Source organism: Drosophila obscura, unplaced genomic scaffold (assembly GCF_018151105.1).
Source record: "Drosophila obscura isolate BZ-5 IFL unplaced genomic scaffold, ASM1815110v1 contig_185, whole genome shotgun sequence".
Taxonomy (NCBI): Eukaryota; Metazoa; Arthropoda; class Insecta; order Diptera; family Drosophilidae; genus Drosophila; species Drosophila obscura.
The window spans coordinates 1-223,859 of NW_024542773.1; the positions used below are offsets into that span (position 1 = coordinate 1).

Genomic DNA, 223,859 nt, shown 5'->3' on the forward strand with positions numbered 1-223,859 from the left:
CATAACAACGCCGTCTACAAATGCACGACAATGTCGTGGGAATGCGACGAGGGGATCCTAGACATCACCGAGTGCGCCACTAACTTCGTCAATTTAGCAAGAAAGCAACGCACGATACCTGCGCTCGCGAAGTACATCTGCCGGCTCAGCTTCATGCGCTGCAGCAACCCAGCCACCTGGAACCCATCACAGTAGTGGACGATGGCATAGTCATCATAAATGGGCAACGGGCAATGATCAGCGTTGACGATGGACCCCTAATGACGACAAGAGGGGCCTGCCTTATCACGTTTGACGACAGAGCCGTGATCAACAGCACCCTGTTCTTAAACCTCAACAAAGCATTGAGGAAAGTTCCAGGCATCGCAGCTTCGCCTTTGCTGTCAATAACGGGGCACGGGCACCATAGACATTCGGAAGTTACAACCGGAAGAAGCGGTGGCAAAGATGGACTTCGGATCGGCAAGGGTCGTTATGGGAGAACATACATTTTAAGAACTTAGAGAAAAATATTGGACAAATCGGAGAGGCCATTGAAGACATAAAATTTTCAGGAGAAATGGTAGGCATTCTAAGTGCAAAGTTAAATCAGTTAGAGGGAAGGCTTAGTACACTAATGCCAAAAAACAGGTCAAAGAGAGGAATCTTTAATGGATTAGGAAGCGTAATTAAGGTAGTAACAGGAAACATGGATGATGGAGATGGCAAAAAAAGATAGAATTAAAACTATAAATAATAAAACTGAAATCATGGAAGAGGAGTAGGACAGGAAAATTTTAATCAAGAAATACTAAACAGATTCAAAAACATCACCGAACATATTAATAATTAATTAATTAATTATTAATTAAAAGTTTCATTAATAATTACACAAGCAACGTTTTTGGAAAACTAACGTAGGAGCATACATAATGAGATTCACATGTTACAATATATGAACAGGATAAGCTTCAAAATAGATCTATGCACTTAGACAGTGTAGCAGAAAGCATTTTGTTATCTAAATTAAAGATAATACCTAGGTTTATATTGTCTGAAGAAGAAATAAAAAGGATTATTGTAAAAAACCAATATGTAGAGATTGTATCAGACGAGCCGCTATATAGATTATAAATGGAAGCGTGAATGAAACCGATGTAATCTTTAGAATTAGAATTTTAGAAATAGAAATTACAAATTTTTTCATGTAATTGGTTACCGATTAATTACACAAAAAATGTTATAATTCCACAATATGTGGCTATTAATAATTATGAGATAAGTTCATTTCAAAACAAATGTCCAAATGTACATAACATATTCATATGCGAGGAAGAAGAGTCGAGTTTCGGCATTCAAGGAAAGGAGTGTTTGAAGAGCATCTTACTGAACCAACCATCAACATGCATGTCAAGGGAGATAGGTACAAAGGAAATAATATTAACACCTTAAGTTGGTCACATTTTCGTGTTCAATGCAAAAGAGCAAAGTTTGAACTCGACATGTGGTGGACCCATGAGGATCCAGGGGTCAACAATTATTAAATACAAAGTACCACAAGGTAAGGAAGATTACATAAAACTCACAACAATGATACATGACAAGATAATTATTAATGACACAATAGTTGACCTAACCCTTGAACAAATCCATTTGGCAGATATTCAGAACCACGAATGTAAGGCACTTGCCGTTGATAATCTTGATAATCATCTGCATAACTGTAACAATTAACTCGGACTCGGCATAACGTGACAGCAAATGTCCCCATATATACATACAAGTTGACGTACCCGTTCTTATAAGGATATTATGCAATTTTATAAACAATCTTTGGCTTCCCATAGTATGTTATAAATAATCTTTGGCTTCCCATAGTATGCTATAAACAATCTTCGGTTTCCCATAATTGGAAGTCAGGCCACCCCAGCTTTAATACAATAATCGTTGATAATAATCGTTACAACAATCGTTGATGTCACTTAAGTTGGAAGTCAGGCCACCCCAGCCTTATTATAAACAATCGTCGATTTCAATTAGAAATCCATTTGCGTTGCAGCTGTGGCTGATTTCTGCAAACACAGCTATTTGGAATTTCACAATTCCTCAACTAGATGTTCGAATCCAAACCGATCGATTAAAAACCGATTAAAAAGCACAACAACTGTTCATTAAAACCCTTCAGAGAAGGGAAAAAGTTCTCCACGCAGTGAAAGTGAGGTGAATATTGACCGGAACCTAGCGACGCGTAAAATACAAAACCAACAAATGAAATAAATAAATCAAATAAATGAAGGAGCTGTAGGAACCAAAAAAAAACCAGAGGACGTGTGAGTCGCTTGGACGCGCACTATACCCGAGTCAGAAACTTTGAGCTTATGATTAGTTAAATTTTAAAAAAAAAAAAAACTTTTACATTTTTGGCTCTCTGACACTACAATGTATAACATCTAACATGTATTAATGTACCATTAGTTCACACCCCGGGTTCCGCACTGAACGGCAGAGTGTGCGAGCGGAGGAATCAGGCGTCAGCAGCGCGGGAGGAGGGGAACCAACAGAAATACCATTCTGGCTAAATTATGATCCGATCTGATTAGTTGGCAGTGGGTATGGCATTTTACGATACTGCGTTATAGTTTTATCGTATCTTAAAAGTGCCTGCCACAGATTTTCGTCCTTTGGGGGGCGGAAGGGGGCGGGGCGAATTTAAATACCTGTGCAGTGTGTATCACATGAGTCTGGAAACAAATTTGGTTCTCGCTAGCTAGATCCAGGCGCTCATCGAGCGGCAGACGACAGCGGACGGCGACGACGGACTGGCTATATCGACTCGGCTATTGTGCGATCAAGAATATATATATAGGGTCGGAAACGTTTCCCTCGCGTTCACACATCCACTTACCACAATATAATATACCCCTAACCTTTTTGACTACGGTCCAAAAAACAGGGGACACAAAAAAAAGTACAAATCAAGCTGAAAATTGCCTAAATGACATGGTAGGATGGTGATATCACAGTAGGTGGCTTGTTTTAAATTTGCAAAAACTAAATACAAGTACACATTTACATATGTACTCAATTTGAGAACATTTAAACGTCGTCATTAGAACGAACAGAAGCACAGCAACAACAGAAGCAACAGCAGCAGCAGTTCGGCCTCACCATGCAGCCGCAGCAGTACTGTGCGCTGCAGTACCCCTACACAAGGCGCAGATGATGTTCTCCAGCTGCTGGATCGCGGCTGCTTCTGCGATGTGACTCTGGCCTGCGAGGGACAAATGATACGCGCCCCGCGTGGTGCTGTGCGCCTGCAGCACCTTCTTTGATTCGGTGCTCACGAGCTGTGCCAGCGAGCGGGATCCCATTATAATCATGAAGGATGTGACCTTTGCCAGGTCAAGTGCCCATTGAGCAGTACAAGGGAGTCAATGTGGAGCACGTGAGATACTACCTCAAACTGCTCATCTGCTCATGCTCATCACACTGTTTGTGCATCGGTTTAGGCCAGCCTACCGTCGCTGTGAGGGCTGCCGTGAACTGAAGATCAAGGGTCTGGCCAGGGTGAGTTGGTGCGACGTTATCCTGGCCTATCTCTCGCCGCCGCGCAGCCTGGCCGAGAGCTATGCCCAGGACATGCTGCATCACCAGCATCAGCAGCAGCAACAGCAACAGCAGCAACAGCCGCAGGCAGCGCTCCAAATGGGTGCCACATCAGCGAGGGGGTGTGCTGGCCGCATGCCACCGCAGACCCCACAGCCGGGAACAGAGCAGGAACAGGGCCGCGGCGGCGGCCGTTGCACCCGTGAACCGGCAATCCCGCACATACTAGGCCATTCTGTCCGGCGAATGCCAAGCTTAGCGGCCCTCACAGGCCTTGCTGAACTCAAATCCACCACAGGTCTACGTGGCCCATGAAGGGCGTTTTAAGCGGAATATTCAAAGCCATTTTGGATTCCGTTTGGTATAATGAGACAAAAATAACTACGAATTATTTTAGAACTACTAAGCTCTTATGCAAATGACTTCATTTACCAATAGATAAATAATACATTAAGCCCAAGAGTGCGTGAAACGCTGCTTGTAAAAAACTAAAAATGATAGGCTATTACTAAAAACATATGGCTGATATTTTAATTATATAGAGCAAAACAATGTGAATCAGCCATATGCCATAAAACATATCTTCATATTTCACTTAAAAATAATTTTTTTTTGCGAATACACATATTTATACCCTAACTTTCAAATTGGAATTTGTTTTTATAAATTTTTCCAATTAATTTAAATTTAAAATCAAATTCAGCAAAAAAAAAAACATCAAACATGGGTTGGATTGGCTCAGATGATAGCCAAACCAAAGACAATACGGCCAACGTGGTCAATAATGTCAAAATAATCGCCACAGAGTGGTATCCAAGCCCTGTTTGTTCTGCTTCTAATACGACCATATAGTACACTACAGTTTTGCTAACATTATATGTTAAGCACAACAAGATCATAAAGAAAAGATATATGAGTAGAGTATAAATCTAGATAGGTATAATTGCGAAAAATTCATTATAAAAACAATTTTTATCATGACTACATTGAAAATAATAGAAGAAGTCTACAATAGGGCCCAGGTTTCAAATAGAATTTACAATAGGTCTCAACGACCCCTAGGAGCATTATAGAGCTCGAATATATGTACATGGATACATTTCAATTAGATTTCACCTTTAATACATTGTTCAAAAAAAACATCACTACCATTCCAGGTATCGCAGTAAAATCCGTAATAAATAAGATTCCATTCTAGGCAGGGTCATCGACTTCGTTATATTTAAACTTAAATAAGATTTGGTTAATGTGTCAGATTGTCTCCATTCGGAATGAACAACATAGAAACACCACATGGCCTGGCTTCGATCTGCGCTAAAGTCTGTACTCTGAGCAGAGTTCGATAAGTCCTATAAATGCTTAACGCAAAACAGCCTATCAAAATAGTACGGTCATTAAACATGTAACCAACCTAGTAGAAATCTACAATGAGATCAGAGAGCTTTTTCAAACAAATAAACAAAGACTTGACGATATACATTGGTTTCAAGCAACAGACATTTTCAACATCTAAGAGAACGTTGGTTACCGTTAAAGAAAAGCTTAATTTGGACATACATATACCAACAATTCTCAACACAGCAGCGACATATATACCAGCTGTAAATCGGGATCAAGGCCAATAAGCCCCAGGCCCCAATAAAAAAATATTAGCATCATATCTGAAGACGATTCTCGATCAAATCGATCGAAACTTCCGGTAAACGACGACACCTCGTCGACTAGTGCAGATCGAGCAACCAACATAATCAAACCATCAGAATGGCACAATCATATATAGACTATAAATACAGCATCGAAGCTTATCCCAGACTTTGATGGGAAGCGGAAAACCATAAAGTTTTTTAGATGCCCTTAACATTGTCGACGCCATTAAAGGCGCACATGAGCAATGCGATCTCAATTATAAAAAAAAACTTAAGGGTCGGCTAGAAACCTATTGGAGAAGAAAATACCTTAGCGCAGGAATCTCCAGCCTCAGGGTAATGTCAAAGGTGAGGTTAATGTCAGTGGAGGTTTTATCAGCAAAACTAATGAACCTCCAACAAAGAAACAAAACAGCCAACCAGTACAAAAAAGAGGTGAGCAGATGACTAAAGCCTTAGAGGGAGCATACATCACAGTGGACTCCTCTAGAACTGGCCACCAAATATAGCACACAACATGTGTTAAGGCCATGACAACAAATTGCTCAATAGAAAAAGTAAAATTAAGAGAAGGACGTGTGGTCGCTCTGGGGCACTGCTTATACCCGTACTCAGTCAGATATACATTTTTGAGCTATGATTTTTTAAATTTTAGAAACAAAAAAAAATTTTACATTTTACTTTTTTGCTCATCTACTACACACTATACAATGTATTCTACATCTAACTAGAATGTACAATGTACATGTACATGTTCCATTTAGTTCACATCTCCTCGCTAGGGTTGCACTGAACGCGGCAGAGTGTGCGAGCGAGAGGAAAATGATTGTGTTGTCTTGGAGGGGGGAGGGGAGCAACTGAAAATTAATTCCATTCTGGCTATAATTATGATCCGATCTATTCAGTCGGCAATCTGGTAGTTGGCCATCTCTACTGCGTTAGACACAAGGCCGCCACAGTTTCGTCCTTGTGGGGGGGAAGGGGGCGGGCTTATACCTTGTACAGTGTGATATCACAGAGTCGGAAACAAATTTGGTTCCTAGCCTTATAGTCTCTAGATCCAGGCGTCAAACAAGCGGACAGCGGACAGCGGTCAGACGGACAGACAGACTGGCTCTATGACTCGGCTATTGATGCTGATCAGGAATATATATACTTATGGGGTCGGAAAATCCTCTCTCGTTACACACCCACACCAATCAATACCCTACTTTTTTGAGTACGGGTATAAAAAAGAAAAAACACTACAACAACAGACGACCCTATCAATATTAGAAGGACGACCCCATCAGGAGAGCAGTGAGACCAGATAAATTAATATAATTATTAATATATAAGATATAATCGGTGTTTAGGAATAAGAGGTAGATTATTTTTTATTAAGTGAAACTCTTGTAATAGAGTAAAATAAACCACAGTTTGATCAGTTGATATCAGAATTCGAAAAGTTAACCATGCCTAACATAGAACCAAGGAACGATCTCACGGCAGATCTTGTCAAGCAATTGATAGCAATTAAAATAGCCCAGATCAACGAGCAGTTAGGTGCCCTAAAACAACAGCTGGAAGCAACAACCGAACAGGTGGTAGATTATCAATCACAGACAATTGACGACACAATTAAAGATGATACAAGCTTAAAAGTAATAAAACACGTACCAACATTCAATGGGGACCTCATCCAATATGTTGGATGGAGAGAAACAACGGAGACAGAAATTAAATTATACAAGAAAGGTAACAAGCAATATTATATTGCATTGACCATATTAAGAAACAAAATCACATCAGCGGCTCATGAGGCCTTGACAAACCATGGAACTGTATTGAATTTGGACGCAATACTGGCTAGACTTGGCTTTGTTTACAGCGACAAGAGACCCATCTACATTATAAAACATGAACTTAGTGTTCTTAGACAAGGCAATCTATCAATTATAGATTACTAAAACGAGGTCAACCAAAAGATGTCCTTGCTCATCAATAAGACCATAATGACATACGGAAAAGACAGTGACGTTACCAAGGAAAATAGCCACAAGATTAGAGCGAATGCCTTGCGCATTTTCATCACAGGCCTTAACGGCCTGTGGACATTCTGTTTTCATTAAATCCACCAGACCTACCAAATGCCCTGGCCAAGGTACAAGAATTACAATCAAACAATAGACGGGCTTTATTTGCTCAACAATTTAGGTCATTTAGGTCAACAATATCAGGTCCCCGAACCTATGGAGGTAGATGGATGAGTCACTAAATATACAAAACCGACAAAGTAGACCTAATAATAATTATTACCGACAAAATAATTATAACCGAAATCAGGTTCAACTTAAGAGAAATTTAAAAGTTTTAATAGATACAGGAGGCACATCCTGTTATAAAAAAAAGGGAATTTAGAAAAAAAAACAGAAGTATCAATTTATAAAAAAATTTCAACAATACATGGGTCTTCGATAATTAAATATTACCATATTATAACTATATTTAACACAAGACAGATATTCTATGAAGTAGAGGGAATGGACACAGATTTATTAATAGGATATAATCTGTTAAAAAGGATTGGGGCTATAATCGATACAGATAAGGGAATCCTTAAGTATTATGATAAAGAAGAACAGCTAAGCTATGATGAGAAACGTTTTTTAAATAAAGTGTCATTTGTTGATGGTAAAATAATCCTACCATTAAGGAAGTAAAAATGTAAGTTAACACATATGAAATAACATATAAGAAATGGAGCACGAATGTTCATGTGCCACCCTAACGTAGCGCATAGGAAATATGAATAATCTCGTGCCGCCCTAACGTATCCAAGTCTGATACTCAAGACGCTGATGCAGCAAATGTCGCCGTAGCGGGCGGCTCCCTAATCCCATTGGCCGCCAGCGATCGCATGATTCTGGCGCATGTTGCATGGTCAGCATTTCCTGTTTATGCGCGGCCGGCTCGCCGGCTATGTTTCGGTTAGGTTCAGAATTAAGTTTCAGTTTAAGATTTGACAAATAAATGAACGGAGCGTTCATGTTAACTCCGACACGAGTCGTAAAACCTTTATTAACATAATCATATTGTTGATCCTTAAGGGCCAACGAAATAGAGGGCAGTTACCCTCTCAACATAATCTTCAGTAGAAGACCTAGTTGCCAAACGGCAACCACCGCCCCCCGCCACAAGAGTGGGCCACGGGAACCCGATCGCTGCCGCCGGAGCCAACGCAACGGAGACCGCAGCTCGGACCAACACCACTTTAAGATAATTTACACACTAATCACATATGCCTTACAGACTGAGGCAGAAAACAAACACACAAACCAATAAGAGATAGTTAAGAAAAAAAAACTCACAAAATACTCCGAACAACAAAATAATATAAGTACATTACACACATAGCAAATATCCGTATCTTTACACATATATATATATATGTATATCATTAAGTAAATACTAAGCATTTAACTCGCATAAAAATTAAATCACCATTAATAGTACCACCTATAGAAATTGAGGAAAACATACCACAACAAATTGAATTCTTCTGCAAATGTCCAAGAGGAAAACTTTAGTGGAAAAAACTAAGTCCCGATTCGACCTTCGAAGTATTGTTAGCTTACCAGAAATTAGGGAAGAAGAACCCCTTCCAGCCCAACCAGGAGTAGCCATCAACACTACTCTCAACCCGACCGATATTCTTGCTTTTGTCAAACAATTGCCTACGCTTGAAGGAGTTCAGGGTACCCTGGAATAGTTTATATGTAGTAAGCGTAGAAGAAATAATTATTCTTATTAGAGGAACCGACCAAACACCGTACGGACAACTACTTCTGCGACCACTTCGCAACAAGATAATAGGTAAAGCAGACCAAACATTAAATATCTTGGCTACCAGACTGGAATGGGACTATATTAAAGAAAACTTAAATCGCATGTAAGTTAACAAGAGTTAACTGAATTGACCACTGGGTGGGACGAATTCTGCAATATTGTAAAATAAGCAGTTTCGTCACCCGTATTATTATCGCCGTCGTCGCGATCGCCGGATGCCGGCAGCCACTGGACACCACACACGAGGCGCAAGGTCAGCATTTTTGCTGGGCAGCGACGAACGCCGTGGCCGACAGCTAAGGGTTGGGAAGTTTAGAGTTCTTAAGTTAGTTTTTAATAATCAGCCGAGTGCCGATGACATATAACGTCTCGCCTTGCGAGCATTAATCACACTTTACATTCTTTTGCTAAATACATTAAATAAATAACACTTTTTAATACCCGTGTTATATTTAAATATCACTTGTACAAGAAAGAATCACAAAATGTCGTTTCAGATGCGTTAAGGCGAATAGAACCAAACATATGCGTAAACGACGCGAGCTCCACAAGCTCAACCAACATACCATAAGCGAAAATCTCACTCAACACCTTCAATTTACAAGCTGCAATAGAAATTGGACCAACACCCACATGCCGCGTAACAACCCCTTTTAGGAACAAAATTCCCAGGCATATAACAGAACCCTCTTTCAATTTGGAAAAAATATCCACCATCCTAAAGGCATTACTCAAACCCAACAAAATGTTGGCAATCCATTCATCCGACGAAATATTTAAAATAATACAGGAAGCCTATTCAAAATACTTCGCAGACACTAACCTCTACAAGATTTGTAGATTTTTGAGTGTCCTGTACGAACCAACAGAACCAGACGATGTTGACAAACTAATACGAACCCACCATAAGAACAACAACCACAGGGGTATTGATGAAATGTACCAACACTTAAAAAGAGAAATCTATGTGCCCCAATTAAAGCACCTGATATCCCAAGTAGTTCGAGACTGCGAAGTTTGTCTAACCCTCAAATACGACAGGCAACCTCAGAAACCACCCTTCGTACTACCAGAAATACCGAACGGCCCCACACGGACATTTATAACATTAACCATAATTACCACTTAACAATCATTGACAAATTTTCAAAATTCGCACAAGCATATGTATTACCTAATAGGAATTCGATCAATGTCACAAAAGCTTTCAAAACTTTCATGAGCCAGTTCGGCATACCAAAGAAAATTATCCTTGATCAGGGTGCCGAGTTTTCTGGCGCCGTCTTTAAAGATTTCTTATCTCAATACAATATCGTACTTCATGTCACTTCCTTTCAACAGTAAAATAGTAACGCGACAGTCGAACGCTTTCATTCAACCCTGACAGAAATCTATAGAATAGTTATCAACAAAAGGAGAGAACTGCATTTGACACAAGACCATGATGAAATACTTTCAGAAAGCATAATAACATACAAAAACCTTACAACCTTACACCGTTCGAACTCTTCAGCGGACGTACGCACATTTTCGACAAAACACTCAAATTCAATAGCGAACATGAGTATTTACAAAAACTCAACGAATTTCAAACTTCACTTTACCCTACTGCTAAGGAACAAATGGTAAACACGACTTGGAAACGTACAGAACACCTCAACGAATCAAGAGCAGACCCCCCGACTTACCAACAGGCAACCAAATATTTCGGAAGGAGACAAGGACCAACCATTGTTAAATGTTAATTTAGGACAAGCTAGAGTGGTAAACGCCTCTAAAAATATAAACCACATTATTCACTTAGACGATTAGGAGGTTACAGCGAAGAAAATCAGTGAGGTTATAGACAATTTACCGAACAGTAAAGACTTCGAAGATCTAAAACTAACCTTACAACAGGAAATAGACCAAGTTACCCAAAGAATAAATACATTGATCCCAACAAATAACATATCTAAGAGAGCATTAATTAACGGACTAGGAAACATTGTAAAAATAATAACTGGCAATTTAGATGCCGATGACGAAGTACGAATAAATAAACATTTGGCGTATTTGCAAAAAAATTTAAATGCAAACTCGGCATTCCAAAAAGAAACACTCGTTAGATTTCGAAACATAACAAATCATATCAACAAAGAGCAAGAAATCATTAAAAACTACATGAATACCTACCAAAACAAAATTTTTAAAGAACTTGATTCCGAACAACAGGATATACAACTCATTCAGTGCGTTGACAGAATAAATTACAATATAGACATACTTTATAATCACATAAATAATATAGCAGAAAGTTTGCTATTTACTAAACTTAAGATAATTCGAGAATATATACTAAATCCGGATGAAATCGGAAAAATAAAACAAGTCTTAATAGACCAAAATACCGAAATAAAACTGGAACACGAAATTTATAATATACTGTCACTAGAATCTGTTACTATAAATAAGACACTCATATTCAAGATTGAAATTCAAATCTTTTCACAAAAAAATTATAAGTTCTATCGCCTCATACCCCTACCTGTAAACAAAATAAAATATTTACAAATACCACAATTCATTATTAAAAATAACTCAGAAATTAAAATTATAAACACACCTTGTATTAAGTTAAGTAAAACTCACGTTTGCGAAACCCCGGCACACCCAACAAACCTCGATTGTCTCCAAAACCTATTCAACGACCAAAAAGCAACTTGCGACACAATAAATGGGAGTTATCACCCGCAAATCTTTGACCCGGTAAAAGGACTGCTATTAATACTGAACGTGGAAAACTTAAATGTCACGTCGGAATGTCTTCCCGAGAAAATCTTTAGCGGATCAATGCTTATACATTACGAGAACTGCTCGATTACCGCAAACGGCACGAACTACGTCGATGCGGCTACAACTATAACCGACATAATTGATGGCAATCTTCCACACGTAAAAAACCTTACAATAATCTCCGCAGCTAAAGAAAGATCAGAAAGATCTAGAAAATGACCTAGAAATCATCCAAATAAGGAACCAAGCCACCACCCATTTAACAATTGTCTACGTATGTATAGCAATTTTACTACTTGTCACAACCGTCGCATGGATCACGAAGAAGAAAACAATAATCTTCGCACCCCCCAGCCTGGAACCTGTTGTCACTCCGGTCATACCTTCGCTATGGTCATCGTTCCAAGTTAAGGAGGGTGGAGTTACCGCCTCCGCTGTTACATCGCCCCCACCCAAACCCCTGCGGACAATGTCCCACTGAACTGTGTCGTTCAACCCAGACGTTGTCCGCGTCAGCACAATCCACCACGAGCTGCAACTCGTAAATTCCAAGGAAAACATACTCGGACTCAACATCCGGCGAGGAGCTAACCCGGCAGTTTCGCAATACATAAAGTAATACATTATGTACAATAGATGCTGAGCTTCAAGTAGGAACAAGTTCAATAAAAGATTCATTCTGGTTTTGGATACCAAACAAGGCAGTTGACTTTTTATTATTCGACCCGCAAACTCTACCAAGAGACTCTGATCACTTTATTGAACAACATCACCGAGCAAAACCTCTACCAGGAGACCGAGACCAGGAGGGACTCATGGACAGGATGCTCACTACATGGATTTTACTTATAACAATGTAATTAAAGGGTAGGTACCCAGTGGCAATGGTGAAAAGAGAGCAAGGAAAAACAAGAAACAAATTTTTATAAAAAAAAAAAATATTAAAAAAAAAAAAACAGATAATAATATAATTAACGATTGAAAGCATAAAGGAACTATGGTTGCCAAGAAAACAAACATAAGGCTTTAAAGTCATGCGAAACAAAACCCTCAATATTGTGTCCTTATGCGAACATCAAGTGCTGATCATCGATGGTGCCGAATATAAAATCAATTAATTACACATTTTGCAAACACAAATTGCAACGAAATTTTTCATATCCTGTGTCACTGTGCGAACATCAAGTCTGATCATCGGTAGTGCAGAATATAAAATCTATTTAATTACACAGTTTGCAAACACAAAGTGCAATGAAATTTTTAATAACCGGTGTCACTGTGCGCACATCATCGCAAAAGAAAAAAAAAATAAGAAAAAATACTGTTCAGTCGCATATTTATGAATTAATTAATATTACATAATATACACTTACCGAATAAATCAGGTCGACCCATGTAACGGGAGACATAATAACAAACGACAAAGCATTGTAGCTGAGTCAACAATAACCGCTTCTGCAGCAATTTCTGCCAACGATGCGATCGCTCTTCAGAGGGCAATAACACTGGTGCAATTGCTGACTATAACAATTGCCCAATAACACAATATCATATTAAATCCAAATTAATTCAATATTAATTTCAATTCCCTTTTACCATATTCTTACTAGACTCAGCAATTTCTGTACCTATTGTTACCTATAAATAGAATTTAAGTTTGTTGAATAAAATCAGTATCAGAAACAGTACCATCACTGCCTGATCACTCGTTCTCTACAACTGCAATCAACAGAGGCTGTCGCCGTGTCTTCAGACCCTCATTTGCTCGACGTAGGAAACCCTCTCCGCAATCCAACTGGTTCAAGTTCTAGTTGCGACGACAAATTTGCAAACGGTTTATGTACCGTATGCATACTAAATCACACACACACAAACAAACGCACATTAATATTTGGTGACCCCGACGCAGGGAAACCTGCAGATCACACTGAAGAAGGCACCAGGACTTTTAAACACAAACTGGAAGCAAGCCACATACTTACGGTAGAATCTCCTACCAATAAGTAGAAATATTTGGCAGATCTGTCACTTTCAGATCATCAGCCAACAAGATCAACGATTAATAATATCAAGATCACAAGTGCGTTTCACCAGCACTCCATCCAGTACGTCGTCTGTACTTTTACTTTGACCAACATCGGTTGCGAATAGGAGCGTATCCAGCTGCAAAGCGAATAAAATACTCCCAAAGGGTCAAAGTATAAGTAAGAGGCGAAATGGAGTCCCACAAGGAGGAACACGCTGCCGCCACAGAGGCATTAAATGAGCAGCAAGAAATTGGAGATGAAATTTCGAAGATAATTAGGAACTTCAAAAAAGACTCTCCAGAAAGGAAGCAAAATATAACGTACTTCCACAAAAAAGGCGGCTCTCGACGATGCATGGAATAGATTTAACGAAATCAAGACACCAAGATATCAAGAGCATACAAAACCGATCATTACGTTAAATTTCGTGAGGACTTGCGTAAAACACTAAAAGCATACGTTGCGATGTTTACTGAAAGCATGGACAAGCTAAATCAGGCATCAAGTGCTCATGTGGGTCAAAATGTCGAACCACAATCGAATGATCGAAGCCAGCAATTTACGGAGGCTTACAGCAAATTGCCTTCACTATGTCGCCGACAAAATGCCATAGTAGAGTCCATTAACGCATTCTGAGACAATTCTCAGAGGCGGAAGGACGTACATCAAGTGATTTGATAAAATCACTATGGACTCAAGCACAAGAAGTCCATTTTACTATCCACGAGGGATATGATAACCCAGAAGAAGGAGGATACAACATGGAAGCCTACCTGACACTGGAAAAAGAGGTACAAAGAGCATTAGCAAAACCAGCCACATCAAACAATAATGACGTGCAGCTTCCACGCATCAACATTCCCAAGTTTGATGGAGACATACTAAAATGATCCCAGTTCTATGACCTGTTCTCATGTATGATACATGAAACAAACATGCCCACAGTGCGGAAGATGTGGTATCTAAAAACAACCGTAACTGGAGAGGCAGAAAGATTGATCCGACATATCGATCTAAAGGAAGAAAATTATGTGAGCGCCTGGGAAATTCTGATCGATACATACAACAATCCCAGAGACGTCGCTAGCACTGTGTTGAACCGCTTCCTAAATTATAACACAGTTAATGACGACTCCAAGTCATAAAAAGAGTTGTACGTTACAACTATCGAATCCCTGGCATCACTAAAGAAATTGGGCATCAATATATCCACCTGGGATCCAATATTGATTGCCGTCATCAAAAATAAGCTGGATGTCACTAACAGAGCCTTGTACGAGCAATCATTGGGAAGCTCAAAGGAAATACAGTCCTTGGACACAATGCTTCAGTTCCTAGAACAAATAGTTCGAGTTCTAGGAACAGGCAAAAAGACACAAGTGTCAAGGAAAGAGCCAAAAAGCACAACATGTGCAACACTAAACACTGGAAAATCGAAGACGCCTCTCTGCTCATTCTGCAAGAAGGTGCTCCCACGTGTGAAAAAACTGCTTATTTTACAATATTGCAGAATTCGTCCCACCCTTGACCACTGGGTTCAGTTAACTCTTGTTAACTTATACAGTGGTGTGGTATGAAGTAGTAATTCTCCGGCACTTGTGTTGATCATCTTCATGTGTCCAAGTCCTTCATATTCATTCATGAATTCCACATAGCCTTTCCAGGTGTCTGGTGAACTCCGTCGCTCTAATGCCAGGAATCTTTTCGTTGCTGTTTCCAAAGACCCCCCAGGTCTGAAGAGTGTTCGGAAAATGGGAGTTTTACTATCAACCTGCCATCCGATGCTGTTTGTAAGTTCTCTATAAAGTGAGCTTCGCAATGTGGTCCAATTGCACAAATGGATAAGGAGTTGTGTGCAGACCTGATTTTTCCTGCCACAATCCATCCCAATTTTGTATTTTGCAGCAACGGGCCTCCTGAATTTGACTGTTTTTGATCTGGGAGTAGTAGCGAATAATAGTGCTCTGCTCCGATGAGCATGTCGACTTTTCCCGGCTTAGAGAAATCCGGATCTGCCAGTGGGCAATTGTTTGGTATGTTCAAGTTCATTTCATCGAGTGCCTGCGCTGGTTGATCAGCAATTATCTGAGGTAGTACGAATGCTTCAATTCTTTGCGTGAATCCGCCGTGAGGGATTTTATTAAAACATTTCCTCGTGCTCTGCTGGTCTTTGACTGACCTCCAATTCCTTCGATGCGTAATGTTGTATCATTAATTTTTACTGACAACATTGATGCCATTCGTTCAGAGATCAGGTTGATCTGTGATCCTGAATCCAGCAAGGCTCTGAAATTGGCTCTCTGTCCTTTGTTTGCTTCTACTGCAACTTTTGCTTTAGCTAACAGGTTGTAATTATTGTTACTTGCTGCGCCAACCGTCGGTGCTCTTGGTTCTGTACTTACGCCCGATGGTATGTCCAAGTGCAGCAGTGTATTGTGTTTTTTGTCGCACTTGAAACATGTCCGACCTGGGCATGCATTTGTTTTGTGGCTTGTTTTAAAACAGTTGACACACAATTTCTGCTTTTGTACCCAATTTAGTCGTTCTGATGGTGATTTTGAGCGAAACTCATCGCATCCGTAGAGCCAATGGCTTGCCTTCTTGCAGAATGAGCAGAGAGGCGTCTTCGATTTTCCAGTGTTTACTGTTGCACATGTTGTGCCTTTTGGCTCTTTCCTTGACATTTGTGTCTTTTTGCCTGTTCTTAGAACTCGCACTCTTTGTTCTAGGAACTGAAGCATTGTGTCCAAGGACTGTATTTCCTTTGAGCTTCCCAATGATTGCTCGTACAAGGCTCTGTTAGTGACATCCAGCTTATTTTTGATGACGGCAATCAATATTGGATCCCAGGTGGATATATTGATGACCAATCCCTTTAGTGATGCCAGGGATTCGACAGTTGTAACGTACAACTCTTTTTATGACTTGGAGTCGTCATGTCTGTGTTATAATTTAGGAAGCGGTTCAACACCGTGCTAGCGACGTCTCTGGGATTGTTGTATGTATGAATCAGAATTTCCCAGGCGCTCACATAATTTTCTTCCTTTAGATCGATATGTCGGATCAATCTTTCTGCCTCTCCAGTTACGGTTGTTTTTAGATACCACATCTTCCTCACAGAGAGCATGTTTGTTTCATGTATCATACATGAGAACAGATCATAGAACTGGGATCATTTTAGTCGTCGCGATCGCCGGATGCCGGCCACCACTGGACACCACACACGAGGCGCAAGGTCAGCACTTTTGCTGGGCAGCGACGAACGCCGTGGCCGGCAGCTAAGGGTTCGCGGTTGGGAAGTTTAGAGTTCTTAAGTTAGTTTTTAATAATCAGCCGAGTGGCGATGACATGTAACGTCTCGCCTTGCGAGCATTAATCACTCTTTTCATTCTTTTGCTAAATACATTAAATAAATAGCACTTTGTAATACCCGTGTTATATTTAAATATTACTGGCGCCCAACGCAATCGATCAACCACCCCCGAGAGAGTAAATTAGTGCGGAGACAACGCCCGCTAAGTGAAAATCGGTGAAAAGTGCAAAAGAAATAAACCGAAAGATCGACAGTATCGAGTGCGGAGACAACGCCCACTCAAGGAAAGTGAAAGTCATTAAGCGAGGAGACAAAGCCCGCTGAGTGAAAATCGCCAACAAGTGCAAAGAAGGGTCAAACCGAAAGACCAAAGAACATCGAGTGCGGAGACAAAGCCCGCTCGAGAACGAATAAAAAGAAAGTGGAAACTGTGGAGCGCGGAGACAACGCCCGCTCCAAAACACGAATATTAAAAGTGCGAGTAACAATTGCACTCAAAAGCTTGTAGCCTCGAGTGTAAATAAAAGGCATTTAATCAACCCCAAACTGTTACACCAGAGCGGACGACTTTGGGCAGCGGCGACGATAGACGAGGGGGGAGGACAACGCAGAGCAATATAAGATATAATATACCAAGTGGAGGAGAATAAAAGAGGAACATGTAAGTGAAACTTTTCTTCAATTATCGCCCAAAAAGTAAAAAGTAAAAACCAAACCACACAGATAAGACATTTTTGTATTCAGAAATATTCGGCCGTCATTGTTCTCGGAATACGATCATGTCACAAGACGCCGCACAGGCGCAATACATTAACGAAAAGTATAGGGCTGACGCACTCCGTGTCTTCGTTTCAGGCTTAAGAAGAAGCCTCACGGATACACTATTTGCGGCACAGCCTGCGGACTTGCCGTCAGCCTTGGCCTTGGCACAAGAAATTGAGGCCAACATTGATAGACACGACGCAAAAAAATTACGCAAAAAATTACGCAAGAGCTTTAGAAAGCAAACCACAGAACCGAACAAAATATAGGCAGGGCATACAAAATGAGCCCGATCACTATAAGAGACAATCAAAGAACCCGTTCTACACGAACAATCAGGGGAACCATCAAACAGGTGGTATCCGTAGCCAAGACAAAGTAGAGATGATGGATGTTGATCCATCTTCCTCAAAATCTCGTCAGCCAACTGCCTTTCAAAAGCAACAGGGGCACAACCCAGGCCTACCGGCTACAGCAAACCCGGAACCCGGAATCAGTGGCGGAGATTGATAAAGACAATAGTGCAGGATAAGACAGTGAAACTGTCAATTTTTTAGGGAGGATTCTCTGCTCCCGTTCGTCAGACGAACAGTTGCCTGAGCTGTCAACTTTTGGTGGCATCATAGGGCTCGACACGCTAACGGAAGCTGTCGTCAATATAAACCTGGGGACAAAAAATCTCCACTTTGGACAGGAATCTGAATGGATTCTATTCCTCAAATGCCCCAGCGCTAACTTTACAAAAGTGGACGAAATCAAGGTCCCGCCGGCAGTTAGGGACGAGTTTCTCAAAATGATGTCCAGCCGTATAAAGGCATTTGCAGATCCGACTGAAATGCTACCCCTCAACACAGCCGTAGTAGCCACAATTAGAACCGAGGATGAAGAGCCAATCTACTCGAAAATGTACCCCTTCCCTGTAGGAGCCACTGATTTCGTCAACGACGAAGTGAAGGGACCTATTGCGGAACAAAATCATTCGGCCTTCCAGGTCTCCGTACAAAAACCCCATATGGGTTGTTGGAAAAAAAGGAACTGACGACTCGGGCTCAAGCAGGAAGCGGCTAGTCATAGACTTAAGCTCAAGCTTAACTCAAAAACCATACCAGACAAGTACCCGATGCCTTGTATCTCCATGATACCATCAAATCTGGAGAAGGCAAGATACTTCACTATCCTTGACCTAAAGTCAGGATACCACCAAATCACGTTAGCTGAACGCGATCGTGAAAAGACCTCATTTTCGGTTAACGGAGGCAAATATGAGTTCTGCCGTTTGCCATTTAGTCTCAGGAATGCATCAAGCATCTTTCAACGGGCCATCGATGACATATTACGGGAGCATATCGGTAAGATATGTTACGTGTATGTTGACGACGTCATCGTATTCTCAAGAAGTGAGGCGGATCATGTCAGAGACATTGACACCGTGCTTGGCAGCCTCCACAACGCGAACATGAGGGTGTCAAAGGAAAAGTTCCAGTTCTTCAAGGGACAAGTGGAATTCCTTGGCTTTGTGGTGTCAACCGAGGGCACGAGAACAAGCCCCGATAAAGTCAAGGCTATTCAGGGGTTTAGACGACCCTCCACCCTGTTTGCGGTAAGATCATTCCTGGGTCTTGCCAGCTACTACAGGTGTTTTATAAAAGACTTCGCTCAGATAGCAAGACCTATCTCTAGCATTCTGAAGGGAGAAAATGGTAAGATCAGCAAACAACGCTCGAAAGCCATTCCCATACAGTTTGATGAGGCTCAGAAACAGGCCTTTGATAAACTAAGGAACATTTTGGCGTCGGAAGACGTCATGCTCCACTACCCAGACTTCAACCAACCGTTCGACCTAACCACTGATGCCTCATCCAGTGGCTTCGGAGCGGTACTGTAGCAAAATAATAGACCCATAACCATGATTTCTAGGACTCTGAAAGACAGAGAACTAAACTATGCGACCAATGTAAGAGAGCTTCTGGCCATAGTCTGGTGTAGTATGCATACATAGGCAATACCCACTGTACCAAGAGTACTTAAGGGACAACACACTGTAACACTTTGTTGCAGTGTTTATGTAATCATAAAGAACCGGGAATATCTTGAGTGCGACGGTAATACAATCGCACAAATATGCCTCGCTGACAAGAGTGCAACGTCGGCGTCTTTCACATAACCGACGGCACCCAAACATGATCCGTTTGAATGTGCATGCATGCCCCTCGCGCCCCCCGCTATCAGCAGCGCTGGGCATATATACATACATATATATTAAATACATAAATGCGGCCGCTGCGCTGCCCTAAGCTAAGTAGAATTTAAGAAATATACTCAAAATGATTGAATAAATGGAATTCAAGAAAGCCGGATTTCTTTCCATTTTAAAATAAAGTATACGTTTTCTACATGGCGACCGTGACAGCGGTTCAAGTTCGAACCGTTCATTGTGAAAAAGTTAAAACACAAAAAAAAAACTCTCAAGTTAAAAAAAAAAAAATCCGAATGTGATGTGATAATTTATTAAAAAAAAAAAAGGAGAATTCATACATGGGAATGAAAATAAAAAACCTTCACAGACCGAATTAACAAATAAACACACAGTGCCAAAATGTAAAATAATACAAATACAAATACAAAAAAAAAAAAAAACAACAAAAAGAATATAAAGACAACGCTACATAGAGCGTACTTCAATGACCTGTGCGATGACCGGCACCGGCCCCGCCTAAGCCCATAGGCCCCGGACAACTGCAGCGGAGAAATATAAGCGTGAAAAGCCTGTCGCCCCTTACGTTGGAAACAAACTGTAGACGGATCTCCTTAACGCTGCTCCTATCGAGCAAAGGGACAAGCCGAGTCTAAGGGAGGCTTTAGAGGCTTTTCCATCCGATGGACCACGCCCACTCACAATAGCTGAGTACCGGGCACGCCAGCAGCCGCAACAGCCCAAGCCAAAGAAGGAGCGGGGAGGAAAACGGATAAAACTGCTCCGGCAACGTAGGTTGGTCCAAGACCTACTACGGGCAGCAACAAACAGCGAGGACCAGGAGAAATTAAACAACCAACTGGAGGATCTAAACAAGAATCTTTGCGATGCAAAGTAACGCAATATAGGCTGCATTTATGCCAATGCCTGAATTGCCAATAATTAAAAAAAAAAAAGAAAAAAAAACTTCTACCCACAAGTCGATGCGTGCAAACGCTGATTGTAAAATACTTATATCTGTTAGGCTTTTACTAAAAACATATGGCTGATTTTGATATTATATAGAGAAAAAACCAATGTAAATCAGCCATATGCCTTAACACATTCTATCTTCATATTTTCACAAATATGTTCTTCTAAATTTTTCCAATTGTTTTTTTTTAATTTGAAATTGAAATTTGAGTTGAAAAAAAAAACATTAATGAAAGAATAATTAGAACATCCCATAAATAAAATTTTGACATTCAATTAATATGAATGAGGGATAATAATATAAGTAAGTTAGGAAATGATACCAATAATAAGCCATATATAAATGGCATATTTTTTCATAGAAAAACAAGAATTATAACCGACATGGGTTTAGTGGACACCAAGACTATTTTCAATGGTCAATCCTAGCTCAAAACTTACACTCATGCGGCTTGAATTAGAAGATTATGACTTCACAGTCGAATATCTAAAGGGGAAAGATAATTATGTAGCTGATGATGGTTATCAAGACTAACCATCAAAGAATTAAAGAATATGTCAGCAACCATATTAAAAGTCACTACAAGTCAGACAAGTAGATAAAAATCCTGGGCAGGATATGAAAATACAGAATTGCCTAGGCAATCTCTGGAAAAAGCTTTAAAGCCCAGCGTATACGGAGTCATCAATAATGACGAAGTTCGCAAAGTAGTGACCCTGCATGTTAAAAATATGCTATGTTTCTTTAAACATGGTAAGAAAATTACTACAAGATATGATGTTAGCGATTTATACACTAATGAAACTATTGACTTAGGACAGTTTTTCCAACGGCTTGAAATGCAAGCCGGTATACACAAAATCAGCCAACTCAAAGTGGCATCGTGGGAAAATATCTTTGAACACGTTTCAATTGACAACTTTATAAAAATGGGCAATAAAATATTGAAATCATTAAGAGTAGCGCTACTCAACCCGGTGACCGTAATAAAAAATGAACAAGAAAAAGAAGCTATCATGTCCACATACCATGACGATCCCATACAAGGAGGTCACACAGGCATCACAAAAACCTTGGCCAAGGTCAAAAGACATTATTTCTGGAAAGGTTTAACTCGAAATATAACTGAGTGCATACGAAAATATCAAAAATGCCAAAAAGCAAAAATAACTACGCACACTAGAACTCCCCTAACGATAACTGATACACCTTTACATGCTTTCGACAGAGTGATAGTGGATACCATTGGTCCACTACCCAGATCAGACAACGGCAATGAATATGCAGTCACTTTAATATGAGATTTAACAAAATACTTAGTTGCCATACCAGTTGCAAATAAAAGCGCAAACACCGTCGCAAAAGCCATATTTGAGTCTTTTATTCTAAAGTACGGTCCAATAAAGACGTTCATTACGGACATGGGAACAGAATATAAAAATATATATTACATCAACTGCACACCATCATCAGACAGTTGGAACAATAGAAAGAAGTCATAGAACTTTTAATGAGTACGTACGTTCGTATATATCAGTTAATAAAACTGATTGGGACGTATGGCTACAATATTTCGTATACTGTTTTAATACAACCCCATCAACAGCAGATAAATATAGTCCATACGAATTAGTATTTGGCAAAACCAACAACTTACCGAAAAAATTAAATAGTGCAGATAACATAGAACCCATCTATAATATAGACGATTTCGCTAGAGAAAGTAAATATAGACTACAAAAGAGCTAGAAATATGTTAGAAGAAAATAAGAACAAGAGAAAGGAATTATACGATTTAAAAACTAAAGACATAGATATATCAATAGGAGACAAGGTACTATTAAAAAATTAAGTTGGACATAAATATGACTCTAAATACACAGGGCCCTATAGGTTAGAAAATATATATAGCAGAGATAACATAGTAATCTTGTAGGGGCCGAAAGTAGGGAGATAGCATAGAGCATCACTAATAAACATATTCGGTAGCGCTTATAAGTGCATTCCGAAAGAGAACTCCGAAAGTGGATCGTAAGCGCAAGCTTTACGCCGAGCTTACGAAAGAGAGTCGCTGCAGTGTTAGCACATGCAAGCGAGAGCGTGCGCTTATCTTAAAAAAGAGAGTTAGGTAGCGTGAGCATAGAAGTTGCCCTTGACGTTTGACCGAAATTCCACTCAATTCAGCGAAAGATCATACGATTGTCCCGTTAAAGCTCGCAAACATCATCCGATCTATGAGCTTTATGTTCTGCACAGCCTAATTTAACTTGGATGAGTTTCGCTTGAGTTAATAGCAAAGAGTCGATCAAAGAAAAGAAAAGTGATTGTGTCAAGCGGCATATATATATATATATATATATATATACGTAACCTACATAAATATATCTTACGCAATCCCTCGCGGTGAAATTTTAATGCAAAAGGGGTACCCTTCGACCTCTACTGACGGAAACGCTGAGCACCGAAAACCTCTGACTTGGGTCAACCATATTGAGGCGTCGCAACCCTTAGGAAGCCCAGTGCAAAAGGGGGCGCCTCGGAACTCTAATCAACTCCAGTGAGAAGACCAGTTTGTCGCGCACGGTAGTGCCAATGTAAGCTGCAGCTTGACCTGCAGTCGGATGTTCCCCGCTTAAGCCCAGTGTGAAGAAGACCAGAACACTGGGCGTGATTTTGACGGACATGCCTACAGAGTAGCCGCCGCCGACGCTACAGAAAGATGTCCGGAGTTGCTCTGTGTTAACTTACACATTTTCGGGATTTGAGTTAATATGCCATTTTAAGGCCAATTCTCTGGGAGATATATAGATATGTATTTTTTTTTTGAGCATCGAGAATTATGAGTGTTGGTAGAAAAGAGTGGGTATGAGACCTTAAAATAATTAAATGAAATTACTAAATCGTACTTGCATGTGCGCTCGTGTGTATATATTGTTAATACCTTCTATTTTTCCCCAGAAACCAGCACCTACGTCATCCATGAGCTCATCGATTACGAAAGGAGTAAGGGTTTTAAAATATCAAATCCAATCGAAAATTGTGAGTTTGTAAACTTGACACTATATATGCACTGAGTATAAATGTAACCTGCGTGTTACTAAATTATTTGATTTAAACCTTTATAATCATTACCATAATGGGTTAACACCTCTCGCCCCCCTTTATTCTATTACCCGCCTATGATTCTTAGTCTCTTTACATGCTACGGTCCACACATTCATATATATATATATAAGGTCGTACAATCTTGAATTCCAAAGTTGGTATAAACTAAATTAAGTAAATATTTTAAGTGAGCTAGACTGCCAAAAAAAAAAATGAATTCATCCGTAGATTAAGAAAATTTGGAAGATATTGAATATTAATAATAGGAAACCATGGAAATATATCTGAAAGTCTTTGTTTTGAAACCCATATATAATATGTTCTAAATTCTAATGTCAGTCCTTAGCCAAGCAAGGTCGAAGTGGTAGGATGAAAACTGCCTGATTGTTTTAGGGTCTATACGGTATGATTTACCTGTATGACATAGGCTGGGTGGGTAAAGAAGAGGGATTCTCGACGACACCTGAGTTTCCCGTGCTTTGAATAGAGTAGTTGAGATCACCATTCTTTTTTTTTAACAACAAATACTTGATCCATTTTCCCTACCTTCAGTCCAGTTTAACCTGTGTTCTGCTTTTGATTTTTGATTCTTTTTAAATGTGCACCTAAAATATTATGCGAGTGTGTGTCAGTACTTAACATAGGAGAGAGTAGAACGAACCCCGACAATCCGGCGAGCTTAGCTAGAGCATAGCTAGAGGTGCACACGAAATCTCCTGGTACTAGTTTGGGTAAAAATACATCTATCCCACACCTGCACGCTACAATCTCCAATGAGAAAACTAAGAAACAAACAATTCATAAAGATAGACTAAAAATTTGTATTTCATAAAACAACAAAAACAAAAACAAAATTTTTTTAATGATACATTACATGGGGCCGCGGCCGCGGCCCCGCCCGCCGGGGCGGGGGGCGGGGGCCGGGCCACGTCGCCCCCCCGCCCCGGCCGGAACTGTCTCCCCTGCCAGGGGAGTAATAGGAATAAAGTAATACCCAAAAACACTATGTTTTTGGCCTGGTGGACCTTTTGGGGGCGCCCATATGCGAAGATAAAAAAAAAAAAATAATAATAAAAATAAATATATTACTTTATACATTTTATTACACTTTAAGACAAAAAAATAATAATAAGAAAATAACTTCACTAGGTTACGTTATTTTTCAAAAGGAGGGAGATGTAGTAGGCTCACATAGTTGGTACCCACTGTACCAACGATACTTAAAGAATATACACTGTAACACTTTGTTGCAGTTACGTAAACAAGCTCCAGACATAGCTCGGGTGAAACATAATACGATCGCCCAAGTTTCCTTGAGCGACATAAATGTATCGTCAGCATATTCTCATAGCTCGACGATACATAAAGTACACGCGCATCCGATTCCCCTCGCGCCGCCCCGCTATCAGCAGCGCTGGGCATATATATATATAACGAATAGATAGGCCGCGCGGCCGGCCCCCCCCCCCTCCCCCCCCCCCCCCCCCCCCCCCGGCCCGCCTGCGGCGGGGTGGATGTTCTCCATCAAAAATTCCTTGTCTTATCCTTTACATGGCGACCGTGACTTTTCACGAACAATTGAAACACTTCGGAAATAAATGAAAAATGTGAAAAATTGTGCCAAAATATTTTCACGAACAATTAAAACACTGCAGAAACAAAGAAAAGAAACGAGTATCCAAAACAAATAAACCAAAAAAAAATAAAATAAAATTCAATAAAATCCAAGTTGAAAAGACGGATGTCTTTTCATTTGGAATATCCAACAAAACCAAATCAAAAACACACAAAAGAAGATAGAGACTTGAAAAGGCACCGACAGCGCTACAAAGAGCGCCCACCGCCCACTGCAATAAAGTGACTTCGATGATGAAATAGCCTGATGAAAATATACAACTATCGACCTGTGCGATGACCGGCACCCGCAAAGCCTGAGCCCATAGGCCCCAGACAACAGCAGCAGAATCGAAGCTGGAGACGGATCTTCTCAACGCTGCTCCTTTCGAGCAAAAGGACAAGCCGAGTCTAAGGGAGGCTTTAGAGGCTTTTCCATCCGATGGACCACGCCCACTCACAATAGCTGAGTACCGGGCACGCCAGCACCCGCAACAGCCCAAGCAAAATAAGGAGCGGGGAGGAAAACGGATAAAACTGCTCCGGCAACGTAGGTTGGTCCAAGACCTACTACGGGCAGCAACAAACAGCGAGGACCAGGAGAAATAAAAAACCAACTGGACGATCTAAACAAGAATCTTTGCGATGCAAAGTAACGCAATATAGGCTGCATTTATGCCAATGCCTGAATTGCCAATAATTAAAAAAAAACGAGAAGGAACGTGCGAGTCGCTTCTGGGGACGCGACTCTACTTATACCCGTACTCAGTCAGTATTTACATTTTAGAGCATATGATTTTTTAGAATTTTAGAATTAAAAAAAAAACATTTTACATTTTACATTTTTTTGCTACATCTGCTATCTACATCTACATATACAATGTCTATTCTACATCTTAACATGTAGATTGTACATGTTCCATTTAGATTCTACATCTCCTCCGCTACGGGTTGCTCGCGCACTGAACGCGGCAGAGTGTGCGAGCGAGAAAGAGAATCAGTAGCGTCAGCAGCGCTGGAGAAGGAGAGGGAACCAACAGAAAATTAAAAGGGGGCGGGGCGAAATTTTGAAATACACTTGTAGCAGTGTGATATCACATGAGGCTGGAAACCAAATTTGGTTTCTCTAGCTCTTATAGTCTCTCAGATCTAGGCGCTCATCAAGACGGACAGACGGACAGACGGACGGACGGACGGACAGACGGACATGGCTATATCGACTCGGCTATTGATGCTGATCAAGAATATATATACTTTATGGGGTCGGAAACGTTTCCTTCTCTGCGTTGCACACATCCACTTTTACCACAAATCTAATATACCCCTTAACTCTTTTTTGAGTACGGGTATAAAAAAAACTTCTACCCACAAGTCGATGCGTGCAAACGCTGATTGTAAAATACTAATATCTGTTAGGCTATTTACTAAAAACATATGGCTGATATTGTAATTATATAGGGAAAAAACCAACGTAAATCAGCCATATTCCCTAACACACCCTATTTTCATATTTTCACTTCTTTAAAAACAAAAAAATTTTTTTTGCGATAGAGCGAAACATATATACCCTAACTTTTCAAATTTTTTTTTGGCATTTCCAAAATAAAATCCAATTTCAAATTAAATTTCAACTACGAATTTCAAACCCGATTAACGTAAATTCAGATTCTTGTCTTGTCTTAACCTTTACAATACATATAAACACATAGATATAAGCCTTGCATGTTTCGGGTTAGCTGAACCCAACATTAATATGTAAGAATCTGAATTCTGAATAAAGTGACAGAACGGAGCAGACGCTCCAAGTAAAGATTAATAATGTTAAATTAAATATGGAACCATATTACAATCTAGAACCACATCACGAGATCTATACTATAAATACACTATAAATATAAAGGTATCTGTAGAAAAGGCTTCAAAGCCCAACGTATATGAAGTCATTAACAATGACGAAGTAAGCAAAGTAGTGACCTGTAGTGTATTCATGCAGTGTGTTTGGCCTAACCAATTTAAGCACCACCCCAAGGCCAAGTTGCAATATGATGCAGTTTCGGCGGCGGTCATTGTCGCTGCCCAAAAGTGATGCGTCTGCATCTAAACCGTGAGAACCTTACGTAACGGGCATTGGGCAGGTACCACCGCTGACCGAAAGCTGACGCCTCATATTGCATATTGACTGTGGGAACCTTGCGCAACAGGGTTTTGTTTCCCACGATAGAACACCTGCATGGAGGCAGCTCGCCCCAACGATTTTGTATAAATATAAGCTTCATTTAAATAAAAATCAATTATAACTGAAAGACCTCCAAGCGTACTACATGGCGATCCTGCCGTTATTATATATGTATCAGCGGCGTTATAGCGCCAGATATATAATATAATATAATATAATAAACAAGAAATCTTATCAGCCAAACCGTTTATACCAGAAATACCCAAAATCAGCCCAGAAATCACCAAAAACCAAATATTTTGGAGAAACCAATCTCAAGGGTGCCAATGCATCTGCCGGGGAGGTCGATAACAGCAGAAAAATCAATGTGGAGTCCTGTGTCGATGAGGTGCTGAACCATCGTCTACGGCGACAAGAAGTCGTAAACCCTCTACATGAAGGATATTTTGTGCCGCTTCAAGGAGCTGCAGCTCTTCACAGACGAGTCCATGGACTGCGACTGCATAGTCTCCTTGGTGGAATTTCGATACATTCTATATTTTGCTTAAAAAGACTCGAGGTCTAACCAATAAATAAAAATTCATGACATCGGAAGGAGAGATACAATTCTTGACAGGGGAGCCTTCTATCCAGAAGGACCCACCAGATAGAGGAGGTACTGGAGCAGTACCCGGAGTCAGGACCAAAAAGACTCACCATCGAGGAATACAAAGCAAGGCAGAAGACAGCCAAGCAGCAAAGGAGCGAGGAAGCGACCCCGAGTAAAACAATTCCGAAGGCAAGGAGAGGAGGAAAACAGGCTCGCCTGATCCGCACTCGTCGCCTACTAATCGAGTGCGAAAAGGCCGCACGAGGATCACCGGATGACCAAAGGCGCTACAAAGAGCTGCTGGACGCCACCAAACTGGCGCTTCGCGATGCGAAGAAAACGGCTGCTGGCCAAACAAACCAGCACCCTAAATGAATTCTTAAATTTATATATATATATATATAATATTTTTCCTTTTTATATGTATAAGTATTAAATAAAATGATAAAATAAAAATATTTCCAAAAACAAACAAATTTTAATTAAGAAACAAAATTTTTTTTTTAAATACTAAATATTAATAACTACAATGGGGAAAACTCAATCAAAAGTAGAAAACCCCAATGCCAATGTGGTGAACAAGATACAAATTGTTGATCAGTAGCACAGAATAGTTTCTTCGTTAATTTAGTATAAAACCTAACAAATCTAGTTACTCTTGATAAAAATTGCAACCCAGCTACCACTCGGAATGGAATGGGAAACATTAAGACAAAAAATTAGAAACTTCAAGGTGGAATTTGATAAATCATATAAATGTCTAAATAAGACAAAGCGCATTAAGCGACAAACGCTAATTAAGCATACTGAGATCGTTGTTCACAATTACAACGAAATCAAATGCTTAATAAAAGCAGCCCACCATAACCTTTCTGAACTCCATAACGGCCAGGTCACAGATGTTCTCAGACGGCTAACAGAGTGCCTTGAGAACATTAACAAAAGACACCATTTGCATTTAGTGATACCAATCGCGCTAAATAACCCAGCAGTTTTCACACGAGAACTGCTGCAAAATAGTTCAGATAGCGACGATAGTTCAGAAGGTGAAAAACCTTCAGGTTCAAATATGCCTCAAACAATAATAGAATTTCTTAATACAGCCAGCAAACTCATCCCAGAGTTTGACGGTAGGCAGAAAACCTACAAAGTTTTCTGGATGCCTTAGCTTTGGTTAACACCATCAAAGGTGAACATGACGCCACAGCAGTGTCATTGGTAAAAACCAAACTAAAAGGTGCTGTTAGGAATTTAATTAGTACAGAATGCACACTTGTATCCATTATAAATAGACTTAAAACAAACGTAAAAGGCGAATCAATAGATTCAATAACTGCCAAAATAATGAACATCCGTCAGATGAGTAAGACCGCTAACCAGTACACAAAAGAAATTGAGCAATTAACAAAAACTCTGGAATGGTAAGCAATTACCAGTTGCATATGCATTTAAGGCATTCACAAAAGGCGAATCCAATAAATCAACAATAGAAAAAGAATTAGCAGCAATTCACTGGGCTATAACATATTTCAGGCCATACCTATACGGTACAAAATTCCTGGTGAAAACAGATCATCGCCCATTAACATACCTATTTTCAATGAAAAACCCGTCGTCTAAGTTAACACGAATGCGATTAGATTTAGAAGAATATGATTTTGTGGTGGAGTACATAGCAGGAAAAGAGAACTATGTAGCGGATGCGCTATCCCGCATAGAAATATCAGATTTGAAAAACTTAACTGCCAAGGCAGCCCAAATACTTAAAGTAACAACACGGTCAGAAGCCGAAAAAGTAAAAACAAAAAACACTCTTAGTACGACTGGTAAAGAAAGTCTTAAGGTCCCAAAAATATATGAAGCGCTATATAAAAAAGAAGTAAAACGACATGTCGAGCTCATTCTGACCCTTCCGAATTTACTATTCAAAAAGGGAAAACGAATTTGTAGCCAATTTATAGTGAATGACCTGATTATTAACGAGAAAATTGACTTAGGACAATTCTTCAAGAGGCTTACTTTAGAAGCCGGTAATCTAGGCGTCACTAAATTACAACTGTCCTTAGAAGACAGAATATTTAAATATACCCGGGTAGAAGAATTGAAAGAAATGGGAAATAAAAACCTTACAGACATAACAATTGCGTTAACGCCAAAAAAAACATACTTGCAAGACAAAAAATCGATCGATAAAATATTAAAACAATTCCACGACGACCCAATTACTGGAGGCCACCAGGGAGTCAATCGTAGAATTACCAAGATTAGAGAAAAATACAACTGGAAAAACATGACAAGGGATATAAAAAAGTATATCAAACATTGTGACAAATGTTTGAAGAACAAAACTCTCAAACACAACAAAGAAGAAATGCAATTAACTGCAACGCCAGCAAAAGCATTCGATACGGTTCAGATCGACACAATAGGACCCCTACCAAGGTCAGAAAATAATAATGAATACGCCGTTACAATTCTATGCGATTTGACTTAATACCTTATTACAATACCGATCCCTAGCAAGCATGCTAAAGTCGTAGCCAGTAGTATCTTTAATAACTTTATTCTTATCTATGGTCCTATGAGGACGCTCATAACGGATATGGGTACAGAATATAAAAACAGCATTCTTTCCGATTTATGCCAGTTATTAAAAATTAAACATAGAACATCGACAGCCCATCACCATCAGACACTCGGTGTAGTAGAACGTACACACCGAACATTCAACGAGTATGTTCGCTCGTACATCTCTAGTGAAAAGAATGATTGGGACGAATGGCTAAAGTACTTTACATATTGCTACAATACAACACCATCAACAGTACATGGGTATTGCCCATTTGAACTGGTTTTTGGTAAAAAACCACAAACGTATGACTTTCTAGAAGAAGGTAAGGTTAGTCCAGTATACAACCATGAAGCATACGATAAGGAAGTAAAATATAGATTACGAGTAGATCAAAATTATTATTAAAAAAAGCCAAAACAAAACAAAAAGCATATTATGACAGGAACCTAAATAGCATACAAATAAATATAGGAGATTTAGTATTAGTTAAAAATGACACAGGTCATAAACTAGATAACCAATATAGGGGCCCATATAATAGGAATAGGTAATAGGAATAGACGATAGGAATAACTACATATTAAAGGATAGAAATAAAACCACCAACGTAAACAAAAATAGATTAAAAGTATATAAAGAAAATATAATATAAACAATTGGTTCTTTTTCACCATTTCATGGGCATAGAAAAAAAAATGTAATAATAATTATATAAAATTACTTATACATACATATATACTTATACCCTTAAACAGAATTAAACAAAAACGTACATTAACAAAAAAAAAAAAAAAAAGAAAATAATAATATTACTTCATACAAATACAATGTACACTTAAAGCAATTTACACCTACACAAATATATTTAAACACACACAAACACACTTTGTAAAACCTTGTAACACCTTAGAATAACTCCATTACTATATTACGTTATTCTTATAAAAAGGGAGGTGTAGTGTATTCATGCAGTGTGTTTGGCCTAACCAATTTAAGCACCACCCCAAGGCCAAGTTGCAATATGATGCAGTTTCGGCGGCGGTCATTGTCACTGCCCAAAAGTGATGCGTCTGCATCTAAACCGTGAGAACCTTACGTAACGGGCATTGGGCAGGTACCACCGCTGACCGAAAGCTGACGCCTCATATTGCATATTGACTCTGGGAACCTTACGCAACAGGGCTTTGTTTCCCACGATAGAACACCTGCATGGAGGCAACTCGCCCCAACGATTTTGTATAAATATAAGCTTCATTTAAATAAAAATCAATCATAACAATTATAACATCCAAGCGTACTACACTACCCGGGTTCTTCTGTCCTCTGTCTACTACAAATCAAACAATAGACGGGCTTTATTTGCTCAACAATTTAGTGGTACAAAAAATTCGGTTAATAATCATAACACTTTGAGATTCCAACAAAAGCAACCGAATCATTTCTCAAAGAATAATAATACGTGGGGACAACCACATTACTTAATTAACAGGCAACAAAATCAGGTCCCCGAACCTATGGAGGTAGATGGATGAGTCACTAAATATCCAAAACCGACAAAGTAGACCTAATAATAATTATTACCGACAAAATAAGTATAACCGAAATCAGGTTCAACAACCCAGGGCAAGTGTTGGACAACAAAATCCATTCGCCGCCGACACACCGTTGAAACGTAATTTGCCAGATTCGGCAAATGTGCCGGCTAACAAAACCATGAGGGTGAACAATATTGAGGAGGAGCATTTTTTAGATCAGCCCCCGAAGTAGGACTTCCCTACTTAACTAGAACAGATAGTAAACTCAAGAGAAATTTAAAAGTTTTAATAGATACAGGAGCCACATCCTGTTATATAAAAAAAGGAATTTATAATAACAAAAGAGAACTGTCAATTTATAAAAAAATATCAACAATAAATGGGTCTTCGATAATTAAATATTACCATATTATAACTATATTTAACACAAGACAGATATTCTATGAAGTAGAGGGAATGGACACAGATTTATTAATAGGATATAATCTGTTAAAAAGGATTGGGGCTATAATCGATACAGATAAGGGAATCCTTAAGTATTATGATAAAGAAGAACACAGCTAAGCTATGATGAGAAACGTTTTTTAAATAAGGTTTAATTTGTTGATGGTAAAATAATCCTACCATTAAGGAAGTATATTTAAAAAAAATATTTCGACGAAATACCGGAATATAAGACAGAATCAGAGAAAGTAGAAGGAAGTGTAGATAGCTTGGGATGGGAATATCCTGAGCACGCCGACGTAGAAGTATCCGTCAAAAAAGAACTAAATAGTTTGGGATCAAGAAATCCTGAGCACGCCGACGTTAAAGTATCCATCAAGAAAGAAATAAATTGCATTCCCGGTATAAAAAACCGGTACTAGTAAGGGAAATGTATGTAGTAATAATGAACAATAGGAATCGAGTAATTCATAACGATAACATAAAGTTTTAAGAAAATTTTCCTATTATTTTCTGTCTATTTTTCAAAAAATGTATTCTTAATTGATACTTAGTTTAGTTTGGACAGTGACATCGGACGTCATCGACTATACTCACAGAGATCTTTACATTTATTAAACGTACGCTGACCTTTTCCACGTTACCAATTTAAGTTTTTATAGAGGGATTATTGACATGGAATCCAAATATGTCACCAAATCAATTAATACAGATGATGAGTGGAAAAAAGCGATGGATATTAACTTAGTTAAACTAATGCTTTTGGAATTAATCCCAACGCGTACAAAACGGGGAATTAATGAGTTAGGAACTATCTGGAAATGGAAAGCAGGGACCCCAGATCATGACGACTTTATAAAAATTCAGGAAAAAGTTAACGATTTAATCGCAAATAATAACAAAAAGTTCATAATTAATTCAAAATTTTTCCGGGGATTGAATTGATATCAAACAACTTGCAGAACCTCTTTTTTAATAAAGAAACAATATTAAGAAAGCATCACCTCAAATTAATTACCTTCGACATTCTGAATTTAATTAATACCATAATTTTATCAAAAATTAACATATTTAACACAAACATATTAAATAAGAATGATATAAATGACATTTATAAACACGAAAATCAGCCAAATCAGCCTGAAAATCCACCATCGAGAAAGGCGGAGCACCAACATCCTCTGGACGGCCCTTAAAGTCATCGCCGTCACACCCGATTTCAACGACTGGGAGCAGGTACGCTTTAAAAAAGGCCAACTGGTGGTAGCAGAGGCTAACCAGATGGAAATCAATACCAAGATCCAGGACCGTCTTAATGAGCTGACCCAATATATGAACACCATAAACAAATCGGACGACGCCGAGAGAAACCAACTGGTGGAGATAATCCTGGCTAAAAATAGTATTATTATCACCGATCTGGAAAACCTCATCCTCGGACTAACTCTGGCACGGATCCATATAATCAGTAATCAAGCTACTAGACGGCGCCGACATCCAAGAATTCGAGGCACAGCATCTAACCAACATCAGCTTGGTGGAACTTTTAGGAGTATCAAAAGTGAGCGTCTTTCAGAGCCGCGACCTACTCACGTTCCTGAGTAAGTTTCCCCAACCCAAACGAACGTGCCGAAAGCTACTTATATTCCCAGTACAACACCAACAGAAAATAAATAAAATAAAAATAAAACGGAAAATCAACAACAACAAGACGAGCGTCGGCTCTCGCAAGCAAAAAACAACGCGTACTTCTCTATACGCTTGCCAAAGGCAGCAGTACCAACAAAAACTGCAAGTGAACGAGGAGAGAGCACGCTCACTCTGCCCTGCATTGCAAAGTGGGTCATGGAGTGCTCAGTGCCCATCCCCCGACTCGTACTGCCTAACCAGCGATTTGCTAATATCGACAAAAACTAGTACAATGCCCTCGCTCAAAACTGTGTCAACAACCACTGCAATTGCTCAGCGCCCGATACTGTCGACCCACTGCGACAAGCCCCCCACCTCTCCCAACCAATAAGTTCAAAAAACGCTAACGGAGCGTTAATTCAGACTGGGCTCGATCGCTATGTGCAAATCAAAAGAAAATTGAGCCCACAAAATGTGAAGAACAACAATGCAGCTATAATAACTAAAATAACCGAGAACACTGTGCCACATAAGGCACTAGCAAACAATAGATTTGCGATACTAAGTGTCCCAAATGAAGATGAGATCGCCCAAACACCCAACGCCAAAAAATTAAGACCGCCACCTATTTATGTTCGACAGGCAAATTGTGCTGAACTGGTCAAAAAAATAACTGATACAATTGGCGCAAACACAAAAATACAAGTCAATGACGAACAAAACTCGATAGTTTTGATATCTGATCGATATCAGTTGCGAAATACCTCGAAAATGAAAAAATGAATTACTACACCTACCAACTTATACAAATAACAAATAACTGCTGCTCGAAACCCGGTCGTCCGACAAAACTTACCATATAAGTTAACAAGCGTTAACTGAATTGACCACTGGGTGGGACGAATTCTGCAATATTGTTAAATAAGCAGTTTCGTCACCCGTGGGATTGCCGTCGTCGCGATCGCCGGATGCCGGCCGCCACTGGACACCACACACGAGGCGCAAGGTCAGCACTTTGGCTGGGCAGCGACGAACGCCGTGGCCGGCAGCTAAGGGTTCGCGGTTGGGAAGTTTAGAGTTCTTAAGTTAGTTTTTAATAATTAGCCGAGCGGCGATGACATGTAACGTCTCGCCTTGCGAGCATTAATCACTCTTTACATTCTTTTGCTAAATACATTAAATAAATAACACTTTGTAATACCCGTGTTATATTTAAATATTACTGGCGCCCAACGCGATCGAACAACCACCCCCGAGACAGTAAATTAGTGCGGAGGCAAGGCCCGCTAAGTGAAAATCGGTGAAAAGTGCAAAAGAAATAAACCGAAAGATCGACAGTATCGAGTGCGGAGACAACGCCCACTCAAGAAAAAAGTAAGGGATTCAAAAGGAAAGTGAAAATCATTAAGCGAGGAGACAAAGCCCGCTGAGTGAAAATCGCCAAAAAGTGCAAAGAAGGGTCAAACCAAAAGACCAAAGAACATCGAGTGCGGAGACAAAGCCCGCTCGAGAACGAATAAAAAGAAAGTGGAAACTGTGGAGCGCGGAGACAACGCCCGCTCCAAAACACGAATATTAAAAGTGCGTGCAAAAATTGCACTCAAAAGCTCGTAGCCTCGAGTGTAAATAAAAGGCATTTAATCAACCCCAAACTGTTACACCAGAGCGGACGGCTATGGGCAGCGGCGACGACAGACGAGAGGGGAGGACAACGCAGAGCAATATAAGATATAATATACCAAGTGGAGGAAAATAAAAGAGGAACATGTAAGTGAAACTTTTCTTCAATTATCGCCCAAAAAGTAAAAAGTAAAAACAAAACCAAACAGATAAGACGTTTTTATATTCAGAAATATTCGGCCGTCATTGTTTTCAGAAATATTCGGCCGTCATTGTTCTCATTGTCCGATACACTTGCTAGAGCAAGAGCTTGTCACACTTCGGCAGGGTGGACTGTCCATAACTCAGTTCTACGAAGAGGTCGAGAAGAAGCTCACCCTTCTCACAATTAAGACGATCATGTCACAAGACGCCGCACAGGCGCAATACATTAACGAAAACTTGACCACTGGGTGGGACGAAGCCTTGGTCTTGTCACAAGAAATTGAGGCTAACCATGATAGGCACGACTTTGCAACAAATTACGCAAGAGCTTTAGAAAGCAAACCACAGAACCGAACAAAATATAGGCAGGGCGTACAGAATGAGCCCGATCACTATAAGAGACAATCAAAGAACCCGTTCTACACGAACAATCAGGGGAACCATCAAACAGGTGGTATCCGTAGCCAAGTCAAAGTAGAGATGATGGATGTTGAACCATCTTCCTCTAAACTCCGTCAGCCAACTGCCTTTCAAAAGCAACAGGGGCACAACCCAGGCCTACCGGCTACAGCCCCAACAGGGTGCGTATAAAAGGCCGGCTGGATCCAGGAGATTCTCCGACCAGCGCAGACAGAGGATCAATCACCTCGCTCAGGTTGACCCGGACGAACAACAATACGAAGAGTTAGCACCGGAAGCAGTGGCGGAGATTGATGAGGACAATAGTGCAGTGTAGTATGCATACATAGGCAATACCCACTGTACCAAGTGTACTTAAGGGGAACACACTGTAACACTCTGTTGCAGTGTTTATGTAATTAAAAGTCCCAGGCATAACTTGAACTATCGTATTACGATCGCCCAAGAATGCCTCGAGCGACATAAGTGCAGCGTCAAAATATTCCCATGACTTGACGGCACATGCAAGTTAACAACAACATTGTTCGCCACATGAACAAGAGTTCAGTGGCAGAAACAATTCCGCAACTTTGTGACCAAACAGTTGCGCCGACCCAAGATTCCGGGAACATAAATAAAATCCCAAAATGCTTAATTAACAATTGTCGCCGCCAACGGAAAAGTATCCGGAAAATTAAGCCGACGTCGCCACCAGCTATAAACAAATCCAAAATGCTGAAACTGCAATTGTCGCCGTCAGCAGAAAAGTATCCGCCTACGCCGACGTCGCCACGAGCTACGCCAGCGTCGCTGCGAAAGCGCACAGCTAGTTTAGGATATCTTAAGTTTATAAATTCAGTCCGATTTTTATTCTCCAAAAAAGAAGTTCAACATTCAATCTTTTGGAAATTAACTGGCGCCCGAGCAGGGACCAGAAGAGGAAATCTGATTAAGTTCGATCAGTACAGGAGACCCCTACGCAACTCCAACAGGAGGACAATTGATTAAGTTCAATTGCGAGGAAACCTTCGGTACGACTCTTTTGGCCCGTCAACCTTGCGTTCCGGTAGGACTCCTCCGAAAGGAAGCCGGAACAACATCGGCGGACTACAATCTCTGTAAGGTTCGTCCACAGAGAGCCCTTTATTCGTGTCGATCGCAGGATCCCAAGTAGGAAGTGTAGTATGCATATATATAGCCAATACCCACTGTACCAAGAGTACTTAAAAGGGAACACACTGTAACACTTTGTTGCAGTGTTTATGCAATAAACATTCCCAGGCATATTCAGTGCGACGAATTACGATCACACATATATGCCTGGTACTACATTAGTGCAGCGTCGGCATGTATAGCATAGCCGACGGCACTTGAATATGATCCACACAAGCATGTGCATATTCCCCTCGCACCCCCCGCTCTTAGAAGCGCTGGGCATATAATACGAATAAACATAAGCGGCCGCTCCGCTGCCGGCGTCTCCGACAGCGCAGCTACGCGGCCCTAGCTAAGAACCCTTTATGTAAAATATCCAAGGAGGATTCAATAAAATCACTTGAACCAAGACGGATGTCTTGGTTCGCTATTACAACTAACTCTTATTCAAACGTTAAATGTTTATCAAATAATACATGGCGACCGTGACAGGACTACAAAGTGACCGAAAAATAATGGTTTGCAGTCCTCAAGAATTCAGGGGTACCTGTGAGTGAGCAGATGCACCACAGCCCCAACAGGACTGTGTCCTGGTGCAGGACAAGCTACCAGAAGTTCACGGCAATGCACATTTGTGTGCAGTCAAGGACAATTTTTGGGAAATAAATTTGATGAAAGACCTTTCAAAGGCACCGACAACGCTACAGAGAGCGTGCAACGACATAACAATGACCTGTGCGAAGACCAGCACCGGCACCGCCTGAGCTCAGAGGCCACGGACATCAGCAGCAGCAACAACAAGCGCGAGAGGCCTACCGCCCCTTACGCCAACGAGGGAAAACTGGAGATAGATCTCCTGAACGCTGCTCCTATCGAGCAAAGGGACAAGCCAAGCCTACAGGAGGCGTTAGAGGCTTGTCCAATCGATGGACCACGCCCACTCACGATAGCTGAGTACCGGGCACGGCAGCAAAAACCAACAAAACCCAAAAAGAAGCGGGGTGGGAGACGAACTAAACTCATCCGCCAACGACGGCTGGCAAAAGAGATGCTAGCTGTCGCAACGCAAGACGAGGAGAAAAGGGCAACACCAGGAGGAAATCAACAAGATCGACAAAGAACTTTGCAAGAGCAAAGTAACGTAAATGAGGCTGCATTCATTTGCCATTGCCTTCATTTACCATTAATCTTAATTAAAACCACTCAAGTTGCTGCGTGAAAACGCTACTTGAACAAACTAACCAAACAAATAGGCTTTGACTAATACATATGGCTGGTAATTTAACTTTAATTTTACCGATGTAAACCAGCCATATGCCCTAATTACTATCTTCATTATTTCACTATTTCCTATAATTTAAAAAAAAAAAAGAAATTTTAACAAAATACATACATATGTACATACCAACACTACTAAATACAGCAGCGACTTACATACCAGCTGTGGAATCGGGATCAAGGCCAATAAGTCCCAGGCCCCCGAATATAAAAAAGATTAGCATCATATCGGAAGACGATTCTCGATTAAATCGATCGAACATTCCGGTAAACGATGACACCTCGTCGACTAGCGCAGCATCCACCAACCGAAATAGCCAAACAATCAATATGGCACAGTCGAATATAGAATTCATAAATACAGCATCGAAGCTTATACTAGACTTCGATGGGAAAGCGGAAAACCTACAAGGTTTTCTAGATGCCCTCAGCATTGTCGACGCCATTAAAGGCGCACATGAGCAACTAGCGATCTCAATTCAAAAAACAAAACTTAAAGGATCGGCTAGAAACCTGATTGGAGAAGAAAATACCCTAACCCAGGTAATCTCCAGACTCAGGGTTAATGTCAAAGGCGAGTCAGTGGAGGTTTTATCAGCAAAACTGATGAACCTCCAACAAAGAAACAAAACAGCCAACCAGTTGTGGTATATTCATGCAGTGTGTTTGAGCTAATCAATTTTAGCACCACTCTAGAGACAAATTGCAATATGACGCGGGCACAGCGGCGGACGCTGGCATTGCCCAAAAGTGATGCGTCTGCATCCAGACCAAGAACCTTGCGTAACGGGCATTGGGCAGCTACCGCCGCCGTCCGAAATCCGACGCCTCATATTGCATATTGACCGTGGGAGCCTTACGTAACGAGGCTTTGTTTCCCACGTCAATACACCTGCATGGGGGCAACTCGCCTTTATGATTTCTGTATAAATATAAGTTTTAAATCAATAAAGATTCATTAATAAAACGGAACTTGCCAAGCGCGTTCATATACTTATTACATGGCGATCCTGCCAGGAGCAATCAGAAGATTCCAGAAGACTAATAAAATAACAATTTTTTATTGGCACCAGCGGCGTTTATCGCCAGATACCAGTACAAAAATAAATAAAATATACAAGGCTTGTCCTTGTCACGTCCCAAATTTGTTTGTCAACCAACAGACGCAGGACGTTTGAAACAAAACAACGTCCTTGCAAATCAATGACAGGATGACAGTGACGATCACATGGAGGCAGCCCCTTATGTACTAGCTAGAAACGAAACAAAACCAACAAGCAAAATATATAAAACCAAATATTCCTCACATGACGTCTGAAGCCGAGGTTCAATTCTTGGCTGGGAGTCCATCAACCCAGGAGAGACCCACAGATAGAGGAGGTACTGGAACAGGCACCCCGAGTCGGGCCCCAAGAGGCTCACAATTGAGGAATACAAGGCACGGCAGAAGAGAGCCGCACCACCACGAGAAATAACACCGCCCGGCAAAGCGGTACCAAAAGCAAAGAGGGGCGGAAAGAAGGCTCGCCTCATCAGAACTCGCCGGCTTTAAATTGAGTTCGAGAAGGCGGCAACCGGATCGCCCGACGACATACAGCGTTACCGAGAGCTGCTAGACGCAACCAAGGCGGCACTTCGTGATGCGAAGAAAACGGCTACAGGCGAAACAACCTTTTAGCCCAAATTAATTTTTAATATGTACTACAATTTGACATAGTGTTAAATGAAATAACTTAAATAAATTATATATGTATGTATATGATTTGTATTTAACCTAAAAATAAATAATAAAATAAAATTAAAAAATTTAATAACCCACATTTAAGAGAAGTTAGAAAAAAAACGAGAAGGAACGTGTGAGTCGCTTCTAAAGACGCGACTCTACTTATACCCGTACTCAGTCAGTATTTACATATTTGAGCATATGATTTTTTAGAATTTTAGAAATAAAAAAAAAAATTTTACATTATAAATTTTTTTTCTACATTGCTATCTACATCTACAATGTATATTTTACATCTAACATGTAGATTAAAAATGTACCATTCTGATTCTACATCTTCTCCGCTAGGGGTTGCTCGCGCACTGAACGCGGCAGAGTGTGCGAGCGAGAAGGAAAATGAGTTGTGTTGTCGTGGACAGGATGGGGCAGGGGAAGCAACTGAAAATTAATTTCGTCATTCTGGCTATAATTATGAACCGATCTGATTCAGATTCAGCAGTCTGGTAGATATGGGCATTCTCTACGATAATGCGTTTTTAGTTTTATCGTATCTTTAAAAATGTGCCTGCCACAGATTTTCGTTCTTTGTAGGGGCGGAAGGGGGCGGGGCGAAATTTTGAAATACACTTGTAACAGTGGGATATCACATGAGTCTGGAAACCAAATTTGGTTGCCCTAGCTCTTATAGTCTTTGAGATCTTAGGCGTCATCGAGACAGACAGACAGACAGACAGACAGACAGACGGACAGACAGACATGGCTATATCGACTCGGCTATTGATGCTGATCAAGAATATATATACTTTATGGGGTCGGAAACGTTTCCTTCTCTGCGTTACACACATCCACTTTTACCACAAATCTAATATGCCCCTTAACTCTTTTTTGAGTACGTGTATAAAAAACCAAAAATGGGAAAAACACAGTCGAAAGTGGAAAACCCAAACGCCAATGTGGTAAATAAAATCCAAATTGTTGACCACACCGAAAGCATTTATGAATTGTGGTTTCTACTTTTAATATTGGTTATTTTAGCGTCAATAAACTTAATAATTAAAATTTATAATATGCACCATAAAAGCCTTAAGAAAAGGTATATGTCATATGTCCCGCGCTGACGCACTTGACAAAATCTAAGTTCTAAGGGGCAAAAATATAACAATTCAAAGCTGAATTTTAAAAGTCTTATAAATGCCTAAGCAAGTCAAAACGTATTAAGCGACACACACTTGTTAAGCATACCGAGGTCATTGTTCAAAATTACAACGAAATCAAATGCCTAATAAAAACAGCGCATCATAATCTGTCCGAAATTCAAAACCACCAGGTAACAGATGTTCTCAAACGTCTAACAGAGTGCCTAGAAAATATAAACGACAGACACCATTTAAACATAGGGATAACAATCGCGCTAAATAGCTCAGCAGTGTTCAACCCGACACTACTGCAAAGTAGCTCAGATAGTGACGATAGTTCAGAAGGTGAAAAACCTTCAGGTTCAAACATGCCACAAACAATAATAGAATTCCTTAACACAGCCAGCAAACTCATCCCAGAGTTTGACGGCAAGGCAGAAAACTTGCACAGTTTTCTGGATGCCTTACCTTTTGTAGTATGCCCACATAGCCAGTACCCACTGTACCAAGTGTACTTAAGGGGAACACACTGTAACACTTTGTTGCAGTGTTTATGCAATTAAAAGTCCCAGACATAACTTGAGCTATCGTATTACGATCGCCCAAGAATGTCTCGAGCGACATACATAAGTGCAGTGTCAACATATTCCCATGACTTGTCGGCACATGCATACACACATACATACATATACATCTATACGCTGTCAGCAGCGCTGGGCATATATACATACATATATACATAAACATATATTTCGGCCTTAGCTTAAGCTACCATAAGATGTATATCGATAGAACATTCAATAAACGAATTACTAAAGAGACGGATGTCTCTGCGGATACATTCATTAAAACTAAAAGAACATCATAATTACAGTTAGCTTACCAGAAACTAGGGAAGAAGAACCCCTTCCAGCCCAACCACGAGTAGCCATGGACTCAGTTAACGGGTCTGGGCTATCCAGGAACATTAGCCCCGCAATTAGCGGACTGAATAACATGGAAAATGCTAGCACCTCGTTGAATACTTCAATCAACACTACTCTCAACCCGACCGATATTCTTGCTTTCGTCAAACAATTGCCTACGTTTGAGGGAGTCCTGGAACCCTGGAAAAGTTTATAGTAAGCGTAGAAGAAATATTTATGCTTATTAGAGGAACCGACCAAACACAGCACGGACAACTACTTTTGAGAACACCTTAACGAATCAAGAGCAGACCCTCGCTTTAGTAAACATAAGGTCTTAAAAGATAACGGAATAACACTGCACACTATAAAAGGACAGAAAATACACAAACAAAAAATTAGGAGACTCACGAAACTACCGAATACTACATAAATCACACACCCTTCTCGTGGTTACTTATACAAAAACTATTTTTTACAGGCTAACAATAGGGCACGGACAACGACTCATATTCGACATACTGGACAAGGACCAACCACTAATAAAAGTGAGTTTAGGACCAGCTAGGGTAGTAGACTCCTTTAGAATTATAAACCACATTATTCACCTAGACGATTACGAAGTCGCAGCGTACAAAATCAATGAGGTTATTAACAATTTACCAAACAGTGAGGAATTCACAACCTTACAAAAAAAATTAGACCAAGTCGCTCAAAGAATAAATACCTTGATCCCACCAAAAACAGGAAAACAGGAACAGGAAAACTTAAATTCAAACACGGCATTCCAAAAATAAAAACACTAATTAGATTTCAGAACATTACAAACCATATTAACAAAGAGCAAGAAACCATTAATAACTTCATGAATACCTATCAAAATAAAATTTTTAAAGAACTTGATTCCGAAAAACGGGATATACAACTCATCCAGTACGTGGATAGAATAAATTACAATATAGATATACTTTATAACCATATAAATAATATAGCAGAAAGTCTACTTTTTACTAAACTTAAGATAATTCCGAAATATATACTAAATCCAAACGAAATCGGGAAAATAAAGCAAGCCTTAATAGACCAAGATATCGAAATAAAACTCGATCACGAAATTTATAACATACTGTCACTAGATTCTGTCACCATAAATAAGACACTAATATTCAAGATTAAAATTCCAATCTTTTCTCAAAGAAAATACAAGTTGTATCACCTCATACCTCTACCGGTAAACATAACAAAATATTTACAAATACCCCAATTCATTATTAAAAATAACTCGGAAATTAGAAGTATAAACACTCCCTGTATTAAACTAAGTTAAACTTAAGTTTGCGAAGCCCCAGTACTCCCAGCAAACCTTGCTTGTCTCCAAAACCTTTTCAACAACCAAAAAGCAACATGCGACACGATAAACGGAGGACATCAACCACAAATCTTTGTACCAGAAAAAGGACTGCTATTAATACTGAACGTGGAAAATTTAAATATCACGTCGGACTGTCTGCCTGGAAAAATATTTAGCGGCTCGATGCTTATACATTACGAAAATTGCTCGATTACCGCAAACGGTACGAAATACGTAGACCGACATAATTGATGTTAACCTTCCTCACATAAACCTTACAACAGTCCCCGCAGCCGAACACCTAAATCTTCAAAACCTGCATTTGAAAAATCTAGAGAATGACCTAGAGGTCACCCAAATAAGGAACCAAGCCACCACCCACCTGACAATCGTATTCGTATTAATAGCAACCTTACTAATTGTCACAATCGTCGCATGGATCGCGAAGAAAAAAACAATCATCTTCGCACCCCCCACCATGGAACATGTTGTCACTCCGGCCATACCCTCGCTATGGCCATTGTTCCAAGTTAAGGGTGGAGGAGTTACCGCCTCCGCGGTTACGTCACCGTCACCCCCACCCAAACCTCCGCGGACATTGTCTTACTGAACTATGTCGTACAACCCAGACATTGGCCGCGTCAGCAGAATCCGCCACGAGCTGCTATCCAGAGATTCCGAGGAAAACGTACTCGCAACCGAACATCCGACGAGGAGCTGACTCGGCGGCTTCACAACATATACATATACATATTGTACACTAGACCTAAGCTTTGTAGCCTTCAAGTGAAGAGGCAAAAGAATAAAACGACATTCAGATTTTGACACACAAGCGAGACGGATCATTTATTGAGCTAAAAATCAAACCAACTATAGAATACCAAGGAAACACTTCCAGGACAAGCCAACAACTCTATCTACTCCACCATCAGGACTGGTAATTCGGGCGGCTCCCTAATCCCATTGGCCGCCAGCGATCGCATGTTTCTGGCGCATGTTGCATGGTCAGCATTTCCTGTTTATGAGCGGCCGGCTCGCCGGCTATGTTTCGGTTAGGTTCAGAATTAAGTTTCAGTTTAAGATTTGACAAATAAATGAACGGAGCGTTCATGTTAACTCCGACACGAGGCCTAAAACCTTTATTAACATAATTATATTGTTGAGCCTTAAGGGACAACGAAATAGAGGGCACTTGCCCTCTCAACATAATCTTCAGTAGAAGACCAAGTTGCCAAACGGCAACCACCGCCCCCCGCTACAAGAGCGGGCCACGGGAACCCAACGCAACGGAGACCGCAGCTCGGACCAACATCACTTTAAGATAATGTATATACTTATGTGAGAACCGTCAATAATTCTGAAATAAGATAGCTGTAAATGGGTGGGAGAATAGTGTAGTGTATTCATGCAGTGTGCTTGGCCTAACCAATTAAAGCACCACCCCAAGGCCAAGTTGCAATATGATGCGGTTTCGGCGGCGGTCATTGTCACTGCCCAAAAGTGATGCGTCTGCATCTAAACCGTGAGAACCTTACGTAACGGGCATTGGGCAGGTACCACCGCTGACCGAAAGCTGACGCCTCATATTGCATATTGACTGTGGGAACCTTACGCAACAGGGCTTTGTTTCCCACGATAGAACACCTGCATGGAGGCAACTCGCCCCAACGATTTTGTATAAATATAAGCTTCATTTAAATAAAAATCAATCATAACAATTATAACATCCAAGCGTACTACACTACCCGGGTTCTTCTGTCCTCTGTCCACTACAATAGATGACCGACGGATCCATACGGATTGCTTAGGTAACCCTCGGTTACGGGGCAAACCACTCAAACATAAGCGGTAGCATAATAATACGAAAGAATAAAGATATAACCAAAACTGCTGAGCAGGCATTTACCCGAACTCAGGCAGAACCCAAACACCCTAACACTGAGGCGATGGGTCCCTCTCTCAAAAGCTCCTTAACGCTGATCTTGCATTTCCATTAGACTCAGGCAGAGACCACGCGCACTAATACTTATGCGGTGGTACTCTTTTCATATAATGCATGGGAGAACTCTCGCTCTCCGTTATACATAAGAACGATTGTACCCTAGGATAAGAACAAAAAGATATTCAATAAACATTCTGAATTAAGCCACCAACCGATGCGGTATGACTTCGCTGAACATTTAACATAACATGGCGACCGTGACAAATTCGACACTGCTCGATTAAAACAACTTAATAATTTTAACATCTTAATCAAATCATATTAAAGGCTGTGGCCATGCCAAAGGAACAGTTAAATTGTGTGATTGCATTATTGTGTTCCGTGCTATGGTGTTACTGCTGCATAAATACAATGATGAACAATTGGCCCAACTGGAACAACTGGGACAACAAGGACAGTGATGAACAACTGGCCCAACTGAAATAATAAGGACAGAAACAACAAAGAAATATCTGAGTGAGTACAGGGATGAGCACCCAAATTAAACTTAAACCCAGAAGAAGTGGTTTAAAAGAACGGATCAGAAAGAGAAAGTCTGATATCGTTAAACTTCTGTATAAAAACGACAATCCCCCGAAGTGGAAAGTCGCAGTGAAGTTACAGAGCGAACTCGAACACCTCGAGTCGCTATTAAAAAGTAAAAGCTCACCCTGTGCCACAACACAAAAACAAAATAGACAACTTATTAATCACCTTCCTGCCCCCAGAGCCATACCAAAACAACAAAAGAAGTGCCCTGGAGACTGCCAAGGGCCAGCCCGACGTGCAACAACACTTGCATATGGGTGTTGCCGAAACGGAAAGAGATGACCAGCGCCGGCACCCCATCAGCCTGCGAGATGACCAGCTCCAGCACCCAATCCAACTAGCCTGTGCGAAGACACAGCACCGGCACCGCCAGACCGATAGCGTTACAGAGAACGCCCATCAAAATAATATTAAATACTATTAAAACAATATAAATAAATTGAATTTTTGTAATACCCGACGACAATTGAGTCGACCGGTAAAATAGATTGGCCTGTAAAGCCATTCGCCTATTAGGTAGGACACAAATGTAATGATAATTGGTATAATAATATATCAAATTTTAAAAATAATTTTTGAGATAAAAGAAAAACCCAATAATTCAATCATGGATAAAACAGAATCAAAGATCGAAAATCCGACGGCAAATGTCGTCAATAAACTTGAAATACTAGATCACACAGAAGACATAGGTTCACTGTGGACACTATTACTAATAATAATTATTTTGCTATCCACAATGCTTTTGCTAAAATTGTATGCAATGCACAATAAGATATTAAAGAAAAAGTACGCAACAACCACTTTATAAACACAAATATATATATATAAAAAAAAAATTAATTAAATAAAATTATTTCAAAATATCCGATTATCTATGGACAATGGTTGGATACCGATAACAAAAGCAATTGTAAGAATTAGAGCAGAATTTGATAGATCTTTTAAATGTTTAAATAAAAATGTGCATATCACAATACAAACTATAACAAAGCATACAGAAATACTTATTGCACAATATAATAAAATAGTACTTATCTATCAAAATTGCCAAGAAAGACTTTCAGATTTACATGAAACCCAAATTATAGAAGTATTAGCAAACCTACAAGAAAAACTTCTTAAATAGCTTGCAACTTTCCTTACCAAACAATTACACCAGTCTAGCCAGCTTTAATAAATCATTTCTGCCCGATACAATACATATAGCAGAACAAGTAATACTAGAAACTGACCTAGAAACTGACCAAGAAATAGAAACAACAATGGCACAAACAAATATAGAATTTCTTAGCTCAGCCTCCAGGCTTATACCAGATTTCGATGGTAAACACGAAAATCTGAGAAGTTTCCTAGACGCACTAGAAATAGTAGATTCCATTAAAGGAACTCATGAAGTTTTAGCTGTATCCGTCCTTAAATCAAAACTTAAAGGACATGCCAGGAACTTAATAGAATCAGAAACAACAATAGCAGACGTCATTCGTAAGCTTAAAAATGACGTAAAAGGCGAGTCAGTTGAAGTACTAAACGCTAAAATGTTGAACGTCCAACAGAAAAATAAAACTGCAAACGTCTATACTCAAGAAATTCAACAATTGACAAAGGCTCTAAAAAGCGCCTATATTGCAGACAAAATTTCTCTTTCCCTTGCCACTAAAAAAAAATAAAACAAAAAAAAAAAAAAACACAAAAAATATTTTTTTATACATAAACATACATGTTAGTTCACAAAATTCAAATATTGTTTTAAATAACTTCATATATTACGCTATTTTTTTAAAAAGGGAGGTGCTCTCCGTTATACATAAGAACGATTGTACCCTAGGATAAGTACAAAAAGATATTCAATAAACATTCTGAATTAAGCCACCAAGCTGAGCGGTATTGTTTCGCTAAAAAATCTGTGACTTAACAGTCGGTCACCCAGTTCTTGGCGATATTTCGCAAGCACTCGACCCAAATTCAGATATCATCTTCCGCGACCCGGAGGTAGCAAAAACCCAATTCCCAACTGCAGCCCGCACCTTCCGCGATGCAGTCTCAGCAAAACCACTGTAGTATGCACACATAGCCAATACCCACTGTACCAAGTGTACTTAAGGGGAACACACTGTAACACTTTGTTGCAGTGTTTATGCAATTAAAAGTCCCAGACATAACTTGAGCTATCGTATTACGATTGCCCAAGAATGACTCGAGCGACATAAGTGCAGCGTCAACATATTCCCATGACTTGACGGCACATGCATACACACATACATATACATTTTCCCTCGCGCCCTCGCTGTCAGCAGCGCTGGGCATATACATATATATATAAACATTAAATACATAAATGCTGCCGGCGTTCCTGGCAGCGCAGCTACGCTGGCTTTAGCCAAGTAAATTCTAAGATATATTTCATAAGTACATTCGAATAAAGAAAACGATAGAGAACGGATGTTCTCTTCCAAAGAATTATAATTATTGAATACTTTTTCTACATGGCGACCGTGACAGCTATGGACTCGGTCCATAGTTAGTGAAAACAAACAACAATAGTACCAATATTTAAACACAAATCTAATTTACAAAAAAAAAGTGAAAAAAAAACTTTGAAAAACCGACCCACTAACAATTGTCAACGAAGCACAAAGCTTCGACCCAATTACCAGGCAACATAATTATTGTCACAGAATTAAACATAAGTTAGCAATAAGCAATCATTTCCGGGTCAAAAAACCCAGGTGCCAGCTGCGTAAAAAGGCCAAGCGCGGCCAAGTCAGCACGCAGTCCACCAGCGCACCATACAGCAAAAAGGCCGGAGTAACAACGTAAATAACTAAGTGAATGAAAAGTACTGAATAAACCAAGAACAAACAAAACAAAACGATCGCGTCATCATTTCTCCCTTGCCTACTGCATTTCAAGCCAGCCCGACACCTGAAGAAATTAAATATATATGTAGAAGAAGTCTTGAATAAGCAAAACTATCATATAAATTCAGAAGAACAACTATTTAGTATCCAAAATTTAGAAACAACTGTAACCAATAGTAAACTCACATTCACAATTAAAATTCAAATATTCGAGAACGACACTTACAGACTTGCGCACATAAGTCCACTACCAATTAATACCACAAAATTCTTGTTGTTACCCAAATATATTGTTTATAATACATATAATGAGATAACAATTGTAGATGAAAATTGTTTTAGAATACACCAAAACTATATTTGCCACTACGAAACGCCGGCCGATCAAACATACGGTACAGAAAGCCTGGAGGGAATCCTGCAACAACATACCACAACTTCGAAGCAAAAGAGACTGGAGGAGAAGAAATTATAAACCAAATTTTTGCAAAGAGACCCTTTCTGCTCTCCTAGCTTCTTTCTTGTTAAGGCTATACTGATTTTGTAGTTTACCCAGTGTTCATCCTCTTTGCTGCTTTTGGCTCTGTTGAAAAGAGTCCTGCAGCTTCTATTAAGGATATCTATTTGTTTTGACTACCAAGGGGGTTTCTTTTTCCCTCTAGGTTTGTTGGAGGGGCATGCTGCCGTGAAGGTCTTGTTAAGGATGAAGCTAAAAAGTGACTCACTCCTTACGTTAGTGTCCGAGCTCCCCCATTAGGTGTGAGCGTTGGCATCGCAGCATATTATGAGGCCTATGTCCGACCTTCCGCTGTCGCTGGCTATCTGGCGAACGAGGTCACTGGGAGGGTCGCTTTCCTTTCCAGTCTTAGGTGTGTCCCCTGTAGCTCTAGGCTAGCCGCCGTGCTTTTCGCCATTGCTAAAAATTCTGGAGAGCAGCAAGATATTTAGGTGCTTTCTTGCCAGAGTGCAGGCACGAATTTTACCTTCTTTTTGAGCTACAATCAGCTTGTGCTCCTTCGTCCCTAATCCACAGACCTTGTCTACCACCATCCAAGGCTCCTGAATTAGGGCAGCAGATGCTGCTTTACAGTGGTGGAGGTTGATCTGTAGAAGTCTTAGAGACATCCTTAGATACGTTCTCCACCTCTGTAGTGTCGGCGTCCGAGTCGTCTGAGAGTTCCTCGTGACACAATGCCTCGAAATCCCGCATCAGCGTCGAATCCGAATAGTAGCCGTCTTGGACCGGCTCCGGGTCCTCGTCGGGTGCTTCGATCTCCGAGGCAACATCCTGCTCGACTGGGCTGTCGACAGGACGCGCCTCGGCCGCAGCATCCGACTTATAGACTTTTATGGTCACGGAGCTGAAGCCAAAGTTCAGCTCTCCATTTGCTGCCTCTATCAGGGCCAGCGACTCCTTGTTGAGCACGACCACGGCCTGGTTGACCGGCCCCTGTGTCGTCTCCACCTTGACTACCTTCCAGTCACTGGTCGGCAGATGGGGGTTGCATCTCTGCAACATTTTTAGGATGCGCTCCGGCTCCTTAATAGAAGCTGGCACCCAAATCCGAGCCCTAGGGCGGCTGGGAACCTCGCTCCAGTCTACTGCAACGAGCTTGGCCCCAGCATAAACCTCTCCGATCTGCGCTACCGCTGCTTTGTATAGCTGCACGGAGCGCTCGTCTTCGCAGGCAATTACTTTTATGTTCCCCTGGAACCATCCCATGTCCTTGCAGACTGGGGGAGGTCCGGGGTCTTTTTCTAGCAGCTCGAAGCAGCGGTCGGCCAATGCCGCCTCCACCCACTTCCACTGGCTCCTCGGGATCCTTCCGTCTGCACTGCATGTGTCCAGGACACCTATGAGGGTCCTTTCCTTGGCCATTTGCGCGAAGGATACATTGTGCTGGACCCTTGAGCGCTTCGCAGCGGGTCCAGGAGTCTCCTGGGAGCGCTGCCTCTTTGGCTGAGGAGCCTCCCTCGGGGGATTCATGCTGAAGGTAGGGAGCACTGTCTTAGCCAACTCCACCTTCTTCAGCCAGTCTGCTGATGGGCTGGCATCAGTGCTGGCGTTTTGCCGACGGAGTATGTGCCCAGCACTTCTCTTTTCGGCATACGTGTACTTTTTGGCTTGGCCGCTGGTTGATGGCCAGTCATCGCCCATCACTTCACCGGAAGGTCGGGCAGCCGCAATGTGGCTTAGCTGCCTCCGGTAATCAGTCTTGGGAGAGGATTCGCCACCCACCCCAGATTTGGGATGGAACCCACCCGGGCTCATACCTGCGTCTTCCACCGAGCAGGACATTCCTGCGATTGAGCCAGGCCTGTGGGCCGCTGCCTTTCCCGTCTTGGGATTGCTCCCTGTTAGCATTTGGGGAGTGCCAGTCCCATTTAATTTTTGTTGTGTTTTTGTGTTTTTTTTTTGTTTGTTTTGCTTGTTATCCATATTATTTCCACGAACTGCAGAGAAGGGGAACGGTCAGCCCGGGCAGAGATCCACGATGCCCGGGTAAGGCATCATTAGAACAGGGGGCTGCCAAGTCCCTGAGCTCTCCGTTCGTGACTGGGCTAGTTTTTAAGCCGGGCCCCCAGCCAGGCTGACTCTCGGCACGGGTCGAATGACACCTTAGTCCGGCCCGGTGCGAGGTGAGTGTTGGGGTTGGGGTTGGGATGTGGGTAGGTAGTGTGTAGGGATGGGAGTATGAGAGGCGACCTGGGGCTTACAATCTGAGGGATCTGATTAGCGGTGTACATTGGGGACACCATTTTTGGACCAAGCAAAACGAAAATCTTTCGAAACTTAATATTTAATATAAACAATATACACAAGCATTATTATTTATTTGTATAAAGCTAGCTTATAGTGTAAAAACTATGAACTAGCTAGGTATGTATTGAGCAACAGCTCTTTGCCAGCCTTCAGCCTATTAACCCTTTTAACTCGATTTTTAAAGTGAGCTTAATATGTATACATTATTATTGTTTTTATTTAATTTATGTTAAATATTATTTTCTATGTTTGAGGTTCTAACTAGTGGGGTAATACTAATACTAATAATACCTTTCGTATAATACATGGAAGAACTCTCGCTCTCCGTTATACATAAGAACAATTGTACCCTAAGATAAGAACCAGAAGAGATTCAATAAACATTCTGAATTAAGCCACCAAGCGGAGCGGTCTTGTTTCGCTAAGTATTTGTAACTTAACAGCTGGCCGAGTTCCTGGTTTTCCAAATAAAGTCCTGCAAATTATAAATAACTTGTAATTCAGGACCCTGGACAGACTAAAGCATACCTCAGCCTGAGATAGGTCCTTACAACTTTTGATTTTGACTATTGTCAGTGTTTGTCAGTGTCAGTGTCGGAATGAACCACATTAAAACAATCACATGGACTGGCCTACGATCTGCGCTTAAGTTTGCACTCTAAGGGCAGAGTTCGATAAGTCAAATAAATGCTTAACGCAGAACAGACCTACTCAAAATAGGTCGGTCATTAAACACACAACTAATTTAGTAGACATATAGACAGACAAAGACTTGATGATGTACAGTGGTTTAATAACCGAGAACTCTTCGTAGTCAGTTCACGGCGATCTTGCCAGGAGACAAATAAAACAACAAATTTTTTATTGGCATCAGAGGCGTTTATCGCCAGATACCAGTAAAATGTACATACATGTACTGTAGTATGCACATATCCAATACCCACTGTACCAAGTGTACTTAAGGGGAACACACTGTAACACTTTGTTGCAGTGTTTATGTAATTAAAAGTCCCAGGCATAACTTGAACGACAAGAACGGATTTTCGTTCTCATTATTGAATACAAATCGGAGTGACTTTACAGTACATATTTAATACTCTGTTACCACATAATACCGAAACATCTCAGGGACATATTTAGTGACGTATTCCCACCAGATCGGAACATCCGGAACATCCCACTAAATGGAACATAGGGACGCCAAAGCAAACGCTGACCACGGCATTTGCCCGCCGCTCGACTGACGGCAGGCAGAAGACCGAGAAAACATCGGTATGCGAAACGGTAGTGACCATCAGTGCAACCGTACGCCACCGATCAAGAAGTCATTAAGCTAAAACCCCCCACGAAAACGAAAAGAAGATGAACACCGAGAACATCATAATACTCTCCTCTGACGAGAAGTCGGAAACAGACACCACCAGCACCGAGGAAGACGAGGAGGAGCCACAGTACACCTGATTCCGGCGAGAGAATCTATGGTCTCCTCCACCAAGGGCTCCAACCGCCAACCGCTCCCCAAGGCCGACCAAGCCTTCATACTCGCCAAGGCCGTACGACGCCGAGGAGTGGCCAGCAGCCCCGCCAACGGAAACGGTACCACCCGGGCGGAACAGCCCCCCGTTGCTTACCCGCAGACCAGCAGGTCATCGGCCCCAGGAATGCTGGCCCCCAAGAGCGGAACGCGGCCAGGAAGACGTCCACCGCGACCCAAGGTCAGGTCAGGGCTGCTATCAACACCCCACCCCGAAGCCAAAGCCACTGGAAGAAGACGAGCCGTACGCACGACGCGTCTTCAGGGAGTTCGAACAGTACGTATACACGAACACGCCCTGGGGACTCCGAGTCACCAGAGTACACCTGACGGCAGTGGATGTACTCGTCCCCTCAGGACAGAGTGCAAAGAAGTACTGCGGGCTGTACCGGAAACAATTTGGGACAGAATCGGAGGAGGAAGGTAAAAGTCCCGGCCCCAGCCGGAAAAGGCGCCGCTACGACTAAACGCGGCGCCCTACATGGTGCCCCATGGTTCGTCACAACTAAGTAAAACCTCTAAACCTCTTTAAATATCTTTAAATGTATAAATCATATTAATTAATCATATAATTAATCATGTATTAATCATATAAATAAATAAAATATATAAATAAAATAACAGTATGTGTACACGCACACGTCCTGGGGATTCCGAGTCACTAGAGTACACCTGACGGCAGTAGATGTGCTCGTCCCCACGGGCCGAGATCCAAGGACCTACCGCAGGAAGGATGAAAAGCAGTTCGGGACAAGCAACGCCGAAGAGGAAAGTCCCGACTCCAGCAAGAAAAGGCGCCGCTATGACTAAACACGGCCCCTTCCGCTCACCCACACCGCCCCTACCGGAAGAAAGGGGGGGTGTAACGAACCATGGTTCCCATTGTTCGTCACCTGTACAGGCAACATATTCTGTCTATCACTTACTCTTATTTGCATATATCATATCGAAGCAAATGAATAAACTCAGATCCCCAAAAATTACATTGTTTTCCCACTGGGATATTTAAGAATATTTGAGAAATAAAATGCTCCACGAAATTTCTTTCCCACGGTACCGGTGCACAACGATCACCTTACCGGGGCCATTGGACAATTGTTGGGAGGCGATTGCCTTAGGTAACCCTCGCGTACCGACCATCCGGTCTGCACGAACTTACCCATAAGTCAGAATTCAACAATATATACGTAATTCCCTTCCCATCTCTCAGTAAAATTAAGAACATATGATGGGGGGGGGGAGAGAGGCACTGCCTGGCATGGAGAAGGGGCAGTCGGTCGATCAAGAATTAACACGACAATAAAGATACACATTTAAAACGAAAGAAAATCCCAAAAGTGTTGTGATTTCTATAGCTATTCTGATTTCAGTTGGCGAGTCCCGGTTTTTCCCAATAAAGTCCCAGCAAATTACAAATTTCTTGTAATTCAGGACCCTGGACAGGCTGATGCATATCCCAGCCTGGAATAGGAATCATTACAAGACTCCACTCCTCCATAGCGGAAATCTACAGGATAATAGCAAACAGGAAGACTACGGAGAAATTACCTATGGATCACGAGGACATACTTAACGAAACAATAACAACATATCCATATGTGTGTGACAACGCGATCCACTCAGCAACAAAAATAACACCCGAACGAACCTTTCACTGGCCGGACTCATACCTTTAACAAAGGCATCAAATGAAAGACAGACATCAAAGAATATTTCATCTGTTTCCATTTTAATAAATCTACATCTCTCTCTTTCTCTCTCTTCTCACGACAGAGGGCGCACTTTGCACGAGGCAGAGTGTGGGAGGGAGAGAGTGAATGAGTAGTGCTGCAGCGCTGGAAGGGGGTGGGAGAGCTCGGGTTAGCTGGACCCAAGATCAGTATGTAAGAAGCATTCGGAATAAAGTAACAGAACGGAGCAGACGCTCCTGGGAAAACATTAATAATAAAGTTATTAAGGAAGAACCTTACAGAGCAGTGACGAACTGGAGGCCAATGCTGTAGAACAGCGAAACAGCAGGGGACCCTAGTGATAGCAGGGGACCAACGACGCGTCGCCACGCGTAAGAGAAAACAAATTTTAAGCGTGCGATCACACACAATATAGCAAAACGACAATACTAATCACCCAAGTTGTGCCTCGAGCGACATAAATGTATCGTAAAGAATTCCATCTCACTGCCGACTGTCACAGCTTCCCAATTGCACAATAATATCATATTAATTCCAATTCCATTTTACCCTGTTCTTATCGGCTCAGCACTATCTGTAGCTTTTGCTACCTATAAATAGAATTTGAGTTTGTTGAATAAAGACAATATCAGAAACAGTGCCATTAAATGCCTGTCACTCTGGTAAATGAGTGACAAGCATTTAATGGTACTGCTTCTGATATCGCAATCATTAGAGGATGTCAAACTGTAGATGATTTATGAAACGAATGCAACGTAGCTTCCTACACACACACACACACACCACACACACACACATTAGCACCATTGATACTGACACCCGTGTAGTATTATTAGAATTAGTTATTGCTACAGCTTACTGTACTAAATTACTATTTAATATAATAAAGGGATATATGTATGTATGTACACACATACATGTGTACCACACAGTTGCTGGGCATAACATTTTAAGGTATTTTCTAATTTCGAGTAGAAAGAGTCCTGCGTAAATTCAAAATATTTTAAATTTTGTGTAAAATAATATTTTAGTCAGAATGGAACCAAGCTTTGTCATTGGCTCTATCATCGCTATCGTCTGCCATGAAATGAAATTCTGCTACGATCCCGCCGGTTATGTGGTATTTGAGTCAACGCTCTTCAACCGTGTCGCTCGTCACCTACTGTGCGCTGCTGACAAAGCCATTCGCTGGGACATAGACATTGCTATATATCGGAAACGGAATATAAATGCCTTAGAGACATTTATACCCTTTGCAAGGGTGTAACAAGTCGAACTCTCATTGCGACTCGCATAAAGCTCCACCGCTATCACCCATGTCTGGCTAGTACGAGCATCTGGCAATGCAATAAAATTAAACTGCTTTGAGTCTCTCTCTTTGCCGTTAACTGCTTGCTTGGTATGCACTGCTTTCTGGAACCGCTTTTACAGAGATGCAGCAGACTCTGCTGCATCTGCTCTGCTGCTCTACCACTCGGGATGCTGCTTGTCTTCTGCTTCTCTTCCATTATATATATATACTTTCTTCTCCTAGTCGATTTTCTTGTTTCGCCTCTGCGCATATGCTTGCAATTCCTCGACCTTTGTTTTTCCTCTTACTTCTCTTCTCTCTTCTCATGCTCTTCACATCCCATGCTCCAGATGCAAAATTGTGACTTACATGAGGGCAGGCGGATGGCTGGTGAACAACGGCATTTCTCCATTGTGGGCTGGCTTCTTCTGATGCTTCAGTTGCTCCTGATATTGTTGCCGCTTGTGCAGCCGCAACTGCTGGGCGTTGACGATGTGTGGAAAATGCTGCGACTCGGCCAGCAGGCGCTTGTAGACCTCGACAGTGGGTCACGAGGGCACATGCGCTGGCACCTGGACCGGGACCAGGGCCAACGGCGTAGGCGGGAGCGGGAGCAAGACAGAGTTGGCCCCGCCCGCATTGGAATGACGCTCGTTCTCGTTGCCCTCGTAGGAGTCGTTCTCGACGGGATCGGGGTTTTCAAGCTCGCCTCGCATATCGTAGCCATTGTGGAGCAGGCTGAATACAGCATCTTCATCTCTGCACCAATCTCATCCGCCCCGCACTCGTCGCCCAAGGCCAGAGAGCTGTGGAGCTGGTGCTGATGCTGAGAGTGGAGCTGCTGCTGCTCCTCGCTTGTCTGCCGCGCCTCCTTGACCAGGCCCAGGACGAGATGGCCATAGGGAAGACTCAGATGCTGATGTTCCCGCTCAGCTGCTGCCGCGAATGCAGCCTCTTCGTGGAGCTGCTGCAGCGCCTGGACATTCTGCTGACTAAAACCAGAGAGAGACGCAGGCTTCATGTGCTTCTCCAGGAATCCCTTGAACCCGCGCCATCGTGGGGGAACTTGTTCATCTGGTGCTGCATGTACTCCTGCATCAGGCGTATAGAGTTGAAGTCGAACGGCTCCTTGGGTTGACCACAGCAGGTGGCAGGTTGAAGTTTCCGCCGAGCTGGAGAACCTGGCAGCAAATAAATACAAGTAAATATTTATGTATGTGGAAAACAAGAAATTGTCAAATGTACTTACAAATCTTCATTCTTTGCAGACTCCCAGTGCGCCCCCAACAAAGCGGAAAACCCTGGACGCTCAGGCGGAGCTGGAAGCGCTGCAGAAGACGGACGAAACTCGTACGTACAGAATCCGGCAAATAGCGAGCAGCCAAGAAAATTTCCAATTTGAGTTGCTCCAATTTCATCGGAAATGCATGACTGAATAAAAACAAATGTACAAACAATTGTAATATTCAAAATCTTTGTATTAGTTTCGTTTGCAATGGCTGATTCTCTCCGTTCTGCAGATTGATTTAAATCAGCAGAAGTGTCGCTCCGGTCTGGTGGTTCCGGTAATTCATTTGAATTCAGAGCTCAATTCTCATTAATTGAGATGTTGTGCACATTAAAAATATTGTGAAATACACAACAAGCCATTATAGTGGCTCTGTTATTTTTGGTGTGGCTTTCTGGGCCTTTGCCAATGAATCGAGTGGCCAAACGTATTTCCTACAACTCTCCTAGTTTGGAGTCCCAGATCCCAAAGAACCCGATCAGCGTTGTCGGAACCTGCACTCCGCAAATTTCCTTGGAGTTTTCATCGAGTATTGCGCAAGCTTCCATCCGTTGTGCAAGGCTCGACTTTCCTTATAGAGTAGAGTCGTTGAATCTTTCTGCAAAGCCGACGTTTACATAAGTAAATCTGTATCTGAAGCAAATTTAAATGAAATAAATGTATTTCAACATATAAAACACTTAATTAATATGTACATATTTATGTACGAATATCTTACCTGTAGTCCACTAGGGCAAATAACATCGTAGAGTACCAGCCCTTAGAGTTATGGTGGTCCACTGCCTCATTTGCTGGTGGCTTTATTTTGATATGACATCCATCTGGAATACAAATGAAGAGTAAAAACCAAATTACATTTGTATGCATATAATGCAAAATTTTATTGATTTCTTACCAATTGCTTCTAGGCACTGAGGAAACCCAATAGCCTAAAAGCCCTGGACACACTCATCCATTTTGTCTGATGTTGGGTAGTTGGGGGACAAATACTCGTCCAAAAACTGAGTAATCAGAGCTCCGAAAAATTCGGGAAGAATGTTCTCCAGAATATCCTTCTCCCAAAAAGTCCCGTAACACTTCTAAAAAACATAAAACATATTCTTATGAATAATTACAATGTGGCTTGGATTTCCATTCCCCTGTTATTTCTTCTCCATTTTTGTTTATTGAATTAATTTTCTTATTGACTTCTTGCTCGTCTGTTGCATTCATATTCCATATCCCTTTGACTACATTGACAATACTACCTAAGCCTTTGCTAGGGATGTGAATCGTTCTTCTAGTTATTAAACTGATTCTTTTATTTGATGTACATATATTCTCTGCATAATTATTTAATTCGATGATGTGATTCAAGCTTTTATTTTATGGTATCTAATGATCTGTCTGTTCCCAGTTCCATTTTTACTAATGGTGCACCGGGCATGGGTTGGGTGAATATGAATGTTTTCTCTGCTGCACAGTAGCACTGAAATCAGCACCACTGAAATATGATTGAGTCAATTTCGTGTTCTTTTTGTTAGTCTTTTGATTTTTTTTTGGGTGAGGTGCAACGATCCATGATTCCCACGGTTTGCCACAAGTGTGGAAATAAGTGCAAATTTATATCCATAAGCTCTGTAAATAAATTTCTCGCCAACGATCCCTACAATATATACAGACACACATGGAATAATACACATTGAACAACCTCGTCAAGTCGGATGACACCGAACGGGCCCAGTTGACGCCGACAATCCTAGCCAAGAACAGGATTATCAGTAGCTGGAGTAGTAGCAGTCCTTTTTCCAAAATGGGAAGCATTACGAGCATTAAAAGACAGGGAGGGAAACTTTGCTACTAACGAGCGTGAGCGGCATTACCTCTCAGGGTAAGGGACATAAACATATTTACCGACCACCAGACCCAAAGCGCTGAAAGGCTTGCATTGACGAGCTCGGTGCCAAGCTTTTCTACGAACCACTTCGCAGACGTACTGTCGCGACAAAATAGAAAAAACGAGAAGGAACATGTGAGTCGCTTCTGGGGACGCGACTCTACCTTTACCCGTACTCAGTCAGTATATACATTTTTGAGCTAATGCTTTTTTAGAATTTTAGAATTAAAAAAAAAATGTACATTTTCATTATTCCATTATTGAGTGGCATGATCGCCGCTGGGTTGTTAGAAGATCGTTCCCTTGTATAGTAGTTTTGTTGTCCCTGGCGATAATTATATTGTTATTATTATGGTAACCTCTTAAATTTCGAGGATAGTTTCTATTTTGTAAGTATCGATTATAAAATTGTGGGGTTCTTGGTCCTTGTTGGCATGTGCCAATGACCGTGCTAGCGACAGCATTGTGGGTAGCATTATTATCTATAAGCATTAGTGTTAAAGGGAGTGTCAGCGCTATCATTATACAGCAGAGCCTTTTGTTCGCGCATTGCATGATCGTGCTTTAGGGTTCAGGCTTCATTGATCTAACCCTCATCCCTACCTGTCCTTGTGGAGCGGCTTAAAAATTGTATAGGCAACTCTCCGCGCCTATTGCTTTTCCAGCCTTTGACATGATTGGGGTTGTTTCTACGGCGTCTGCGGTCTTGTAAAGTGCTGCCTAATCTCAATGACCTGTTTATATAAGTTTTGGACTGGCAATTTCTTTTTAATTTGGCTGTGTAATTAGATAGTCAATGTTTGGTCCCTTTTATCGGCATAACGGACGAAAAGTGCTTCATTAATCTCATCCCTATTTGGGCCAGTGGCTGACGCTATTAAGGCGTCATCAGCTTCGCCGGTTATTTTATTTCTATTGGCGCTTATTAAGAATTGTCCGTACGTTGTTTTGTCAGATTTACTCCTAGTATTTGGAATAAGTTTTCTCTCGACATTAACCCGCCAATTTTCTATTATGGTACTAACTTTCCTTTGTTACTTTTCTTAGTATATATGTACATACATATCTATATATTTGGATATGGTAGATATATACCCATCAATAAGAAATCATAATATATTTGTTTTAGTATCGTAGTGTGTATAGTAACTATAATTTTTGATAATATATGAATGTGAAGAAATAACTTGGGAATGGTATTAAATATTTGGTGTTTGGTATTTTTTCTGTGCTTTTAACTTTTTTTTTTTTTTTTAATTTTTATATTTTTTTTCTCCCCACCCCTTCCTCTTTCCGGGGGTTGGGTTGGTTTTGGGGGAACCCCCCTGCTTTTTTTCCCGGGGAGCGTCGCTGCTAGAAGGCCGCCCCCAAGCCAGGCAGGTCTTGGGGGAGCGCCGAAGCTAAAAGTAGTTCACCCTGGCGGTAGGGATAAAACGCATCCGTTATGGGGGAATGTCCAGTAACGAAGAACCAGTTAAGGTGCAGGGAGTCGGAGACCCAGTACCGGCGGTGATTGGGGGTGCGAGCGCAGGCCCCCCGGCGTCGATATCCTGTGACTGCAGGAAACCCGAGATGGCAGTGGAGTGCTTGGCTGCCAAATCGTGTAATGCCACAAGCAACAGAAGGATCCGCAGGCAGAAAGGGACGATAGAGGATCTGGAACCGGGAACCACAGACGGAAGCTTCGTCTTCACTGGTCCCTCAGTGTCAGAGGCAGAGTTGGCTACCGCCTTCTCTCGACTCGGATACAACGAGGAGCCGCAGAAGGCGGAGCCACAAGTCACGGCTCCCAATATCCAGGTCGACTCGGGTCCACTACCTGTGACGGATGAGAAGACGGAGGCTGAGACCCTACGCAAACGGCTGTCGGGATACAGGGCATCGGCAAAATACCTCCGCGGTATTAGCCAAAGACCCCCCGATACGCTGACGGCGAGGGAAAGGAGCCTCAAGAAGAAGCACGAGCAAAACGTGCGGAGGTACGAGCGGCTTAACGGAGTCGCTCCTACCAACGGAGACAAAGCCCCCCCAAGCGCACACGCGGCGGTGACTGAGGACCCCAAACCGTCGACTTCAGCGTCAGCATCAGCTGGCACGAAGACGAAGGTGGACCAACCCTCAACGTCATCGTCTGCGAACGCGCGAGGGAGAAAGGGGAAAAAGTTGTCCGGGAAGCAGAGGGGGAAGACCACACCTCTGACGCAGAACACGGCGAGTGCCAAGGCACCACCAACGCCCTCTGTACAGAAGGCACCGGTGGAACCGACTGGTCGAGAGCCAAGGTTCAAGCGACAGAGAACGGACGACTCCACAAAAGCTTCCGAGTCGAAGAAGGCGAAACCAGAGGACATTCTGGCCAGCCTAGGATCGCCAGCCGAGCTGCAGGTAGCCATTATCGACCAAAGTCACCCAGAGGGGAAGATATCGGACGTAAATTGGCTGAAGGCAGAATCGGAGATCCTGACCGCCATGAAGGATGCCATTGTGCGCGCAGATAACCCGTTTGTCTGCGAGTTCAAGGGTATCAAGTGGTATAAGGGAGCCAAAGCAGTGGCCTGTGGCAATGCAGAAACTCTTGAGTTTCTCAAAACCACGGTCCAAGGTTTTGGTGAACTTTGGCCAGGAGCGGCACTCCGCGTGGTCCCGACGGATCAGATTCCCAGGAGAACGATCATGAAGGTGTGGATTCCTCCCCCGATTAAGGCGGATGAGGACACACTCGTTCTGATCAAGGCACAGAACCGGATCCTGGAGACATCGGACTGGACCATCACAAGAGCGATAGCGCGAGACAAGGGGAACGGCAAGGAACTCTGGATCAGCATTGGTCAAGAAAGCCTGGCCAAACTCCTTGCAACGGACTGCCGCATATCCTTTGGTATGGGCACCCTGGCGGTAGCAGTACCGCGACACCCCAGGTCCGCTGAACAGCATGAAGGTGGTGCAGATTAATCTGCATCACTCAAGTGTACCATCGGCGGACCTGCTGCGGTTTATGGAGGAGAAGGCGGTGGACGTGGCCCTCATCCAAGAGCCCTGGATCGTAAGTGAACGGGTTCGGGGACTGAACGGTCGCGGATACCGCCTTCTCACGCCACACCCCGCGGGTAAGCCAAGAACCTGTATCGTGGTAAGGAACGAGCTTAATGTTCTGTTTTCTTCCAGGTACAGCACTCCGGACCTAACGGTGGCACTATGTGAGAGGGAGGACGGGAAAAACCTATACCTAGCCTCTGCATACCTGCCGTACGAAGAGGAAGACCCACCCTCGGAGGATGTCAGGGCCCTGATCCACCAAGCGCGGAGGGAGGGACTTGATATTGTCTTAGGCTGTGACGCGAATGCCCATCACTCCCTCTGGGGAAGTACGGGCACAAATTCCAGAGGAGAGTCGCTGTTCGAGTACATTCTGTCCACAAATCTTGTTGTGTGCAACCGGGGAGACCACCCCACCTTCCGCAACAGGAACCGTGCAGAGGTTATAGATATAACACTGGCCTCGAATAGCGACTCCCTTACCATCGATGACTGGCACGTGTCCAGTGAGTGTTCCTTTTCGGACCACTACAGGATAGTGTACAGCATCAAATGGAACAAGGAGAGGCCCAAGGCCTACCGCAACCCTAAGCGGACAGACTGGAACCGCTTCTCCGCAACCGTACAGAAGGTGCTGCCTAACCCACCGGAAGGGGGCATAATTCAAACGGAAGCACTAGAGAAAGCTACGCAGACCGTCACTAATGCTCTACAGATGGCGTTTCTCAAATCCTGCCCGATCAGCCGACCCCCAAAGTCCAATCACAACCCGTGGTGGACACGGGAGTTGAGCGAAGTCAGAAAGGAATCGAGGAAACTCTTCAATAAAGCAAAAGTGACAAACACACAGGAAAGTTGGGACGAGTATCGCCGCAGCTTCAATACCTACAAAAACACCTGTAGGAGGGCGAAAAGGGAATCATGGGCAGCCTTCTGCGATGCCATAGATGGTACCACTGAGGCCTCAAGGCTTCGACGCGTACTGTCGAAGGCACCCACCACACCAGGCCTGCTCCGCAGCCAGGACGGTACCTTCGCAGAGAGCAGCCAAGAATCCCTGGAGCTCCTCATGAGTACTCACTTCCCGGGTTGCTCAGATGTCACCGGTGACGAATCCAACGCCACCAACGACACTGAGGATCATCCAGGAGAGGAAATCGAGGATCTCATACGAAATATAATGGCACCAGACAAGATTATCTGGGCCATTAAATCATTCAGTCCCTACAAGTCACCGGGACCGGATGATATCCGACCAGCCATGCTGCAAGCAACTTGCCTGCACCTACTACCATGGCTGAAGAAAATATTCGAAGGATGCCTCCTAACTGGGTACGTCCCCCATGGGTGGAGGGGAGGTGAGAGTGGTCTTCATCCCCAAGGCCGGGAAGATAAACCACATCTCCCCAAAGGACTACAGACCCATCAGTCTGTCGTCATTTTTGCTTAAAACGATGGAGCGACTGATGGATCTATATATAAGAACCAAGCTAGACAAACAAGTGTTCAGTGGAGCTCAGCACGCCTACCTCAAAGGTAGATCAGTTGAGACCGCACTACACGAAGTTGTTGGGCATATCAAAGGAGTCTAAGCTATAAGGAATATGCCTTGGCGGCCTTTCTAGATATAGAAGGGGCCTTCAACAACGTCAGGATCGAGTCAATAACGGCCGCACTGGCCAAGATTGGCACACACCCGATGGTAACCGGATGGCTAGACAGTGTTCTCAGAAGCAGAACGATAAGCGCCAATCTAGGCTCCTCCTCGTCAAGAAAGACGGTCACACGAGGTACTCCGCAAGGGGGAGTTATATCCCCTCTACTGTGGAACCTGGTCCTCAACGACCTCCTTCTTCAGCTGGGGAGGAGCGGATATAAGGTTACGGCCTATGCAGACGATTTAGTAATACTGGTAACGGGTAAATTTCTGCCCACAATCAGTGACCTTCTGGAATCTGCACTGGCCACTACCGCCAGCTGGGCACACCAGAACGGTTTGGGGGTCAATCCTCAAAAAACAGAACTGGTGCTGTTCTCACGAAGATATAAGATACCGAGTTTCAAACTACCAGCAATCGGTGGAACGACACTCGAGCTATCGAGCGAAGCCAAGTATCTTGGTGTCATCCTTGACTCCAAACTCTCCTGGAAGAGAAACACGGAGGAAAGGAAGAAAAAGGCAATGGCAGCTTTCTACACCTGTAGGAAGACTTTTGGACGAACATGGGGCTTACAGCCGCACATCATCCAATGGATGTATACAGCGGTAATAAGACCCATCCTGACATACGGAGGCATGGTATGGTGGGAAGCGGTTAACACCAAATCCCACCTGGAGAACCTCCGTAAAGTCCAACGGACAGCATGCCTTGGGGTCACCGGATCTCTCAAATCCACCCCACAGGCAGCTCTGGACACCATGTTAGGCCTGGAACCGATAGACCTTCATCTTAAGTGCAAGGCTGAGACAAGTGCCGCTAGGCTATTAGCCGCGCAGTTCTTCAAGCCATCGCCTTATGGCCACGCCACTATACTCCGTATGGAAGATAGTGGAACGGCCAGGTGGAGTGACTACTGTGTCTCAGAGTTCTCATGGAAAAGAAACTTTAAAGGACACATACCGGATAGGGAGGAATGGAAGAGTAACACTGTCCTGGGGCAGAACGAGCTCTCCATTTTCACCGACGGGTCAAAGACGGCCGAAGGGACAGGAGCTGGAATCTTCTCCGAAGAACTAGCAACCAACATATCCCTAAGACTACCAGACTGGTGCAGTGTATTCCAGGCGGAGATATATGCAGTATGGCAAGCGGCAAAGTTGGTATACACCTTGGAGATACCTCCGAGGAACATAGCAATCTGCGTTGACAGTCAAGCTGCCATCAAAGCCCTGGTATCCTGCAAGACCACAAGCAGACTCGTACGTGATACGGTGGACGCACTAAACCAGATCAGCGCGCACTCAATCACACTCACGTGGGTTCCGGGTCACACCGACATAGCGGGCAACGAGAGTGCGGACGAGTGTGCCAGAAATGGATCGGCCAAGCCAATGGCGGACGCAGTCAGCGACATAAGGAGACCACTACGAGACATCATCTCGCAGATGATGGGCCGAGCCAGAACGAGATCGGACAGGAGGTGGAACACCACACCAAACTGTGAGATCTCTCGCTCGCTCTGGCCCCACTACGACCTTAAACGCACCAAGACTCTCCTAAGCTTCAGGAAGAGTCGGGTGCGAACACTGACGGGAGTTATAACGGGGCACTGTGTCATCGGCCGCATGGCCACAAGGTACAGACTGCCCCACCATGACTTCTGCCGCAGCTGCGGGGACGAGGAGGAAATAGAGAGCATCCAGCACCTTCTCTGCAACTGTCCTGCACTCATGGGGAGACGTCACCGAATACTCGGTGGCGCCTTCTACGAAGATCTGGACAGCCTGGCAAACATGCCTCTAGAGAAACTGGTGCTCTTTATAGAGGCCTCGGGATGGTTCGCGAAACCTCCCTAGGCACCGGACAATATCCCGTGACGAGTGTGGGCATCACAATGGGCAGACTTGCCTCCGAGTGACCTCGACTTCAGTCGAGCAGCCCTATAAACCTAACCTAACCTAAAAATGAATTATGCACTTATTAACTTGTAAATAATTGTATGTGTATTATTAATTTCCGATTAAATTTTTATGGTATACTTACGTTTATATTCCTTTTGTGTGGCGATAAAATGCTTGTTATTTGTGTGTGGTGTGGGTTGTTTTCTTCGCTGTATGTTTTTCCGTAATTAGTTGGTTCCGTTTTACCTATCATGGAATATTGACATTAGTTTCATATATTAAAATAAGGAGCAGATCAATAAAATTGGTGGTCGTTTTTTTTTTTTGGTTCGAATCATTAAGTTTTTGTTTTGCCTATTTTCATATATTATTCTTTTCTTTCAGCGCTGTTTATCTTTATGTGCTTGTATGTGTAGTTGTGTGAGACATGCTGCAAATGAGCCGAACCAACCGCAGTCGCAACCGTATCCAGCGTGTCTGATCGAGCGGTATGGTGTTCGACGACGAATATGGCTGCCGCGATCGACTAAAGCGGGCCATCCACTATAGAATTTGTTGGAAAACATGTTGTCTATTATGAATTTCATTTGCCCACCAACGAGTGCGAACATTTCTCGCAAACATCATTTTGTTTACATTTGTCAACGAGTCAACATGTCAGCGGACACCGAGACAGTAATTGCCTTAATGGCAATATAAATAAATAAACTTATAATAAATCTAAATCTAATTTATAATAATCTATAAATTCTGCAAAAATTGTTTTTACATTTTAAATGAAGTTGTTCACTCAAGCAAAAATGTTTACAAATGATGTTTGTGCCAAAGTTGCCATCCATGGACGAACATGTTGGCACGAACACAACGAAGATAGAATAATTTCTATTCTCTTCGAACACAACATCGAACTCGAAATTACGACCCGAACACTACCACCAACGATTCGAACCCAACATGCTTGCCGAACAAATTCTATCGTGGATGGCCCGCTTAAGCGTTCGAACGAGCTGGTTCGTCGCTTCTGTCGATCGCTTGGCCTGGAACCCCGCTCGAACCGTTGGTTGCATGGTTCGCCCTATGTAACATAATTCACTGGCGTTTATTCAAATATGTACATACATATGTATGTAAAACGTACAATGTACTGTAAATACATATACATATATTTTTTTTACTATCGATTTAATTTAAGATCACTAAACTAATTGGTCCTTTGTACATATTCTCTCACTACCATTTTTTATGTTTTCCGTTTAATACATTCACACACTCATACATTCGCTTAACACGAACTCGGTCTTACACGGTTTTAAATTTGCTCCTTTGCCCCTTTTAACACGCTGAAAACCTCGTTCCTGCACGATTGCAAAATCCTTAAAAGCCACTCAACTATGGGAAATGACTGATATGGATTTTAAATTAGATATGGAATCCATACTTCGCTTTACACGATTTCGCTCAACACGAGGTTTTCTAGGAACTTAGAGTAGTATCTTTTACTAATAATCGCTTAGCTTGATCTGTCCTTCGCACTGAGTTAATTGTTATTGCTGTTTGCACTGAACCATGCGGTCAATCGCACATACTTACATACCTTTCTGTCATTTGCAGATTTTGAACTTTTTCTTCTTGTTTTTTGGCACCAATTTTAACTGAATTTAATTGCTGTTAATTCGCTCTGCACTCTGCTGATCATTTTATTGTTTTGTATTTCATTTATAGGATTAGATTTTTCACTTTGTTGGTTCTTATTTTTTGTATTAATTTGACACAAGCTCCAACTCCACACATTGGAGTTCTGTTGAAGAGTGATTTTATTCTTCATAACGAAATATTCTTGAGCCCTGCCTTTTGCTCGACGCTCGGTTGTTCGGGAATGCTGAGTCTGCATTTATGGTCTTTGCATTCCTTGGGTTTCGGGTTCCTAACGGGCAGGACAGAAACACGACGCAACATACATATGTATGTATAATATACATTGTATATGATCCATTACTGTGTCCACATCAAATTATGAAACTTTAATACAAAAAATATGCACAGAAGAATTTTAAAAAAAATACGAAAATAAATATGTATGCTCTTTCCATTATTTTTCCCATGGAACTTCAAAAATAGATACATATGTGTGCGAGTGAAACGTTTTCAACGTAAAATTTGAATTTGAATTTTTTGGTTTATTCAGCAAAAGGAGATTGATGAAATATTTGTCATCCTAGCTCCAATGTTTGCAATGACCGATCTAATGAATTTTTTTTGTATATTTAGTATGTATGCAAAAATAGTCTCCCAATTTTAAAGCTGTCTCAACGAATTTAGCAAGCTATTGTATTCCTGCAGATACCAAGAATATGAATCGGGTTCGAGACATATATATATATATATGGGAATCTTGCTACATATGTGCATGAATAGTTAGTTGTAAAACAGAATTTTAACATTAATTAAAGAAGATTGGGTATACAAAATGTATAAACTCCATAAACATATTGTCGATATGTGTAGTTACCGTGTAGTTACAATGTGAAAAAGGAAATTTTTGTTGACCTTCTTTGCTTAAGCCTTATTTTAGTAATAATGCAGTAAAAACAAATTATTAATATGAGCCAATCTTGTAGAAAATTGATTCATTAGACGGATAAAATTATATTTTTAGTGGTGAAAGTCCTAACTAGCTTGTAATATTAAATCGAATATCAAAATTGAGGAATATGATTTTTCTCGGTATATTTACGATATATTGGTAATCTGAGAGGGCATATGTATTTCGGTATATTTCTGTGGGTCAGACGGGTGTATTTTATAGATAGATCCGCGGTCACACTGTTCTCCAGCTGTTTTTTTTTGCCGCCACTATTTACTTTATTCTATTTATTATTTAGCAATTCCAATTCACTGAGTATGTCACTGTTTCCCGCTTATGGCGGAGCCAAGCCACCTCCAGCCGTCAAAGAAACAAAGACTGAAGAAACCACACAGGCGGCGGCTGCATTCTCAGACGGATACAAAGCCACAGCGGAGGGCTGGAAAACCAACATAAGTTTCGATCTGGGCAATCAGACGATAGCTGCCGAAAAAACTGCATCGCACAGCCCACCGCCAGATACCTCCAGCGAGGATGAGGACACCTCGAGAGAGGTCAGCCCAAAGCCTCCGGAACAGAGAGAAACAATTCCCTTACGCCGACTGGAGTTCGATGCCAGCGACGGCTTCTACGTGGACAAGCGGAACAATCCCAGCTACCTGACGATCAAGAGCCTGGCTCGCCCCTCCCGACCCCGCTACAAACCAAAGCTTGGACGGCTCAGGGATGGCAGTCAGAACTTTAACGGGTTTGTGCATCATCGGAAGGTGGATTGGAAGAGCTGCCGCTATGGCAAAAATGTCGCGAGAGAGAGCAAAGTGACGCCGGAGGAGATTGACGATTTGCGGACGGAGCTCAATGAGTGCAGGGTGCTGGTAGCCAGGGAACCGCAGCAATTGGAGCACTGGATACGGCAACACAAGCTCCTGGGCCGTAATCCGGATAGGGCCAATCGTCTGGCTGTCTCCGAGCAGCAGCTGCACTCGCTGAAACTGGCCCTCGAGCAGCATCCCTCCAACGAGGAGGTTCTCCAGCTGTACATCGAGACGGCCTCTGCCACCTATCCGGCCAGTCAGGTGAGCAGCGTCTTGGCAATCAGCTGTAGACTAATTGTAATTCTTTTATTTTAGGTCGCTCTGTTAATCGAGCAATTGCTTCAACGGAATCCCTTCGAGTACACACTGTGGACGGCCCTGATCATGGCCACCCAGGGTACCATGGCCAGATGCAATGCGAATGATGTGATGCGCATCTACGAAAACAGCATGCGACGCATGCACCTTGGCCACACGGACACCACCAATAAGTTTGACACTCTCGACACAGACCCCATAATGCTCAAATTGTTCCACAACTGTGCACTCTTCCTGCGCCAGATGGGCCACAGCAACCGGATGTTCGCCATGCTCAAGATGGCCCTGGAAATGAATGTGATGGGGCTGGAGGTGGACTGCCTGGTGGCGGAGGCAGGACGCGAGAATACACTCATTGAATTCGAGGAGGTGGTACTGGAGTCTGGCATGCCGCTCCCGGAGATATGGACGCGCGTAGAGCTGCTCCGTCAGGCGTACTGCTATCTGCCCTACCCTGCCCTGGGTAGTAGCTCCGGCACAGATGACGGGATCGATACGGAGCGGCTGGTGTTCAGCGCGGACGTCTGCTCGTATGTCTACCCGCTAAAGTCGCAATGCAATCGCCTGCATCTATATTTGCTGATCGTGCAGGTGACCAAGATTCCCGTCGTGCGCAGCCACTGTCTTGCGGATCGCCTGTGCACGCGCATCAAACAGATTGGCGAGTCGGAAGCGGTCGAGATGATGCTGGCCGTGCTGGCAGATCGTCATACGTACATCTCTTCCGCCAAGTACGCCGGTAACTTCTCGGTGGCCTTGCTCAACCTGGCTCGCGAAATGAGTGTGACGCCCAGCTTTATGCCGCATTTCTTGGGCAGCGACCTCTACGAGGATACCGTCTCCGGCCTGCTTCTCAAGTGCAGCGAGGCCTTTGCCCACGAAGAGAACTCACGCAGGATTTTCATTCTGCTGTGGTTTCGCTTTAAGCGGCTCCTCCTGGTCATTCGCAAGCTCATGCAAAAGCTAACCGAAGAGTACCTGAAGGAGGCCCGCCACCGCATCCGACAGCTGCTGCGCCAGGAGGAGAATCGTGAGGTCGCCCGTTTCTTCACGGAGCTGGCCATGTTCGAGTTCGAGGCTCTGGAGTGGGACAGCGATCCGGCGCCAGCGTTTAACGTGTTCCGGCACGTAGTCGACTGGCAGAGGAGCTCCGAAGAGAGCCTCGTCAATCCAGATCTCATGCACGTCTACGTTACCTACGCCGAGATGCTGATCTCGCGCAATCATGGGAGGGATGCCCTGGAAATGCTCGTGTGCGTATGCCTGCAAAAGCATGCACCTCTCAACCCGGAAGAGACCGCCGATAAATCCGCAGCCCTTCAGAACAGCATGAAGGTAATCCAGACGGAGCTTGAACTACTCACCTCCGCGGCCCCGACAATGGCTCTGGAGGAGTTCTTTACGTCCAACAAGCTGCTGCTCGGGCTGCGCTGCCACTGCCTAACCCTTTGCCTGTTGAGCCGTGCCGACGAAGCCGATCAGCTGCTTCACGCTCTTCTAAAGGACCACTTGAGCCGAGACAAAGGCCAGACCAGCGAGCGAATTCGGTTCCTGCGCGAGCAGCTGCTGGAGTTGCACATGGTAATCCTGCAGGTGCCAAACTCTGTGGTAGCCAAAGACTTGTCGGAGCCAAGTAAGCCAACTGTAAGAAGCAGCAGGCAACTGGTGCAGCTGCTGGAGCAAGGACTGGAAGAGTTCCCGCGCAATATGGCCCTGCTCGGACGCTGGGCCACCTTTGACAAGCTGCCCTGGTACAAGCAGCGGGCCCGCTTCATCCGCACCAAGGGCGGCATTTTGTCCGTTCTCCATCTGGTGTTAGCTGCACGCTGCCGCTACGTCCTTAGCTTGGAGCAATCTGGAGGACTGGAGGCTGCTGTGGGTCAGCAGGCGCCTCACCTTCATGTCGCCGTCCAGTTAGCGGCACGGAATCGGGTGATACACGTGTTCGAGACATTTCTACCTACGAATGTGAATCGATCGGAGATCGAAGCCGAGCAGTACCAGATACTCAGGCGGAACTCACTTTACTGGCGCTGCTACCTCCGCTGTCTATCCGACAAGTACACCAGCTTTGATCGGAGCAAAGAGGTCCTCCTGACCGCCCTGGACGAGTGCCCCTGGGACAAGGCCCTCTACATGGATGGGGCCATGTACGTTCCGCAGGAGCTGGGACACCTGCAGGACGTAATGATAGAGAAGCAGCTGCGCATCTACGCCATGATTGAGGAGCTGGACATTCTCAGAGACTCCTAGCATCAATATTTTCGACGATTATTGTGCTTTCAGTGTCCCTAGCGTACGTACATCTGTAATTTGTATCCCCTTTTCAGGAACAATGTAGTACCCACAATTTGTTTTATTTGTGAATAAGAAATTGCTTGATATGATAGCACCACGTAAATAAATAAACGACAGAAACGTAAATTAGTTAAGAACTGGCTAGTATTTTAATTTGATAACTAAAGTCTAATCTTACAGCCAGCCAAAGCTAATAGTCGGAGGGTTTGTCAAACAATTTTAGCTGAACCGTTTTATTGAACAATATCTTGAGCGACACCTAATTAATGCACCTACATATATACGTATATAAAAAATGTAAGGACACAGGATATAATTTTTTTTTCAACTTTTCCTAAGTTTTTAAAGTCAAAATTTTACACAAAATACCGCACAAAAACCATCAATTTTGCATTTGAAAGCTTAATATTTTCCAGGCGGAGCATTCTCTGGGAGATTTCCTCAGACGCTATGTGAGTGTATGGCAAGAACTGTCGCAATGGACAGACAAACGAGGGCTAGGTGGTACCCGTCTAAAACGTACCTAGTATACCCATAGAAAAAAAAACTGAAATTTTTCACATACATTTTGATATTACTATGAAAATATTTAAGTTGAATATTTAAGTTAAGATGTTTCATATATAAATTTAATATTTTTCATATTTGAATTTAATATGTTTTATATTAAATTTAAAAATATTGTATATTTAAATTTAATATGATTCATATTCAAATTGAATATATTTAATTTTAACACTAATTAGTTATTATTTTGCCTAAGCGGACTACATTTCATGTCCTCATGGTGTGAATTGGTTAAAGTTTTCAACTAGAAATACACTAGTCAACACGACATTTAGGCTGTGGCCCAAAATGACTTTTTCTTATAGATGGTGGGGGCTACATTTTTTTAGCGAATTATGGTTTTTTTTATGGTTTAGTTTTTATTTTAAGAATTTTTTAAAATCTGCTATTTTTTAATGTTTTTTTTTCAGAGGTAGTGCTACTATTTTTTTTCACATAACTTAAGTATCTTATATTTGGAAGCATAGAACTTTGCAGTTTTGAAAAGCTGAAAAATGCAGCTATAAATCCGACCCAGACACTTTGTATCTGCAGCTTAACGCCTGGAAGATATTAAGCTTTAAAATTCAAATTCATAATTTTTGGCTGTATTTTTTTTTTTTATTTCGTCTTTAAAAACTCAGGAAAAATCGAAACTTTGTAAGTGACTGGGTAGGATTTATAGCTGCATTTGTCAGCTTATCAGAAATGTAAAATTCTATGCAACCAGATTATATCTAGATATAAGATTATATACTTAAGTTATGTGAAAATAAAAGCACTACCTCTGAAAAAAAAAACATTAAGAATATACAAAATTTTAAAAAAATTCTTAAAAAAAAACTAAACCATAAAAAAAACACCATAATTCGCTAACAAATTTTAAACCCCAAAATCTATAAGAAAAAGTCATTTTGGGTCACAGCCTTAATGTCGTGTTGACTAGTGTAATGGGGCAAAAAAGTTTATCTTATAGAAAAAATACACAAAAAATCGGAAGGAGCTCTACTGTTCAGCATAATTATATTAAAACTTAATCATAATATGCCAAAAGCTTGAAGAATTGCACTTAAAAGGCAATTACCGAAGCTAAACGTAGATTAATAACTCGATAAACCTCCAGTTCTCAGACTTGGCTCTTACCGCAAGATTTTCAACAGTGAAGGGGGGTTATTTAAAAGCTCAAGCTTTTTCTTATATTCTAGAATATTTCACAGGTATTTTAAAGCCAAAAATGGTTGGATCGGCTTAGCTTAGCTGTTTTTTATAAAGCACCAGGCATTGCCTGGATTGCATTGTGGACGTCCTTCGTTACAGAACAAATTCCGTGAAGCTCGTCCAAAATCAGTTTTTGTGCCACAAATTATCGATGCTGTTCGCCAAATGATTAAGCAAAATCATCATGTGACATACCGGAAGGCATCTGTATGACGTCCATCAATTAGACTCTTGTCGATAGTTGTAAAAAAATTATAAAAAATTCGATCGTGGTGCTTCAAAGTCTGTGTATACTGCTACACAGGGGACCAATCATGGATATATGTATAAACATGAGGCCGAGAAATAACCATAGTCGACGGTCGTGGTGTTTTAAAGCGAACCAAATGCCACAAAAGTCTTCGTTACGAACATGTTTTAAAGAAATGCTAGCTTTTTTTTTTGAAATTGTTCAACAAGAATTGGTCATTTCGCAACAATTTTGAGAGAGAAAAGTAGAAAGATCATTTCTGATAATTTAATTTGTACGCTAAATTTCTGTGAGTTGTGAGTTTTTTTTAGAATTGGGGATAATCAACGCAAAAGATAGATGGGTGTGTTCCGTGGAAATGTCCTGCTCATATAACGTCCAACAGTCTGTTTGATGGATACAGATTTATTGCTCGTCAAACTACCTTGGGTATACAATTTTGTGCTAGGAAGTTATTTTCCTTTTAATTCGGTTTTAGTATTGTTGTTCTCGTACTTTCTCTTGGAATCACACAATGATGGAAAAAACGAGAAGGAACGTGTGAGTCGCTTCTGGGGACGCGACTCTACTACTACTTATACTCAGTCAGTATATACATTTTTGAGCATATAATTTTTTAGAATTTAAAAATTAAAAAAAAAATTTTTCTGTTATCATCTACAATCTATAGTATTGAGCTCAACAAGACGGACAGACAGACAGACGGACAGACGGACATAGCTATATCGACTCGGCTATTGATGCTGATCAAGAATATAGGAAACGTTTCCTTCTCTGCGTTGAACACATCCACTTTTACCACAAATACAATATACCCCTTAACTCTTTTTTGAGTACAGGTATAAAAACAAACTAGCATGTACTTTGGAGCTACTTTGCGACATTTGAAATATAGTTTGTGATTTATAATTCACTACGATAAAGCTGAGATGAGCATTTAGCAATCATCGTTTAGTTCGATTTAGATTTTTTTGTATTTTTGTATATTTTTTTGGTGTCACAAATCATTGAAATCGAATCTGATTTAATAAGTGACTACTGTGCGTTGCGCTGAAGCTTAACCAGCATGAAATTCAACAAGAAAAACATTCGATTAAATTGAAAATATCCATTGTACTATCATTTTGGAGATTTGCATACGTACGACTCACAAGACTCGCAGGACGTACCTTATGTATCGAATACTTCGGTTAAAAACGGCCTCAAAATATCTGAAATCCCTTCCCGCATATTTCTTCTGCTGGTACGTTTAGTTGTTAGGGTTATACCCATTAGTCGTTGGGTAGAAGGGTATATTACATATGTAAAAATGATTGAAACAATGAATGAGATGGAATTTTAAGACCAAATGTTTTCTATGTATATATGTACATACATAATATTGATCAAACCTACCGTTCGATCAGCAAAATATCAAGCTTGTGCCACTTGCCACATTCATAGCTGCAGGTGACTAGCTATTACAAGCTACTGATCTTTAGAAAACCATTGCAACTAGCAATTACTACACCTAACAAGGAGAAGAAACCTCTAAAATCCTCTCGTTGTCGCAGGGGTTTTAAGATAGTTCCGACGCATCACAAATAAATCGGATTAGCGGGTATCTTGTCGTCGAAGTCTTGGCTAAAGCGCTCTTCGACTTGTTATTATTTTGATTATGCTATCGCAAGATTACAAAATAAAACGTATCATCGAAATGTGGAGAGGGGAGAGAAAGGCAGGCACTCCTTCCTATACCCAGGCTCCAAGGGTGCAAGCGGGATGGTTCGACTGTTATCACACATTTGGAATGTTGCGTATGCGCCCTGTCCGCCGTTCTCGTTCGCTGCTTTTGGAGACTCCAACTCTAGTTTTTTGGGTGATGAGCGGTGTAGGGGGGATGCCGAAAAGCTTTACTCGAACGGAAAGCTGTCTGAGCCAGACGTCCTGACCCAGCCTTAGGGATTGCCTTGCTTGGACTTGGGTCTCAGTCAGTCGGCATCAGTCCAAGTCCAACGACGCGTCGTCGCTTTGCTTAGGCCCTGCTGCAGCGGATGGCGAGATGGCGCCTCCAGCATAGCTCGCTTTTCCATAGTTTTCTCCAGTGCAGCGCGAACAACAGTAATATCAAAGGCAGCAGCAGCAGCAGCAACGGCATAACACTCATCCGCTCATTAAAAATATGGCGTTGGGCAATTTTTCTTTTCCCATTGTCGTTGCTGTTGTTGCTGCTCTTTTCCTCGGCAAGCTTTATGTGTTTGTGTTTATAAAATCGGTTGTTGGTATGGTGTGGTGATTGTGGTGTTGGGGTTGGGGTTGGGGCTGCAGGGAGGCGTACATGGTAGAAGATTCAAGCGTCAAGTTCATAGACTAAACAGCGACAAACTGTCGGGCTGCTCTCTCGACAAAGCTTACACACAAATAAGCTCTCTCCCTCTCTCTCTGTCGCTCTTGCTCTCTGCCTCTCTGTATAGTGTAATATGCCACTCAATCTGAGCGATGTAACGGCTTCCCGGCCGGAAACCTTAGTCAAGGTCTTCTTGACGACATTCATCGTCGGAGCAGCTTTTTGAAGGCAAGTTGTTGCTTTTCACCGCTCTCTCTCTCTCTCTCACACCCTCTCCCTCTTTCGCACGACCGTTTTGAGAAAACGTTGAGCAAGCTTTTTCTTGTACGCTCTTCGCTCTCCGCTCTCCTCACTGTCGCTGGCTATGCTTTGCTCTGCTCTGCTCTGGTCTGGCCTGGTCTGGCTGATTAGTTTAGTTTGTGATTTCAATATATGTAATTAATTTTTGTTTCTGTAGCGGCTCGGGACGGACGCGTCGCGACGTACGCTTGTTCGGTTGGTTCACTCGAATCGCTGTTTCGGTTTCGCTGTTTCGGTTTCTCTGTTTCCCACTCTTATTTATTATTACTATTATTATTTTTATTTTTTCTGTGAGAGTGTGTGTGCGTGTGTGTGTTCGTTCAAGTGTGAGTGTGCCCCTATCTGTGTGTGTGTGCTGTTTCGGTTGTTTCGAAAATGCAAAGAACACGCTCGAGCAGCGTAAATGGCGGCACCCAAACGCTAACCAATGGAATTGGAATATCAAACAGTGAGACCAAATCCCCAAAACAGAGCAACAGAGCAACAGAGCAAACGGCAACAACAACAACCACATCAGCACCTGAAACACCGAAGCACCAAAATGGTTGCACTGCTTCCTCTTTCCCATCCACTTTTGTTTTGGTGCCTGTACTTGTATGTGCATGTGTTTGTGTGCTTTATGTTAAATTTGAAAAAACAAGAAGAATACGAAGCAAATGTGAAAATATTTCTAAACAGTAGGGAAATGATAGATATTACAGGCAAAGCTCTTTCGGGCGAATATACTTGAGCGAAGTGTGTGCGTCTCAGCGAGCATTCACTGTACAAGACAGTAAATATGAAACGTGAGCATGTATGTATGTATGTATGCATGCATGTATGTGTGGGAATCAGCTGCGCGCGCGCCTTTTGATCGTCTCGAAGGAGCGTGATCGAAACCCGAGAACTGAAACCTGGAAATGGCAAGCACTTTTGCCAGTTACTGTCTGAGGCTTAGGAAATGTTCAATTCACAAATTCCCATTGCCTGAAATACCATAAAATCTGCTTAGCCAACGACAAAAGCAACAACTTCAACAACACACACACACAGAGGCCGACAGAGGCAGATACAGATACAGATACAGAGCCAGAGCCAGAGACATACAGTCACACAGACACAATCAATGAGGCAAGACAAAAAAGAAATTAACATATTAATGAATTTCCAGTTTCTTTTTTTGGTTTAGTTAATTTTTGTATTTTTATTTTTGCCTCTTGACAAAATAATCAAACCAGAGACTCGAAAACTCTACCGACTATAAGGATACCCCACGACTGAATTAACACCATTCAAGCCCGAATTTATGCCCTGTCTTTCCCGTTTCATTGATTTGAAATACTTTTGTGTTCGAATCTATCAGTTTTCAAACTGCCTAACATTTCGGAATACGTAATATGGAATATTGAAGGCAAAGGAAATTCTCTTTGTTTTCCCCTGAAATTTTGTAAACGGCTATTCAGTTTTTGTATTCTTTGGATCTCAGAATGGCTATGCTTATTCGGGTGATAAGAAGAAGGGCATTTCCATGTGCCAGAGTGTCATAAGAAGCCACAAGCCAACATTTCATATCTCTCGCCTGATGGGTGTACGAGATCAAGGTGCTCATTCTGATAGCCGCACGGACAAGTGGAGTGTAGTATGAATACAGTGTGTATACAGTTTATGGGGTCGCAAACCCTTGAACTTTTCGGGTACTCAGCTTCCCTACAACTCAACTCAACTCAACTCAACTCAACTGAGAATAAGGAGATAAAAGCTAATAATAATGGCAAATATTACAGTTTTTACGGGCAAACTGAAGCAGTAATAGCAAACACTAACACTTTTCGAATGGCTTGCCGTCCAATTCCGAGTTCCGTTCAATAAAAAAACGTTTGGTTTGGTATTTTTTTTTTCTGTCGAATTTTTTCGTTTTGTTTTTTTCAAGGTTTTTCTTGCGTTTTTATGTTTCTTTTTTATTATTATTTTCGCTGGCTCTGCTGTTCCCCCTGTTGTTGGACTGTTGTCCGAAATGTGGCTCTTGCCTGATGAGTGTGTGTTTTGTTTTGTTTTATGTTTGATAATTAATTTCTGCGTCGCATGTCTCGCAAAAGTGTTGCCGGGGCGCGAGCAAGAAGTGGGGGATATCGATGGGGATGGGTGATATAGATGGGTAAGGGTATGGGTAAGGGTAAAGGTATGGGGGCTGATGTTAATTTTGATGTTGGCAGTTGCGTCTCGTGGAGAGTGTTTCAAATATTTTTAATTATAAAAAATATATACATATATATTCATACATACATACATATGTACATATTTATGTATATAAATAAGTGTGATTTCTTTATAATTTTTTGATATTCTCTCATTCACACATGATACATACATACGTATGCATGTATTATTATATTTTTTTTTTTATTATTTTTTGTTTTTGTCGCCTTCATACAATTTTTGCTGACGTCGCGTCTGAGAGAACAGCCAGGCGGGCAGCACTGCTCCACCGTTCAGCGTTTGTCTGAGCGCGGGAGAGAGGCATACAGACAGGCAGACAGACGAACGAGCGGCCAAACGGACGGTTGGAGAGGGAGTGAGTGAGAGCGAGAAAAAGCGAGAGCGCCGAGAGGCTGAAAGCTCGCCATGGAAACCGCGTAGAGCAGGAGGCGCAGACAGCACAGCACAGCACAGCACAGAGCTCGAGCAGAGCCAGAGCTGTAAACGGGCCGAGCAAAATCTGGGGGCCCAAGAAAAGCCGAACCTGTACTGGAAGTAGACCTTAACAACCTGAGCAAGCGCAATTGATAACCTAACCTAGACAATAAATTGGTTCTTTTTGCCGTATAGCATTTCAAAGTGAATCGTTTTGAAAGACCAACTGCAACTCAAAGAAAAAGTAATTCATCATATATTTATTCAGACTTTTGGTAATTTGTTCATCGTGAGGATTTTTGGTTGGCATTGACATTGTCTGAAACCTAAAGGCTACGAAATCTAGCTGTTAATTATTGAACTTCGCCAGGGTATTAGGAATGAATAACTGTGTAGTGTGTAGTGTTGTCGCCTTATTTTAAAAATTAACTTAGTAATCAACAATTATTTGAAACGTTTTGGCATCAGTGGAATGCATTGACTGCCCACAAAAGAATCTGTTGATGTGAAACTTTTACAATTCGGAAAGTCTGCCTTTTGCGAAACAGTTGGCAATCTAATTTGACGCTGGTTGCGTCTGGGGCTGCTTCATCATTCACATGCAAAGCGATTCGCCCATGAATTGGGCGCAATCAAATCGATCGAGCAAGAACGCTGAACGCTGAATGCCGAAACTGCCAAAACAAAGGTTTATCGATAAATCGAATCTTAATTGGTTGGAGAATTTTAGCGTGGAGAGAGAGGAGGATAGCTTGACGCCATCTTGGGATGGCATTCTAATCGAATCATTACTATATAGTCCAGATCGGTTTTAAGTGGGGGTTCTATTTAAATTTTCCGCGTATGCGTATGCGCAATTATGGCTACGGTACATAACGCATACGCCCAGTATGCCCCTTTTCGGGTAGGTTATGTAAAGATGCAACAATGAAGCATGGGGCAGAGATCAAAAAGCGCACGGAATTTAGCTTGGAACGTGCTCAAGCCACAGAAGCACACTGAAACCTCAAATGACCACGTTCTGGGTCGCCTCTCTCTGCCGCTCTATTTCTCGCCTGCTCTCCCAGTTCCCCCCCCCCCTCGGGTGTGCTACTATTTTTGGCCAGCCACCACCTGATGTCCCCCAATGTTAGCAAAAACAGTGGTCGACGTCAGCGTCAGCACTAGACCAGGTCGAGGCAGGCGGCAAAGACAGACTCTGCAGGCGAGAGCGAAAGAAATCAAGAGAGTGAGCAGCCAGTTGACACCGACTCTCAGGCAGAAGTGGATGGGACGGGAAGAAAAAGAGATAACGGTGGGAGAGTGGGAGAGGAGCGGAGCGGAGTGGAGCGTAGCGGAGAAGCTGGTGAATGGTTTTCGTCTCTGTCTGTGTCTGTGCGCTGTGTGTGATTTTTGCTGTTTTGGGGAATGGCGCGTAATTCCTTTCGCTAGCTAACAGGACGTGCTGCTGGGCGTGGGGAGGGCTACGCGTGCCGCAATATGTATCTTTTTTTGTGTAATCGTATAGCCTCAGAACCTGTATCACATTCAATTAAATTGAAGATGAAATTGAAGAGATGAACCCATTAATGAGATTCCTCATATCCAGATCCACCCGCAGACCACCCCAACCCCCCCCCCCTGATCCTCTCCGGATGATCTATTTTGTCAATTGTTCCGCTATTTATAAATCAACCATCAACCAAGACAGAGAGAGAGAGAGAGAGAGAGAGAGCGAGCGCCAAAGCGTCGTATACGCAATATTGCGTATACGCCCCACAGTTCAAACTAAATCTAATCCCATAGAACGGGGGGCGTCGTGGATAGCAGCGAGCGGGGGGCGGGGTGATGATTTGATGTAACTTCAACTATTAGAAATGTCAACAAACCGACAATGGAGGGGGGGTGGGGTGGGGATGTCGCCGGGCTGGGAGAGGGGGCTAGGGGGGCATGGGGATGGGGTTCAGCAAACGTCAAGGCAAATTATATAATTTATTTATTTTGTGCTCTCGCTGTCGTTTCGTGCTCTGCTCTCGCTTTTGTTATTCTTTTTGATAATCCCTCAACACACTACCGACCCTCCGCCTCTCTTTGCCCGGCCCTCCCTTCACTGCTAAATTGCTTTTTTGCCTTTTGCTCGCCAACATTTTTGTTGTTCTCTTACTGTCTCAATTTTTTTTTTTTTTTTTTTTTTTTTTTTTTTTTGAACGAAGCACTTGAATTTATTTTAATTTTTTTTCTACGTCGCGTCTGAAATGCAAATATACCGAGTGCAAAAGCACACACACGGCGATGGGCGGAGAGGGAGGGAGAGTGCGAGGGAGGGAGTGAAATATGTGGGGAGAAAGAGATCGAATCGCAGAGTGAGACAGGGAGAACAGAAAAGGTTTTTTTTTACATTACATTTTAATTTTGTTGTTGTTTCGTGGCAATTACTGCCCGCAGTCGGGTGATTGACCCGGTCCCCCAGATGCGGACCTCTGCGAGTGAGACAGAAACAGATACAGATACAGAGACAGTGCAGCATGTGGGTGGCGCGGAGGTGGGTGTGGACGATGGGTGCAAGCTAGTGCTGCATGGAATGGCTGAATGGCTGGTCGTGTGTGTCGCCTGTCAACCGCAGCACAAACAATAGCAATTGGAAATATTCACAAAGATTTTTCCGGCGTGCGTGCCATGTCTCCGACCAAGCAGGACAAACAAACAGGCACCAACTAAGCACAGTGCCACCTCCATGCAGTCAACCAATGAAGGAAACTAAAATTTTAAGCGACTTTAGTCAGTGGGAGAGGTCTCACTGTGGCACTAGAACAGACACACGCACTTGGACGAACAAACACCCACACGCAGACTGTCGTCTCCAGAGCTCGGCACACGCCCACCCACACTAGGCGCCTCCCGCTGCGAAAACATCAGTGGCTCATGATTCAGTTGTCCTTGCTCCACTCATGCATACATATAGTAGTACATACATACATATATAGTACATATACATATATGTTTATGGGTGTGTGTGTGTGTGTGTGTGCAGAAGTGCGTGCTGTCTGTGTGAGCTTTTTCCAGGAACCAGAAGTTAAGCAAAAAGAAGCAAATAGTCTTATCCCCCAAAGGAGATGGGTACACTCGTATTTGATTTGGAATGGCAAGCGCCACTTGAGTTTAATTCACACAGCCAGACAGTGTTGTACTACATCCAAATACAGTCAAGCGATAGGTACTCTACAAACTCGAACTATACATAGATATGTATGGATTTAATCCATATTCGTGATTGCCCTCTGTGAGATTCTCTCAGGTGTGAGAATTTTCCTGCAAGCCAATCTGGTGGTACTTATTAACTGACGTAGCGCCTGCAATGGCCCCTACACACACCTCTCCCCACACCTCTGGGAATGGTGTTAACTGCGACGCGACTCCAACCGGTTTATATTTTCGTAAAAAGCTTCACGCGAGCCACAAAACAATGAAATATAAAATACAAAAACGAATTTTTGAAGCATTTAGCAGCAGCAACAGAGGAACAAAGCAACAAAGCAACAAAGCAACAGGTGACAGCCCCAGTTCGATCAACCAAAACATTTTTTGTTGTTTCTTACCCGTGTTGGCTTTTTCGAAACACAAATTTAAATATGTGTGTTCGTGTGTACATGCAATATGTATATAAATTAAAGTATTTATTTAATTAGCAAAAAAAAACAGACGCAAGCCGCAGCAACATCCAAATTACATTTTAATCAATTTTAAAGAAACCCACACAAATCAAAAGGGAGGCGAAGTCTCTCCCGACCCGCAAATATTTTTTGTTCCAATTGAAATTAAATTAAATAAATTCAATTATTTAATATACAAATGTTCTAATTTTTCATCAAGCGCATATATGTACTTACAAACATGTGTAGGGAATTATATTATTTCTAATCAAATAAACGCAAAAAAAAAGCACATGAAAATTCCATTTTAAATGCACTTAAAAATCTATTTAAAAATGTTTTCTCTGCATCGAAGTTTTTTTTGTTTTCCTTGTTATTTCAGTGCTCGTGTGTGAACATGCCATAATACATAATAAAGTCAACAAAAAACGGAACAAAATAATCATTAAATAAAAAATTCTTTTTTAACGCGCTTCTTTTCTTTAGCAACAATCATTGAACACTTGCTGGAAGCTTGGTGCGAAAACAACCGCAACAAATCCAACACCAAAAACTACCACCAGCTGTACAAATATTTAAACAACAAAAATATAAATAAAATATACATACATATATACAAATTATAAAAAGTGTGAAAAAGCAAAAAAAAAAAAAGCAGCTACACGTTAAAAATGTAACTGAAAACCTACTCCCAATTCCCGTCCGCCAAAAATATACTACAGAGTGTAATGCAGGAAAATGGACAAAATTCCACTTCCAATGACCAGAAAACTAGCAAATTGAAAATGTATTCACAGCAAACCTAGTTAACTGAAATACTGTAACCAGTGGAGTGGACAATGAATGCACCACCAGTAAACAGCAACCAAAAAACGCCGAAAAGGGGAAAGTACCAGAAGAGACAATACAACAAACAAACAAAATACTTAAAGTATAATTCTGCCAGTTACTGTTTTTCTGTTGTTGTTCATTTTTTTTTTTTCAAAATTTTGAAAAATTAAAATGCACGCAAATTTAAGTACAAAGAACCAAAAATAGGGACAGCAAGAAAAACCGACTTAATAAAACGTACAGCAAGTGTGCCCGAAAAGATAACAACCGTAATTGCAACTGCACAACAGAGCTATCAGTACAACAACAAAGTAATACAAAATATATAAATTGCTAATACCACCCACCCCCCCCACCGCCCTCCCAACACCCCCTGCCACTGACGCTAGCAGGCAAACCACTCCTGGCCGCGCCACTTCACTCCGAAATCCCCCCACTGGAGGCAGACAGAGCGAGACGGACAGTCTTGTCTGCCCACCAGAGACAGCGAAAAGGAGCGGAGCGGAGCGGAGCGGGGGCAGAGGCAGTGCGCCATCGAAATAAACAAACCACACGGACAGAGCGCGCGAGAGATTGAGCGGGAGGAGAAAGCTTGCAGCCCCAAAAACACAGCAGAGCAGAGCACAGCAGAGAGAGAGCAGAGTGAGAGCAGGAAAAAGCTTTCGAACGCTCGCTTCATGCAGAACACGAAGAAACAGCGCAAAATATGTAAGTGAAATTGATTTTTGCTTCTCTCCAAACGTCGCTCCATCTCTTTTTCGCTTTTATTTGATTGTTATGGTTGTTGTTATTGTTACCGTTAGTGTTGGACGTAAATATTTAATGATTGATTTATGTATGTTGGGCTCAAGGCTGAACGTCAGTGAGGAGTACCCAGAGGGCAGAGGGCAGAGGGGAACTGGCTATGGGCAATGGGCAATGGGCAATGGAATGGGGAGAAAAAGGTGGCGACAGCCACTGAAACCGTTAGATCTACACGTTAGCTCCCCTCTTCACGTTGTGAAAGCACTCCCATCCAACTCTCCTACATATCAGCAAGTTTGGCTTGGCGTCCATTGTGACGGTTTAACCTTCAGTGGGATCTATGTACATACACACACACATACATATGTACATATGCATTTTATTCAATACCAGATCTCTTGGCTGCTCTCCATCGGGTATCCCAACTCGAATTCTAGGGGCTAGAACAGCTGACCCCTTCCTCTGAGGCAGATGGGCACTGTGGGTGCACTTCTCTATGTATTTACAGATAGCAGTTAAATTCCTTAAACCTTATACTCGTACTCAAAAATTCAGCCATACCCCACACAATAAATGCGTGGCTCTTGCAAATCAACAAAAACAAATTTGTGGGTGTCTGGCCATGGTCATTGGCCCAAACACAAACAATCGAGAAGAGCAAACAAGTCGGAGTCGTCGGAGTCGTCGTTGTCGACACTGGCCGGTTATCAAATGCCATATTCATGTTAAATACGAAGATTATAATTTCCCAACACACACACACACACACTCACCCGACCCGACCGTATAAATATCATATCTAAATTACACAGCTAGCTTGAGGCCTAATAAAGCGGAACCGGCAACGTTTCTTCGCCTATGCTCGCCTATGGGATGACATGTAATCGCATATTTCTGTATCATCTATAAGGATAAGCAAGACTACACATCGCTTAACAGTTCTGAATGGTATTTGAAGGGAGTCAAGGGAAATAGCTTTTATTTACGATGCATCCAATCAGGGGGATTCTGTGAGAGTATCCTCTGAGACGCGCTATACTATGTTGCTAACCCTTTAATTGCTTAGATTTTAAGCCATGCTAAACGCCGTCTAGCGATCTTGGCAGCAATTGACATGTCTGTGTCTTGTCTCCTCTCTACCCCTACTATTTGCCATGCACTCGAGAACAATTACAAAACAAAGTATGAGACTAGAGAAAATAAATAAGCGCGCTACAGTCGAGTATTTCGACCGGGGGATACCCGCTATGTATGTATGTATGTATGTACCTAGAGCGGATCTCATCTCATCTGCTTGGTTTGACAATGTCTGTCCGAAGAATGTCTGTCTGTCACGGAAATGGAATCAATTCACATGTATAATTTTTGGTGACTGAATCTGAATCCACGGGCAATACATACATAAGTTCGAAAATAGATCGCAATTATTCATTGCTGCCTAAAACACTTCATTATTTTTTCATTGAGGTTAGAAGAAATACATGAGGTAACTTCCAAAATGTCCACATACAAAATTAAGTTCTAAATTTAGTTATATATGCATATCTCAAATAATTGTGGACATTACAGGTTTTTGATTAATTGTTGAAGCCTGTTAAACATTTAACATAAAGTTGATTTGCGTGTAAAATGAAGAGTACAAAAATACCATACACCAAATCAGATTTTCGATCCTTTCGCTTGTACAAAAATACAGAACTTGAACTACAGCATAGTGGGAAGCAAATACAATATATGTCTGTACTTGAAAAGGGTATGATAATCAATTAAAAATAGGAACACTCGAATTGCATATTAGTTACTTTCTTGTCAAGTATTTGTTGGGGTTCCGTATTTGCTCAGTCCACACTGTCCCCAGTCCCAGATACTTGTACTTCTTCCAAGATTGCAATTGCAAGGTAAAGGCGGTGCAATTCCCAAAGAAGGCGTAGGGGGTGGGGGTGACTGATAGCTGGAATGCGACAGAGAAAACCGATGGAAGCGCAGGGGGATATGGCCAATCAATGGGAGAATGCATCTATTTACACAAATGAGTGATATGACTGTCTCCCGTACTGTCCGCACTGTCCGTACTGTCCGCACTTTTTCCAGCCACATACCCTTACAGACACTCTGTAGTGCATCAATGGAAAATTATATTAATTAGATTATAAAGTATGTGAGACAATTATTGCTGGGGATAGGATTTTTTCATGAGTAATAGGGTAGTGAATAATTCCCATTTTCCAGGGTTAGGGTAGCTGTTGATGGTCGAGAATTCGAGAGAGAGAGAACCAAAGTATAACACGGCCAATCCCTCCCCCGATCAAACAATGAAGCAAGAAATATGTGTGACAAAGGAAATGGAATGGACAAAGCGAGGAGTAAATATAGTTCAAAGATCTGCCATGAAAACGCTGATATATGTGTGTCCCTGGCTCGATGTTGTACATATGTACATATATTATTTATATACTCGGGTCTGTAGTTTGAGTATTATTTATAGGCGGCACTAGGACAAGAGTCGCATATAAATAACCAACAATATATGTATATGTGTGTATTTATGCTTCACTAGTTCTTTGACTTTTACTTTTTTGTCACACACTGGCGCCCTTCACGGTACCCTCCCCCGCCGCCCATGACTCACAGTCGTTTATTGCCGCCGCTAGAATTTTACGAGTTCGATCATAAAAAAGTTCAGGAACGTCCAATTGGACTTCTTTTTAGTTTCATTTCTTCGGTCTATTTTTAATTTCAAAAATAGTTTCGAAAACGAATGGAAATGGAAACAAACGAGAAAAAAACAAATACGAATACTGGAACAACAGCAACAACAGTTTAATAATCAACAATCGAATTATTTGATTGAGTAATTGACAGGTCAAGCCCCCGCCACCAATGATTTAACTCTCATCTCTCGATCTCTTGCTCTTGCTCTCTCTCCATGTCTCCATGTCTGTATCTATCTTTATCTATCCGTTTCAGCTGGTGAAAATGGAGGGGACGAGCCGGAGCAGAAACTCCACCACGAGTCAGAGTCAGGACGTGGAAGATCTCAAGCAAGACATTCCCTACTTTGACGAGCCACCAGCGCCGACAACGCGAGCTGGTTCCACGCGCGGAACTGTTAGCAGAACTGATTTTGGAACTGAAAGCGGCATTGGCAGCGGAGCTGGCTCCGTCTTTGACACCGACCTCCTCTCGCTGGGCAAAACCGATTGTAACCTGGCCGAATACGATCCCAGCGCCATTGACTGGGATCCCGACACAGATGCCGGCGATGCGGAGCCTGATCCAGCTGCAGCTCCAGCTCCGGAACTGGAACTGGAACTAGAACTGCAACCGCAAACAGCCGGCAGAACAAACCAGAAAAGCGAAAGTGTCGGTGTCGGTGTCGGTGCGGTTAGGGACGACGATATAGATGGCGATGCCGATGGCAGCAACGAACTGGACGACAGCTATCCGGACGAGAACGACAGCTCGGTGCTGGGCTCCGACTACGGGGCGAGCGGCAGCGGGAGTGCAGCGAACAGCTACTTCCAGTCGCCAACGCCTTCCAACTGCGAACTGATGCTGCGTCCGCCATCGAGTTCAGTGTACCACTTCAACTACCGATCGCCGGCCAGTCCAGTGTCCGGAATGGGAATGCCGGGTACCCCTGGAGGATCGCCGGCGGGCTCGAGCTCAAGCGGGGGCGGCCGCCGGCATCCCTATGCACATTCCCCGGGCCTGTCGCACGGTCCGCACGGAGCGGCCTCGCCTAGCTTCTATCCGAATATGTGGTATCCGAATTCGCCGTACAGCTCATCCGGAGCGGGATCTGGAGTCAGAGCCGCCGTTGGTCGCTATGGCGGCTACGGCCCGGCTGCAGATGGCAGTTCCGCAACGGGAACGGGAACGGGACCAGGACCCGGATCCTTTGGCGCTCATACGACACACCTGCATCCGCTGCATCATCAGTATCCACATATGCCAGCGCCGCATCCGCACCAGCATCCGCACCAGCACCCGCACCCGCACTCGCACCACCATCCGCAGCACCAGCACCAGCATTTGCATCAACATCCACACCCGCATCCACACGAGACCATGATGGAGATGTTCCAGCTGTCAAATAGGTGAGTCCACCAATCCTCCATTTTCCTTACCATTCTTACCCACAGATCCAGCAACCCCCCCCCCCCACGCCCTTTAACACTCTTCGATCCTCCGATGCTACGATGCCCCATTCTACGACTCTCTACGACTCCCCCCCACTGTGAAAATTGAGACGGAGTCAACCCGTGGCCGAGACGCAGGCGCCAATTTGTTTACCATTCATATCTGCCACGCACCTCCCTCCTTCCACGCCACCCGTCGAGTGTCTGGTCTGATTGAAGATTGCCCTTCTCAATTAGCTGCTGACGTCGTTGACATTCTCCGTCGGCCTCCCTCCCTAGCTCGAGACACACTTGTGGCGGCGTGACCCACCTCTCTGCGGCTGATTAGGCCTCGCCCATGGTGCCGATTCCGGGGGGTCGCTATATTTTTATCAAAATCTGTTTTGTTCCCTGATTTATTTTCGTACTCAGGACAACCCGCGACCACATTCGGATTCTCATTCTCAGCTCATTCATCATTTTGGCCAATTTGCGGCCAGAAAAGAGCTGCACACGCGTGTAGCTGCCCCTCCTAACGGGCAGCCACGAATCCCTCCGGCAGGCAGGCAGCCCACTCCATTGATTGACAGACCATAAACAGAATATGGAATTTGTTTCCTCATTTACTTTGCAATATTTCTATTTGCACTCATATGCACATATTTGCTCTGGCTGCTGCTGCACTCGTACGCTTACCGTTGCACTGCTTGACTTATCCGAAATCCCATGCGTTTCGATGAGTTTGCATCGCCGTCCCTGTCTCACTGCTGTATTTCCCATCCCATGCCCCTGATTCTGCATGGTTTCAAGGTCGCAGTGCAGTGTATTGCAGCTCAACAGTGAGCGAGAGAGAGAGAGAGAGAGAGAGCGGGAGTGCGGCGAGAGTCAGTACAGTTATCGCTTACATTGTAGCAACAGGCAGCAAACAACAGTAAGAGAGACCGAACGAACAGTTGGCGTAGCTCTGTCTCGCTTTGCCATTCAGCGCAAAAATGCAACAAGTTGTGTAAACAATAACACAAACGCACACACACACACAGAATATTCTGATGAGTATGGCACACACATACAACATATGTATGTACATACTCATGCACAATGCCATGCACACACGGAATAGAACTTGCAATCAGCTGAAAAGCTGGCACATCGAGTGCCCAAAATCCACATTAACTGACCACTTGTCCCGCACTAGAACCACTAACACCGGCGCAACAACAAGTGCACCTGATTTATTGCAGGGTGTAGCCGGTAGATTTAATCCTGCTGCGTGGTTGGATACCAACAAAGGCACTGCGGCAAATCCAATTCGAAAGAACAGTAGATATGTATATTAATAATGCTCTTATTGGCTTACATAATGACTGAGAGCAGCGGTGGGCACGTCCTGGCTCCCAGCTGATCCCATAGCTCCGAGACTTACTAATATTCATCGCCAGCTGATTTGCGCCAGCCCAGCCAGACGCACATGCGAAAAGTTCAAAAGAGACTGCCCAATAATGCAAAAAAGAAAATACACACGATTCCACGCCCCAGACATGGGGCTGAGAATGCGAAAACTAAAAACTAAAACTCTCACAAAATTATAGAAGTGTTCCCAACGCTGATACAGAGCTATTCCAGTCGAGTGTTTTTTAAAGCTCGAATACAAATGACACATTTTCCCCTTTAAGCTCATATTTTATTTACAATAAAAGCAAACTCAACTATTTGAAATATCCAAATCGATGAGAAGAGAATGCAAAACAATTTCAATTCTCCCATACGCAATGTGTAGCCTAAAATCTATAGAACCCTTAAGAGCCATCTGCCTTCAACGTACAGCTGTGTTCAATGAAATAGCAGTGCCGCACCTCATCACTTTCAAAACACTCTTTGAGACACTTCCAGCTATCCAAATTGAACAAATGGTACCTTTTTAAATAAAACAGACTGTAAGCATTAGAAAACCAAAGAAATATCCACACATTTGAGTTCCATCTTTTTGTTTTACATGACATAAGCCGAATACCCATGAAATCACATCACTGACAGAGCGATTAAACATTTTTTTCATAATTTTTGAGGATATTGAAGGCATGGTCTTGCCTATGACCATCGCCGACCATCCTCTAAAAAATATGTTTTTCGAATACAAAATCGATTTTCAGTCTACTTTTTATAGTTAATTCATTAAACACAATTGTGAGAGCGCATACAACTTAGTTTTCAACCCCATTATGCCTCCTGCCTTAAGTTTTTAGTCTAAATCTTAAGTCTCCTCTTCTCGACCGAGCAATGATTTCTTCAACGCTTCAATCAAATCAAAACCGCTATGTAAAAAACTTTCTTTTATCAAATTATTTGATATGGTGACTTATTTAAATTAATTTGCTTTGTTTTTTTCATTTTTAAAAATAAATTTAACCCAGCACTACTATTTCATTGAACAGCAGATATCATGGGTAGTTGTCTAAAGTCATGAAAAACAAGAAGATGGAATGCAAATGTAAGGGGGTTTCTTCGAGTTTCCAATGCTTACCTTCCAGGCATTCCGCAAAGGTGTCACTTGTTCAATTTGAAGGACTAGAAATATCTCAAAAAGAGTTTTGAAAGTAGTGAGGTGCGGCACTACTATTTCATTGAACACAACTGTACATATTGGTATACCCGGTACTTGAAGAGTAAAGAGCCAGAATGAAAAAAAAGACAATTTCCCGTGGTTGCCACAAGCGTTCCCGTGTTTATGTTAATCACAAACTTTACGTTTTTCTATACGCAAAACTTCTTACAATGAGCTTAGTCTGATGTCTCAAATTGCATTTTCTGATCTCCTTTGCAACTCTTTTAGCCTTAGGTTAGGTTAGGTTTATAGGGCTGCTCGACTGAAGTCGAGGTCACTCGGAGGCAAGTCTGCCCATTGTGATGCCCACACTCGTCACGGGATATTGTCCGGTGCCTAGGGAGGTTTCGCGAACCATCCCGAGGCCTCTATAAAGAGCACCAATTTCTCCAGAGGCATGTTTGCCAGGCTGTCCAGGTCTTCGTAGAAGGCTCCACCGAGTATTCGGTGACGTCTCCCCATGAGTGCAGGACAGTTGCAGAGAAGGTGCTGGATGCTCTCTATTTCCTCCTCGTCCCCGCAGCTGCGGCAGAAGTCATGGTGGGGCAGTCTGTACCTTGTGGCCATGCGGCCGATGACACAGTGCCCCGTTATAACTCCCGTCAGTGTTCGCACCCGACTCTTCCTGAAGCTTAGGAGAGTCTTGGTGCGTTTAAGGTCGTAGTGGGGCCAGAGCGAGCGAGAGATCTCACAGTTTGGTGTGGTGTTCCACCTCCTGTCCGATCTCGTTCTGGCTCGGCCCATCATCTGCGAGATGATGTCTCGTAGTGGTCTCCTTATGTCGCTGACTGCGTCCGCCATTGGCTTGGCCGATCCATTTCTGGCACACTCGTCCGCACTCTCGTTGCCCGCTATGTCGGTGTGACCCGGAACCCACGTGAGTGTGATTGAGTGCGCGCTGATCTGGTTTAGTGCGTCCACCGTATCACGTACGAGTCTGCTTGTGGTCTTGCAGGATACCAGGGCTTTGATGGCAGCTTGACTGTCAACGCAGATTGCTATGTTCCTCGGAGGTATCTCCAAGGTGTATACCAACTTTGCCGCTTGCCATACTGCATATATCTCCGCCTGGAATACACTGCACCAGTCTGGTAGTCTTAGGGATATGTTGGTTGCTAGTTCTTCGGAGAAGATTCCAGCTCCTGTCCCTTCGGCCGTCTTTGACCCGTCGGTGAAAATGGAGAGCTCGTTCTGCCCCAGGACAGTGTTACTCTTCCATTCCTCCCTATCCGGTATGTGTCCTTTAAAGTTTCTTTTCCATGAGAACTCTGAGACACAGTAGTCACTCCACCTGGCCGTTCCACTATCTTCCATATGGAGTATAGTGGCGTGGCCATAAGGCGATGGCTTGAAGAAGTGCGCGGCTAATAGCCTAGCGGCACTTGTCTCAGCCTTGCACTTAAGATGAAGGTCTATCGGTTCCAGGCCTAACATGGTGTCCAGAGCTGCCTGTGGGGTGGATTTGAGAGATCCGGTGACCCCAAGGCATGCTGTCCGTTGGACTTTACGGAGGTTCTCCAGGTGGGATTTGGTGTTAACCGCTTCCCACCATACCATGCCTCCGTATGTCAGGATGGGTCTTATTACCGCTGTATACATCCATTGGATGATGTGCGGCTGTAAGCCCCATGTTCGTCCAAAAGTCTTCCTACAGGTGTAGAAAGCTGCCATTGCCTTTTCTTCCTTTCCTCCGTGTTTCTCTTCCAGGAGAGTTTGGAGTCAAGGATGACACCAAGATACTTGGCTTCGCTCGATAGCTTCGAGTGTCGTTCCACCGATTGCTGGTAGTTTGAAACTCGGTATCTTATATCTTCGTGAGAACAGCACCAGTTCTGTTTTTTGAGGATTGACCCCCAAACCGTTCTGGTGTGCCCAGCTGGCGGTAGTGGCCAGTGCAGATTCCAGAAGGTCACTGATTGTGGGCAGAAATTTACCCGTTACCAGTATTACTAAATCGTCTGCATAGGCCGTAACCTTATATCCGCTCCTCCCCAGCTGAAGAAGGAGGTCGTTGAGGACCAGGTTCCACAGTAGAGGGGATATAACTCCCCCTTGCGGAGTACCTCGTGTGACCGTCTTTCTTGACGAGGAGGAGCCTAGATTGGCGCTTATCGTTCTGCTTCTGAGAACACTGTCTAGCCATCCGGTTACCGTCGGGTGTGTGCCAATCTTGGCCAGTGCGGCCGTTATTGACTCGATCCTGACGTTGTTGAAGGCCCCTTCTATATCTAGAAAGGCCGCCAAGGCATATTCCTTATAGCTTAGACTCCTTTCGATATGCCCAACAACTTCGTGTAGTGCGGTCTCAACTGATCTACCTTTGAGGTAGGCGTGCTGAGCTCCACTGAACACTTGTTTGTCTAGCTTGGTTCTTATATATAGATCCATCAGTCGCTCCATCGTTTTAAGCAAAAATGACGACAGACTGATGGGTCTGTAGTCCTTTGGGGAGATGTGGTTTATCTTCCCGGCCTGGGGATGAAGACCACTCTCACCTCCCTCCACCCATGGGGGACGTACCCAGTTAGGAGGCATCCTTCGAATATTTTCTTCAGCCATGGTAGTAGGTGCAGGCAAGTTGCTTGCAGCATGGCTGGTCGGATATCATCCGGTCCCGGTGACTTGTAGGGACTGAATGATTTAATGGCCCAGATAATCTTGTCTGGTGCCATTATATTTCGTATGAGATCCTCGATTTCCTCTCCTGGATGATCCTCAGTGTCGTTGGTGGCGTTGGATTCGTCACCGGTGACATCTGAGCAACCCGGGAAGTGAGTACTCATGAGGAGCTCCAGGGATTCTTGGCTGCTCTCTGCGAAGGTACCGTCCTGGCTGCGGAGCAGGCCTGGTGTGGTGGGTGCCTTCGACAGTACGCGTCGAAGCCTTGAGGCCTCAGTGGTACCATCTATGGCATCGCAGAAGGCTGCCCATGATTCCCTTTTCGCCCTCCTACAGGTGTTTTTGTAGGTATTGAAGCTGCGGCGATACTCGTCCCAACTTTCCTGTGTGTTTGTCACTTTTGCTTTATTGAAGAGTTTCCTCGATTCCTTTCTGACTTCGCTCAACTCCCGTGTCCACCACGGGTTGTGATTGGACTTTGGGGGTCGGCTGATCGGGCAGGATTTGAGAAACGCCATCTGTAGAGCATTAGTGACTGTCTGCGTAGCTTTCTCTAGTGCTTCCGTTTGAATTATCCCCTTCCGGTGGGTTAGGCAGCACCTTCTGTACGGTTGCGGAGAAGCGGTTCCAGTCTGTCCGCTTGAGGTTGCGGTAGGCCTTGGGCCTCTCCTTGTTCCATTTGATGCTGTACACTATCCTGTAGTGGTCCAAAAAGGAACACTCACTGGACACGTGCCAGTCATCGATGGTAAGGGAGTCGCTATTCGAGGCCAGTGTTATATCTATAACTTCTGCACGGTTCCTGTTGCGAAAGGTGGGGTGGTCTCCCCGGTTGCACACAACAAGATTTGTGGACAGAATGTACTCAAACAGCGACTCTCCTCTAGAATTTGTCCCGTACTTCCCAGAGGGAGTGATGGGCATTCGCGTCACAGCCTAAGACAATATCAAGTCCCTCCCTCCGCGCTTGGTGGATCAGGGCCCTGACATCCTCCGAGGGTGGGTCTTCTCTTCGTACGGCAGGTATGCAGAGGCTAGGTATAGGTTTTTCCCGTCCTCCCTCTCACATAGTGCCACCGTTAGGTCCGGAGTGCTGTACCCGGAAGAAAACAGAACATTAAGCTCGTTCCTTACCACGATACAGGTTCTTGGCTTACCCGCGGGTGTGGCGTGAGAAGGCGGTATCCGCGACCGTTCAGTCCCCGAACCCGTTCACTTACGATCCAGGGCTCTTGGATGAGGGCCACGTCCACCGCCTTCTCCTCCATAAACCGCAGCAGGTCCGCCGATGGTACACTTGAGTGATGCAGTTAATCTGCACCACCTTCATGCTGTTCAGCGGACCTGGGGTGTCGCGGTACTGCTACCGCCAGGGTGCCCATACCAAAGGATATGCGGCAGTCCGTTGCAAGGAGTTTGGCCAGGCTTTCTTGACCAATGCTGATCCAGAGTTCCTTGCCGTTCCCCTTGTCTCGCGCTATCGCTCTTGTGATGGTCCAGTCCGATGTCTCCAGGATCCGGTTCTGCGCCTTGATCAGAACGAGTGTGTCCTCATCCGCCTTAATCGGGGGAGGAATCCACACCTTCATGATCGTTCTCCTGGGAATCTGATCCGTCGGGACCACGCGGAGTGCCGCTCCTGCCAAAGTTCACCAAAACCTTGGACCGTGGTTTTGAGAAACTCAAGAGTTTCTGCATTGCCACAGGCCACTGCTTTGGCTCCCTTATACCACTTGATACCCTTGAACTCGCAGACAAACGGGTTATCTGCGCGCACAATGGCATCCTTCATGGCGGTCAGGATCTCCGATTCTGCCTTCAGCCAATTTACGTCCGATATCTTCCCCTCTGGGTGACTTTGGTCGATAATGGCTACCTGCAGCTCGGCTGGCGATCCTAGGCTGGCCAGAATGTCCTCTGGTTTCGCCTTCTTCGACTCGGAAGCTTTTGTGGATGTCCGTTCTCTGTCGCTTGAACCTTGGCTCTCGACCAGTCGGTTCCACCGGTGCCTTCTGTACAGAGGGCGTTGGTGGTGCCTTGGCACTCGCCGTGTTCTGCGTCAGAGGTGTGGTCTTCCCCTCTGCTTCCCGGACAACTTTTTCCCCTTTCTCCCTCGCGCGTTCGCAGACGATGACGTTGAGGGTTGGTCCACCTTCGTCTCGTGCCAGCTGATGCTGACGCTGAAGTCGACGGTTTGGGGTCCTCAGTCACCGCCGCGTGTGCGCTTGGGGGGCTTTGTCTCCGTTGGTAGGAGCGACTCCGTTAAGCCGCTCGTACCTCCGCACGTTTTGCTCGTGCTTCTTCTTGAGGCTCCTTTCCCTCGCCGTCAGCGTATCGGGGGGTCTTTGGCTAATACCGCGGAGGTATTTTGCCGATGCCCTGTATCCCGACAGCCGTTTGCGTAAGCCTCCGTCTTCTCATCCGTCACAGGTAGTGGACCCGAGTCGACCTGGATATTGGGAGCCGTGACTTGTGGCTCCGCCTTCTGCGGCTCCTCGCTGTATCCGAGTCGAGAGAAGGCGGTAGCCAACTCTGCCTCTGACACTGAGGGACCAGTGAAGACGAAGCTTCCGTCTGTGGTTCCCGGTTCCAGATCCTCTATCGTCCCTTTCTGCCTGCGGATCCTTCTGTTGCTTGTGGCATTACACGATTTGGCAGCCAAGCACTCCACTGCCATCTCGGGTTTCCTGCAGTCACAGGATATCGACGCCGGGGGGCCTGCGCTCGCACCCCCAATCACCGCCGGTACTGGGTCTCCGACTCCCTGCACCTTAACTGGTTCTTCGTTACTGGACATTCCCCCATAACGGATGCGTTTTATCCCTACCGCCAGGGTGAACTACTTTTTGCTTCGGCGCTCCCCAAGACCTGCCTGGCTTGGGTGGCCCTTCTGGCAGCATTACGCTACCGCCAGTAAAGCTCTTGGGTTCCTTACGCTTACTAAGCCCCCTCATCGCGGCAAGATGGTAGTTCTCCGAGGGGGTCTTTTAGCCTTAATTCCGTCCTAATTGGCAAAGTGCACTTCATTCGAGTGCACCGAATTTATCTATTTTTATGACTGCCTTGCGCATTTTGCTCATCGTGTGAATAGTTCTTGTAAACGGCACGCGTAGAGTCTTGCGGCGGATTAATTATCTACCGATAACATCTTGAGGACTTTGAGTGCCCCCCCATATTATTTTAGCTTAATAAGGGGGGATTATTAAGACGCTTTAGCTAAGTTTTGCCCCCAAAACGGCACGGAATATTCGCACTTCATTGGAGTGCAATATGTTCATCGATGCTCCCTCCATGTTCTCAATTAGTGCGAGTTTAAGTGAGTTAGTGTTCGGGGACCCAGTACTCATGGAGTACTCCACAGGGGGGTTACTCATATGTACATATATATCCTTCGTTTATATGTGTGCAAAAGAGTCGATATTTGTATGTATGTACACATATGTCTATCTATGTTTTCTGTGCACATATGTCTGTCCTGCCACAGCTAAAACAAATGTATATATTAAATTCGTGTAAATATTTGTAACAGCCACAATCTTGTTCGCTATGGCGCCCCTTTTTCCCAGTGACTATTAAAGTGGGAGCAACATGACTTTTAGTCCTGTGATATCCCACTGAAATAAGTCCACATCCATTTGTTTTTACTGCATCCGCACTTGTTATGATACAAGGAAACTGAAACTCTATAAGTTACATATAAATTATAAAACTGCATACACTCGTACACTCGTATATAGCAAAACTGAGTACCGAGCAGTACACTGTAGAGTGAAGGATTATTTTCCAAAAGTAAAGCGGCCTTACCTTGAGAAAGACCACAGATGCAAATTAGCGGGTATCCCAAAGTCGAAATATCTACAATACCTGCACTACTTGCACTCGCCTATGATTTTGTTTACATTACTCCTGCACTTCGTGGCGCCGTGTTGTGTGTGCACTCGTAGTTTGCGAACTTGTTTTGCAATTGCGTTCTAAAATAAATTACATCAGTGCGGGCCTGGGCCTGGGTCTGGGTCTGGGTCTGAGCGGAGGGAACGCAACAATGTGCCAGCAATTGCTAATCGAACGCAATGCTCTCACATTTCCGTATATATTACTCATCCAAGGGGTAGCCGGACGGAGAGAGAACTTTATGTAATCAAAAGTGGTAGCCAAAGAATAGAGTTCAAGACGATGGCGCCAATCGAATCGATCCGAACCGATCGCAACCAAATCGTACGTGATCATTGCACTTAGATCGCCTCCAGTGGCACCCGCCCCCCAGCACACCCCTGCCCGGACGGAAGCCAGCCTTTGCTGATTATTGATTATTGATAGACTGAGGGAGTCGGGTACCATGTGGTCGTCTAGCCGGCAAGTATATATGTATGTATATGTAGTACATGCCATGAAATATTTGCGACTGCGTAACTCCCAACCAAATGCCAATTCATGAGCCATGCATTCGCCCTATGTACATATGTATGTATGTATGTATGTATGTATATGCGATGGACGGCCAGCAGACAGGCGAGCCGGTTAAGCTTTCGAGTGTGCTTTGATTGATACAATGTCATGCCCGCTCTGAAGGGGGGGAATAGATCGTTGGCTCGATTGGTTTGTTCAGTCTGGATGACGGCAAATGTCACCTTTGATGAGTCTTTGGATTCTCTTATACATGTGTAGCTATACTTATATATGGTGGTTACATATATTTACATGCATATAGTACATACATCAGCAGCCGATCATAGGCATGTCCGCCTTTCCGTCCGTCCATCAACCGGATTATAGACACACTGAAGAAAACCATTTTCATTGGATGACTCCCCAGCCTCGCGAACTCTCTCCCTCTGTCTCTCTATCACACCTACGCAGAGTAGCTTAGCAGTTAAGGGTGGGTTTTGCTTACTCTCTCTTTATTCCGCTTTCTCGCTCTTCACCCCCCAGCTCTGTTTCAGTGTAGAGCTCCCCTCCTAGCATCTCAGTTTTGAGGCACATATGCCTCAGCTCAAGCTTCCAGCTGGTTTCATTCTCATTAACGAACTCCATTCTTGACATACTCACTGTTGTGAAACTCCAGTCAGCACCTACCCCAATGACAAATAGATTAGTTACCGTTTGGAAGCTACGTTACATATTTAACACCCCTCTCCCTTTGTTTCCATTAAAGCGGCCGGGAGGCACGCAACCGGGCCGAAAAGAACCGCCGCGACAAACTCAATGGCTCAATTCAGGAGCTCTCCACGATGGTACCCCATGTGGCAGAGTCCCCGAGACGTGTGGACAAGACAGCCGTGCTGCGCTTTGCTGCCCACGGACTGCGGCTGAAGCACGGTAAGTCAATGCTCAATAGGATCGATGATCCATCGATAGCAAAACTAATGGGGATTTTCTATAGCCTTCGGCAGGACGTTACAGCATCAGCGGCCCCAGATCACGGATACCCTGATGAGCATGCTGGACAGCTTCTTCCTTACCGTTACCTGCCATGGCCACATACTGCTGATCTCGTCGAGCATCGAGCAGCACCTGGGGCATTGTCAGACGGACCTGTACGGCCAGAGCATCATGCAGATTACCCATCCTGAGGACCAGAACATGCTCAAACAGCAGTTGATCCCCACAGAGCTGGAGAATCTCTTCGATGTTCACGCCGCAGACTCGGAAGCGGATGGAGAGCCGCGATTGCGCAGCAAGTCCGAGGAGGACTACATCGATCGCAAACTGCGCGAGGACAGGCGCAGCTTTCGCGTGCGGTATGTTTATCACTGATCACTATGATCACTGATCTATGGATCGCTTCGTGGACTGCAGTCTGAACGTCTTTGAATTTCTGTAGATTGGCTCGTGCGGGGCCCCGTTCGGAGCCCACAGCCTATGAGGTGGTGAAGATCGATGGCTGCTTCCGACGGAGCGATGATGCGCCTCGTGGTGTGCGCTCGAGTACCTTCAGCTCGAGCTTGCAGCTGATTCGGAGGACGCGAGGTCGTGACGATGTCATTCCGCTGCACACGATCAGCGGCAACGACATTGTAAGTTTTGACCATCTCTCCGGGAGTCAGTCCATGATCACTGATCACTGATATCGTTCCTTCAATCCTTTAGGTTCTGACTGCCTGTGCTCGGATCATCCGTCCGCCGAAGATAGCCAGCCGGCTGATCGATGCCAATTCGCTGGAGTATCGCACTCGCCACCTGATAGACGGACGAATCATCGACTGCGATCAGCGAATCGGCATTGTAGCGGGCTATATGACAGACGAGGTGCGCAACCTGAGTCCCTTCACCTTCATGCACAATGACGACGTACGCTGGGTGATCGTGGCCCTGAGACAGAGTAAGCATCATCTCTCTCCTTGATCTCTCAAGTGATCTCTGCTGCAGCTGGTCCGAGCTAATCGCAACCCCAATCCTCTAATCTCTTTCAGTGTACGACTGTAACAGCTCGTATGGTGAGTCCACGTACCGTCTGTTCACCCGGAATGGCAACATCATTTACCTGCAGTCCAAGGGTTACCTGGAGATCGACAAGGAGACCAACAAGGTGCATTCGTTCGTCTGCGTCAACACATTGCTGGACGATGAGGAAGGCAAGCGGCGCGTTCAGGAGATGAAGAAGAAGTTTTCGGTGATCATCAACACGCAGATTCCGCAGTCCACCATCGATGTGCCCGCCTCTGAGCATCCGGCGCTGCTGGAGAAGGCCGTACTGCGACTCATCCAGAATTTGCAGAAGTCCAACGAGGACCCGTCTCAGCTGAATGGCGACGACGACGATGAGGATGAGGAGGACGACGACGACGAAGACGATGACGAAGATGATGGCGGTCGCAGCATTTTCGAGTTCGGTGACTCCTATCCGCAACAGCAGCAGCATCAGCATCATTCGCGTCCGCATCACAGCTCCTTCCTGGGCCACGCCTCAGTTTTGTTGGAATCTCGCCACGGTCAAGGCAGCTCCAAGACCCCACCTTTGGCTCTGGTTCCGCCAGAAGCTGCCTCCGTAAAGTCCTCAATTTCAAAGAGCATCAGCGTGGTCAATGTGACGGCAGCTAAGCATCTGCGTGGCGTTCAAAGCTCGGCAGTAAAGTCACCAAGCTCCCTTCCAGAATGCACCTGCCACGTACGTGGCGACTCCCTCTCCCAATGCAATCTCTGCCAGATGCAGCTCACACCCGACCCGAATCCACTGGGAACCTCCCAGAAGAGGAGCAGCTCAGCCCTACCGGAACAGGAGGATGTTAAGATGGCAAAGCGTCGCTTTATGCCCAGCACAGGTGAGCTTATTTTCCAGGATATTCCCGGATGGATCCGGAAATGTATATACTGACACCTGACACCCGACACTTCTCTCCATCCTGGCAGAAATCGAGCATGTGCTGAACACGTCCCTGGACCAGATTGGACGCAAGCTGTCCCATCAGCTGAATGTAGCCAGAAATCTACGGGACCAGGGCAATCGATACGAGCTGCCTCATGCGAATCAGCGTTTCGATGAGATCATGGTAAGTGGGCTCACACTCTGCGACTCACCCACCTCTGATGAGAGCCTAGTCGATAATGATATTAATTTTGACACTGCAGCAGGAGCATCAGAAGCAAAGTGAACTGTTTGTGAACATCAAGAGCGAGTACGAGGTGCAGCTACAGAACAAGGCCAGCAATGCCAGTGCAACTAAGAATTCGGATTCCGAGCCACACAGACAGGATCAGGAACAGGAACAGGATCAAGGTCAGGATCAAGCGAGGCCGTCTTAAACAGACAGATAGACAGACAGGCTGGCGCTGGCAGACAGGAGGACAAAGACAAAGACAGAGGAGAGGAGAGCGGAGAGAGGAGGATCGGCTCTCGACTGAAGAGAAGGGTTTCATCGATGATGTGATAACACTGTCTTGGCAGCAAGCTCAACAAAATGATGGAGCAAACACATAGTTTTAATCTAGTTGGAAGCATCAAACACTACTGAACCCATCCATGAGTGATCATGAGACAACGTGCATACAATACTTTTCAAATGCCTGCCGGCCACACACGCCCTCCTCCCCTGCCCACTTGGCCCCACAGCCCCCACAGCCCTACACAGGCAGGCATACATACTTGTTTGTTTGTTCGTTGTTTTAACCGTTATATACCATGTAGATGTTAGTCACACAGATGTGTAGAGCTAGTGTTGGTTAACTTCAAATTTAGAGTCGCACACCGAAGAGTGCTGGAAAGTGGATGTGAAGGATTAACAATTATTAGTCTAAATCGGAATATAATTAAACTATATATATATATATATATATAATTATATACGTATGTACCATACATTATGCATGTTGCAGCATGTGCATAACCAAAACTAAACGTGATAAAAGACTGTTACCAACTACATACATACATACATATGTACATAGATACAAACATACCTACATGCATAACTATACAACACTAAAATGTAAACAAATTTCTGTAAAACTATATATGTATGTACATATGTACATTCACACACACACACACACACATGTGTACGTATATGGCGTAGCTAAACTAAATTTACTGTACGAAAATTTTTTATAGATGTTTAATGTTGCTAGGCTATAAGAGTATCCGGAATCGGAATTCGGTTCCGATTCCCCCTCCTCACAGAATCGATCTGTAAAGTATAGAATGATTTTGGCAGGCACATTCGTTGAAAGTGAGCCAAGTAAAATTAGCAAACAGTAAATACATATGCATATATGTATATTGTACATACATTCATACATACATATATTGTACGATGAAAACTAGAAATACAAAAAGAAGATAAATCGATGAGGGAAAATAATTATGAGAAATATGTTAAATGTTTGTTATGCATTTGTTTTTTTTTATCTAAATTAATATTAAAATAGTGTATTAGAGAATAAACTTGTGTACCTATATACAAAACCATGAAATTACAAGCACGCCATCCAGGAGAATCAAAATGGGAAAACCACTTGAATTTAAATTCAAATAGAAACGGTTAAAGGTGCGCGCGTCTATTCAGAACAAGGCGGCAAAAAAGAGTGCTGCAAAGCACTTTGAAGAAGATTCACATCCAGTAAAAAATATTTTAAAATGGAATGTTCTTGCAAAAGTCTAGGATTTTAACTGCATATTAATAATGGACCCGATAATAAAACTAATTCAAATCAGTAATTGGTATATTTGATGCATTTGATTTGTCAGTATTTTTCTTCAGAGCAACTCTTCGTCAACAGTGCTGCCAACTGCGGAAATCAGCCCTGTCTTTGTATTTGTGACACTCACGCACAATGCTGTATTTTTAGTTCAAACTAGAGTGTGAAACGATTCATAGATAAGTCATCGATAGTTTTGAATGTTATGAAAAAAAACAATTGATACTATCGTGATAGTATCGGGCTCAAATAATTATTAAAAAACCATTGAAACCTTTTAGGAACTTGTCCATTGTAAAAATTAGATGCCACCTGTCGATTTGTTTACAAATTTTTACATATCAAAAGCGCAACGACTGTAGCTCGATACTATCATGATAGTCTCAAAACCATCGATAGTAGAGGCTAGCAGCAAAATATCGATACTATCGATAGTGCCCCCTTTGGTTTGACTGCGTTTTGCGCGTCGTTTTACTGAAATCGTCTAAAGAACAATTTAAACCTTTTTCCGTCGTAAATTTTGTCGCACCTCAGCAGCCACGCATCAAGATGGAAACGCCGCGGGGCAAGCTACGTAAATTGCATATGGAGAACGTACAGAACTTGAGTACACCGATTCGCATACCGCCATCACCAATGCTGAAGACCCTGGGCTATGGCACCGGCGTAAACGTTTACCGCCTGGATCGCTCGCCCCGCCTCGGCCTTCCTCGTTCACCGTGGGCAATCAAGCGCATCACCAAGCGTTCACTGGCAAATAAGGACTCTAGTTTCAACGACCGCATTATCCATGAGGCAGTGATCTTGCGGTGGGTACTCTGACGGTACTCTGGCGACATGGCGCAATTTAGTGTTCAACACACATGCACGTGCTCGTGAGCCTGCATTTTGGTGTGTCCTTCGATTCCTTGGATTCGTGGATGCACGAATATGCACAAATAAGCCGTCGCGCAGAGTAGCTGTGTATTACACACACACAATGATCAACGGGGAACATTCACCGTTAGCCATTAGCCTTTTATATTAAATTTGCTACAATTACCTTTCCAGAAAACTAAGTCATCCCAACATTGTGGGTTTCCGCGGCGAGATCCAGACGTCCGATGGTGTCAACAGCCTGGCTCTGGAGATGTGCAAGACCTCACTGGGCTCGATACTGGAAGAGCGATTCGACGAGGAACTGGGACCGCTGGGCGCTAATCACATCTTCAGAATGATGATGGACATTGCCAAGGCGCTGGACTATCTGCACACCGAGGCCAAGTTGCTCCACGGTGACATCAAGTCTTTTAATGTGCTCGTGAAGGGCGAATTTGAGGTTTGCAAACTCTGCGACTTTGGAGTTTCTCTGCCCCTGGATGAGAAAAATGAGGTGAAGTGCAGTGACGATTCCGGTTATCGCTACGTAGGTAAGTCGCACACAATCAAAAACATAAAATAAATGAATTAACACTGTCCTTACAGGCACCAGTCTATGGTGCGCACCAGAGGTTATTGACCAAATGGACACAATTGACAGCAAGGCTGACATCTTCAGTTTTGGCCTTGTAATCTACGAAACATTGGCCCTCGTGCCGCCGCATACTCTGAATGATATCATCGATGGCGACGAAGGAGGTCATGAGAGCGTTGTCTGCCTTGGGGACGACTCCAGCGTCGTGGTAAACAGCTCGCTAGAGACGGACGACGACAAGGAGACCGATCCAATGCTGAGTAGCCTCGAGTCTGCGTATGGGACACGACCACCCCTGCCAGAGGCCTTCGAGCTTAGCGACGCCTACAACACCATCGTCGAGATATTCTACTTGTGCACCAATGGGTTAAGCGAGGATCGGCCGACGGCCCGCACCATCTTGGAGTGCCTCCTGAACAATCCGCCCAATTCAGGGGAAGCCAACGTTTAAACAAGCTGCTCCTCACAAGCCCCATCCGCATCTAATCTTCCACCGTCTTGCATTGAATGTTACCCATGGTACATGGTATCAAATTGCATTTATCTAGATGTTTCATATGTCTTGGAAGTTTAGTGTATATCATGCCCTAACTAAAAAACCAATATTTAATCAATCATACCCTTACGGACAAGTAATATAAGCCTATATATAAATATTGTTAAACAATCGGAGCAATTCCCGTACAAGTGAGCTTAGATGGAGCCAGAAATGCGCTTCTGAATCATTTCATGGGATCTGACAGCTCAAAACATCCTCATTTTTAGAGCATGGGAATGCTCCAAGTAGAATATGTATCCAAAAAGATGTAATAAGGGAGAAATTGACTATTTTAACTAGAAAACGCTTAAATCCAGACGAAACTATTCATCTGCTCAGATGTGTGCTCATAACACCTACTTACCCCATTTAGAATAATAAAATTGCTTTTAGTTCGATTACAATTTCTTAGATTTATTAAAAAATAATAATACATACATCAAAATATAAGTTTTTCTTTCGTACTTTTCTTCTCTGTCTTTCAGTTGTTCAGCTGGAATATACATACTTTGCGAGATTTGCGGGATTTGGAGTTTAGGAATTGGGGACTCTATGGGATTACCGAACGCGACCGGTTATGGTTCGGGTTGGGTGTAGGCTAAGGGATATGGAAACGCATTTAGATATAGTTTAAGATTCGCTGCTGTCACTAGTCTAGATCATTCCATCTATATCTGTGTATAATATGTTATGCATAGAGTTGGATCGATCAGTTATCTAAGGTATTGGTAGTAATGCCTGTCCGGTCTGTCTCATAAGTAGTAATTATTATGTTGATTGTTAACTTCAAGTCGAGCAGATCTGAAACTCTGCTTATAAATGTCTTTTCTTCGATTTGACTAAAGCGTATACAGTGTGTGCATAGCTCAATTAGATCTAGATAGATACGTGTATAACATGCATAGATGCGTTATCATTATTGTAAGTATATATTTTCTTGTAAATATATAAAAAGTATCGAATTGCTCTCTTGAAGGCGAAGGCGCTGTTGGTGTTTGTTTAACTTTATCTTCCCGATTTCTCCTCTCCTTGCGTTACACTAGATGTTGATGACAAATTGGTTTCCTTTACACAAAAAAAAAAACAAACAACTTGAACGAGTATTGGACACATTACGACAAAACACGAGTGTAAAATTACAAAAAAAAATAGTATAATAAAAAAATTCTATTAAGTAAAATAAACAAAACAAATCTGGAATAAAAGTTTAAAGCAGACATACAAAAAACGATTTTACAGAAATCTCTTGCTAAAAATAGGTTCCACAAACACAAAACGCACCCAATAATAAAAGAAATCCACGCTTTAAATATGGAGTTTCAATCATTTTGGGGGAGTTTTTGTTTGTCGAAGTACATAAAATGGAATGTTTTGGATACCAGTTATTCGTGGATGTGTGTGTGCTAGTGTATAATTATTAGATTTTCAGAATTGTACAATCAACGTTGGACATTTAAGTGATTTTCTCCCTCTCTCTCTCTCTGTCTCTCTCTTTTCGGCATTTGATGCTCTCTCTACTGCTCTGTCTCAATCTCCATCGCTATCTCGTTCTAATCTAATGCAACATCATCGGGGGGGACTATGAATAATAACATGACGGATAAATCCTACAAATTTAAATACACATATAAATATGAAATGGAAAATAGATAAAAACAGGGGACAACTGCAGTCAAAAACGTGCAAATGAACATGTGTATATGTGTGTTTCTGTGGAATGTATGGGGAAAGTCGTGTAGCTGCATATATAAACATTTTATATATGTGTATATGTGTATGACTGCCAGGCCTGTCGGGATCTCTCATTGAACTTTACGCTTAATTGACTGGATACTATTGAGATGCGGGGAAAGTTTTCGATCTTCCACTGATGTACCCACAGGCCTGAACAGTTCTCTGGTTCCATCAAATGTGTGGTTCGTTAGTGGGTTTGTTTGGGCATTCCAATGACGCTCGTCGCTTTCCGTTCCTTAGTCGCTGCCTGGCTCTGAGTACTTATGCTGCTGGGAGGCTTACAAATGCAAGACCCCATCTTTCACATCGCTGGCCATTATCGTGGACGCATTGGAGGCTGCCTGATGGTGATGCGAGGGCGGTGATGATGACTGCTGCGTCGTTTGTGGCTGATGATTATTGTGACTGCCGGTGGAGGAGGTGCCCGTGGGACTCTCGTCGAGCGTGACGCCTGTTAGGTCGACTATATCATCCTGATCATCATGCTCAATCTCATCGGAGGTGTTCGTGTGGTTCGTGTGATGCGATCCGCTCGAGAGCTGACTGTTGCGCGAGAAGGAGCCGCGGTGTGTGGACGTGAGCGTACGCTGGTTGGCCGGCTTGACGGTTATGATCAGATTGGAGCTGTTGGCCACCATCATGTCGGTGACCTGGTCCAGAGTCTTGCCGGCCACTTCGATGCCGTTCACCTCGATTACCTCATCGTTAACGGCTAGCAGACCGGTGCTCTCGGCCAGTCCGCCGGGCACAAGGCGCGATATGAAAATGCCCGGCTGCTTCTCCAGGCCGCTGGACGTCACCCGCACAGAAGTTCCGTCGCGTATGTAGAATCCCAGCGGTTTGTCGCTGCCGTGCTTCAGAAGGCGCACCCTCCGATGCGTCTCCGGCACAATGTCCACATCAATGATGGCCGACACCTGGCGAAAGTCGTGTGGCTTCGATATCGATGGCGCCTTGGTCTTAACCGGCGTGTGGCCGAGTAGTATGCTGCCAATCAGGTTGCGCGGCTTCATCGTCCCAAAGCCGGAGTACTCGTTCAGATCATCTGGGAGGGAAAACAGGTCGGATTTAAAGTGCAATTCGTGTTGCACGAAAGCAGACGTAGAGGGTTAGCTCTCACCTTTGCGTTGCACTATCACACGCAGGAGGGGTCGTGCCGTCTTGAGCGCTCGCCCGAAATTGTCATCGTTGTTGATGGGCAGCAGATCATTGTCACGCGGATCGATGTAGAGTATAAGAAACTGTATGTTCGCCAGCTTGTGCAGCTGCTCGATAAGTGCCGCAAACTTGTCGAAGCTCTGCTCCGTCTCGTTGCGCTTGAAGCTCCAGCGTCGGAATTCGGCATCGAACTGAAAATGGAAAGGCCATTAGAGGTGTTCCAGCGCGATTTGATTTGCAATTTCAATGAAAATTTCACCCTGCAACAACTGTTGCACGGCCTGTTGCTTCAGCCACTGGTAGGTAGCTCTGCCAACAGCAGCTGCTGATCTCTGGAGGCAACAGCTCTGGCAACCCGTTTGCATAGCCAATTCTACACGCATGAATCAGCAATGCCACCGCTGTCGCCGCTTGATCGACCTGACCCCGACCGATTAGTATTAGTAGCCAGACTGGGAGCGGCACGGCAGCGGGACAACACCGTAGTTTTCTTTTCCCTGGGAGTAGTCACCTTTGATTTCACTTCGATTAGATTCGTTTCGGCGCCCGTCGCCGTGGCCGAGGTTGTGTTTATTTTATTCTTGGACATTTTTTCCACACACAATTTTGTCAGCAACGCACACACAACGGAGGGGGCACTGGTTGGCTCTGTTTCTGTGTCGGTGTCGGTGGGCGGGGGCTCACACGGACAAACCGGACCGGAGCGAGGCGAGCCGAACGGAATGCGGGGCACAGAAATTAAAATGTTTCAATAAATTAGAATTAGAAATCTAAATTAAAACTAATTAAATAAAAGAAATGGATGGAGATGGATGTAGTAGATCTCGCTCAGCTCTGGAGTGTTGGAGAATGCACAATGTGTGCGGAATGCGCTGCAGTGCTGGCAAACGGTCACACTGAACCACCGCCCCTGCAATTCAGTGCAATTTATTTTCTCAGTAACTGCCAATTAATGAATTAAATTTATTGCCGCTTTCTTGAAAGTTACTGCATATTTTTCTCTTTTAATTAAATAATATATTGCTGCAAAATAGTAGCATTGAAATTAGTGTGAACTTCAACTGCAGCTGTGATGCGCCCATATGCGTGCGCCAGAGCGAGACAACCCTAGTGTGTGTTCCTGAAAGAAGTGTAGAGAGCTGCTTGTTTGCTTAGGCTGTGCTGACTCATGGTACACTCTTCACAGGGCGCAATGCGAATAATAAAACATATTTTGCTTTAATTTTAGAAAATAGTGTCGACAGGCAAAGCGCTCTGCTGAATTATACCAGTTTTTGCATATTTGTAATTGATTTAACATTAAACGCGGCTTCTCAAGAAGTTTCTACGCGAAACGTTTCGTCGATTCAACATGCCAGATGTGTAGCGCAAGCCATACGACGAGGGTTTCTGTAAATGGAAGCTGTTTTCGTGTTGTTGTTGAGCGTGAAGTGTGCAATTGGACAGAATTTGTTTAAATGTGACGAAAAAAGAAGGACAACAACAACAGCAACAAGCAGGCGATCAAATCGATTTCAAAGCCGTCGCAAAACAAAATTGTAGGCTCTCAAAAATATTTTTATTGCGATTAGGCATAAAAGTGAAAAGCGTGCGAAATCAGAAGAAGAAACCCAAACCCAACCAAACCATCCCATTCGAAGCAGAAACAAAAACGACAGAAGACAGTAAAGCACAAGTAGTTTTCCACTCCAACGACGACGCCAATTGGCAAAAGTGAAAAAACACGCCAAGCGCCGCTAGCAAACACACACTCCAGATTGCAGATTGGTGTCTTCTCCGCGCGAAGAGCGATTGCAACACTTTTGGCGTCTCCAAGCTGTGGGCCCAGGATAGCTCGGTTGCGAAACCTTGAAAAACCTCCACACACACATACACGCACTTTTCTGTTACACAGCATCCATTAGGCACAGGAAAAGCCATGAGTTCGGTAATGTATTCAATACACAATATACGGTTGAAAATCAAACTAAAACAATTGAAAAACTGTACCACTTTTAGCAGTATTCCAATGTGGAGAACCTGTCGCCGCAGACGATACGGCAGGTGATGAGGGAGCTGCAAGAGATGGAGACCACGCCGCCGGAGGGCATTAAAGTGCTGATAAACGAGAGCGATGTCACCGATATACAGGCCTTGATCGACGGACCAGCGGGCACCCCGTACGCCGTTGGCATCTTCCGCGTCAAGCTGACACTGAGCAAAGACTTCCCGCAAACGCCGCCTAAAGCCTATTTCCTTACAAAGATCTTTCATCCAAATGTGGCAGGCAACGGCGAGATTTGCGTGAACACACTGAAGAAGGACTGGAAGCCGGATCTGGGTATCAAACACATACTGCTAACCATCAAATGCCTGCTGATTGTGCCCAATCCGGAGTCTGCACTTAACGAGGAGGCTGGCAAGATGCTGCTCGAACGCTACGATGACTACTCACAGCGGGCGCGCATGATGACGGAGATCCATGCCCAGGTAAGTGTTTCCTTTCGATTGTATGGATCTCTTAGATCTCAACCGATTCTGTCTGAATTTAGCCCTCCAAGTGTGGTGTTGGGGCTGCGAGCGATGCCAAAGATGATGACGGACCCTCAACTAAGAAGCATGCGGGCCTCGACAAGAAGCTACAGGACAAGAAGAAGGAGAAGTTGCTCAAGGAGAAGAAGCGTATGCTGAAAAGGTTATGAGAGGCATAAGCGGAGTTCCAGCCACTACAGGAGCAAGTGAAACAGTTGCAGGAACACACGGAGGAAGCAAACGGATAGGGCTTTGGTGACTAACACGAGCGGGGACAAATGAATGACGGGAGAAGCAATTATTTAGTAGAGCGATGAGTGAAGGCGCGCTATGAAATTTTACACTGATCCAGTAACGAGTAGCAACCAAAAGCAGAGCTGGTGCAATCAGCCAGGTGACCCCCCTGGATACTAGCCAGGTTGGGGGGGAAAGAACAGAACTTAAGGAAGAGCTAAATCGAGAGAAAGAACCACAATCACTACTCCAAAGAAAACAACATCCAGTAAGCATATAAAATTGCGTATTTACACGACACATCGGCGGTGGGCCTCTCGAGTCCGGGGCCCTGCTATCCGAATCTAGAATGTAGAGGGGGAATCACCAAGAGAAACGGGACAAAGCGCCCAATTAATTTATGTAGTCCTCTTTTTTAACAATCACGCGCTATCCTAGCATAATTTATGTAATTAGTTTAAACGTAATGCAGAAGTTAAACAGTGTCATCGCCCAAACCAGCATCTCTCTAAAGCATCACCGAACTCTTACTTACATACCCTTAGAAATCTGATCAAGATGAAGATCATCAATCATATGCATATTAGAAATTACATTTTTGTATTCGTGTCCTAGAGTGGTTTTTATTTCTCCGAAGTTTAATGAATATTCTTCGTACGTTTCACATTTTATCAGCTGTCCTTAGCTTAACAAAAAGGCATCCATACAACAAAAATACATAAAAACAATTATAAATGAAAACTGTAAAAGATCAATAATTGCACATTCTGTAGAGATTAAGGTTATGATTGTACTTACTTACTGTAAAAAAAAAAACTTAAAACGGAAAGGAAAAGAACGAAAGGGACTGGAACGGATCAGCTGACTGATAGAGATCATCCATCATAAACTCATCCTTTCCCTCTCTCTCAATCACACTTTCATTTTGAAGGGAGTGAGTGCGCGAAGGGATGCGCTCCGCTCCTCAGCACGATCCTCTCCCGCCCGTATCAGTTTTTGTTTGTTTTGGAGTGGAAGCCAATCCTTTCGTTCGGCCAAACATCATCATCACACACACACACACCAGAAAGAAAAACCTTAATGAGAAATGAAAACAATAAAAAAGAATAAAATTCCATGAAAAAACCAGGTCGAGAGTATTATCTATTGTTGCTCTTCCGACAACCCCCCTCCCCAGCCCCCTCGCGACAAGCAGTGCATGTAGCGCGTGCCAATGACAAAAGGCATTTCCTAGTTCCGTTCACCCCACCGTTCAGTCCCCCTCCCTGAGCAGTTTATCAGTTTGGCGGGCAGTTTCGATATTCCCAGCGATTCTGCGAAATGTCATGAGACACACGCCAACATGAGAGGTTTACTGTGCGCTTGAGTGTAGGTGTGTGCGCAGGTCACTCACTATCTCTCTCTCTGTTACTCTCTGGCGTTGCCTAACCGCCAACGCTTTGAGCCGGCCAGCATTCCAATCGGGCCTAACCTTCAAGCGACAAGTTGCTCGAACCAAATATTGTCGCAAGCCACGAACAAAACCACCGAATGTTGGTTACCCTTCCAAGCGGCTTACGGTCCAATCACTGATTCCAGGTGAAGCCTTGTGGGATGTACTTATCTAACGTTAGGGTAGCTTTGTCGCTTTTGCTCTCTCATTCTCATTGATCCGCGCTCATCTGGGGAACAGAACAGCAAGCCCCGATCCCAAAGTTGATGAATGTAAGGTGAGACAGGTACGTTTAGGTAGTACACATATGCATTTCTTTCGCTTTCGTTTTTGTGTGCATGCGAAACACAAATGTTCCGAAAGAGGGTGGAGGAAGAGCCGAAGTAAGATTGGTTGGACCGGAAGTGCTTCACCTTGAATAAACATACCTTGCCCGATACTGGTATTCGCATCATGGCTGCTGGCCTGGCCTGGCCAGATTCGATTCGGAATCGCTCTCTCCCGCTGCCTCTGCTCTCTTTGCCGTTCTCACTCTCTGTCTGTGTTGCTTGAATGAATGCCCAAGTGGCTGTGTGGCTGGCCGGGCTAGCAGATGTACCGACCACAAAGCTGGGGCTTAGCTTGTTGTGAATGCGAATGGGAAATACTGATCGCCGATCGGTGGGGCTGTGGCTCTGGTTGGGGCTATGGCTGGGACTGGAACTGGGGTTAGGGTAGGGGTAGGGGCAGGGAGCGGCGGCTGAGCAGCGCGCGCGATCGCCAATTTTGCGGCGACAGACGGCAACGGAGCTACGGCTATGGCAGCAGGTAGATCAGTTGTGAATCTGGCACAGGCGGACTACAACAAACCATTTGGCCTGGCCTGCTGCTCCGCGTACTCTCGCGACGGGCGGACACAAAAACGACAACAACAAAAAACGTGCGCGCGGCTCCTTCTGAGTACTGTCTCTCTCTCTCTCTCTCTCGTCCTACCCTTTCGGTTAGTGTGTGTTTGTTTGTGTTGCATTGTTATAACTGTTATTGTTATTATTGTGTAAATAGTCAACCGCGATAGATAGTCATCAACTGATCACGCCCCACATCCCGAATAACTCATCTATCGATGTTCGATGGACTGACAATCGATCGATGTGTCCTTGATGAGCTACCCATCGCTGGGCGTGTTCCTGTCTACGTTTCGGGACATGCTTGTCTGCCCCATTAGCCATTTTTGCAACATCTGTTTGCCCAGCTGCCCGTTCATGTGTCTTTTGGCCAATTACATGGCTCTTCTCCCCTCTCTCACTCACTCTCTCTCTCTGTGCGCGCTCTGCTTCGCTCTGTCCCAAACTCCATATGTGCGTTTGTTTGTTTGTTTGTTTGTTTTTCTTTTTGTTAAGTGTTCGATCTGTGATCTGCGAGAGAGATCATCTCATGAAGTCCATTGCCTAGTGCCCAGTGCCCAGTGCCCGGTGCTGGATTTGCTCGAACTCGGCCCGAACCGAGATTTCACTAGAACACATCCGTACATATGTATATACATATCTAGATATATTCGGGGACACACGACCAAAAGCCAGTGATCCAGCCAGTACTGCCGATTCAATCGAATAAACCCAAATCCGATCGAAACGAAATCGATTTAACTTGACGATGACGATGACTCTTTCGCGTTGTTCGGTTTTTTCATTATTTTTGTGTGGCTTTCGCAGAGGTCGCCGTTAAATGTTTTGCATATGATTACAGTGAAGCCTTCGCTTAGGAAAACGTTTCATTACAGCTTCATCAGCTTTATAGCTGATTGTATACAATCCATTTCATCCAGAGATAACATTTTCTATGGAGACTACTTCTTTTGGTGGACAATTTTAAACCAATCTGAAAGATGAATTATACTGGAAAGGAACTTTCTAAAATTATTATGCGGGCAAGGAATATTCTATAAGAATACTTTTCTAACTGCTAAAGGGATCCCTTTCCTTCGGAACAGTATGCAAACCGACGAGGTCTGTCTGATGAAAATGAATTATCGTTTAAATAAAACGTTTGCCAATCGAACTTTGTACCTTAGTTAAATAACAAAATTTGTTTGCTAAATTTACTCATAATAGAGTTGGTCTTGGAATCACTTCCATATAATCATTAACCATACGCAAACTATTTGTTCACCGTATTAAAGCGCCCTTCATGAATTTACATATCTACTAAGTATTGACATATACCTATGCTATGTACATGTACATGTTCATCTGCAATAACAATTCATCCATGCGTTTCTCCATCGACCCATTCATAGATCTATAAATTCATTCACATCTTCTAGGGGATCATGCCCACTTCTTTATTGAACTGATCTACCCAATCATTCATCTAACCGTTCATGTACCATATCTATATGAATGAATACCAATCCACTCATTCAAGATCTATTCGACGAATCAACTTAGCACTGTTATACTGTAGCTGGGGTATGACAAACTGTCAGTTCTACATCATATGCCATGTACGACGTTATGTTTGCCGCACTCACACACACACAGACGGGCTGAGGCCGACACAGATACAGCAGATCACAGTTCTATAATATACATATGGCAAATACTGGCACTGTGTGGGCCGAAGAAAGAAAAAGAAAAAAAAAAAACGTTAAGTAAAAAAAAAACGCAAATAACTCGCTCATTTCGTCATTTCGAGCAGCTATCAATATTTGATATATGTCGGAATATATGGGTTTCGATGTCTATACATGAACATGTCTATATATTTGGAACACACACACACACACATATATATGTACATATGTACATCCATATGCAAATCCATTTTGAGATCTACGTAGATGGATCGCCTTGGCGGCGATCGGCGATCGGCGCACGGTGTTCGGCATCGTAAAATCCTCCGATTTTGTAGATTTGTTGACTTCAAACTGTTTGTGTGTCAACAATATTATTATGTTTTTACTTTCGTTGTTGCTTTTGTTGTAGTTGTTGCTGTGGCAAGAACGCTTGAACGTTTCATTAACAGGCGGGGGCGGGCGGTGGTGGTGGTGTTGCGGCTGAAGGCGTTCCAAATGCTTTGGCCATCAGGCCTCAAAGCCAAAAACGAAAACTCATTTTGACCAAATGCGCTCGAAACTATGCGACGAAACAGCGAGTGGGCAGCAACCACCAGTTCAAAGCAGTTGTTCGAGAGCAGCAATTATCTAAATGAGAAGTCAGTTTAGCGAAGGAGGAGATAGAGAAGAAGCAGATCTGCTGAGCAGTCCGACAGGCAGAATAGTTCAGATCGAGCCCAAGGAAGAACTAAATATGCCGCAAACACATACGTTTCCAGAAGGATTTTCTGCCCCCGTGGAAGGTGTCCACAGAAATTGGGACTAGAAAATTGCTCCTCGTAGTGGGAGCCCGTCCTTTCGACAGGAAACTCAATGTAATTGGCTCAGAGCTTATGCAGATATATATGACATGGCATTATTAAATATTTAATAAATCACAGCCATTGCAACAATTTGGAGAAATGGTTGATCTTATTTGATGATACATTTTTTGTTTTTAAGCCTTCGGCTCAGCGTCTTGCCATTAAAGTTCACCTCATTTTCGCATCTTTCTGGGAAATATTGCTCCACGAATGATGCATAAGACCCCTGATAAATTTTATTCTTTGGTTTTGTATTAGAAATATCTGGGGACTAAGCAGGCCAATACATTACATTTAAACCACTGTTCTCGAACCAGTTTCGAGCTTCCTTGTTTGTCTGTTTTGGAGCATTGTCCTGAAAGAAGACACAAAAGAGCGGCCATGCCTATTCCATATAAGGTAGCATTATTGTTTTCTCATATATAAACATTGACATGTTGATCCATCATCGATTTGTGCCATGTATTAGAACACCTCCATAGTACAAAAAGCATGTCCATACCATGATGTTTTTCACTGTATGTATATTGGTTTTATATGCTAGTCAAAGGGTTCTATTCTGCATTGGGTAGTCGTCTTACATAATCGAAGCCCTTTCCACAAAAAAAAAACAATTTGGCTTTCTTCGGACCACAGGATGCTTCTCCGTATTTCTTTGGGCCAACTTCAGTGCTTTTGTGCATACTGCATTCAGTTTTCTCCATGGCTTGCAGTCTAAAGTGGATTTTTTCTCAGACTTTGGGCACTTAATTTATGTTATTGTAAGTTATTCATTGGTCATCCTTGATCCATCCTTTTCTAAGATACTTTTTTAGCTCTGTGGACGGTTTTTAAGGGTGGATCTTGCTCAAAACCGTTAGGATTTAGAGAGTAAGCACACTTCTCTGAGAGAGGAGAGTGCAAAATATGTTATATATGTTAGTGAATGTTTTTAAACAATAAAAACTGTTGTATCAAACGGTGCTATTATTTCCGCCGTAGCGAGTATGTATTTACGAAATTTTTTTTTTCTGAATAAAAAAGAAACTAATATTTTAATTGAAACTATAGCATTTTTCTGATGTCTCATAGTTAATTGCTTAAACTTATTTTTATTTTATTTTTAAAATTCCCCGCAATTTTCAGTTCTGGGAATTTCAATATTTCGAATATTCTAAATAAACTACTATATTTCCGGACACAGAAATTTTGCTCCCTACGAAAACAAGAAATAATTAATTTGCACCTATTTTCCATTTATCTATGAATAAATTTATTACATATAGCTTTAGTAATGTTATTGCGTGGTATCGCAAATAGTCCATTCTGTGATTAAGTGCAAGTTTATAAGCTATCGATAGCTCATGATCATACTACATATTAATGAAAAAACTTGTATTCTATACTGAATTAACTTTGTTAACCCTGCATACTTTCAGGCGCAACTTCAGGCGCGAATTGGATTGAAACTCGACTAAGCCACACTCGCAATCCAATGCAGCTGAGAAGCTTTCGGTGTACATCTCTATAACTACTTTATTGCAGCTGAGTTACAAGATAAAATCTTGCAAACAAAATCCAAAGCAAACAAAAAAAGAATCAAACAAAGCGTGGATCCAAGCTCCCGCTGGTGGTGGCACCATTAACGCTATGGCTCTGAGCAAGACAAACATATCAAAAGCTGGCGCCAAAGACGAGCAAAATGAACTGGTAAGTACCCTTTACCTGTAGCTGCATATGCTGCATATCTCCATTCCACCCCCTTACCCACCACACACACACACACACATACATATTGTATCTATGTACATATGTATGTATGCATCTACATACTTGGATACTTTTGTGTAAGGTGGCAAAGGCAAAGCTCTCGCGTCGCGGGAAAAAAAACAATGATTGGCGGCGGCGGTGGCGGCGGCGGCTTGGGCCCAAAAACTTTTCAGTTCAGGTGTAACAAACTAACGGTGCAGCTTGCCGCCATACCCCAGTCGTAGGCGCGCCATCGAAGCTCTCGCTCGTACTCGCACTCGCGCTTGCGCTCTCCTTCAGCAGCGCTCCGCCGCGCGATTGTTTACCGTCGGTTTTTAATTTTTTGATTTTCGGGTTTCGGTCCGACTCTTCTGCTGCTGTTCTTCTGTTTTTTTTTTTTTTTTTTTTGCATTTTGTTGTGGGGCTGCGCTACATTTAATAACGTTTAAATTCGAACTAGAAAAACAAAATTGCACCAGTGCACCACCGATACGATACCTACTCGTATTTATTGCTATTTGTTTTTGCACAATTGGCGGATTTTTATTTTTTTTTTGTAATTTTTGTTTGCTAATTGTTATTGCTGCTGCCTCGGCCTGAATGGCAAAGGCAAAGTGCAAAGTGTGACAGCGCCAAAGAGTGTGTTCGTGTGTGCTGGTGCCCAGAGAGAACGGTGAGAAAAATATGAGACAGCTAAGGAGAGTGAGTGAGAAAGAGAGAGAGAGGTTGTATTTGATGGGTGTTTCAAGGAGTACGTGCGCCAGGCTAAAAGCACAGATCCATTTCCTATTGTCTTTTGTGAGGGACAAGAGCAGAGGATCCACACAGAATACCAGTGAGCAGGAGAGCGATTGTCGCAGGTTGATCTCTGTGCGACGTGTGTGTTTAAGGGCGAGAGAATTAGAGAGATTTGTGCGACCCATTCACATTTTGTCCATTGCTTAGGGCATCCATCCATGTGTGCGCGAGTGTGTGCGTCGCTAGCTGCCAGCTCTATCTCGCGTACATGGCTCTGGCTTTAGTACGTGCAAAAAATTAATCATTAGCTCGAGTCTTGCACTCCCCACTCCCCACTCCCTGCACTCCCTGCTCTCCTCTGGCTCTAAATAAGTATTTTGCTGCTGCTCGTTTCGTTTCGTTTCGTTTCGTTTTTCTTAGCTTTGCTGTCGTGACATTTGTTGCTGTTTCTCTTACCTGCATATTTTCTGTACTTTTATTTCGTACTACATTTTCCTCCCATCCCCCTTCCCCTTCCCACGCGACGCAGGGGCATATCGATCGAGTGGTGTACGCAATATGGTTAGTCCATCAAATTCCTAATGTTCCTAGTTCCTATTGGAGTTCCACCCACCCCTGCCACACACCCTGGCGGCCATAAGGCGCAAATATTTTCCCACCATTAAAAAGTTCCAAGTCCGAGAGAAATAACAACAGAAAAGGAAGTACAGCGCTTTGGCAAGCCGAAGCTTTTGATACTCTTGATACTCATTCATATTGTACATGCGTGAGATTTGTATTATGGTCATCCGGTTCCAGATTTAGCAGCAATTGCAAAAGACCTAGATACGCTATTAGATACATATATATCGATCGATCGATGCTGATCAGGAATACAATATGTATGTTCATCAACTATACCTTGTGATAGGGTATAGGAACGGCAACAGCAACAGCCATGAGAAACACACTCATGCAACAAATCATAGCCTGCACACAAAGTGGACGACACCGTGCAGCCAGCAGGCGGGCGGGCTGACAAAGTGGTAGATCGTGGGGTGGGGGGTGGGGGCTTTAGAGGGAGGAGAGCACCAGCACCCACAACTGTTGTTGTTTCTATCCCTGTCTCCCTCTGTTCGCCGTTAGTTTGTGGTTAAGTGTGGCTGCCTTTTTGAAAGAGCTTCGACTGTTGTTATTGTTGTCTCGCTCTTCTGCTCTTTCAACTTGTTTACTTGTTGTTTTTAGCTGCTGATTTTACTGGGTATGTGGTAGGTGGTAGGGGGTAGGGGGTAGGTAGTGAGTGATGTTGGACGGCGAGTGTGCAGCAGGTCGGTCTGAACTATTTGTGATTTTGTTTCCCGCTCTTCTAAAAGGAAACTTTGTTTTTCTTTTTGGACTGCGTCCACAATTCAATGTCTTTGTATGGCCAAAAGGCGTGAATTAGCTGCAACAACAATGGGGTGGGTGGGGAGGGGGGGGGCCTGTGTGGATACCTATTCGTCGCTGACCAGTGCGTGACTTGTGGGCTCGGCTCCAACTTTGTCTCAGCTTGAAGCATTCTCACATGAAGTTGTCGCTGTTGTTACTGTTGCTGCTTTTGGGTCAAGTAAAAGGCACCGCGATTGCATTCGGAATTGTCAGACTTTGCCAAACTCTAACAAATCTCCAGCTCCCCAGCCACAACTCCAAGCCAGCAGACGAAAGAGACCAAATACCTTTGCGCACCGTTGGTTTTGATACCCTTTCCTGTATGAATAAATATGAATAAGCCTTTGGGGGAGGGGAGAATGAGAATACCTTCTACAAGGGTATAAAAGCTCCATGTGAGATTTGTTGACTCATAGCTGGGTGCGACCCAGCGACCAGCTACCAGCTCCCAGCTCATACACAGCTCCCAATCCCAACCCCACTCCCAGTTCCACCTTCGACAAAAGAGGAGCCAGCGCCTTAAGCGGCGACAGAGCACAGAAAAGCCTCTCTTCCATATTCTCTGTTCCCTCATTTCTGTTCTCTGTTCTCTGTCAATTGTTGTTGCTTTATCCATATCCCATACCATATCTTTTTTTGCGGCAAATGAAACCAACAAAACCACCAACAACAAGTCGCTTTTGACCGGAAACAATTACAAAAATGGCCAAATTGCAGTCACAATTAATTGTTGTTGTGTCGGTCTGTCGTCTGACGTCAGTTTTGCGGCTTCAATGATCGCTTATTGATGGCCAAAGCCGGTCCCGGCTCCGGCCCCAGCCCCAGCACCGGTGGCGTACCATCCCAATCGATCGCTAAAAACCGAAAATAGCAAATCAAGTAATCGGAAAAAAAACCCACCAACAATGGTGCTCTTCAGATTTATTGTTCGTCCGCCTAATTATCAATTCAAGAATCGTTTTCGCACAACAGCAAATTAGTGGCAAAGCTGTGGGAGATGTCCGTCTCCGTCCCTGTGCCATGTCCATAGGAAGCCATTGGATGTCTGTCGGTCGATCGGTGCCAAACCAACAGATAAGCGATTACCCAAACTTGGGAAGCATTTGGATAGTTTGAAGCGATAATGTAGGTCATTGAGTGTTGTCTGATGTTGCCGGAAAATATCACATATGTATGTACATACATACGTACATGCATGTACATAAATATGTATGAGAATCGCATCTTAAGGATGAACAATTTTTTTAATTGTGGAAGGAGATTTCTAGAAGATTTGCGAATTAAATCGGAATAGTTTTAGATCGTACGATCACGGAAAAGTCAAACCAATCAATTGCCTTCAATTTTCTAGGGCATAATGATTACCATGAAGCAACTCAAACAGATAATATGAATATAAATTTATATTAAAAAAAATTATTAAAAAAATATATAAGAGGGAAACTTTGATGAAGTTCTTTGAAAAATGTTCAGCAGCCAAACATTGAATTTTCGTTTGGGTTTGTTTAAGAACTAAAAAAGTTCATTCAGATCACTGAAAATGGAATTAACTTTACGATTTGAATCCACAATTTGTGGAGCCCCTACAAAAGATTCTTTGAAACATTTATGCATCGTTTGAGTGTCAGATTCAATTAGTTAGGGCAGGATTTGGCAGTTTTTCCTATGATTTACCCGAAGTAACTTTTCCGCTGAGAGCTACAGTGCCTTCTCGAGAAGCTTTAATGGTATCCAATGGAACAAGTCAATTCGATGTTCTGTTTACACAGTTTTCTTTGGCTGAAATATTTGAAATAGAGCTGAAATCGAGCTGAAATAGAGTCACACACCGGAGGGTCTCTGGTTGCAAATAGTTGTAGCTACTCTGTCTGACCTTTGACCGTATTTTGGGCATAGTTAAACCCAACTGAGATGAGGTTTGTTTTGTCCATTTCACCGCCCTGAACTCTGCTCTTTGCGCTTTGACGTGTTTCGTTCTCTGAGGTTCGTTGTTTCCATCCGCTAAGGAGGCTCCAAAGCAAGTACCAGTCCCATTCCCATTGCCAGCTTCAACCCCAGATCCAGTTAATTCGCCTGGCTTAATGAGCTCGTGGCACTCCACTCGCTCAGCTGCACATGGCCAGTTCGGGGCTTTACGCTTCGCAGGTTTAACGCCCACCGGGAATGACTAAAGCGGGAGAGACCGATGTATCTGTAGCCCTTTCTGGCAACCTCTCTCTGTTTCTCTCACTATCTATGCGAGTATTTGGTGTGTCCATAATTTATGGCTAAATTTTGTTCTCATTTCGCTTCGATTTGGCTCACAGTCGGAAGAGTTTTGGTCACTTTTGAAGGCTGGAGCTGCAGCCGGGGAGTCGCGCTCTGAGATGTCTTGTGTGCCCAATGAGAACCGGATCCGCTGCAGAGCAAGTGCACAAGCAATACTAATCGGGTGGCCACTGGCTGTGGCAAGGGCAGCTAGGACCAGAGCTGGCGCCGGACACGGACACGGGCAGGGACAGAGGCAGCAGCAACAGCAGCAGCAGCAGCAGCACGATTAGCAGCTGGAGCAGGAGCAGGAGCTGGAGCAGAAGCAGATGTAGTCAGCAGAAAGCGCACAGCCACCGTCACAGCCACCGCCAGATGATCGAATGGTGGTGATCCTCCTACTGTCGCCATGCACTTGCAGCCGCAGCAGCAGCAGCAGTCACGCCCACGTCCAAGCACAGGCACAGGCACCACCCAAGCACGATCCTCCTCTTCCCCCGGATTCATCCGATCGCAGCAGCGATGAGTCCTCGTCGGCCTCTACGGGGGACACGGCCATCCCGGCCATCCCGGCCAGCTACCTCCAGCGGCAGCGCGAGCACCAGCACCAGCACCATCAACATCAACATCAACAGCAGCCGTCCCGTCCCCTCCGACCTAGTCATAGTCATAGCCATCAGCCAGCAGCAGCACTGCCCGCCTTTGCCCAGGGACGATGGGTGCCGGTTCGCTTGCAGACGGAGCGGCAGCCGCAGTTACAGCCCGCAAATGCCGTGCCCAAGCCACCGCGCTCCCACGGATACGGATGCGGATGCGGACACCAGGGATCCTTTTCGACCTTTTTGCATCAGCCACCAATCGCACTTGTCCTTCGTGTCCAGGCGCAGGGGCAGGGGCAGGCGCAGGCCTTGCCAGGGCCAAAGCTATCATTACCGCCCGCCGCCAGATACACTAACCACCAACCAACCACCAATCCAACTCCAACCCCAACCACAGCTACAACCACCACCACTGACTACGTGCGTCACGTGACCCGCGTTAATTTCTACGACATTGATACTTCGCAGGTCGAATTCGAACCCAAAGATGAAGAGGAGAGCAACGAGGCAGCGGCAACCAATTGCGATACAGAAGCTATAACCAAAGAAGGTGAGTAGGGGTCCACATACATACATACACATGGGGGAATACTCTGGAGTTTGTTCCTTGACTTTATCAAAGGGGATATGCCTGATATCCTGCCGGGATATATTGATCTGCCAGATCCTTGTGAGTAGTCCCCTATTTATCAGATCATTCCTATTCTGGGGGAATACACCGATCTATCAAATCATTCCGATTGCGGTGATCTCAGGCCCAGTACAAGCAGCCTCGCTTTAACCCAGTCAATCAGAGCAATTGGAATGATCCAATGGGTGAGCCAATCAAGTGACATCATCGAACTGTCGATGCCTTTAGCATTAAGCATTAACCGATCAGCAGTTGAAAAGAAAGAGTCCCGCGCGTGAGATCACGGCTGGAACGAGGGGAGGGACTTAACAGAACAGACAGAGATCAGATCTGAATAGTCGAGATCTACGATCTGCATTATAAATGAATTACTCATTCGCGAGTAACCAGAATCAGCAGGGAATAAACTCAATTAGATCGAAATTCGAACTAAATCTTTGTCGCTTAAAGTGCGACGGGGAGTCCCCAGAAAGCCAGAGGGAACACCTATGGATGGGAAATGAAAGTGGATGCATGTAAGAGAAATCCCTTGTGGATGCATTCCCATAGTCATAATGCAGCTAATCCCAAATTCCTTTCGCTCCTTACTCACTTTCCCAGTTGCAGCCCTCCGGGGCGCCACTTGCGGAAATTATAGAAAGTCTTGATTTAATTATGTGATTAACATAACACAAAGGCGCCACTGCCAGCAGAAGCAGTGCCTCCGACTGCCACTGCAACTGCAACTGCAACAATAAGTCGATTACTGGCAGCAGTCTCTAAAATGTATGAGCCGAGCCGAGCCGACCCGAGCCGAGCAAGAGTGAAAAACGTGTAAAAATTAGAAATAACAAGCAGTCAACAACAAAATGCAAATGCATGGAAAAGCGGGCAGAGTAAAACCCCGCCAACACTGGCAACCGAGCCCACAAAAGTGATCCAGCGAAAATGCACAGCTCTCAACTTCACACAGATTTCCCACGTTAGCAAATCATTAAAAATCAACTGAGAGGCAGCCTGACAAGCGCCCGACGACATTTGGCCATATGCAAACGGAGATGGTTGAAAAAATTATGGAAAAAAATTACAATAATTGGTGCACCACTCACAACACTCACAACACCTCCTACTCCACCCCTTTGTCCTCCCCTCAAATGATGTGGAAGCCAGTTGCTCCTAACAAGTGCTGCGCTCCAAAGGAGAGGGGGAAGAGGGAGTGGAACAGATGAAAATCGAGATTGGGAGGAAATCGGTTGACAGAAACCGTTGGCCTGGCCATAATCGATACCACAATTAGTCCAAATGTGTGCAGCAGATCAGCGGGGAGCCTCAGATGTAATGCAATCTTTGGCTATGGCCAAATCGATGGCAGAAATCGAGGCTTGTTAAGTGGGCGTGGCCATGCAACATAAATTAACATTAGCGTCAGCCCAAGCCCAAGCGCAATCGATCGAATCGAATCGAATCGGCTTGGCTTGCATCGAACAATGAAATCGAAACCGAGAATGCTATTGCAGCCGATCCACCTCAACCGTCTCCGCCATCGTCACCGCCACCGCCGCCTCCGCCGCCTCTGCCTCAACCTGCTGCACCACAACCACCTCCTGCTCCTCCTTCCCTTCCCTTCCCTTCCCTTCCCGTTGTTTGCTTAATTGTGATTGCTGTAGTTGTTGCTGCCAAAGTTGTTGCTATTTATGAAGTGCCCGAGTGCTCTGCGGGGAAGGCAGAGAAGCAGCAGCCGCAGCAGCAGCAGTTGCAACAATGCGGATATATATGCACAAATGATAAAGATAAACAGTCTGGTCAGGCAAATATACGAACAATAGACTGCGGAGCTAAGGGACCAGACCAGGTCTTGCCACAGTAAAACCTAAGGCATGACGAGGCTCAGGTCGAACGACATATTGCAAAATATTTGCGGGCCAAATAGATAGATATGCAATCTCAAACTCTCAATCCATGACATATAATTCAATTAATCTGTTCTATTGCAACCTATAAATAGGGCTGATTCAGAAGTTAGTTGCGGAATAAGAATTCAAACAGAGGTTTTTTTAGTAACAATATTTGGTACCATGAAAACCTTCTTCCAGAACTAAAATTGAATATCGTCTTTACGTCTATCCACAGAGTTTTTCTTTAAATTTAAAGCACAACTCCTGCCCAGATGTTCCATATAGAATTTTGATTACTTTTTGCATTTACTAAATCGCAAGAAAAGACTCCTCAATGCTTCAAAGACTAACCTAGAAATGTCTAGGGGATCATTTTCTATAGCGATTTATTCAATAAATTTGCCAGCTTCCCTGTGACTGGTCTACTGTACCTGCAGCTCTGCTTGGGCCTCCCTCTGTAGGCAGACTTGACTGCACCTTGTTCGATCGACTGCCCAGCGGATGGGCGATTGCGGGCTCGAATTCGAAGCGAGTCGCGAGACGGACTCCGGACTCTCCCCCCTAGACGCCAGACAACGAGACGTCTCGTCTCGGTTTCTGCTGCTGCTGCGAATGCAGATATATTATATAAGCGACCTTTAATGGTCCAGCAGTTTCAATGCAGTCATAGACGGAGCTGGAGACAGAGAGAGCCTAGACGCTGTCGATTCAAAAAAAACAGCGAAGAAAAACTCTGCTTAGTTTCCATTTCGATGCAACAAAAAAACAAAAAAAAAAAACAAAAAAAGGAAAGAAAAAATAAAAGAGCAGAAATCTGTGCATTGCCAGTTGTCGGATGTCCGTGCTCGAAGAGAGCTTGGCCCACCTCTGAGTGCAGGTTGCCCAACACAGGCACACACCGAGTACAGTTAGGCAGAGAACGGAGTCGGACTGTGAGACTGGGACAGAGACTGAGACTGAGACCGAGACTGTGGCCAACTTGGACTTGGTTACGTAATTGGGCGAGCAGTTCAAAAGCGGCAGCAGATCGCTGAAGCGCTTCAGCTTCAGCTACAGTCTCAGTACCCTGCACCTTCCAACTGCCCCCCCCCACACCCATCCACCCGTTTCTATTGTTAGAAGTTGCAAGTCCAAAATGGGCTTTATGCAAATGAGGCATCTGTTGGAGTCGTGGCTGGTACGAGTGTGTTGCAATGCCAGCCTCAAAAAAGAACTGGAATTGACCAACCAAAGTCCTTTGTGCTTTAATAATATTGAGAAAAGCTTGAGCTGGGTATAAGCATCGGCTGCAAAAGCATCGATTGCCTGCCTGCGTGCAGTTAGTTGGTTGAGCCAGCCAAAATCAGGTGGAGCTTTCTGTAGTCTGCTTTTGGGAGCGGTTCAAAATTCGAGAAGCTCTAACCGTAACGTTGGCTCATTGCAGAGGAGTGGGTAACGAAGCGAAAGACAGAGCTAACCACGACTAGACAGATCGAGACGAGAGTGAAGCGACAGGTGAAGCTGCAGGATGGCAAAGTCATCGAGGACTCCGGCCCCATTGTGTCCACCAACACCACCGAGGACACTGACAAACAGGAAACGGAAACAACCGAGGTGAGTGGCTACTGGGTACTTATCACCCATCAATCCCGTTTTCTGATGCTGCTTCTCTCTCTCTCTGCACAGAAACGCGATCTAGACCTGCCCGATGATCTGGATGGGAACGCCCAGTTGATCGATGTGGCAGCCTTGCAGGCGGGCGCTGTGAACGAGACGCAGCTGGCCCAGCTGCAGGAGGCCTTCGGCCCGGACAGTGGGTCCGGCGGAAAGCTGGTAAAGCGCATGGTCCCGCGTCCCGTGGATGGGCTGGTGCGGCAGGTGGACGACAAGCGGGTCATCTCGCACGAGGAAATCAAGGACTACCACGAGACGGAGGATATTCGGCACTTGGGTGACTTTACGGATCAGGTGAGCCCCCACGCTGTGACAGGAAGGCACAGTCTAAAAACTTGCGACCAGAGACCGGTTGGAATAGATGTAGACAGAAGACAGGAGCGGCTTAGCCGCCTGCCAGGTCCATGCACACACACACACAGATCTCCATGGGAGAGTGTCTGTTAGCGTGTAATCGGAGACAGGAGTGCGGAGAAGCAAAACCGAAATTTGGCGTAAATAACTGAAAATCAATTCGGCGTGAAAAAAGCCACAATGTAGACGGACGGCGGCGACGCCAGCAGCGGCAGCGCCACTGGTCAGTTGAGTTGAGTTTATTTTTCATACCCTTGGTAAGGGTATTATGGCTTTTACCAGATGTACATATGCAACACATCGACTAGAGACTCTATATTATAGAGCTAATATGTACATACAGGATCAGCATTAACAACCGAATCCCTCGGCTTTTTAGCCATCTGACTAATAATTTCCACAGACCCTAACCATATGTAAGGGAAGAGTCAGTAGTGCCCAGCTAACAAAATACAAATTAAATCAGTTTTTCTGATTAAGATCGGTCGGTGTATAGTTTTAAGGTTTTTTTAAATACTTGGCTAAATCGTATTGAAAGCAGCTTACTATATACTCGTAACATAGCTGTCATATGTAGGTCATCCCAGCAAAAACTTCAGAAAAACTATGTTCGTTCGAGTTTTTAAACACAAAACGAAACGACTACAAAATCTCCCAGAAAATGATCAGGTGTAACCGAAAACTGATCACTAGTTGCTTGGCAAGGGTATCCAATGTTCCGACTACCGACTCCCGAAGCTATGCCTTCATTTCTTGCTGCTTCTTCTTATTCGTGTTCGGTCGCTGCCGCTACCTGCGCTGCTGTCTCTGCTTCTGCTTCTGCTGTTGCTGCTGCTGCTCTTAAGCTCATTCGAAAGTTATTGGTGTTGTTGCTGGTGGCTGGTGGCTGCTGCTGGCTGCATCCCAAAAGCAACTCAAGCTGCGGGCCGCTGCCGCTGCTGCTTTCAGATCAGTCGCCGCCGAGCGAGCGCCAAGACAACTCGTTTTGCATTTAGCGCGTACGATTCGGCTTTGCAGTCAGTGCCGTCGTGTATCTCACTGCCTCTGCATTTGGTTTACAGTTTACAGTTTCTGTCTTCAGTCTTCGGTCTTCGGTCTTTGGCTAACTGAAAGCTCGAACATTGGATAGACGTATTCCCCATTGGATATACCCTACCATCTGGCTGTGTTGTTGTAGGTGTGTGTACACTTTTTTTTGTTTTGTTTACAACGGCGCTTCTCTGTGATTTCGTTAGTTACTCTCTCTCTCTCTCTCTCTCTCTATCTCTCTAACTGTCGTGCTCTTCCTCTCGCTTCACAATTCTCTTGCTCGCGGACTCTCTCTCTCTGGTGGGAGGTGCGCTTGTGTGTGAGTGTATGTGAGCCGTGTCTTGAATTTAACTGTTAATGCGTGGGTCCAGTCCGGCCTATGGCAGATGGTTCAACAGATTAGAGCAGCGCCAATTGAGTGAAAAGTGACCAAAAAAAGCGGAAGGAGGAGCAGCAAAAGGAAGATCAGTAAAAGAAGCAGCAGCAACAGATATACATGGATGACTAAGAAGAAGAAGGAGCAGCAAACAAACCCAAACACCAATTTGCATAATTCTGAAAGGTGCGATATTCGGTAACTCCATCTCTATCCCTATCTATCTACTCTAACCGTACCCCCGGTCAGACTGAGACTCGAAAAGACTCTTAGAATCCATTGCTCTGCTCTTTCCCTGATCTAGAGCTAATGCCAACCTAAACCGGTAGTTGGCAATTAACCAAACCAAAAAGGTATTGCCATTGAAGCTGCACGGAAAGAAAAAAAAGGTGGAAATTTCGAAACGATTATGGTTTCCGTATGTCTCATATATTCCTTCAAGGTGATACATAATCGTAATATCACCCGATTATTACAAACATTAAACGTGCATAGTACTCCATTTTATGGAAGAATATCCACGGCTAAGTATTTCCACGAATATAGTAAATTATTTACATACATACATACATATGTTATAGTCTGGAGTGATATTATTACCAAATACCAAATACTCGTATAAAATCTGGTTCTGTTACGGGATCATCCCGAAATATCAATCTGTGGTTTTCAGTGTGCTGATGACTCCTCTTGTTGTGGTCGTTAATATTACAAGAGGCCGTGAAAGAGTGAGAGAGAGAGAACTAAAGAGAGAGAGAGTACACTCTTTGGGTTCGGGCTGGGGCAGCTGGCCTGCGCAGACCTGTTCTGAGCCAGGTTTAATCAATAGCTGGAGAGGAGTCTCCTGCTTGGATTCTAGGCGTGTCTGAGGCAGGGTCCATGAACCTTACCACACATATAAAGCCAAGTACCCACACACACACACACACACACACAGATACACACAGATTGAGATATAAACACAAAGAAGAATGGGCCTGGGAGGAGAGGACGTGAGACGATTGCTGTGGGCAGCAGGGAGGCCACATTAAATTCGTCCATGCCACAACATTCACAGAAGTCTGGTGGCAAGAGAGCCCCCAAGATACCCACTAAAAAGTGTTTGGAATTTGAATTTTCATTTCTTGTATCTTTCAGTACTTCTTTGTATCTGTGTGTTCCCTTGCCAGCATGTGTGTGTCTGTGTGTCGGTGTGTGTGTGTGTGTGTGTGTGTGTGTGTGTGGGTACTTGGCTAGCTGTGGCCCAAACCGAAACCCGTTTCGAGTGAGTCTAGGTGCCCACATGCTAAACCAAACCAAACCGATCCAGCCCCAACAACTCTAATCAGCAAATGCCAATCAGCAGCTGGGGCAACGGCTGTGGCTGTGGCAGCGACAGGGACTGGGAGTGGGACAGGAAAAGGGGCCGAGGGGGCAGCAACTTCACGCAACGGAAACTATAACCAGACCCAGGGTAGACCCCGCTCAGTCCTCTAGAGCAGCCCAAGTCTGGACTCCCCGACTCGTTCCCAAAGTCGAGATTTGACTTGGACTCGCAACGGGGCGTTTAACTAAGTATACACATACCCAGTTGCTTGCCGCGCAGGGAGGCAACTATTTCCGAACCTATAAATTACTTACATATGTATGTATGGCTTTATCTCAATACCAGGCAGATGTGGGGGGTTCTGAAGCCCAATAAAGTACTATTGTTCCCAGCAATAGGAGGCTCCTGAATTGTGCTATAGCCCAGCATCTACATTTGATCAAAGAACCAATCTTTTTGGAATCTGTTCTGTCTGCAGTAAGGAGACACGTCAGAATCGGCATAGACAATAATTTTTAGCTGAATCCAACCAAGAATGTTTCTTTTAGAGAGCAATTCATAAGCCAGAGTTAGAGTCTGCACAGCAGATAATCATCTGGATAATCATCTGTTGGTCCGTAGTCCATCATGTCTCTTAAGACATTTCTTACGATAATAAATTGGCGAAACTCTCCACCTGTCGTCCCGCTTGATACTTTTTCACAAATTCTTTCTGCAAGGGCATCCTGTAACTTGGGCCGCCGAAGGTACCCTCTCTTTTTGTGGTATGTCCACTGTTGAGGGCCCAACGCCCAACGCCAGGCTTTTGGGTCTACGTCTGGCTCTTGCTCTGTCTCCAGTTTCAGTTCCAGCAACAGCAACAGCAACAGCACCAGCCCCAAACCTCATCATCGACTCGACTATCATTATCATATGGAGGCAGGCTGGCGCGTTGGCGTTGGCCGCACACTAACTGAATTACAATAATAATAATCGATCGCGAGCTCCGTGAGGTTGAGCAACTCCCAAGGCAAACTGGTCTTGGTCTTGGTCGGTGAGCCCAGCTCCAGCTCCAGCACTCCGACCGAGCCAGCCCCTTCGGCTCCCCTTTTAAAATCTGCTCATTTCTCTTTTTTATTTATTTAGTTTTTTTTTTGGTTTTTTCTGTTTTTTGTTTTAGTTTGTTGCGATTTTGTGTCTTTCATTCGGCTTTGTTTTTTCGACGGTTCGGTTTCGGCCAGGCCACTTGGCATGCCAGGCAACATGGCCAACAGTCCATTTGAATATTGGCTGTGTATGGGTATGGGTATGGGTATGGGTACATGCATGAGAAGTATGTACATACATACATATGTATGTATGCCTATGTATTTTCGGAGCCCTGCCACTGTGCCCGCTGAGTGGGCCCCGTGCCCATTACCACTGCCCCTATGGCCCAGCAGGTCCAACTCTTTTCGTTGGAAATCAGTTTGAGATTCGGCCAAGTTAAGTCAAGGCAATAAGCGAATCAAGTCGGAGATAAATCACAGCCACGAAAGCAGAGTGTGCTCTCGAACAGGAGATACCCTCTATAAGCAAGGTACTCCAGCTGCAGTTGGAAGCACTTCCAGGAGTAGGCCAGGCCACCTTTCTGCTGAGCGACTGCTGAGTGATGGAAAGCAACTTGCCACTTGCTGAGAAGCACTTAACTTAAACACACTTTGGCTATCACAATGAATTCAGTTCAGTTGCAACCTTGTATACCTTTTGATCGTTTTGCCCGAGTTTTCTTATAGTTCGATCAGCGATCAGCTATCAGCTATCAGCGTTCAGCTCTCCCCCAAACCAATATGCTCACATTCAGTGTGTTGCCCATTGGGTTACGGTATTTTTGGTCAATGACAAACCTCTTCACAATGCTATAAAAAGACTGATGGAGGGGTAAAGTCCGTGTCTCCGCTTCGAACTCTGCGTCAGCGTCAACGTCATCGATTGATATTAATCATCGATTGGCGCGCCAACGCCAACGACAACAGCTCGTTGCCATCTCTATATATCTGATTCCCCTTCTCTGGCTTCGCTATTTTGGATCGATCATTGAAGCCAGCAGCGCCGAATGCAACCACAGACACCGTCTCACTCAACATTTGCTTAAGCGCTCAAATTAATAGCAGTTGGCAGACGCCCCAAAATATTTAGCGAATACTTTGGATTCTTGAAATGTCTTCAACATCGAAATTATCGTAAAATAAAATAAAGAATTTGGGCATCATTACAAATATCAAAATATCATTTAAATTTTATGATTTTCATACCGTTGCATTTCCGAGAACTCAGTTAATTGAATACAAGATTATCCAAATCTGATCGGTATGTAACATATAGTATTTAGCTGCTATAGCAAACGATCGAGAAAACATATCCCAACTACGAGTATCTGCCTGATCTTGAAGGGTATCAAAAGCTCTGTCCCGAAGATTTTCAATTTTTTTCTTGGCATGCAAAAACTTTGATGGTGGCCTCGAACATTGTGAGGCTTAAGATTGATTCAGTTTATGAATCTGATCCGTTCTTCTTCAGCTGGAGATCTGCATTAAGTTCGCTTTGAATCAGTGAAGAATCACTGCTAATATCTGCTCCGGCACTGTGCGATTATGCCCCTGTGGCATGTACAGATAGACAGATGCATATGGCTGGCGAATTTCGTTTGCCATCGAACGATCAATGGGTTGAAAAGCGAACAACAACAGTCCCAGAGGCGAATCTCACATCACTGAGGGGAGTGAGCGGATGCTGTAGATGCAGCGGCAAGGGGGGGCGGTCGGGGTCGGGTCGGGGGTCTGACTGACCATCAAGTTTCAGACTGAAAACAAAACCAGCAACAAAACACTTTCTACGCGCGTTACCGTTAAACAAGGTCAAAAACTAAAACTACAACCAGTTGTGGATCCACATGTAGCTGGCAGGTGGGGGGTGGGTGGGGGAAAGGGGGGGATCGGGCACAAAGCGATCTCTTCTTCAGCGATTCGGAGATGGCCAGCGCTGGTCACCCAGGCGTGCCTTTTGCTTGTCATCCATTCCATTCCATTCCATTCCATTCCAGCGATGCGATCCCATCCGACCTTGAGATGTCTATGCCGAAGTGTTCCCTTCTTTAGCCTCCCCGCACCGCACCCTTCTCTTTGTTTTCCCCTCTCCAGCTGTTTCTTCTTCCTCTTCGTATTTATACCCTTGCAAAAGGTATTACAACTATTATATTGCCCTGATTTTTGCAACGCACACACACACACACACTAGTAAACGAGTACATACATATGTATGTATGTGTGTATGTATTCTTCATCAGCACTAGTAGATCCATCCGATTGAGCCCCCCCGATCGGATCCATTAAATCAAGTCCGAAATCAGATCAAAGGGAATCGTATTTAGTGTACATAAATCCCCATACGATAAAGGGAAGATGTACCACATTGTACAGATCCATCCAAGGGTATCTAAAGCTTCGGTCATCGGTGGCTGCCTTCGTTCCTTCGTTAACCCAATGACGTTGCCCCATCCATGCTTGAAGCTTTGAAAGCTTGAAAAAGTAAATGGATTTGCCGCTGCCGCTGCTGCTCCTCCGACTCTGTCTGTCTTGCTCTGAATACCAAAGCCAGCTGAAACCCAGCTGGGACCGCGCTAGGACGGGCTGTGTGTGTGTGTGTGTGTGTGTGTGTGCAGTCACTGCAACGCTGGAGAAGTGATGCAACATTTACAGGGGGGCAGGGAGATGAGCAGATGGAGCTACTGTACCAGAATGTGGCTTACTCTTACTAGGCAAGAGTTTTCATTTGGCTACCCTTTTTTTGTTTTTTTCGTTGGCAGACCTACGTGAAGGCAGTTCGCGAGGGAGCCGAGGATCTTGAGGCCGTGCTCTGTTCGCCGGAGAGCCAACGTCAGCTGGTGCCACTGGGGCCGCAGGTGGTCGCCGATCGGAGCAAGTCGCGCAAGACCATCGACTCGGAGGACACGCAGAAACGGTGCCTGGCCCAGGAGGACGGGACGCTGGTGACGGAGAGCAAGCGGACCACCGAGCACGAGCTCATACTCGACGACGAGCTGCCCGAGAGGGAGAGGGATGAGCGGGCCCTGCAGTTCGGACTGGCGCAGGAGCAGGTGACAACGACGGCGGCCAATCAACGATACTTCCGCCAGCGCGACGAGCAGCATGTGGATGTGCTAGCCAACGGCAAGTTGCTGTCCACCGAGATGCGCTACGCGGCCGAGACGACCCAGATGGACAAGGACGGTCCCGGCGAACTGGAGCGACCCGGCGACTGGGACAGCCTCTCGGATCGCATGCGCAAGCTGCGGCGCTCCCAGCAGCAGCAGCAGAAGGGTGAGTAGCACGGTCCAGATCCCCTCTCCCAAAGCTGCCAAGCCAAGCTAATCCCTGCGGTGATTCCCTTTCAGAGGTGGCCCTGCTGGCCGATCGCAAAGATGCACTGACCAAGCGGCCGCTCGACTTTGACCGCGAGGAGGAGACCCGCAAGGGCGAGACCATGAAGTGGCTGGAGTCGCACTTCGGCAGCGAGTCCACAGCCTCCAACGACTCCCGGGACGACGAGGCCGCGGCCGAAGTGGAGCCCACCAAGAAGAGCTACTTCAATGTGACCATCAAGTCGCAGAGCCAGCCGGCGGCCCATGTGCATGCCCATGGTCACTCCCAGTCGCAGCTGACCACCCAGCATCCACATCATCCTCCCCAGCATCACGCCCATCATCCGCAGACCCTGCCCCGCAGCGCAGAGAGGGAGCGGGAGAGGGAACGAGAGCGGGAACGGGATCGGGATCGGGAGCGCTTGCCGCCCGCCATGGCGGTGCCAGCCACCACACTGGAACGCAAGCCAGCCAACCAGAGTGGGGCAGGACGCTCCAAGTACTTTCAAGGCATTTCCAATTGGTCGGAGCGCAAGGAGGCGGGACCGTCGGTGAATCACTTCTCGTCGCAGGCGTTCCGCGAGGATCTCCAGGAGACAATACGCCGCAACGGGCTCAAGAAGAAGATCAGCGGTCCCACATCCAGCCAGGGATCGGGACTGGGAACGCCTGCCCATGCCAATGCACCGCTGGACAGCCTGGCCAAGGACAGTTATGTGAGCCGGGAGGATATCCTGCAGCAGAAGCGCCAGAGCCTCTCCTCGCAGTTTCTGGCCCGCTCCATGCGCGGCTCCCGCGATGCCCTCGACGACTTGGAGGCCATACCCGGCCCGGGACCAGCGCCGGTGCCGCCACGCCCCGAGGAGCCATCGCACAAGCGAGTGGCGTACGGACATCGCCACAACAACAGCAACCCGGTGAATGGAATCGCCCCCGCTGCGGTAAACGGACGCGGCAAGAGCTACGAGTCCGCTGCCCCAACGCGCCGCCACTCACCTCTCTGGCATCCATGGAGTTCTCCGGCAGCGGCAGCAACCTGGGCCTGGCCCGGCCCACAGTCCCGCAGCGTCGACGTGCCATTGAGAAGAAGCTGGGCGAGCACAGCCATGCCCATATCCATGTGCCCATCAAGGCGAGCGCACCCCTTCCATCGGTGGAGCCACCGCCGGACTACTCGCCGCCACCTCGCAGCCGCAGCCGCTCCTCGTCCCCGCAGGTGGACTACCTGATGACGCGGCTGCCACGGGAGGTGCCCAGCAGCACGATGACCCTCAGCAGGAAGCAGCAGCAGCGCACTCGGTTCGCCCCAACGTCCAACTATCCGCCACCATTGGCGGGAGGGGCAGGCGCGAGCACGGGCACCCTCCGTCCGGGAGCCACTTCTGCCTCCACCTCGAATCTGTCTGCGGTCAGTGGCAGTGCCGGGGGCGGCCTCAGCAAGCCCAGCCGAATGGGGCAGGTCATTGGGAACTCGCTGCGCAAGCTGGTCAGCAAGATACGTTCGGCCAGCGCCGAGCGGAAGTTCCGCATGAAGTCCGCCTCCAGCAAGTCCCGAGAGCAGTCGCCCAGTCAGGGTCACGGCGGAGGCGGCGGTGGTGCTCCTGGGGGTGCCCCAGGTGCTGGGGTGACCACCTATCAGCAGTACAATGTGATCGATGGCCATATCGGCGGCGGGGGCGGACACCGTCACAGCAGCAACGATTCGGAGGATTCGGCCAGCGACAATCAGCACCGAAGGGAGCGCGATAGAGACAGGGAACGGGAACGGGAGCGAGAAAGGGAAAGAGATCGCGAACGGGAGCGAGAGCCCCTCAAGCCTGAGACGCAATCCACGCTAGCCATATCGACGCAGCCGGGACGACAGAACTTCAAGCGAGCCGAGTCTGCAGATCCCCAGCTGCAGCACCTGGAGCAGACGATCAGTCCGCGCCAGCGGTACTACCTGGGCGAGGATCCCTACTCCAGCACCCTCTACGGGAAGGAGAACATCTACGAGCGTCGCCCGCGCCAGCACTACGACCAGCGAGAGCGGGAGCGGGAGGATGACTACTATGAGTCGCGGGCTCCGCCGCCTGTCACCTCGTCACATACCCTGGGACGCTACCAGAAGCACGGACAACGTTTCAGCGGCTCCACGCCCAATCTCCACCAGCAGCAGCAGGACTACCGCTCGGCGCAGACGTTGCCCCGCAAGCTGCACGAGCAGCGCACGCAGCGCTATGGCCTGGAGAAGCCCATGCCGCCTCCCGGTCGATCTACGTCCACCTATGTCACGGCCCCGACCTTACTACAGCAGCAGCAACAGCAGCAGCAACAACAGCAGCAGCGTGGAGTGAGCCAGGTCCAGGCACTGCCGCAGGGTCCGGCAAAGCCTGCCCGCACCTATGCCAAGGTCTTGAACCGTAGCAAGAGCTTCAATGTGCATGGAATGAACGGTAGCAATGACCCTAGTCCGATCTACATCGAGAAGCTGACCAGGAACAACTATAGCGGCGGAGCAGCTGGTGGAGGAGGTGGCAACAGTAGCTACAGCAATGGCTATCAGCAGAGGCAGGAACAGGGGCTGGGACAGGGCCAGAGCCAGAGCCAGAGCCAGAACTACAAGTCCAATCCGCATTTGTTCGCCGGCAAGGACAACTCGCTGAAGAGCGGTCTCAAGAGTCCTTCCATTGTCAATCTGATCAGTCGCAGTCAGAAGGATCTGACCAAGATAGCCACTGGCAGCGAGGACGACCCAGATCTGCCCTATCAGGAGGATAAGAAACAGATGTACTTGCGCGGCCTGCACCAGCAGGCCCCAGATCTCTATCGGGTCATCCACGGCGACGAGGACTACGCTTCACGCAGCCCCTCCACCAATGGCCACAAGTATCCGTTGCAGCCCAAGTACTCGCTGGACTCGCGCTCCCCGCCGTCCGTCGAGCTCAACAAGGACACGGCGAGCATCGTGCGTCGCAGCAGCGAGGTGGACTCCAAGCACCAGCATCAGCAACATTTCCACACACATCACCAGCATCTGCAGCATCAACAGCAGCAGCAGCATCTGCGACGTGGCTCCGGGGCCACCATCATAGAGCTGCGCAATGCTGCCGGCCATCGAAAATGATTTTCCATCGCTCTTTTACTCTGTCTCTCGCTCGACAACCACTCGTTTGCCGTATGCTCGAATATCTTGTACACACAGTATGTCTCTGTCTCTGTCTCTGTCTAACTATTTGCTGTCTCGCTCTCTAACAAATGCCCGGCCTTGGCTTTAGTTTCATTTGACAAGCAGCAAATCAAAATAAAAGGCCAAACCTAATTGCTGATCAGAGATCTGAAATCTGAAATCAGAAATAAAAAAAAAATCAAAACGAAATCGCTACCATTCCTGCTGTCCTGCCACGCCTCTTCCAATCTAATCTACAAATATGTTGATTATAATTATAATTTAAATGCAATATCTATAATATTTCGATTATTTTTTTTTGTTTTTTTTAATACTAATCTTAACGTTTTGTTGTATAGATACCGTTGTATGGATAAACTAACTAAAATAACTAATATTAATTCGATATTATTGTACAAGTTTGATTAATAAAAACAATTTCAAATTAAAATACAAATAAAAATAAATAAAACAAATAAAGTGCCAAAACAAAGAAAGCCGCCCGAATGTGGCTTCGATTCTTCTGGTTGGGCATGGGAATAATGGGAATTATCCATCTCACATGTAAGGAAAACAACTCAAACAGACAATAAAGAAACAAAGTCCATTTTTGTTGTGCCTTTTCCCGTTCACTTTCACACTTTGACTATGATCTGTGACTACGAGTATGAACACACAATTCATTTAGAGTTGGCGCCTAAAAGCATGCTGGAAAATGTTTTAGGCCAACGGCAGTGCATTAACAAAAGTAACAAGAAACTAGTTTATTTTTAGCATTTACTTAAGTATCAGTCGTATATTTAATGGCCATGGACCTTTGGCTGATGGTAAACGATAGATACAAGTGTCGTTAAGACTGCATTGTAAATACGAAGCAAGATTATAATAGTGAAATGTAATCCTACAGCCCAAGGGTGTATGGAGCTTCTTTCCAGTCCACTTATCCCATATGTTGGGGAAGGATGTTAAACAGTGAAAACAGTAAAAAGTTTCCTGCTGTCAAATAATCTTGATTGTCCATTGTCCATTGGAAAACTAACTTGGATCCATTATGTATGCAAGAAGGAGTGGGACCAGTTGCCTCATTGAAAGCAGCATAAAATCGGTTAGCGACGGAACAGCAGCATAACAGCAGCAAATCAGAACAGCAGAGAAGCAGTAACAGCAGAACGGAATTAGCAGCAGAGAAGCAGTAACAGCAGAACGGAATTAGCAGAAGATCAACAGCAGAGAAGCAGTAAACAGAAGAACTGAATTAGCAGCAGATCAACAGCAGAGAAGCAGTAACAGCAGGTAAGAAGAAGAACAGCAGTCAGTCGTAAAAGGAGAATCGAAGCAGTCCGCCGTAAAATCAGTCGAGCCTTTCTTTTACTTTTCCACTTTTTGCTTTAAATTAAATAAAATTTGCATAAATAATACATCGAGTACTGGGTATGGCATTGTCGAGCTGTCTATTTACGAGTAATTCCAGTTAACAACAAAGTAATATCGTGCTTACACGTGGAGCAGTGGATCCAATAAAATCAGAGCTTAGCTGCAGCTAGCAAAAGCAAAGCTGTTTCTGGGACAAGCCGAGCGTTATGGTTCATCGAAGCACTGACAGAGTGATAAAATCTGGAGGTTATTTGGGTCGCATAGACTTTGCTGTCGCTAAGAAACTCGGCTAGTTGCGTAGTGTCTGTCTTGGAGACCTGAAGTGCTCCTGTAGCTGTCTGGATTCTTCTTATGCTGATCATTTTTTTGCTGATTAAAGTCCTCGCCGTGATGGGCGAGGGCTGGCCATGGGAGACCAAATCCCTGCTGGTGGATATCGTGCAAACTGTTCCGAAGAGTTCCACCAATGTAACGATGAGCCAGTGCGAAAAGCATCTGCTGCAGCTGGGGGATGGCTGGCAGGGTCAGCAGTTCTGGGCGTTGAAGGGTAAGTGAAAGATCACACTGATCGGTCGCTGATCGGTTAAATTGACTCATGATTAATTCAGCTCTGGATGCTTCGGGTGAGGGCTTTTCCAACTTCATGATGGGTCAGAGCTTATGGCTGGGCAGTCCGGCCACCTGCCGTGCTGTCAATGAACCAGTGCTTACGCAACTCGCCGCACGACAGTCGAGACTCTTGCTGGATGTGGCCCCCTTTGCGTTTGACTACCAGGTGGCCTACATCCGGGCCAGATCACCGTGGCAACTGTCGGTGTCTCTCAGGGATGACCCAATGCTCCACATTGGTCTCTGCCTGCCCAGCAGTTGCAGCACCCCCAGAGTCGAGCGACTACTGCGTCAGGCTCTGATCACGGGCCAGAGCTTTCAACGCTGGCAGATGCGTCCACAGCTTGAGTACGCGAAGAAGCCACAGCTGAGGCAGGACTTCTACAATAGCCGAACACTCTACTTGCTCCTGGGAGTGACTGCTGGAACGCTCCTGCTGACCGTCCTGGCCATAAGTGGACTTGCAGGCAATTCCCGCATCCTGGCCTGCTTTAATGTATCTGCCAACTGGCAACGCCTCCGTCAGGAGGTGAATCCCAGCCAGGAGAACAGCGTCATCAATGGGCTGAGGGTCTACGCTGCTTTCACCCTTCTGGGGGTGCATGTGATCTGGTATAAGTACTTCTCCAGTGACTCTTCGGCGGAGATGCTCGACAAGGTGGTCAAACTGACCATGAAGCACACCTACTTACCACTTGTAGTGGAGGTTTTCTTTGTTATTAGGTATTAGGCATGCAACCATCTTTCATTTTTACCTGTTATCAATGTTATCTCCATTGCAGTGGCTTCCTCACCGTGACGAATTTTCTGCGGGACGAGAAACTGCAACAGAATATTGCTCGGGACAGCCTGGGCGGAAATGTGCATCGCTACTTCAGGCAGCTGCTGCATCGCTTCCTGCGTCTGGCTCCGCTGCAGTTCGTAGTCCTTCTGATAGGTACCCTCAGCATGGAATATCATCGACAGGTGTCCGTCTTTCACATAATCGATGCGATGGACCTGCACTGCCATCAGCATTGGCACCGCCAGGTGCTATTCATCCAGAACCTTTATCCAATCCTAGAGATGTGTGGGAACTGGACCTGGTCGCTGGCTTGTGATATGCAGATCCATATGTTGGCTCTGCTGCTGCTCTTCATTCACACCAGCCATCAGAGGGTGGTGCGCTGTCTGGTTGTTCTGCTGCTGGCGGGGAGCGCTGTCTATACGGTTGTGATGATGAAGATCCTGAATGTGGGCGGCAATTTTGAGTCATTATTTCACACTGGCGGGCTGTTCTACGTGAATCCCATTGTCCGCATGCTGTCCTATATTGTTGGCGCTGCCTATGGGTATTCTCATGCTCGGGGCTGCCCGACTCCTTTCGATCAGGTGCTGCCTAATCGGTGGGCCAAGCTGGGCCTGGCATGCGTGTTGGTGGGGCTATCGTATCCGGTGGTGGGCACGAGTCAAGCCTCCTCGTCACTTGTAATTGCAATTTTTCTGCTCTTTCTCCGACTGCTTTTTGCCTCAGGGGTTAGCCACCTCATTAAAAGGGGAGCCAAGTCGGATACAAGCGAACCGTATGCACCCACTCGCTGGCTCCTTGCTCTCCTGCAGGCCAGCTCCATTCAGCGGGCCAGCCGATTCACCTACGCCATCTACTTGCTGAATCCCATTGTCATACTCAACTTCTACTTCTCCCTCAGCAGCGGAATAAGTTCGGATGCTGCCATGATTGTAAGTTCAGACATCACCTGTAATTCCGAGTATCTGTCACTTGAATAGCTTCTTGATCAATTCCAGTTCCTTCTGACTGTGGCCGACTCGGTGACTTGCTACGTTCTGGCCATCGGACTCCCCCTCTTTTTTTAAGCCCCCTTCCATTGGCTTTCCCCGTCCGGTCCTTCCCCCCCTTTTCCCCAAGGAGAATTTTTTTTTTTTTTTTTTTATTCTTTTTTTTTTTTTTTTTTTTTTTTTTTTTTTTTTTTTTAAATAAATTATTTTTTTTTTTTCTTTCCCTCAGCCCCCCCCCCCCCTTTCTTCGTATGGTTTTTTTTCCCTTTTTTTTTTTTTTTTTTTTTTTTATACGGATTTCAAAAGAGCTTTGGCCCATATTGGCCAGGTGAATTGTAAGAGTGGCAAGACCTACACCCTCAGCGTTACTCTGGGATATATTGATGGCACAGCAGTATTTCAAATCAATACCTTTGCCTCTGGCATACAGATTGAGGACCTTTTTTTCACGTTTCCACTCGTTTATAAATTTGAAAGTGATTCCAACACCTATTTGGGCACTATGCGGCATTTTACGGTATTTAATCAGACCCCCCTAGAGAAAGGCAAGGAATATATACGTAAAGTGGTGGATCTGATGATGCACTTAAATGCTAATAAATGCTTAAATGCTACCAAACCTCAAGTCTTCTACGCTATAAGTTTAGCTATATCGGCAACTTTTTGTGAATCTCTTATCGAAATGACCCTTGAGGTGAGTAAAACTAATAAACTAATCCCTAAATAAATTTAACCTTGTATAAATAATTCAAATCATTTTAGTGTCTTAAGCAAGTAATTTCTGTGTCTGTCAATCCCGAACGCTTGTCTTTCGTGTACAACAAGCTCATGCATTTTAAGCAATCGGACAGGGTGGACCTTGCTGAACTTATGGCCTTGTTTGGCCTACATTAAACGCACGACCTAATTATGAGTAATTGCGAATAAATATATAACAACCTTTTATGTATTCGATACTTAAAAATAAAGCAATCATAAGTCTCATAATTCAAGTTGCAAGGTTCAAGAATCATTCTTCGCATGTACCCTCGCCATCCTCATTGTCGTATTTTCCGTCCGTATTTTTCTCGTCTGCTTGCTCGTCCTCTTTGCCTTGCTGATCCACCAGGAGAGTACGAACTAGAATAAAAGTCGCACGAAAAAAGGTTTGGAAAAAGTTGAAAATATATGAAGATATTTTCAGTTATCGAACTTAACGAACCATTCAATTTAAAATATCATTGGAATAATCTTCGGGACACACTTTTTTGGGAAATCAGTTGCAGATGCTGCAGCGGCAGCAAGCCATTTCCTTGGGCATTTTTTCCAATCTTCCAACGGCCATCCTCAATCAAGAGATTCAGCGATTGACAACAGTCCAGCGCAGAAGCCAAGCGTCAACGGCGGATTCTTGGACCTTAATAAGCCGCAGATCGGCATTCAGCGTAGCGGCCATCCGTTTTTTGGCATTGGTTTTGTTGCCGAAGCGCAGCTGGCTTGCCGACAGACAGTGGATATATTTGGTAAGAATGCCGTGCTCTATCAGAACGCCGACTAGTAAATCAAGCTCCGGACGAAGGACTTGCGAAGCAGTTCCCACAACATTGTACTGTAACTGGGCTTTCCAAGCTCAGGTTTTTGGGCAACGGAATTTGATCGCAAGCGACCATTAGACGAAACAGTAAGTGCATCTCATGTATATAGCTCTGGCTAAACTATTCTTCCAGCCAAGGTGTAGGATGGTAACGAAGCAGAACATAAACTTGGTTCGCTTTAAGCTCTCCTGTGTCATGAATTGCAGAAGTCGCGTAACTGCTGGGCCAGGCCGATCACATCCTGGTGCTCCTTGTGCAGCCGGATGAGCATGAGGCCAAACATTCCGAGCCAAAGATACCTACAAAGAAGTCTGTGATTAAAAAGGCACGACTGGAATAAGACACGGTTACTCGGTTACTATCGTTCTGCTGTGGGCGGCTCTAAGAAGGGCGTGCAAGCGACGCAGACACTGGGCATAGGCTTTCAGCAGTTCCTCCCTCTGTGCAGCCTCCAGGTCACTGGGATTCATCTGAGCCTTCAGCTGAGCTGAGCGTGCAGAACTATTTTCCTCTCATTGTACCGGCGCTGGGCCAGTTCCATGTAGAGCATCGCTGCCATTGAACAAACCCCATGCACAGAATATGGCAGTCGAAGCAACAGCTCCAGGATAATTATGTAGCAGCTGACAATGTGTCTGTAATCGGAACGGATCGGGCTTGAGCATACTCTCCGAAACTAGTCAGCCATGATGGCTCCCATAAAGGCCGAGGCGTATTCTCGCACTTCATACTACATGCACGGAAAGAGTTTTAGTAATCTTCTGGTGGGGATAACACTGCACACTGCGCTCACCTCAAATCCATTTTAAATAGTTTGTTTCAACTATTTTGCATTCAGTGCGTCCCGTTAGCCCGGCTACAAGTTATGCAAAACTTAAAATTATCTGCGTCTCTCAAAGGCGCAAAATTGTATTGAATGGTATTAGTGTGACCAGACTTCAGGCAGGAAGAGACTCAAAAGTGTCATCTTTACATTTGCTTTAAATTTGTTCCGATTTTCAGTTAAATTTTAAATTTATAGAAGTGGTAGATTCTAAAAAGTTCAGCGATAATACTACTAGCTACTATATGACATTAGATCCGGCTGGGATCATTATTCCCCAGGCAGGGCCCAGGCGCCCCTTAGGCTTACTCGGTGGCTTCTCTCCGCCCGTTCCGCGGCGGAATATAGAATATTTCTATATTTGGCTCGTGCCCCTAACCAGTAACCATACTGTACTAAAAATACGGTATTAAGTACTTCTAAAAAGAGGGCCCAGCAAAAAAAACTCACCACAAATATTTCTTATCACAAAAAACAAAACACATTAATGAAAATAAAAACAGTCAAGCCGAATTTAATCAGATCCCAAATATTTGAGCTCCACGAAAGTCTAAATAAAATAAAATAAATAAAAAAGTGGGACTGCAGGCAGCAAGACGTTGTCCACACTTGTGTAATACCGCCCTTTTAAAGAGCAAGAATCTGTGGGATCCATATATAAAAAGATACGAGAAAACCGAAAGCCGCAGTATCATAGAGAATGAGAATATGTGTTTGTATCTATATTGCAGAAACATTAGCACCCCTGGCGGATTGAACGAGATTTAACGGCCGGATGGTAGAGTTTTAAATATAAATCTAAAATTATTTTTATAGCTTTAAATTTTAAAGTTTTAAGCTTTAAAACAGAACCCGTAATCATTATTATTCCTACAAATTTGTTTTCCCTAGCCCATGGGATTCCCTAAATCACATAAATGCACGCAGACAAATGGAGCTGGATCATTCTTCATTCCGGCTCGAAGAGTCTTGTCATCCCATTACGATAATTTTGGGTGGATCGATGGATCAAAAAACACACTCTCATATTTCGAGCAGTAGGCACAGTATTCAAGCACTGCAAACAGCTGAAACGAAAATGTATAAATGCCGTGCCAATTGGTGTACTTTAAAGGAATATTTCGTTTATTTATCGAATACATTGAAATGCATACACGAGTTTGTTTCCTCAAATGGTTTTTTGTTTTGTTTTTTGTCGTTTTTTTTTATCTTTATATTACTTTGTATTTGTTTAAATAAATAAGATACATACGTTTAATCATAATAGCAGTATTTATCGTGCAAATTTGATAAGCATAATAATGGTTTACGTTTGCTCGTTCGTCTCTTGCAAGTTTTTGTTTGTCTCTTTACGAAATAAATTTAAATATATGAAAAAAAATATATATTTGTTTCTTTCTTTTTCTTTATCATTTTTTTGTGTGTTATTTTCCGTTTTTTGTTTTGTTTTAATTAGCTGCTCTTTCCTATGCTTGGATTTACTTTTTCTTTAAAGTAAAAAACGATCTGCGCTTTGGTTCGTCCTTTTGTGAGGTGGCTGGCAGAGTCTGGGATCTGCTGGCCGCCACAGCTGCCGAATCGCTCTGGGCTTTCAGGGAGGTCACCCACTGGGACATCTCGGTATCGTCGTGGGCCTGCAGTAAGAACTCAGCTCCGTTGGCGAGCCTACAATCGGGAGCGAGAGAGAGGGAGAGAATCAGTATCGTGCATGGTTCAATGGGTGGATTGATGTTGTGATGGCTACTCACTTCACACGCAGTACATGCTTCTTCTTGGTGTAATCACTGGCAATTTCGACGGCAGCTCCTTGCAGATCATAGCTGGGCTCGCCGCGGAAGGTCAATTCGGGGTTACTCTTGCAACCCTTCTGATCCTTGAAGAACGAAATTCGTCCGCTCCGGGCAGCCATGTATACCTTTTCAAACGCAATGCAAAGATTTTAAATTGAAAAAAATGCACTCCAGGGAAGAATTCAGATATCACTCACCTTATCCCAGGACCGGTTGGAGGCCTTTTTGGTGGTCGAGTCCCATTCATGCTTTCGTGTCACATAGCCCTCCTGGCCCTCGCCAGCAGCTGGTGTGGCGCCTCGTTCTGTGGAGCAGAGAACGAATGCCGTCAGTTAGTCAAAGCTGAGCACAATAATTGGTTAAGCACACACACAAATATGTATGTGAAATGGATTCAATGATACAATATTCAAGCTACTCGTATAATACTAATATAATAAATGCATAATAATACGCATGCTATGGCTATGGCTCTTCAGATAATGTTTTTGTACCTGTTTGGATCTCGACAGCACGCTCGAATTCGACGGCCGTGTCTTTGGCGGCTTCAAATGGTTTTTTTGTTTTGTATGTTAGTTGGTTGTGTTAATCCGTTGCGATATTTAATAGATTTTGATTGTTTAATTGTTTAGTAAGCATGAGTGAATGATATAGAACGTTTAGAGATAAATTGTCTTTGGTTATCGAGCAATCTTGATCTTGATTTCAATCTATGATGGTGTAGACATTTTGTTATGTTTTGTTTTTTGGATCGAGACGGGGAAGTATATGGAAATGGAAGGAGGGAGAATAGAGGGAGGGAAAATCGTTTACATACCTGCATCATCGTGAGAAATTCCAACATCGACATCATCGCGCCTCTCAGCCTCACGTTTGGCGTGCTCCGCCGCCTCAGAGGCGGCCTTTGCCTCCTGCTCCTCCTTGACCCTCTGTCGTTCAGCCTCTTCGGCCAGCTCCTGACGCCTCTTCATTTCCTTAAGCTCAAACTGAGGATACACATTATTAGATTTGATTGAATGGCGCATTATGCACGGGGACCACCACTCACCGTTGTCAACCGCTCAAGTGCACTGAAGCGCTCCTCTTGGGCGGCGGCCGATTTCTCGAATGCCTCGTGCTTCTTGATCAGGTTCTCCACCTCGTCGATTGTGTGGCCGAGCTCTGAGGAGAGCAGGTACGGCTCCTGGGCTATAAGCCAAGCCTCGGCCACGGCAGCATCTCTGGCGAACTGGTACACCTCCAGGACTGCACGAATCACACAGTATAAGCATTTGTAGAAGCAAGATGGATAAAGGGATCATAAAGGGTTTACTCACTCAGCTGGAGATTCTCCCAGCGCTCCTCCCAGCGTCGGAGAAGGGCGTTCCGGCTATTGCTCAGCTGGTGCAGACGATCTTTGATGTCCGCGGAGGCGTAGTGATTGCGGGTGAGCAGCTCCTTGCCCAGTGATATGCAGGCAGCGAAGTTGTCCTCGCGTGTGTCGATCTCGGCCTTCAAGCTCTGATGGTTGTTCATCAGCAGCTCGACGCCGGAAACGTCGCGCGGCTTCTCGGAGGTGTTCATCTGGCGGACGAGATCCTCCATCCAGATCATGAGGATGCGCACCATGTTGAAGAAGCGGAAGAGATCACCGGTGTCGGCCAGCTTCTGTTTGCGGGCGTCGCACATCGCCTGCAGGTTGTCCCAGGCGTTGAGCACCTCCTGCTCCCGGTTGGTGATCTCCTTGGCCTTGTCGCCGGCATAGGCGTCCTGCAGCTTGGCGGACTCCTCCTGAATCTGCTGCACTTGCGAGTACAGTGTGGTCAGGTCCTGCAGGAAGTTGTAGTGCTTGCGCTGTAGTGTCGACACCGAACCGGCGTCGCGTCCCAGCTCATCGGAGACGCAGTGCTGCTTCTCGAGGATGCGGCCCAGCACGTCCTTGCAGTCATGGAAGAATTTGTGCAGTTCCCGCGAGGCGGCCAGCATCTGGGTGCGGGTCTCGATCAGCTCCAGCAGATCTTGCCAAGACTCGTTCAGGTTGTCCTTCCACTCGGCGATGGTGGCCGAGTCCGAGTGCCCCGCCTGGATGAGGTTGTCCGCAATGCCATTCACCTTGGCCACCCTCTCCCCACCGACGGCCTCCGTGTCGCGGGCAAACTCATTGAAGCGCTCCGACAGCAGAGTGACATGGTCAAAGTCCTGGCCCAGCTCCTGGGATCCGGCCACCACCTCGCGGTCGGTGATCCACTGCTCCAGGTCGTCCACCTCCCTGCTGAGCATGAACAGCTGCAGGGCCTCGTTGAGGCGGGCCCGTCGCTCGCCGGCCAGGTCCTTCAGACCGGCGTAGAGCTTATCCAGTTGCGATTGCTTGACGGCGACAGCGTCGCCGCTGGAAATATCGTCGCCACTGAACTGGCGGGCCACCTCGCCCAACTGACGGATGGTGTTGGCGTAGTCCTCGACGGACTGCTCCAAGTTTTCGTGCTTTTTCATCAGGTTCTGGGCGCTGATCTCGTCCTTGCCGCGATCCTCGACCATCATGTACAGCTCCTGCTCGCTCATCCACGACTCGGCCTCCTGCGCGTCGAAGAAGTACTGCTGCACCTTCTCCGACTCCAGCAGATGCTTCTTGCGGTTCTCGATGGCGTCCTTCAGCTCCTGCCACTTCTGGGTTAGGTCACTGATCAAAGCCTCGAACTTCTTGGCGTCCTCGTGCCCCTCGTCGATCAGTTTCCGCCCATTGTTGCAGATGGCGTTGATGCGCGGCTCGTGGTTGTCGATCTCCGTGGCCAGCGACTGGTTCTTCTTCTTCAGGACATGGACATTGAACAGGGAATTACCGTAGTCGTTGGAATTGGCCACCGGCAGCTTCTCGTCGATCCACAGTTTCTCGTCCTCGACATCGCGACAGAACTGGAAGGCCTCCTTCTTCTTCTCCAACTGCTTCTGGCGCTCCATCAGCGGCGCCTTGATCTTCTCGAAGCGCTCCAGCACCGCGGTCTTCTTCACGACAATCGGTTCGATCTGCTCCTCGGGTACGGTCTTCTGCAGATACTCCGTCTGCTTGTCAATCTCCTCCACCTGGCGGGCCTTGACCGCCATCTGGGTCTGGATGACCTGCTGCTTCTGCATGAGGATGTTCACGGATGTCAGATCGTTGGCCGTGTCGCCGCTGACGATCTGCTTCTCCAGGTCGGTAATGTACGAGTCGATGTCGTCGCAGGTCTGCTGGACGAGCACCTCGCGATTCGCGTCGAACAGCATGGCGCCCTTCTCCTTGGTGTGCACCTCGAGGTCGTCAAATTGCTTGGCCAGTTCCTTCAGCTTCGGCTCGATGACGTCCTTGAACTCTGGCTTCTCGCTGGACAGCTCCTGGGCGGATTTCTCGGCCTCGAACAGGCGCTCCTTGTTGGCGGCAATCTCCGCCTCGAACGCCTGGTGGCGCGTCCACTTGGAGTGGATCGTCTTGGCGCTCCTGTACGTCTCGTCCTGTGACGTCGCGTACTTCTCCTGCACCCACTCGGTCAGCTCCTCGAGATCCTGCAGGAACTCGTGCAGCTTCACCTGATTCTTCAGCTTCTCGTGCTGATCGAGGGCCCGCTGTCGGTTATCGTCCCGCCGCCCGGTGATGTTCTCCGCCCGCTTGCCAATCTTGTCCGCATCGAAGTGCTCCTTCTCCACGAGGGTGTCGGCCACCTGCAGCAGCGTGTTGATCTTGTCGTCGTTCGCCTCCATGGTGGTGAGGAAGGCCTCGTGCCGCTTCAGCTGGTTCTCCGCCTGCTCGAGATTGACGGGCGTGTCGTCCTTGCTGAGGAAGTGCTCCTGCTGGCTGAGCAGCACCTCCGTCTGGCGGGCATCGCGATTGAAGAGCTGCTGGTCGAGGCTCTGCGACAGCAACACCTGTCGGTTCTCCCACATCTGATGCAGCTCCTCCCAGCCGTCCTTGAGAGCATTGAGGCGCTCGCGCAGGAACATGTACTGCGGATCGTCGGAAGTGCTGCCCTCGGAGGTCAGACGCTCGCCGTACTCCATCATGTTCTTGTAGTCCTCCGTGTAGTTGTCAATCTCCTCGCGGATCGACTGGTGCTGGTTCAGCAGCTTCTCGGCCTCGGGCAGTGACGTGGGCGTGTCCTCGGAGGCCACGTCCGTCTGGGTCTTGGTCAGCCACGTCTGGAAGTGATCGAGATCGCGCAGGAAGCGGTGCAGATCGCCGGCCTCCTCCAGCTTTGAGTCGCGCTCCTTCAGCATCTGCGTCAGCTGCTCCCAAATCAACTCGATCTGGGCGATCCTTTCGCGTATCAGCTGCGCCTCCTCCGGGTGCTCGTCCTCAATGCTATTAGCCTCACGCTCCAGGCTCGACAGTTTGGCCTGAATGGCGGCCAGGTCACGGTCCATGCCGCTAAGCCGCCGCTGCAGGGTCATCACGCCAGTCAAGTCCATCTCCAGGCTGTCTGTCTCCGTGAGGATGCGCTTCTTGTCCTCGATCCACGAGATCGTCTCGCGGCACTCGATGTAGAAGGTCTGGACGCCGTGGGCGGACTTGAGGTCGTCCATCTTCGCCTCGGCCTTCTCGCGCAGCGTCGACCACTCCTGGTTGAGGTGGTTCTGCCGCTCCAGGATCTCGTCCGAATTCGGGTGCTCCACGTGGAGCAGCTGGCGGGCCAACTGGTTGACCACCGCCACTCTGGAGGCATTGGCGTTCATCTCCTTGTCGAAGCCCTCGAAGCGGTGCTTCATGATCTCCACATCTTCGATGTCCTTGCCGGGCACCATGGTGTCGAGCATCTTGGTCTTCTCCTTGATCCATTGCTCCACGCCGTCGGCCTCCGACATCAGCTTGTACAGGCTGAGGGCGTCGAGGAGACGCTGCTTGCGCAGCTTCGCCAGCTCCGTAAGCTCCTTGTAGCGGCTGTCGATCGCCTCCAGGCGCTTGTCCACGTTCGCCTTCTCCGCCTCGTTCAGCTTGAGGCTTTCGGCCTGCTTGTGCAGGGCCTCGATTACCTCCGCGTAGTTCTTCAGCTCGTCGGCGACATCCTTGTGCTTCTTCAGCAGCGACTGCACATTGGCCTCATCGCGGCCCACATCCTCGCTGGAGACAATCCTCAGCGTGTCCAGCATCCAGTTGTCCACGTCATCCGCATCGGCGAACAGCTGGAAGTACTCGACAGCGTTCTCCAGCCGCTGGCGGCGGTACTTGGTGAGGTCGAGCAGGTGATCCCACTTGGTTAGTATCTCCTTGAGGCGATCCTTGATGCGATCTGCCCCAAAGTGACCCTCGGTGATCAGTTCCGCCCCGACCTTGGCCACGTTCTGCAGCTGGGGATCGTGCGAGGTGATCTCCGACTCGAGGGCCTTGTGCTTGCTCAGCAGCAGATTGACGGTGGTCAGGTCGTGGCCGATCTCGTCGGTGGAGACGATCTGCTCCTTCTCCTTGATCCAGTTCTCCTCGTCGGCGGTGTCCCAGTAGAACTGCCAGAGCTTGCGGCTCTCCTCCAGACGGCTGCGGCGCTCGACGGCTAGGCGCACCAGCTCCGCGTAGGCATCCTCTAGCTGTTGGACACGGCTGACGATGATCTCGGGGTCGCAGGGCTTGTACGACTCCGGGTCGTCGCTGAGGAACTTCTGCGAGTTCTGCACCACGACCTTGACCTGCTCCCCGAGTATATTGATGTCGGCCTCCACCAGGGAATGCTTCTGCAGCAGATCCTCGACGCCCATCAGATGCTTGCCGTAGTCGTCGGTCATCAGCAGCTGCTTGATCTCCTCCATGTTGTCCAGGATGTAGAGCATCTCCTGGAAGTTCTGCTGCAGCTGCAGCGAGATCTCCAGCCGCATGCGGCGTGCGCGCAGCAGCTCCAGCAGATACGTCCACAGCCGCATTACGTTGTCCTTGCGCAGCAGGATGCGCTTCACGTCATGATAGCGCTCCGACTCCAGCTCATCGCAGACGGCCACCACGGCCTGGACGCGCTCCTCATACGCAAAGATGTCCGTCTCGATGGCCTCGTGCTTCTTGGCCGCCGCCTCGACGGCCGCCAGATCGAAGCCAAAGTTGTCCTGGCTGACAAGGCGCTGGTTCTCCGACAGCCACGTCTCCCTCATGGAGGCCTTGCGGTCGAATCGGGCGGCCAGCTGCTCGAGCTTCTCCTGCCGGATCAGCTCCTCGCGCAGGGCCAGCTCCCGTTCATGTTCGGCCTTCTCGAGCCGCTCCCAGGCCTTGTTGATGTCCGATATCATCTTGCCCTCCTTCGGGGTGTAGGGCTTCTGGTTGTTGGCCCGCATCTTCGACTGCAAAGTGAAGAGCAGCACCTCTAGGTTGCCCTTCTCCACGAACTTGGGCGGCTTCTCGATGGTGCGGTAGTTGGAGAACTGCCCCAACTGCCCCTGCACTCCCACCAGGGAGTTCTCGAACTCGCGCTCGCCCAGCGACGTGATGGTCGTCTCGATCCACTTGAGCAGGTCGCTAGTGAAGTGCTCGTAGTCGTTGATCATCTTGTCGTTCTCCATGGCAATGCCCACCACCTTGCCTATGCGCTTGCCCTGGACCGTCTCCTGCTTCAGCTTGCTGAAGTAATGGTAGTACGTGACCACGTACGTGATGATCGACTTCTCGTCTGGATGCTCCACGAACACGTCCTCGGCGTCGAGCAGCTTGGCCAGGCCCAGCTTGTCCTCGGCCACATCGAACGCGTTGTTCAGGTTGTGTATGGCATTCGTCTTCGACAGCTTCTCGAACTGCACCAGATCTGGACAGTGTTTGTGGATGATGGCATTGAACGCAAGGCCGTCGCGCCACGATGTTGTGAAGTTACGCACATTCACGTTCTGGTATCCGGCGGTCTTCATCTGGCACCACAGCAGCAGGGCATCCTTGGCCGACTTGGTCTCCTTGTTGTCCACCTCCTCGATGGTGATATCTTGAATCTGTTTTGTGCAGAACGGAGGCGGTGTTACAGTAGTTACATATGCGATTCAATGCGAGGGATGTTATTTATCGGAGTTTCAGTAGAAGGAAGTTGGAAGTTGGAAGCAAAGACAATGTAAATAGTAAGATGAGTAGCGCCCAAAATGCATTTTTGCATTTTTTTTCACGATTTTTTCAGCATGGCTCCAGGCTCTCTAAAAGTTTTATTAAGAAGAGAGTGCTCTAAAGTAATTTCGAGCTCAGCCGCTTTTTCATTTGAGGACGACTGAGATGCAATGTCTCGTTGCCTGCGTTGTCTCATTCTGTCAGAGGGGAAACGTCTCATAATCTGGCCTCTCATACCCTTTAGAAATTTTTTTAGAGTATCATGAAAACTATTTAAAGATTTTTTCCATTTGTTTATTTTGCTTATTTTAATTTTAATATCGTAGAAGGGAATATAATTATTTTATTATCCCGTCAATCGCAAAAGGCGTTCGACTTGCCCCCATCCCAACTTCAATAAATAAGTTTTAGGCCCAAGAAATTTTATCAAATCCTTTTTGGGGACTCATGTATGCCACATGTGTATGTATGTATGGGCGATACTCATCTTATTAGAATATTGTCTTTTGTAAAAGAAAAGGCAAGAAGGACTCACCTGGAAGCGCAAGATAATGGTCCAGATGAGGCCCAGATTGAGGGATGCATTGCCATCGACAATATCGTGGGAGCCAATGTTCTCGAGATGTACACGCTGTTCCCTCAGAAACTGTAGGGCCTTGTCCACATTCTCCAAACAATGGATCCTCATTTTGCCCTTGGTGGGCTTGGGCAGACGCTCGCCAGACAGGACCTCGAGCAGCTTAATCAGATGCTTGCCATCCCGCATGTCCACATAGAGGTCGGCGATGCGGCAGTTCACACGGCACAGGTGCGAGTTGACCCACTTGGTGAAGGTCTTCTTCTGTACGCTCTCCCGCTCCTCGGCTAGGGCCTTGATGCGGCTCCGTTCGAACAGCCGGGAGCTGCTGTTGCCGCCATCGTATTCGTATTCGTCGATATATTCGTTTCCAGGCCCCTGACTGGGGTCCCATCGAACAATTGAGATGTCCGTCGTCATATTTGCCTATTTGAACCTTCTACAGTTTCCACACTTTTGATTTTGTTCTTCTCTCTGTTTCGATAAAGTTATGTTCTGCTCTGCTCTGCTCCTCCCTCCTTCCTTTATCGTCGTCAAGTCGGGCGTTTTTTTATTCTAGTCCAGAACCGAATTTGTTGCCTTCAGAGGAGAATCACTGCAAAGGAAAAGAAAGGAATGGAATGGAAAGGTAAGCCATTGGGAAAACTGTGGAAAATTCACTTGGTCAATTTGTGTATGGATGATTCATTGAGATGACGTCATTCGCAGGGTCGTCTGGGTCAACTGACCCAACAAGTCCGATCGCAACTGTACCTCTCTGTCTCACTCTCTCTCACTCTACACACACACACACACACAAACATAATAGTAGTTAACGTGATTACATCACACACTGGCCCCCCCAAAAACTAGAACGAGAGTGTGAGGCTTGCTCTCTCTCTCTCTTTGTTCACCGGGTGACACAACCAATGCCCATCCCCACCCATATCCCCTCCAGAGACAACATTTGATGAAATTGCAGGAAATTCAATTCACAAAAAGAGCTATCGAAAACAAAACCCAGATTGAATTCAGTATACATATACATATATGTATGTAGTACATCAATCCATCATGATTGTGTACGGCTTTCACACAGCTTCCATCTCTACACAGACCCCCCTCCCTCCCAAAAAAATTACCATTCCCACCAAAGAGCGTTCACACATCCCCGGTTTCATCTCTACAAAACACGAATGAGCGAGGGGATGTCATCTTTCTTCTATGTACATACATACATATGTACATATCTCTACACAGCACAGTACACATTATGACCTATTCACACTGAACACCCAGAGTAAATGATACATTTGGCTCAAAATATGCATTCCAAAGCCATTTTCCATTCTATTGAGAAAACATAAACGATGACCCATTCACACTGAAAAGCTCAAAAGGCTCTACACACTGACGAGCTTCGCATCTCTACACGAGAAAATCCGTTGCGCGAAAGAAGAGTTCGCTTTTCTACAATCCCCATGCCCCCACAAAGCGGGGCCTCAAATCTCCAAATGATTAAATGTTCACGCTGTCGTCCATCATTCATTCGCACAATCCTCCACTGCAGCAGCAGCAGCAGCAGTATTTTCGCACTTGTGCCAGAGACCTGCTAAGTAACCGAAATGGGTTATGCTCGAATGTTGGGCTCGAACTTTGGATGCAATGAAAATTTCTACATGTGTTTGTTTTACTGCCTCTCATATGTATACATATGTATGTACTTGGCACTTTCTCCTGCTTTCACATTTCAGCTTGAGGCTACTGCAGTTTTCATTTTGATTTTGATTTTGATTTCGATTTTGCAGACCTAGGTCAAGCGAGAATGATGCAAAACAACGGTACATACATACATACATACATTCTACAACCGGGTACTATGTGTGTGTTTGTTTGCGTGTGTGGGATGGTGCGATAATGTCCTTTGACGCTTATTCCCATTTACATTCACAGCACGGCACAGGTGCTAGCTGGGGGTCATTCCTCCAGCAACACAATACATACACAACTGGATATCTGCTCTGGCACTGCTTTGGCAATGGGTCTCTGGTCTGGCAAAGGCTCTACTCCGGCAATGGTTTTCTCGCTCTGCCCTACTCTGGTCTCTCCACAATTATGAGAGCTGCAGTTAAAGCTCTGCCACAGTCCCTGTCGCTGTCGCTGCCGCAGTCGCCACCGTAGTTACTGCTGATTTCATTTGTACTAATTTTGCGACAGAAACAACAGCAACAACAGCAACAGAAAGAGAAAAACTTGTTAAAACAAACAATAGAAAATCAGCACACTGACACAAGCACCTACAAAGCCACGTACATACAAACATATGTACGCATGTATGTTTCCATGCCGATACGCAACCACACACAATAGTGGCTTCTATCTATTACGTAATATTTTTAATAAAACGAAGCTTAAAACTTGCCGCAACGCAAAAACAACAACGAATGAGCTAACGAAAGAAAGAGCGAGCGAGCGAGCCCTGCTCACGCACAATGGAAGAGAAGGAAAGAGAGAGAGAGAGTGAGTCGAAACGAGAGAGTATTTGTATTGTATCTGCTGTATATCTAAAGGTGGTGCAGCATTGCCAGCGGGTGGGGGTGGGAGTAGTAGCTTAACTCAGGGTTGGTTTCCACAACTCAAAATGCACTCTCTCATATTGTCGCTCTCTCTCTCTCTCTCTATCAATATTGCTGTCTCCGTCTGTCTATCCATCTTGCGATGTTTAATTATGATTGCCTGGCGCACAATTTAATAAGTGATCTTATGAGTTCATCACTCACTCACTCATCATTTTTATGAAGGCTAGCGAGAGAGAGAGAGAGCTGGCTGTCTCGAGAGAGAGAGAGCGGTAACATAGAGAGCGCGTGCGGGGCGTGGAGGAGTTGCAGAGTGGTTGTGCAACTCCCGAGTTCAATTAAGCAGGCCAAGAGTTCAGCTCAATTCAGGCCCAATGCAAACCACCACCAAAGTCAAAGTTGTGTTTTTTCTGTTTCGGTTTCGGTTTCAGCTTCTTGCATGGTGAAACCAGTTTATTGGGGTGGGGTTGGGGGATCACAGTATCACAATATTTGTTGTTCCTTTGCATTTTTCGAACAAGAGTTACATTATTTTTTTTCCAGTTGCGGGGCTCCCCTCTATATAAGGCACGGCCAAGCATTCCCATGTACGTGCCGCAGCTTGCTGTGTTTGTTTGTGTGTTGCTGTGTTTACAACTGTACAAGTGAGTGATAGCCGCTGATTTGTCATAAACAAGGTGGGCCAGAACATCACACTCGCACTTACACACACACATGCATGAACTATCTGAGAAAAAGAGCAAGTGCAGCGTTCGCCACACTGTTTTTCACCCATTATTGCCAGTGGTTTTCTTTCTCTTTCTTACAAAAAGCAACTTCAACTCGTGACCTCTTGTACGAGAAAGGGAGAGGGAGAGACGGCGACGATGGAGTTCCTATTTTTACATGGGGCGTATGGGTGTTCATGTGTGTGAGTGCGTGATTGTGTGCACGTAACTGTATTTCAAAGTGCAAGCGTATCTATGAGGAAGAGGGTTCCACCGCTTGTATTTCTGTACGAATCATAAACATACACACATGCATGCGTATATGTACATACAAACATATGTATGACTGAGTGAGTGTATCTCCGATTAGGCGATTGCCTGATATTTCATTTTATCACCAACTGACGCAAATGTTACTTAAGGCTCCTCTTCTTCTTATGTTTCTGTTTCTGGTTCTCGTTCTGGTTCTGCTCATTATTTCTCGATGTTCTCACTGTTTCTGTTTTGTTTTGATTCGAGTTCGAATCTTGTATTTCAGTCACTGCATTCATTTACCGTTTTAGCACAATCTTCTCTCATATATTTGTCCATTGGGTATGGTGGGGGAGGGGAAAACATAAAAATAAAACGAATCCGAATGTCCGCCACTCGACACACACTCACGACCAATTCGATTAGGAGGGCACAGTAATGAGACAAGCGAACCACACCACACTGTGGGACTTGTACGCGCTCGCTCTCCCCAAAAACCAAATGCCGAATGATGTCATCAACGGCAGCGACGGCAGCAGAAGCAGCTACAGCGGCGCGGTGGCGGTAGAGCAGGCAATTTTAATCGATGATGTTTTTATTATGTATGTATGTATGCGCACGGTCTAACCACTATATATTACATATATGCACAGAGCATATATGGCAGACTAGAGCACATTTATGTCCGGATTACTAATTGGTTAGTTAAGTCCACTCTGATCTGGCCCACATTTCAATTTCTGAGATACTTTTTTTTCATACTCTTCTGCAGCTACTTTCTGAAACTCTCTTCTCGCTAGCCTGGCCAGGCCTGTGTAAGAGGAGAGGTAAAAGAGCTAGAGCTAGAGGTAAGAAGCACAGCACTTGGGCGTTGGTCTGTTTTACAGACAGTTTTCGGCGTTATTTCCGGCATTTTCACTGCATTTCGCAACTCTCACTTACCTACTCGATAATTTTGCAGTTCCGTTTGCTATAATTGATTCATAAAACACAAGAAATATCATAGATTTAACACGCTAAAATTTATAATTTCGGTCTGGCGGATGAACTTCACTTGCGAGCAGAATGGAAAATGTATGTATTCAAAACATCGGAGAGCACTGCGGCGTTGCCAGCGTGTTGCAAAAACGAATGAAAAAAATTGGGAGGGGGTGACTAGGCAGGCAGGGATGATTTCTTATCGTTTCCATATGAATATCATCCCTGATTCAGTCGATATAAAATATAGCTTGTCTAAGTACTGGACTTTGGCACTAAAAAATAACACAGCGCGCGATACTGATGTGCTGGTATCGATATATTAGACAGTTTGTTTTTCAGAGCACAAGGATTCCGGTATATTATATGCTTTACGGGGTATTTTGCGGGCTTAATTTAATATTAGGACGTTGGGGGTACATGCAATGGTAGCACCTAATAATGAGGAAAATTAGTAAATAGTAATTTGGACGCATGAAGAGCAAGGGAATTAGTGGTAGATAAATATAAAAATACAGTCCGATAGCGAGTAATTTTTATATGATTATTTCCATTATTAACCGACTTTTATCTCTTCGCTATTTATGTCAGTGCATATTTTTTCCATATGAACGGGGAGGGTAGCCTACAGCCGACGCCATTCCCGCCGGATGCGCTGGTGGGCGTTAACATATATTTTAAATATTAATATATTTTTTTTTTTGTGTTTTGTGTAGTTATAAAGCAGCTTGTACAATTTAACATTAGTTAAAGGGTATAATAGGGTCTTTAACAGTGTCCATACTCCTAGCAAAAACTTGGTTGACCAGAAACAATGACGTCACATTCCACACATACTGACGTTTTATGTTTTTACTTGTTGCTTGAATCCATATTTTGTATTGAAGTCAATAAGAAGGAGTCTTTCAAATTAAGTAGCCCCATGGGAAATTGATTCATCAATCGGATAAAATTATGTGTGTATTGCTGAGGGTCCTAGCTATATAGCAATATTAAATCGAATATCAAAATCGAGGAATGTCAACGCATATCTTTTGTCTGTCAGTATATTTACGGTATATTTCTGAGGGTCGTATGTCATATTTTAAAGATAAATCCGCGGTCACACTGATTCCATTTCCCTCGACGAGAGCTTACAAAAATTTGTTTTAGAATCCCCAAAAGCGACGGCCAGTTATCCGAAATGCTGGCCCCGGCCCCACTAACCAAGATCACGCGCATCGAGATCGATATCAACAAGTTGGGAAACTGGGCCAAAGTAAAGAGGACGCCGGTTCAGGTATACGATGTGTCCGAGCGGGTGTTCACATCGATGCAGAACCTGGATATCACCTCGCTGGCCAGCTACCCAGAGGCCGAGATTCGGCCGGTGCTGCCATCGCTGGTGCGCATGAGTTTGCTCTCGCCGCTGGACAACACCACATCGTCGATGGAGTCGCGCAAACAGATTCTGGCCGTTCTCATTGGCATCGAGGTGGTGAACAGCATAGTCTCCTATCTGCAGGTCAACTACCACGAGCTGGAAAACGAACTGAAGAAGGAACTGCAGACGCGCCAGAAGACCCCCTACTTTGAGGGCCAGCAGCAGGAGTACGGACTACAGTCGGGCATTGCCCTGGGCTTCGAGCGGGCCGATGTGGCGCGTAAGGTGCGCGTCGTGCTCTCCGAGATATTCAATCTGCAGCAGCAGGTCTCCGAGCAGAAGCCCGCCGCCCACTCTGAGATGCTCGACGATGGCATCTACCTCGAGGAGGTGGTGGACATCCTGTGCATAGCCCTGGCCGAACTACCTTCCCTGCTCAACATTCTCGAGCTGACCGATGCCCTGATTAGCGTGCCCAACGGCTATCGCATCATCACTGCGCTGGTGGCCAATTTTCCCGACTGCTATCGCGATGTTGTCTCCCACGTGATTGCCAACTACGACGAGGACGGCAGTGACGGCAAGCACAGGCTATCCCTGCTAATGTCCCTCAGCGAAATGAACCCCACCCAGGCGCTGGCCAATCGAACCCTGTGCGTGGAGATGATGAAGGGGCCCTCCTTCATGCTTAAGCTGGCGCTCAAGCATTCAGACGATCTGGTGAGTTGTGTGGTCCCGCGCCCAAACGATAATCCATTCTAATTTTTGCCGATGTTCTCTATAGATCCCCTTCCTTACGGGCTTGCTGCTGGGAAACGATCAGAACCTGCGCTGCTGGTTTGCGATCTACACACGCTCCAGCCAGAAGCGCAAGGGCGATGCTCTCAATCTGGTGCGTGTGGAGCTGCTGCAGAAGGTCGTAAAGACGACCACAAATGCGGCAGAGCTGAAGGACTTCAATCTGCAGGGCGTGGTGCTGATGCGGCTCTACTGCGCCCTGCGTGGCATCGGCGGATTAAAGTTCAACGACGACGAGATCAATGCGCTGTCGCAGCTGGTAACGAGCCGGCCACAGCCGACGCCATCGGGTCTGAGGTTCGTCACACTGGGGCTGTGCATGCTGATAGCGTGCCCCTCGCTGGTGTCGACCATTCCGCTGGAGATGAAGGCCATCGAGTGGCTGCAGTGGCTGACGCGGGAGGACGCCTTCTTCTGCAAGCGATCGGGGACAAGCACTTCGCTGGGGGAGATGCTTCTCCTTCTGGCCATCCACTTCCACAGTAACCAGATCACGGCCATCAGCGAAATGGTCTGCTCCACATTGGGCATGCGCATACCCATCCGGCCGAACAGCACCAGCCGGATCAAGCAGCTCTTCACCCAGGAGCTCTTCACCGAACAGGTGGTGGCCCTCAAGGCGGTGCGGGTGCCGGTGACGCCCAATCTGAGTGGGACCATACCCGGCTACCTGCCCGTGCACTGCATCCACCAGCTGCTCAAGTCGCGCACCTTTCTCAAGCACAAAGTGACAATCAAGTCGTGGATCTTCAAGCAGATATGCAGCGCAGTGCGACCCATCCATCCCGTGATGCCCGCTTTGGTGGAGGTATTTGTCAACACACTGATTATCCCGAATCCCACCGGCAAGGTCAACATCGATCACATCCACATGCCCTTCACCGAGGTGGAGATCCTGCACGTGTTTCGCACCTCCCAGCTCACGCTGTTCGGCGAAGACCTGCCGCCGATGGCGGAGAGCGAGGAGCTGGCCAAGGTCGAGATCAGCTGCCCCCTCACCGCCCAGCTGCTCATGATCTACTACCTGCTGCTTTACGAGGACACGCGCCTGATGAACCTCAGTGCCATCGGCGGCCGGAAGCAGAAAGAGTACGCGAACAACTTCATGGGGGGCCTTCCGCTCAAGTATCTGCTGCAGAAGGCCCACAAGTACCACGGCGAATACCAGTTTCTGTTCCATCCGCTGCTGCGGCTGATCATCTCCAATTACCCGCACTTGAGCATGGTGGACGACTGGCTGGAGGAGCACAATCTGACAACCCTCGGCATCGAAGCCCTTGACTGTCCCAGTCCCGAACTGACGCCCGACCAGCTCAGCCGCGCCCTCGAGCACATCCAGACGAAGCCCCGGCTGGCGATACGCATCTTCAAGCAGCTCCTGCAGCTGCCCGCCGAGTCGCTGGCCCAGTACGGCCAGCAGCTGGTGAAGCATATGCCGGTGGTCTTTCAGAAGTCGGTGTCCCGCTACATCAAGGACCTGTTCCACGATCTCTGGCTGCGGCTGAATGCGGTGCTGCCCACCACGCTGTGGGTAATGTCGCTTCGAGCCATCACCAATAGCGCGGACTCGATTAATCGCCGCACCTTCGCCAATGAGAGCCTGCTGGAGCCCATGGAAGTGCTGAGGTAAGTGCATCTTTATATACAGCTTTTCTTGAAGTATCTTGGAGTATATACTGTCATACTCCGCACAGCTGTCCCAGGCAAGTGTTCTGCTCGCCATACCTGCTGATGATCATGCTGCGCATTCTAAAGGGCAGCCTGGCCGCCTCCAAGACATACCTGAACGTGTACATGCAGCAGAAGCAGGTGCTGGACAAGAACGGTCTGGTTCAGACAGACGCCGACCGGGAGGAGCTGAAGACGACACTGATTGCCTCGCAGGAGAGTGCTGCGGTACATATACTGCTTGAGGTCTTGGAGTACATGTCGAACAATTCCAAGGATCGCCTGTCACATCTGGAGCTGCGCGAGATCCAGGGCATCATTGGGACCTATGTGCACCAGGCTTTTATCTCAGAGCCGTCACTGGCCAAGCTGGTGCACTTCCAGACGTATCCCAAGTCGGTGATCCCGATGATGGTGGCCAGCGTGCCGTCGATGCACATTTGCATCGACTTTGTGCACGAGTTCCTCAACGTCAACGAGATGGACAAGCAGATATTCACAATTGAGCTGACCTCCCACCTGGTGCTCAATTACTCGATACCCAAGAGTCTGGGCGTGTCCAAGTTCTGTCTGAATGTGATACAGACGACGCTGTCGCTGCTCACCGTCTCCTCCAAGTGCAAGTTCCTGCGCCACGTGCTGCCGGCGATGGTGCGGTTCGTCGAAACGTTCCCCATACTGGCCGACGACTGTGTCAACATTCTGATGAACACCGGCCGCAGCCTCCACTCGCAATCGTCGCTGGGCGTGACCACAATGGAAATGCCTCTCACGGAGAGCGCGAAGCTCTGGTCGTACCGGGATGCTCAGATGCATATCGTACTGATAGAGGACGCTTTCAAAGCCCTGGTCTCCGCGGTGATGCGGAAGTCCGAGTTGTATTAGCCCAATACAGAATACAGAGAATATGCTAGAATAATATAGAATCCATATCCATAGATGTACATAATTCCCCTTGTACCTTTCCCTGCCCCTGCCCATGCCCTGCCCATCCTTCTACCAATCTCCAAACTTGTTATGTGTAATAAAATTCATAAAATGACCAAAATAGCAAAATAAACACTTCCATGAAATATACTATAATATACGATACATTTTAACGTTATCGAGATCCTGCAACATTTCGCAATATTCTGAAACATGTATCCAAATTTATAGTTGGCTTGGCAATATTCCACAATATAAATTCAATCCAAAACTCAAACATTGCTTTGTTGCCGAAAATTCTTCGCAACATCTATTTGCTTTTGTAATGGAATATTTATTCTGAAATTTTGTGTAATTGTCGCAAAGTTTAATCGATAACACTATCGTATATACACGATATAATATTATGTATATTGTACGATATATATAATATTATACTATCGCATCCATGCTATCGCTGGGTGCATTTTTGTTGTTATTAAAGCTCAGCTCGGATGTGGAATAACTTTTATTAGTATATTTATACCGTTTAATTAAACGTATTGGAGCTGTGAAAGTGCAACAATTGTGAGTAAATGTTGAACAAAACTCGAGGCAAACTAAGACTTTTCACTGGCGTCGGGAGAAGTTTTTCCTCAGTTTTGTGTGTGTTTTACGATGCTATGCTGATTCGTAATTGTCTTCTTGTATACGTCGTGTCTTGCTCGCTCGCTCGCTCGCTCTTGGTCTTGGCTCTCCCAAAGGCATCTCTCTATGGCCCGTGCCTGTGTATGAGTGCTCTCGTGCGTGTGGTGTGTGTTCGCCCGTGTTTGTGTCTGTGCAAGCTGGTTGGAAAATAATTAAAGCAAATACAAGTATAATTTGTTGTTAGAGTTTGGTTAATGCCAACATTAGAAACAAACGCAAAGAATACAACAGAAGAAAGAAAGGAAAGTAGCTTGTCTGATTATTCGCCCCGTGGCCCTGCTTCTCCTTTGTGCGCAACTGCAGGTAATTGTCGCAACTCGTGTGTGAGAGAGAGTGACTCTGTAGAGCGAGGGAGAGCAGTAGAGATGAGAGTTGAAGTGGGAGTGGGAGAGAGACGGTGATGGAAAGACGGATGCGGCAACAGTGTTTTCTGCATCAAATCCGAAATTCGGCTGGAAACAGTTCAATGAAGTTACACAAAAATTGTTTGTACTCTATCTCTCTCTCTCTCTATCTATCTCTATACCCCCCGGTTCTATCACTGCCCCACCCGTCGCATATTCCACTGCACTTGCAGCCAGAACTACTATCGACTCCCTACCCCCGCCCCTCTGCCCAAGGGGCTTGGTAAAGTGAATTGAGAAGCAAGAACAACAATAACCGTAGACTAAGGCTAGCTTCTGCTTTGTCGTTGTTATCGTAGGCCCTGCAGTTGCTCTTGTTGTTGTTGCTGTTGCTGTTGAGCAGCCCGGGAATGTAGATTGTACAGGAAATCTGTTGCTGGAACACTTTCATCTCTATGGGGGCCCTGCAGCAGAGAAGCAGCACCAGCACCGCTGTCCAGTGTCTGCGTCTCCAATTTCGATTCTGCGTGCTGCACTTGCAGTTGGAGCACAACACACACACATATGCATACCCGTACCCTCTCACACACACACGTGGAGGAGGGTTTCGCTTGCAATAATTTGTAATGCCGGAAAAGCTCAATTAATGTTTAGAGTACGAATAGAGTAGAGTAGTAGTAGGGGGTAGGGGGACTAGTGCTTATGTTTATTTGCATTTGACTCTGGTTTTACTTTCGCCCTCTTTGCCCCTCCCCTCTCCCCATTTCGCCCCACCAATGTTTATTGAATAGTGAGTGGTACACACCCACACGACTGCAGCCGCAGCAACAATTCGTATTTTTCCCCCCCATTCAGTAAATGTTGTGGAGAGCTGGAGAGCGCGAGCAGCAGGAAGGAGAGAACAGGATAACAACAGCAACATCTGAAAATTAGGAGTGAGAAAAATGCACTAGCAACAACAACAAAAACAAAAATCCACCCACATTGAGTGGATGCGGCTCACCTCTCTCTCTCTCCCTCAGTTATCGGAGGCTTGCTCTTGCTCTCTGGCTCTCACGCTCACTCTCTCTCTCTCTTTTGCTGTCTTGCGCCGTTTGTAGCAGTCAGCAGGCAGGCAGTAGACAGCAGCAGCAGACAGCAGCAGCCAGCAGAAGCAGCCGCAGTCAAGACAGAAAAAGGATTTGTGTTGCAGACAGATTTTCCCATAGAAAAATGCTGTAAAATCCAGGTACTGGCACGGTAATGGAGCACGGTCTAGGACGAAAAAAAAGTAGCGGGTATTGCAGGCAATTGTGAAATCAGGCGGAAACCATTTGCAGTTCGTAGTCAATTTGGGGAACATTTTCCGCTTTGCACCGGCATAGACAACAAAAAAGGAAAAAAATAGAGTCCGTTTTTCTTTTGTCACCACAGCAGCCGCCAGGCTCTCTCTCTCTCTGTTTCTCTGTGCGGCAGAAATGTGTGTCGGGCGGGGGGGTCCATCCGTGGATGTATCCGTAGCTGCGTAGTCAATCGTATCTTGTGGGTGAAGCAAAAGTCTAGGGAAAATTGTGCAAAGATGCGAGGAGGATCCTCCTCATCCAATCTGCTGACACCTCTCCTCTTTTTCCAGGTGCTTCAAAATGCGTCAGTTCAACATCTCGGTCATTGGACTATCCGGTACCGAAAAGGATCGCGGCCAGGTGGGTGTGGGCAAGTCATGCCTGTGCAACAGATTCATGCGGCCGATGGCCGACGACTACTTCATCGATCACATATCAGTGCTCAGCCAGAGCGACTTCAGCGGCCGGATCGTGAACAACGACCACTTTCTGTACTGGGGCGAGGTGCGCAAGACCACGGAAGAGGGCGTCGAGTACAACTTCAATATCATCGAGCAGACAGAGTTCATGGATGACTCCACATTCCAGGCCTTCAAGGTGGGCAAAATGGATCCCTATTCAAAGCGCTGCACCGCCACCAAGGTCTTCTCGGCGGAGAAGCTCATGTACATATGCAAGAATCAGCTGGGCATCGAGAAGGAGTACGAGCAGAAGGTGATGCCCGATGGGCGGCTGAGCATCGACGGTTTTGTCGTGGTGTTCGACGTCAGTCCCGTGCCAAACCGCAGCGTGGAGAAGCAGGTGGAGTTCGTTCAGAATGTGATCGCCACCATTGTGAAGAACAAGAAGCCGCTCGTCCTGGTGACCACCAAGAACGACGACGCGTACGAGCTGTATGTGCGCGAGGCGGAGAAGATCAGCCAGCGGAAGGACTACAAGAGCACGGTGCAACTGATCGAGACGTCGGCCCACGAGAGCATCAACATCGACTTAGCCTTCCTCATGCTCGCCCAGATGATCGACAAGGTGAAGAATCGAGTGAAGATCATCTCGTACCAGGAGTCGGCCAAGTCGCGCAAGGAGCTGCTGGACACTAGATCGGAGGCCGTCACACGGCTGATACGCAACCAGATCACCGACTATCACATCCTCTGGTCGCAGGGCTCCAAGATGCTCTCCCAGTACCGCGAGTGGAACGAGTTCTTGAACATATTCGGCCACGAGGCAGGCCAGAAGCTCTTCCGCCGCCACATGAAGAAGCTGCGCGATGACCACCTCAATAAGAAGCTCCACCAGTATCTGGTCAAGTTCGCCTTGGCCCTCGAGTACATGCTGCCGGATATCGGGGCCCTGAACATCATCGATGACGATGCCTGGGACTGTGCCCGCAACTATCTGCAGAACCACATTGAGTTCGAGCAGTACTTCTTTGAGTGCCCTCAGGCCTCCTGGACCGAGCTGGTCGACATGGACGAGGCCGAGGACGAGGCGCGCATCCCCTTCGATGTGCTGGAGACCTCCGAGGCAGAGACAGTATTCCGAAATTATCTGAATTCCGTGCAGCAGGACAAGAAGAAGATTGGGTAAGTCTACCAAAGCAAACAATCCTGACAATCTGACCTGACAGAGCCGATACTCATTCTTTTCTTTCTGTTAATCCTCAGCTGGAAGCAGCAGTTCAAGATGCTGCTGGAGGAGTCCGGGTTTGTCACGCCCTGGCAAGCAACTGTCCGAGGTGCGCGTCCTGTTCATGGGTCGTGAGTGCTTTGAGGCCCTCTCCGAGCACGACTGCCAGCAGATTTACGATATCCATCAGGACGAGATCATCGAGAAGAGCAAACAGAACTTTGTCGAGCTGCTGCTGGAGCACGCCCAGTACTTTCTGCAGTTCAAGAACGTTGACATTATCACGCAAGAGGATGTGCGCCAGATCACGGACGTCATCCAGGAGGACTCGCGCTACAAGATGCTCGACCGCTTGGACCAGGAGCGGCGGGTGATGCTCGTCCAGCATCTGCGCTTCATCCACTGCCCCATACGCGACCATTGCCCCTTTTTCAACAACTGTGTGGACAGCGTGATCGATGAGGTTCTCTCCGACAAGTCGACCACAAGCAACCACAAGACTCCGGGGGGAGTGGGCGTGGGCGTGGGAGTTGGAGTTGGTGTCGGTGGTGGCTGGAAGACGACTGGCAATGGTAGCGATCGGACGCTTAATCTGCTGATCGTCGGATCGGAGCACCTGGCCAGCGATTTGCTCAACGACATCCGCATCTGCACGGGCAGCAAGGGCGAGTACATCTACGAGAATCAAACGTACTATCTCAACTATCGCATAGCCAACGGGGACATGGAGGCCTTTAAGGCCATCGATGTCTATTCGAGTGGTGAGTGGACATGCCAAACAGGGATCTTGCAGCTCCTTCTCCTCCTTTCAATTTTCTCATGGTAAACACTCCACACTTTCCACTTTTTTGTAGGCCTCATCTGCGTGTACTCCAATCAGCAGTCGTTCGAAACGCTCAAGGACAACCTGGAACGGACGCTTCTGTGCAACCTGGAGCTGGAGGATAAGTTCGAAAATCTGCCCATTGTGCTGGTATACCAGCCGCAGGACCTCAAGGAGAACGAGGTCGAGTATCTGCGTAGCGAGGGGATGCGTCTCTCGGAGATGCTGCACTGCGATTTCATCGATCACACGCAGAACCACCAGAAGTACGTCTACGACATTCTGAACATTGTCATCCTGTCGTTGAAGCTGACCGAGATGAAGAGCTACGATCCGTATCCCTCCAACCACACCGATCTCCGCATCCTGTGCTGCATCTTCTGCGGCGATCAGTACGATATCGAGAACATTGTCCAGCCACTGGTCGCCGAATCGACGCTTGTGAAGGCCAGCGAGCACTCGATCATTGTCGATGTGTTCATTGGGGATGCCAAGCGGCGGGTGGAGTTCATAATCTCCTCCTACCATGGCACCAACCAATATCGGGATGAGCTCATCCACGGCTACATCTACTTTTACTCGGCTAAGCGTCGCTCGTCCCTGGCCAATCTCAGGTAGGAAATGGGTGGATAGGGTAGGGATCTTTGCAAGCGGCTTGCCTTTTACTAATTTATGCGTTACGTTTACAGCATTTTGGCCGCCCAGAATGCCAACATTCCGTTGCAGCTCATTGCGGTGACGGAGAGCGGAGGCGTCAATGCGTTCTTTAACAGCGATATCTGTCAGTTTCTCATTACCGAAGGCAATGCCCTGGCCGATCGCTTCAAGGGGAGTTTCATGACATTCTCAGCGGATCAGTATGTTAAATGTAAGTGGATCCATGTCAATCCCAGCCCCTGCCCCTGCCCTAAGCTGTGCCCTTGATCATGTTGTTGAATGTTGATCTGTTGTTGCAGTTGCATTCTATAATCCATTCCTGAAGACCGCCTGGGACAACAAGTACGAGGTGGAGAACCTGCATGTGGAGGAGTCAATTACTTTAGATTCGGGCGAGGGCACGCTGGAGAGCTCGGTGAACCAGATGCCACGCCCACCGCCCCGCCACGAGAGCTATATGCTGTCGAACACATTGGGCACCGATGGTTCCGGCAGTGAGAATTACGAAATGCTTCCTACCCGATCTCTCAACTCATTAAATGGTAAGAGGACAGATGGCCAGAGAAGGAGAATTAATAAGCCGCCAAAAATAGCAGATGCCCCTTTCATGTATTGTTTTCATTTTCGTTTCGTATGTTCCGCAGAAGAAAGAGATATATCATTAGATGAAATCTACGACGAAAACAACGAAAAGCCCAAGCACCTGCACCAAAGTAAGTTCCATGCTGCCAGCCACTAAAACCCACTAACCCAAAGAAAAAAAAGAAAACAAAACTCTGACCAAGCCAAACCCAAAAACCAAAACCAAACCTCAAGCAAAAACCAAACCAAAAACCTCAAAACCAAACAAATACCGATTCAGAATATTCGTGCGCCATAAAACAAACACCAATCCAGTAGTACAATATAAATATTATAATAATAACTAGCATTCCCACCTACCTGCCTCTACCTAACTACATATATACATATATATATATATATATATGTATATATATGTATATATATCTCATATACATATGTATAGATTCATTCATATATTATATATTCATTCATTCATTCCATTCTCATTACCATTTCCATATCCATATCTCATTCTCGCCAAAAATACATAAGTGCGCCATATACTCCATATATATATTATATATACAATATATACTATAATCTATAATGATTAATGATAATTATGAATTAATTAATTAATTAACGATTCATCTTAACCAACTTTTTAATCGATTTATCTCTGTGTGTGTGTCATTTGTTGTTGTCATTTTTTTGCCTATTGCAAATCGAAATTATTTGCTCAAACGAAAAAAAAAAAAAAAAAACAAAAAATACTCGAATTAAAAAACAAAAACCGAAAACTATATAAGGATTCCAGATATTCCCTCCTCCAACAACTCCTCCAGAGCCAGCCCCTCCAGATCATCAGCTCATTACATGCACATATAAGAGTCAATTCGTTTCGGCTTCAGAATCAAGTTTGGAAGAAATAACATGTAATCTAACTATTTGAATATATTTCACCCTATTTCTCCCTATTCCACCTATAGTTTATTTCTCTCTCTCTCTCTCTCTCTCTATGTCTCGCTCTCTCTCTCTCTGTTTTCTATATTTTAGACTTTTTTGTTATTGATCTGCTCTTCACTCTATAAAAAAACACCACAAAAAAGATCACCAACTCCTCGTATCCCCCTCCACCTGCACTGCTGGCAAGCTCTTTCAGTGCTTTCCTCCATATCCCTCCCCTCCGATTCCCCAAGAAAGTTCTGGTTAGGCATAGACCTTGCGGATGGAGATCCTTCATATATGTACATGTGTATTAAATAATAGAGATCTTTGTACAACATTTAAGCTTCCATCTCTCGAAATCGAATCAAATGTATCTTTGAGTCGCCTCCGAACTGAGGAACACTCCCTTTGCCTATAAAGAAAATTTCCTGAAATATCTATTGATTTAGAAAGTCCCTGAGAGTTAAATCAAACTTTCAGTATACTCAACTTTGTAGCAGTTCCAATACGTTTGTCTGACACAAATACGTAAATTTTAAACCATTAAATGAAGCAATTTGTCTGTCTTATTGCTTGAATTTAAATCCCCAAGCAGAGGGGATTGGGACATGATCCCTGAAACATCCGAAACTATGTCCTTGTCCATTACAGGACAACATATGCAACAGATCCTAAATTGATCATAGGCGTTTTCGAATCCTAGAGTGCCCAGAAACACCGCAAGGGCTATACAGCCAACTCTCCTTCCTCCCTTACCCTTCACCAAGCAATGCTTTCCCTTGAGTTTCCCCAGCGCCTTCCTCCTTTACCCATTTCCGCTTATTAGTTACGTATTGGTTACCTTTTTCGTGTTATTTTCTTTTCTGTTTCGGTTGTTGATCCTTGAGTTTTGCAGGCCGCGAGCTGCCTGAAAAGTTATATACATACATAAATAATATCTATGTACATACATACTATATAAACCATGTATCTATTATCCCACAAACCCCGCCACCACCCCACCCCACTCTGACCCCAAACATTGATTGGAATCGAATATTGTACAAAAGTTATTTCGTTCGTTTGCTGTTCTCGTTCTTGTTCTCGTTTTGCTTTGCCATCTCTTTGCTCACCCTTTCCCTCTCCCACTCCCACTCCCACTCCCACTCTCCCTCTCTCTCTCTCTCTGTTTTTGTGGAAGCTTCTCCCATCCATCTGCAGCGCTGAGTCGAACCGAGACTGATCTGGTTTCTTCCTTCTGGTTCTCGTTTCTCTTCCCCCAAATTTGTAAACTCACGCACACACACACACACACAAGCAGCGGATGTCAGCGGGTCGAAGGATTCATTGGCCACCCACGATGCAGGTTAATCTCTTAATGCTCCTCCACTCCATAATGTATCACGCACGCACCCCCTATAGATTATTCCCAGCTAGCTGCCTGATTAACCCCCACCCCCACCCCCACCCGACTCATGCTCCTCCTGTGCCTGCACGCAGTTTGCTCCGCTACACCTCTCCCCCTACACCCCTCAATTTTAGCTGTAGATGGTAGTCTGCTCCCTCTGATGAGGACTGTTGAAGCGGGAGAGAACCGAACGAACCGACACTCCTCTCTTAGGCCTGCCTAATCCGATCTCCCACTCTCTTTCCAAATCAGAATGGCTGGAGGACAAGAGCGATGGGCGACGCAACATGAACAAGAACTCGATATGGAACAACTTCAGTGGCTCCACACACGCCTACACCACGGGCCGGCGGCACATTGACTCCAATCTGAACAAGATCCGTCCGAAGGGTCCCAGCCAAACGCTTAAGGTGGGCGAGGCGCCCAGCCGCAACTGCCCGGCGATGAGCTCCTCCACCTTCACGCTGCCCACACAGCCGCCGGGCAAGCTGAACATGAAAAACTTCCAGCTGGTCAGCGAGGCGGTGGCCAAGATGAACTTCACGGGCTCAGGATCCGGGTCGGGCTCCGGCTCCGGCTCTGGGTCGGGCACTGGCCTGGGCCTCTGCACCGGCAGTGGCAGCATGGCCGACTCGTATCTGGGCGACTGTGAGCCTGTGGGAAAGGATGGCAAGCGGTATGATCACGCCCAGTTAGATGGCGAGGACGAGGACTCCGAGGAACTGGCCGAGTACGAGCAGATATATGAAAACGAAGGTAGGATCGATAGGATCGGTAGGATCGGGACCTCTCACCTCAATCACGGGATCTCAATCATCTAACCCAAAAAAAAAAGAACTCGAATCTCACCTCACCCTCAAATCATTCGCTACCGCACCCGATCCCGCACCTCGCACTCGTGATCCTTCCACTCCCGGTTCAGTCTGTTACTCTCTGTTCCCCCTCCCCACCCCCGCCAGGCAGGGCATTATCCCCGGAATCAAAATCCCCTGCCATGACCACATACTCATTTTGGTCTGCTTATTATCCATACCATCCACAGACTGCACCGAGTCGGATAGCTGCGCCAGCTCCACAGAGCGACGAGTGCGCCAACAGAATGCCTACTACAAGGCCAACAGCAAGGCGAGCAAGGCCAGTGCCAAGAAGCAGAAGAAGAAGAAGGTGGCCATACCCGTGCAGACGCCGAGAGTGCCGCCCTTTGGCTCGTATGTGAGTCCGCCGGAGATTCCCCTGCACTATCAGCGCATGGCCGTCGTCGGAGCAGGTGAGAAAAGTATGTGTCGTGTTTGTGTGGTGCTTTTTAGTGTTGCACCAAATCCTTGTCTCCTTTGATCCTGCTCCTCCTTCCTCCGCTTGGGTTTGTACTTGGATATCAGCTGTTTCTGTGTCTCTCTGCCTGCCCCTCTCCGATCCACGCCCCAAAACTGACCCTTGCCACCACTCATCTTCCTTTGCTTCCCCCCCCCTTCCATCCACAGAGAAAGCCGAGGCTGGTGTGCCGGAGTTCATGAAGAGCGACAAATCCCCAGAGGTAAGCTCAAAGCCATATACCATCCATGAGAAACTGACAGACCCTGACTCTATTGCATTGCTTTTAGTATTCCATGGTGCCGGAGCTGACTACAGCTGGGATCTTTGGCGCTGAGAATCTGCCCGAGTACAACATGAATGCCAAATGCCTGAAGGACTTTGAGAAGCTCGAGAAGAGGCGCATCAAGGAGGAGACGGCACGCCTGCGCAAGCTGCAGGAGAAGGAGAAGGAACAGGAGAAGAAGCTCAAACGAAAGCTCAAGCAGAATGCCAAGGGACTGGCCGAGTCCGTGGAGGCGCAGTTCGGGAAGCTAATGATCAGCTCCGACCAGGGCGAGATACCCATTTTCCTGAACAAGTGCGTAGAGTTTATCGAGAAGGAGGGACTCGACTCGGAGGGCATTTACCGGGTTCCGGGCAGCCGGGCGCATGTCGATATGCTATTCCAGCGATTCGAAGAGGGTAAGAGAAGTCTATCCACTCTTTTGTCAGTGTAATGTACTTATTGTATTTTATTTTTATGATGTCAATTTAGATGTTCACACCGTCATCGATGTGCTGGACATACCCGTCAATGCCGTTGCTACAGCTCTGAAGGACTTTTTCTCCAAGCGCCTGCCGCCTTTGTTTAGTAAGGACATCATCAAGGAGCTGGAAGAGATTGCTGGTGAGCATAAAACATAGGAAGAGAAATCTTCTCACCCATTCTGTGCACAATCTCACACGTAAATTCACCTCGTTTCAGGCTCTCGTGGAGTTGGCTCCTCCAAGTTGAACGTGGAGGTGAAAACGGATCGCAGCTGCCGCTTGATAGCTTTAAAATCGCTGCTGCAGAAGCTGCCCCCCATCAATTTTTCCATACTCAAATACATATTCCAGCACTTTGTGCAGTAAGTCCGCCAACAGACAGACGCCTCATTTATCAGCTATTAATCGGTCAATCATTGCATTGCAGCGTCTCCGACAACTCCAAGCTGAACAGCATGGACAGCAAGAACTTGGCTATCTGTTGGTGGCCCACCTTGATACCCATCGACTTCACCGACATGGGCCACTTCGAGCAGCTGCGTCCCTATCTCGAGGACATTGTCCAGACGATGATCGACCAGTTCCCCTATCTATTTTGCGGAAAGGATGCGTTTGTAATGGTCTAGACATTCGACCAACAACAACAACAAAACAACAACAACAGATCCTAGATAGACTCAATGTTCGCATGCAGTGTGTGTGTGTGTGTGAGGTGTGTGCCATGTATGCGTATGTGTGGTATGTGTGTGTGAAGCATGGATGAAAATGAAAGAGATAGAGCCATTGAAATTGAAAGGAAGAATGAAAAATAAAAGGCAGCCCATCGATCGATCGATTCATTTTGTGGAGTAGGTGGAGTCTGAGAGCAGGCGCATAATGATATATAGATATATAAACACTATATAGTATGTATACATACTTCTTATATATACGATGATGATATTATTATCTGTGTGTGTATTTTTTTTTGTATATCTATGTGTGCGAGTGTATCTGTGTTTTGTATCTGTAGCTGTATCTATATCTGCATGTGAAAAGTATTTGGGGAACGTGGGAAGGATAAACGAACACTTGGCTAAGTAGGGTATATGTATATTTATTTTTTATATACTTGCATATATGTATACATCCATACATACCATACCTATACATATATATGCACATAAGTGTGCTGTATATATGTGTATGTAGCTTCAATATATATGTATATCATATCATACATATATGTATTCATATACATGTCGTGTGTATTTGCATACAAACAAAATATATATATGTATATTATATATTATATATATATATTTTGTATATCCAATGGCTTTGTTGTGTTTCCGTGATATATGTAAACGCGCGTCAAGTGTTTTTTCTGTGTGTCCCTCATCCACCCTCCCCCCAGAGATCTGGCTTAGCTGTGGCGAGGGGGCCACAGCGCCAACGACAACGCACAACTAATATAAAATAAAATTTCAAAAATACAACCTTAAACAAAAAAACAGAGATAAAGAAATGAACAAACAAACAAACAAAAAGAAAAAAACGAAAACTGCGGGAAAAGGATTAATACAATTTACTATGTATCTGTGTATGCTATAACTGTAACTGTAATTGTAATTGTAACTCTTACTGTAACTGTAATTTAAATTGTATGTTCAAATGACCCAATCAAGATCGGGCCAACACCATTGTCCACAGAACGTGCATACATACATCATAGTACACATAAAGATAACGCTAGATATCTAGAATATCTAAAATTAAAGCTATATAACTACTATGTATATCCATACGTATTGTGTGTATGTATTATATCTATATATATAATACTATAATTATAGTCTAGAATATCGGGAGAATGTTGACGAAATGTAATGCCAGAGGATCTGTGGATCTGGATCACAGATCAGAAGCAGATGTGGAAGATCCGAACAAAATCTAATTTTCGAGCTAAACTAAATGTGCATCTCATCGAGTGTGTGTGTGTGTGTGTGTGTATGTATGTATGTATATGTTCCACTATGCATGTATGTGTTATCCACCTAGACGTTACCCTAGATGTATGTACAAATTCATATATACATATATATGTATATGATAATGCCGATTATGATAGTTACCACGTAAAGCTAATGAAATCTCCAACTGGAAAATAAAACTGAAATTGAAATTTACACCCTTCCCCAAAAGAAACAAAAAAAAAAAACCCAAGTCGTAAAACACACCAATATCCAATCTCTCCACTCTACACTGATTGTCTAAACGATATTCGCATTAGCCAGGCATATAAACCCTACATACCATACATACATATATGTAAAACATACTCCATACTCTCTATCTCTCTCTCTCTCGGCTAAGTAATTGTGTGTGTGTGTATGTGTATGTGTAATGTTCCAAAATTAGCGAAACAACAATTTCCATACAATCATACATACCTATATTTTAACTATCGATGCGGTGCAGTAGAAGAAGAAAGGAGTGCATGCAAGCATCACGAAGGATGGGGCGATCGAAAAACAAAAATTGTAGACAACATAAGCCTAAGTGTTATTTCTTGTAATTGAGCATTAATTTTTTTATATAAAACAAAAACTTAAATATGTAATTATATATATATATATGTGTGTGTATTGTATCTTGTGTCTGAACGGACCTCAAACTTAAACAAAACAAAACAAAAAAAGAAGATGCGAACACTCCAGCAGAGCAGAGGAAAAGGCTCAAAAATATGGAAGAAATGGAAAACGAGATGAAATCTGTTGCCAAAAACAGAGAGACGAGAGGAGAGGAGAAGAGAAGAGGAGTCGACAGAGGATGAAGAGGAATAAACAATTAACCATTATATAGTATAATTTGTATAGATGTGTGTCTATTGCATTATTTGTACACGTACATATATATACCGTCTATGTATTAACGTATATATGTGTATGCATTTATTTATATACGCTAAAAAAAAAAAAAAACAAGCAAAAATATGTCTTAAAACCAAAACTAAAAAAAAAACGTAAAAAACAAGAAAAAAAAAATTGTAATTGCCGTGATGTGTAATGATATTTTTAAAAGCAAATTTTATGCCACGCCCATGCTAAGCAAAACCACACGATCCTCCTCCCTGTCCTCTACCATTTCCCGTTCCGTGTACGCTCCCTCCCCTCCTCATAAACCATAACCATGCCACTTGCAGACTTGACGTGGATCACTTCCCACAGCCCCACCACTCACACAACACAACTTAACTCCCGGACCCTCCAAAACCTGGGCAGCCCTATGGATGAGACAGGTAGCACACATATCCACTATATCCATGCATATATATGCCTGTACTACCACTGATCCTGGGCCTCTGCAGAGGTGAAAGATCCACAAGAGCATGGAGAGGAGAAAAAAGAAAAAGAAAACTCATAAAATGAAATCAAACGAAACGAAATAAGAATAAATTTGTGGGCATTTTCCAAATATTTGTGAAGCATTCGGAAAAAGTTTTTATTTAAGGGAACAGTCAAAAAAATACGATTATTTAAAGGGAATTTCAAAGATGGAGACGCCTTGGCCTCTAATCTAAATGGACACCACAAATATATCATGCCATTGATGTATTGGGACTCACCCTTGAAAAGGTTTGCAAGGAGTGTTTTTCTTAGATAACCGTAAAGCCTGCGCTTGGTTGCAAAACCTAATTCAATCTCTTGAATGTCGTTCCATGCTCTCTCTCTCTCTCTCCCTCAGGATTGAGCTTCAAAGTCGCAATATTCCCAAACCAAATTTAACTCCATTCCCTGTACTTTGCAGATCTAACGAGAAGGAACATTGTGGGTCGTTTTTGCTGCCGCGACTCAACTTTTTCACAATATATGTGAGGATATGATTTAAGTGGAATTTTTAAATATTTTATCAGTTTTCATTTTTGTGCTACATCTGTCATGTAGATGTAACATATAAAATGTAGATTATTCATTTCCTCCGCCAGAGTGCGCTACCCGTGTCAAAGTTTGTGCGAGCGAGAAAGAGAATTAGTAGCGCTGCATTACTGGAAGGAGGTGGGGTATCAACTGAAAATAAATTTCTTCATTCTGGCTATAATAATGATCCGATCTAACCCAGATTCGGCAATCTGTTAGATATGGTTATTCTGTACGATATCTTCATATCTAAGTGGTATCTTCAAAATTGTGGATGCCACAGATTTTCGTCCTTTGCGAAGGTGGAAGAGGGCTTGACAAAATTTCGAAACAAACTTGATTCAGTGTGATATTACATGAGTCTGGAAACAAAATTTGGTTGCTCTAGATCTTATAGTCTCTGAGAAAAAGGCGAAAAAAAAAGACGGACAGACAGGCTATATCGACTCTGCTACTGATGCTGATCAAGAACATATATACTTTATGGGGTCGGAAATGTTTCCTTCTCTGCGTTACACACATCCATTTTTACCACAAATACAATATACAACTTAGCTGTTCGAGTACGGGTATACAAATTGTCCATCCTGTGGGGACCCGAAGAGCAAAGCCCAAATTTTTAAACTTTGGAAGAGATTCATAGCCCATAGCCATCATCAGTCGTGATTGACGATTCGAATCTGTTTAAATGGATTAGCTCAAGGACCTAATTCCAGTGATCTAATATTATTGATATAATGAGAAGATAGAATTAGAGGCTATGATAACAATTATTTGCATTAATTTATTGAAACAGTCCAGCCCCACTTCCCACTTAACTACCCAAAAGGTTGGCTACAATGGCCTCCGTGTCCATCAGTGTCATCTTATTCGTTAACTTGGACTTTTTATAGGCGGGCTCGTCATCGGAGTCCTCGCCATCATCGTCATTATCATCAGAACTGTAACTGGGCTCTGGCTGTGGCTGCGATTGATGATCCCCATTTGGATTGGTTTGTTTTTTGTATACTTTATCGGGATCGGGCAGCCAGGACAGGTCCACCGAACCGTCACTATCACTATCACTATTGGCATCGGCATCTGGTTCCTGATCGTTGACGTCCTCTTCGTCCTCGCTCGATCCTTGGGCAGCCTCTGTCTTCTTGCGGAGCTTCTCGCGCTGTAGCTTGTGACGCTTCTTGACCAGCTCGCGGAAGCGGAGTTTGTCGTATTGATCCTCCTCGGAGAGTAGGGTCTTGGATAGCACCAAGTTGATTCCACCATCGTCGTCCTTGTTATCTTTTTTCTGGCGCTGCTGCCTGGAACTGAGTGCCTTCATCTGGCTGCGATCGTCGGCCACAGTTTCACCCTCTTCGTCGAACTTGAGCTTTGAGTTAACCTGCAAATTTTTCTTGAGCGCCTTTTTAGCCAGCGACGCCTTAGTGACGAGCTTTTCGCGCTTGGGCACCACCAGCGGCTCCTCCAGCTCGCCCTCATCTTTGGTCTGGTCCAGCTGTAACTCCAGGGGTCCACCCTCCACATCGTGATCTCTTCGCTTGACTCTGATCAGGTCATCATCATCATCGGTGTCATCATCATCTTCATTACTGCCATCATCCGCACCAAAGGTTTTCTGTCTATTAATCTTAGGAAGGGTGGAACTGGGACTGGCGTCGGCAGGGCCCTCCGCCAGATTCTGCTGCTGCTGGAGCTGTTTCTGACGCCAAAGGAACTTCTCGAGGAAGGGGACACGCGGCGTCACCGCCAGGCCCAGCGATTGTGCGTAGGCGTCCAAGTCCAGACTAAACACATTGAACAGACGCTTGTTACGCATGAGGAAGACGGACTTGAGGTATGAGAGGAAGGCACGCTGAGCGGTGGCTCGAAGCTCGGGGAACTGGGCCAGGAACGCCTCGATCTTGACGCGCGGCGAGAAAAGTTTTTTCGGATCAATCTGGACACAGTGGATGTTCAGGTTGAGCTGCTCCTTCAGCGCCCCGATCATGTACTCCTCTTCGCTGGGAGTCAGGACCAGTAGGCACTCGCCACGGGTTTTGTTGCGGGCAGAGCGACCCGCTCGATGGATGTACTGGGAAACATCCTCGGGACAGTCCAGCTGGACAACCCAGTTGACGGCGGGGAAGTCGAGGCCGCGTGAGGCCACGTCTGTCGAGAACATGACCACGTGACTCTTCCGCAGGAAGTCTTCGTAGATGGCGATGCGGCGATCCTGGTGCAGGGTTCCGTAGAGGGCAAGCAGTGGACACCCCGGCCTTAGCTTGCAGAATATCTCGTAGAGATACTTCGCCTGCTTGCAGCTGGAAACGAACACGATGATCTTCTGCTTCAAGTGGTTCTTGATGAAAGACCAGAGCATAGTGATTTTGTCCTCCAGATTGAGGACCACATAGCTCTGCTGCAGCAGCTCTGGAACTGCCAGAACGGCAGTCGTCTGACCACTCTCCTTTGTGGATGCGGACGATGAGGTGGAAGCTGCTGATTGGCCACCATATCCCACATAGACGGGATCTTTTAGATTGAGTCTCGCCAAATCCTGAACTGTATTTGTCTGCGTGGCCGAGAAGAGCAGAGTCTGCCGTTCCGGCGGAAAGTTCTCGATTATAGAATTCAGGGTCTTTTGGAAGCCCATGTCCAGGCACCGATCCGCCTCGTCCAGGACCAGAACCTCCATTGAGCTGGTGTTGAACAGCGGATTCTCGTCCATGTGCTGCAGCAGACGGCCGGGCGTGCAGATCAGAATATTGCACTGGTCCATTCGCGTTCGCTCGAACTTCAGATTCTTGCCCCCTATTATCAGACCGGCAGAGAAGTCGTGATGCTTGCCGACCTTCTTAAGGGTCTCGAAGATCTGGTAGGCCAGCTCGCGCGTGGGCGAGATGATTATGGCACCCACTCCATCCGTGCGCGACCATTTGTTGATGAACAGGTGCTCCAAGACCTAAATAGAGGTGGAGATATAGGAAATCTAAGTCAAATGTATTTTCTGTCTAAGATCTCCGGCCACTTACGGGTATGAGGAATGCCAAGGTCTTCCCACTGCCAGTAACAGCGGCGCCCAGCACATCCTTACCCAGTAATGCTGGTCCGAGGCTTTCCAGTTGCACTTGCGTTGGATTGACGAATTTGGCCTCGGCCAAGGCCTTCTGCGTCTTTTGCGAGAGTGGGAACTGAGCGAACTTCTTGATGGCCTGTGCATCGATCTCTTTGTATCGGTCCTGGAGCTCTTGGATTTCTTTTTCGTTGGCCGCAAGTTTTGATTTGTTGTACTCTGGCCTTGGTCGCTTCAGCTTGTTGTTGGGGCTGGGTTTGCCATTGCTCGTCCTGGGGCGCGGACCTGGTTTTCCAGACCGCTTGGGTTTCTGTCGCTGCATTCCCTGGAAATTATATATTCTATTCTCTTAAATGTTGGACAAAAATCATCCAAAACACGTTCTGGTTGCACGCGGGAATCGAGACACGATGAATTTATTTATATCAGTGTGACCGCGGACTATCGATAGTATACCGTTTGATTTTCCGATATATATCAGAAATATACCTTTTTATTCTCCAAATATACCATTAATAAGTATTTATTTTTCTCACCTTTGTATAATAATATTAAAAAATACGTTATAGCACATATTCTTATAGAAATAAAAATTGAAAATTGAAAGCATTTGTACATTTCTGTTGATGTATTTTGGTAAATCAGATATTATATTGTTGGATTTCATTAAAAAGATATACCACCATTAGACGTATTCAACTAAACTTTAATATCGGTACAGTACAGAAACACAAAAAACAACATGAAGGGTATACCATACCCGGTATAAGCTGTTGCACTAGGGCTTCATAAAAATTATGGAAAACGGCAGAGGCTTGATGCTCATATTTACTTAATATTTATCCCATCCAAAAAAATTGAAAAGACGCATGACGCAGCCCTAGTGTAAACAGGCTAGAAGATAATATCGAAGCCGATAGCAAACTCGCGGCAGTGTAACGAGGCCATAAAAGGTTGACTTAAACTTTTATTATTTTCTTGTAAGCATTTGTGATAAAGAGATCTCATGAAGAGGAACAAATTAATTGGTTAATATTATTTAACTAAGTATATGTACTTGACAGCCCTAATTCAGTTATTGCAATGGTGTGGCAGCCCTGTACAAGTTGTTCTCATCTCAGTGTGTTATCGTTCTTATTGTTGCTGTCCGAAGTTTGTATCTACAACAAGGTCCCGTTGCCCATACAATCTGCTAAATATGTGTTGTGCTGCAACAGTTAAAAGTGTGATAGGAGCGCGCGGCGTGAAACTGTTGAAAGCAATTGCCATTGCCTGGTTCTACTGGTGCTCGCTGTGAAGCTCTGCCCGCCCCCACCCCGCCACAACAGCAACTCAAACAACAACGGCGCTGATAACGGCAGCTTCAGACGCAGCAGCCATAGGAAGAGCTAAAGCTCAAGCTAGTGGCAGCCAGCCCCAACTCCAATCGGTTCGACAGCAGCTAGGCCCCGGCCCCCTGCCCCAGCTTCTGTCCCTTTACCCAGCTATTCAGCCATGGGCACTATCTCATCAGTGCTGCAGTGGTCGTGCACCAAGTGCAATACGATCAATCCGACTGAATCTCTGAAATGCTTCAATTGCGGGACGGTGCGCAAGGTGTTTCCCAGTCCTACCGCAACATTGTCGTCGCACCAGACGACGGCTACAGTCACAGCAACAACTGCACCGCGACAGCCCAGCACTTGGATACATCGACAGCAAGCACCCCCGCATCCGGCAGAAGCGTTGCCAGCTGATGGAGAGTCGCTTGATAGGAGCAAAACGGTAACCAGGTAAGAAATAAAGTAGTCAGCACACAGTAGGCAAAGAGCAGCGGTGGGCCAAAAATCATCACACAAAAACAAACAGCCTGTCCGCGTGTGTGTGTGTGTGGTGCGAGTGTGCGTGTCGCGTGCGTTTGTGTGTGTGTGTGTGTGTGCGTGTGCCTGTATACATAGAGAAGTAGGAGGAGGAGCAGCAGCAGCAACAGCAACAACAAAAAAGGAGGAACAGAGACGAATTGGGGAAAATCGATTTGGATCAAGAAACATTGTTTACAGTTTTATTGATTTGGTTTTTAATTGAATATTACTCTTCGTTCTATCGCCACCCTCCTTCGCCCCTGCCCACAATCGGCCACTGAGGCGTCTGCGCCTCTGTTTCCAGCCGTAGCGCAAAACAAACAACCTAATTTTTGCTGAAAATTAAGCGGAAAGTGAGTGGGAAGAAGAGCAGAGCGGAGCAGAGAAAGGAACAGAACTCCAGTGAAAGGGGTGGTCGAAAGTCGAAAGTCGGATTTCCATGCGGTCATTGAAATAACCTTTGACTCCGGGCCCCTAACCCACACCGTTCTCCTTTCCCCTCCTTGTGTTTCCAGAAACGAATACAACAAGCATGTCTACAAGTCGCTGCTGCGCGGCTGTCTGAAGCGACCGCAGCGGAACAGCCAGAACCTGCCCGCCAACTGCGTCGACTGCGAGGACACGCGAAAGTACATCAAGAGCTCCATCGAGCTATATCGGCACTTCTCGAACCCGGCGCTGAACCGACGCTGGATCTGCCACGCCTGCGAGACGGACAACAATTCGGTGACCTGGCACTGTTTGATCTGCGACACGGTCAGTTATCTGGCGCCCATCTACAAGGACGCCATTGCCGGCGACGGTCCTCGGGGCCAAGAGCTAGCTGGCAGCCTAGGAAGCGGCAGCAAGGCGGAGCTGCTGCCGGACAGAGCGGACCAGAATAGTCATCATAGTCATCACCAGCTGCACCAGCACCAACACCAACACCAACACCATCAGGAGGAGCATCAACAACAACAACATTCCCAAAAACGACACCTTAAGGGCAGCGGTCGCAGTGGTAGATTCTCCCTCTTCCGACGCACCCAGAGCCTGAGCACGGCCATCGACAAGAGCTCCTCGGGGCGTAGCTGTCACATATGCTATGTGAACAACCAGAGCAAGGACATATTCAATCTGCCCCAGTCCAAGCCGCAGCTAACAGGTGAGTCCTACCGATCGCAGCGCACTTTTGAAACCCCCTCTAGTGGAATCTCTAATCTCATGGCATCTCTCATCCCTTTGCTAGGTGTTCCTCCGGCGGCCACCTGCAGCAATTCGCGCTTCGCCATTGCCAACGATACCTTCTGTCGTCGCAAGCAGAACAATAACAACAAGAACCAAAATAAAGTGGTGCGCGAGAGCTGCGCCAAAAAGAGATATAACTTCACCATCACTACGCTCTCGCGATCCTCGGCCAAGGAGGAGGCCAAGTCTAACTCAAAACCGCTGCGCCAGCAACAACAGCAGCAGCCGAAGCAGCAGCAGCAAGCGAATGCCCAGCGGGAGCCAGCAGTGAGTATGAATCCATCACAGTTCACCATACCGAGGAACGGAGTCTTCATTGCCGTCAATGAGTGGTCAGAACCGACGGCCAGTACCGCCGCCAGTGGAAAGCGCAGCCAAGCCCTGCCCTGGGATATGGCCCACAATCATCAACCCCAGCAGCATCAGCAGCAGAACCAACACCACAACAACAACAATAACAACAACAGTAACAGCAACAAGAACAACAACAACTGTGGAAAGATGCAGGAGCAGCAGCAGCAGCAGCTGTATGAGAACGAGTGCGTAGCCTTGGCCCAACAGCAGCTGAGGGCGACCGCTGCCCAGGCAGCCCAGACAGCAGCCACCGCCGTGGCTGTGCCTCAGCTTATGCCAGTGGCTTCCTCCCCTGTGGCAGCAGGGGAGCCGCCAATACCCATCTACGCTCAGGTGAACAAGCAGCACAAGCTCAAGAAGAAACACCATCAGCAACAGCAACAACAGCAGCAGCAGCAGGAAGCTCAGGCCAACAACAATGGAAGCGTTGAGGCGGCAGCTTTGACAACGGACAACAGTAGTAGCGAAGCTATGACAGGATTCGGCCTGGGAGCCAGCACCGATGGCAGCGGGGAGGCAAGCGAGTCAGAGTCGAGCAGTACACAGCCAGAGTTGCACGTCGAAGAGCATTCCATCTATGCCAAGGTTTGGAAGGGACCACGCAAGGCTACTGAATCCAAAATGTAAATTTTAAGCCGCCAGAGCAACACTAACACCAAACACCCAATATCCAACACCCTCTCTCCTGCCACTCCAAAACAGAACGGAAAAGAACGGAACAGAACAGAACGGAACAAAACAGAGCAGAACACACTGTTCCTGTTCCCTTATCAATTATTTAGGTTCTGCTGATTATGTTTTTTTTTTTTTTTTTTTGCTTAGACGCTTAGTCACACCCGGGCCATGTGTCTGTCTGTGTGTGTGCTCCACACAGTGAAAGCTTTGCTGGCGGAAATGCCCCCGAGTCGGGGAAATGTATATTTGCAACCAATCTTGGGGTGTCCGCTATCAAGGGCTCTCACTGTAGATGGCATTATCTTTTCGTTTGGTTTTTCGCTATTTTGCTTTTTGCGGTTTGAGTTGCGTTTTCGTTTTCGTTCCCATTTCAGTTGCAGATTCAGTTTCAGTTTGTTATTAATTAACCAATTAATAAGTTACTTATTTTTGTACACCCATTTCTGCTTGATTTATTATTATTATTACTATTATATACGGACGGATCAATTGGAGCTAATTGAGTTGGAGTTGAAATTTTATCGCTTTCTCTGTGTTTCCAGCACGCATGATCCGGGCAGTAGTCGTCTTATCGTTGCCACAGCCTCAGCGATAGCAACAGGGGGGCCATCAAAATCAGCGATTGCAGCCGCTGTGGCCCAACGCAACGACAATAAACCGCTGGTAGGACACAGCAGCCGCAGCAAGATGTGGACATGCATCAAATGTTCCTATGCCTACAATCGTCTCTGGCTGCAGGCCTGTGAGATGTGTGAGGGCAAGCCGGAGAAGCAAGCCCAACAGCAGGCTCAGCCTCAGCCGCAGCAGCAGCAGCAGGCAGGTCGGTACATCTGTCAAGGAGAATACTGAACCCTGAACATGCGATTATATTTGACTATGATTTGAATTGAATTTCAGAGACGCCAACGAACCGAGACGAACCGTGGACGTGCAAGAAGTGCACTCTGGTCAACTACTCCTCGGCCATGGCCTGCATTGTTTGCGGCGGATCCAAGCTGAAGAGCATCTCCTCCATCGAGGACATGACGCTGCGCAAGGGCGAGTTCTGGACCTGCAGCCACTGCACTCTCAAGAACTCGCTGCACTATGGTATGTGCAGTGCCTGCAAGTCCATTCGGCTGCTCCCCGTCGAAACGGTGCGCGAGCGTCCCGATGGACAGTCGTACGAGGAGCAAGACGCTGCCGCTGCTGGCCACCTCCCGCCTGGCACCGCCAACGAGGCCAAGACTCCCACGGGCATTGCCATGCCCATGCCGATACCCTTGTCCATGCCTATGCCCATGCCCATGCCCATGCTGCAGTTGCCAGCAGCGGTAGTGCATCGTGGGTCGCGCAGTCCCTCGCCCAGGGCGATAGGGATGCTGCCCATGGCACAGCAGCAGCAACAGCAGCAACCGCAACAGGTTCAGCCAGTGAGGAGCTCTTCGGGTGCCATTCCCAAAAGGCACAGCACCGGCGGCTCCATCGTCCCTCGCAACATTTCCATTGCCGGACTGGCGGCTGGCACTTCAGCCTACAACATACAGCAGGGATCACCAGCAGGGTCTGGCTCCAAGAAGTGGCAGTGTCCGGCATGCACCTACGAGAACTGTGCCGCATCCGTGGTGTGTGACATCTGCTCGAGTCCGCGGGGGCTAGTAAACGCTGTTATCGGGGATGCGCTGTCCAGGAAGTCCATACGGGTGGCCTTGACGGACATCCGGCAAGAGAGCAAGCTGATGGAGAACCTGCGCCAGCTGGAGGAGACCGAGGCACTGACCAAGTGGCAGAACATTATCCAGTACTGCCGCGACAACAATGAGCTCTTCGTAGACGACTCCTTTCCGCCGGCGCCGAAAAGCCTCTACTACAATCCGGCAAGCAGTGCGACCGAGGGCAATCCGGTGGTGCAGTGGCGCCGCCCCCACGAGATTAACTGCGACGGCGGCGCATATCCGCCGTGGGCCGTTTTCCGCACTCCCCTGCCATCGGATATCTGCCAGGGTGTGCTGGGTAATTGCTGGCTGCTCAGCGCCCTGGCCGTGCTAGCGGAGCGCGAGGACCTGGTCAAGGAGGTGCTGGTCACCAAGGAGATTTGCCCCCAGGGCGCCTACCAGGTGCGGCTCTGCAAAGACGGCAAGTGGACGACCGTGCTAGTCGATGATCTGCTGCCCTGCGACAAGCGCGGCCATCTGGTCTATTCGCAGGCCAAGCGGAAGCAGCTCTGGGTGCCGCTGATCGAGAAGGCAGTGGCCAAGATCCATGGCTGCTACGAGGCGCTCGTCTCTGGACGCGCCATCGAAGGCCTGGCCACGCTGACGGGCGCCCCCTGTGAGAGTATACCACTGCAGGCCAGCTCCCTGCCCATGCCCAGCGAGGACGAGCTGGACAAGGATCTGATCTGGGCGCAGCTGCTTAGCTCCCGCTGTGTGCGCTTCCTCATGGGTGCCAGCTGCGGCGGCGGCAACATGAAGGTTGACGAGGAGGAGTACCAGCACAAGGGCCTGCGGCCACGGCACGCCTACTCTGTGCTGGACGTGAAGGACATCCAGGGGCACAGGCTGCTCAAGCTGCGAAACCCCTGGGGCCACTACTCGTGGCGCGGAGATTGGTCGGACGACTCTTCGCTGTGGACTGACGACCTCAGGGACGCCCTGATGCCGCATGGCGCCTCCGAGGGCGTCTTCTGGATTTCCTTCGAGGACGTGCTCAACTACTTTGACTGCATCGACATCTGCAAGGTGCGGTCCGGCTGGAACGAGGTGCGTTTACAGGGCACCCTCCAGCCCTTGTGCTCCATTTCCTGTGTCCTGCTCACCGTGCTGGAACCCACCGAGGCGGAGTTCACGCTTTTCCAGGAGGGCCAGCGCAACTCCGAGAAGTCGCAGCGCTCCCAGTTGGATCTCTGTGTTGTGATATTCCGCACCCGCTCGCCGGCGGCCCCCGAGATCGGCCGTCTCGTGGAGCACAGCAAGCGGCAGGTGAGTGCTCGTCGATGCCCAGACCAGTTGACAAATCGACCTTCTGTCCCCGGATTGATTTGAGAATCTCCTTGCAGGTGCGCGGCTTTGTGGGCTGCCACAAGATGCTGGAGCGGGACATATATCTGCTGGTTTGCCTGGCCTTCAACCACTGGCACACTGGTATCGAGGATCCGCACCAGTATCCGCAGTGTATCCTAGCCATCCACAGCTCAAAGCGCTTGCTTGTCGAGCAGATCATCCCTTCGCCGCACCTCCTCGCCGATGCCATCATCAGTCTGACCCTGACCAAGGGTCAGCGGCACGAGGGACGCGAGGGTATGACCGCCTACTACCTCACCAAGGCAAGTTTTTCTTCCCTACTTTCCTCTTCACTCCCACTCCCAATGAGAAAGGTAAGAGTAATATGTGTTTGTGGTTTGTGGTCCTCCGCAGGGCTGGGCGGGTCTGGTTGTGATGGTAGAGAACCGACACGAGAACAAGTGGATCCATGTCAAGTGCGACTGCCAGGAGAGCTACAATGTGGTGTCCACCCGGGGTGAACTGAAGACTGTGGATTCCGTTCCGCCGCTCCAAAGGTAGGTCAGAGATTTAGAGTTGATCAAATTTCCCACTAATTTCGCACCATTACGTACCCGTACCCGTACCAGGCAAGTGATTATTGTGCTAACCCAGCTGGAGGGCAGCGGCGGCTTCAGCATCGCCCATCGGCTCACACACCGACTGGCCAACTCACGGGGCCTCCACGACTGGGGACCGCCCGGAGCCACGCACTGTCCCCCTATTGAAAACGTACACGGGCTGCACGCCCCGCGCCTGATCACCTAAGCTGAAACTCCTCCATTGATTAAGGATCGCACAAATGCGGATGAAATGCATGAACGGATGCCTGAGCACTGGTTAAAGATAACGAACGATTAATGATTCCTTTCGATGTTCTCTCAATGTATACACTTATGTATGTCTTGATTTCCATTCGTCTCCGCTCATTTCTACCGTACTCTAGTCGATGTTTTGTAAACGTATTACGTACCATGCATACAACAAAAACCAAAACCCAAAGGAAAGAAATATATATATGTATAGATGGATATAGGTACATATGCCATCACATCTGATCAAACTTGACACGGACTGGTTAAAAAAAAACAACATTTTAATGTAAATAGGCGATGGGATGGCGATGGCCCTTTGTTTCTTTAGCGAATTACTTTTTGTGACCTTAATCAACTTCTGGGGCGTTTTAAATATCCAGCTCAGCTCAGCTTTTCCAAGAAAATTAGAGCTAAACTCAACTTAAAGAGCTAAGCATGCAAAGATACCTAAGAAATAATAATAATACGGGAAAGGTATGTTAGTATTAGAGATTAAAAAAGAGGAAGGGAATTATTAAGGGATATTTTATGGCAGAGGGAATTATAATCCGAGCATAAGACCCTAAACGATTCATGCAAGAAATAATTCAATCTCCAAAGTGGATGGAACAAAGGAATAATGTTTCTATTTGCTCTAATTTAGGAATCATGAAGCTTATGCGGCTCAGGAAGTCAAATCTATCTATCTATCCTTGACCACGTTGTGCATATAAATGACACCATGCTTTTTTCTACGACTAAGGTGAAAAGGTTTATTAAAAGCAATCTACGAGGGTAAAATGGCAGTCTCACACTTAAATCCAAGTTAATGCCACGCAAAGAAGGAAAAAGGATTGGACTGGGGTCATCATAAACGAGAGCCGTACTCAAAAATCGGACGAACAAGCTAGATTAAAGGGTGTAAAAGGTAGGGGCTTTAAGTAACTTTAACTGGTGAAGAGAAGGAGTTTTTAAAGAGGAGTCTCTGCGACCTAGAACAAAGGTAGCTAGAAATCCATCTCAAAAGATTTGGTGAAAACACTAACAGGTTAAGTTTTTGTGTTAGAAAGGAGTGGTTTAAAGGGTCGAATGCTTTACTGAAATCTGTGTAAATAACATCCGTCTGCAAGTCTTAAATGATAAAAGAGGTGAACTTTTATAAATGTGTGGTTGTTGATCGTCGCCTTATAAATCCGTGCTGTGCTGGAGATTTGCAGGTTTGTTGCAAGTGCGGAGTTGAAATTCTCATCACATCTGCAGTATCATCAATAAAGGCTGGCGAATGTAGACGTAAAATTCGGCCAGCATTAATTAAGTCATACCGTTGTATATAACTGAATATGCCGTAAACGGTCACTGCGGAACAACAAAATAAGTGCCAAAGAACTGTTGGAACTCAATTCAAAAAATGTATATTATGCATTTATACTATCGGTGAGAGGATGGCATCGATGTTTTTCCAGATCTTTCCGATAGTTACTTGTAGCGCCATCGTATTTTCCTCGGTATGTTTTAAAAATGAGAAGGTATATTTTGGTTAATTCCTGATGGTATATTTTATCGATAAGTCCGCGGTCCCACTGGCTGCTATTGTGTTCGTAGAGCTGTCAATGTTTTGAAAAAAAAAAATCGATACTATCGTAATAGTATCGGGCTCAAAAAATATTTAAAAAATCATTGAAACCTTTTAGGAACTTGTCCATTGTAAAAATTAGATGCCACCTGTCGATTTGTTTACAAATTTGTCTTCGTATTTTATAGCAGCCAATCCAAACATATCAAAAGCGCAACGACTGTATCTCGATACTATCCTGATAGTCTCAAAACTATCGATAGTAGAGGCTAGCAGCAAAATATCGATACTCTCGATAGTGCCCTCTTTGGTTTGACACCTCTATTTGTTCGTCTTGCATTGTGTTCGTTCGTTTCGTGTTTTTTTTTTTAAAATGGCTGATACAAAGGGCGTGAGTAGCTCAATAATTTGATGTCAAATTTTGATTAGCCTCGGAAGTGATCGCTTCAAAAAGTGATCCACTCAGAGCAGTTCCTTGCAGATGCAGTGTGTGGGTGGAGTCCAAATGCATTTTTGTTTGGCCCGAGCTTACTGGTGCCTCCCTTCGTTCTGTTCGCCTTTCGTCCGTTCATTGTGCAGTCAAGTGATTCACAACACATGCCGGCGTCAGAGGCGGCGTTGCTATCCGCATTCTTCCTTTGTTTGCGCTTGCAGATCTCTGCGAGTGTTCCACCTCTGACCCACATTCAGAGAGCACTGGCAATGCCAGTCAGTAACGATAGCATTTAGCTGTTTCTTTGGCCATCAGCCATGTACATATGTATGTACATACATATGTATGCACATAAATATGTCGATTGTAGCAAGAGAAATTTGAGTTAAGTTATCGTGCGTGACAAGAATTTAAAACAATCGCGACGCCACCGCTTTCTATGCGGAACGAAATTAAAAAAATGTGTGATATGATAGTGAATGCTTGCTTATTTTTTGGTGTTATGGTATGTTGCAGTTTTCCAGCATTGAGACGCCCGGCTATGTGGGGTTCGCAAATCTGCCCAACCAAGTGCACCGCAAATCGGTGAAAAAAGGCTTCGAGTTCACCCTGATGGTGGTGGGTGAGTCTGGATTGGGCAAGTCTACACTGGTCAACAGTTTATTTCTCACGGACCTATACCCGGAACGCATCATACCCGATGCCATAGGTAGGCGCACGCCCCTCCCTCTCTTTCTTTGTTACCATGTGTCAGAAATTGATGACTCGCTCCTTCTTGCAGAGAAACAAAAGCAAACAGTCAAGTTGGAGGCCTCGACGGTGGAGATCGAGGAGCGTGGGGTCAAGCTGCGCCTCACCGTCGTCGACACACCCGGCTTTGGTGACGCCATCGACAATTCCAACAGCTTCGGTGCTATACTCGAGTACATCGATGAGCAGTACGAGCGCTTCCTGCGTGATGAAAGCGGCCTTAATCGTCGCAACATTGTGGACAATCGCATACACTGCTGCTTCTACTTTATTTCGCCCTTTGGGCATGGGTGAGTTTACTTTCTGTGAAATGTGTTCTCTGACCATACTTAACGCTGAGTTTTGATTGGATTGTGTAGCCTGAAACCATTGGACGTGGAGTTCATGAAGAAACTCCACTCCAAGGTGAACATTGTGCCCGTTATAGCCAAAGCTGACTGCCTCACCAAAAAAGAGATCTTGCGCCTTAAGTGCCGCATTATGCAAGAGATCGAGAGCCACGGCATTAAGATTTATCCACTGCCAGACTGTGATTCCGACGAGGACGAAGACTATAAGGAACAAGTGAAGCAACTGAAGGAAGCTGTGCCTTTCGCTGTCTGCGGCGCCAATACATTACTCGAGGTCAAGGGTAAAAAGGTGCGCGGCCGCCTCTATCCCTGGGGCGTGGTCGAGGTAGAAAATCCCGAGCACTGTGATTTCATAAAGCTGCGCACTATGCTGATGTGAGTAGTTCCCGCTGTCGTCCGACCTATTTCACACGTTCTTGACCTTTTATTTTCTGTTTTTTTTTTTTATATTCGTTCCAGCACCCACATGCAGGATCTGCAGGAGGTGACGCAAGAGGTGCACTACGAAAACTATCGCTCCGATCGCCTGGCCAAAGGCATCAAGTGTAAGGAGAATGGCGTAAAGCAGGAACGTGAAAACAACGTGAACGCCCAGGCTGTGGCCAACAGTGCGCTCTCGGAGAAGGATCGCATACTGCAAGAGAAGGAGGCCGAGCTTGCACGTATGACAGAGATGCTGGCTCAGATGCAAGCCCGCATGCAAGCCCAGCATTAAAGCGTATCCAATCAATCGATACATACACCTACATATATATATGTGTATATTTATATATATCTATATATATATATAAATATACAATATACATATAAAAATCAAGAAGCGAAAAGCACTAAATTGTGCAATCGATAGTTATACACAAAAAACATATACATATATATATTTTGTACGCAGATTTTTAAGTTACGGTCGCGCTTGACTATATTCTCACTGTAAAACGAATGGCGCTAAAGTATTTTGTATTAATTTTGCATTCACCATATTTGTATACATACGTTTATGTACATGCATATGAATATGAATATCAATATATAGAACATAGATATAAATACTTACATACACACACCCGCACATCTACTACTATGCATGGCGAAACGTCTACAATGTAATTGTTCCCCAAAATTCTCATCAAATTTCGTCAAAAACAAACGCGAACACACTTCATATCACACACTCCTAAAATCGAACATGAATAACAACTGTATTCCTACTATGTATTTAGACATGACTTGTCGATATTAACCATGGATTATTGCACTTTGTATTTGCATTTAGATTAAGTTATAGTATCGACCCCATCGCCTGATTCATCCGATCTATTGTGTTACTCGACTTTTTTTTGTCTGTTTATCGTCTTTATAGTCTCCAACACACTCGGCAGTAGCTGCCGCTGGCACCCAGCCAGCTGCCAGCTCCTCTGCTCTTCCGTTATAAGCGTTTTATTTAGGTTATAGGTTTGCACGCCGTGCTGTCGTCCTTTGATTTGCCATAGAGCTATGGGCCCAGTCCCCTGCCCCCTGCATCCTATGCACAATCTTACTGCTCAAAACTTGATCTTTGAAGTACTTAAAGCTCTTTGAAGTGATCCCTTCCTAGGTGGCATGGACCGCCCATAGATCTGCGCCAACTCAGAGGACGAGACAAGGGCAGTCACGGCCACGTGCACTCTCGAAAGTAAAAACCAAAATGTGAAATCTCTTTTTTTATAATGTATATGAACTATTTTATCCAAACTTAATTCGCTATGACTAAATATTCTGCAAGGTGCGTTCCACACTAAACGGAACATCTTGAAAATAAAAGCAACAAAATTGTATTTTATTGCATAATTGTTTTGGTCAATTGATTTGCATTTCAAAGGGTCTTTTGAGGTAACCGCACCCGACGCTGCTTAATTTCGGTGATCGGTGACGAGAACCGATGTATTCAGTATGGTATGGTATGGCGTTGGTCGTTGGCGAAAGCCTGAGAGCTGAACGTTGGTTTTCCAAAACTGACAAAACTATTTTTAGTCCAAACGGTTTAACGAAACCGATACATTTACAAATGACTTGCATCTACTGGCAAGGATTGTATGGCTATCCTGCCCTTAATTTATTACTTTATTTAAAAGAAAAACCAAATTCCGTTCGCCAGCAAACATTACGTTTTGATTACCTTTAGCTTTAATTTTCATTTAATATTAATTTTTGCATGTAGCTTTGCCAAAATAAACCAAAGGGCAACTAAAAATGAAAAAATAAAAATAAAAACGAAACGAAAAAGCGGTAAAAGGCAAAAAGTTGGTGACGAAGCCAACAACACGCGGTGTTCCCAAGCGGTCCCCCATCTAAGTACTAACCGCGCCCGACGCTGCTTAATTTCGGTGATCGGACGAGAACCGATGTATTCAGCGTAGTATGGTCGTTGGCGAAAGCCTGAGAGCTGAACGTTGGTTTTCCATAACCAATAAGACTATTTTTAGTCCAAACGGTTCAACGCCCAGTGTCTAACAATTCCAAAAACGTTCTGGGTAACCGAAGCTGTATTTGATTCCCATTGGTTCAAATCATACTGTACTACTGTAATCTCACGAGAAAAATGTTTGTTGACGGCGTATTGAATGTATCCTCTATCAATTGTCTAGATATTTTTACATGCATTAAGAAATACCGTTCAACTTCTTCTTCTTCTTAGTTTATTGGTCGTGAATTCTGTAAATTGCACCTTCGAGAAATTTATTGGACTGATTTTTTTGATCAGCATTTTTAGCTAATTTTTATTCGCTTGTCAATATCGAAAATGGTGTTTCTTTGGGAAAATGTTTTGTGGCCCTGAAAAGGGCCTTTTTGTCGTAGGTTCTGCAAGAGAAACAGATTTACTTGGAGCTGGTGTACTTGGTGACAGCCTTGGTTCCCTCACTAACAGCGTGCTTGGCCAACTCTCCCGGCAGCAGCAGGCGCACAGCAGTTTGGATTTCCCGACTGGTGATGGTCGAACGCTTGTTGTAATGAGCCAAGCGAGACGCCTCGGCGGCAATGCGCTCGAAGATGTCATTGACAAAGCTGTTCATGATGCTCATCGCTTTCGACGAAATACCAGTGTCAGGGTGGACTTGCTTCAGAACTTTGTAAATATAGATGGCATAGCTCTCCTTCCTCTTGCGCTTCTTCTTCTTGTCGGTCTTGGTGATGTTCTTCTGAGCCTTTCCAGCCTTTTTGGCTGCCTTTCCACTAGTCTTGGGCGGCATTTTAGTTCACTTCCACGTATACAGTTTATGCTTTGCGGACTTAGCCGACAAGACCTTATACTTTTATTCGAGCAGTCTGTTCAAGTTGAGCATACAGGCGTAAAACCCACCCCTAGGTTGAACTCCCCTGCAGACGGAAAAAGTATATATACCGAGCGATCGGAAATCGGCTGCATCAACATTCAACATTCGTTTGTGAACGTTTCTAGTGAAAATCAACAACAAATACTCGCAAAATGTCTGGTCGTGGTAAAGGTGGCAAAGTGAAGGGAAAGGCAAAGTCTCGTTCGAACCGTGCTGGTCTTCAGTTCCCAGTGGGTCGTATTCATCGTCTGCTGCGCAAGGGCAACTATGCCGAGCGTGTCGGTGCCGGCGCTCCTGTCTACCTGGCTGCCGTGATGGAATACTTGGCCGCTGAAGTTCTTGAGTTGGCAGGCAATGCTGCCCGTGATAACAAGAAGACGAGAATTATCCCTCGCCATCTGCAGCTGGCCATCCGCAACGACGAGGAGTTGAACAAGCTGCTCTCAGGCGTCACCATTGCTCAGGGTGGAGTCTTGCCCAACATCCAGGCCGTTCTGCTGCCCAAGAAGACCGAGAAGAAGGCATAAATGTTCCAATAGCAACCTACACACAAACCCAAACGTCCTTTTCAGGACGACCAACCCATGGCTAAAGAACTAAGAGAATTTTCATAATTTATTATCATTCTAAAGTATAATCTACTTCGGCTTCATTGCATATCAACGTGAAGACAATCTAAAAATAATAATAATAACTACATATTTATGCAGGCCAAACAGTCGAATTTCTGTTCATTGATAACGAAGAAGGTACCAGGGCCTACGAAGTACAGTTGTGCTCGTTTCGCCTGAAAGACGATTGAAATATGCCAACGGAATTCAAGGGACTGAGTGTCTGGGGGAGGGACCATATTTCGACTACCTACGCGTGTACCTGAGGTCAAGATCCCTTTCCAGTGCATTTCCGAACCCTATTTCACATGGCGAATTATACCTAAGCAATATCCCTCGCCAGGTATGCGCACAATTCGGTCCTTTTCAGGACGACCAATCCATGGCTAGGGAATTAAGAACACTTTCATTATTTGTTTTCATTCTGAAGTACATAAAATGGGCCCAAGAAAGTACAGTTGTGCTCGGCACGTCTGAAAGACGAATTCTAGGGTATTTAAATATAAATATGTACAACCAATAACCATGCCATGCTGAATGCACTGGTTCGTTTTCTCCGATCGCTTAGATGGGAGATGTTGGCTTGGCAATCGGTTAATTTGTTCTGCTATGAATCTTCCGTTACGTTACAACGTCTATTGGTAAAATTGAATTCTTGAAAATATGCCTCTTTTAGATTATATTGTGGTCCTGAAAAGGACCGATTGTTTACTTTGTGGATACTTTTGAACAGCGGACTGTACACAGTTTCTTAACCGCCGAAGCCGTACAGCGTGCGACCTTGTCTCTTCAGAGCATACACCACATCCATGGCTGTGACTGTCTTCCTCTTGGCGTGTTCGGTGTAGGTGACGGCATCACGGATAACGTTTTCCAAAAACACCTTCAGCACTCCACGAGTCTCCTCGTAGATGAGTCCGGAGATACGTTTTACACCGCCACGACGAGCCAAACGGCGGATAGCGGGCTTCGTGATACCCTGGATGTTATCGCGCAGAACCTTGCGATGACGCTTAGCGCCTCCCTTACCCAAGCCTTTGCCACCTTTACCACGACCAGTCATTTTTCAATATGCTTGTTTCACTTTACGTATGTCAGGAACGAATGTTTAGTCAGGTAACCCTCTCACTGCTATTTATACCAAAACGCCATAGAAAAACGAGTGAGTCCGAATGATGTGTGCATCTCGCTCGGCTGATCTCGCTCTCTCGTTTCAACCCTCCACCAGCACAGAAGAATGCTATATAAGCTAGCACTGGGTTCAGCGACAGCTTATTGTGAATTCGAATTTCAAACGTTGACAGTGAAAATGGCCCGTACCAAGCAGACTGCTCGTAAATCCACTGGTGGCAAGGCGCCACGCAAACAACTGGCTACCAAGGCCGCACGTAAGAGTGCTCCAGCAACCGGTGGCGTAAAGAAACCTCATCGTTATCGCCCTGGCACCGTTGCCCTGCGTGAAATCCGTCGTTACCAGAAGAGTACCGAGCTGCTGATCCGCAAACTGCCTTTCCAGCGGTTGGTTCGTGAAATCGCTCAAGACTTCAAAACCGACTTGCGTTTCCAGAGCTCGGCAGTAATGGCACTGCAGGAAGCTAGCGAAGCCTATCTGGTCGGTCTCTTCGAAGATACCAACTTGTGTGCCATCCATGCCAAGCGTGTCACAATCATGCCCAAGGACATCCAACTGGCCAGACGTATTCGTGGCGAGCGTGCTTAAGTCCACATTTTCTTCGACAAGCGCATATAAACTTTATACAAATCGGTCCTTTTCAGGACCACAAAATAACTTACATTGAGATTTTATTATTTCTGCATATGTGTATAGTATGTACAGCTGTTCAATGAAATAGTAGTGCCGGCACCTAGCCATTTTCAAAACTGCGACATTTTCAGTTATACTAATTGAAACAATTATGCCTTTTTGAATAGACTGGAACGTAAGAATTAGAACAACAAGAGTTCCATTGCACTTTGTTGTTTTGCATGACTTTAGACGAGACCCATGAGTATTTCAGGTCAGGTCATTATCCTATTGAAAGACATTTTTCAGCTCAAATTGGATTGTAAAGTACATATTCTCAGATGTACCACATACATCCCCCCGGGGCCCAGCTCGCCCCGCCCCCGGCCCAATCCTGCGTCCGCTCCGCCGATCATCCTGGCGCTTCAGCCCTCGAAGTTACTGGGGGGGGGGGTTGTGGCCCCTCCCCAAAAAAATCACGCCAGCTATAAGGACATTGGAGCTGGGCCCATAGGGCTCGGCCCAGCACGCCCAATGCAATTATTATACCCAATTTTGTAGTTACCAAAAGATGTAGTAAAAACAAATGTAAGCAGACAAAAATCATACTGACTGAGTACGGGTGTAAAAGTAGAGCCGCGGCATATGCGTGCGCTCACAACGTTCCACTTCCTTTTTTGTTTATTTTAGGTATTGTAGTGAATAAAGATAGTACTCGTATTATTGTTCCAAAATAAAATATGTTGGATTTTGTCTCTGCTTCGTTCTTGGCTGTTTAAATACGCAATTTGAAGGAACGAAATTTAATGAATGAATGATCCGTATTAAATGTATTAACAGACGTATGTATGTACATTCCTGCGGTCCGAAGGACCACTTGGCGAAGATGTTTATCTTGTTATTTTCATTGAAGAATTGTATACAGCTGGATGGAACTGATTATACAAATTTTGAAATTGTTAATTAAAAATGTGTGTTAGCTCCGTAATAAGAAGTGTATTAAATAAGATTAGATTGGTGCGATATACACAGTTTAAAGTTTTCATTATTTGGGGAAAAAATGTATGACTTTGTCAGAAACAAACTGCTGAAGCTGTGGAATTAGAAATGAATAGAAACCCCTTTTATTTACTTTTTGACGGATTACATTTGCTTGTGAATATCATTTTAACCTAATTTTAGTATTATCCACGCTTTTCCAATGACCAATGAATTAAATATTTTGAAATATCAAAGATATGCAAAGGCTTTTGAAACTACCAATGGAAACGTTTGATTTTTACTTTGAGATTTTTTAAATTGACACTGCTATGTGGGTATGAAAGTATGATATTTTTGGGTAAATATTTGCAAAAATGGATGAGAAATACTATTAAATGGAAAATCGTATTGATTTCCTTAAGAAAAATGGCTCAAAATAGCATAGTTTTAAACATTTATATCTTTATAGCCCTAAATTCAATGCTGAACATACCCAGAAAATAGCCTTTTTGTACTCTATAGGGTTATCTTTAAAACGATATTAAGATACCATACTAACCAATATTTGAATATCTGCTTAAAGTTTTTTAAAGTAAATTGATCAAATTTTATGTTTCAAAAATAGATTTTGCAAAATGAGCTAAAATTGTTATTTATAAATATTATTGAATCCAAAATATAAGAGTTGGATAACTAGTTGTCAAAGTTTGCACAGGTATTAAAAGTCGATAATGGACGATATTTACCAAATAAATTATTTAAAATAGAAATTGAAACATTCACGAATCTGATTAAATAAAAATGTATTTCCATTACTTAATAATAATATACTAAAAAGTAGAAATAAGTCAGACGCTCAATGAAACTTCTGCAATACAAATCACCAATGCTAAAATCATCTTCGTGCTGCCCTTCTACTCGCTTCTCATTCGAACAAGGGACCATAGGCCCCCGCCGCGTTTTGCAACTAAAAAGTGTAATTTTGTAAAGAATAATGTCTGATTCCGCAGTTGCAACATCCGCGTCTCCAGTGGCTGCTCCACCAGTAGCAGCGGAGAAGAAGGTGGCCTCTAAAAAGGCGTCTGGATCCGCTGCGGCTACTGCAAAGGCAAAGAAGCCCACAGCTCCACCATCGCATCCCCCAACTCAGCAAATGGTTGACGCTTCGATTAAGAGCTTGAAGGAACGTGGCGGCTCATCGCTCCTGGCCATCAAGAAATATATTACTGCCGAATACAAATGCGATGCCCAGAAACTAGCTCCATTTATCAAGAAGTACTTGAAGTCGGCCGTTGCCAATGGAAAGCTGATCCAAGCAAAGGGGAAAGGTGCCTCTGGTTCGTTCAAGCTGTCGGCTTCCGCCAAAAAGGAGCCCAAGCCAAAGGTTGTGTCGACTGTGGAGAAGAAAGTGAAAGCCAAGAAGGTGGTGTCATCGGCAGCAGCAAAGAAGACAGCAGCCCCCAAAAAAGCAGCCGGAGCCGGTGACAAGAAGCTAAATGCAAAGAAGACAGTCGCCACCGCCACCAAGAAGACAGCCGAGAAGAAGAAAACTGAGAAGGCAAAGGCCAAGGATGTGAAGAAAGCTGGAACCGTGAAGGCGAAGCCAGCAGCGGCAAAGGCCAAGTCGAGCCCTGCAAAGCCAAAACCAAAAGCTAAGGCTGCAGCGGCGTCTGCCAAGCCCAAGAAGGTGACGAAAAAGCCAGCCGCTCCCGCCACCGTAAAGAAGCCGAAAGCAAAGACGACGGCGGCCAAGAAGTAAATTTTAGATGATCGTACATCTGAAATTGATTTAAACAAGCCCTTTTCAGGGCTACAAAACTATATCAAAAGAGATACAAATTATCCGGCAGAGCCCCCCTTCATTTATAGACAATAACAGATACTATTTTAGATTCTTAGCCTGACAGCGAAAGAACATGCTATTGAAAATGGTTTTGCTTTTAAAAATATTCTCGCAGCATTATTGGCACAAGGCCTTATCAGCCTATATCGAAAAACGTTCACCACTCAAATTTTTTGTATAGCTGGGAACATTATGGGGTCACCTTTTTTGTCGATACTTTGGGTGTCCAAAGATCTGTTATGAGCAGGCAACAGGCGACAATCTTTTGTGGCATCATCTTCATACATACATACATATATCCATGATTCGTCCTATGTTACGATTTCAAAAACGTTCTGGGTAACCGAAGCTGTGTTTGATTCCCATTTGTTCAAATCATACTGTACTACTGTAATCTCACGAGAAAAATTATTGTTGACGGCGTATTGAATGTATCCTCTATCAATTGTCTAGATATTTTTACATGCATTAAGAAATACCGTTCAACTTCTTCTTCTTCTTAGTTTATTGGTCGTGAATACTGTAAATTGCACCTTCGAGAAATTTATTGGACTGATTTTTTTGATCAGCATTTTTAGCTAATTTTTATTCGCTTGTCAATATCGAAAATGGTGTTTCTTTGGGAAAATGTTTTGTGGCCCTGAAAAGGGCCTTTTGTCGTAGGTTCTGCAGAGAAACAGATTTACTTGGAGCTGGTGTACTTGGTGACAGCCTTGGTTCCCTCACTAACAGCGTGCTTGGCCAACTCTCCCGGCAGCAGCAGGCGCACAGCAGTTTGGATTTCCCGACTGGTGATGGTCGAACGCTTGTTGTAATGAGCCAAGCGAGACGCCTCGGCGGCAATGCGCTCGAAGATGTCATTGACAAAGCTGTTCATGATGCTCATCGCTTTCGACGAAATACCAGTGTCAGGGTGGACTTGCTTCAGAACTTTGTAAATATAGATGGCATAGCTCTCCTTCCTCTTGCGCTTCTTCTTCTTGTCGGTCTTGGTGATGTTCTTCTGAGCCTTTCCAGCCTTTTTGGCTGCCTTTCCACTAGTCTTGGGCGGCATTTTAGTTCACTTCCACGTATACAGTTTATGCTATGCGGACTTAGCCGACAAGACCTTATACTTTTATTCGAGCAGTCTGTTCAAGTTGAGCATACAGGCGGAAAACCCACCCCTAGTTTGAACTCCCCTGCAGACGGAAAAGGTATATATTCTGAGGGATCGGAATTTTAGACCAACATTCAACATTCAACATTCGTTTGTGAACGTTTCTAGTGAAAATCAACAAATACTCGCAAAATGTCTGGTCGTGGTAAAGGTGGCAAGGTGAAGGGAAAGGCAAAGTCTCGTTCGAACCGTGCTGGTCTTCAGTTCCCAGTCGGTCGTATTCATCGTCTGCTGCGCAAGGGCAACTATGCCGAGCGTGTCGGTGCCGGCGCTCCTGTCTACCTGGCTGCCGTGATGGAATACTTGGCCGCTGAAGTTCTTGAGTTGGCAGGCAATGCTGCCCGTGATAACAAGAAGACGAGAATTATCCCTCGCCATCTGCAGCTGGCCATCCGCAACGACGAGGAGTTGAACAAGCTGCTCTCAGGCGTCACCATTGCTCAGGGTGGAGTCTTGCCCAACATCCAGGCCGTTCTGCTGCCCAAGAAGACCGAGAAGAAGGCATAAATGTTCCAATAGCATCCTACACACAAACCCAAACGTCCTTTTCAGGACGACCAACCCATGGCTAAAGAACTAAGAGAATTTTCATAATTTATTATCATTCTAAAGTATAATCTACTTCGGCTTCATTGCATATCAACGTGAAGACAATCTAAAAATAATAATAATAACTACATATTTATGCAGGCCAAACAGTCGAATTTCTGTTCATTGATAACGAAGAAGGTACCAGGGCCTACGAAAAGTACAGTTGTGTTCGACTTGGCTAAAAGACGAATGAAATATGCCAACGGAATTCAAGGGACTGAGTGTCTGGGGGAGGGACCATATTTCGACTACCTATGCGTGTACCTGAGGTCAAGATCAAGATCCCTTTTCCAGTGCATTTGCGAACCCTATTTTACAGGGCGAATTATACCTAAGCAATATCCCTCGCCAGGTATGCGCACAATTCGGTCCTTTTCAGGACGACCAATCCATGGCTAGGGAATTAAGAACACTTTCATTATTTGTTTTCATTCTGAGGTACATAAAATGGGCCCAAGAAAGTACAGTTGTGCTCGGCACGTCTGAAAGACGAATTCTAGGGTATTTAAATATAAATATGTACAACCAATAACCATGCCATGCTGAATGCACTGGTTCGTTTTCTCCGATCGCTTAGATGGGAGAAGTTGGCTTGGCAATCGGTTAATTTGTTCTGCTATGAATCTTCCGTTACTTTATAATATTAATATCAACGTCTATTAGTAAAATTGAATTCTTGAAAATATGCCTCTTTTAGATTATATTGTGGTCCTGAAAAGGACCGATTGTTTACTTTGTGGATACTTTTGAACAGCGGACTGTACACAGTTTCTTAACCGCCGAAGCCGTACAGCGTGCGACCTTGTCTCTTCAGAGCATACACCACATCCATGGCTGTGACTGTCTTCCTCTTGGCGTGTTCGGTGTAGGTGACGGCATCACGGATAACGTTTTCCAAAAACACCTTCAGCACTCCACGAGTCTCCTCGTAGATGAGTCCGGAGATACGTTTTACACCGCCACGACGAGCCAAACGGCGGATAGCGGGCTTCGTGATACCCTGGATGTTATCACGCAGAACCTTGCGATGACGCTTAGCGCCTCCCTTACCCAAGCCTTTGCCACCTTTACCACGACCAGTCATTTTTCAATATGCTTGTTTCACTTTACGGATGTCAGGAACGAATGTTTAGACAGGTAACCCTCTCACTGCTATTTATACCAAAACACCATAGAAAAACGAGTGAGTCCGAATGATGTGTGCATCTCGCTCGGCTGATCTCGCTCTCTCGTTTCAACCCTCCACCAGCACAGAAGAATGCTATATAAGCTAGCACTGGGTTCAGCGACAGCTTATTGTGAATTCGAATTTCAAACGTTGACAGTGAAAATGGCCCGTACCAAGCAGACTGCTCGTAAATCCACTGGTGGCAAGGCGCCACGCAAACAACTGGCTACCAAGGCCGCACGTAAGAGTGCTCCAGCAACCGGTGGCGTGAAGAAACCTCATCGTTATCGCCCTGGCACCGTTGCCCTGCGTGAAATCCGTCGTTACCAGAAGAGTACCGAGCTGCTGATCCGCAAACTGCCTTTCCAGCGGTTGGTTCGTGAAATCGCTCAAGACTTCAAAACCGACTTGCGTTTCCAGAGCTCGGCAGTAATGGCACTGCAGGAAGCTAGCGAAGCCTATCTGGTCGGTCTCTTCGAAGATACCAACTTGTGTGCCATCCATGCCAAGCGTGTCACAATCATGCCCAAGGACATCCAACTGGCCAGACGTATTCGTGGCGAGCGTGCTTAAGTTGACATTTCTTCGACAAGCGCATATAAACTTTATACAAATCGGTCCTTTTCAGGACCACAAATAACTTACATTGAGATTTTTTATTTCTGCATATGTGTATAGTATGTACAGCTGTTCAATGAAATAGTAGTGCCGGCACCTAGCCATTTTCAAAACTCTGCGACATTTTCATTTATACTAATTGAAACAATTATACCTTTTTGAATAGACTGGAACGTAAGAATTAGAAAAACAAGAGTTCCATTGCACTTTGTTGTTTTGCATGACTTTAGACGAGACCCATGAGTATTTCAGGTCAGGTCATTATCCTATTGAAAGATATTTTTCAGCTCAAATCCAATTTAAAGTAAAGCCCATATTCTCAGATGTACCAACATACACTTTTTTTTCAATACTTCAACGCCAGACTAAAAGGTACTAGTTAATTTGAGCTTTTGAGCAATTATTATACCCGTACTCGAAGAGTTTAGGGGTATATTAGATTTTTGGTCAAAGTGGATGTGTGTAACGCAGAGACGGAAACGTTTCCGACCCCATAAAGTGTATGTACATATATATTCTTGGTCAGCATCAATAGCAGAGTCGAAGTCAGACTGTCTGTCCGTCTTGATGAGAGCTTAGTTCTCAGAGACTCCCCTTTCGACCCAACAAAAGACGAAAATCCGTGGCGTCCACAATTTTGAAGATGCAAGAAAACGGAAAATGTATCGTAGTATCGTAGAGAATGACCGTATCTACCAGATTGTCAAATCTGGCTAAGATCAGATCAATATTGTACCCAGAATGAAGAAATAAATTTTCAGTTGCGGTGGAGATGTAAAATCTACATGTAGTAGAATGTAGTAAAAACAAATGTAAGCAGATAAAATATGTAAAAATTCGATAAAAATCATACCGACTGAGTACGGGTGTAAAAGTAGAGCCGCGGCATATGCGTGCGCTCACAACGTTCCACCAAATTTTTTTTTTCTTTTTTTGATTTTAGGTGGTGTAGTACATATGTATGTAGTATACATAGTAGTATATAGTATAACTGATTAAACAAATTTTGAAATAGTTAATTAAAAATGTGTGTTAGCTCCGTAATAATAAGTGTATTGAATAAGATTAGATTGGTGCGATATACGTAGGTTTAAAGTTTTCATTTATTTGGGGAAAAAAACTATGATTTTGTCAGAAACATATAGCTGAAGCTATGGAATTAGAAAAGAATAGAAACCCTTTTTATTTACTTTTTGACGGATTACATTGGTTTGTGAATATCCTTTTAACGTAATTTTAGTATTATCCACGCTTTTCGAATGACCAATGAATTAAATGTTTTGAAATATCAAAGATATGCAAAGGCTTTTGAAACTACCGATAGAAAGACTAGTACGTAATAAAAGGTCATTTAAAAATAGAAATATATGAACATATAATTTACAAAAGTAATGGAAAAATGTTTTAAGGCTTGTAAAAATTGCTGCAGACAACAAAATTTGTAAATATTGATGGTTTCGATTTTTACTTTGAGATTAATTAAATTGCCACTGCTATTTGGGTATGAAAGTATGCTATTTTTGGGTGAATATTTGCAGAAATGGATCAGAAATAATATTAAATGGAAAATCGTATTGATTTCCTTAAGAAAAATGGCTCAAAATAGCATAGTTTTAAACATTTATATCTTTATAGCCCTAAATTCAATGCTGAACATACCCAGAAAATAGCCTTTTTGTACTCTATAGGGTTATCTTTAAAACGATATTAAGATACCATACTAACCAATATTTGAATATCTGCTTAAAGTTTTTTAAAGTAAATTGATCAAATTTTATGTTTCAAAAATAAGTTTTGTAAAATGAGCTAAAATTGTTATTTAAAAATATTATTGAATCCAAAATATAAGAGTTGGATAACTACTTGTCAAAGTTTGCACAGGTATTAAAAGTCGATAATGGACCATATTTACCAAATAAATTATTTAAAATAGAAATTTAAACATTTACGAATCTGATTCAATAAAAATGTATTTCCATTACTTAATAATAATATACTAAAAAGTAGAAATAAGTCAGACGCTCAATGAAACTTCTGCAATACAAATCACCAATGCTAAAATCATCTTCGTGCTGCCCTTCTACTCGCTTCTCATTCGAACAAGGGACCATAGGCCCCCGCCGCGTTCGCAACTAAAAAGTGTAATTTTGTAAAGAATAATGTCTGATTCCGCAGTTGCAACATCCGCGTCTCCAGTGGCTGCTCCACCAGTAGCAGCGGAGAAGAAGAAGGTGGCCTCTAAAAAGGCGTCTGGATCCGCTGCGGCTACTGCAAAGGCAAAGAAGCCCACAGCTCCACCATCGCATCCCCCAACTCAGCAAATGGTTGACGCTTCGATTAAGAGCTTGAAGGAACGTGGCGGCTCATCGCTCCTGGCCATCAAGAAATATATTACTGCCGAATACAAATGCGATGCCCAGAAACTAGCTCCATTTATCAAGAAGTACTTGAAGTCGGCCGTTGCCAATGGAAAGCTGATCCAAGCAAAGGGGAAAGGTGCCTCTGGTTCGTTCAAGCTGTCGGCTTCCGCCAAAAAGGAGCCCAAGCCAAAGGTTGTGTCGACTGTGGAGAAGAAAGTGAAAGCCAAGAAGGTGGTGTCATCGGCAGCAGCAAAGAAGACAGCAGCCCCCAAAAAAGCAGCCGGAGCCGGTGACAAGAAGCTAAATGCAAAGAAGACAGTCGCCACCGCCACCAAGAAGACAGCCGAGAAGAAGAAAACTGAGAAGGCAAAGGCCAAGGATGTGAAGAAAGCTGGAACCGTGAAGGCGAAGCCAGCAGCGGCAAAGGCCAAGTCGAGCCCTGCAAAGCCAAAACCAAAAGCTAAGGCTGCAGCGGCGTCTGCCAAGCCCAAGAAGGTGACGAAAAAGCCAGCCGCTCCCGCCACCGTAAAGAAGCCGAAAGCAAAGACGACGGCGGCCAAGAAGTAAATTGCGAAAATGTGCACGTTGGTGTACACGGTCGCATCCGAAATTTTAGATGATCGTACATCTGAAATTGATTTAAACAAGCCCTTTTCAGGGCTACAAAACTATATCAAAAGAGATACAAATTATCCGGCAGAGCCCCCCTTCATTTATAGACAATAACAGATACTATTTTAGATTCTTAGCCTGACAGCGAAAGAACATGGTATTGAAAATGGTTTTGCTATTACAAATATTCTCGCAGCATTATTGGTTGCACAAGGCCTTATCAGCCCATATCGAAAAACGTTCACCACTCGAATTTTTTGTATAGCTGGGAACATTATGGGGTCACCTTTTTTGTCGATACTTTGGGTGCCCAAAGATCTGTTATGAGCAGGCAACAGGCGACAATCTTTTGTGGCATCATGTTCATACATACATACATATATCCATGATTCGTCCTATGTTACGATTTCAAAAACGTTCTGGGTAACCGAAGCTGTGTTTGATTCCCATTTGTTCAAATCATACTGTACTACTGTAATCTCACGAGAAAAATTATTATTGACGGCCTATTGAATGTATCCTCTATCAATTGTCTAGATATTTTTACATGCATTAAGAAATACCGTTCAACTTCTTCTTCTTCTTAGTTTATTGGTCGTGAATACTGTAAATTGCAGCTTCGAGAAATTTATTGGACTGATTTTTTTGATCAGCATTTTTAGCTAATTTTTATTCGCTTGTCAATATCGAAAATGGTGTTTCTTTGGGAAAATGTTTTGTGGCCCTGAAAAGGGCCTTTTTGTCGTAGGTTCTGCAGAGAAACAGATTTACTTGGAGCTGGTGTACTTGGTGACAGCCTTGGTTCCCTCACTAACAGCGTGCTTGGCCAACTCTCCCGGCAGCAGCAGGCGCACAGCAGTTTGGATTTCCCGACTGGTGATGGTCGAACGCTTGTTGTAATGAGCCAAGCGAGACGCCTCGGCGGCAATGCGCTCGAAGATGTCATTGACAAAGCTGTTCATGATGCTCATCGCTTTCGACGAAATACCAGTGTCAGGGTGGACTTGCTTCAGAACTTTGTAAATATAGATGGCATAGCTCTCCTTCCTCTTGCGCTTCTTCTTCTTGTCGGTCTTGGTGATGTTCTTCTGAGCCTTTCCAGCCTTTTTGGCTGCCTTTCCACTAGTCTTGGGCGGCATTTTAGTTCACTTCCACGTATACAGTTTATGCTTTGCGGACTTAGCCGACAAGACCTTATACTTTTATTCGAGCAGTCTGTTCAAGTTGAGCATACAGGCGTAAAACCCACCCCTAGGTTGAACTCCCCTGCAGACGGAAAAAGTATATATACCGAGGGATCGGAATTAGCCAACATTCAACATTCAACATTCGTTTGTGAACGTTTCTAGTGAAAATCAACAACAAATACTCGCAAAATGTCTGGTCGTGGTAAAGGTGGCAAGGTGAAGGGAAAGGCAAAGTCTCGTTCGAACCGTGCTGGTCTTCAGTTCCCAGTGGGTCGTATTCATCGTCTGCTGCGCAAGGGCAACTATGCCGAGCGTGTCGGTGCCGGCGCTCCTGTCTACCTGGCTGCCGTGATGGAATACTTGGCCGCTGAAGTTCTTGAGTTGGCAGGCAATGCTGCCCGTGATAACAAGAAGACGAGAATTATCCCTCGCCATCTGCAGCTGGCCATCCGCAACGACGAGGAGTTGAACAAGCTGCTCTCAGGCGTCACCATTGCTCAGGTGGAGTCTTGCCCAACATCCAGGCCGTTCTGCTGCCCAAGAAGACCGAGAAGAAGGCATAAATGTTCCAATAGCAACCTACACACAAACCCAAACGTCCTTTTCAGGACGACCAACCCATGGCTAAAGAACTAAGAGAATTTTCATAATTTATTATCATTCTAAAGTATAATCTACTTCGGCTTCATTGCATATCAACGTGAAGACAATCTAAAAATAATAATAATAACTACATATTTATGCAGGCCAAACAGTCGAATTTCTGTTCATTGATAACGAAGAAGGTACCAGGGCCTACAAAGTACAGTTGTGTTCGACTCGGCTAAAAGACGAATGAAATATGCCAACGGAATTCAAGGGACTGAGTGTCTGGGGGAGGGACCATATTTCGACTACCTACGCGTGTACCTGAGGTCAAGATCCCTTTTCCAGTGCATTTCCGAACCCTATTTTACAAGGCGAATTATACCTAAGCAATATCCCTCGCCAGGTATGCGCACAATTCGGTCCTTTTCAGGACGACCAATCCATGGCTAGGGAATTAAGAACATTTTCATTATTTGTTTTCATTCTGAAGTACATAAAATGGGCCCAAGAAAGTACAGTTGTGCTCGGCACGTCTGAAAGACGAATTCTAGGGTATTTAAATATAAATATGTACAACCAATAACCATGCCATGCTGAATGCACTGGTTCGTTTTCTCCGATCGCTTAGATGGGAGATGTTGGCTTGGCAATCGGTTAATTTGTTCTGCTATGAATCTTCCGTTACTTTATAATATTAATATCAACGTCTATTAGTAAAATTGAATTCTTGAAAATATGCCTCTTTTAGATTATATTGTGGTCCTGAAAAGGACCGATTGTTTACTTTGTGGATACTTTTGAACAGCGGACTGTACACAGTTTCTTAACCGCCGAAGCCGTACAGCGTGCGACCTTGTCTCTTCAGAGCATACACCACATCCATGGCTGTGACTGTCTTCCTCTTGGCGTGTTCGGTGTAGGTGACGGCATCACGGATAACGTTTTCCAAAAACACCTTCAGCACTCCACGAGTCTCCTCGTAGATGAGTCCGGAGATACGTTTTACACCGCCACGACGAGCCAAACGGCGGATAGCGGGCTTCGTGATACCCTGGATGTTATCACGCAGAACCTTGCGATGACGCTTAGCGCCTCCCTTACCCAAGCCTTTGCCACCTTTACCACGACCAGTCATTTTTCAATATGCTTGTTTCACTTTACGGATGTCAGGAACGAATGTTTAGTCAGGTAGCCCTCTCACTGCTATTTATACCAAAACGCCATAGAAAAACGAGTGAGTCCGAATGATGTGTGCATCTCGCTCGGCTGATCTCGCTCTCTCGTTTCAACCCTCCACCAGCACAGAAGAATGCTATATAAGCTAGCACTGGGTTCAGCGACAGCTTATTGTGAATTCGAATTTCAAACGTTGACAGTGAAAATGGCCCGTACCAAGCAGACTGCTCGTAAATCCACTGGTGGCAAGGCGCCACGCAAACAACTGGCTACCAAGGCCGCACGTAAGAGTGCTCCAGCAACCGGTGGCGTGAAGAAACCTCATCGTTATCGCCCTGGCACCGTTGCCCTGCGTGAAATCCGTCGTTACCAGAAGAGTACCGAGCTGCTGATCCGCAAACTGCCTTTCCAGCGGTTGGTTCGTGAAATCGCTCAAGACTTCAAAACCGACTTGCGTTTCCAGAGCTCGGCAGTAATGGCACTGCAGGAAGCTAGCGAAGCCTATCTGGTCGGTCTCTTCGAAGATACCAACTTGTGTGCCATCCATGCCAAGCGTGTCACAATCATGCCCAAGGACATCCAACTGGCCAGACGTATTCGTGGCGAGCGTGCTTAAGTTGACATTTCTTCGACAAGCGCATATAAACTTTATACAAATCGGTCCTTTTCAGGACCACAAATAACTTACATTGAGATTTTTTATTTCTGCATATGTGTATAGTATGTACAGCTGTTCAATGAAATAGTAGTGCCGGCACCTAGCCATTTTCAAAACTCTGCGACATTTTCAGTTATACTAATAGAAACGAGAAGGATCGTGTGAGTCGCTTCAGGGGACGCGACTCTACTTATACCCGTACTCAGTCAGTATATACATATTTGAGCTTATGATTTTTTAGAATTTTAGAACTAAAAATAAAAATTTTTGCTATATCTGTTATCTACATCTACAATGTATATTCAACATCTACAATGTATATTCTACATCTGACATGTAGATTATAGATGTATCATTTAGATTATACATCTCCTCCGCTGGCGGGCACTCGCGTACTGAACGAGGCAGAGTGTGCGAGCGAGTAGCGGGTCTCTTGCTGGAGGAGGTGGGGGTTTGTTTTCGGTTTGTTTCCAACACAAACAAAATATATCTGTAATACTTAACTTACAACGACCCGTCTCTCTACGATAATACTTGTCGTATTGAGTCCGTACGGTCTTTCAAGGATTTTTAGCCATTTTAGTGCGAGATGGTCGGTGATGATATCGAACCTGCAGTCGTCGAGGTAGCATCGTAGTTTTCTGATCACCCATATGAAAAATAAAAATTCTCTGAAAAATAGGAATTTATTGACAAAGTTTATAACACGGCAGCAACGGCAAGTGAAAATCTGACGGTATTTGCTCAATATTCATTTCAAATAGATCAAACCAATAACAGCTGTTATTTTTACATTTTATTTATTTCCCACGCCCACCCCACCCACTTTTCCAATTCCTCATTTATGATGCGGCAGGTCATCTCATGTCGCTACATCAGTTGGCACCATATGCTTAGTGTATACTAGATTTCATAATGTGACCATATACAAATATTGTTAAACCGTTTTTTTTACCTTTTTTTTCCAATTCGGACAAAGTTTTGGGTGTCTGCTTTCATGTACAAACGTTGATGATGTGCTTAAGATTCTTGATCGGACTGAGATCAGAACCATTTCCCGGCCAGTCCAATGTCCTGATTCCCACCATTGCTAAATAATTTGTACCAAAAAAAAAACTCATCGTTTTAAAAATCAATATTTTGGAATAATTCATAACACAATTCAAAATCCCTTCTTCCGTTAATTTTATTCATAATTAATATTTCTATACAGTCATTTATATTAGCATAAATAAATATAAAAACTGAAAAACAAATAAAACGAGAAGGAACGTGTGAGTCGCTTCTGGAGACGCGACTCTACTTTTATACCCGAACTTAGATAGTATATAAATTTTTGAGCTTTAGATTTATGTAGAATTTTAAGAAGTTTTGCATTTAACTTTATTTTGTTACATCTGTCATCTACATCTAACATGTTTATTCTACATCTGAAATGTAGATAATACATCATAATGTAGATTCTTCTCTGCGAAAGATCGCGCATTGCACAGGGCAGAATGTGTGTGAGCGAGAAAGAGAATGAGTAGCGGGTCTCGTGCCGGAGGAGGTGGTGGAAGCAACTGAAAATTAATTTCTTCATTCTGGCTATAATTACGTTCCGATCTGATTCAGGTTTGGCAATCTGATAGATATGGTCATATTCTACGATACTGCGTTTTTAGTTTTATCGTATCTTTAAAATTGTCGTCCTTTGTGGTGGCACGCATACATATCAGACCACATATCAGAGTTTGTGGCGGTCAATTTCCTTGGCAGATGCTTCAGAGAGATAAGACAAAAGTCCAAAGCATCCTCAGATGGTAGAGCCTCGGCTTCCTGAACCTTGGTGTGCTGAGCCGATGGTTTAGATGGAGTTTCCTTGGTGCGCTTTGTTGATGGTCTGGGCTAGTCTTGTCTGTTGTGCATTTCTGGTAGTTTAGCCTCCTTTTTAACTGCTTTTCCCTGCAAAGGAGCAACTCATTCAGAAGAAGTAAGCACGGATATTTTCATCAGCTTTCGACTACGAATCCAGGATTTCTTTGGTGTAGCCGCTTGCAGTGGACGAGTTTTTATCCAGAAGTGATAGGCAGCTCGGTGAAGATGCTCTGGGTGTTAACTGTGCCCAAGGCACTCTTGACGTCGAAGGATCTGGTGCCGCTGATCCCTCATCCTTCTTTATCAACACGGGCCCCACACACTGCCTCTACATCATTCTGGTCAACAGTTTGAACAAATGCATGGTCTCTGAAGATTTCTGGATCGGATGAAACGATTCCAGTCGCTCTGTAGCTGCACTTAAAGACTTTGGGTGTCAACAAATCTAGAGTTTAACTGACCAAACCAGCAATGTGCCGAATTTCTAACACCTAGAAGAACGAGGTAAAAATTAAAATTGATGGAGGTCAAGGTTTTCAAGAACATGACAATTCTCCTACCTTGTTAGCATAAGTATTTTTCCAGGCACTCCATGGGCAACAGCAAAATCAATGGCATCAATAGATAAATGTGACGAATGGTTGTCGAGAAGCAGCAAGATAGGAGAAGCTGACGAAGTCCTAGCCCAAACGACAAACTTAGGCGCGAGTTACTACCTTAGCACCTATTCTCGCCCTGGCTCCGCCGAAACCCCTTCGGCTGACGTAGCACGACAATCCATCTGCAAGCATCAACAGCTTCGATGCCGCAACAAACTTGCATCAGATCCAATTGCGAAAACAATACCAGACCCCGGCAAGCACACATCCGTTCCAATTGCAAGAGGCGAGAGCAGATTCACGGCCACCAAAAAGAGCAAGGCCAGCAATAGTAGCCAACCTTAAACCTAGGAATGAAACAAAGAATCAGAATATAATTGAGCTTCAAACACTCCGGTCGTATTTAATTCGTATCACCATACCGAACACAGAAAATATACAGGAAACACGGACCTTAACTCTAGGTTAGCTTAGGTTAGGGCGGCTGTTAGGCTCGCTCTGAGCCCCGGCCGGGGCCCGGTTCCCCCCGGGTCGCGCCTTCGGGCGTTGCCGTTGGCGGGGGCCGTCCCTCGCGGGTGGGTGGCGCGGGTTCCGCCCAGTCGGGGGGGCCTGCATCCCGTGGGGGTGTTGGGAACTTTTCTGCTGAGTTTTAGATTTAGATGAGTTGCAGTGACGGCAACGGGTTGGATGCTGTTCAGAGCTTCCCCGATTGCAGTGACTTCTGCCTGGAAGACACTGTAGTGGTCTGGAAGCCTGAAGGAGTGCCTTATGTTTAGTTTCTCGGAGTAGATACCTCCTCCAACTTTATTTACCAGCTTAGAGCCGTCTGTTAAGATATCTATGGCTCCGTCTGGGAGAGGTGGTCTCTCGAGCCAATTGTCTCTGTGAGGGATAAATATTTCAAAAGGCGTATCTGTGTACTGCCTCGGAACGCAGTAGTCCGATTTTGTTGGGACAATTCTGCTTCCATTTAAGATGGATGCGTGCCCGATGTGATATGACACCCATTGGTCCGAGTCTCTCAGACGAATTGCTGCCATTTCTGCCTGCTCCTTACCTGCTAGGTCACGACTCTGAAGGATTAATAAAGCATTTAGCGTTTCATTTGGGGTTGTGCCGAGAGGCGGCAGTTCGCTGTAACTTTCCCAGTTGTTTGGTAATAGTCCTTTCTGAAAGGGCAGGCTTTTCTGGGGTTGGTATAGTCAGTAGGCCTAGAGCCAGTAGCCCTAAATGCTTTCGAGAGATATGACTGTCTCGATATACCTATGGTCAGAGAAGGAGTGGTCCTCTAGGACTTTCCAACTCTTGACTATGTCTGACAGATTGTGAGACACCAAGGTGAGGTCAATAACCTCCTGTCGGCTTATAGTAAAGGTGGGGTCGTGACACCGATTACATAATAACAAGCTAGAGTTAATGATGAAGTTAAAAAGTGACTCACCCCTTAGGTTAGTGTCCGAGCTCCCCCATTGGGTGTGGTGAGCGTTGGCTTCGCAGCCTATTATGAGGCCTATGTCCGACCTTTCGCTGTCGCTGGCTATCTTGCAAATGAGGTCACTGGCAGGATCGCTTTCCTCTTTATCCATGTAGGACGACACCAGTCTTAGGTGTGTCCCCTGTAGCTGTAGGCTAGCCGCCGTGTTGTCGCCATTGCTAAAATGATGGAGCATAAAGATATTTAGGTGCTTTCTTGCCAGAGTGCAGGCACGAATCTTACCTTATTTTTCACGCTACAATCAGCTTGTGTTCCTTCGTCCCTAATCCACAGACCTTGTCTACCACCACCCAAGGCTCCTGAATTGGGATAATGTCTGCTCCGCTCGTGTCCAAGCTTTACAGTGGTGGCGGTTGATCTGTAGAAGTCTTAGAGACATCCTTAGCTATGTTCTGCACCACTGTAGTGTCGGCATCTGAGTCTGAGTGGTCTGAGACTTCCTCGCGACACATCGCCTCGAAATCCCGCATCAGCGTCAAATCCGAGGAGAAGCCGTCTTGGACCGGTTCCGACTCCTCGTCGGGTGCTTTGATATCCGAGGCAACATGCTGCCCGACTGGGTTGTCGACAGGACCCTTATGGTCACGGAGCTGAAGCCAAAGTTCAGCTCTCCATTTGCTGCCTCTATCAGGGCCAGCGACTCCTAGTTGAGCACGAGCACGGCCCGGCTCATCGGCCCCTGCGTCGCCTCAACCTTGACTACCTTCCAGTCACTGGGTCGGTAGATGGGGGTTGCATCTCTGCAACATTTTTAAGGATGCGCTCCGGCTCCCAAATCCGAGCCCTAGGGCGGCTGGGAACCTCGCTCCAGTCTACTGCAACGAGCTTGGCCCCAGCATAAACCTCTCCGATCTGCGCTACCGCTGCTTTGTAAAAGCTGCACGGAGCGCTCGTCTTCGCAGGCAATTACTTTTATGTTCCCCTGGAAGCATCCCATGTCCTTGCAGACTGGGGGAGGTCCGGGGTCTTTTTCTAGCAGCTCGAAGCAGCGGTCGGCCAATGCCACGTCCACTGGCACTACATCTGTCCAGGACACCTATGAGTGTCCTTTCCCTGGCAATTTGTGTGAGAGAGACATTGTGCTGGACCCTTGAGCGCTTCGCAGCGGGTCCAGGAGTCTCCTGGAAGTGCTGCCTCTTCAGCTGAGGAGACTCCCCCTCCTGCCGACGGAGTATGTGCCCAGCACTTCTCTTTTCGGCATTCGTGTACTTTTTGGCCGGAAGGTCGGGCAGCCGCAATGTTGCTTAGCTGCCTCCCCATGGTATCAGTCTTGGAGCAGGTCTTTCCTGCGGTTGAGCGGGTTGGGCCAGGCCTTTGGGCCGCTGCCTTCTCCTGCTTGGGATTGCTCCCTGTTGGCGTTGGCGAGTGCCAGCCTCATTTGTTTTTTGTTTTTGTTTTGTCTTTTTTTTTGTATATTTTTATTTTCCATATGTCATCCCACGAAATGCAGAGAAGGGGAATGGTCAGCCCGGGCAGAGATCCATGTTGCCCGGGCTCCGGGCATCATTAGAACAGGGGGCTGCCAAGTCCCTGAGCTCTCCTAGCATACCCAGCCGTGGACCCGAGGTATCGTCAGTAAGCGCCGGGCGCACAACGAACAGAAGACACCACCAACCCAACCAGATACAACATGAACTCGACAACCATCATTTTAATATCCGACGACGAGTCTCGCGACTCCACACCAGGAGCAAAGACCTGGAGCGACGCCGAAACAGCGTCCGCTCAGGACACGGATCAAGAGGAAGACGCAATGCAACGCCCATCACGCTTCATGCGGGCCAACCTATGGTCGCCACCGCCACGGACACCGTCGCCACCAACACCCTCATACTCACCGCAGCCGTGGGGTCCCTTCGGAGAAGCGCCCCCCACCAGTGAGGACGAAGACTCCACCCCGTCAAGCCAACCATCGACCCACTATCGGCGGGACCCCCGACACAACCCCGGGGTCTATCAGGACTTTAACTCTGAAGAGGAACCCCCCCAGAAGAGGGGGAAGAATCACCCTCAGAGAAGGAGGAGGAAGCCTCGTCAGAAGGAGAAACCGTCTTCATCCACCAACTGGTCATGGACACCCAGACCACCAGCTACGTCCATACCCCATGGGGGGTCCGGACTACGATGACCCACACACGGGTCGTCGATAGCAGAAGGACGGTCAATGGTTCTACCCATGGTTCGTTGCAAACAACTCCCACCGCGACACCTCCACGGTAGGCAGCAACCGATATTCAAACTAAGTTACACAGCCAACGAACCAGGGCTTAACCCCGGTATTCACCAAAAGCGGTAATACAATAAAACACACACAATAAATATAAAGAAAGCTCGATCAACCACGCTACACATTCTGGTCCACACCACAATTTAAAACACCCCACCTCTTGGGACATTTCGCAATCGACGGCCTACATAAGAAATATCATTTGCGTTATTTCACAATAAGTCAAGCCAGCATAAAATTAGCGACCTACTGGCCCAAACTCAGCTTCCGCGATGCTAAGGTCGCAACATCAATACTAAACCCAATTCCCAACTGCAGCCCGCACCTACTGCGATGCAGTCTCGGCAAAAACCCACTAACCCACAATCGTTGAAACCCAATAATATTAAGCTACACTGACCCAATACCGAAAATTGTCAACGAAGCACCAAGCTTCGAACCCCAATCCACACTACATTTATTATTATCAAAGAATTAACCATAAGTTAGCAATAAGCAATTATTTCCGGGTCAGAACCCCAGGTGCCAGCTGCTTAAAAAGGCCAAGCCCGGCCAAAGCAGTACGCAGTCCACCAGCGCACCATTCAACTACGAGTCAGAGTAGCAACGTAAAAGAATTAAAGTGAATGAATAAGGAGTGAATAAACAAAGAACAACAACCAAAACTCTCGCATCATCATTTCTCGCTTGCCTACTGCATTATTTTCAAGCCAGCCCGACACCTGAAGTCACCTACAATCTACAAATTTTCTTGTAGCGGACCCTGGACAGACTGATGCATACCTCAGCCTGAAATAGGTATCTTACAGCATATCAACGTCCAGAGAACGAAACGCAACTTTAATGTACATACATACATACATATGTATGAAGTTCTTGAGTCATATAACTTCCCACCTTGCCTACTGCTCTTTCGGACATAGCGAGGCCAGCCCCGAACCTTAAGTTCCAGCAGATCTACATATTTTAGTTGAGTACCCTAGGGTTAAGGGTAGCTGTACGTAGGACAACGTAGTAGCGGAGTGCGAAGAAGGGGTCTTAGCTCTAACCGAATGCGTTGTCACTAACTTCGCAACATTCGGCAAGACAGCAGCACCCAATAACTGCGCTCGTGAAGTACACGCTGGCGGCTCAGCTTTATGCCGCACGCAACTCAGTCGTCTATCACACTGCTGGACGAAGGTATAATTATCATCAACGGGCAGCTGGCAAGGATAAGCGTAGACGATAACAACAAGAGGGGCTAGCCTCGTCACGTTCGAGAACAAGGCCATAATAATAAGGCCTCTGCTGACCATAACAGGACACGATCACGTCCAAAGCCTACCCACTACTGCAACGGATGAACGAGTCCAATCTAAAGATCATAAAAAAAGCTCGGAATCGATGTAAAGCTCAGGCGGGTCAGCCTTTCAGTCCCTTCCAACGTAACCTTACGAAGGAAGCAGCGGAGTCGCCAATCGGCCGACCCGCACCCAGATAATAAGCTTATAAAAAGGTTTTTAACTGTAATAGATTTCAGTCAAGAGACTTAAGCATGGATAATCTAAAGCACATCGAAATGCTGACGGTCAAAAGCGCTACTTCGCACCTTCTCAGATGGATCGTCGCCACCTTCCACCTTGCCCACCACTCCTTCGGTAATACAAGGCCAGTCCCGAACCTTAAGTTCCAGCAAATCTACAAATTTCTTGTAGAGGAACCCTCCCAGCTTGAAATAAGGTATCTCACACATTGTAGCTGAGTCAATAATAACAATGCGATCGCTGCCTGTTCACTCGTCAACTCTACAATTGCAATCATCAGAGGCTGTCGCCGTGTGTTCAGACCCTCATTTGCTCACCGTATGAAACCCTCTCCGCAGTCCAACTGGTTCAAGTTCTAGTTGCGACGACAAATTTTTAAACGGTTTATGTACCTATCGTATGCATACCAAATCACACACACACAAACACACATTAACATTTGGTGACCCCGACGCAGGGAAACCTGCAGATCACACTGAAGAAGTCACCAGGACTTTTAAACACAAACTGGAAGCAAGCCACATACTTACGGTAGAATCTCCTACCAATAAGTAGAAATATTTGGCAGAAATGTCACTTTCAGATCATCAGCCAACAAGATCAACGATTAATAATATCAAGATCACAAGTGCGTTTCACCAGCACAAAACCTCCATCCAGTACGTCGTCTGTACTTTTACTTTGACCAACATCGGTTGCGAATAGGAGCGTATCCAGCTGCAAAGCGAATAAAATACTCCCAACGGGTCAAAGTATAAGTAAGAGGCGAAATGGAGTCCCACAAGGAGGAACACGCTGCCGCCACAGAGGCATTAAATGAGCAGCAAGAAATTGGAGATGAAATTTCGAAGACAATTAGGAACTTCAAAAAAGACTCTCCAGAAAGGAAGCAAAATATAACGTACTTCCAAACAAAAAAGGCGGCTCTCGACGATGCATGGAATAGATTTAACGAAATCAAGACACCAAGATATCAAGAGCATACAAAACCGATCATTACGTTAAATTTCGTGAGGACTTGCGTAAAACACTAAAAACATACGCTGCGATGTTTACTGAAAGCATGGACAAGCTAAATCAGGCATCAAGTGCTCATGTGGGTCAAAATGTCGAACCACAATCGAATGATCGAAGCAAGCATATTCACGGAGGCTTACAGCAAATTGCCTTCACTATGTTCGCCGACAAAATGCCATAGTAGAGTCCATAAACGCATTCTGAGACAATTCTCAGAGGCGGGAGGACGTACATCAAGTGATTTGATAAAATCACTATGGATTCAAGCACAAGAAGTCCATTTTACTGGCAAGGAATATGAAACCCAGAAGAAGGAGGATACGACATGAAAGCCTACCTGACCATGGAAAAAGAGGTACAAAGAGCATTGGCAGAACCAGCCACATCAAGCCACATAATGACGTGCAGCTTCCACGCATCAACAGTCCAAAGTTTGATGGGGACATACTTAAATGGTGCCAGTTCTATGACCTGTTCTTTATGTATGATTCATGGAACAAACATGCCCACAGTACGGAAGATGTGGTAACTAAATAGAACCGTAACTGGAGAGGCAGAAGAATTGATCCGACACATCGATCTTAAGGATCTTAAGGAAGACAATTATGAGAGCTCCTGGGAAATTCGGATTGATACATATAACAATCCCAGAGACGTCGCTAGCACGGTATTGAACAAGCAGTCGATGCAACCAACGCTACTCCCAAGTAAAGAGATCAACACCTGGAAAAACGAAGACTCAGCACATGCCCGAAGATCGGAGACCAGCACAAGGGGGCTTACACAATAAGTACCTAATATAAGTTTAAATAAATAAATATTTCCTAACATATTCTCGAAGTTCCAACGAAATTCCTTTTCCACGGTTCCGGTGCACACCGATCACCTTACCTTGGACACTTGTTGGGAGGCGATTTCGTTAAGTAACCCTCTGTTACCGGGCAATCCACTCGGCAATATACATATGTTTATGTAAGAACCTTCAAAAATTTCGAAATAATATATCTGTAAATTGGTGGGAAAATCGATGACCGGCCGATCCATAAAAGGCACTGCCTGGCATGGAGACGAGGCAGTCCATCAGTCAGTCGCTAACAATTCTATTTCAGTTGCTGGCAAAGTCCCCGTTTTCCGAATAAAATCCTCGTGAATTATAAATTATCTTGTAATTCAGGACCCTGGACAGACTGATGCATATCCCAGCCTGTGATAGGTTGTAGTATGCATACATAGGCAATACCCACTGTACCAAGAGTACTTAAGGGACAACACACTGTAACACTTTGTTGCAGTGTTAATGTAATCATAAAGAACCGGGAATATAATAACACGATCGCACAACGTCGGCGTCTTTCACATAACCGACGGCACCCAAACATGATCCGTTTGAATGTGCATGCATGCCCCTCGCGCCCCCCCGCTATCAGCAGCGCTGGGCATATATTCATACATATGTATATATTAAATACATAAATGCGGCCGCTCCGCTGCCGGCGTTCTGGCAGCGCAGCTACGCTGGCTTTAGCTAAGTAGAACCTAAGATATATTTCAGAAATTCATGCAATAAAGAAAAACAAAAGAGAACGGATGTTCTCCATCAAAAATTCCTTGTCTTATCCTTTACATGGCGACCGTGACAGGACACGAACAATTGAAGCACTTCGGAAATAAATGAAAAATGTTAAAAATTGTGCCAAAATATCTTAAAAGAAACGAGTATCCGAAACAAACAAACCAAAAATAAAAAATAAAAAAAAATAAAATGCAATAAAATCCAAGTTGAAAAGATGTCTTTTCATTTTGAATATCCAACAAAACCAAATCAAAACACACACAAAAGAAGATAAAGACCTGAAAAGGAACCGACAGCGCTACAAAGAGCGCCCACCGCCCACTGCAATAAAGTGACTTCGATGATGCAATAGCCTGATGAAAATATACAACTACCGACCTGTGCGATGACCGGCACCGGCAACGCCTGAATTCAGGCGATCACCATAGTGGATCATGGCACGCAGCTGCCCCTCTCCTTGAGCGGACAAGGTTACCCATTCCCGAAACCGATTTCGGCGTGGGATCTCACTCATACATAATTTATATACGTTGTTATATAGAAGCACAAGGCGGCCGATCCGCTGCCTTCCGCTAAGTAGACTTTAAGATTTGTACTGTAAAGACACTCAATAAACTATAATCAAAAGAGACGGATGTCTCCCCGGATATCATTATTCATAGAAAAAGAAACCAATTACATGGCGACCGTGACAGGACGGAGCAGACGCTCCAAGTAAAGATTAATAATGTTCAATTAAATATGGAACCATATTACATGGCGACCGTGACAGCTACGGACTTGGTCCATAGTGAGTCAAAAACTAATAAGAAACGGAAAGAAAGAACAAAACTAACTAAAGTGAAATAACGGTGCTGAAATGTTGTGTGAATGGTTGTGAAAACAAAACAAAACTTAAGGGATCGGCTAGAAACCTGATTGGAGAAGAAAATACCTTCAGGTAATCTCATTTAGGGTTAATGTCAAAGGCGAGTCAGTGGAGGTTTTATCAGCAAAGCTGATGAACCTCCAACAAAGAAATAAAACAGCCAACCAGTACACAAAAGAGGTTGAGCAAAAATCACCTAAGAGGACGCCCCGGCTATTGGCCCGGCTCCTGGCAGGATCGACTAAAAGAACAATCCAACTGACACATATTACATGGCGACCGTGACGTGCAAAGCCGGAGATTGCGGACACAGGAAGGGCAGTCTGGACAGCTAGGAAACCATCTCGAACCAATTGATGCCGGATAAATTGAAGGAGGAAACACAATTTCGAGAAATATAAATATCGGGTAGAGTGAGTAGATGGGCGAGATGGGAGGCATAAAAAACAAATGAAAAAAAAACAGGCACACATTAAGTGGCTATTATACACTAAAACGCCGCCTCCCGCGTGGAGGCTGCAACTGCACACAAATTGCAGGCCGAGCTTGATTTTCTAAAAACAAGTCTCGAAAGCAGACACCCAAAAACCGCAGCTCACTCAGCTAAAATACAAATAATAAAAGAAGCAATCAAAACCAAACCTCCATGTCCCAAGTCATTACCAAGAAAGCCGGACGTCTGCCCGAACGACTGCCCTGGACCTCTCTACAGCGTTACATGCAAATCAACCTGCATGATACCAGCGACCAGTGGGAAGACCGGCACCGGCGCCGGCCCCGCCTGAGCCCATAGGCCCCGGCCAACTGCAGCGGAGAAAAATACGCGTGAGAGGCCTGTCGCTACTTACGCCATCGTTGGAAACAATCTGGAGACGAATCTCCTCAACGCTGCTCCTATCGAGCAAAGGGACAAGCCAAGCCTAGAGGAGGCTCTGGAGGCTTGTCCAACCGATGGACAACGCCCACTCACAATAGCTGAGTACCGGGCACGGCAGCAGCAGCAACAGCAGCCTAAACCAAAAAAGAAGCGGGAGGGGGGGGAAAAAAGCAAAACTCCTCCGCCAACGGCGTAGCCAAGGAAATGGTGCGCGCCGCAGGGGTGAAACAAATACACATGCAGGAACTAGCCAAAATTAATGCAGAACTTCGCATTGGTGCGGAAAAACGTAAATAAGGCTGCATTAATGCAAATCATTTACCAATAATATAATATAGTTATAAAACCGCAAGTAGATGCGTGAAAACGCTGCTTGTAAAACACTAACCAATTTTTTTAACGAAAGGCTATAACTAACAACATATGGCTGATATAGAAATTATATAGAGCAAACAAATGTATATCAGCCATATGCCCTAAACTTTTCTATCTTAACATTTTCATTTAAAAAAAACAATTTTTTTTAATGCGAATACATACTACCCTAACTTTTCAAAAATTTTTTTTTTTGGCATTTCCAAAATAAAATCCAATTTCAAATTAAATTTCAACTACACATTTCAAACCCGATTAGCGGAAATATACAACCATGGGCTGGTTTGGTTCTGACGACAGTCAGACGAAAGACAATACGGCCAATGTGGTCAATAATGTAAAAATTATTGATCACACAGATGGTATACAAACCTTGTTTGTATTACTTCTAATACTGACCATAGTCAGTACGCTACAATTTTTGCTAACATTATATGTTAAGCACAACAAAATAATAAAGAAAAGATATATGAGTATCTATAAATCTATACATTAAAAATAATAGAAGAAGTCTACAATAGGGACCCAGATTTTTCAAATAGAATTCTACAATTGGTCTCAACGACCCCTAGGAGCATACTAGAGCTCGAATATATGTACATGGGTGCATTTCAACTAGAATTCTCCCCCCTAATACATTGTTCAAAAACACAAAAAGCCATTGTGTTAACTACCATTCCAGGTATCGCGGTAAAATCAGTATGCCTTGACTTAATGTCAGGTTTTCATCAAATTGAACTAGAAGAAAGTTCACGTAATATAACGTCTTTTTCAACGAGCAATGGCTCATATCGCTTCACGCGACTACCATTTGGTTTAAAAATAGCGCCAAATTCATTTCAAATAATGATGACTATAGCATTCTCTGGACTTGAAGCTTCGCAAGCATTCCTATATATGGACGATCTTATAGTCATTGGTTGTTCCGAAAAACATATGCTCAAAAACTTACAAGATATTTTTGAGTTATGTAGGAAACACAACCTAAAATTACACCCACAAAAATTTTCATTTTTTAATGCATGAAGTGACCTTTCTCGGTCATAAATGCACAGATAAAGGAATCTTGCCAGATGACAAAAAATATGACGTCATCAAAAACTATCCAGTCCCGCATGACGCGGACAGCGCTAGAAGATTCGTTGCATTCTGCAATTATTACAGACGTTTTATCAAAAATTTCGCCGACTATTCACGGCACATAACTAGATTATGTAAAAAGAATGTTCCATTTATATGGACAGATGATTGCCAAAATGCATTCTTACATTTAAAGGAGCAACTTATCAAGCCAACTCTGTTACAATACCCAGACTTCACAAAAGAATTTTGTATAATAACGGATGCAAGTAAGCAAGCGTGTGGAGCGGTTTTAACTCAAAACCATAAAAACCTCCAACTTCCTATTGCATACGCATCAAGATCATTCACAAAAGGTGAAAGTAACAAGAGTACAACTGAACAGGAATTAGCAGCCATTCACTGGGCGATTAATCATTTTCGACCATATATTTATGGAAAACATTTTACAGTGAAAACTGACCATAGACCGCTTACGTATCTATTTTCGATGGTTAACCCAAGTTCTAAACTTACACGCATGCGGCTCGAACTAGAAGAATATGACTTCACAGTAGAATATCTAAAGGGTAAAGATAATTTTGTGGCAGATGCACTGTCGCGCATAACAATAACAGAACTCAAAAATATAACAACCAATATAAGAAAAGTCACTACAAGATATCAAAGTAGACAAAAATCCTGCGCAGGAGAACAGAAAATAGAATTGCAAACGCAATCTAAAGAAAATGCTTCAAAGCCCAACGTATATAACGT

The 223,859-nt window shown here is 45.0% G+C and overlaps 26 protein-coding genes, 2 long non-coding RNA genes, 1 other non-coding gene and 1 pseudogene across 37 annotated transcripts; 18 read left to right on the forward strand and 12 right to left on the reverse strand.

Annotated features, from left to right (window-relative positions):
* Positions 1-69,794: 69,794 nt before the first annotated feature.
* On the forward strand, positions 69,795-73,019 carry LOC111077490 (nuclear exosome regulator NRDE2). The gene is made up of 2 exons (XM_022371787.2): positions 69,795-70,631; positions 70,686-73,019. The coding sequence occupies exons 1-2, from the start codon at positions 69,873-69,875 to the stop codon at positions 72,939-72,941; spliced, it is 3,015 nt and encodes a 1,004-aa protein (XP_022227479.2). The 5' UTR covers positions 69,795-69,872; the 3' UTR covers positions 72,942-73,019.
* Positions 73,020-84,512: 11,493 nt separating this feature from the next.
* LOC111077489 lies at positions 84,513-103,923 on the forward strand. The gene is made up of 10 exons (XM_041592677.1): positions 84,513-85,404; positions 88,408-88,745; positions 88,872-89,540; positions 99,935-100,098; positions 100,163-100,520; positions 100,604-100,796; positions 100,870-101,101; positions 101,193-102,041; positions 102,130-102,269; positions 102,349-103,923. The coding sequence occupies exons 2-10, from the start codon at positions 88,417-88,419 to the stop codon at positions 102,520-102,522; spliced, it is 3,108 nt and encodes a 1,035-aa protein (XP_041448611.1). The 5' UTR covers positions 84,513-85,404; positions 88,408-88,416; the 3' UTR covers positions 102,523-103,923.
* On the reverse strand, positions 98,252-98,861 carry LOC111077492. Of its 2 annotated transcripts, none has more exons than XR_005967688.1 (2): positions 98,647-98,861; positions 98,252-98,465 (listed from the first exon to the last, which is right to left on the reverse strand). It is a non-coding gene; the product is annotated as an uncharacterized LOC111077492 (long non-coding RNA). The 2 variants fall into 2 exon arrangements; XR_002608167.2 differs by having other exon boundaries at positions 98,587-98,861.
* Positions 103,924-104,355: 432 nt separating the features above from the next.
* LOC111077487 (lymphokine-activated killer T-cell-originated protein kinase) lies at positions 104,356-106,350 on the forward strand. The gene is made up of 3 exons (XM_022371782.2): positions 104,356-104,723; positions 104,965-105,323; positions 105,379-106,350. Exons 1-3 carry the CDS (start codon positions 104,464-104,466, stop codon positions 105,816-105,818), a joined length of 1,059 nt encoding a protein of 352 aa, XP_022227474.1. The 5' UTR covers positions 104,356-104,463; the 3' UTR covers positions 105,819-106,350.
* A 1,132-nt stretch (positions 106,351-107,482) lies between these two features.
* Positions 107,483-109,648, reverse strand: LOC111077486 (partitioning defective protein 6). Its single transcript, XM_022371781.2, has 3 exons — positions 109,309-109,648; positions 108,760-108,988; positions 107,483-108,684 (listed from the first exon to the last, which is right to left on the reverse strand). The coding sequence occupies exons 1-3, from the start codon at positions 109,384-109,386 to the stop codon at positions 107,918-107,920; spliced, it is 1,074 nt and encodes a 357-aa protein (XP_022227473.1). The 5' UTR covers positions 109,387-109,648; the 3' UTR covers positions 107,483-107,917.
* Positions 109,649-110,199: 551 nt separating this feature from the next.
* LOC111077488 (ubiquitin-conjugating enzyme E2 S) lies at positions 110,200-111,747 on the forward strand. 2 transcript variants are annotated; one of them, XM_022371784.2, is made up of 3 exons: positions 110,200-110,724; positions 110,799-111,266; positions 111,329-111,747. In XM_022371784.2, the coding sequence occupies exons 1-3, from the start codon at positions 110,716-110,718 to the stop codon at positions 111,476-111,478; spliced, it is 627 nt and encodes a 208-aa protein (XP_022227476.2). In that variant the 5' UTR covers positions 110,200-110,715; the 3' UTR covers positions 111,479-111,747. The 2 variants fall into 2 exon arrangements, with proteins under 2 accessions (XP_022227476.2, XP_022227475.2); XM_022371783.2 differs by having other exon boundaries at positions 110,201-110,724; positions 110,796-111,266.
* A 6,035-nt stretch (positions 111,748-117,782) lies between these two features.
* LOC111077485 lies at positions 117,783-137,887 on the forward strand. Its single transcript, XM_041592720.1, is given in 6 exon segments — positions 117,783-118,059; positions 123,558-123,639; positions 127,018-127,541; positions 134,136-134,649; positions 134,724-135,658; positions 135,661-137,887. Coding segments are annotated over 6 exon segments (4,251 nt in total). The 5' UTR covers positions 117,783-117,999; the 3' UTR covers positions 137,797-137,887.
* Positions 137,888-139,468: 1,581 nt separating this feature from the next.
* Positions 139,469-141,675, forward strand: LOC111077482 (O-acyltransferase like protein). The gene is made up of 4 exons (XM_022371776.2): positions 139,469-139,759; positions 139,821-140,544; positions 140,604-141,540; positions 141,607-141,675. Exons 1-4 carry the CDS (start codon positions 139,564-139,566, stop codon positions 141,673-141,675), a joined length of 1,926 nt encoding a protein of 641 aa, XP_022227468.2. The 5' UTR covers positions 139,469-139,563.
* An 831-nt stretch (positions 141,676-142,506) lies between these two features.
* Positions 142,507-144,100, reverse strand: LOC121404091. Its single transcript, XR_005967690.1, has 4 exons — positions 143,965-144,100; positions 143,531-143,901; positions 142,799-143,470; positions 142,507-142,716 (listed from the first exon to the last, which is right to left on the reverse strand). It is a non-coding gene; the product is annotated as an uncharacterized LOC121404091 (long non-coding RNA).
* Positions 144,101-145,098: 998 nt separating this feature from the next.
* On the reverse strand, positions 145,099-157,990 carry LOC111081275 (spectrin beta chain). 4 transcript variants are annotated; one of them, XM_041592662.1, is made up of 9 exons: positions 157,831-157,990; positions 153,329-153,965; positions 147,101-152,687; positions 146,833-147,029; positions 146,602-146,770; positions 146,279-146,329; positions 145,982-146,088; positions 145,743-145,909; positions 145,099-145,659 (listed from the first exon to the last, which is right to left on the reverse strand). In XM_041592662.1, exons 2-9 carry the CDS (start codon positions 153,788-153,790, stop codon positions 145,473-145,475), a joined length of 6,927 nt encoding a protein of 2,308 aa, XP_041448596.1. In that variant the 5' UTR covers positions 153,791-153,965; positions 157,831-157,990; the 3' UTR covers positions 145,099-145,472. The 4 variants fall into 4 exon arrangements, with proteins under 4 accessions (XP_041448596.1, XP_041448594.1, XP_041448595.1 ...); XM_041592660.1 differs by having other exon boundaries at positions 157,827-157,990; XM_041592661.1 differs by lacking the exon at positions 157,831-157,990 and adding an exon at positions 157,188-157,275.
* Positions 157,991-158,946: 956 nt separating this feature from the next.
* LOC111081270 (integrator complex subunit 2) lies at positions 158,947-162,635 on the forward strand. Its single transcript, XM_022377285.2, has 3 exons — positions 158,947-159,945; positions 160,010-161,649; positions 161,718-162,635. The coding sequence occupies exons 1-3, from the start codon at positions 159,046-159,048 to the stop codon at positions 162,574-162,576; spliced, it is 3,399 nt and encodes a 1,132-aa protein (XP_022232977.2). The 5' UTR covers positions 158,947-159,045; the 3' UTR covers positions 162,577-162,635.
* Positions 162,636-163,080: 445 nt separating this feature from the next.
* On the forward strand, positions 163,081-173,906 carry LOC111081267 (rho GTPase-activating protein 190). The gene is given in 15 exon segments (XM_041592664.1): positions 163,081-163,185; positions 165,262-166,554; positions 166,636-166,684; positions 166,686-167,358; positions 167,452-168,034; positions 168,110-168,288; positions 168,377-168,619; positions 168,722-168,790; positions 171,229-171,732; positions 172,019-172,243; positions 172,458-172,510; positions 172,578-172,971; positions 173,045-173,176; positions 173,255-173,399; positions 173,465-173,906. Coding segments are annotated over 14 exon segments (4,731 nt in total). The 5' UTR covers positions 163,081-163,185; positions 165,262-165,271; the 3' UTR covers positions 173,664-173,906.
* Positions 173,907-177,695: 3,789 nt separating this feature from the next.
* LOC111081271 (probable ATP-dependent RNA helicase DDX10) lies at positions 177,696-180,399 on the reverse strand. The gene is made up of 2 exons (XM_022377286.2): positions 179,945-180,399; positions 177,696-179,874 (listed from the first exon to the last, which is right to left on the reverse strand). The coding sequence occupies exons 1-2, from the start codon at positions 180,305-180,307 to the stop codon at positions 177,751-177,753; spliced, it is 2,487 nt and encodes an 828-aa protein (XP_022232978.2). The 5' UTR covers positions 180,308-180,399; the 3' UTR covers positions 177,696-177,750.
* Positions 180,400-181,377: 978 nt separating this feature from the next.
* Positions 181,378-188,006, forward strand: LOC111081272 (calpain-D). Of its 3 annotated transcripts, XM_022377287.2 has the most exons (8): positions 181,378-181,757; positions 182,342-182,970; positions 183,055-184,030; positions 184,625-184,902; positions 184,980-187,042; positions 187,120-187,386; positions 187,478-187,620; positions 187,693-188,006. In XM_022377287.2, exons 1-8 carry the CDS (start codon positions 181,480-181,482, stop codon positions 187,868-187,870), a joined length of 4,812 nt encoding a protein of 1,603 aa, XP_022232979.2. In that variant the 5' UTR covers positions 181,378-181,479; the 3' UTR covers positions 187,871-188,006. The 3 variants fall into 3 exon arrangements, with proteins under 3 accessions (XP_022232979.2, XP_022232980.2, XP_022232981.2); XM_022377288.2 differs by lacking the exons at positions 182,342-182,970; positions 183,055-184,030; XM_022377289.2 differs by lacking the exons at positions 181,378-181,757; positions 182,342-182,970; positions 183,055-184,030 and adding an exon at positions 184,287-184,513.
* A 1,753-nt stretch (positions 188,007-189,759) lies between these two features.
* On the forward strand, positions 189,760-192,829 carry LOC111081273 (septin-1). 2 transcript variants are annotated; one of them, XM_022377290.2, is made up of 5 exons: positions 189,760-189,860; positions 190,419-190,611; positions 190,684-190,942; positions 191,012-191,377; positions 191,462-192,829. In XM_022377290.2, the coding sequence occupies exons 1-5, from the start codon at positions 189,843-189,845 to the stop codon at positions 191,715-191,717; spliced, it is 1,092 nt and encodes a 363-aa protein (XP_022232982.1). In that variant the 5' UTR covers positions 189,760-189,842; the 3' UTR covers positions 191,718-192,829. The 2 variants fall into 2 exon arrangements, with proteins under 2 accessions (XP_022232982.1, XP_022232984.1); XM_022377292.2 differs by lacking the exon at positions 189,760-189,860 and adding an exon at positions 189,936-189,959.
* A 463-nt stretch (positions 192,830-193,292) lies between these two features.
* Positions 193,293-193,411, reverse strand: LOC121404108. The gene has a single exon (XR_005967693.1). It is a non-coding gene; the product is annotated as a 5S ribosomal RNA (ribosomal RNA).
* A 440-nt stretch (positions 193,412-193,851) lies between these two features.
* Positions 193,852-194,270, reverse strand: LOC121404086 (histone H2B). The gene has a single exon (XM_041592696.1). It carries the CDS (start codon positions 194,227-194,229, stop codon positions 193,858-193,860), a length of 372 nt encoding a protein of 123 aa, XP_041448630.1. The 5' UTR covers positions 194,230-194,270; the 3' UTR covers positions 193,852-193,857.
* A 142-nt stretch (positions 194,271-194,412) lies between these two features.
* LOC121404084 (histone H2A) lies at positions 194,413-194,891 on the forward strand. The gene has a single exon (XM_041592694.1). It carries the CDS (start codon positions 194,466-194,468, stop codon positions 194,838-194,840), a length of 375 nt encoding a protein of 124 aa, XP_041448628.1. The 5' UTR covers positions 194,413-194,465; the 3' UTR covers positions 194,841-194,891.
* Positions 194,892-195,608: 717 nt separating this feature from the next.
* Positions 195,609-195,997, reverse strand: LOC121404087 (histone H4). The gene has a single exon (XM_041592697.1). The coding sequence runs from the start codon at positions 195,985-195,987 to the stop codon at positions 195,676-195,678; it is 312 nt and encodes a 103-aa protein (XP_041448631.1). The 5' UTR covers positions 195,988-195,997; the 3' UTR covers positions 195,609-195,675.
* A 215-nt stretch (positions 195,998-196,212) lies between these two features.
* LOC121404082 (histone H3) lies at positions 196,213-196,644 on the forward strand. Its single transcript, XM_041592692.1, has one exon. The coding sequence runs from the start codon at positions 196,234-196,236 to the stop codon at positions 196,642-196,644; it is 411 nt and encodes a 136-aa protein (XP_041448626.1). The 5' UTR covers positions 196,213-196,233.
* Positions 196,645-198,634: 1,990 nt separating this feature from the next.
* Positions 198,635-206,067, forward strand: LOC121404089 (histone H1-like). Its single transcript, XM_041592699.1, has 2 exons — positions 198,635-199,408; positions 205,956-206,067. The coding sequence occupies exon 1, from the start codon at positions 198,644-198,646 to the stop codon at positions 199,406-199,408; it is 765 nt and encodes a 254-aa protein (XP_041448633.1). The 5' UTR covers positions 198,635-198,643; the 3' UTR covers positions 205,956-206,067.
* On the reverse strand, positions 200,103-200,583 carry LOC121404085 (histone H2B). The gene has a single exon (XM_041592695.1). The coding sequence runs from the start codon at positions 200,544-200,546 to the stop codon at positions 200,175-200,177; it is 372 nt and encodes a 123-aa protein (XP_041448629.1). The 5' UTR covers positions 200,547-200,583; the 3' UTR covers positions 200,103-200,174.
* On the forward strand, positions 200,600-201,166 carry LOC121404083 (histone H2A). Its single transcript, XM_041592693.1, has 2 exons — positions 200,600-200,688; positions 200,760-201,166. Exon 2 carries the CDS (start codon positions 200,784-200,786, stop codon positions 201,156-201,158), a length of 375 nt encoding a protein of 124 aa, XP_041448627.1. The 5' UTR covers positions 200,600-200,688; positions 200,760-200,783; the 3' UTR covers positions 201,159-201,166.
* LOC121404088 (histone H4) lies at positions 201,947-202,375 on the reverse strand. The gene has a single exon (XM_041592698.1). It carries the CDS (start codon positions 202,324-202,326, stop codon positions 202,015-202,017), a length of 312 nt encoding a protein of 103 aa, XP_041448632.1. The 5' UTR covers positions 202,327-202,375; the 3' UTR covers positions 201,947-202,014.
* On the forward strand, positions 202,552-203,059 carry LOC121404081 (histone H3). Its single transcript, XM_041592691.1, has one exon. It carries the CDS (start codon positions 202,573-202,575, stop codon positions 202,981-202,983), a length of 411 nt encoding a protein of 136 aa, XP_041448625.1. The 5' UTR covers positions 202,552-202,572; the 3' UTR covers positions 202,984-203,059.
* On the forward strand, positions 205,169-205,958 carry LOC121404080 (histone H1-like). Its single transcript, XM_041592690.1, has one exon. It carries the CDS (start codon positions 205,188-205,190, stop codon positions 205,953-205,955), a length of 768 nt encoding a protein of 255 aa, XP_041448624.1. The 5' UTR covers positions 205,169-205,187; the 3' UTR covers positions 205,956-205,958.
* Positions 206,068-206,727: 660 nt separating the features above from the next.
* LOC121404079 (histone H2B) lies at positions 206,728-207,176 on the reverse strand. Its single transcript, XM_041592686.1, has one exon. The coding sequence runs from the start codon at positions 207,137-207,139 to the stop codon at positions 206,768-206,770; it is 372 nt and encodes a 123-aa protein (XP_041448620.1). The 5' UTR covers positions 207,140-207,176; the 3' UTR covers positions 206,728-206,767.
* Positions 207,177-207,361: 185 nt separating this feature from the next.
* LOC121404077 lies at positions 207,362-207,801 on the forward strand (annotated as a pseudogene).
* Positions 207,802-208,530: 729 nt separating this feature from the next.
* Positions 208,531-208,947, reverse strand: LOC111080448 (histone H4). Its single transcript, XM_022376072.2, has one exon. The coding sequence runs from the start codon at positions 208,908-208,910 to the stop codon at positions 208,599-208,601; it is 312 nt and encodes a 103-aa protein (XP_022231764.2). The 5' UTR covers positions 208,911-208,947; the 3' UTR covers positions 208,531-208,598.
* Positions 208,948-209,135: 188 nt separating this feature from the next.
* On the forward strand, positions 209,136-209,643 carry LOC121404076 (histone H3). The gene has a single exon (XM_041592671.1). The coding sequence runs from the start codon at positions 209,157-209,159 to the stop codon at positions 209,565-209,567; it is 411 nt and encodes a 136-aa protein (XP_041448605.1). The 5' UTR covers positions 209,136-209,156; the 3' UTR covers positions 209,568-209,643.
* The last annotated feature ends 14,216 nt before the right edge of the window (positions 209,644-223,859 follow it).

What these genes read in the sequence shown, in the direction of transcription:
- LOC111077490 (XM_022371787.2), top strand. Translation starts at nt 69,873, where the DNA reads ATGTCACTGTTTCCCGCTTATGGCGGAGCCAAGCCACCTCCAGCCGTC. An exon ending in CCACCTATCCGGCCAGTCAG is followed by an intron (nt 70,632 to 70,685) that starts GTGAGCAGCGTC and finishes CTTTTATTTTAG; the next exon opens with GTCGCTCTGTTAATCGAGCA.
- LOC111077489 (XM_041592677.1), top strand. Translation starts at nt 88,417, where the DNA reads ATGGAGGGGACGAGCCGGAGCAGAAACTCCACCACGAGTCAGAGTCAG. An exon ending in TCGCTTTATGCCCAGCACAG is followed by an intron (nt 102,042 to 102,129) that starts GTGAGCTTATTT and finishes CCATCCTGGCAG; the next exon opens with AAATCGAGCATGTGCTGAAC. An exon ending in AGCGTTTCGATGAGATCATG is followed by an intron (nt 102,270 to 102,348) that starts GTAAGTGGGCTC and finishes TTGACACTGCAG; the next exon opens with CAGGAGCATCAGAAGCAAAG.
- LOC111077487 (XM_022371782.2), top strand. Translation starts at nt 104,464, where the DNA reads ATGGAAACGCCGCGGGGCAAGCTACGTAAATTGCATATGGAGAACGTA. An exon ending in CATGAGGCAGTGATCTTGCG is followed by an intron (nt 104,724 to 104,964) that starts GTGGGTACTCTG and finishes TTACCTTTCCAG; the next exon opens with AAAACTAAGTCATCCCAACA. An exon ending in TTCCGGTTATCGCTACGTAG is followed by an intron (nt 105,324 to 105,378) that starts GTAAGTCGCACA and finishes CTGTCCTTACAG; the next exon opens with GCACCAGTCTATGGTGCGCA.
- LOC111077486 (XM_022371781.2), bottom strand. Translation starts at nt 109,386, where the DNA reads ATGTCCAAGAATAAAATAAACACAACCTCGGCCACGGCGACGGGCGCC. An exon ending in TAATCGAAGTGAAATCAAAG is followed by an intron (nt 108,989 to 109,308) that starts GTGACTACTCCC and finishes TTCCATTTTCAG; the next exon opens with TTCGATGCCGAATTCCGACG. An exon ending in TGTGATAGTGCAACGCAAAG is followed by an intron (nt 108,685 to 108,759) that starts GTGAGAGCTAAC and finishes TTTCCCTCCCAG; the next exon opens with ATGATCTGAACGAGTACTCC.
- LOC111077488 (XM_022371783.2), top strand. An exon ending in TGACGGAGATCCATGCCCAG is followed by an intron (nt 111,267 to 111,328) that starts GTAAGTGTTTCC and finishes GTCTGAATTTAG; the next exon opens with CCCTCCAAGTGTGGTGTTGG.
- LOC111077482 (XM_022371776.2), top strand. Translation starts at nt 139,564, where the DNA reads ATGCTGATCATTTTTTTGCTGATTAAAGTCCTCGCCGTGATGGGCGAG. An exon ending in GCAGTTCTGGGCGTTGAAGG is followed by an intron (nt 139,760 to 139,820) that starts GTAAGTGAAAGA and finishes TGATTAATTCAG; the next exon opens with CTCTGGATGCTTCGGGTGAG. An exon ending in GTTCGGATGCTGCCATGATT is followed by an intron (nt 141,541 to 141,606) that starts GTAAGTTCAGAC and finishes GATCAATTCCAG; the next exon opens with TTCCTTCTGACTGTGGCCGA.
- LOC111081275 (XM_041592662.1), bottom strand. Translation starts at nt 153,790, where the DNA reads ATGACGACGGACATCTCAATTGTTCGATGGGACCCCAGTCAGGGGCCT. An exon ending in TGCTGTCGAGATCCAAACAG is followed by an intron (nt 146,089 to 146,278) that starts GTACAAAAACAT and finishes TCTGCTCCACAG; the next exon opens with AACGAGGCGCCACACCAGCT. An exon ending in CCAACCGGTCCTGGGATAAG is followed by an intron (nt 145,910 to 145,981) that starts GTGAGTGATATC and finishes GCGTTTGAAAAG; the next exon opens with GTATACATGGCTGCCCGGAG.
- LOC111081270 (XM_022377285.2), top strand. Translation starts at nt 159,046, where the DNA reads ATGCTGGCCCCGGCCCCACTAACCAAGATCACGCGCATCGAGATCGAT. An exon ending in TCAAGCATTCAGACGATCTG is followed by an intron (nt 159,946 to 160,009) that starts GTGAGTTGTGTG and finishes TGTTCTCTATAG; the next exon opens with ATCCCCTTCCTTACGGGCTT. An exon ending in GAGCCCATGGAAGTGCTGAG is followed by an intron (nt 161,650 to 161,717) that starts GTAAGTGCATCT and finishes TACTCCGCACAG; the next exon opens with CTGTCCCAGGCAAGTGTTCT.
- LOC111081271 (XM_022377286.2), bottom strand. Translation starts at nt 180,307, where the DNA reads ATGCAGCGACAGAAACCCAAGCGGTCTGGAAAACCAGGTCCGCGCCCC. An exon ending in CCTTGGCATTCCTCATACCC is followed by an intron (nt 179,875 to 179,944) that starts GTAAGTGGCCGG and finishes ACCTCTATTTAG; the next exon opens with GTCTTGGAGCACCTGTTCAT.
- LOC111081272 (XM_022377287.2), top strand. Translation starts at nt 181,480, where the DNA reads ATGGGCACTATCTCATCAGTGCTGCAGTGGTCGTGCACCAAGTGCAAT. An exon ending in TGGAGCACAGCAAGCGGCAG is followed by an intron (nt 187,043 to 187,119) that starts GTGAGTGCTCGT and finishes ATCTCCTTGCAG; the next exon opens with GTGCGCGGCTTTGTGGGCTG. An exon ending in TCCGTTCCGCCGCTCCAAAG is followed by an intron (nt 187,621 to 187,692) that starts GTAGGTCAGAGA and finishes TACCCGTACCAG; the next exon opens with GCAAGTGATTATTGTGCTAA.
- LOC111081273 (XM_022377290.2), top strand. An exon ending in CATCATACCCGATGCCATAG is followed by an intron (nt 190,612 to 190,683) that starts GTAGGCGCACGC and finishes TCCTTCTTGCAG; the next exon opens with AGAAACAAAAGCAAACAGTC. An exon ending in AAGCTGCGCACTATGCTGAT is followed by an intron (nt 191,378 to 191,461) that starts GTGAGTAGTTCC and finishes TATTCGTTCCAG; the next exon opens with CACCCACATGCAGGATCTGC.
- LOC121404086 (XM_041592696.1), bottom strand. Translation starts at nt 194,229, where the DNA reads ATGCCGCCCAAGACTAGTGGAAAGGCAGCCAAAAAGGCTGGAAAGGCT.
- LOC121404084 (XM_041592694.1), top strand. Translation starts at nt 194,466, where the DNA reads ATGTCTGGTCGTGGTAAAGGTGGCAAAGTGAAGGGAAAGGCAAAGTCT.
- LOC121404087 (XM_041592697.1), bottom strand. Translation starts at nt 195,987, where the DNA reads ATGACTGGTCGTGGTAAAGGTGGCAAAGGCTTGGGTAAGGGAGGCGCT.
- LOC121404082 (XM_041592692.1), top strand. Translation starts at nt 196,234, where the DNA reads ATGGCCCGTACCAAGCAGACTGCTCGTAAATCCACTGGTGGCAAGGCG.
- LOC121404089 (XM_041592699.1), top strand. Translation starts at nt 198,644, where the DNA reads ATGTCTGATTCCGCAGTTGCAACATCCGCGTCTCCAGTGGCTGCTCCA.
- LOC121404085 (XM_041592695.1), bottom strand. Translation starts at nt 200,546, where the DNA reads ATGCCGCCCAAGACTAGTGGAAAGGCAGCCAAAAAGGCTGGAAAGGCT.
- LOC121404083 (XM_041592693.1), top strand. Translation starts at nt 200,784, where the DNA reads ATGTCTGGTCGTGGTAAAGGTGGCAAGGTGAAGGGAAAGGCAAAGTCT.
- LOC121404088 (XM_041592698.1), bottom strand. Translation starts at nt 202,326, where the DNA reads ATGACTGGTCGTGGTAAAGGTGGCAAAGGCTTGGGTAAGGGAGGCGCT.
- LOC121404081 (XM_041592691.1), top strand. Translation starts at nt 202,573, where the DNA reads ATGGCCCGTACCAAGCAGACTGCTCGTAAATCCACTGGTGGCAAGGCG.
- LOC121404080 (XM_041592690.1), top strand. Translation starts at nt 205,188, where the DNA reads ATGTCTGATTCCGCAGTTGCAACATCCGCGTCTCCAGTGGCTGCTCCA.
- LOC121404079 (XM_041592686.1), bottom strand. Translation starts at nt 207,139, where the DNA reads ATGCCGCCCAAGACTAGTGGAAAGGCAGCCAAAAAGGCTGGAAAGGCT.
- LOC111080448 (XM_022376072.2), bottom strand. Translation starts at nt 208,910, where the DNA reads ATGACTGGTCGTGGTAAAGGTGGCAAAGGCTTGGGTAAGGGAGGCGCT.
- LOC121404076 (XM_041592671.1), top strand. Translation starts at nt 209,157, where the DNA reads ATGGCCCGTACCAAGCAGACTGCTCGTAAATCCACTGGTGGCAAGGCG.